This window comes from Oreochromis aureus, linkage group 1 (genome assembly GCF_013358895.1).
Source record: "Oreochromis aureus strain Israel breed Guangdong linkage group 1, ZZ_aureus, whole genome shotgun sequence".
NCBI classification, from domain to species: Eukaryota; Metazoa; Chordata; class Actinopteri; order Cichliformes; family Cichlidae; genus Oreochromis; species Oreochromis aureus.
In genome coordinates, this window is record NC_052942.1 from 21,366,260 (window position 1) to 21,610,022 (window position 243,763).

The following is a 243,763-nucleotide window of genomic DNA, read 5'->3' on the forward strand; positions in this document are numbered from 1 at the left end:
GAGGCAGGCATGCACCACTTCCAAGCTGATTTAAGTTTAACGAGCCACTCCAGAGTGCTATTGATTCAAATCTATATTTGACAGGATACACCGTGAGCATATATTAAATGGATAAGAACACTTCTTGGACACTCAGAGAGCCTTGCCAAATGGAAGAGAAAGCATTAAGCAAAGATAGGGTGTCTTTTGTTGAGTGATCAGTGTTATGCCAATGTGGAGCATGTGCATCCGTGAAGCTCTTTTATGTTTTGGACATGTGGCTTTTGAAAAAGGCTCGAATAAGCATCATAAATACCGGTGAAGCATCTCATCTGCTCTCTAAATACTTCAAATGCTTTTGGATGGATTTTGTTTTAATTAATCCCAATTTTAAAAGACAGCGATGAGTTTTAAGGTGACTCTAGATTCATAACTTCTTTGAAAAATACCTGCAAATCATCACTACAACTTTGAGATTAAAAAATTCTTTTTGTGGGAGAAGCTAATTGTGCCACCTGCCAATGAATGTGAGCTTCACTGCATATTCAATACAACTTTTCTGTTAAGTACCAATAAACTACCAAGCAAAACGTGGCACTCAGGGCTGACAGTTATCTAAAAGGAGCTTTTTTTAATGCAAAAATAACATTGCTATTAAACACAAATAGAGTGTCCATTAGTGAATCAGCTGTATCTTACTAATTAGCAATGTGTTTGAATTTGATAATTTTTTTATTTCTTTCATAAAAAAAGAATCGGATCAGACGACAGTCTCACACTCGTCGTCTATTTCATGTAAGCTGTTAAAACTATCTTTGATCAAGCTATCACAGATGTAAATTATATTTTGTTTTTCCTTGCAAAATAATGTCCAAATAATAGATCACATGGTAAAAAATGATCAAAGATTATTTTTAAAAAAGCTGTTATCAAGTATCAATCTGTTCAAATCTACTGGAGAATTTCTAAAACCTTTAGAAGTAACAACAGCAGAAACATTAATATCATTGGTGCAAAATTTCACTATCTCTGTGTGAAACTTGTGAGGGAGCTCTATATTCCATTTTCCACAAATTATTGAGTAAACATGCTCGGTTCAAGCTTTGAGAGTTTTTGCCATGTGTTTCAAATTATTTAAATTAAATGAATGTGCATCTCGAATGCTGATTGGTTGATTGGTCAAGCTATGTAGACCTTGCTGAACATCTAAAGTGCACAGTGTAAAGTACATTTGCGCAAACAGTAGATTTTTCCTCGCACACGTGGTGGCGGGTTCACAACCTGCTTTGGTGAAGAAGATAATGAAGTAAACAAACACCTACAGCACGTTTTATTGTACAGTAATTACACTTGAGTTGATGAGGTGTGCGATTGTTAGTTTCATGCCTGGATGACGTGGCCTACAGGAAACACAATTACTCATTAAGAGACTGCGTGGCTGCTGTGGGTCAACATAATTTCAGAATATGATTGGTTTAAGCACATTTCCTCAGTTTTCTTATTCAACCGTACATACCAGCGAGGATGCTCATCTTCCTGGTTGTCTATTAGGATGCCTCAATTAACCATGTTTTGGGGATTTATTTTATTAATGCAAATCCAGATTTTTTTTTTTAAACTCAGATCACAAAAATTAAAAAAAACAAAAATGTTCATTAAAAAACTACTTTCATGATGTGAGGCAGGTTAGATTAATCTCTTTTAATGGCTTAATGGAAATATGTAGTATATCCTCTTAATGAAAGTGATGTTGGAGAAACAGCTCAATCAAATCAGCGTTTGTTTTCTCTTTTACAGTCGACAAAGAAAGCCTTAGTGTAGCTAGTCGCAGCTAAAAGAAGCACTAATTTTAAGGAGCACTTAGAGAAATTGCATAGATGGGTCAATAATGTAAGGACTACAAAATTCATGCTCTGAACCGCACCTGAATCATAACCCTGGTAAAACAAGAGAGACTCCCGACCTGCTGCATTTCTGTTTGACAAGAGTTCGACAATCCCCATGACCGAGCAAGGCAGCAGAGGATTTGACAGAGGAGCTGTTCTTCTCACTTTTATGATCTTTAAACCCTTTTTTTTCCTGCTTCATGGCACGCTGTGTAAGATGAAATTAAAAAAAAAACGCCTGCTTGATTATATGCATTTTTGAAGTGAGGATAACAAATGTTTTGAAAATCCACGATGAATTGGGATCTGTTTTCTCCACCAACCCAACTGACAGCTTCCTAATGCTGCCACATTAAAGTGGTTTTCCAGCGCGTGTGATGCAGCTTTAACTAGGTCCCGGGGGCATTGTTAGTTATCATTGCCTACTGCTGGAGTGAGCCCCGGTGAAAGCAATTTTAGCTTTCCTCCCAATCAGTGGTGCAACATGAGAGATGGCCAACGAGAACAAACGGCCCAGCTCACCACTTCCCACCGCCGATCTTATCTGAAATGCTGCTCCCGTCCCGAAAGAGCCCGCTAACGCAACAACCCACCCCCTCCCTTAAAAAGACATGAGATGGTTGGCCCCAGGCCTTCCCAATTCATGCAGATATCCGTAAATTAGACTCATAGAGACAGGCCAAAACGTCCTCTGAGGGTATTAGACATGAGCACTTATGCCGCAGAACATGTGAGAGGCTTTCCGGGAGTGCAGAGGGTATGATCAAAATACATGAAAATGCCATCATGAAGTCCCACCACAGCCAAGGGTTTACGTGTTTCTATTTTGGCCTGTTGTGCATGTTCTGCTACGGCATCAATACACCTGTACCTACCGGCAAGGTAAATTCAAATCAAAAATAATGATTCTTTTTTACCTTCAGCCTGTGATGTATTTATTTCTTGGAATGGGAAAATCGTTTTCCAGGTAGACAGCGCTGCTCCTAGCACAGTAAAAGTGATTTGAAGTGATGTTTTAAGAGTTGTTTCTGCAAGGTCCTGAAAATAAGTGTGTTTTAGATGGATGACCTCGTAATCGTTAGGTCTCTGGTGATTAATTCTGCTAATTCCGATGTACCAATACGGGTTATTATTATTATTTTTTTTTAGATACACAAGTATTGTGTGTATTTTGACCATGAGTGAGTGGCTGAGTCAGTGGACGCCACGTCACTGTCTAAACAACCAATTCCCTGGTTCTCTGAACTGAATCCAAATGTGAAGGGATCAATTAATCTTAGTGGGTCCTTTATGTGTTTTATCCAACAGCAGGGAGCAAACAAACTACAGCTGATATCACCAAAGCACACACTGACAGGCCACGTCTTTGTTCCTTACAGCCCTTTATCATAAATGGTAGTTATTTGACATTACAAACAACTGTTTTAGAAAACTGTAGCATAAGTGTTTGGATGTGCAGTCTTATACATTATAATTCAATGGTGATACAGCTGCAAGCAAATTCCTGTGAGTTGGGGCTGTCAAGTGCTGGTGGGAGGCATCAGAGCTTCTTGTTAAGAGTGAGGCCCTGAAAGTTAAACCCTAAAATAATACATTATGGCTGTTCTTCCAGATTTCACCTTCACCACACAGTAGATTTTAAATAGTGTTATTATGTAGTCTTTTACACAGAGAAACAAATAAGAGATTGAGTGCGAAAGAAACAGATGAAAAAGGAAAACCAAGGGAGGCTCTAGAGCTCGTAAGGTTCATAAGGCATTGCCCGGTCAGACGAATGGTTGGTGGTTTGTTCCCTGGCTTCTCTGGTCTGCATGCCAAAGTGTCCTTGGGCAAGATTCAGAACCCCAAATTGCCCCCAATGCATCCACTAGTGTGTGAGTGTGTTTGTGTTAGATAAAGTGCTAAAAAGCGCACAGAACAGAAACACTGTGTGGATAGCTGAATGCGGCCTGTAGTGTAAAATCCCTTTGAGGGTCACTAAGATAAGAAAAGTGCTGTATAAATGCCGGTCAGTTTAATTTTAAATTAAAAAGTTTTTTATAAAACTAAAAACACAAACATGATACAAATATGTAATGAAACAAGTTTCAAGTCGCAGTAACTTGGTTTTCCCACCATGATAACAAGCACAGATACTAATAGCAGCCTGGAAACCACATCTGCCTGATCTAAACTCTGCAGTACACTCTGGAAAGTAGTTGGAGTAAGATGAGCTACAACATAAAAACGCCCAAAACAAAAATATGCCTTTTATCTTATAATCTACATGTAGTCTGCACGAGCATGGCAATGAGGAAATAATAACGATTCAAACTGGTTGGATGCCGTTATGGTGACTAAGGCTCTAATTGTGTCTCCCTCACAGACATGTAGCTTTATAGGCCTTGTAAGGCTTTTTCTCCCCTTCGTCCCCCTACTTCCTCCTTCCAGAGTGCCTAATATCAGATGTCAGATAGCCAAGGTGGAGAAAAAAGAGAGTGGTCTTAGAGACAGGCTGAGTTATGTGGCCGTCTGAGGTCTTATTACCAGTGCACAGCCTACAGGCAGCTTAGCCATTAGGGAATACACTGAGCATCACTCATACATTAACTCAGCTGACCCAATAGCTGATCAATACTGGAGTATTCTGTGAGTTCTCCCAAGTAGGAATCGGGACATAACATCGCGTGATACACCTGACGCTTCCTTCAGTTTGGTTTATGATTTTTTCATGTGGTCACACATTAATTTGTTTGTGTTATTACAGCAGTGAGCTGTGCACTTGCATACACACACACACACACACACACACACACACACACACACTATGTGTGTGTGTGTGTGTGTGTGTGTGTGTGTGTGTGTGTGTGTGTGTGTTTCTAAAGTTAAAACTCTTTATTATGACTTTGTTTCAGTACACGCGTCCCTATATGCTGCAGATTTAAATGCGTCAGAAAAGAATAATTTCTTGGCACAGTGGGTCACAATTGAGTTTGTGGGGGTTGATGATTAAGATAAAAACACATTGTGGTGTATTGAGGTAAGTGACCTGCCGCTCTGTTCAGATAAGACTCCAATTAATCCAGGCTGAATTGCAGTAATGTAAAATAAAGATAATTACTAAATCACCAGGCTACATTGCTTTGATAGATTTTTGTTACTCAATGTTATTGCTGCAAGGAATAAGAAATTAAATGGATTATATCACAGTATTTTCAGATGGATTACAACTGCTTTTAAATAACCGCAAGAGCAATTTCATCAGCCCTGCAATTCGAGAAGCCACTGACAGGCGCTGCATGATTCAAATTGAACTTGCTCTCATCATTTTAATAAAGCGCTTCAGTCTTCACCCCCAGCAGGCGCGCGCTCTCAAGCACACACGCACACACAAATTTTGCGCACTATAGGCTCTGTGCAATCTCAATAATAACAATAATAATAGACACATGTTTATGAAGGACACTTTTAATTCCTGCGCAGCAAAGCTTGTCTTGTTTTCAAAACTTGTTTAAATGTTCAAAATCATTCCGCGAAAACAGGGCGAGAAGCAGATAGCTGATGTCAAAGCAGGATTTCATTTTTTTGTGTGTCTGCCTCCAAAGAGTCTTGGTAGAGGCGACACAGCAATGGGACAATTTGTAGTCCGATGTTTCAATAAACATTGGCCTTTGAGAACTGCTTGAGTGTTTGAAGTTCAAGGTTTAAAAACAGTAAATAGTGGACAAGTAATCAAAGGCATGTGATGAGAGATTTCACGGGTGGTTATCTCCAGGTCCTTGCTGCCATTTCTGTGTGTGCCGGGAGATTGTGGAGAACTCGGCGTGCCAAGTGCCCAGGGCTGCTGCAGCGACTGCTCTCCTTTAAAACCATGCTGGCACAGAGCCCCCTATCGAAGCCAAGGCCTGACTCTGTAAGCATTCATTATGGCATCCATTAGAATAAACATCTCAACCTCCCCCATGACCAGCTCCCTTGCTTTTAAGTGCCGTTTGACAAGGCTGCATCCAAGCTGCAAAATGAGAACAGTGCCCACATTTTATTGTATTTATTTATTCATTTCTGTTTTTAGGCTCTTTTTTTTCAGACAGAGTTCTCCCACTGTTTCTACACGGAAAGCTTTTAAATGTTTGTCTCAGAGTGTTCTTGCCTCCATGGAAAACCGACAGCCGTGCCAACAAAGAGTGGAAGAGGGCCTAATTGCTAATCTGTGCTTTTCTTAAGTGCATCGACACAACAGTATAAGGTGGATTTGTGTCAGCACTTAAATATATTCATTAAACATACACTGTGCAACGTTTAAGCTATTTCAATAACATTTCTGTACAGTTCAGGGGAATCGCTCTTTCACCGACTTGAGTGCCAGACTAAAAGCGAACCGCAGAAATTTTAAATGCAAAGGCTCCAAACAACTTTTAAGAGCTGAAGGACGCATACAGAGACGAACTTTAATCAGAGCGAGCTGCAGAATGGAGTTTACTTATTGACGCGATTGATGCAGACACGCTGATGGTAAATATTCCACAAAACCTCATGAAAGAGGTTGTGAGATTAGAAACATCATAAATGCTGCAAAGTCTAGTTATTCAGGCTTCCACTGTCTCCTGTTTGATAGAAGTGCACGAGATGGCCAGACTATTTGCTAGTTTGTGCTGCAAGTTTCAAATCTAAAGACAGTCAATCTCTCCTCTGTAGGTCAAGATTAACACTCAGCCCACAGCTTCCTTGTTTACCACATTGCTGAAGACAGATGAACTTGTGATCTTCTCGAGTTTTCATGTTACATTTTAAATTCAAAAGAGAGGATCACAATAACAAAGTGCAGCCCTCAGTGTGAAAAAAAGAAAAAGGAAAAAAAAAGAATGTGTCTTCTCTAATGCGGCACTTCTTCTGCCAACAAACGCAGTCTGGGTAGAACAACAGAAGTGCAAAAAGACAACAAAAGGGAGCACAGAAACAAAGCGCATGGCGTTATCATCACCGTTATTGACAATAGCAACAGCAGTAATAACAACAACAAAGGGCATCCTGGGATATCAAGTCACATTTGTTTCTCCATTTGCCGTGTGAAACGTACTGTAATAAGGCTGCCTTTCCACTTTCATTTGGCGTGCCAGGGTTGTCAGCGGGACGTGGACAGGAGGGTTTCATCAGCTCACTTTTTACCCAGCCAACTTCACTCTCAACCTATCTAGGCCAACAGGCGTGACACTTTGCGTTGGAGTACAAAGTCTCACATAAATGAAATTCAGATGATTGGTAAAAATGATACGATACACAAACGCGAGTGTCATCAGGCTGTCATGTCTGCCTTGTTCCCCCTCTTGGTGTGTAGTGGCACGCCTTGGGCCTGCGTCGCCTCGCCTCGCCTCTCCCCTCCCCTCCCCTCCCTCCACATGCAGTCCAGGGACGCTGGCCGTCTGGCTTACTGACAGGCAGAGAGGGAGATGAGCTGGATTGGGCTGCGTATGCCCCCTTAATGCAAGCGGAGAAATAAAGAGAGACCAGCAGTCAACAGCTCATAAGTAAATCTCTTTACGAGTGAAAGCGAAACAGACGCCAAGACAGCGGCTATGAAACTTTCAGCAGGGCATCATGGAGGTTGAGAGAAAGGGAACGCCGTGCTGTGTTTTAGTGCGTGAAGAAGGCACAAAGAGACGAGAAATGAAGAATGAGGGGATTTCGGATGTCTCAGACTGCTTTTGTTTGAGTTTCCGATTAAGTGTCGCCGATATTAACATTTTAGCTGACGTCCTTCAGCAATTCTGAAGCAGTAGTCTGTAATTAGGTAAACAACTTTGCAGTGCTGAAGGATCAGCATTGTATTAGATTGAGGTGCTCTTCTTCTGGCGACTTCAGAAATTTTAAATAAAGGCATCCGTCAGATACTGAGGCCTCTGCTCTCTGTCTAAGGATATATATGATTGCTTTTTTATACATAGATATAACTTTTTCCGCTGAGTAAAACCATCACCCAGCACCCACCTCTGATTACTAGCTATGCCTGCAAGTCCATCATTCCCCTCGGCAAACAACAGGGGGAGCAGTGACAGTAGACACTGATGGTGTTTATTGGAAATTAAGCAAATTGGATCATTTGCTGCTTGGATGCAGTAGAATGATGTTCCTCCTCTTCGAATTTACAAGTAAAGTACCTAATAATGCCAAGCAATTAGGAAGGACTGTCACTACACAACAGGGACTGGAGTGATTGCTAATGTGGATTAGGCTGCATTATCCAGCCAGTGGAAGGAGTAGGGTCGACACTGAAAGGTGGTGTTATACGAGCACCAAGGACAATGCCTTAAATGCCACACTTCAGCAGTGAGAAGGGATTTGTCTCTAATTAATTTTCAAAGATTTCTGTCGTCCGCGTTTCTGAAGGCCAGCCCTGTAGAAGCTCACTAGTGGAGTGCCCTCCAGTAGTTAAAGCCCTGAACAAATGTTCAGCATCATTAAAAAATATCAAGTACCTTCTGCTCTCTCATCTCTCTCACTGCATCAACAGTAGTTCTGCTTGTGAAGTGATAAAAGAGTTCAGGTTTCAGCGTATAGTACAATGCAAAGACAGCAAAAATAAGTAAATCAAACACAGATGTTTTTGAGTTTTGGTAGTTCCTCTTTCAGCTTGTTTATAATGTGGCATTAGGTGCACGCGCTCGTAACATGAGACCAACTTCGGCCCATTCTGAGGGAATATTTCAAGCATTTTTCCTCTGTTTCCCAAACTTTGCACCATAAACGTGACACTCTTTCATCAGAGAAATAGCTGCAGGACAGTTTATCTGAGCTCTGCCATCTGACGAAAGGGTTTAGTGGCGACGAGGGATGTGGTTCTGGATGACAGATTTTAATTACAGGAACACAGGGTAGTGACACTCGAATGACCAGTCGCAGCTTAGCATCAGCCAATCACCGCTGATAACCAGATGATGAGCGCAGAGCGACCAATTAGCTGTGAAAGGGCAGCAGTGCCACATCAGCTATACTGCTGCTATGCTGCATGATCTTCATTGTAGGTGCAAATCTCAGAAGACAGACCGGAGAAGTCCTGTCACAGTGGTTAGATGTGTGGATCTCCCAAGTCACTAAGGAGGTATAAGCATCTGTAAGGCAGGTAGCAGGTGTAAATTATGTCAGTGTTCACTAGATTCCTCATGTGGATGCCTCATTAGTTCGTAATCCTGCTTCAAGATTCGGGCTTCTGACATTCTGTTTGTTGCAGTATGCATGGGTAGCATAGCACCAACACTAGTATAATTACTACAAGGAGAAAAAAAAACATGATTTCAATCTCTTGTATTTTTTTTTTTCACTTGGCGCGAGTTCTTGAACCAAATATTTGCAGTGCAGCCTCGACTAATTTGCTCAGCTATCATTTTTTGTGCAATGTGTATACAGCAATCAGCCACAATGTTACAGCCATCTCCCTGATTTTGGTTTCTTCCCCCTAATGCAGCCAAAACAGCTTTCAGCTCTTGGTTGGGACACTGATATCCAACAATGTTTATAAGGGTGCTACATAAACACTGACGCACAGTCTCCTAGCAGAACTCTGCTTTCTAACAAGACCATTTTCTATGGTTATAATGTCAGGGATGATTATTGTATGCTTGGGCTTGTCGCTTGGGCCCAGTTGAGCATATTTTGTGTCACCTGGTGGCGTCTCAAGCACATCACATAGAATTAGGTCCATGATTTGTTGGACAAAGACTATTGGCCTTTATAAAATGCACTATTTAGGAGTTACAGACATTTTATGCATAGTCCCCTGTTTTCAGAAGCTCAAAATAAACTAGACAAACTAACATGATTTTAAAGTTAAGGATTTTTGTAGGGTATATAGAGCACCTTAAGGTGACTCCTATTGCAACTTGGCACTATATAAATAAATAAAATTGATTTCAATAGACGTTTTTTAATATTTGGATGAAAATCCTTTGCAGTCAATGACCACCTGAGGGCTAAAAAATATGGACATCACCAAATGCTGCATTTCCTTGAGACACCCTGCTAGTGCTTTACTGCAGCCACCTTCAGTTGATTCCTGTTTGTGGTTCTTTCTGTATTTAGTTTAGTTTTGTATGTAATAACTGTATGCTGCTTGCTCCGTTGGGTTGAGATTAGGTGACTGACTTGTCCATTGAAGCTCCGTCTGATCAATTTTGCAGCATTTGGCTGAATCTGAGCAGAGAGTATAGCCCTGTACACTTTTGTCAGCAGTCACATCGTCAATAAACACTAGTGTTTTCCGTTCCACTGGCAGTCATACGTGCCCACACCATAACATTGGGTCCACCACGTTTGATAATGTGGTGTGCTTGGATCATGAGTTTTTCCTTTCATTCCGCACTTTTGTCTTGGCATCATTCTGGTTCAGGTTATTCTTCATCATCCAAACAATTTTCCCAGAAGTGTGCTGGTTTTAATCTGTTCTTTGTTCTTTAATCTAATCTTTGTTCTAGATTGTAACCAGTGGTTTGCACCTAGTTGTAGACGCTCTGTATTTCCATCATGAAGGTATCTCTTGATTGTGTGACATACTTATCTCCTCCAGAGTGATCCTGACTTGGTTAGATGTTGTGAATTTGGTTTTCTTAACTTATGTTAACTATGAAAATAATCCTGTCATCAAACACCTTAGTAGTGTTGTGTGGTCTTAACTCACTAGAACCTCCTTGGGCTTTATATTTAAAGTTACAGGGAAAAGCTATCAAATATAAATTCAGCATTTAAGATAGTATGTCTGGTTCATATGTCACGACATAAGAAGGGACCAGGAGTCACGAGGACATGAAGCTGCTTGTCAGTCACATGTTAATGTTAGATTTTCTTTAAAATTTTGGACCAAACTCTGGATGTTTGTAGATTACCCCTTGGCATTATATTTAAACGCACTAAAAGTGTAATTATAGCAGTAGCTTTGGTGCCTAAATCGTTCCACTTTCTGTTTTTCTAACATAAAAGTCAGTTAATATGTCAGCAGTTTTCACAGGAACAACATATTCGAGTCGCTACTTGTGTTTGGTGTTGGCATTGTGAGTTAAGAAAGAAGGGTTTACTGCAAAGTATACAGCAACTTTTAACAGCCGACTTCACTGCTTGATCACTCACGAGTGAAGCTGTTGTTGCAAGTGTAGTTAATATCCTTAACTGCGATCATATTTGCTTTAGACCAGTGGTTGCTTCACAACTGGAGCCAGGCGTTGCGGTGAGAGTGTGACGCTCAGGCCAACAGCAGCACACAGCAGAGGCCTTTGCTGCTTTACACAGAGCGTAGAGTAGAACATGAACAGCTTCTTGTTATTTTGTAGTCGCAGCCTGCTGGTCTGTAGATACATAGGCATTTGGGCGAGTGGCTGTGAGTAGTGCGGTGTGAATGGTAACACCCAGGGCAAATTACATGGCGAGAGAAGAGGGGCCTCTCTCCTGCTGAGCCATGGTGGCATCACAGGGGCGGAAAATGACAATTCCTTGAAAAGGTCATACAAGACGCCTGCACTGTGATACGAGCTTACAGCCAATCTGACAATCTTAATTCAAATCATGACATTCCCCCAAAAAGTAGAACGTTTTCATCTCGTTTTCATGTCAGAACAGCAGCCTGACCTTTACCATGTAAGAACTTCACCGAGTTTTAACAAATGCTAATCAGACTCATTCATTAACAGGTCTCTTATATGTCCCCCCCCCCTCCCCCATTCGCAATTTATGCATTTCACACTCAGATTCAAAAGAGTAATAGGGTTTCTCTTGTATTCTATTAATACATCTGTCTGGATTGAGCCATCTCAAAATGACATGATGGATTTGAAGATGGCAAAGTGGTCATGATGAGAAGAGAAATGGACATCCTGTAGCATTTTAAAAAGCTAGTAATCTCAGCTAGTAAAAGTAGCGCTCATTTCCTGTTTTTTCCCCCCATAATAGTCATTTTTAATCTTATAAACTGGAAGAAAATATCTGTCAATGAGTTTTATGCTTCAACCAGCTCTATACTTCTATGGCTACTGTGCAGTACTGTTAGGGTGTGTCCCACAGCCTAATACTACTGCACAAAAAACATCATCAAATATTTACCTGCAGGGTTAAAAACCTTACTGCTGCTCACCGTCTCTTTTTTAAAAAACGTCTGGTTTTTTGTCATAATAAAAAAAACTTAAAATCAGAAGTAAATTCAAATCATTTTTACACCAAGCTTTGAACTTTTTGTTTGGGAAGAAGCACATTAAGGTGTGCTCGTTTTAGAAGCTTTAACAGATACCAAAAAGCTTTCACTGGCACTTCTTGCCTCTCCTTACCCTGCCATTACAAAACATTACTAAGTAACGCCCCCTGGAGTGATTTGGTCTGGCAGAAATTGTACTGTAGTTTGTTGAAATTATGGTCCATTAAGTACCAGTCCATAATACATTACCTCCATGTGACAGCTGTACATGCCCAAAATGTGGACAGGTAGTTCTGATCTGAGAAAATGTGTTTATAGTTTAGTTAGTTAGTTTTATCCTGTTTTTTGTTTTTTGTTTGATTGTTTGTTTTTTGTTTATTGTGTTTGGGCCATACACAGAAATCTTAATAATTGTTCTGTTGAAAAGTGAAATTTTGTGCACTCAAATGAAGCAGCTATTCAGATTCTTTGCATTTTGCTAACACGGGTAACATTAATACCTATGTTACAGAGTTATTCTAATACTACAACAGCGTATAGGGAGTTGACAATGTGTGTCCCCAAGCCACAGTATATGGGTATATCCATAGACAGTGTGTGAGACAGATGTGACGTCACCCTTTTGTTTGCGAGCAGAGGCACTGCTTGCCACAAGGCAAGGCCGGCAACTGTTTGGAGCCCCAGGCTAGTGGGGGCCCCCGAGGGCTAGCAACCTTTCAACTACGGCAGTGTCAAAGTTTAGTAAAGCGACGGTAGGAGAGCTTTGACTTCCCTTAGGAAAAAATATGGCCATTTGTAGGGTTTTATTTGTTATGTTATAGGACTATTGTTGTTGACAGAATATTTGAAGCATAATGATGCTGAATGCTGAAGGGGGCTGTGAATTTTTGCCTGGGGCCCCAACAGACTCTAGAATCACCACTGTTTGTGAGGTGAGGTCCCAGTTTGAAGCCTGCCAACTGACCATTTTAAAATGTGCCAACATGCCGCTTTTGATGTGAGAGAAAAATTTGCTAGCCAGTAAACATTATCCTGCATAATTCTCCTTTATGACATCTCCTTTAAAATGACACAAACTTAGCAAATTAAAATAATGTTATTTTAAGCATGGCCTGTAAGTATTGACCATGTTAGTAGTAGGAAATTGTTTACAGAGGTAGGGCAGAGGGCAGTCTATAGCAGTGGTCACCAAACCTTTTTTGAAAAAAACCCCAAAAAACCCAACCTTTTTTCAGTTTATGTCCGACAATATTTTCACGGACTGGCCTTTAAGGTCCCGCGGATAAATACAACAAAATAAAACCAGTACCAGTACCAAAAAAAGATAATTCATTCATAACACACGGGAAAAGACCCAGGGGAACCGAGTTAACGATGAAAACGATAAAAAATAACATTAAAAAATAACGATAAAAAACGATAAAAACCCTGAAAACCATAAATTTCACACCCGAGCCTCAACTCTCACGACTGGTACCAAACGACTCGGTCCGTGGCCCGTGGGATGGGGACCGCTGGTCTATAGGACTAGAAGTTATTTTGCAACCACAAGTGTCGCCCCCTAATGGCCATTCAAAAGTATGCAGGGTTAAGGCACTTTAAGCTACAGCTATCTTTTATACTGTCTACAGTAAATGTCAGTCTTATACAGTCCAATACAACAGCCCTGCCACCAAGTGTTTTAATTGCCAAGGAGAACAAATGTGTACATCTAATTACGTTTATTGCTGAGACAAACGATCACACAGTGTAGTTCAATTTCAGTTAACTAAAGTAAAAGAAAATAAAAGATCTTGAAGTTAAAGATCTAAAATCTTGACGAGTTGCTGTCTAGGGAGATTTTCACACAATATCTTTACCAGTGTGCTCTGATTTTTGTTGCACTGAAACAATCCTGAGCTCTTGATGAAATCTAAACATGGGCAGCAATACCAACAGGCTACTGTGTGGACCAGAGGAGATAGGGCAGCAAAGCCCCGCTCACAGCTGGGTGCCCAGATTAATAGGCAAGATAGACGTAGTGTATGTGTTTACTCATCACTCTGATTGCGTCTGTCAGGGACAAAGGCTTTGTTTAAACAGGTTAGGACTGTACAAGACTGAATGCAAAGCTTTATAAATGAAGATATGCTGAGAAGCCCTGGTAGCGGTATAATGACTTCCATCATAAGACACACAGCGAGCTCATCCCTCACATCAGCGCAGCTTGAGCCACCTTTGCATTTGCATATTTAAATCTACTTACAGTATCATACACAATTCCCCATCCTGCTCACAAAAACTATCCAACCACTTCAGAGGAAAAAGGTCTTTTAATATATGAAATGCCGATGGTGCTGTGTCAGTTGGTTAGAGTTCAGGCTTTACAAGGAGCAGCACTTCAGCATGTGACCCGGTGCCACGCGCATTGTCTGTTTCATTGTAACATTTCTTTTACCGAGGTTAATGAGCTTGACACCGGGTGCCCTCAGCCTGCTCAACAGAGTTACCTTGCACCCCGCCCTCTTTTCTCTCTGCATGCCATCAACCTGCAGCCTAACATCTCCACAGCTGAAAACAGCAATTTCACTTAGCACATGCAGCCAAGGGAAAGTTATCAAGCAGCAGAGTGCTCACCTGTGCTTTTCAAGGCTGTTCCGCAAGGTCATGCAGCCGGGAACGAGCTTGGTCTGTCAGTAGGAGCCTCTGAGGGATTAATCGTCCCTGCACTGTCTTATTCATGCTCTCTGACAAACTGATCCGTGACTTTTCCTGCTTGCTAATCATCAGAAACAATTTTAACACCGTGCTGTGCTTTTCTTTTCTTTTCCGATCCTAATTATTTAATAACAACCAAACGCGAGCCAATTTAAAGGACCTATCTTCAAATGTGTGGCCTCATGCATATTTAATTGAACATGATTGTAGCATTAACAGCTGAATATGCAGCCGGCCTTTTCTCACATTTGTTCCAGCCTTAAGTGAAAGTGCCCTTAAATTAAAAGGCTATAGAAATCAATACAAGTGGCATCCATGGGAGAGCGCACGTCTTTGACAGTCTGTCTCCTAATGCATCTCTCACCACATATTCTGCTCGTGTTTCTAAAAGCACTTAATGTGCAATAAGCAGCTGCCCACCTCAGAGCCTGCCAAATGCTGGAGATGACTTGTCTGAAGAAGCTTAAAAGTTTGGGCTAATGCTATGTTAATGGATTATCTAGCCCTGCCTCTTTGTGAAACCGAAACTCGCCGTGTGGAGAAGCGCTGTCAAAACGATTCTTGACGTAACCTGGCGTGCAAAAAAAATCCAAATCTGAGATCGAGCTTTTATGTGATGCAACAACTTTGACCAACATCTTACAATCAGGCAAAGTGCTTTTCGAATTCGGTGAATCTGCTTCACATTAATTCATTATAGAGCACAACATGGACCTTATGTTACCTGGCTGATTGCTCGTGTATTTAAGCAGTTGTATTAATATATTTAAAACCACATCAAATAAAATGCACTTCAGAGAGAGCAGAAGGGGCGATGGGGAGAATCTAAGCTTCCTGACACACACCGAGATGGAGGTCTGAGCTGTCCACTCTGGGTCATTTCCACAAAACAGTTTGATACAGATTTCTTACTGGTGGGAGATTGCCTGTTTTCTTCCTCTTAAAGGTATACTTCCTTTCTCGTTACATATCCCTCATCTTCGGTTGGAGGCTTTATCCCTGCACATACACTCGAACGCAGAGATTTGTAAGAGCAGAAGAGTGAATCTGCAGCGCCAGCGAGTGAAGCTGCGGAGGACTGCATGAAAAGAACTCATTAAAAACTGTGACTCACACACACGCAGACGCTCACAGCTTGCTCCCGAGTTTAGATAATTTGCGAGTAAATCCAAGGCTGTTGTCCAACAACATATTTCTAATTGTTCCTGCACTCACGCACACTCGTTTACACGCGCGCGCACACAAGCGCGTACTGTATGGCACATAAGATCTTCCCTCACGCAGTTAGAGTCAAAAATGAAAAATAGATGAGATCTTTGTCACTCAAATGGCTGTGGGCTTCTTAAGTGCTGTCAGAGTACGGATGAGGCCAACATGCATTATGGAAGACAGTGCCTGGCTAAGCACCTCGGCTCTCCGCCTTGTCCGCGGCACAAAACTGTCTAATGGAGTTGAAGACATGGTTGTGTAGCAACCTTAGATTCTATAATAATATCTAAAGTTAGAAGTTAATTAATCTCAGAGGTATATTGTGGGCTTAAAGGCCTCTCCGCACTGTCTGGTGCTGCTAATTCCCTCCATCTGGGGTGCTGAGGAGCATTTATAGGAGTTTACCAGATTAGTCCCAGAAACAGGATCTTTAAAGGGAACTGCTTGTTCTCTTCAGATTGGAGATCTGTCTTCCTTGCAGGGCAGTGTGGGGGATAGGCTAATAAAGCTCTATTGTATGCTTATGTGACTTGTTTGACTAGAGGCCTAAAAATGGGATGTGCTGCACGGGGAAAGCCTTTTGTTACTGATGTGTAAAGCAGGACATGTATGGAATTCATTTGAATTTGTGCAGAGTGCATGCCTTTCCAATTACACTTGTAGTGGATTTTCTTCCAGATCGTGCACATCCAGAAGAGGCTTAGGTCAGTCTTAGATACACATCTATGTAGATTAACCAAATACTGTGGTGTCAAACATTTTGGAATTAGGACTTATCTAAAAGTTGTTCTAGCTGATTAGGTGGCAGAGATCAATGGTCTGTGGCTCACAGCCACAACTCAGTGTGGCTCACTGGAGCTAAAGTTGCACGCAATAATAGATGAACAATGATATTTGTTTCTTTTGGTTTAATAGTAATATCGTGTCCTCCAACTTTTGGCAAGATCTAGACCTGTCCTGATAAGACCAAGGTCATCTGTTAGGAGTGTCTGCATAGGAAATGAGTGCAAGCTCCCAGCAGACTCAGCAGGGAGGCTGGAGAGTTAATAGTCGCTGCTCTGGTTTTAAAGTCTGCCTGCAGTCCTTGCTGAGTTCCCTATTCTCTGACCACGGCTGGCACACAGAGCGGATACCGTTTGAAAAAGACACACGTGAAGCAGGGGGGCTGGAAGTAAGAGACAAAAGTGATAGTCAAAGTGAGATTTAACAACACAGAATAGGGGAAGGTTCATGTGGCACCGTCTTCCAGCCCTTTCCCCCTAATCATTTTCAAATGTTCCCTTCCGAAAAGCGCAACTTTCTCTCTTTATTCACATACCAGAAATTCAAATTGCATACAGTGCTGCAGACTGGATCCAGAGTCGACTGCGTTAGTTAAGTGAATTTCCCCATGTGCCATTTTGGGTGTGCGCGAGAAGCCGTCTTACCTACAGTTTGTGTCAGTCACAGCTGGCAATGACGAATTATTAAGGTGGATTTGACATAAAATGTTGGACGTAGTCCCCCTCTACCTTTTCTCCACCTATTAGTCTCTGAGAGCCTTACTTGACAGGGAGTGCCATCAGCTAGCATCAGCTCAGGCAGCAGAGCTTTCTCTCCTCCCCCGCAGATGCACCTTGGGCCTGCAGTGGTCTCCTCCTCTTCTTTGTTCCGCGCATCTGTTCAGCATCAGATGACAGCACTGATTAGCCTCACTCAGGGTCTTAATAAGACAACCGGAGTACAGAAAGCCGGCACAAGGTGAACACAGACACACAAACACACAGGATGTACAGCTGTAATCACTACATGCTCTTTCTACACTTTACCCGCTCCCATACCGTTAACCTAACTATGACTCTGTCCTTAACCTTAATGAGGTCTGGAATACGTCCCTCAGTATTGGTGATCTGTCTACTTTTCCTAATCTCAACATCTTGGTTGGTAAAGTCCACCCTGCTCAGACAGAGAACTACTTATTATAATTTTCTCATATGGGTTTCTCTTAATGTCGCCCTCTGGACTGTTTCCAAGAGCGCTTCGGGGAGAAATCAGGCTTTTTTTATTCATAGCGCTCTGAAATTTGATTTGATTTGTTCTCCTGAAATGCAGACGATTTGAAAATATCATTAATCTTCTAAAAAGTTGATCAGGTCACTCTGTTGTGATTCCTTTGAAACTAAAGTGATGCTTTCTGTAAATAACAAAAACTGGAACAGTAGTGTGTTCCTGTCAAATGAAAGAGTAAGCCAACTACGACTGTTCCCGGTATTCATAGACTGCTGCTGGCCTGCAAATTACACCTCTCACTGTGTCATCATTTCCTTTTTATTCGCAGTTTTCCTGCAGTTATTTGTATGTTTTCTAACACGACAAAAGGGGGCACGAAAATAAACAACGTCTACACCGATTGACCGGCCTAGCTTGTTTCTTTGACCTTAAACCAATGGCGGTTTATTAAATTCAAACATAATACACAGTTTTCCGCAAGTGTAACATGCACAATGTTGAAGAAAAACAACCATTTAGCTGTTGTTTTTGCTTGCTTTTTTTTTTTTTTAGTCAGATGTGTATGTACTGCTGGTACGAGTGGGTGTGCAACCTCAGCTCTCGATAGTGCTGTGTTTCTGCAGGGTGAACTTCTCCCACTCGTCTTCACCATCTCCCCCTCTGCCTCCTGGCGGATGCTCCTCACTCTGATATGTGTGTCCCAGCCCACCTGTTCAGGCCTCATTACTGTCAGGCCTGTGTTAATAAATATCCAGGTGTAGAGCGCTCCTCGGTGCCTGTACTTCATCACCAAGGAGCTCAGTCTGCTGGTCGCCCCCTCCTCTCCTGCAGCAGGGCTGACAGGAACCATGATTACACTGTAAGCACTGTAGTTATTCACCTTCTGCCCAAACTCCGACACTGCACTCCATCTTACGCACCAGCACAGGGACACGCACACATACAGCGCTCATGCGCACGTACACACCTTCTTACAGGAACACACGCACGCACACTGACAAACAAACACTCGCAGATATTTGCTCTTTCATTCCCATTAGTTTTTTCCCCTCCAGTGCAACGGGGTGTGCAGGCAACATGGACGACATGTTGCCATTTGCACTGTACGAATATCCCTACAGCAATGTTTGGTGACGGCACCCTCACGAAATCATTATTGTAGTGTAGGTCCACCGCGCTGAGCACTTAATCATGCATAACATGAAAAACATGTTGTTTTGAAATACAGCCCAACACCTTTCTGTAACTCTGTAAAAAAAATAAAGTTTGTGTATTTTATGATCAGATTTTTGCTGCTTAAAAAATGTCATTCTGAGCAAGTAATTGTTATGTCAAGAAGTCTGAAATCTCTTGAATGTTGCATGAATCAGTTTTTAAATGTGTGATGTTTGTTCTCTGTTAACAGTCTATCTGACATTTTAGTTTTATGTTGGCATGCATTTCACCAAGATTCCCATTGTGTGCCATTTACAGTGCATGTTACTGTGCAATTTTTGTCTATGATTGACTGCTAAAAGTCTTCAGGTGAAATCAAAGATTTTTTTTTTTTCCTGGTGCACTCAGACTATGTCAGCATGTTTCACAAAAACACAAATCTGCTTAATTCAAGTATTTTATGGAAGTATATGTCAACAATCACTGTGCAGCAATGTGGAACAGGAAGGGAGGCTGATCCTATAACCAGAACCAGGAAAAAGGAGCCTTTTAAATGATTTTAACCTTAGGTGAAGTTGACATAGACTATATGGACAAACAAATCGGGCTTCTCCAAGTGAAAAAGAATCACGCACCCAGCCATGCAGTCTGCCTTTACAAACATTTGTGGGAAAAAATGGGTCGTTCTAAAAAGCTCACTGAATTCGAGCACGGTGCTATAGCAGGATGGCACCGTCTGTGAAATTTCTTCCCTCCTAGATATTCCGCCATTCACTGTAAGTGCTATTCCTGCAAAGTGGAAGCATTTAGAAACCAGACCACGAAATGTTACAGAGCAGAGTCACAGAGTGTTGAGGCACATTGTGCTTAAAAATCACCAAGTCTGCTGATTCAATAACAACAGAGTTCCAAACCTCCTCTAGCATTAACATCAGCTTGAAAACTGAGTGCTGGGAGCTTCATGGCATGGGCTTCTATGGCTGAGCAACTCCCACAAGTATAATGTTTAGGTGACTTTTGTTCATAATGCTCATAAAGTCTATTATAGATAATAATAGTCATTTAAGTTGTATATATGCTATTTGTGAAGCACAATAACTTTTTTGCAATGACTTTTTGTGATGTGGTCATGTTTGTATTTTAGTGTAGTCAATTATCAGAGCTAATTCATCATCATAATATTGTATTAATGAATTAGCCATTTCGCTCTCAAAATGTAAACATTAAACTAAAAGTTTGTATGAGAGTTAAATGCTCTCCTCAAAAGACGGCTTCGAATTACAGAGCATAACTGTTGAATATAAAAATACGAGTTGGTAATTCTTTTCAGCATAAAAAGTATGTTTACTGTTAGGAGTACTTTTATTTAAATGAGAGAAAAGAACACTATTGTATGTATTACTTATAACTTTATTATAAGTAGTCTATAACTTTGCTGTTAACTTTACTAAACCTTTACTGAGGACTCGCTTTTAAAGTACAATCAATACATTTTTAACTTTGCTTCCTTGCTCACACAGTTCACTGAATATTACAAAACATCCCAGCTCATTTCTCCAAAAGTAAGTATTAATTTTCAAAATAATCCTGGCAGCTTATTATGCAATCACAACTCCTCTGTGTGTTTTTGTGCAGGCCCTTGTCTCGTTGCATTTATGAGGTCAGTGTGACTGAGTAAGTGGGTCAGCCAGGCCTGTGTGAGGGCTCTAGTCTCAGCAGCTCTAAGCAGCCGGCGCAGTGATGGCGGTGGCCTGGGAAATGACAGGGAGGACGCAACCACTTGACTCTGGAGAAGCAATCAGACTCTAAGGGGTTTAATGCACTGCCTTGGGTCTGAGCCACAGCAATTGGGTTTGATAGCTGTGTCATTATGTGAGGAGGACGTCTGGAGGTCTTCAACGGCCAGGGATTAGAGGGCGGACACAGAGACGGAAAAAAGAGAAGAGGAGGAGAGCGAGCGGTGGGAATCCCTGTGTCTGCTACTTTGGACGCAGGCCCCCTCTCACCTCCCTCATCTCCCTCTTCTCTCAGTGATTTCCTTCCACAAAAGTGACAAATAAAGCAGGCCTTAGGGACACAATACTCGAGGTCACTCCCACATTGTGTTTCTCTGCTTGTTTTACACCAGACATTTTAATTTGGTGCCATGTGCACAATTGGAGTTTATTTTTCGCAGCAACAGCTAATTAAGAGGATATCAGTGACAGTGTCTAAAGCTTTTTCTCTCTTTGCTTATACGCACCTCTTCCTCCCGTTACCTCTCAGCACAGTCTTAGCACAAATCTGAGAGATTCCGGCAGAAATGACAATTACTGAGTATTTGACACGTAAATCTGACACCTCACTATAATATCGCTAGGCAATTTTGACAGTCTCATTTAGTGCTTTAAACCCAATGATATAACTTTCTCGAGGAACGTGTTCACAAACAAGTTGCGACTGTCGAGCGAGAGCTCACAGAGCAGCCTGTGCTCATGAGTCTATGAGTGAGAGCGAGAGTGAAAGAAGTCAACCTGTGATGGATGCGATGGCAGATGCTAGGGTAAGAGTTGTCATCAGCGTTCCCAGCACCTTATGGAAGAGTGCCAGGTACGCGGCTTTGATTGGGCCTACTGTGGCTGTGCTGTTTGCCACAGCACCGCTTTGATTAGTGCCTCCATGAAAATGTATGCCCTATGCTCAAAGAAAACTGGGGGAGTAACTACCTGTCAGGAAATCCACAAACAAGGCTACTTAGAGCATGGGGAACTGTATATTTTAAAGTCTAATATTTCGTTTCGTTTCATTGTGGGGGGCTTGCCAAATCCCTGCTGATACCCCACCCAAGCAAAAGGTCCCCCGATAAAGAGGTGGTACCCGATAAGGAGGAGGTACACTGCTAACCCCCAACCCGCTTGTGCACACACACACACACACACACACACACACACACACACACACACACAAAGATGAGAAGGAGAAAGCACTCTCTCAACCACACAACAAAGGCTGTCTGCCAGATGCTGTGAATACCAAAAAACCCCTGCAACACAAAATATATAAATTAATCAGAGTGCAGGTAAATAAATAAATAATGTATATGAGGAGCTAATTAAATGTGTTTATTCCTGTTATCATATGCTGCCCTCATTTCCACCACTTGAAGTCATGAATCATTAAGTGGCTGCTAAATTGGTCTCTGGGGCTGTCCTAGTGGCAGGGGGCGGTCAGATCCTGTCTGGCAGAAGGCAGGTGTGCAGCGGACGGACGGATGGCCTGTGCTCCAGTAGTCCTCGGACAGTGGCGCCTGACAGAGGGGAAGCAGGCATCATGCTGGGAGGTGAGCGGCCGGAGGAGAGCCTGTAGCAGAGCGGCTGACAGGACCGCCCGTCACCACGCTGGCTCCGCTTTGATTAATGAGGGCATTTGAAAGACAATTAGTGGGAGCAGATTTGCCTTCAACTACCTTATCAATCAGAACTCTTTTAATTCAATGTGTAGCACCCTCTGCACCAAAATGAGTGTGTAAGCATTGTGCATCAGGGCAGGAACAGCCTGCCAGTCAACAGGAGGTGGGAGAGGAGAGCCAGAAATACAAATGACAGTTCTCCCAGGACTTTAGAGACATACGAAATGGGGTGGGTTGTTCAGCTTGTAAATGTTCAAGTGAAGGCCAGATTTATCCTGTACTCTACTACTTATTTTACCATCACATCTGCAAGAAATCATCACTCATGATTCGACTTCCCTTCTAAAAACCAGTTGGTTATTATAGATGGGTTTTAAATGTAGTGGATTAAATGCTGCTATTTTGTAGGAAACCTGGCATTACAAAGAAATGTGTTTATTAGCACTGTTGATGTCACATCTTTAAGCTAAGTTTTTTAAACCCAAGGTTAAAAATAGTTACAAAAATTAAAGGAGTTTAAAAAGAGTTTAAAAACACATCAGATCTCAATAGAAAAAAACGTCATGCTGGATTTCTATACTGATATGGACTGGGTAATGTGTTAAGAATCAAAGGATGCCACATCTTTTCATGGAAATTAGATTTATTATCCTACAGAGGGCTAAATTCAAAGATGCCTGGAAAATCAAAGTGAAAAACTGATGCAGCAGACAATTCCATTTTGACGAAATTTCACTGCAGCAACTAACAATGGTACTCAGTAGTTTGTATGGCCCCCACGTGCTTGTATGCATGCCTCATAGCATTGGGGCATACTCTTAATGAGACAACTGGTGTCCTGGTGGATGTCCTCCCGGGGCATTACTGAGCTCCTGAACAGTATGAGGTGCAGCCTGGTGCCTTAGGATGAACTGAAACACGAAGTCCCAGAGGTGCACTGTTGGATCAAGGTCATACCTAATAGCAGCCAGGGTGCCGCTGGCTAGCCTGTAGAGGTTTGTGCCTCCCTTCATGGATATGCCGCACCATCGATGACCCACCACCAAAGCGGTCATGCTAAACGATGTTACAGACAACATAATGTTGTCCACGGCTTCTTCAGACACTTTTCCATCTATCATACATGCTCAGGATGAACCTGCCGTTATCTGTGAAAGGCACTGGGCAATAGTGGTGGACCTGAATGTTCAGGTATTCTATGGCAAATACCAATCGAGCTACACGGTGCCGGTCAGTGAGTAGAAGGCCCACTAGAGGACACTGGGCCCTCAGGTCACCCTCATGAAGTCTGTTTGATCAGAGACATTCATACATTCGAGGTCACTTTTAGGCCTCTGGCAGTGCTCACCCTTGTCCTCCTGCTAATGGATTAGGGTCCTGTTTAGGGTTAAGGGTTCTACAGTCCTGTTTAGCTCTCTTGTGCTTGGAGACACACAAACCTTCTGACACCTGGAGGAGGGTCCATGTATTGCCCCATGCTACCACAAGTGACAGTGACCCTAGCCAAATATAAAATTACTAAAACAGAAAAAGCAATCAGAAAAGGAAGGTAGCAAGCTAACTTTCTTTCTGTACTTTATTGTAACAGCAGGTAGAACAGCCACACTGATCATTTTATCTGAATTTAAAGAATTTGGACTGTTTTTAACTCCCAGCGGAGCCTCAGTGTTTCTTTTTGGGAACTGAGGGAGTCTTTGGAAATGGCTAATAGCTTCAAACTGGTTTAATGTTTACAGTGTGGCGAATCAATATAAATGACTATTTAACAAAAAAGCATGATCATTACCGAAACCTAACCAAAGAGGTTTGGTCCCTTAAAATTAGAGAATGAAAAGAAAGCAAACAAAATAAAAGACATAAGACCACCAAACTGGTGGTCTTAAAGCATGTAATTTATGCCTTGCCAACCTTCTTGCCTCCTTATATTGACTTAGTTGGACTTTCTAACAGAACTGTTAATGGTCAGCATTCAAAACCACTAAGCTGTTGTGGCGAGGCATTGATGCCAAAGGGCACCTCATGAGTAAATCTCTTGGCGACAGCTTCCTCAGACGAAACAGCATTTATCTGAAGAATTTGACGCCCTGGGATGAGAACACGTTGATTATTATGATGCTGCTTGTCAACTGAAAACCTATATTTTGTTGACCTATTCATCAACCCCGAGCTCAAAAGACAATTTATAATGTCTGAACCCATATTTCGGAACATGATGCTGACATAATGACTAATGCTGTTTGGTGAGTCTGATTTTAACCCATCTTAATTACTTCGTTGTTGCTTTAGAAAGCAGGATGTTTCATTTATATTTGCTGCCATTAGCCAGAGAAATAATGGTCTCAGTCAATCTTTTTTACAAGGTTTTCTAATTGTTACGACTTTCTGAAATTAAAAAATCAAAGTGCTTATGAAACGGTGGCTGCAAAGGTCATTATACAGGATATGTTATTTTCTCTATTTCATGGTGGCTCAGAAGAGAGCTAAACAAATATATATGCAGACTTCATCTCAGTGCCACAGCATTTCTTTTTATTCTTTAAGCCGCCTTCTTATACAATTACACTTGTCAATCAATTGAAATGAAATTTTTGAACTACCGGAGAAATGATGTAGATCTACCAATGCGCTTAAAAAGTCTGAAAGATATGTTTTCATAAAGCTGAAAACAGGCAAGTGAGGAAGTGTCTCTATTGATCCACCTCCCTGTAAATAAAACAGGGGCAATGGGCAAAAAGAAACAAACAACCCTGGCAGAGGGATGGGGAGAAAAAAAATCAATAGGTTCCCTCACTGGTGGGTCTTCTCTGGTCAGACTATTCTCTCTGGGTTTGACTTTCTGCAGACAGGAGGAAGCACACAGCCAACATTCTCTTGATTTCCAAATTTCTTTTATAATAGGACTTCACTGTGAATGCAGCTCGTGTGCATTTAACCCACACAGCTGCCGGAGAAGACTGCAGAGTTGTACGGTTCTGGGTTTATCGCACAAATGTTACTGTGAGTTTTCAGAGGGGCTTGTGTGATTCTATGCTTATATTTTAGAGGAACGCATGACCGATTTCAAATATCAATCAGTTTCTGAGCAGCATGATCTGTGAAAATAGTTGTGAAAATGCTTGTTTGAGTTTGAAGCAGTTACTCAAACAACTCAGTTCATTATTCTTAGAGTAGGTCAATCATTTAAAGACACTGTGTTGCATTACGGTAACTCTAAGATACTTGGTTGTGTAAAACTCTCTACTAATATTACATAGCAACTGCAGGTACGGTGAAAATAACATGGTGAAATATATATAGTAAAGCTATCTTAAATAAATACAAACAGTGAACAGACCTTAAAGTAAAATTCCATCCGTCAACCCTTTTTTATTGTTAATGATTGATTTAAAAAAAAAAACTGCACAGTGTGTGGACTGAACTTTTTCAGCTTCTGGACTGAGGCATGCCAGAAAAAAGTTTGAGAACCACTGTACTAAATTAAAAACGCTAACCCTCGAAAAAACAGATCAAATTACTTTGTCCATCTTTTATTTACAGTCTATGGTATCCCAAGAACTTTTTCAATGAACTAAAAAGTTTCTTCAGGCCCCATACAGCAAAAACAACGCTGTATATAAAGAAGAGATAGGAGATTTTGTGCTGCTGCTCATTGATATTTAATATTTGCAAATGATGTCACTCAGTCAGTGCATGACAAGACAGAGGTAGAAAAACAGATATACAGGCTATAAAATGATTGACTTTTTCTTTTTCATGGGTGATGGAAAAAGCAGTTGCTGAAAGTCCATATTCAGCACCGCAAGCCATAAACCCAAAGTGCCTGAGCGTTGTGTTGTCCTCTCCACATGTGACTTTCTGAATACAAGACACTGTGGCAGGTCCTACAAGGGAGAGATGTATGAACTATGCACAGTTTTTCACCTAAACTGAGAAAAGAAGCGCTGTGCAGTCGGTCCTTGGTGTGTCCAGACAGACAACAGATCATTACATTCTTACAAGTGAGGCTCCTCTGGTAAGTGAACTCTGCTGGATCCCTCTTGTGTCTGACCTCTGTAACCCCATCCATCCTTCCATCCAATTTCCAAACAGCTCATAACAACCCCCTAGTTTAGGGTCGCTAGTCTAACCAGGGCTAACACAGACAACCATTCACACCTACGTCCAGTTCAGAATTGCCAGCACACATTAACCTAACCTCACCTCACCTGGAATTAACCTAACACATATGTATTTGGACTGTGGGAGGAAGCTAAAGTACCTGGAGGGAACCCACACAAACTCCAAACAGAAAAGGCCTCTCACTGCTAAATTTGAACCCAGGACCTTCTTGCTGTGAGGCGACCGCGCTAATCAGTACACCTTCCCTGGTTGGTATTTTCTTCCTCGTAATCCCATCCAAGTGGGAAAAAAACATGATGCTTTTTAGTCTTGTGTCACAATCATAACATCATGGATCTAATTGGGGCACAAGATCTTGGTTTATTTGCCATCTCCCTGTCTGTGTTAAATGTGTGAGCTCTGTGCCAGCAGATTGTTTTCAGTGATGAATGAAATTATAACCAGATCACATCATAAAGCATCGACAATTAAGCCATGAGTTTAGAGCCTTCGCTGAATATAGAAGAACGCATGACATCATCTTGTGGGGGCAAACGCACTTAATCGTCCTATTTCCGTTATCCCATTTGATGTATTTGGCTGCAGAGTGGGTAAAACCAGGACAGTTGTGGACATTCTCCTCTGCATGCCTCTTTTTCTTGTTCCAGCTTAGTGGGCAATAAGGAATGCTGCCTGTTTCCCATTAGCAGTTTTATTTCACGGGAAATTTACTTCCTGCTTGCTGTAATTGGTATGTACGCACCTCCTGATGTGGGCATTAGGATTTTTAATACAATCTTTTACACAGGTGGGAATGCGCATATATTACCCTTTTACTTTACTTGCACAGTATTTGATTGCCATTCACAATTATTTACACTTATATTTTGTGAAACAAACCTGGAGATTATGGCTAATGTTATTACTTTTTTTTTTTTTCAAACGCTCCACAACGGCGATCCTAATGCTGAAAACTTTTTTTTTCTAGAAAAAAGCAGGATGGTTTCAACAAAAGACACCGCTGTTTAAATCTCAGCAAAAGCAGACTTGTAGTAAAAGGCAACACACTGAGACGCTTCTCCCTAAAGACACAGTAACAACAGAATTGGCAACAACAAAAGGGCCGCATACAACATGTTCTTTTAAGATTATTTGTCCGTGTAGCAAGAAAAAAGGAGTTACTTACATCCTGCTAATTAACTCTACCGGCACCCTTTTAATTCATAATATTTCTAAAGGTTTTGGTTACTGCAAATTGATAGTCAATTGTGTGGTTGGAATTCAAGACACATGTGGTACTTAATGGCAAAACTGCGGCAAGTCTTTTATCCAGCAAAGGCCAGAGCTGGGTGCCATAATGATATTCATTTTCAAACAGGAGAACATTCTAATGGGCAATTAAGATGATCAAGCCTGCCAAGATACACGTGAGGAACGGTGTGCCGGTGCCAGTGATTACGTGTCCTCCACCCCTGCCTCCTTCCTGCGCTGGCCCGGGCTTTGTCTTATATGTGTGCATAATAGCAGGAAGGGAAAGAGGGAAAAGGCTCCAAAAGCACAATATAATTGAACTTTCCACATTATTTCTCACTAATATGTGCTGCCACTTGGTCTCATTAGTGGAATGATGTGCTCTGCCATTCTGGAATGAACTCTTTGCCCAAGTAATTAAGGCTCCTAAAGTTTCTAGTCCTTTGTTTAAAGAATTCGTCCTTGTGCTCTCCATGCCCCATCAGCTGCCTAATTAGCAGGGCCTTTGTGTGATTAAAAATTCTCACAGAGATTCCGTTGGATATTTTCCTCTGTTAATGAGTGTTTGTGGACAGCTGGGAATGAGCGCGGGCTCCCTCCTCGTCGGACCTCCTGTGCATTGGGCAGACCTCTGTCAGAGCCCAAGAGTGAGAGCTGTCATTTTCGTAATGGGGATGGAAATTGGTCAAAACCTACCAAGTCCCCCACAGGAATGGAAATGCCTTGAAATATAAATGAGGATGAATATTCATATTTCTTTCACTTCAATAAAAAAAAAAGTGCTGAGTATTAATATACATGTCTGTCAGTTAAGGCAGCACAAGGAACTCGCTGTGCCGTGTCTGCCCATTAACGCAGCCCTTGGCTTCATTTGCTATTATCCTCAGGTTCTTTTTCTCCCTAAAGTTAGGGTCAGCCCCTTCCACTGAGAATTGCACATTGGAGGCTTTCCTTTTGTTACGGTTCTCCCACTTAGTGGAAAGAGAGAGAGAGCAAGAGAAGGAAGGCCCTGAAAGAGCCAGAAAGACATTTAATGAAGCCCAGTCGGAAGTAAAGTAAGCAGGGGTCAAATCCAAATGAAAGGAACAAGCCAGTTATGTGTGCACTTGGAGGACAGCAGAAATCCAGAGGGAGAAAAAGGGGAGAAAAGCGGCGACACTGAGAGGAACGGGAAGTAGTTCACACCGGTTTAGCTGTCTGGGACAGAAGCACTTCAGCCTCGCAGCCCATTCCCTCCAAGCTGTCTTCATTTGTCTCATGATGGACTCACAATGCAGCCACAAAAGAACGTTAATGTAGTTGTTCATACAATAGCTCATTTCTGCATATATATTTAAATAATCAGCTGAATCTGTTTCACACACTGCCCCCAAAAATTCAAACAAAATTTGAATTTGCACACTTTGAACCACAGTCAGCATATTTTTTTTTTTTAAACACAAACAAGTATAATGTAACTATACACTTCTCTTGTACTCATAGTGCTACTGTATGATACGACATTTTGATTATTAACCTTTCAATGTGATTTTCAGACTCATTGAGGATGCACAGAAGTGTCCAAAGTGAAGGTTAAAGAGATTAGGTTGATTATCAAATAATAAATCAGCCAGTGATTTTCCGGCCTCACATGATGTATTTGTTGATGTTTGGACCCTGTCTCCCTGCCATCTTATCATATTAAATTTGCATGTTTTTTTGATCTATAAAAGGCCTTTGATGTGTTTACTCCCCTCTCCCCGCATTAACCGCTATTTATGTATACCTGTAGACCTCTCACAGGAATCCTTCCATGGTGAAAAGTTGGGTCCTATTTGGATGGAGTTAAATTTCCTGGATGCATTGAGCTCTGGGTAATTTGTTTGTTTTTAATTAAAATGTAATGTAGCTTTCTCAGGGCCTGGAAACTCTGCAGCTCTGCCCAGTGACTGGGGGATATTTAATAAGCTGCAGTGCTGAAAGTTGTTTCATTAGGTGTGAAAAGGGCTGATAACTCAATAGCCACCAGCCAAACATCCTCTCTGTGTTGGTTTCCTGCCTCTTTAATCTGTTTTTTATTCTGCTTGGCATGCTGTAGCAGTAAAGGGGACTTCACAAAAAGGAAAAGACATTCATCACCATCGGGCCTCCGACAAACCAGGGTGACAGAGCGAGCCAGCTAGTTTGGCTGCGAGAGGAGATGATCAGACTGCAGAGCACCACAGCTACAGCACCTTGTGTGAACTTAGGGATGAAATTGTGTGCTTATGTGCTGTCATTTCATTTGTGCATCGTGTCCTTTGAGTATAATCAATAATTGTCTCACTTTTGAGTCAATAACATCAAAGCCCCATAGCCTTCAACAACATGTTCCCCCATCTATTTCCCCTCATTTATTCCATCCTTATCTTCATACACCAACATGGTGTCAAGTAATAATAATAATAATAATAATATGTGCATAAAGGCTGCAAAATCACTGATATTTAGAGATATTCAGTACAGCGCCCATCACAATCAGTCATCTTTTAACTCTTTACCCCTTGAAAAACTATTAAGAGTAACCCTTGAAGCTCTTTTCTGAAATGAGTGGGTTTTGTCATATGTCAGACCTGCTTATTAAACAAAATGACTGGGTTTGCATCAGAAGTTAGTCAGGTGGGCTCTGCCTGCAGCTACCTTTGGAAAAACTTGAAAAAAAATATCCTAATGGTCATCAAAGCACATCATTGCTGATATATACTGAGGTGTCAAAACTTGTCATTAATTACTTTACTTCAGTGATGTTTTCAGGCATTCATTTATTCACAGCTCTCTTAAGGTCCCACCACAGCATTTCCATCAGGCTGAAGCCATTACAGCATCTTGATTCTTTTCTTTTTCAGCCATTCTGTTGTAGATTTGCTGTTGTGCCTAGCATCATTGTCCTGTTGCATGACCCAATTTCACCCAAAATATAGCTGTCATTCAGACAGCCTTACATTTATTTTACTTTAAGATTCTTTAGTATAAAGAGGAGTTTATGTTTGCCTGTGGCTTTTAAACAAGCACAAATCATCACTCCTCCACCACTGTGCTTGACACTTGGAGGTGTCACGTGTATGACAGAAGCTGGACTCTCAAGGCAAAATTCAATAAAACCAAATAAAATATACATTTATATTTAGATGGAGGAAGTAAAAAAATCAAAACAATGAGTTCAAAAATTCCCTGAGCTCCAGGGGCACAAATCAACACAAGATAAACAGGCTAGAGACTAATGGGAGCAGTAAACAGTCTTGTTGCACAGGCTTGACACACAGATGATCTGACAAAGGCCAAAGGGAAGACTACAACCATATATACACAGAAAGTAATCAAGGTAGAGTGGAAACACTTGGGGAACAAAACACAGCTGAACCAGATCAGAAAATGAAACACAGGGAAGAAACACTGAAAACAATGCACAAGAAACAACAACTGAAAATATAACAGGAAGTGAAATGACAGAGACTTACACAAAGACAAATATTTGGCAAGATACGAGAGATTTGCTGGGACACCCACTCCTGAGAAGATTGTGGTATTTTGTTAACACACACCTGAATGCCCCAGACCAGCGGTTTCTATACAGGTACTCACAATTGCTGATAATCAGTTAATCAAAAGCTTTGGATTATCAGCACCTGGCTGTTACTTACCGTCCTAATTTCTTTAGAAACAGTAAGTGTATATTTATGGTGTATACATTGCATACATTCCTGTGAAAAACTTACTTTTTTTACAATTCCGAAGAGACTGGCCTAACATGGCGTTGTATGATCCAAATTTTCTATCCCAACACAAGCACTTTTTATGCAAACAACTGGTACAATAAAATCAGAACAGACAGACATCAAAACATCCCATTCCTGCATACACAGTGTACACAGTCATCAGTTCTCGTAGAGGAGTTTCTTTGCCATGTTGAGCCATTAAGGTCCTGGGTATTTAATCAATGTGAAAATCTACAGTAGAGGTTTTTTTTCCCTCTACCTGAAAAATGTTACAGGCCAAGTCTCTTTCTTCGTTCCATACTGAATGTATAACACAGTCCCTAATTTGCTGCCAGAGATCTGTGGCATACTTGAGTGTTCCCCCTCCCTCATGCACTCACTCCTTCAGGGAGGACTTCTGAAGCTTACAGTAATAAGGCGACAAGTATGCCTTCGTGTGTTGAACTACATCAAGCCCACTAATCCTTATAGAGTGATGCCGCCCACTGATTTAGATTGCCATTATGTGTTTCATAAACGTTCCACTCTGAGGTTTTATATTCAAAAAATCTGGGGAGGTGGAGGTGGAATAGACAATGTAAATGGTCCTTTCATTACCATTCATCCCGCTGCATGCCAGAGTTTAAACAGGGCAACATAGATGTGCTCACTCAATGGCTCTGTTCCACCTGAGATGAAAGGCTATTTACATCCAGCGATGATGATGATGATGATGATGATGATGGTGATGGCGATGGCGATGGCTGTGGGAGCTGGCATCGTTTCCAGGCGACCGGGTTTCCCAGCTCGCTGTCATTTGCCAGGCTCTAAGAAGCATACTGCTAGAGCTTTGCAGAAACTGTGGCCAACACACCTAATTGACCAGCGGGACTGTGCCTTTAAGTGAAAAGACAAGTAGAACACCTGAAGAAATGAATCTCCTCCTCCTCTGTAGATGTATGTGACCGCACAGAGCAATCTCAGGTCGCCGCTTTATAACTGTGAAGCCCTATAATTGTCTAATTTGAGATACAGTGTGAGCTTGATCTGTAAATGTGAAAACCTTGGGAAAGTGGACCACAAGAATAACTGTAAAGCCAGAAGGAAAGTTTTTTATTTCATGCAGCCCTGATAAGTTGATTGCTGATAAGTGTTATTCATTACAGTGAGCAAGCCAATTAAAAAGACAGTTTTATCTAATTTGATAGTTAGACATAATTTGAAAGAATTTAGACTGAAAACTCTCAGTTAATAGTGTGGTTTAATTTAATTTTACACTTTCTTTCCAGAGTATTGGATTAAAAGGATTGAAACTTTGTCTTCCAATTGCACAACTCCATTGGGCTATTTAATTAGCCATTTTGCTGCTCAGACATGTGCATAAAGCAAAACCCCATACTCCATATCCCAGAAAATAAATGAATAATTAAAATAAATGTATGCTTAAAGGCAATTAAAGCAGTAACTGCTTTAGCAGCTACATTAGTACCACTTGTCCCGGAAAGTGTCTGTGAGGAGAGTAAAAGCGCACACGCTAGTACTGCCTTGTGGTCTTCTGGGTGGAAAATGGCTCCACAGCAAACTTGAGGTAAGAAAATGGAACAACTGAAACAGGTTCCTCTATTTTTCATGAATAAGGTCACTTATCAGTGAATGTAATGTCACCAAGTTCTCTTCATCAATTCAATAACAGTGTGAAAGTGGAAAAAAAATAGTTGGGTCATTTCTTTGTAATACACCCCTGGGCTTTTTATTATGACTTCATTTCCCGTTGTAATATTGGGACGTCTCTATAATTGTAAAAGTGTAATAGACTCTAATATAATTTCATTTTGAACCCTGAATGGTCTATGCCATCTCTGCTCAATTTGAGTAGAATAATGATTTTTAATGTCCACACATGGCTTCCTGTGACCTTATTCAATCTCTGGGCTGATCAGGAAATATATTGATTCAATTACAGTGCTGATGACAGGCGAACAGAGGAGAGGAGGGAAAAAAGGTCAGCATATATTTGAAAATGTAAATCTTAACAATGTCTTTTAGGTTTGCCGGAGAAAAAAAAAAAGCCATTATCAAATGCCATTTGGCTCCAGTGGCATGTAGCCTTCTGCCTTTTTCTCCCACACCGATGGGAATAGTTAGAATATTTAGGATATCCATAGTGGATTTTTCCGTTGTCAGCATGTGAGTTATATTCAGAGCATGTGCCTCTATTTTGCTGTTTGCTGTGATTGTAGTGGAGTATAATGGTTCGCATTACTTCTTGAGCATTACATGTCCACAACTGGCCTTTTGGAGACTTCCTAATGACCTTGAGGTAATGACTTTACAGTGCTTTTGTATACACCGCACAGCTCTTTTGCTGCATAAGCTTCTCTATAAGTAAGTTAGCTTAGGCTGTCTGCACTCAAACACCGAACAAAACCCTCAAATTCATGCCTTTTCAAATTACATGCACTCCACACCAGGCTCTGCTAATTATTTGTTTGGTCATTAAAAACTCATTAAATTTAAACTGTTCATTTGCATACCGCTGTGTGTTGCATCATAAATTATTAATTGTAGATAAATAAATGAATTCAATTAGAAAAGTAAGTAATGTAACATATGCGCCGGCAGAGATCTCGTGTTCGTCTTTCTTTTGACATTGAGGGGTTTTGTTTTTTTCTCTCTGGCTTCAGATAAACAAAGTGCCGCGGCTCCTTTTTCAATTGTCCGCATCAAAAGCTCGTCATGAAACAAATGAAAAAAGTTATTGTTGAAAGGGAATGACTGAACAAAATGTGAACTCCAGAAAGAAGATTTGAGGCAGTGCTGACGATTGCGGATCACAGCCGCTTTGCCGAGATGAACATGCTAGTAAATTCTTTCAGCAGACAAAAGTGGAAAATATTTTTCTTTTTTTTTATGTTTTCTCTGATTAACTCCCCCCTCCTCCTCTGTTGTAACTGTTTGGCTTTGATGAATATGAATAAATTGAGTTTTTCTCTTGCTGACAAATATTTAAGCAAACCAGCCAAAGAAAGGCAATTTTCTTTAACCCAACTCATTACTTCACATCTGTATGTGTTTTGTGGTTGGATCACCTTGTCTCAGGGCTCAAATAATATCCCATCTCAATCCAAACAATTACTCCGCAACCCAACTCTCGTGCTTTTACTTTGTGTGTGCGTGTGTGTTTTATAACTGCTGCTGTTGCTGTTTGTGTTGTTTCACTTACTTTATATGCCCACTATTTTCCAGTTCCAGGGATTGGTAAATGTTCACCCTTTTTCAAATCACTTCATTAATTAAATGGGATTGGGAAAGGTTCTGAGCTAATGGATTAGACTGGGGCTGGCTGGTTCAGGCCTTTTACCAGAGGTCACATTTCATTTGCTGCCTATGTCAAGCGACCAGCAGCAGGGCCTCAGAGGCAATCTAATCAATGTCTGCGTGCCATAGCCCTTGAATGAATCCATTAAAGTTATGTGGATGCATCCTGCACAGAGGAAAAAAAACGTCTCCAGATACCTCTGATAGAAATTAGCCATGAATTAGGAGAGAGGCTGGGCTCATTCTGGATTCCAGCCAAAGCAGAATTAATAGGCCATCAGAGCCTCTTGTGTGTTAAATCCCATTTGTTCGCCCGTGGTTTATGAAAGTGCCTTCTGCATTGCTCCTGGCTTGGTGTGAGACCCCCGAACACCCACCACAAAACTTCGCTCATTAAATAAATTTCTGGGAGGAGACGAAGCAGGGAGGGCTGCAGATCAGGGACAGAGCTGCAATCTAGGCCTGTCTTGTTGGAGATGATCATTCTGAGGGGCCCGGCTGAGCCGGGGTTGTGATTGCATTTGGGGTTTGAATGGTTTTAGTCTGCAGCCAGGAATGGAGCTAAGAGGACTTTAGCTGGACACTGGGGGGACGGCAGCCGTGTGGGCTTCTTCGGCACCAACTTTATCTAAGCAGTGTCCACTAATCCCACAAATTGATCCTCAGTGTTTCTGTGTTTAAGCAGAGGAACAGCTCTGACCAAATCTCTTTGGAAAAGAACGTCTGAAATGCCTAAACCTATCAGAGGGAGAGGTTTCACCACTTTGTGGCACACCATCATTATTTTCTGTATGCCTGGAAACATACTGCATCATATGAGATAATTACTGGACATATCTTACTTAAAGAGTAACAGCTTTTGGCATGTCTGACTCACAAGTCAGAGTGTGCAGATTGTTGCTTATAATGCACTTGCGCATTGTTATCTTCATCCCTGTATGCTTGTTTGTCTGTGCAAGTGTACACACTTCATTTTAATTTCTATAAAAAAAATCCAGTTGGACCAAATAACCAACATTATTACAATTCTAACTCAGTCAGACAACTACCATTTCCATCTGTCTGTCTTATCCATTTCAGGGCCGCGGGAGCCTATCCCAGCTGTCATGGGGCAAGAGGCAGGGTACATCCTGGACTACACGCCAGAATGTAGCAGAGCTAACACAGAGAGACAGACAACCATTCACACTCACATTTACACGTCCTTCTTGCTGTGAGGCAACAGTGCAAAGGAAAATATAGAGTTTAGTAGTTTAGCTCTAAGATCCTCCAAATATTGTTACAGGCACAAAATGGGGTGTGATGAGCAACTTTTTATTAGCAAATAGCTACCTGCTTTGAAACAATTGCTGACTAATACCAACCAACCACAGTCCAATCAGCTCTCCACATGCTGAAACAGTGTGCATGACCTAATCGTAACATGATATGAAAATTATGCATGTGCACGGCTGTGTGGGTCGATAACATGTGAATTCAGGATATTAGATCAAGGTACTTACAGACAAACAATAAGAGAAGACAGAGTGGTTTAAATGTGAGTGTGTCACACCAGTTCATTTTTCAGCATGGTCTCAAACACTTTGTTGATATGGTACAAAGCATACTTGGATAGAAAAACACACAATGCAACGCAGTCAATCATAGACTGGCCTCAGAGCCTGGACCTCAACATTATTGAAGCAGTGTGGGATCATCTTAACAGAGAACAGAACAAAAGACAGTTAACATCCAAAGAAGAGCTCTGAATGTCCTTCAAGAAGTCTGGAGAACTATTCCTGAAAACTACTTACACAAATTACAAGAAAGTTTGCCTAAAAGAGTTCAGGCTGCTGCTGAAGGATACAGATGGTGAGACAGGATATTAACTTTCAAGCTTGTTCGACTTGTTGAAACTCAGTTTTTCCCTTTTACACTGGATTTGCATTTGTATCTTTGCATGTTTCAATAAATCAGTGCACATCTTTGCCATTTTCTTTACAAAATATAAATAAATGAGAGAAGGCTCGTAAATTTTGCACAATACTGCAGCTTCCAGGTCTGAAAAGTGAAGCCAGTTAAAGAAGAACGAGAAGTGCCTCACTGACTAACTACATTAGCTACATTTAACAGTAGTTACATGTTACATTTTGAGGGTGTCCTCACACTATACCCAAAGTGCTCATGTGTGATTGTAAATCCCACCACAAGCACAGATCTCTTAATGCCCCAGCCATTATACTACAGCTAACTTACTGTATAGTCACACATATTGACATATTAAATATTCAAATCAACCTGGGCCCATGATGCCTGTATTTCAAATTATTCAGTTTGTGTTACTCAAAAAAGCAAATAAATACAAATTCTTTGTTTTTATTTTCAGGTTTGCGTGTTAGCTTAATTAGCTAGTTAGCAACAAATAACACCTGCTGGTTACAGATGTCAGATTCACTATCTGAAGCCTATTTTTGTCTGCTGAATAATTACTTAGAATAATAAGTGATAAATCATTTTAAAAACCGTAAACTGCATGTGTGCCATACGAGAATGGGAAGTTAATGAGTGCAGAGCCTCGCAGACAGTCAAGTGGGCAGAATGTTTTCAGTGGCAAGTTAATTACGAGTCTTGTGATGTAGCGTCACAACGGCAGATGTAGTGATCTGCTGGTAAAAAGCAGGTAATATTAACACGGTTATTGAATGTCATGATGTCACAAAAAAGTTGCAAACTTGGAAGTTTTTAAACTGAAAGTTTAGAGTCAAAAATGAAAAACAAATTAAATGTAGTTCCACGTTCATCTGAGCCACTGTATGCAACAAAAGGCACACTCACTCACCTTGACAAAGCGACAATAATCGCCAAATGAACTGTTCCCAAACAAATCAAGCATTCAACCAATATAACATGGAGATGTGCAACTCAGAGGGGACGACTCAAACTGCTGCTGCACAGAGAAGTTTGCATACTGAAGCCACAGGAGAGCCATTACAGCTCAACCGTTCTCTTCACTGCACTGATAAACAACAATTCCCAGAGTCCCCTAGTCCTCCATTGTCCGAATTTACATGAGGTTTGGGGGCTTCGGCACATGCGAGTGATAGAGGTCAGAGCAAGTGTGTATCCACAAACACACGCAACACAAGGTGAACGAAAACTTCCCCTAAAACGTCACTCGATTCAGAAACTTTTAAATTGCTTGGATGCAGAATTACACCTGAACGTACACATATACTGTACTGATACCTATGAATGCGCGCATGAAGCATGCACATGGTGCGTTCATGTACACATGCACACGCATGCCAGTGCAGTTATTTTCATGCTGTTGTAGACACACTATATGCAAATGAGATCTAAAATGGCTCTCATGCTTGCCCTCTTCCTCCGGTGCCAGAGTCACGCATCATTGTCAGCAGCCAGCAAAACAAGATGAAATAAAATTCTAAGCCGTCCTGGCAGTCAAGGACACCATTCCCTCACCGTAATAGCCTGTATCGCCTAGCCACTCCATGTGTAGCTTTTCTTCATTGCTCTGGGCTTTTATTCCTGGCAATAAGCTCTTTATCACTCCTCAACACAATTCATTTAAAACCACCGTCAAGAAGCAATCAAACCTTAAGTAAGAGGATTCAAAGTCAGTGTGTTATTGTTAAGCAAAGTAGCATTACTTCATTTACATAATGCACCCAGACAGAGATGCCAAATAGGTAATAATAAAGAACAGCATGCAGGAAAATAAACAGTTAATATTTGTTCTCAATGATGGGTCCCCAAATTTAAATTCAACACTTCATGCGCCCGTGTTGTTTCCTCTTCTCTTCTTTCTCCGGATTGCCTCCGTCCCTGCCTCTGGAATGGCATTATGTTTAGGTTAGTTGTCTTTCTGCCTTGGACACCTATGATTTAGCAATTCTTGACATATCCATTACGCCACACAGATTGGCTGTTGTCCGTTCCCTGTGTCTCGGAAACCTATAGAAATGACATCTACCCTTCCATTTTTTCTCAAATGTCCTCGATTCACAGGAGCTGCATTTAGAAAGAAGTGGATTCTAATTTCAGGAGTGTTCTCTTACTATTAACTATAGCTACAGGAGGAACATCAATCTTGACAAGGTCTTTTTGAGCCATGTCTAAAAATGCAATGCCATTGTGTGTTTTTCACCTGCTCGCCACAGTCTGACCGTAGAGGGGCATTTCGATTGCCGGTTTTAAGATTAACTATCTGCTTTATTTTTCTCTCTATAACAATGTTTGGGAAATGGTTCACATGTCATCACTGTATATCTTTTGTATGTTGATTGCTTAGGTAGAACAACCCATCTCATCTCTCCCAGAGCAGAAAGTCAGTCAATTTTATAACAGGTGCAATCAGTGTCATCATCAGCACCATCATCGTCTTCATCCCTGCAGTGTTTACTTTACTGTGAGCTTCATCTTCCACCTCCAGCACCTCTTTCATTGATGTTTGCTCGTGGATTGATCTTCATCCTCACATATTTGCAGTTCTGTTGAATCTTAATTTTTAAATTCATGACTTTCTACAATAATTGATCAGGTGAAAGAGGAAGTTCATCAAACAGCAACTGCATCAACCTGTGAAAACAGACACACACACACAGCTTATAGTGTCCTTAGTGATAATGCTATAATTTTCCAATTTCTGCCCTTTTTTTTATCTCCATGTACCATACTGTGCAAAAGTCTTGAGCCACTCTTAATTTATGTTTTGCAAAGAAAATAGGAAAGAGGTGCAGAAATGCAGAAATTGTACAAACTTTCTTGTAATTTCCTTTAAAGTAATCTTCAGGGATATTTCTCCAGGCTTCTTGAAGGGCATTCAAAGCTCTTCTTTGGATGTTGGCTGACTTTCCTTCTGTTCTCTGTCAAGATGATCCCACACTGCTTTAATAACGTTGAGGTCCAGGCTCTGGGGAGGCCAATCCAAGAATGATAGAGATCCCTTGTGTGTTTTTCTGTCCAGCTATGCTTTTACTGCACAGGCAGTTTGTTTGGGATCTTTGTTATGCTGAAAAATGAACAGTGTTTGCCCAACAAACACTTTCCAGATGGTACTGCATGGTGGAAGCAAATTTGACGGTACTTTTCTGAGCCTATAGTTCTATCAGGATCTCCAGGATCTCCAACACCACGGCTGAAATGCAGCCCTAGACCATGACAGAGCCTCCACCACGTTTTACAGATGGCTGTAGACACTCACTGTCGTACCTCTCTCCTGACCTTCTCAGTGCATACTGAGGACAATTTCACATTTGGATCCATCACTCTATGTGAGTAGTTGCCACTGATTTTCACCCTAGTCCTTGTGTAGTTGCATACCTCAGCCTGTTCTTTCGATTTCCCTTACTTAAGAATATCTCTTGATAGCGACTAAGACCATTTCTGATGAGACTTCAGTGAACAGTAGATGGATCTGTTGGAGGGCCAGATGTATTTCTCAGATCCTGTTTTAGGCCTTTGCTGGATTTTTTTCCTATTTCTTAAGGAAATGACTTCGATAGTACTCCACTTGTCCAGTTTCCTTAAATGTTTTAATGACACACAGGACACAATGCCAAGTATGCCAAGTTTTGGGGTAATGGATCTTTGGGAATCACCTGGTTGGTGTATATATGCCAAACTGTGTTATCATTGGCATTTTTGTAGATTCAACTAAATACATTGGAATAAATAAGTGTTTTTGAAACAGGTTGCCCAAATACTTTGTAAAATTGGTTCTTTGCTAAGTTGTCTTTTATGTGTAGACAACACTGATTCATCCCTTGAGTTGCTTGAATGATTCATAGGTCAGTCTGAAGTGGAACAAACAAAAGAAAATGTTCAGGTAAAAATGTTCATGTACAAGGAGTGAAAATGAGTTAAAAAACAGCCAATTTCCAAAGAACATTTTCAAAAGAGCCTCAGAAAGACTGAAGAACTATTTCTTAAGATGGTTTCAAAAAGTTATAAGAAAGTCTGGCTCCTTGGAAGCAAAATCTAAAGAGATATATAAAGGGGGTGGCTCAAGACTTTTGCACAGTACTGTGTTAAATTATCCTTTCCATAAATTTGTCTTCTTGAATGATGACCTTGAGCTTGAAACTTCCACTTCACTGTATTTGTTTCATTTAATTGGATATAATAAGACGCTCCTTCACAAACGCAGAGGTATTTAGAATTAAGTCACAACTTGTGAAGCTGTTTTGATTCAAGTTATTATCCACCTAATAAATGGTGGTGTTTGTTGAACATAGTTATATGTGTGATGGCTTAATTCCATGTCCACTGTCCCCTTGTTCTACTGCTTTCCATTTAATATGGTAACTTCATCACCAGGGAGATTAAAGCTAATGCCTAAAGGAGCACAGCCCAAAATTGAAAAGAATTAACTCTAATTAGCACACTGACAAATGGCTAATACGGTGGCAATTGTTATATTTTTATTATATAACCTGTAATCGTACCCTTGAGAATCTCATTTTAAATTATGCTGAAATGAGGTTGAGGGTTATTTTAATAAAAATAAAAAAAATCATTTTAATTTAGTAAAATTAAAAACGCAGGGTTAAAAAGAAGCATTTCTTCTGTCACAGCTCTACTCTTGCCAGGGTCTTCAACCTTCTTGTTGCATCCTTTAGCAAGTGCGGCACAGCACCTAACGATAGGTAAGCCCACCACATCAAGCTCAGCATCATTACACCGACACCACAACCCCAGCAGGCAGTACAGCACATAAAAGACCCTGCAAACGGTCCCGTCAGCCTGTAAACTCAGCTAATTAACAGTAGCTTCATGCTTTTTGTACGTTGCCAGCTCTGCGTGCTTCTTCAAGGCCACAGGATGTAAGCCATGCAACAATCTGCAAGCCAATTGTCACACACCGAAAAAGTGAGACGGGTAGTAGTGAGCAGGGATTTACTGGCTGTGATAGTTATTGAATGGAGTATTTTTTTTTCGCCTTTGTCACCTGCTGCTTGCCGTTGTCGCTGCCCTCGCCAGCGTCTTTCCTCACACAGACAGTAATGAAAATAATAATAATGATAAGAATAGCATCACTTCAATCTCACTTTCAGTGATTACATTGTTCCTCCCGTTTCCGTTTCTGCTTAAATTATATTTAACTTCATCTGCTGTGGTCCGCAAACAGGATTACTGGTACTTATCTGAAATGAAAGTGCATTTTTAACGCAGTTTAATAACGAGAGTGGAAAATCCAGTCCATAGCAATAAAGCTGAAACTAATTCATTTCAATGGCTGTCGGCACAGAGTGTTTCCATTCTTCCTCGCATGCCCATTCTTACTGTTTAAAACTGTAAAAGAAAGGCGGCAGAAGGCCATTTGTGTAATCTGCCGCCGCCTGACACGAACATGGTGATCACAGAGCCACTGAGGAATCTTCATCCAGCTTTTAAGAGGCTCTTCAAAGAGCCACTACACTGTAAAATGTAATATTGTGTTTAATTAAAAATATTAAATAGGCTGAACTCAATTTTTATCAATTTGTTATTAGAACTCAATTTAAATAAGTTACCAGTACTTTTTATGCAAAAACGCTGATAAACTCCATTTATTTGAGTTGTCTTAACTTAGAAAAACTAAGTAAGCTGGAAGTTTTGCTTCTCAGTGCGGAAGGATGAAAGATGTGTTTTGAAAATGCCACGTGACTACCGCCCTCCTCCTCGCGGATCAGTCCGCATGTTCACGGTGCATTTTTTATGGAATATGTTGAGCAAACCTGGAGAAGTGTCAGCTCAAGATATTATTGTTGTCATTGCTGTGGATCTTTACCTGATACACTGACTTGGTGAGTAAATGTTTACTCTTATTCAAACTGATTTTGTGGCTTCTCTTAGTTTAGCACCAGGTTTAAAATCTTGCTAGCTAGTTAGTGTTAGCCTAGCGTTGCTGCTGCCGCTGGGCTCGTCTTTACTTAAAAATTAACACCACAGCCTTAAAAACCTTACATAAAACTATGTGGTGAAATTTTCTGTTGATTGTTTGAAATAAATAAGTGAGATAAGAGCCCAGACAAAATTCTTCGGGAGGTGCAGCCGTTAGGGGTGGGGGTGGGGGGTGGATAACAGAGCTCTCCGAAAACGTGGAAGCACTTTTGCAAATATGTGATATTTTGATAAATTAAGTAGATATTTGAGCATTACATAGCTACATTGTCGCCTGAAAATATCTTAAAAGGTTATTTTGTGACCCAGAAAGGGTAGTCTGGGGAAAAGGAGGATCGCATTTGTCGGCCACGGTTGTCGGAGCCTGTGCGTACTTGTAAGCGCGGCAATGGCGGAGGAGCGCCGCTGAAAAACTTATTACTTTTTCTGGGTCACAAAATAAACTTTTAAGATATTTTCAGGCGAGAATGTAGCTGTGTAAATTTCAAATATCTGCTCGATTTATCAAGACATCACATATTTGCAAAAATGCTCCGACGTTTTCGGAGACGTTTTTTTTTTTTTTTTTTTCATGCTTTGTGGCAGCTTTAGAACATCTGTGGCATCTATTAATGTCAAATCTAGCCTTTATTTAACAACATAAGCAAACTCTATGTTACAATGGTTGCACAGCCATTAAGGATCAAATCAGTTTCTGAAAAATGTTCTGTTTTTTCTCCCTCTGCTTGCTTCTTACTGTCTTTGAGGCTCGGGACCAGCACTCCTGTTGTTGGACAGAAAGACATCAACTCAGTGGTAAGTATTTTGGTTTTCCAATATATTAGCAACTGTCAGTGACATTTATATTAATCAGGCTGAACTTTAATCATACTTTAGATCAGCCTGTTTTACTTGTTGTTTTATTTGTGCTTTGGTTTGGGGAAGTTGTTTCTTTACTGATCTTTTCCTGTCTTCTGTTGTTAGACTTGAGATATGACTGCACTATGCTGTTGCTGGTGACCACAGTTAATTCTACAAGACATGCTGTGTAAGTAAACAAACAACAACAGTTTGGTCTGCATTTCTTGAAAGATCACATCCCCAAACTTAGTTTAGAGGGTCTACACTGTATATAGTGAAGTCTGCAAGTTTTCTAACAGCAAAATCTGTTTTGTGCCCAAAATCATTTTGCACATCATTAGAATGAAAGTTATTGGTAAATGGCCTGTATTTATATAGCGCTTTTCTGGTCCCTAAGGACCCCAAAGCGCTTTTACATATCCAGTCATTCACCCATTCATACACACATTCACACACTGGTGATGGCAAGCTACGTTGTAGCCACAGCCACCCTGGGGCGCACTGACAGAGGGGAGGCCATGTTTGCATAGCCCTTTTTAAAATGATGCTTTCATGACATTATTGTGTGTTGGGTGGTGGTCAGGGTTATCCAGACTGACAATTTGGGACATTGAATGTCACCTCTCCGGTGTGGGAGGGAGCCTGAGATCGTCTAAATTGGAGTCTGTTTTATACCAAATGCAGAAAAAATGTTTTAAGAAAGCAATTAAGTTCATGTTCCAAAAATATGATTGTTTGCTTGCAGGACAACAGGAGAGATGAGTCCTCCGTCACAGATGGTGTGGTCAGTGAAGATGGTCGCCTGCAGGTTCAAGCTCATTGCATCTCCAACCCACATCCACTGCCACTGTACTTAAGGGAAGTTAAAGACTTTCTTCTGCACTTACATTTGGATCACCTCGATCCATGACAGTCATTCAGGCAGTAATGCCTGGACTGGAAACAAGCATCCTTAAAATAATACAACATTCCAGCTCATGTGTTGGAATGGAAAACAAATGTGTTGTTTAAATTAGAGACTGCACTTGTGACAGAACAATAAATATTTTATTTTGATTATATAAGTAATGTAAGTACAAAACAAACTTGTGGTAGGCCTAAACTTATTTTCAGAATAATTAAATCTGAGACTTTGTTTCATTGTAAGATTATAACAGTGATGGCAATATAATTGTTTGTTGTTCAGCAGAACAGTGTCCAGTATGTTGGCTGTTATACTTTGTTGTGTTTGAAAATAAAAGTTGGGCTGATTTTAACATCATTACAAAAATTGTTGTTAATTATTTTAAAAATATTCATGGTACCACAAATTGTTTTTTCATTTAGTTGAACTTAACATGTTTGTCAGTAGGTAAACAATTAGTATTGTACAGTCAGAAATATCAAGATATTGTTAATACTGCAAGTCTGCAGTATTATGTCTGTTAGGACAACTAATGTATAAGTTGTCCTAACAGTCATCTTAAGTAAGCTTTACTTAGTTTTTTGAGGCAACGAGTTTCCATAATTTTTTACTACTTAATACTGCAAGTCTGCAGTATTAGTAGTAAAAAATTTGAAACTAAAAACTAAAAAAAGCTTTAAGATGACTGTTAGGACAACTTATACATTAGTTGTCCCTAACAGTCATCTTAAGTAAGCTTTACTTAGTTTTTTGAGGCAACGAGTTTCCATAATTTTTTTTGAGTTCTGGGAACTAACAAGGCTGTACAGTGTACTCAAAATGAGTAAGTTGCCCTAACTTGGTCATCTTACGTAAACTTGATCCAATTTTTTGAGTTCTGGGAACAAATGAGCTTGTACAGAGTACTCAAAGTAAATAAGTTGTCCTAACTTAGTCATTTTTAGCTAAGCTTTACTCAATTTTTTTGAGGCAACGAGTTTCCATAATTTTTTTGAGTTCTGGGAACTAATTAGATTTTACAGTGTAAAAGGCTGGCTTAAAAGCAACCGAGATCATCAAACTCTGCAACTTTTCTTAAGAGTCTTGAGCAGAGTGGAGGGTGAAGGGGGTGGACCGGGGGGATGGAGGGCAGGGGGGAAGGAGAAACTACCGCATGTCCTCGTGCATCTAAAGTGGTCAGCAGTTTGAACCTGTCCGTGCCTCCTGTTCCATTATGGAATAGTAACACAGGGGCCTGTTTGTTCGCCAAACACAATTAACAAGGTTTCTGCTGCACATCAATACTGCTATTTGCATAGGGTATTGATCTGAAGTCCTTATAATCACAAAATGTTAATTGCACCAATTAATTCTCAATCTGTTTGTGCCCTTGTCTGGCCGCCTTGAGCCCTGAAGGTCAGTGTGAAAATGAACTGCTCTTTGATTCTCCTCCAGGAAAAGATTTTTCCCAAGACAACACACTTTGCTACTCTGAAATCAAAAGGCCCTACCATCCTTTATCATTATTATCATTCCATGTGAGTAGCAGCTAATGGGTTTAAAATCTTGTGATCTGATTTGTCCTTTTAAGCAAGGTTTTTCTTGTCTCGTTCATTAACCAGGGCTGGCTCCACTTCTCTGCAGCAGAGCTGTGGCTATTTACACCTCAAAGACACAGTATCCCCTTTATATTGACTAATAAGTCATTTTCTGAGACAATGCATTGCCCATTTGATTCATAGCCTATACACACTGTGTGTGTGAGTTTCCTCTGTCTCTGGTCCTGCTGCTACACCATGTTATTACATGTTGAAGCATGACCTCCTGGTTTATTGTCTGTTTGAGATGATCAGAATAATAAGTCAGAGCTGTCTATTCGCTTCTCTTCTGTCTGTAATATGTAGGTAGGCCTCACTCCTTTGTTCTGTGCCACACTCGTATTTTTCTACCTAAACATCACACATATATATCGCTCTAATTATCATTTCAAATGGGGTATACATGAATTTTGTATATACTGTATACATAGTGAAGATAAACAAATGTGAATAATAACACTACACATTTAATATGACTTATTTAAGCCACAAGAACTAATTATATTTTTTGCACTGGCTGTATTTACCAGTATTGATTGCAGTCTCCGTTAATTGCTTTTCCCTCTATCTTGATACAGTCAACAACAAGAACGCAATTATAGGTTTTGCAACGTGTTTCACTCGCTGATATCTGTACATAACAGTGCACAAGGACCTCTCTTCCAGTCCCCGTCATCCATGCCTGAGCACAGCCAAATGAAAAATGAGCCACCCTGTGTGAAAGATGAATTTCAATCCACTACACCTGTGCCACCCCACCAAATGAAAGGACTGATTGCCTCCAATTGCATATTTAAAATGCTTAATTCCTCCATTAAGGAACCTATTTACATGAATTAGGGACAATTAGCATTTTCAGACCCACTTCAACTTTGTTCGCCCCCATCCATTAACATTTGAAAGTGTCGGCTGCCAGACACAAGAAAGCCCCTCCATCTGATTTGTGCTGACCCCCTATGATGGCTGCCTGAATGGACTTTTTTATCTGTACCACTTCACTAAGGAGGAGGGAGGGGTGAAGAGGATAAACTGGGGGACTATAGTAAGTCACCTCATCGTGGTTAATCAACAAAAGCCAGTGAATGAAAGACAACAAAGTGAAGGGCAAAGGGGTGTCTAATGGAGGGCAGCTAAGGTCCAGGTCTTCAGCATTACACACCTTTTATCTAATAGATACTACATTCATTTAATGCAGTCGAGCTCATGTTTTGTCCCTCTAATAGTGGGTTACACACTGAACAACGGTGGAACGCGGACTCTCTGGCCTCGAAACCATCAGTAATAAAGTGGAAATTATGAAGAAAAAAGTTTCTAAAAGAGAGGAGGGTGAATTTTAGTGTGTACACCTCTCAGATTTGTGAAATTACTGAACCTTGTAGCCAAATCCAGTCGACATAATGGAAAATGAGGCCTCTGTGAAGACTGTTTGTGCACAGCCTTGAGTATTTCCATCGGTCAGCAATTACAGCTTGTGATTCAAAGCGCTTACACATCCTTAAGATGAGCTTTTTGATGGAAGAAAAGCTGCCATCCTCTAATGAAGATGACAGAGGCCGCCTTATTCTCCAGAGAATTTATTAGAAGGGGGAAAAAAGTGGGGCGTCGCATCATGTGAGTCATGTGTAATGCGTTTTATTGTTGCAAGAGAGGAAGGGAGAGCTTGAAAATACATTAGTATCTCTTTGAGTTGCATAAACCTTTGTGTGTTTGTTTTTGGTTGTGTACTGTATGCATGTGAGGGAGGGAGAAAGCGAGGGAGTATGATTCTGCAAACATGTACACTATGTTTTTATGGGTTATGGGTGCAGTAAATCATATGATTTGCTCTAAATCAACATCATTTTTATTATAATGTATTTTTGTTTGATTACAATGACGAAAGGGGTTTGAAATACCACCTACACGTACCTACACGTTATCGCGTTTAAGCAAAGAAAGTTTGAAGATTTGGAAATATCGAGTCAGTGTCACGTACTTGCATTTAACTTTTCTTATACTGCCGCATACCTCAGGCTTTATGCTACTTTTTGCTTCATTTCATCCATTACTGACTGTTAACCTAACGGGCTAATGCATCATATTGACTACACTCTGTCTCTCTGCTTGTCGCACTGGGTATTTGCATATTGAATTGCATCACATGACACAGATGGATGCAGAAAATTGGCACAGTCAGCAAGAACAGAGGAGAAATTTCTTCATGAATTACATTTCAAAATGAGCAAAACACCACTAGATCTGCAACTTTGTCAGGACCTTCTGAATTTGGGTCAGATAGCAGAGCTCTGTGTGCCACCTGGTCAGATCATGTAGGAAGTTAACATACAGGTGGTAGTGCTGAGTATTTCATTCTTGGGGAAAACTAAACGATACATTTCTTCAACACTGACAGGAAAGCAACAGCTTGACATAAGGCTAAGATCCCAAATAGTTTAAGGTTTAATGTATACAGTCTCCAAAAGCAGAAAAAGAGATATTCTCCCAAACCAAGAAAACACCAAATTCAAACTTGATTAAAAATTCAAATTAAATGTAAAGAGGGAAATTGCAACAGAACCAGGCTGAAAAGGCCATCCGTTAACTCCATGCCGGAATGGGAAGAAGGTTGTTTTCTGGTCTTCAGCTTCCTTAGAAAAATGAATTTCATCTGACCAGAAGTTTTGCTAGCTAGAGGGCTTTGCTCTTGAGCTGAATTTGTATAGTAAAGGGAGTGGGTCGGCTTGAAATGGCCTCCTCGCCGGTTCAAACACCACTTTGTACAACAAGAGGTAACGCTGAGATGGCTGACCCTAAGTTTGAAACACTCTGCTCAGCTGCTCACCGGCAGGAGTGTCTTTGCAAACACCATGAAGAAATCACACTAGCTGCGGCGGAAGGAGTGAAAGCCTATTCATGCAATCATATGTAAACATCATCACATGCTATGAAATGTACAGCGGGAAACTTTTATGCCCCGGCCACCTGTGTTGCCTTTTTCCTTTAAATCTTGATTGGAGGTGCTGAAGGTGACTAACAATCAGCTTCTGCAGAACATCCGCTGGATTTTTGTGCTCGCAGCAGCTTTAGTCGATAGATTGCATCTTGTATATTCCTTTGCTTGTTACATCCAGTATGACTTCCCGAGGCTGACTGATCTAGCCACATTCAACCTGAATGTTTGTGTACCTCTCTGGTTCTGGTGTCAAACTACATTAAATGGCCTTATATTATTCTATGTGAAATTAAACTGTGGACGGCATTGTCACCTCACAGCAAGAAGGTCGTGGCGATCCACCATTGAATGTATTGAATCCACCAGCTGACTGGGGGTGAGTTCTCTCTGAATAGTCTGGCTTACTCCCCTGGTCCAAACACATGCATGGGGTTAGGTTAACTGGCAATTCTAAATTAGCTGTAGGTGTGAATGTGAGCATGAATAGTTGTCTGTCTCTCTGGGTTAGTCCTGTGATAGAGGGGTGACTTGTCTAGGCTGTACCCTGGCCCAATTTCTATGGGCTATTAATGGCTGTAGCTTTTTTTATGTTGATATATATATATATATGTTAATTGCTGAATCTCAAAAGGTGCACCAAATCACCTTCTAATGCTATATATATATCTGCTCTATCTGTCTATGTCATTCCCAGATTTGATGCATACATTGTGAATATTTGAAGCTGTTCCTGTGGCCTGGGCCAGGTGTTTAGTGTGTGCAGAAAAAAAAAAACAACAAACCAAATATACAGAGAATCTAGTTTTAAAAAACTAATTATGTGTGGGGGTTTATTTTACTTATTTTTATTACTGTTTGACCACCGACGTCAGATGGAGCCGCCGTGTGCCACTCTCATGAAACACCTTGCAGTCCTTCCAATATTTAAGGGCACGCCAAAGGACAGGCAAATACCATCATCTCACTGGATTTAGCAGCCTTATTGTACTCCCTCTGCACAAACTCCTTCTATGATATTTCAAAATTGGTAACTTCCATACTCACCAGCAGTTCATGACAATATAATTCTTCTTCCCTTACACTACACAAAGAGCCCCTGATATATTGATTAGGACTGATATGATCATAAATGGTGCATGAGATAGTGTGCAGATAGCATAAATCTCACTCCTGACAACTAAACAGATGCCAGTTTAAGTCCACACTGCACAAGTTAATGCTATAATGAACACAGCCTCTTTGAATGCACATATTGTCTGTATTGCTAAGGACAGGTCGTACTTACTATCATAATTGTGCTATTGATTACACATAACTCATTTTGTCTGATTATGATTACTATTTCACATTGACTTTCCGTGTGCGATGAATTCACTTTCCTGGTGTCACTCTTGTTGACTTGTATGATCTATGATTCATCGATACCATCGACTCTCCCAAAGTTCATCCATCCATATGTGACTGGCACACCAGTATTTTACATAAAAAAAAAAGATTGAGGGGAGGCAATCTGCATGTCAGCAAAATGTCACCATAATTGAGCTCGGCTGATGTTATTGTCCCTTAACGAAGTTCTGGCTGTTTTATAAACAGGGCTGGGACAAGAGGCATCAGTCACAAGGGAGACTGTTAACATCACCAAGGACAAGAGCACCTCATAGGGAGGGCCACTCTCCCTCATATCAATTTAAATACATTGATTTATTTATCTATCTACAAGGTGTGGCTATCTATCTATGCATTGACTCACTACAGTGATGGCAGATGTGTTTACAGTTTACAGAACAAAAGGAGAACATCTACTATTTGCAACAGCAAGAAAGACAGTACACCGAGGCTAATTGGAAAGGGCCTGTCACTGATTATAGACACACTAATGCACACTGCTTGCGTGTGTGTTTGTGCGCGCATGTGTGTACACATTGCCCATCTGTGCCCTGCGTGGGTGCATGGCTATTTGGTCCGCACACACCTGTGTAGCTCTGGCAATTGCTCCGCTGGTGGACACCGCTGTGACAGTGAGCTGCCCTCAGAGGTCTCTGGATATCCAGTGTAAATCCAGCCCAGTGGAGCTGTGAAAAAAGCTAATAATATGTTATTGCAGTCTAGGTCCCCCCGTCGCCTCTCCATCAGAGCACCACTGTCACCTTACACATGGACCACTGAGTGATAATGGACGATAATGCGGAGTAGCTGAGAGTGAGAAGTCCAATCTGCCTCCTACGTGGTAAAAGGGCTGAGAGGAAAGCACAGCCCATATGCTGCGTGAGCGCTCCTGACTCTGAGGCCGTGTGTCATCTTATCATGAACCTGTGGCCACCCCTTTCCGAAAGGCGATCACGCTACCGATTATTATCTTATTTCATCAATCACAAAGGTTCCATCTTAACGAGAGGGGGGCCTGTGTGAGATTTCTCAATGCAAAACTCACTAATTACTTCCTCTTTCCCTGAGAAGTAAGGCTAATTAGTGAATACAACTCCACAGCTTTGTTTTTGTTATTACCATTTCTTTTTTTTTCCAGTGATGCAGATACTTAAACCAGCAACACTTAGGACCATTGCCTAATTGTTTCATCATGATGTGTTTATTCATATTTAATGTAGAAGCATTTTCTCCTGCAAAAACACGGTCATTAGCGGGAGCTCTGCAAAGAAATAAATAAGCAGATTTGTTGTGAGAGGGTTTAAATTTCTCAAAGAGAATCTAAAATGATGCTATCAGTTGTGACTTTAGGCGTGTTTGCGGCTAGTGAAGCACCGCTGCCCGTAATCCAGTGAGCTATTGTTGTGATTTCTTTGTTTAGAGCAAAGTTTTAAAAAATAACCTTCAGAACATAAATAACAAGTCCGTTTTAAAACCTAAACATATTAAATATGCTTCCTTTGATCAGACTAGTGTATCTGCTGTTGCTTACAGTGAACCATTTCCCTTTAGAGAAATGTAAAAAAGCACAGTGGTAGTGCTTTCAGCCAGACTGAGGCCTCTAGTGGCAGCTGAAGGTAACATCCTCGCCAGTAAAACTTCTCTTAAACTTTCAGTATGACTTCATTAGTTAAAGGTTAACGGCAGTTGTTGAACTGGTTAATCTTCTGAACTTTTATAGTCTAGCCTTTTATACCTTGTATGTACAAAATACAACTAATTTTCCCATCACTGTACCTCTTCAATGGGTGCTTTGTGATTAACACACTGCCAGCTGTCACACAAGCATCACAGCCGCATAACTCCTCAGGTTAGAGTGCATTTAAGACAGCAAATTACGGTCTGCCTTTCTAATTGTAATTTATTTAATGCTGTGAGGGCGCAGGGGGCATTTTATTTTCCGTCCGATGATTGAATTTCTGCCTCCTTTCCCGAGTTGTATTTTGGTGCGTGACCATGAGCTTTGTGGTTTTTCAAGCCTCATGGGACCAATTCCCATTATTTACTTGACTGTGACCCTGTAACGTGACCCTTGAAGTCTCTCATTCTCCAGGAGCCTTCTTTTAAATTGCTCATCTAATGGCGACCTGCATTTTTACTGAACTGTAATGAATGTTCCAATTACGCTGAAGGTGATGGAGGCGATTTTCGTATGATGGAAGAGGTGATTGGATCTCCCACACTCCATTTCACTATCTCTCTGCTCTTCAGGCATTCCCACAGACCTGTGGTCACCGCTAGCAGTTGGGAGGAAGCTAAGCCTCCACTTGTGGTAATGCACCCTCTCAGTGCACTGCCAAGCCGTGCACCAATGAGGTGACTACAGAATTAAGTGCTTGAAATAAATGAATTCATTCTGGCAGAAATGTGTCAAATGACCTTTCCGCTGCTCATTACACATGGTCCACATTACACCAGAGAAATGCTCCTGTTGTCTGGGGCTCCTTTGTCCCCCCCCCACCCCCCCACCCCCATCTGCCTTGTCAAAGGGGAATGGTAATTAATTGAAATCATTTCCATGTGTTAGGTTGTGTGAATCCCTCCTCAAGGTGTGTCAATGGGTCGATAGATATTTGGAGTGTATAGTGGAGTCAGGTGATAAGAACTCCAGTCATACTGTGCTAAATGACTGCCAAAGCTCCATAAAACCAATTCAAGGGCAGATGAGTTTGAGGGCAACAAGTAACAGAAAGAGAGGGGGAAAGGCATTGTCCCCAGCGGACTGTATTCTGACAGCAGACGATGGTCACTATCCACAGAAATTGCAGTGTTTTGGATCATTCAAGGCTGGGCACATATTTCATTTTCCACTCTTTTTTTTCCTTCTGATTAAAAGGTTGTTTGTGAGAACCCAAGAGTCTCCTTGGAGGTGGCATCCGCCTGCTTGACTGAATGCGGGGCATTTCACCGAGCTCTGTGCACAAGAGAAGGGAGCTTATCCAAATGCAGAGGCTTGCCTGTCTGCCTGCCAAAGAGAGATGTGGCTTTAAGAGGGCCATACATGGCGTTGATTAGTTTTACTGAGCGGTTATGCAGAGACCAATAAATTAAATATGAATAAATTAAAAATGTACTCTAGCAGAAAATTGCTTGGAAAACAACCACCTCCCCATTAAAATATGTATAGTAATGCCTTTTATGTGAAGTAACTTGGGATTAGATATCACTGTAAATTAACACACCATCCAACCGTAGTGAAGAACTTTTCACTTTTAACAAGGACTTATAAAAGAGGTATTTACTCCAGTGTGTTCAGTAATTAATTTGATATTCAAATGAGCTTACAGTATGCATTATAATTGCAAATATCCCAAATAAGAGTAGTTTTAAAAAGGGGGTAGTGTCAACAAAGATTGATGAGGCATGCTTTGAAATTGCCATCTGTTTCAAATGTTTACTTGACGCTGGCACTTCCCCTCCCCTCTTCTTCTGTGGAAATAGAGGCATCATGGCATCCTCCCGCCATCCGGGCCATATGTATCTGTTATTTTACGAGGGGAGGTACGCTGCGGTGCAATACAGCCGCATCTCCGCACACATCGCAAACACTGAAGGGGATCGAGAACATCGGCATGTGTGATGAGCTCCCGCAGATAACGTCTCTGCAACATTTCCATGACATTGTAGCTGTGTTCCCTCATTACCACAATGTCATAGCAGCATTGTGAGGATGTTGGGTTGGGGTGAGGATGGAAGGGTGTGTGTGTGTGTGTGTGTGTGTGTGTGTGTGTGTGTGTGTGTGTGTGTGTGTGTGTGTGTGTGTGTGTGTGTTGGGGAGTGGGGGGGTCAGCAGCAGGTATCGGGCTTCTGCAGATGAGCTGATTAATTAAAGGGAGCTCTATTAAGGTTATTGAAATGAACCCTCCCCTCCTCTCCCTGAGCAACTCCCTTTACACTCCTCAGTGGAGAAAGGTGGATGAAGAAGAGGGTGGGGAGGGGTGTTTGAAGAATCCTTGCCTCTTTTGACATTAGCCAGCGTGCATCCACTTCACACGTCACACAACGACTCACCACAAGTGCCTCTTATGCACCCCACCTTTGCAGGAGTGACACTGTTTCCCACCCCCAAAAAAATGGGGCTTCAGAGTTTTAATCCCTCCAGCCCATCAACCCACCCACCCTTACTTCCATCTGTCGGGAGCACTGCTGGAGGAAAAAGGGGTGGGGGAGGATTGGAGGGAATGAGGGGGGGCATGGGGCGCATCCCTCGTTCCATCCCGACGAATTTTCTAATTTCCTTTGCTTCCATGCTTTGTCCCAAATTCACGCCCCTAACCTATCCACCATACAGCCTCTCATTCTGTCCCCTCCTCTCCCACCTCTTTGCTCTGTTGTTTTGGCAAAAGGAGTGAAACTGGAGGCTGCTGTTTGCTTGAAACACCATGACAGTGTTTTAACAACATCTGACTTTAGTAACATAGTTATGACTCTTCCATGCGTCCTTCATGAGTTTCACTCTGTTAGAATTTGTCCCAACTGGAGACACATATAAGAACTCCTATATCTTGCTGTACGCCAAATATCTACACCCCACTGCTGTCTCTGTTTTTCTCAACTTATCGCCACAATCATAAGGCAGAACCCAAAAGGAAGTCAACATTTTATTTATTTTTCCTGTATGGACCACGCAGATATAAGCATACAACATATTAATTAGTGCCACATCACATGGGTGTCACAGTTTTAATGGGCAGTGGCTCAAGCAATCAATTCTAATTACAGAGCTTCATGCACAAAACTAGGTAGCTTCAGGGACGACACCCTGTGTCAGATTAACTTCAGGGAATTATTTCAGAATCAATTCAACAACTCACTACCAGCTACCATCTGCTGTTCAAAGCAGTCTGAGTAAACCAAAATCATGTTTTCAGGAATCACGCAGTCCTTTTGGCAAGCAGCTTTAATCAAAAATAATTCACATCTCATTTGCATATCTACTCACTATGTTAGGAAACATCACCTGAGATTACTGTAGAATGTCTGCCTGGATAAAATTTGATTTAAAAAAAGAAAGTCCACTCATTCAAGAAAAAGTGCAAACTACATTTACACATACACACTAAAACACAGAGCCTGTGCATGAAAACGGGGCCCCATTGTTGGCACTCATTCACTTCAAGATGCAAATGGGTGGATTTGAAATTCACCCTCTGTGTGTTATGCTTGGATACTTTAATGTTGTATCTATGCTGGGGATTATTCTCTCTGCAGCGGAAAAACCTGTGCTTGAATGGCAGTGCCCTCAAAGTAGCTCCTACTGCTTTCAATGGCCTCCAAACGAGATTAGACCCGTGGCTGCCCCCAGTCCCAATCCTCTGCATTCAGATGGAGCGTAACCAGCCTGTGTGACAGTTTTTCTGTTTTGACACTGAGAGGGTGCAGTCACTGCATATCGGACGTTTTGGAATTGAGAGGTCAGAGCAGAAAGAAAGAAAATCCCTATTGCTCACTCGTTTTTTTGTTTTTTGTTGTTGTTGTTGTTGTTTTTTTAAATAATATCCAGTAATCTGCACAGGTATTTTCTCTCCTATTTAGCAGCTATTCATAAAGCAAATAACCTAAAAGAAAAGTGACAAATAAAAAAAAAAAGACAAAAATATATACCTAAACAGTTTACAGCAGCTAAAGTGAAGACTTAGGGAAGAGAAAGATGTCAAGATAAAACATCAAAATCTTAAGTAACCTTCTTGTTGCTGTAAGCTAAAAGTATCAGTGTTACACATCAGACTCATTCAGCCTCCACATTTGGCAGCAACTATAGAAACGCATGAGTCTTTATGTTAGCTGTTTGATGTTCTAAAACAATTGGCTATTTAATACAAAGAATTTCTCCAGCAGTTTCTCCCCATGTGGGAGATTATCTCAGACGGAGTCTCTTTCTTTTGGCACACGGCAGTCCTGAAGCTGAAACTGAAGCTGAATCAGCTGCAGTGGTTTTGGGCCTCTTTGTACTATTTTCAGAGTTACGTGACACTGTGTTTGCTGCTTAGCGTCCAGCCATCACAAAAAGGCTGCACCATTCATAGTATTTACATTCACATTACTGCTAAATAAGAGATCTCAATTAAATAACAGAATGAAAAACAAAACAATAAATGTATGTCCAATACAGCCACAAAAGGTCAGGTTTGCTTTTGTTTTTCTCCCTCTCTCTTCATGTTTTATAATGGGATATAGCTCATTTTTTAGTTTTATTCTAAAAGATTTTCAGTCTTGGAGCTAGCTGGTGGTTTGCAGGGACCAGTTGTACTTTACTGGGGGTAGAAAGTCTCTGGTCGTCTGCCTTACTTGGGTTTGGGGGATTGTTTCTGTCCTGAACTGAGGTCCTTCTTGTCTGTAGGCCTGCGCTGCTTTGCACTCGGCTGTGTGGAGAGTTTAAAAAGAGCATGAGACTGCAGGCATAAGACTCATATTAATCTTACATAACAGAATTAACTATGACATCCATATAAAAAAAAACAGCTGCATGGCTACACCTTTATTAACATCTTCTAACATCTTTAGGAGGTGAATCTGGCACCATCTAGTGGTTGTTAAACGTGAAAGCCAATATACACAAATGCAGCTATAAAGAAAACCAGTTTTTTAAATCCAAACGGTAAATCAGTAGACATTTGTAAACTGACATTTTAGATCAGACATGTATACTTCTGAAAATACACACTAAAGAAAATTTTAAATTAACCAAAAAAGATCGGATGTAGGAGGTTCAACAGACCTGTGTGGTTGCTGGCTGTGCTGGGGTGTCAGAGCTGTTTATTTGCTTGTCCTGCTGAAGACTGCCACTGCTTTCTTTAGTCTTTATTCCACCGTCCTATGATAACCACAGGGAAAACACGAAACATGGACTTCATGACCACACATAACACACAAAGGCTGACCTATAAAGAGGTAGTTTAAAGGAAAATGCAGGTTTGTCTTGTTTCATTTTAAACCTTTGACACACACACACACACACACACACACACACACACTGAGACTCAATTTAAGTGAATTATTAGCAGTATTAATTGCTAACAGGAATAAAAAGAAATCACGACACTGACAACATTACAGTAACTTTTAAAACTGTGTATGAGTGCTTCTAAAATGTTCTTATATTTAAAAGAAAACATAAAGCTTTTAAAGAACCAGGGAAATTTTTTTGGGTGTTGAATCAGAGTAAGGCAAGCATGTGACAAACACATCACACCAGCCAATATGATATAATACAGATGAAATCTAACAACTCTGTAACTCTGTTGTGCTGATCATAAACCTACAGTGATGACGCAAGATAAAACCCGATAATTACCAAATGGGGAAAGTGGGGTGTTTAATAGTGAGTGATACAAAACCTACATTAATCACATATAGCACTTAAGTAGATAATAAGAGACCTTAAGAAACACACATTTGGGGTCCTAAAACACACACATAGGCAAGTAATGTGAAAATGTTGGGAGAGCTGTGCTAAAGAGAAACACATTACCAGTTTGGTGGATGTGGAAGATATGTCAGAGCTGCTGTGTCTCATGCAGTTGCTGTTAGTTTCTGCTGAAAATGCCGGGTGGACCGGGACTGATTCCAGGTTTGCCTCAGAAGTGATGAAGGGTGAAACTTCTGAAGTCTTATTTCCTGTTTTGGACATTTTTTAGCAACATCTACATTAGGTAGATTCATATGCCTTTGGTTTATCACTGTCTCTGATCATCTGTTTCTTTATACTCTATGCTAAATGAAAACAAATGCCTCACATTTAAATATTACATTACTAAGTCAATATCGCTGCCTTGGCCTTATTTGGCAACTTTTCCAGGTCCATTTGTACTGTGGCCTGCGTGTCTGCTCAGTTACATATCAGGAGAACTCAAATATAGTAATCAGCATATTAAACTACAGCTTATCAAATCATAGCAACAGTAATAATAAAGTGATCAAATCAAAATCAAAATGATCAAGTGATGACTTGAGAGATTTAATTTAATCTTCATTATTACTTTCCTCCTGCTCCAGGTACTGACGCATCATCTCCAGCACATTGGGTGGTACAACAGGCATAGTAGAGTCACCCTGTTGGACAAAGCACACTATAAGAGCTCTTCATGCGACTTATCTGAAGTTCATGAATGCTGAAAGTGCCTTACTGTAATCCAGGGGTTCTCTAGTAGCTGATTAGCAGACATTCGGTAGGCAGGGTCCACCTTCAGTAGGCAAGTCAAAAGATTTTTAGCTGTTGAGACAGACTCAAGACGATCAGTGAGTGTTCGTAATACCAACCTGCCCAGTAAAACTGCACATATGAAGCATTTGCACTGCTACTTTATATTACCATAAGAATGTGATTAAGATCATGAAGTGTTACCTGCATCACTGACTGAGGCCCAGATGGGTTGAGAAAATTTGACTCCAGTGTTCATTATCTTCTTAAGTAGGTTTTTCCTTGTTTTGGAGACAAATGGAGGTTCTCCACACAGTCTACAGGGACACATACCTCAGACATGTCCACTCCTGAATTGCGTGTACATGTATAAAAATAGTATGTGTGCGCCTACTTACAACATATACATAACGACTCCTATGCTCCACACGTCGCACCACTGGGTATAACCTCGACCGCTCATCATTTCAGGGGCTGGAAACAACACAAATGCACAAATGTATGACTTGGTCTGCATGAGCAACAGAAATTTGTGGGGGAAAAACACTTTGTTAAATGATGTTTTTTAGCACTAGCAGCGCTGCTGAGCCCCATTTCAATAAGTTAACACTATAGTAATGTGTGTGTTATGTTTTGTCACCATATTTGCAAGGACACATACACATGCAAGCTGAGTGACACACAAGGTGAAAGTGCACAACATCAGTTAGAGGTAGTAATGAGCCATAGAAGTTAGAGATGAACAAATAAAAGTGGAGGAGGCTCATCTTTTGAATATATTATTATATATTTTTAATATATAATGATATATATCTTTTGTAATGTATTTTAAATTATATGCTGGATCTACAAAACATCCCTTGTGCAACCATGAAACACTCCAGTGACATATTTATATGCTGAGAAAGTAACAAAATAACAGAAGGAATTTGCAGGCATATAGCCCAGCACATAATTGAACAATTATACCAAACAGGTGCTAATGAATCAAATCATTAACGTGGCTAAACCAAAACCATTAACTGTAACAGAAACAGCTGTGTAGGAAGGATTAAAGTGGGTGATACCCTGACACAATAAAAAGGTAAGGATTCTGAAGCAGTGACAGTTAGAGCTAAAAATCTTTAACCGTGAAACAAAATGAGCACAGCAGGAAGACAGAAGGTGGTCAGCCTGCAATGCTTGGTCTGTCACAGGCCGACATTTTGTGGCAAACAGGTTTTTCTGGACGTGTAGTCCAAGATCATCTGTAGAACCACACAGAAACGGTTACGGTTCAAAACAAAGAGGCAAGCCAAGGAAATAGAGTGCAGCAAACAATTGATGCATTAAGTTAACATTAAAATCTGAGGATTTTCCAGCATTGCCGTCATGGAAGACTTCCAGCCAAATAGCCAATCCTCTGATGTAAAGACAAAGCCAAGTTAACTCACGTATGCAGAAAAACACGAGATGTGGAGTGCAGAAATGGAAGAGCAGGTGCTTTGGGACAAGTCATAACCTGAAATATTTGGCTCCAACAGGAGGCGGTTTAGTCGTCTGAGTGTTAACAAGGACCTGAGAAGTCCTGGCATTACACATCATCAAGAATAAATTTAATTTGTCCCAGACTTAGTACCTCAAACGTACAACCAAAGTTCTAAAGATAAAAATCCTCCTAATATCTTTGATAATAAAAGGAATAAAGGGCCACAATCCCAGAAAATGCTGATCTTAGTATCACAGAGTCAGTCAAGGATTACCAAACAGAAAGTGGCAGCTGAGGAAGCATAAATTCACTGAAAGACTGGCAATAACTTTATTCCAACTTTACAAACAGTTAAAGTGAAAATCTGTGTTTAGAAGAATCGGTACTTTTTAAAGGCATAGGGTTACCACAGTTTATATCTCGTTAAGTTAAAAGATAAATATTATTTTTGAAAGCATTACCACTTTACTGTTTTGTTCACAAGGGCTTATAGCTTTTACACTGCATTGTAGATATAAGTATATAATAGCATATTTAGTCATATCATTTAACAATATACTTTTTATATAAAAACAAAAACAGCATTTTACAGTCCTTTTATGAATTTTGCAGTCTGTATTTAAAATTAAAAATGTCATAAAAATACTTTGGCGCCCTCAGTGGTAGAATCAAAAACAGGAGTGATTTCTGCTACTCTGTTCATCCGAACTAGCATGCTGCAGGAGATCCAGATATCTTACCCATATAGATAAGGGTCCCACAGGCGTGTGTCATTATGTTTTCGATCCCGACACCACCTGTCTTCACCGATAATCCAAAGTCTGCCACCTAGGTGGAGAATAGCACTTAAGAAAAGGTGTCACAAATAAACATGATTCAGTCATGCTGACAAAATCCATATTAGATTCTTTGTTAAAGGTGCTTCAGTAAGGAGCTAGGCAAGTAACATCAATACAGGCCGACACTATACAGAATTTTTCTAGAGGAAAAAAAAATCACAATAATTGCAAAGTTTTAAAAAAAGAAAAACAATTTATGCTCTGCCATGACAAAACTTTCTAACAACATGTACTATAAGTGTGTGTTAGTGTATGTGCAGCAAAAGACAAAGACAATCCTGGCCTTGTTTTAACTCATACACCAGGTATCTGCTTTGTCTGGCTCGCCATCAATGCAAGCAACATGCTGTGCTCAGCATGTAATCTGTTTAAAGACGCAGTTTAGACTCCATTTGTAAAGGTGGACTATAAAGGAAGACCAGAGGGAGACTATCATAATGAGATAGTATTTAAAGCCTTTACTAACTATAGAGGAGACAGTGGGCGAGGAGAAGGTGCCTATTTGAGGCTTTTTCTCAGTGTGGCAGAGAATGGATAAGATGCATTGATGGAAAGCTCTCAGTTTGGTTCAACATTTTACCTTGACATCGATTTTGCCACCATCCTCATCGGGAGAATTTTTCACAAGAATGTTCTCAAGTTTCAAGTCCCTGTGCACAATATCTGTAGGATGTGAAGAAACAGGAAATTTTACACGGACATAAAAGCTTCAAATATTTTTATATATATTTACAGGATTATATTTACAGGATTAGGTGCTGTAATAAATATCTCAATCATTTTTTTAAATTAGAAGTAGACCAGTGGTTGCTTAATGATGAGACCAGTGATAACTATTTAACTTTTCATGAGTCATAAATAAAACATCAATCCCAACATAAAAACAACCTATTATTGTAATATTACCTGTGCAAAAGGCAGAAACAAAAAGATGGCTGCATTTTGGAGGTTTTTCTAAGTAGTTAATGCTAGTAAAGCAGGGGGCAAATGTCCCCAAAGGGGGTTATAAATACTAATTTAACTAAGCAGATTCATGGGCTGGGCCAGTGGAACATGACAAAACCTTTATGTTAATATTTTGACTTCTTGTGTTGAATTATAAGCCAAGAATTGAAGAAGCGAACAAGAGAAAAATACATATGTAGCCTTTCATCAAGGTATAATTTTATGGTCAGTCACTAGAATAAATTACATGTTCCATACATGCTAACACAGTTATGTTTTTCTTGCTTACAGCAGACCAGGCTGAAGGGCCTTGTTAACTTAGCACAGAGAGGGAAGGCAGGAGGAAAAATACAATTTGCCCTGGGCAGTCCTATTCAGTGCACTATTTGAAGCAACCAATTATACAATGCAACAGTGCTGATGGTGTGTGAAAGGTAAGTTAGAACAAATGATGTGCCCGAAACAAACACCTGAAAATGTTTTTTTTTTTCTTTTGTCTATTTAATGTTTTTTTGGTATGGTAATTATTTTTCTTTAAAGTGCTTTCTGTCACCTGAACTCTCAATTTCTTTTTTCATTTACGTAACAATTATACACACACTAAAACAGAAGTACCAGTTGTTAAATACACTACTTAGTTCTGCTTTTTTTTCTACTTACTTAATGAAATACTAATGAAAAGAAATTAATTCAGAACTATAAACTACACAGCATAAGGTTTGGTGCATTTAATTCCACTAAGGAATAAGAACAATAACGAACAATACAGTTCACAGATCCACACAGCAAGCAACTACCAGTGATGCGGGAACCAGAGACCACTGCTGAGGTGAAGTGGGCAGCTTATTTTTTTTAAATTTTCTCAGCTTCAAAGCGAGCGATTGACAGACTACCAATAAGAGAGAAGCATACCACTGACTGACATATGAGGGGTAAATTCATTCGAGCAGGCAGTGGGCAATTACTTTTTCCAAGGGGCAACATGAGAAACAGGGACTGTTTTGGACAGATGAACTAAACTCTGCTCAGTATTAACTTTAAATCTTCAGAAGCTTATTGGCGTGGCCCTCCACAACGGTCCCAGTTTCTCATTGCCCACCCCTGCATTAGATTGTTTCCTAGACAATCAGAGCCTGGTATGTCCGCTAGCAACAAGCGAATCACTTCCTGTGTGGACGTCCCTTAATGTGCCGATGGCACTGACAAAGGTCAGAAAAAATGTGATCTACAAATTTAAGCCAAGTTATGCGACTTGTCATTTGACAAAGAAAGGTTTCTGGAGAGCTCATTCAAGCACTTTCTCATTACTATCATTAATAACAATGAAGCCGAAGAACACCACCACAAAAGGACTTTCCATGTGAAAAACTCCTGTTAATTAGTATTGTTCCCTAGTTTGTTCTACATTAGTCATTAGCCACATGAAATGATGCCTCATTACCAAGCACTGTCCGAAATTACCTCTAACCTCAGATTTTACCAAAGGGGAAACAGCATTTCCAAATAAACGATTTAATTAAAATGTTTATTTCCTGGCAGCTGGGCATTACTGCCATTTTATCAAAATAAGACACCTTGCTACAGTGACTGAAAGCCCTAATGGCAAGGAATATCACATCATTGAGAGCAAAAACAATTTGAATACAATAATGGCATTATAGCACCAGTATAAATTAACTGAAGCACAATTCATTCAAAACACAGGCTGAACTACATTTTCGACAGTATAATTAGCATAGATTAGATCAATCTAGAAAATGACGTTACCTCTTTTATGAAGGTACACAACAGCATCGGCTAAACTACAGATTACATCCCTTGTCTCGTCCTCTGTGAAGAACTTTTTCCGCTGCAACAGCTCCCTCAGATCACCCCCTTTGCACAGCTCAGTAACCAAATAAATCATCTAGAAATGAGAAGATAAATGCATCTTACTATACAGTCAATTTGTGTGTTCATCAGTAATATTTATGCAGAGCGGCATGCAGTAATAGACACAGTGATATGTTACATGCATTACATTCACCCACTCACTTAATTATGCTAATTTTGAGTTTGTGATTTAAAGGATAGCAACGCTTACCGTGGTCGAGCGGTAGACTGCCTCAAGATGTATTATGTGCGCATGATTCATTTGTTTGAGAAGGTTTATTTCGTTATCCACCATCTCTACTTTCGAACTTCCTGCCTGATGCGACAGAAAGTCAAATCACAGCTGGATTTGTTACCCTCCAAACATAAACTTCCCTTATTAGTGCAACTTTTTAAACACATTAAAAAACAGGCTTCCTCGAGGGATGCCAAACACACTCACCGCTGGTCTGCAAAACGTCTTAATGGCCCATTTTGTCTGTGTCTCTATGTGGGTGGCTTCATAAACAACTCCAAAGGCACCTTGACCCAATTTATTTTCAAATTTATAAATTTCCTATGGGCACAAAAATACGAGAAAACATTAATACATTTGTAATATCCATCTGTTCACCGTCAGTCATATACAGCAGAGGATTTCCCCCGAGCAGGTGTTGAAGACCTCAGGATCATTTCACTGTTGTTTTTCAAAAACATTATGTCCTAACTTAAGACCTGAATTGCAAAGTTGCGAAGCCCTCTGAAGACAAAAAAAAAAAACACACCAGTCTCTGGAGCCACAGAATATAGTATTTTTAATCAAGTTACAAATGATTAAGTTGCTGCTGCAGTTCGCTCAATCTCAGGTCTAATTAACTTGATTGTTATCTGTGTGCACGCAAGACTGAGCACTGGCTGCTTTGGATTTAGAAAAGTGAGCAGTGAAATTAACCAATGAAGGAGGCTATACAGCAGCAAAGTGGAGTCTGGTCTTCTAATGCTGCACATAGTGTGTAAAACAGACGTCATCAAAGACTACACTTTGTCAGTGGGATCGTGCATAGAGGATCAACATACCCTGATCTCTGCATCATTTTTCAGCCGTATATCTAGCACATTCCTCTCCGACGTGCATCTACTGGTCCGCACAGACTTCAGGTTCATGTCTAGTCCACTAACATCTGCTTTTGTCATCTACAGAAGGAAGGAGAAGGCAGTCATAATCTTTCTTGAATTGGCATGTGTATAACAAAATTCATTCTTAACTGACAAGTACCTGTAGTCCTTTGGATAATCAATTATTTTTTTTAATACCAAAATCTGTAAAATTTGTCAAATTTTGCTATTACAGCAGGTTTTTAAAAAAAATAAAAAAGCAAAGTGGTTTTTATATTGTTTTATCTTAAAATCCCAACATTATAACAAGATTATTTTTCATCTTCTAGTCAGTCAAGAAAAGTAATAGCTTTCCTTCATGATCCAGTTTGCCATCATTCCTAATCATTACAGCCCAATCAATCCTTGGCAACCATGTTTCTAAAACCCTAAGGCATTACATGTGTCGTGGTAAGAAGGCTTAAAAATAAGGAAATGCTGAGAGACACAAATATTCTCTAATGCAAGAAATTATCACTGCTAGTTTCAAGCAAGTGTCAACGATTACGTTTATTTTTTAAGCTTCATCTACTAATGCTGTAGACATTTTTTAAAGTTTCCTAATGACTTTAATTCCAAAAGTCTGGTGTTCAAATAGTGTACAGAATTACTAAAACTTTACTTCTCCCAGTCTAAGTTGTCGTCTTTTTTTTTCTGGTTTATGGTTATGACCAAACTCTTGTCTCTGTCTGAGCCCATATTCACTTTAAGCACAATTTACCCAGCTTGAAAAACAGTCTCTAAAGCCAAATTAAATGTAAAGCAATTATCAAGTGATGACTGGGAGCGATGAAGTGGATCCACCACACGCACAGCAATTAATTATTAACAAGGAAGTGGTGTCTTTAACCTCTTCACTCTGATGCATTATTTTAGCCCTGACAGGGCTCTCATAACAGGCCTGTCTCTCCCATTTTCTCCTGTCTATTTTCCAATCAAAATGATTGTGACAGCCTCTGGAAATTCCAATCACCTCAATCATAGCTCATTTGTGGAGACAGCGGCATGTGATGAGTGTATCACTGAGGACTTGAGGAGACTGGAGGAGGGTCTCAGCTCCTCAGGTATCTCCCAGACAGAGGTGACTGGTCCTTGGCCCCAGATCTCTGATGCAAAGGAAATAGGATATCAAGTTCATGTTCAGGTTAAGGTGAGAGGTCTGACCTTAAAAGGGTCACAGACACAGGTCTTAAATTGCTTTAAGCCCGGTGTGCCTATCTAGACCTGTGATTCTAACAATTCAATTGAAATACATGACTTACTTAAATCTGTTTATTTTTTAAAACTTAAAGACAAAAACAATTCTACTCTTCAGCTTGTGCCCCACCACAAACCTAAACTGAGGCCTTAAAGGAGAAAAGAAAAGAACAGAAGAGAATTAAAGTAAAGATAAGCACTGTACCGCCACCTCTCCCATCAAGATTTTTTTTAAATGTAAAACATAAATGCATCTGACAAAAGCTACAAATTGCCTCCATTGAGGAAATTCACTGAGAGGTTGGGCTCTTTGGTGAAACAGCCACTGACAACACTGAAGAATTGCTAATGGAGTGGCAAAGACATGGTCATTTAGTGGCTTGCAAAGCATGGCCACTTGTGTTTGTTGCATGACCAAATTGCTGGAAATACAATTGGGATTTGAACCACTCTGCAGTGGTGGGGGAAGAAGTGTGCCCCTGTGCCACCTGTGTACCTAAAATGTTTTCCATTAAGACCACGTCTTCCTTCCAGCTACCCCTACATCAGTACTTACAAAATGCGAAATTTTGAAACCTCCCTGAAGGCTAGACTCCTTATTTTCCTTTTCTTGACTTGATTAAGAAAGTGCTAGAGTACCACCAAAATCTATGTATGGATCTTCTTTCCAATCTCTATAGCACTGACCCAAGAAAATACACATAATTATTAACTAGAGCCAGTGAGGAAGGAATTGCAGTGATGGCACAAATAACAAGTCTGTTTTCAACCACAGACACACTGACGGGTGAGCAAACATCAGTACACCCTTTTACATTGAATTTGGTCTCATCTCCAGGTTCTGGAGGTAGTAATTAGAGCCCCGGGTCAAGCCCGAACTTGTCCCACCTCTCCATCATTCTGTCAGACAGCAATTTCAGCTTATTTACATGGCTAACTAACTAAATATACAAATGTTTTCCAAATATAAGCATGCTATAACAAGCAAAGAGAAAAGACACATAAGGGTTCATTTAAAACCTTTTCCTACTTTTCTCTACTTAAAACAGCTCTTCTTTCATTTATTCATGATCATGTACATGTAGTTTTTCTAACCCCATCAGTGTCAATTATATGCAGCAAGAACTCTGCTCAACACATAAAGCAAGAATAGCCCCTTGCTGTGGGAAATGATATACATCATGATTTTTGTGATCTTATAGACTAAACAACAGAATTAGTCATTTGTTATCTATTAACTGGAGTCAGTCAATATTGGAAATAGTTGGTATAGATTAGCTGCAGCATACTAAAGGTTGATTAGATTGCATGTAAAAATGTTGGTAAGCACACAGAAAAACAAAAAGCCCTCTCTGTTTGCCCAGACCAATAACATATTACACATTTCAATTATTGTTTTGGGCCTTTAGAAGTTCATGTTTCTTTAATTGCATAAACTGTAGGAATAAGTTGGACTCAAGCTCTGCGGGACTGCCTCTAGCTGTAACGAGCAGCTGCTTAAATATCGCCTGAAAATCAAACAAAAACAAAATCTTCCTAACTGCAATTAAAATGTACACTGCCATCCGTTTTGCTCGGGCCCCAATATTACATTTTACTCATGTGAAACTTAATCATTTATTGACAGCTTGGCTTTGATGACAAATGATAAACTTCACAGTCCTAATGAAGCGTGGAATTACATTACCTGATGAGGCAAGAAATTGCATGTTTAGAATGCGAATATCCCATCTACTAAGTTATGGAGTGAATCCTAATATTATGCAGAGATAATCAAAGCTTCTGGTCTAAATGCACTACACCAACAACATTAAGCCATTAAAGCACACAACAGACTAACTAAAGAGCAGTAAAATTACACTGTACCTGGCAGCTGATGGACAACAAGACTGACAAATAAAATGGAGGTGCAACTAAGTTGCTGCTCCCACATTGCAAACAAGAAATGCATGCAGCTTTCCTATAAACAAATCATTTTAAAGCCCCCCCCCCTCCCAAAAAAAATCCTGCTGTGTTCAATGGTCATGTTTGATAAGTGTCTATTGGCAAGAAAACACGCTTTGCCAAAAGGAAGCAAAAGATCAAATTCTGCCATTTGCTCAGGGCTCTCCACATGTTGCTAGGAGATAAGGGCCAACAAATTCAAATTTTCTCATTGGTTTAATCCTGGTTAAAGCTAATCTCTGCCCTTGCTGGGTTCAGCCTTGGGAAGCTAGGGTGGCAGACGTGTAGGAAAATGTAGGCCAGTGCAGAAACAAGAACAGCTCAAATTTACATCGATGAGAAGCCGGAGAAAAGTCACATTCATATCAGAATACACAAATGGCCCCACCTGTCAAATACTAATGTCATAACAGCTTCTACAGTATTCATCTGTTTCAAAAAAAAAAAGAAGAAGAAGCAGTGGGCCTCTTTGTGGCCAAATAAAGTTTTAGGACACTTAAAACTACTCCCTTTTCAATAGACTGTTTCACATAAGTCAGTTTGACAACAATAGTACACAAGTGTTATTAATCACATCATTTAAAGCACCGCTTTTGTTATTAGTAGCATCTATGTTTCAGGTCACCTGCTAAAAAAGTGCTAGCATTTAAATTGTTCTTTGATTAGAATTCAGCAGGTCATTTACATGGATGATGCCGGGTAGAAACTGCAAAGTGACCTTTATATATCCAGCTAAAAATCTCGTTGACACGAAAAAAAAGTCTTTTTTAAAGAGAGAGCTGACCAAAAGTGCAGCAGAAATTGCAACAAATATAACATAAAAGTTCTATAAATATATTTTAAGCAGCCCTTGATACTTACAAAACATGGCATTTCTTTATTTTATATGGAACCCATTCATAAATGCTGTTTACTACTACTACTTACCAATAATAGACATTAGACATTAAAAAAAAAAACATACAGAAACGTCTGTAATCACTTTTTGGCACACAAGACTATTTCATGTCAAAATGGCTGCAGTTAAAAGGGAATGCCGGGTGGTTTAAAATAAGAGGACAATGTTAAGAGCCAAGAAACATAGTCACTATAACCGCACGAAACACGCATTCAGCATCGACTACCCTAAAGTATTGAATAACCGGGTCATTAAAATGAATATTAAATTATTGTCCTGCTCGGTGTGTAACCTCTGTCATTATACTGCCAGTTAATCTAACACAGAGCCTCAATCCTAACACTAGACGCTTGTAACCACCTGTGCTAGTTAGGTAATAACAATAGCTAGTTGAAATCTACAATAACAATAATTACAACAATAATAATAATAATAACTGTGATATCCCAGAAACGGCAGGAAGACATTCGGTATCTAGTAATGTAAAATAAAAATCAGCTACTTCTAGCATAAAAACAGCGCAGAAAGCTTAAAAAAGTGACTTTTTTTAATAAGGTAAGGTCTCCCACGGTACACGTTGTCATGGCAACGAAACGTGAGGTTGCAAAAACCTTTCCTCTTGAGAAGACAGCGTTAAATAAAGGCGACCCCACTCATACACGTACGGCTGTACCATGTGTACAGTGTTGCGGCTGTAAAATTCACCAAAAGTTTCTTACCTGTTGGAATGAGACATTTTTCATTCAGCAGGTTGGGCTTCACGCGAAAACTTTTTTTTTTTTTTTTTTTTTTTTTTTTTTTTTTTTTCAGGCGAACGACTACGGGAAGCCAAGAGGGACAGAAAGGGTGTTTAAAAATCCACTGAGTGAATAGCGACTGCTTCAGGGGCTTGTAGTGTGTTTTTTAACCTGATGCTTAAAGAGAACCCGATTAATAATGAAGCTGACAGAACAAAAGAACAATTCATACCCGGATATTTAAGCATAAGGAGACATGTTTTTTCTTTGCGGCATCTTGAATTTTTCTTGGTTCTTAGTCTCCATCTAGTGGACACATGGAGAGTTTGTCTAGAATGGTGGTTTTGAGTTTTAGATTCATTTTGGAAAAAATATTCAGGAATGGGCAATTAATGTTTCCCAGGGGGCCGCATGAGAAACTGGAACTGTTGTAGAGGGCCGCACCAATAGGCTTATAAAGAAATAAAATTGAGCAGAACTGAGTTCGGTGTATTGGTGTGGCCCCTTGGGAAAATGATCTCATATTATCTTTATCATTTTAGATAAGTAAGAAAACATTTATTTGAATTATTGTTTGGAGTAAGATCCTAAAAGACACAAGTGGTGAGTAAAGCAAACTTTAGACAGACTTCTTTTTCTTACACTGTGAGACTTGTTAACTCAGTCAGATGTTAACACGAGCACAACAACCTGACACTAGTGCAGCCTTGCAACCACAATGTGGTTTCTACACTAATATATAGAGCCAGAGTTCCTGTCACATCAGAAAAAAAAAAGAAAGATCTACTCCAAACTCAGAGCTATAGTCATGTTTTATTTTTTGACATTTCCTTTGGTGTCAGTTGATTTTCATTTGACTCTTTTAAATGTTATTTGAAGTTTGTTTGTTTGTGTAAATTTCCTTTTACACTGAAATCTCAAATGGCTTTGTGAGACTCATAATTTGTAGTTGTGCTGGATCCAAGTTCACCCACTTTATCTTGCATTTAGAAATATAAGAATGTTGATGTAATTCAGCTATTTTCTACCCACAGAAATAATGTATTTGATAGGATATCGCTACAAGAAGTTAGAAAATAATAGTGTGTATACCCCTAACATCCAGCTGTAATACAAACCAAGATAGGGAATCATAGTTCTATCACATACTGTTCCTGTTTGGAAATAATAATTAAAAATTTAAATTTTACTCAAATTTAACAAACTCTCCTACATTTAAAATGTCATTTAAAATGTTTGAATAAAGCTGGTATTCTGAAATGCTTAGCAGATGAGTTCCACATATCTGGTGATGAGTGCAAAAGGCTTGAAGTATCCAATAAGCAGTTTTGTTTGGTAACATGTAATTAGTAACCACTGACTTCCTTCGTTAGACAGACTTCTGCCTTTTATCTAAGGCATTATTGATCATTTTGGACTTGGAGCCACTGTATTCTCTGCAGTCTACACAGAGCTTAAGGACCATCACATGATAAATGAGCTTTGTAAAAAGCTTGGATATCTCCAACTAGTTCTCTGCTCCAAACACCTCCTGGAAGTGGCAGCACTCTTTCTGAGCCTGTGCATATCTGCTGAGCGGTTCTGCTCGCTGAGAAGACTGGAACGCCCATTAATCTGCCACAGAAGAATAAAGCAGTTACACAGTAACCAGTGACCCAGGCACTTAAGGTGACTGAGTAAGTCCACATTCACAGTTTTGTTTTATTTTTTTACTGCCTCTATGATGTTTAAAATGTGTAATATACTGAACTGTTGCAAACTTACAAAATAATTCAGTAAAATAAAATTCCCAATATGTTTACTTTATCCATTTACAATTTACATAAACAAGCAAGGAAGCACACAGAGGTTATTTGATTTACCCAGTTAATGGAGTGCTTTAAGATCCAGTATGAGTCAGAAGTGTCTTCATCCCTGTGCTCCTGCTCAGATTTACTCTTTCTGGCCACAAACATAACTGAACTTTGTGCAGGGAATCTCCAAATCAGTGTGTTGGAATGCAGACCATAGCTGACAGCATACCACATGGATCCTCACACTGATGGGCTGATTTTAAAAATGGGGCTCATTAGTTCATGAAAGTAAGTCATCCAGCTCAGCTTCAGTAACAGCTAACACCAACAACTACATGTATGGTCACTGACCATACATGTAGTGAGGCCCATGCTTTCCTCTTGGGCCTCACTGATCTGCCACAGGGCACTCTTGGCATACAGGAAGGACATTTGGTCACTTCACAGGCTCCCTCGGGATACACCTGCAGCTTCCTCTTTGACACATCAAAAGAAGGCATGGAGATCAAATGCAGTATATCATCTACCAACTGATCTGACTACAAAAATGATGAATTTTTAGAAGCATGGATTTCTTTATTGTCCACAAACTGCAAAAATTGTGAAAACTGCTGAGAAACTCGGTAAATCATTTGGCAAAGTGACTGGATGAAAACTGTCTCGCGGTGACCATTGTTTCACAGTATAATCTACAACAAAAACAAGTCGAAAATATGAGTGTTTGTTTTAAAAGTAATCAAATCTTAGCCAGTAGCATAAATACAAGTGGAGGGTGAAGCAAAGTAAATGAAAAAGCTCTCTGAGAGGCAGTGAACACAGCATGATGCCAGCTTAGTCAAATTATGGAACAAAGATTACTATATTTACTGTGCATGGTTTCTCAGAGAGGGCAAACAAGCTAATTAATTTAGGCCAGAAGAGAAGAAGATTGAAATTTTATACCCTTCTGCAAACCATCATTCTATTACAGCCTGTAAGATAAACACTGAGTGGTGGTAAAATGTGCACATCGCTGATTCCAAACCCATATGAAACAGACTGTAAAGGAGGTTTTCTTGAGTCACATTAAACTGATATAGTGTATTTAGTTTAGGGCCAACAGAAACAATATGGAAAACCCATGAGAGTCATATATTATATATCTTTGTATGCTATAACAATATTACTGGTTTAATGAGTATATTTACATAATGACAATGGAAGCACACGCTCCAATAAAATGTTGGAGAATCACAGTAGAACAGCTGGGGAGAATACGATGGCAAGAGAGAGGGAGCCAGTATTTCCCTGCTTCACAAGGCCTGAGACTCTAAATGTGGCACGGTTGTTGGAAAATTGTTGCCTGTTCTGATGAGTCAAACTTCTGCTGTGACATTCAGATGGCTGAGTCAGAAGCAACATGAAAGCATGGGTCTGTCCTGTCGTAAAAAGTGTAAGGACACACTTTGGCCATCTTAGAACTAGTTTTTTTAAAACAGCACATCATACATGGGTATTGTTGCTGACCATGTATAGTGTATACATCTATTAAAGTCTGCTCAAGTGGCCTCCACAGTTGCCATACTTCAGAGTACCTTTGGGATGTGGTGCATCGAGAGATTCGCATCGTGAATGTACAGCCGACAAATGAGCAGCAACTGCGTGATGCTGTCATATCAGCATGGACCAACATCTCTGAGGAATGTTTGAGCACCTGGTTGAATCTATGTCACGAAGACCGAAAAAGTCGGTCCAACCCAATACTAGCAAGATTTAGCAAGATCAAAATGAAGTAGCAGTGGGCGTACATGTGTTTTTTTCACAGAAGGATTACAATTTCGCTTTTTTCTCTTTTAACAGTATGATATCTCATTATAAAACAAAAAGAAGAAGAAGAAGTAGAAGAAATAGCTCAAGGCTTACTGACTGTTTCCTATTCTTTTTCTAGAATAGAATGACGGCAGCTGCTTTTGCGGTCAAAAGCATGAATGTCATTTCTTGTTAGTTGAAGGTGAGACTCTTTCTGTTAATTCCAGAGAGGGCTAAATAATTCTCACATCACTGTGCTCTAAAACCCCTCTCCCAGTATTTATATTTCATTACATACATTTAATCTGTGATGGGAAGCATATCAGATAGATTAGATAAATGCACAAAGATGTAGTAATTTTCCAGAAAAGAAAGGTTGAGATCGGTGTTTGCTCATCTGCTTTTTAAGGCCCGTTGTTCCTCAGCGGAGCCAACTTGATGATGTTACAAGAGCTAAGTGAGCTGTTAAAACTGTCCCTCATCCTCTCTCCAGTGTACACAGCCTATCACTGTGCCAGCTGCTCAGACATGCTGTGAGTTGTCTCACAAACACCGGTGTCCCCTGTGAAAACTCAGTGAAAATCTCTACCACTCTTCAGTTAGTGCTAAAATTTAAGGATTTGGCAAAAAAGTCAAGAAACACAATACTGACAAGCAGCCTAAAACAAAGGAAGGACATTTATACCTCTAAGATTATTATGCACAGCAGCTGATTTGATAAATGTGCTTGTGTCACACAATAAAACCACATGTAATTATGCTTCGTCCCATTCAGAAACATCCATCATCGCCTCTTGTGAAGCGCCTTTTTACCCCTTACCCAGGGGTTTGTGAACACATTACCTCAAGAACAAGCTGACGTAGGATTTTCAAATTAATACCATAGGTGCTACTAAAACGAGTTCAAATCTCTGTGACTTCGACCTCAAGTTTTCCGAAACTCTTGTGAATGCACACACACACGCATCAGGGGAAGCTTAGAGTTCGATATCTTACCCAAGGATACTTCAGCATGAGGAGAAGGAGTTGAGAACTGATCGATCTTATTTTCCAATTGCTACACAACTCACTCTGCCAACTCAGCTACCGCCACCCTTAAAATGCATCGCCCGGGAATCGAACCCAGCTCGCAAGAATGGGAATCTTGCATGATACCACTACACCAGCGATGCTCGTGATGCACCAACCTTAAAGACTCCTTAAGGTAGATGTGAGGTCTGTGCAAGTGTCAGCTCTGAATTTCAGAGTTCTCATAAACAGAATCTATGGCTATCACACACACAGACACGTTACCAAGACTATAAAATGTCAGCAGATGTTTCCAGGTGTAGCGTGCCAGTTAACCTCAGCGAGGCACACAATTTAGATCCCCTCTCTGCCCCCTGCAGCACTAAAAGACTCCAAACTTCCCTGCGTCACTTTCCGGCTCGCGTTTTTCTCTCACTGCATTTCTGTCTGCCCTTTTCATTGTTCACCAAAGGTCACAGAAGTGTCTCATTATTATCATGTGATGTTTTACTTGAAGACTGAAGACTGAAAGGTCACAAGCCTTGTTCACAAATAAAACATAGCAAGAGGCCTCCTGACCAAAATAGTGTACATATAACAATTATTGCTGTGTGTGTGTGTTGGTTAAAAATAAGAAAACAGACTGATCTCGAGAGGAAGATAAGCAGTGTAATGTAAAAACAGAATTTTCTTCTTTGTTCTTAAAGCACAGGCTTTTTGCAGCAAACTACAAAAGTCACAGAAGTCAAACTGCAACTTGCACCAAGAGGGGGGCTGTTATTTTATTTTTACAACGCTAACACTTTAATGCATCACCAGGGGGCTTCTGTTAAATGTCCTTCTCTCTCCAGGAAACCCTTAAAATCCCTACGATGAATCTCGCCTTCCATTGTCTGATTAAAACTAAAACAAATATCCAGATGCAGAAAATCCTATGTTGAGTGAATTTTATGACACTTAGAACTCTTGAACTTCTACTTTTAAATATGAGGATTGTTTTGTTTTGTTTTTAACTTTTTTAAATGTTTTTTTTTTCACATGCAATTAAAACATCAAAACTTTTTTTTCTCCACAGTTTCTCATGTGCGACGTGAGGCAGGAGCCGGCGATGTCTCCTGGGCCACGTAGAAGGGTTACATCACGTCTGTGCTGCCGAAAGAGTCCAGCAAGTTACTTCTCCCTCTCTCTCTTTAATGCTCTCCAGACAATCAGATTCATTATTACATGTTATGGGATGTGTTCTGATGGTGTTCTGTTTGAAGTGGCCATGAAAAAGCCTTTTAAGAACCGTGCAGACTACGTGGGTGGTGCTGTCTGCATGACTCACTTCTACATACATCAGGGCAAAGAAGCGATGGGCTTTAAGAAGCATTTCATTACATAAAACTAAAAGCTAAAACTTCAAATGATGCATGCTAGTTGATTTATGACTCGGAAATATTAAAAACAAATGTGAAAAGAAACTCGTAAAACTCATCTTGATGTGCATTTTGCCCTGCTCGCGGGCTTCCAGGAGCTGCTAACCTTTAGACTGATTGCTTTCTTACATTTGACAGATTGCACTGAAGGTTTGGGTTACAATCATAGGTACAGGCTGATGGTAGTAGCTGCTTTAAAAAAAAAAACTACTTCAGAGCAAAAGGGCTGTCAAATCTCAAGGAAATAAGTGTGACTAATTACACAAGGTTTAGTTCTTTAGTCTCATCTGATTAATTCTTAAAACTTCTGTCCGCTCACAAAAAAAGTCTCTCTACTTTATGTCGCATCAAAGCACTTTGAGAGATAATAAAACCAAATATATTTTTTTAAATGTCACGAAGGTTTTAGAAGTAATAAAAGAGTCTTTTCTGAATATTTTTGCAGTTTCGGCTGTGTAATTCTGAGCAATCCTACCACCCTTCCACACACCATTAATGAAGCTATAACATACCCATAACCTCAGACTGTATGTGACATGGTAGTGACGGGATTTTGATATAAAGTTAACGTTGCTTCATTTTGATCCAGCATTTAACCTGCTTTGCAGTTTGTGATGTGTCCACTCCCTGTATACGTCTTTTCTCCCTGTTCCCCTTTCTTAAGAACCGCGTCTTGACTGAGACTGTTTCAGATGAGACAGGTCTCGTGTCTGGATTTTTTCTTAACAACGTGACTTTCATCTGCTGTAGATGTTTTTTTCCTCCACTTTCCCATTTTTTGCCTATTAACGTTTTTGGAAATCACCTTGCTGTTGCAAAAGTAATATTTTGTGCCTTTTAAATTGTGTTATTTTTTGCTTTTATAGCTCAAACTAAATAAAATTAGGGGGGAAATGTGTTTTTCTGACAGGCTGCTAGTAACAAAGTGCTTAAATATACAATTTAAATGGGTTTTATCTGTTATGTGTAGACACAACACTGATTAACCCTTGAGTTAGGTGCCTTTTTATGCTTAAATGATTCATAGGTCAGTTTTAAGTGGCTTAGCAATCATCCAAAATGAGGGGGAAAGCGGCCAGTGTCCAAAAAAGAACTATTTCTCAAGACCACCATAAAAGTTACAAGAAAGTCAGGCTCCTTGGAAGCAAAATATAAAGAAATGACTCCAGACTTTTCTGCAGCACTGTATCTTAAATAAGAATGCTAACATGCTTTTTTTCATGAATGCTTTTTATTGATATTAATATTTGTGCATTTATAATTACAGTAAAAAAATGAAAAAAAGAAAACATTTCTCTTGAAAGAGTGACAGCAACTATGGCAGTTTTCCCTTACGCCTATTAGATCTACTGATGTCAAAAGGAATAGCATTACATATACTGTACATTCGCTACTTTTGTACATCCATTGCCATGAGTCACACAAAGCGTATATTAAGCTGCAGGAACCAAGTACAGCATAGTTAAAAACAGGAAATGTGCTACAGCGTTTTTATAAAATTACGCATTTCCTTTCGACAGTAATTCTCTACACACAGCAGCAAGTACATTTTTATACTCATCAGTAATCAAAGATAACAACACCTTAGACTTTCAGTAAGCCTGAGACATCCTGATAAGAGAAGAGTGGAAGATTTTGCTCCAACAGAAATAATATGCAATATACATACACAAACGTATCTGATAGCTAAATGTGAAATTTTACATTTCATGAACTGTTTGCTCCAGATATTAAATTCTCTAACAATAAAAATGCCCCGGTGAGCTCTAACAGTGCTTACGGTGCCCACGATCTCTCACATCCCGTCTTCCTCTAATCTAAACAATTTGCTGCTGCTTTTCAAAAAAAGCTACTGACACACATAATTATAACAATAATCAAACCTATGTTAATTGCCTGCAATCATTCATATAGTAAAATAAAAGTTTATACAGTGACACGTGTATAAATGTGTTGGAAACTCGTGAATATGGTAAGTACAGAATTTACCGACAAATTTTCAGAGTACTGCGTATAATCAGGGCTACGATGACCTGAAAAAGTCCACTTAATAAAGATGCAAAGTGCGATTAATAAGCATTCAACTACAGCATCCTCTGTACAAAAAAGCATGTGATGAAAGATATGTAAGGTATTTTATGTTAGCAGAAAATAGCAAGCAGTGCAGTGTATCAGGAGCAAATGCTTAGCAGGTAAAATATGACATGATAAAGGAAGTATTACAGCATCACCTCACTACATGGCTGTAGAAGCAAACAAACCGAGATCCACAGAGGTACGACTGCGTAACCTATACAATGTGACCTTCACTTATTTCCATTTTCGCACTCAGCTCCTCCGATGAGTTGCATGGATAATAATGACTCCTGCATTAGTTACTACTCTCAATCCTATTTTCGCATGTTTAACTGCCATCAGATGGCAGCACTGCCATATCACTGCAAACCACAAGGTCGGCTTGCTTTTAGAAACACTGGTACATTCCCTTCTGGCTGCTAAATGAAAAAAACAGCACATTTATAAACAGAAATAACATGTTTGCTGCCATGGTTGTGCACTATTAAGCTCTAATTAGAAATGATGCCTCCTCGACTTGAGAGACTGCCTCCTCTTCCTCTTCCTGTGGCACTGCTCTCTTCTTTCTGGCCAGGGGAAACCACTCTCAGTGGTCCTGTAAGCCTCGTCGTACTCATCGCTGTCTGAATCCACCTCAGCCATGGGGAAGACTCTGCCAGGGAAAACTTCCTTCAGGTTGGAGGTGAAGAAGGCCTCGAGGCTGCGGCCTGCTTGGGCCACCTCAGAGTCAGGCTGCAATGGGGGGGGGGGGGAAATGCCATTACACTAATTATAGTGAAGTAGTGACCAGTGTCGATGTCGAGACTGATAAATCGTATATACACAGAAACAAGCAGAATTTAGATTTTTAACTTACGTAATTGAACTTTGCACAGTTGTGGAACATGAGATACATGTCGGCCACAAACTCATCGGGCGAGCTGTAACACTGGGTATTCCCCTTGCTGAGCTTGGCCCTGATCACAGACAGGTCCATTGGCCTCTTGATGATCTGGTAGTAATGGCGTGCCTGTGTGAGAAAGCAGTGGCGTTTAAGACTCTTATATTATCCACCCAGCCACTTTAGTTCTCTAAAACCAATTCCAATTTAATTATCTCAGGAGCACTCTGCTCTTCAAAATGCATCACATTAATGTTGCATGAGCTCCATTATGTATCATTGTGACAGACGTGCTTCTACCTGTGCACAGGGGGCATGCTTGCATTGCAGTCTTAAACTAAGTTAGATACTCAAGACCCATGTTACCTTTGATAGCATATGGTAACATGGAGGTAACCTGTTTCTCTGTTGAAGTTTTGTTTATGGGTTACAAAACAGCTTAAACACAATGCACAATGAAATGTTGCATAAACAGATAAGTGTAAGCTAATTTAGGCATGAATGGCAATTATAGGATGCCTCAAATATCATATAAAATGAGCTTTGTAAATACTTTATGAAGAAGAAAATGCATTCAGCACAATTTTAAGGTCCTAAGGACTCGCTCACTTTGGCAAAAACTGAATGTGAGCAGAGCTGTGTTACATATAAAACCCATGAGGGAAACTTTAGACTGGTAGTAAAACTCTTAACTACTATGTGTCTGTAAGTATAATGAAAACATAAATATATTCTACAAAAACAAATTAACTTTACTGTAAGAACATGTTGATTAGCTTACAAGTGGACTGACGGGCTCTTGGAATGGCGCACTCAGGATGTTACTGAGGATCAGAAGTGTCAGCCGCTCACATTTCTGCAAAGATTCAACCAAACATGAATGAAAACTGGTGTGACAGAAAGAGAAGGATCACAGTTAAAGAAAAACTAAAAAAAACATTAGTCATTATCACATACATTTTTTATAGCCATTTTGATATGTTAAATTACGTAACCATTGGTTAGTCATGATATTTATGGAGATTTTTTTAACATTTGGATGAACCCCCTCAGGTGATATGAGTGACCGCTGTGTTACCCTCTATAACACACTAAATTGACTGCTGTAAATAAGTTTGTTCTTATGAATTGACCTACTTTCTGGTCACATGGCGATAGCACATTTGCTGATGCGTTTTCTCCAGAAGCTCTCTCATTGTCACCGTTGTATTCGACATCTGGCTGTAGAACATCTCTGCACAGGGTGCACACCCAGTCACCTCTGAATGAGGGAAGACACATTAGGTTAGCAATACCAGCTTTATGTAAACTGTTTAACAGGAGGTGTGAGGATTGTGCTGAAATTTCATGTGAGCTTACGAGGGGAAGGTCGGCAAAGGGGGGATGTGGCAAGAGAGGTGGAAGACTTTTGGACAACGATCGCAGCACAGCAGGTCTCCTCCGATCAGACAAACGGCACAAAAATCCTCACTCTCCAACTCTGTGCCGTCTTGCTCAGTCTGGACTTCCTCTGTGTCTCCGGGAGCAACGGGATTTGCAATCAGGAGCGGCCTCTGACCTGGACTGATCTCATCCAGGTCAGAGCGAAGCGGTTGCGGGTCATCCGTGGTCAGCTCGGGTTCAGAGTCTACATCGAGCTCAGATGCCACGGAGCCCTGAGACTCTGGAGGCTGATCGGAGATGACGTCAGAATCAGTCTCGCCGTGAAAAGTGGGGTCGTATTCAGGCTGGATATCGGACTCCGTTTCAGCATCACCTGATTCTGTATCTGCATCCAACCCTCGGCCGTCTGGTCCCGCATCTGATTCTGGATCTGCCTCATACTCCAGACTTGGCTCTGAGTCGCCACACAGCCCCATCTCTCCAGACTTCTGCTCAGCTAGACACTCCAGTTCAGCCTCAGATGAAGACGGTGCATTCGGGTCAGAATCTGGTGATGCATCTGAGTCAAGCTGTGGGTCTAAATCAGCCTGAGAGATGACTGCTTCCTCTGAGACTGACCTGGGATCAGAGTCAGAATCCAGATCCAGTTCATAGAAACTTGGTGCCACATATTCAGAGTCAGCGGAGGGCAGTGTGGATTCTTTATGAGGAACAGGTACCCCTATGTTGCTGTCGCTGCAGTCTGACTGTGCGGTGGACTCATTACAAGTTTGTCGCTGTGGTGCTGCAAGCACGCGGGTGGCCCCACTAGTCTCAGATTCTCCTGTTATTCCCTGTGTTTACAAGAGAAGAGAAAGGAAGGGATTTTTTTTCATATTATAGTTTAATCTCTTAAAACCCTCATGCATAAATACTACAGAGGACAGCAGCTAGCCAGGGTCATCCTAAATTACCCCTAAAGCTTACTAGCCAACACACTTTTTTATGGTTTGTTTATTCCATGCCATAACCAAGTAAACAAATGAAATAAATGGTGTGGTGACAGCTAATTATATGCCTGGTATTGTGCTTTTAAAACACCTCCCTTCTTGTTCTGTATGAAACAAATGCACCAAACCTGGGGCATTACATCCTGCCAGGTTTTCTGCTGAGGGAGGGTTTCGCTCTTATCCGTCCCGCTGGCAGGTAGAGGGTCACTCTGTCTTCGTCCGTGCGGTGGGAGCTGAGACACAAGTATTTTGAGACGCTCGAGGCAAACCACTGGAACCCTGGGCCTTGCTGAGTCGTTCTGAACGTCACTATTAATTTAGAGGGATGTAAAAATAGGTTAACAATCTGTTTTCATGATTTGTGCATGGACTGATCTTTCATTTTTTTTAAAGACAATACGTACCTGCTGTGGCTGTTACTTGAGAAGCTGCATTCCTTGTTGGCATCAAAACCAATCTCTTCATTTACATAAGTGATGGGGTGATCTAAAAAGTACAAAGAAAGTCAAGCAGTTGAAAATGTGTTTATTTTTTTTAATTGACTATGTAAGAAAAAAATCTCAGAGTGTTTTCAACCACCTGGCTCTGTCTTATAGGACATTAAAGGAGGTTCAGTTGAAGTTTCCTTGGCCACACAGAGCACCCCATCTGATGCTCTCCTCTGTCTGGGATCCAGCACGTAATACTGAAATCAAAATAAGCATTAAGTAAAACTCTTTTAGTCACTAACTCCAGCAGCAAAATACGCAGTTAAACCAAATAACGGCTTGAAAGGATCCTGCAGGTTTCTACAAGCATGCCATTTCTCAAATGACAGACACTGTCAAAAATGATTGGAAAAACGGGCTCCTCATTCCCTCGCTTATCTCCTGAGAAAACTGTTCAACTAAACGCCTCACAGATTTTATTATTTTTTCCTTTTTTACAAGAGTACTGCACAGATTTAGTATCGCACTCTCTGTCAGACGTTGAGAATTTAACTATTAAAACTGATTTAGCAGAACCATCGTTTTGTATTCTTTCTCCCTCGCTCATTTTCATTCTTCCACCTTATCAAATTGAGCACCTCCAATATATGCATAGCACCAGATCAGAGGTGTGGGTGCGCCGTGCCACGAGCAGCTGATTTCGCCTAAGCTGCTAGGCTCAAGCAGAGATGAGAAGTGGGCTTTACACGTGCACGGGTGTGCTAAGCTCACGTCTTTCTAACTCTGCATTCCTTCTATTCTGCTCTTTCTGCACCTCCAGAAGGCTTTGGTCTTTCTTCACGTGGCAGATGAATTCTTAAAAGCGCTTGAAAAACAGCAACCTAGTGACAACTGAGCATCTCAGTCCATCGATGCAAAGTGGATCTTGGTATTGTTTTCTCCTCTAGTTAGTTTTGTAGTTACAGTTTTTATTGTGGAACTGTGTATCACCAGAGATGACAGTGCTGAACACACATGTGGCGAGTGCACCTCCTAACTGTGATCAGTCCTATTCTTTCTGTCAGCTCAGCCTCCCCACGTGCAATCATATTCTGGTGCGGGGTTACCTTATTTGCAGCTCCCGCTTCTAGGCTACGAGCCCATCCTGTGGGCCTTTCGGCGTAAGGGCTGGCGGACGGGGCTGCCAGTTCTGTCGGGATGCTCTGGGAGCGCCTCTTCCTCCTCGAACACACCGAGCCAGGGCTCAGCCTGCTGCTCTGCTGCACATCAGATACACACTCGTGGGCTGTCACTGACACCTCCAGGGATGTGGATCTCTGTCAAAAAACATAAATATATACACACACACAACTGAGCTGGGGTTTCAAGCAGCATTGCATGCACAGGTGCACCTGTTCATGCCATTAAAAACTGAAAGGAGACAAAAAAAATGTGGATGGACACACACGGGCACACACCAAATGAACAAAAACATCACTCAGAGCCTATTCAGGGAACACCTCAATCCTTACAAACATGTTGAATATATTAGTGTTATTGTTGGAGCAATGAAAGCTTTGGATATCACACCAATTATCATATGTAAATTCAACCCGAGAGCTACAGTGTGGCCCTTTGATTAAGCCACCACTCTCACAGTTTCTCTCATATATTACAGTTTACCTGATCCAAGTCTTCCAAAAGGCTTTTTTAAACACTTCGGTTTGTGTCTCTTTTTCCGGTACACCATCACACATTTTCAGGCCAGGCTCACACCAAGCACATGCTCCTTAGTATCATGCGATTAAAACACTCACCTGATCTATGCCCCCTGGGAAACGTATGCAGGATTCAGGCTGTAGAGGAAAATAGACTATAATCCTTCTCTCTGGAATCACGGAGGGGTATGGGAATTTATCTCGGTGCAAACCAGAGCTAAAAAACTGGCAGCTCGCACTATTCCCTCAGCGACTCATTAATGACAGGTTAAGTACACAAATGACTGTGCCCAAGTGGCTTTATATCACTTTCAGATGCTGTGACTTGAAAATGTAAAAATAACATATCTTTGTGGTAGTAATCACCCATCTTGAGAATTTTTAAAGAAGGGCGATTATGCAGCTGCTAAAACCTCTGGCATCTCGAGTGATTATGATGAACAGCGAGCTCCTGGATTTAAGCATGCATTGAAGTGCTCGGCTATAATTGTCAGTGCAGCTCTTTTGTTTTCCCATCATCCCTTCTTTTTGAAAGCAAGAGCAGCTTTCTGTTGCGCCATCTGTTTTTGAGGCTAGCTGTCAGCTGTGGGAAGTGATCGTTCTGGCATTAATATAAAGTGTTGCTTTTGGTTTCAATTGTTAATGGATATTAATTAAAACTGAATGCCGCCTCAAACGCTCCAACACTCGTCTACATGTCAATATTTTAAAAATATACAATAGCCCTTTCAAAACGCGTAAATCGTGGCTCTCCGAGCTTTTCATTCGACTTAAACGTCCCGTCATTAAGCAATTTCTAATGCAGGCTTTGGTGCCTTTGTGTAAGCAAGTGTTTGAACGTCTTTGTTTTCACAGGAAATAGGCTTGACCAAACAGTAGCGGGTTCTGAGAGGCACATATAAACAGCTTTGTGTGGTTTACCATAGCAGGGTTAAAAACTTCGCTTGAGCCTCTAGAAACTTTGCAGAACCACGTGTGAAGTGAAAAACCGAAGGCTGAGGTGCACAAAAATCCCACCGCATGGCTCGCTTTGATCTGAGGGCCAACTGTCAAACAATGTTCGCAACTTTGCTGCTTTTAAGACGCTTTATGAAGCTGGATTTAAGCAGAATTTTGTTGTTACAACGAGGAGCGTACACGAATATATGTGTATATAAAACGCTATTTTTAGCTGGTCGGTTATTCTCAAAGTGTCGCCATGTTTGATTTGGCAGATTTTTATGCTGGTCGCCCTTCCTGACACGACAGCAAAGAGATTTCTGTTTCATTTGTATAATCTTTTGCTTTTGCTTTAGCACGCATTTTTTGTTTGTTGTCTTCTTCATCTTGTTTTTTTTAATATACTGTAGCTTCAACTCTTTTTTTAATGCATGTGCATATGGGTATGTATTATATTGCAATATCCTCTGTTGGTGAGGTTCCATTTTTAGCTTAATTTCTCACCCTGGCATCTCTGTGGTCTCTGACGGTCAGTGCAGAGTTGGTCCTCTGCTGCTCTTTTCTCACACCTGTTAAACACAGCAGCAGCTGCTGCTGTTGCTGCTGTTGGACAGGACTCTGCACCCTCCTGCCCTGCTGTAGCTCTTGATCCAACATCTCCCTCCTTTCAGCCACCGCTATTTGTCCACAGGTCTCCTCCACACGATGCGTTTCCACCCGGCTCTCTTCACTCATCGGATCCCTTTCCAGAACAGTGTAGCTGACCTCCTGTTGCAGAGATCTGCTGGTCGATAGCTTCCCCCGACGCCGGCTTGGTCTCCCACGCTCTGCACTTAGCCGGGCCTGGGTATTTGGAAGAACATCTTTGCGGTGTTGATGATGAGAAAGATAGGACTTAGACTGAGAATGTGGTTGTGAGTCAGCAGCTTGTGGCTGAGATGCAGATGCTCGGCTGCGGCTGAGCTGATTGTGCCTTCTGTTTGGGACAGGTGATGCAGGGGGAGGACGCTGCAAGGAACTCTCCTGGTCCCAGAACCTCTGGATCTGCTGGTTCTGGTGCTGGGAAGCAGAAATATGAGCCGGCTGAGCACAGCTGGAGTTATAAAGTGTGGTGTCCAGCTGGCTTTTGTCCAGACTGGGAAGATCTGGCTGCGAATGAATGCCATGAAGGCAGCACATCTGAGGCTCACAGCAGGCTTGGTACCCACAGCCCGGCTCTCGTCCTCTGTGAAACACTGGTGGCAGAGTCAAGCAGGTAATGGGCTGGGGTCTCATAATACTGGAGCAGGCCAACCCTGGGGGATAAGCGCAGTTTCCCCCCTCAACAGTCAGCTGACCTGCAGAGTAACAGAGTCACAGTGAGAGCTCGGTTTCAGAGATAGTACTTCACATGTCATGCATCAAAATAATGCTGATTAATTATCACACAGATATACATGGTTACGGTTCCTTTTGTGTCTACTTAACACCTTTTTTTCTTTTTTTTGAGTGAGGAGGTTTCTCCTAGAAAAACATGTTCTTAAAAGTCTTCTTGCATTAACGTATTGATTTTTACCTAAACAGGAAATTTGTTTCGTCCAGTAACTGGCATCCCAGTTGAATTTTATCTTCACAGGACTCCAAGAATCTGAGTGGTGTGAAGCCTCAAGGAGCTGCTGCATCTGGAGTGAAATCTGCAGGAAAGGAAATATGAAAAAGATGAAAGATCAGTTTTATTCCTTTAGGGTCAAATCACAACAACGGCCACCTCAAGGCACTTTATATTGTAAAGACCATTTTGATAGCGAGGAAACCCCAACAATCAGACAACCCGCTATGGGCAAGAACTCGGCGACAGTGGGAAGAAAAAACTCCCTTTTAACAGGAAGAAAATTCCAGCATATATTTGTAGATGATTACGCATTTCCTTTGTTCCTTTCACTAAAAATATGTCATTCAGTTTTTTATAATAAACTAAATCAACACAAGGGACAACAAATGCTTGTTAAAGTGGACTTCATATAAAGGTTTTTATCATAGGGCAAGAGGTGGAGTACACTCAAGACAGATTTCCAGTTGATTCACATCCATGAGCTGTCTGATTTAGAGGTACCAGTTAACCCAAAGAGCATGCTTTTGGACTGGGACAAATGCAAAAAAGTGATGCGGTGGGCAGCTTGAGGTCCACGCACAAGGCCCCAAGCTGCCCACTACACCACTGCATCACAAAAGAGTCAGTGGACAGATGTGTCTCCATACAAATCAGGAGACTAGAAAGACAAATGGATGTAACTTAAGTTTAAAAGAACACTTAAGTGATTTGGTTTGGACTTCCACAAAGAGACCTTCCATCCATGGGCGAATCTCCCAAAACAGTGGATCCTGCACTGCTTATCATGCAGCTTTTCTATTTTTAAACCCCACCTAACGGGTAAATGTCAAACTCCAGGCTGCCAGTACAGAGCACACGGAGCCTTCTTTCTTTCTCATGCTGAACTAAAGCCAGCAACACAACTTCAGCAATTTTCTCAGGCTGCTCCTTCAAAAACACAGAGGGCATTGTACAGCACAACGGTTTTCACAGACCGAGCAGTAATCTCTAGCAAACTGACCTTCACAAGTACAATTGGAGTTCCCCTTTAAATGTAAATGTGTGGCTACTTTTTCAAAGATGATAAAAAGAGACTTCACACTTGTTGTTCTACTTTGCAAGAAATTAATTATCACCTCTCTCACAGGACCGGACTTTGTGTGTGTGTGTGTGTGTGTGTGTGTGTGCGTGTGCGTGTGCGTGTGTGGGACGACGTCTGTTAACTGTCTCATATGCATACCAGAGCTCTGCTGAAGAGCACCGGGCTTGTGCAGTGATGGGTCATGGCCCAGGTGATGAACTTCTGAATATGGTCCAGCTGGCCACATATCTCTATTGCCCCTTGCAGCTGGTCCTCCAGACGCTGCTGGAAGCCCTCTGCAATCTTCTGTAGAAAATAAAAAAACAAATGTAAACATGAAGTTTTGTGTACTTACTTGCAGAAGGCAAGCCTTGTGCTTGGACTGCGGGTTAATCAACAGACAGCTTTTGACAGATGTAGGTGCTGGGATGTTGGTTTAAGCAGCTGCGACAGCTTATCACGAGCCAGCGACAGCATCGTGGCAGTTACAGATTCTTTGCGTATAGATTCGTGGCCGGCGAGATGATTAGATGGAAAGAGAAAGTAATTACCTCCAGTTGCTCTATTAATAGGTTGGCTCGTTTGTTAAGCTCGTTCATCATAATCATCTTTGCCATTTTAATCTGGTTCTCTGCCTTCCTGTGTGTAATCTTCACTCCGTGAAGCCTGGAAAGACAGAAAGGGGGCAAATGTCTCAGTCCCTCCCTAACCCACCATTTGTGGCCAAAGTTGCTCAGAAATTGGACTTTAATGACAGTGTGGGTGAAAACCAACCTCTCCTCTATTTGTTTAGCGCTGTTCTCCACTGCAGACCTCTTCTCCTCCACCTGAACCATCAGACTCTCAAACAGCCACTGCTGATCCTGTAGGGCCTTTCCGATCTGCACCACCCTAAACACATGAGAGACCACAGCATCCACCAGGCAGAAAGTTCACTAATTTATTCTTTGAGCATGACGAACACCAGAATTGATTTTGTTTCCCCCGAGGACAAGGCATTATGCAGGTGACCTTCGCGGCACCTCCTGCTTTCTAACATCACAGAAAACAAAAAGGTATGAATACTTAATGAATGTTAGGCTGGCCAAGGGTAGTGTATGCAGATATAGATGATAAAACTGACAAGGCAGTTAAAGAGTGTTACTGCTCACAGGAAGTTTTTTTTAACCTGTGGTTAGCCCTTCTCTGCAGTGTCCTTGTGCTGTGCATTTGAGGACTGACCTGTGGTTTTTGTGGGAGGACAGGTGACAGCTGCTACAGCACAGAAGGTCACATGACTCGCAAAAAAGCTCCAAGGGCTCCTGTCTGTGAGAGTGGCACATGAGGAGGGACCAAGGATACGACCCCGGGCCTGAACGACATACAGAGAGGGGAGGGAGGGAGAGGGGGACAGAGCAGCAGTCAACAGGCAGTTCACAGTCAGGCCCACAGCACACAGCATTAAAGTAAACGCATTAGAAGAAAAGAAAGACTTGCAGTGTCATCAGCCTGTTTGCTCAAAGTTTGCTCAAATGGCATGCAGGATCACATGACAGCCTCTAACTGTCTTCTTGATAAGTTATGCACACTTTTCATTATTCCAAAGTGTCTTTTAATGTCATCAGTATAGGACAGATATGCTGATGTGAAATACTTAAAGAGCTACAAATCCTTAGAAGTCGCCTCTAAAGTGCCATGCTGACCAGACCAAGCCTCGGTTCTTTAAGTTGTTTATTCTCCTGCTAGCTAATGGTCTGAATGTAAATTCTACTTGTACCTTTTACCTGGATTCTTTTATTTTTTTCAAAGTTGAAAATAAAAGTCAGTCAGTGCACTTACTGTTGCATTAAACATACTTGAAAAGAAACTGAAGAAAACTGTTACCAGGGTTGTTGACAAGCATTATTAAAGCTGACCTAGCGCTACACTTTAACACCAAAATAATGACAGCATACAGTTGTGGCACCCGAAGGAAGCTGAGGTTGCAATGGTATGTGTTAAAGAGTGCTTAGTGACAAAGATGTCAGTGTTTCAGCTGCTGTCCAACTGGCTTTTGAAGTACCATTAGCCACAACACACCTCTAATACACACACTCTAAAGTGCTTCTCACCTGTATCTCTCTCTATATACAAGAAGCTTTTTGGCGCACAGAAAATCCATCTAACATTAGCTGGATAATGCTAATAAACGTACCCTACTGCTCTCTGCTGGCCGGCTCACCTCAGCCAACCCCCCTCCTGCCTGCAGATCATCAGAGATCTCTGTGGTAGAGAGCTGAGCATCACCTTGTGTGCATCAGCCTGATCTGACTGACCACATCCTGTCTATCAGCGCTGTCACACGGTTTTTCTCACAAGTACACAAACCAAACGCTAACCCTCCCACATCACAATAATGCTGTCTGGAACGTGCTCATTATGATTTGACAACTTGTGCAAAAGCAGCTGGCAACAAAGCTGCCAAACATACGCGATGGGCTTAAAATAGCAAAACACTAATATTAGCAAAAATGAAATCATCCGAGCACTGAGACACGTGTTAAAGACAGGTGCATAAAAATACATGCAGCTATCATGCATTAATCATTGCAAAGAGATACCAGCCCTGCTAACTATATAATAATGTGTCATACAAGTCTGTAAAGCGAGCAAATCAAACTAATGTCTTGCCTTGTCCAGTAGGAGGCAGGGAGCTGGAGCCCCTCTGGTGCAGTTCTGGGAACTGGGTGGCACTGGGCCTCTGTTGCTGGTGTGATTCCATGTACTGGGAAGTGTTGGGGGTTCTCAGATGCTGGTGCACATCTGTGCACTGGTAACACAACCACTTGTTGCAGAGCGTACACAGACTCTGTGCAAGAGTCGGCTCTGTGCACTCTGAGCAGCTCTGAAAGAGAAACTTTGCCTTAAGTCAAACAACGAATACACAAACACATGACAATGTGTTAAAAAGATGGGGTGGCACATGTCAGAAAAATTTGTGCTGCTACTTCATTTCGGGTGGAATCACACTTTAAGGAACTGTTATGCGTTTGCATGCTTCAAATGAGAGTCTTCAGAGAGTCTTTGTAGAGCGACTCGTGTGGATAAATCTAAGTAACCAACCAAGAGTTTATCTAACACAATAAAATATCTAACACTGAAACCTAAAAAAGCTGGTTTTCATCAATAAAATGTTCAAATGCTCTCTCTTGTTTACATCATCTTTAGTTTCAAAATAAAAGCACAGAAGCTATAAGAACAAAGCACTTTCACTTTTATTAATTTATCCTTGCCGAGACATTTGTCATCTATCGTTGATCCTGCCTAATTTTGGAGCTGTGAACAGCACCTCTGGGATAAAATCCGCTTTTGAAACTCTGTTTAGTCCAGAGACAACAGTAGCAGTATTCCAAACATCTAACAAGACTTTTGGGTTGAGAAGAGGACAACACAAACATAAGAAACATGCCAGCTTTATACAGAAAGTGCACGGTGCATAAAGTGCCACATGAAAGAAATATAATTTCCTGTTGTGTCAAAAAAGAAATTAAAGATAGGAAACAAGATGCAAAAATGCGACAACTTACCTTCTCCATTTCCGTGCTTTGCGAGGGGATGTGTTGCCTTCTCAGCGGGAGGGAGTGAAGAGGAGAGAGAGAGAGAGAACTGCCTGACGCCTCAGCAGCAGAAACACTGAAGCTTCTACCTGAGGCAGGAAGCAGTGTGCACCGAGAGGTGGCCCCAGAGGAGGCGGCTTACATGACAGGCTCACTGTGCTCTCCTCCCCCAGTTCATCCAAGTGTAGGACCCCTCACTGCAGACGAGGAGAGAAGTGTCATGTTCATATTCATTCACTGCTCGCTGGTGCAGCCAACAAAAAAAAAAGGGAGGGAAAATCTAATCCTTTTTCTTAAATAAGCCTGTGCATAATAATTGGGAATTAGGGAGATAACATAATTATTTTTTGTAGGGCAAAATATCCCCGGAAGCCTTTCCAAATTAAAGGAAGGAAGACCAAGTGACCTACAATGAGCAGGGAAGGAGAAATTGTAATGCAAGCACCTTTAGGTTCTTTGCAGCATGCAGGATTAGGTGATGCAAGGCTGAGGTTTTGTCAGGCTAAGTTGAGCTGGGCTAGGATGGGCCAGCTGTGGCCTTCTTCCCTTCGTCAGCACGAGGAAGGGACAAGTCCCAGAGGGGCTCCACTCTAACGTAGCTCACGGAAACGGGGTCAGGCTCTGATGGGACTAGGATACACTCCTGCTATTCCTTCTAAAACTACAAAATCAATCAGGACGTTAAAATGAACACAGCAGTGTACAATGAAAGTAAAGAGGTACAGATGTGAACACAGAAAAGATAAATATAAATATAACACTTGCATGTCCTTCAAAGATACAGTTGCAAGATAGTGTAAAAGCCGAGAAACGAAACCAAAGAAGAGGTTACAGCTTAAACCAACCAAAACTTAAAATAGTCCACGTCAAATACCCAGAAGCTTTGAATTAAACCAATGTGGCATCTGGACCTATGAGAAAATCTGCCTAACAACAACCCTTTACAGCCTGACCTAAAAATCTGACAACTTTCTCATCCTTGGATACTTCAGCGGGGGAGCTCAGAGCAATCCCATTCCCCATTGTGAACTCAAAGACCCAATTTGAAACACAATTAGCCAGTCGTAGTGCACCCTGTGTCTCGTTCACTCAGCTCTGTAGCATTTTCAAACTGCGCACTCGCTTTCTCTGCAACCTGCACAGCGTTTATCGCTCACGTTGAAACCTCCCGCCAGCTTCCCTGCTCTGCTAAGCTGGCACTAGATACGCATACCATCTCCGGAGACGTCACAATTATAGAAACCTGCGCTATGATCTCTCCCTTGAAAGCACCTCCCAAGTAACATCTATTAACACTGAGGTGATGAGGTCACAGAGAAAGCGGGATTATCTTCAACCACTCTGAAATTATCATGCTATTTTACTATTCCTCCCCTCAAACAACTCACTGTTACCAAATCCATGAAAAGGAAAGAAACGTCTTCACATTTCACTCACCAGATATTAATCAAATGGAAAGTCTTCCTTCAGGAAAGGCATCACATGTGACAAAAACATCCCGACCTTCTTACTCAATTTAATTTAAAGATAGAAACAAGTCTTAAAAACATATTTTCCATATCATGTTTATCTTTTGAATGTGGGGTAGTTGAACCGGTATAGCTGATAGGCTATAAAATAACATAACATTAATTTTCAGTATTATTTATTTTAAAGGGGCGTTTATAATTTTTTTGTCACCAGGGGGCGGAATTAGCAGGCAGACGAACAACTCTCACATATTGCTCTTTAAAGCTGCAATGGCTACCTCCTTAATAAATTACTTTCCACATATGCCAACAACACAATTTAATATTCAATTTAATATTACTGACATCGGTTCAGCCTCAGCATGAAAGCCATAAATCCAAAAACACTGAACTAGCAAAAGACTCATAAAGCTGCACAGTAAAAATTCCCAGTTAGTCATTACACTGGCAATACTGTTGATATTATGGGTAGTCTGTAATTAAGTGTTCTGTGCAAAACTCCTGAACCACCCCTCAAGGGGTGAACCTGTGTTGTGTTTACATAACAGGCAACTTAGCAAAGAACCAACAAGGTGATTCTCAAACAGCTATTAGCCGAAAAATTGGCAAAAACCATAAAATCTACAGTAGATGAACAGTATCTGAAAGTCATGTCCTTAAGAAACAGGAAAATATCCAGCAAAGCGAAGCCTCGTCAGAAATGAGCTCAGTGGAAGCATGTCATTTTTAAGAAAGGAAAACAGGGAGAAAAGACTGAGGTATACCAAATTATACAAAATTGTGCTGAAAATCAGTGGCAACAGGTCTTATGGAGTGATGAAATTTGAAATTTATAGTCCAAATACTGTCAATAGGCATAGCGGAAATCAAGAGAGACATACTACAGTGAGTGTCTACAGCCATCTGTAAAACACAGTGGAGGCTCTGTCAGATTTGATGGGATTACGAATGCAGAAAAGTACCATCAGATTTTGATCCACCGTGCAGTACCATCTGATACATGTGTTTCAATAAATCATTGCACCTATTTTCCATTTTCCCACCAAAATATAAAGAAATGAAGGGTAGCTTGAGAATTTTGCACAGCACGATAGGTTAACCACTGCATTTCATTTATAGTAGTACATGCTACAACATTAATATATAATAATATATATATGCAAAACCTAAAACAATATTTTATTGCAATTTGTTAGCTAAGAGGGTTGCAGCTACTCTGCAACACTAAGGATGCTGGGAGCTGCGGTCCTCTGGTAGGTTTCTTAAAAAGGAATAACACTAAGTGGGTGTAGTAGTCAAATGCTGATTTGGATTTACATTAAACTACATTTCTTTACATTGAAGCAAAAGAAAACATTTGAAATGAAACTTCACTGAAAAAAGTATAATATTAGTATAATATTCATAGCAAAACTTACAGAATAGGTGGAGCTCAATTCACGCAATAAATAAGAGGGAAAACATATCAAGAAGTTCATCACAGCGGGTGGCCTTGAACACGAAATTGGCCTATATGAAATCCAGCGCCGTGCAGGAGTTATTTTATGTGAGTCAAGTCACAGCACATGTCACAAACTAAACAAACAAAAAGTTTCTGCACACCACTAAGTCATGGGATGTATAATTATGAAAGAATCTATTTTTACCCTCTTTATCTTATCGAGGCGTTAAAAAATTAGCTTTAGCTTAATAATAAATACAAGTTCATCAAATTATTGCAATGAATATCTGTTTAGTGTTTAGGCTACATTATGACTGAACTGTAAACAATATAAAACAGCACATCCGTATCTGAATATCACACCACCCCTCGTGGGAAACTTACATTAAGTGTGAACAGTAATGTGTAGTTTTTGTATTGGCCCACTGCATAAGGCTGTGGGAATTCGGGATTTCCTGTGATTTTCCTTCTGGCGTATTACGCGTTCGGCTACCTGTTCCATCTGTTTATTGATGTGCTGTCAGTACCTTATTAAAGCTTCTTCAAATAACCACCACGAGCACGTCAGAGACATCGCAGAGTACCTGCCCCTTCATCCACAGCCTGCCTCTGCATCAGCAGCCAGCGCATCACTGAGCGTGATATTATTTTTTAGAAAGTGCGCATGAGATTCCGCCCCTATCATGGCATCATGGTGCAATCCACAACACAGAGAAGGACAGCACGCAAACACAAAGTCAGCACACGGATACTTTCCACTATTTAAGCATCTACAAACTGTGCCTGTGTACAAATTAAATCCCCTCACGAAGCGCACGGCTCGTGCAAAACATCCTGTCAGGTAAACATGAGTGTGCGCGCGTGTGAGGATGTCACAGTGTTGTTTTTGGTCCGGAGGAAACGAGACTGTCTGCCGAGAAACTCCGCTTCTGTCAGCCTGCCCATCACATCTTGTGCCCTGCGTCTGCACAAAGAGAGTTTTTCCTTTCTTTTTCTTTTTTTTCTTTTACCTTGACCCGAGCATCTCCGAGTGTTGATCCCCCCCATCGGATGTCGCTCTTTGGCCCGGACAAAATTTTGGAGATTCCAAGTCTCGCAGTTAATCGTGAGATTTTATAGTCCTGCAATACTTCTGACGTTTCTCAAGGCTGAAGTGTGACACTTGGCGAGAAGACTGCAAGTTTACAATCAGAGCCTATCGTCACTGAGCGATACAAAATCTTAACGTGTAATACCTTTCGAAACTTAAATGCAAAATTATGTATTTTAAACACGTGGTTACAAAATTACAAACAACTCAACAACGTGACCAAAATTTAGAACTCCACATTTTTCTGAAAACGGGAATCATGTATCAATTTCTGAGTAAAAAAAAAAGTGCCATAGTGATAAAATATTACGCATTTGATCGCCGAGTTATTACTGCAGCATCATTTCACCTGTTAAATTTCGGAGATTAGCTAAAATACATAGTTTAATTGTGTTTGGTCTCTAAAGCGTTTTGTAATTATGTTTTTTAAATTATGTTTAGATGCTTGCTTGATCAAGCAAGCATCTGAAAATCATAGATGACTTTAGTGCCTGACTAAATGTACAGAAATTCAGCGGACATGTGAATGGTCCATTTAAAATCTCAACACTCAAATCAAACATCAACATCAATAGCATGTATAACTTTAAAAGTGTCATTTAGTTAAAATAAAATAAAGATATGGGATACTTTATTATTAAAGCAGTGAAAACATTCAAAGATTTCTTTTTTAAATCAGTCAAGCGAGTGAAGCCGTCGTTCATAATGGTCACAAATAGAACATTAAAACATTTTCTTAGACATATTAACGAAGTAGCAGGTAAATATTCCCAATTTAAGGCCCTCACTCTACACACTCATCCTTTCCTGATCTTGAATTATTGATACTATAATCTGCAGGACCAGTTTTAATGCAGCCACTTGGCCAGTTTACCCCATTTGCCCTGCTGCTGTGTAGCAGCACATATCCGCACAAGTCCACAAGTTAAAGTACAGCCATAATTTTAGCAGTATGTTGGTGGTTTTAGGAGCTTACATTTACTTAATTTTTAAATTAGATACTTTTTGAGTATGTCTTTATGCCACTGTAGCTGCAATCAATTTTAAAGGGAATTATTGCACTTTTTACTTTTTTCCTAAACATATTTCAGATGAATATAAAAAAAAATCTGTTTAAAAATAAAAATATGTTTAAATAACAGAGCCACCAACATAAGAGTTGGATTCAGCTGCGACATTTAACTTCCTGTCACCCTTTGTTGTTACATGAAGATATTTCGGGTTTCATTCTGTTTATTAAGTGTTGCATGCTGTGTTAAGCAGCTTTGACTTTATTGTGCTGCGCTGCAAAAGAAAACCAATATCCTCATATGAGGAGATGCTTCTTCTTCTTTCTTTTTTTCGTAAACTTCCTGTTCAAAGAGGAAGTTTGGTTTACATACTGAGGTTCTAATCACAAATAACTAGAAGAAATCAAAATACAATCTCAGGTCACAGGAAGTTAAAGTGGTGAGACACTGTAATGTCAGGTGGACTGGGGGATTGTAAAACTCTCAGTTATTACATCTATGAATGATAATATTCCACAGTAAAATATTAAATACTAGTACTTGTGTGTGTTTACTACATTCTGAAAGCATAATTGTAGGTTCACTGTTATTATAACTTGATTTCACAACTTTTGCTCAAGCAAAAAAATTCTTCTTCTCAGTTCTTTATCCGAAAGTCTCTGCACGACCACTTCACATCAAATGTCACTCTTAACTGCGATAAAGACACTGGCAGGAGAAAAGCACCATGGCACCTGGAATCAACAGCGAGCCGCTCAGTTAGGAGAGCTAATAACAGCGTGGCAGCGACAGCCACCGGAGTGATGTGCACAGACGTAATTAGGTTACCAGCAGCATGTGGTAGCCGGTGTTAGACTACTGCGCCTTTTGGGATCTCACCAACCTAATGCACAGCTTTGGGAGCGGCTGTCATTGAGATGTCAGCGGTAAAAGGAGGTGAGTTTTCATCATCAGGCAAAATGTGAAATATATGTCTGTGTCTGACTGGGAAGTCTGTACTGCTTTGGGCCTTGTTTTGATAATAAAATGAATGAATAAAGCTTAATAAGAATAAAGAATAGAGTAAAGTTTAAGCTCAACGCTTACACTCGGGCACTGAAACAATTTTAATGATCACTTTTAATAAAAGACTGTAAAAATCTCCAGGAAGATTTCAAACCATTTTCTTCATTGTATTGCATGTACAGTTTTTGAATAAGCTTTAGGTCAAACAGAGAAAAACACTGTCGTAAAATAATGCAAAAAGTAAAACATATCTGTACATCTACGCCCACCTGCAACCCATTTCAAGTCACATACACTCACACACTCCGATAACACTCTTCACAAGCACGACTAGACATCAGTGGTTACTCTACGACTCACTTGCTGTGTACCGTCCTGCTATTGTTATCTCATACTATAAACATAGGCTGAAGAGTATCACAGCTTACAGTGAAATAATATGTACATGCTTTTAGAACATTTAAAACAAAACAAAGGAGGAAAATGGGAGTCGTCTTGACGCAGAGACTTGAAAGATCAGGTCTTCTCCTCAGTTCTTTTTGTGGAGAAACTTCATTTTACTTCCTGGAAATAAAATACATGAATCTATTAAGCGGTGTGAAACGAAGCCACGAATATTCGGTATAAACAAAAATCTGATTACTGGCAAACATCCATGTTTAAGTTCTTATTGGTGAAGCCTATCACAGCTAGCTCATGTCATGTGAGATATTTACAATAAAAAGTGAGAGTGAAAGTGTGCAGAGGTGTAGTAAAAGCTGCTGTGTAGCTCTGCCTGTTCAGATGACATTAGCATACGCAGAATAAATATTTGATATTTCTGTTTATAACTTTCCAGCTCCTAAAATATGTCTGCTTCTGAACTCACCAAGGCCTCTGAGGAACTTGTTGACTCCACTCTGCTCTGTGTCTGGCAGCTCCTCCAAATATTGATCTACCCGCTGCTCAAACAGACCTGTCAACACAACAGCAGAGATTTTTCTTCAAAAAAAAGAAAAAGGAAGGAAAAAGAACGAGAATATGAAACATCAATACTTCAGGGAGCTGCTGTGATTCAGTGAGAAAGCATGCTGATGAAAAACTTTCAGCCACTAGAGGTCAGTGCAAGTGCAATGCTTTCTTCTGCACAGAGAGCACCAGGAATGCAGGGGTGGAAATCCACAAAGAAAAGCAAACAGCTTTCTCATGAAATGTTTTAAGGAAGAAAGAGCGTTCATAGACCCAGCTGACACTCAGAGACCAACAGTCTACCTTTAGCTCGTGTCTTTCTGAGCTCCCGGTCTTGGATGAACCCTGCAAACATCTGAGACTCCATGAAGACTCCCAGGAAACGGCGGATGCTCTTCGATGCCACTGATTTGCGGAAGGCCTCTCTTTGGAAAATGCGCTCCCCGCGCTCATTCTGAGTGATAAACAGGGAGTAATGTCCAATAGTCTCCAGGAAGAAGCGGATGAACGCCTCTGACACCAGGCTGTTCAGGGAGTTATACTCTGCAGGGATAAAAGCGAAGGCGTTAATCGATAAAATGTGCCCACAGCTTTTGTTAAACCTTGAAGATCAAGAATTTTGCTGTGCTTGCAAAGTAAAGTTGTTGAATAAAGACCAAACCTCAGTCATGTTAACCACAAAATTGAGACATAACAGTAATGATGTGACAGTTTTGTGTTTATCCCATGTCACAAGATGTCAAGTGAAGCACAATGACACTGCAGGAAAAACCTGAAATCCTGCCCATCAGAGCACCCAGAGCTACAACTGTCATCCAAGGCTAGTTTACCACAGGTCAATATTTTTTACTTATTTCTTTTCTTGATTAATCATGTTGTTGTTGTTTTTTATTACTTTCCACTAATATTAGCACAAGAAAGCTAATTGTTGTAGTTGTAGTTCCATTTTTCCCTTCACCTACAGTCCAATGGGACTATACTGTGGGTTGCACAAGTGTGTTGGCTTTCTGGACTAGTGAGAACTGGTTATGAGTGGCACTTGGCACATGTAACATAACCACACAGAGTGTTAGCTGTTGGTCTTGGAGGGGAATTTGGAAAGCAGAGATAAGACTGTCTGAAGTAGCCTTAAAAAAACACAAATGATTTGGCCTTATTATGTCAAAATTCTCTTTGTTTCTGTGCCGTAAAGCATGTTGTGACAGCCCATTACAGGTAAGCCATTCATGATTCCTTGATAAAAGCCTCATTTCCACACCAGGAGTCAAACCCTGGCCTCCTGGGTGAAAACTGGGAATCCTGACTGCGAGGGCACATGGGAACTACACATAGAGACATTGACGAATTAGAAACAACTGCACTTATGCTCCAGTCAGCTTGAAATGTACACTACTACCACCAGAAACAGCATTAGCTCATCTCAAAGATGAGCCTTTCATGACTCACTGTCAGCAGAACAGAACACGTCATTTCCCAGCCAGTTTCACAGACTTGTAGACCGCGCACGCTGTCGCCCTAATTAACAAGAAGAACATCTGCCGTGTTACCGAGAATGTTCAGTCACTTATTCACCTTCGTCTGACTCGCTGTCTGAGTCCTGATTGATGATGTCATTCCGCTGCTCCAGCGCTTGCTCGAGAGCTGCTTGAAGTTTCCGCGGCAACAGCGATGCCTCGTCATCCATCTACAGACAGTTGAAAGCGCTGGAGTTACTACGGATCAACAACAATGACGTGGAGAAGATGCTCTGCAACCTTTTACGAGCATGACTGTCTAATTTCTGGAATAAGAAATGTTTCAGTCTTCCTACTCAGCCTGATACAGTCAGGTTTTTTTGGTTTGTTTGTTTTTGTTCCTTACTCATGATCGCTCTTGTCTGCTAACTTTAGTTAGTTACTGCTGTGTAACACACATTATTGAGACATTTTGCTGTGACAGCTGTTACACCACAATTACATGTTGCCACAGAAAACCAGGACACCCAGGAATGATCTCTGCGGTTCCTCTTAGTTTTTTTTCTCTTTTTCTTTACTGTTTTCCTGCTTTCTGCATTCCTCACTGTCTTCCTGTTTGCCTAGGAAGGTGTGTTCTATGTCTCTCTTTCCGTCACTTCCTGTGTTATTTTGTAGCTTTTTTTCTCCATAATGTGGCTATATTTTTACTTCCTGCCTTTGTTCTTTTCCCACCCTCGTTGTTGTCTGATGTAGTTCACCTATGCCTTATTGGCTTTTTCCCTTGGGCCAGATCACCTCTGTGTGCTTCGTTACTTCATCTAGTCATTACACTCCTATCCTGAGTTTTGGACTTGAACTTAAAATTGTTGAATTTTTCTGAGTTAAGTCACAATTAAAGCTGCTTTTACCTATTAATATATTGTTCCAGATAAAAGAAATGCCAATTAATGTTTTTGAGCAAAAGAGTGAAGAACATGGAAATTTGCCATTATCTTTACATTACCACTTGGGGCACAGTGGTCACTGCTCATGCTAATGCTAATGGTTTTCTTTTTAAATGCATAGACCAACCTGTCTAATGAAGCGGTCAGTTTCCAGGTCGACCAATAAAGCCTAAAAAAGAGAAAAGAAGGATATCATTATTTGATCAGCAGACATGAGAACTCTTTGGTGAATTATATAACTTTAAAGTGCACTCTGCATAAAATGGCTCAATGTTAGATGTAAACATACTTTGGAAATGTCATAATGAATGAATCACAAACTGGAAGAGTGACAGAAACAGGTTTCTGGCATCGCGAACAACTCGTTATTGGGTCGGTGTTAACTCTGATTAACATGGTCGCTTCTCAGTTTGATACATTAATGCAGCCAATGCTGGGAAAAAAACTGGGTGTAGTAACACTTTTGTAACAAACTAATGGCCATTTCATTTCACGCGGCTTCCCCTGCCAAAATATTTATTTTATACGAAAGAAAGAATCAGATGGAGAGCACAGATGCCATCCGTCCATCCACATTGAGCCATGTGTGATACAGACCAGTGTAGTGAAGTCTTGCTACACTTTACTTCACCCAGATTCTGTTTTGTAGAAAGACTTGGTCTTAAACCTGTAACCATTATTTTTACTGATCAACTAATTTACCCCGGCTGGAGTGCACATCTCGCTCAGCTGGTAGATGCCCAAAAAACCCTAAATACTCATTTTAAGTCAAAAAAAGTATTCATATTTGAGAAGCAGGCACACAAAGTTGTTTAATAAGGTCTGAAAGCTGCGGTCTAAAAATGAGACCTCAGTTTTCCTTTTTTTTTTATCATTTGGACGTCACCTGGCTAGTTCCCTAGTATAATAAAAACAGAGGCAGAAAGAGAAACAGCCACAGTTGCCAGGTCATAATGGAATTACTGTGGATCTGTACTGTTTTAGCTTATCATCCAAATCCCTTAGATTCAGGACTCTACGCAGCAACATTTACACATCGCTGACATCAACATGAAAATTGAAAAGTTGATGGTCTAAATACAATCTACTCGCCTCTTCTACAGGCAGCTCTTTGAGTTTAGGCATCGAGCTGGATAGCAGCCCCACCAGGAAGGGAGTGGGACAGCAGACGATATCCAGCATGGACCCTGGCAGCACCGGGATGAAGGTGTGTTGCCAGGAGAAGGGGTAGAGGAGCGCCACCACAGCATGCATGCAGCTGGACAGGGTGCTGATGATGGGAGACAAAGAGGAAGGCAAACACATCAATCATGTTTAACCTGATTAATTCAGACAAGCTTGAAACAGGGAGAAAAAAACACTGAAAGGGTTGTGCAGTCAAGCATTTACTCAGAAAGCACCACCTGCTGCGGTCATGCTAAGTTGAACGTTATATTCTTCTTTAAAATGCAATGTTTGGAAAATCATTACTACTAAATCACTAACTGGGGCCACATTCCAAACTATTGGAGCACAGCCGATGTATTTCCATCACTACACTCCAATTCTCCAAGTTAAATGACTATTTGATCCTCTTTTCCCTGAAACTGTTGCCTTTAAATGAGCCATAACAGTACAGCTAAGTATTCGGACTCTTTGTTCTTCCTGCAGCTCATCTGAGGTGCAGCCAGATCCAACAGACTGTTCTTGAGCTTCCACAAATACACTTGTTTTTCTTTTCTTTCCCCCAAAAGTTTTTACGTTATCGCAGCTTATTATCACAGCTTCTGGAAAAATTAATGCCTTAATTTATTGCACTTCCACTTCTCGTGCCAACAGTTAACGCCATTTACTATAGACCACAACGAGGAAACGTAACCCCATAAACGGCATTATTTTGAGATTGCCCCACTCTGTCTGCAGGGGTGGCGTGACTCTGACATGTTGCTATGGTTAAGCTGGAGTCTTGTTGACGCAATAACAAAAAGCAGCAACTCGGTTTAACTTCGACAGCTGTGGTATAACATGAAGCTCACAAATAGCAGCACGTCTTTCTCACGATCCGTCGCTTGTTGACAGTGGCTGACCCCGCCCCCCCTCCAGACTCCCCTCAGTCTTCTACATACTGTCCAGTCCATGTACACAAAGAGAGTGAAAATAAACTGTGGGTCCAATCTCTCTCTCTCACACACACACACACACACACACACACAAACCACTAAATCAGTATAGCTCAAGACCGAGACCAGGGATCAAACATGGTATATGACGCACGTTATCTGAGATATATACATTTCATCAACAGCAGAACAGCAAACAAAAGTTCCTCCCTTTTATGTGACCTATTTCTGTTTCAGCACAGAGGAACTTTACTGAGCAATATACAGAGAAAACTGACAAACTCCCAAAGCTTTTTTTTCCACAATATCCAGTCCAGCTACATGTCTTCCAGAGTTTTTTTTCTGAACTTCCCATGAGTCAAATTGACAAGATTAAAATGTTTTCTAGACAGAGTAAAATAAAATTACAACAGCGAAACCCAAAGGCTACAATAACCACAGCATACAACCTTCTTTTTTTTTTTTACATTTCACTCACAACATGAAGCACTTGCAGCTTTGCTTTGGCCAGTCTGATTTCCATTTGCCTGAGGAGGGCTTGATAATTCCTAACAGATCCCGTCTCCTGGGTTTGACGAGTTCCAACAGGGAGTGATGGGGCACAGATCTCTGAAAACCTTCGCCACAGGCTACACACAGCCCTGCACACCACTGATACCAAAAAGGATCAATTACACTCACTCCCCGACCGCATACTCCTGGGAGAAAATGAACTTGCAACGAAAACACTCCGCACTACCAGAGGTTGCCACTCAACTTTGGAGAGCGAGTGGGACATTCCCGTTTGATCTAGACCAAAGCTTCAGGCATACACAGGTCATAAAATAAGAAGAAAAATGCTTTTTGGCCTCCTTATTCATTGATTGGTAAAGAACAGTAAAACACTAAAATAAAACCGTTTGAGTTACTTTAAATAAACGGTAAAGCCATATTTTTTCCTTGGTACAGTATAGATAAGTACAGAAGCTGGATTTTAGCCACTCAAAATTGGTGGTAACAATGACATCAACATTGCCACAAAGTCAGTCAGTGCCACTTTATTCTAAATGTGAAATTCCACTGAATTCAATTTCATTTATGTAGCACCAAATCACAGAAAGTCATGTCAAGGTAACATCTTTCAATAATAGAGAGAAAACAAACAACCCTCTTTGAGCAACTACTTGTTGATAGTGGGAAGGAAAAACTCCCTTATAACAGGAAAAAACCTCAGTCATCTGCTGTGACTGGTTGGGATTGAGGGGAGGAAGATCAGGAAGAGGAAGAAATCTTTTCAAAACCACTGAATGAATTAAAATTCTTTGGTTTGTGACCATCATAATTATAAAACTAGCAGTACTTCTGTCTTAGATGTACTTTCTGTACTTTCTAGTGCTAATTGGGAAATTTAACCCCAACAAATCAAAATAAAGCAACTCACAAAGAATCCAAGTCGGAGGTGACAAAAACTGCAGTTCTTAGAGTGGCCACTTGAGACAAGTCGTGATAGACACTTGTGGTAAAATCCCCAACTAAACTGCATTCAGAAGCAGCTTTACAGCTTTATACAAAAATATTTTTGGTCTCTGTGGATAGTTTTCCCCTTCATAACAACTGTACTCCATTTGGACTTTGTTAAAGTTAGTTGCAGCCTATTTAAATCATACTCTGGCGATATAGCTCTACCACTCCTGCTAGGCTTCGCTCACAAATTTGGGTCACTGAACTGGACTTCCTGCCCGTGTTTGTGTTGCAGGTGACTTTTGGACCATTTTGAATTAAATATCATGACTAATACTACTATGTGTTCATTCCAGATCATTCAAGAAGTTTAGTGCTTCAGTTTTGAGGAGTAAAATTGTAGTATTTTATTTATCCGTTAGCGCTAACTAGCAAGTACCAGTGTCTTAGCGTTTCATCTCTACAGTTTATAGATGCAGCTTTCTAAGGCCTCGGACAGTAAGTGACTGCTAGAGGCTTCAGGCTGAGTCTAGGTGAAACTGGTTATAAAGAGCGTGGTGCACCAAAAACCTCCTTGTGGTAGATTTGGTTGCAAACAATTTGCCTTGGCCGCCCTCAGGACACTAACATTTCTGGTTTGTGTAACACTATTCAGTTTCACTCTTGCTTGAAAATAGTTTCCTAGTGTTTGCGGACAATTTGGCATCTACCATGCAAACTGCAATAAGGGCAGTCTGCTAGTGACCGAGGTAACTGCAAGGAGGTTTTTCACTGAAGTACCATAGCCCTCTCAGCGATTCCCAGCAACCTCCAGAAACCACTCACCAACCAGTGACAGAATACACACATCACTGGTTGCTAGGGAAACCGACCACTCTGTAGGCCTGTGTAAACGGGGTCTATTTTACTGTGACACACTTGTTTTTTCTGTCATGACTGATCGTTACCATATGGTGGTTAACCGGTCTCTAGGCCTGTGTGACTGAGGCCTAACCATGCTTGCTAGCTTGCTTTGCTGATCCACCCTTGATTCCAGTCCAGAAACGCGTGGGTGACATCACAGTAGGCACGTCCAGCTTTTATATGCAGGCTATGTACGAAGTAAGATGGCAAATGTTAATATTTATCATTATTGAGAACATGTTAGAAATTAAATGAGTTACTTAGTTAACTTGCTGACTTAAACATATGTAAATATACATGAATTTCAATGCTTTAATACCTTTTTACTAATAAAAACTACACCACGGAAATTAATTTGACTCATTTAATTTGATGGAATACATCTATGTTTCAATTTATGATGCCACTCTCAAGAAAAGAAGAGAAAACAAAGATCCTGAGAGTTCAACAGAGGTGACGTCTGTTCGGAGCTGTTGTGTGTTGAGGTTTGGGAGCTAATCCTCACATATTAGCTCTCATGGGTCTGCTGGGCCTGGTTTAATGCGTGTGACGATGAATTGGCAGATACTCCAGGAAACATGGGATCGGGAGGCTTAGTCTGTGAAGCCCAGAAGAAGAGTAGGATAAATTTCAGTATTCAAGAAAAAGAGAGGCAAGGCTGTATCATCACATGCTTTGCAGCTCTGTGTTGTATCAACCAGTCTTAGAACGGTTAGATTGGGAAGACGAATTCCACAGACGGGTCTAGAGAAGACCAAACCACAGCTGTCACATGCCAGCTGATCCACAAAACCACTCCTCAGTGTCAGGCCTCCTTCAAAGCCCCTAATAACACCTAGAAGTCACACGAAGTGGCAGCAGAGTACATGCAGAACTGTATAGCTAGGGAAAGCTCCCAGTGGTGTATTTTTATCCTTTTAGCAGAATGTTCTCTGCTTGCTCCTTTAGCCCCACAAATGGTTTTCCCTCACTTCCTGTGCATTAGGGTCTCCAGTCACTGGGTCTCAGTCAAACAGCACAAACTATTTTACACTGAGAAATGGCCCCCTGATGGAAAACTCCATACATGTTCTTATTAAAACCACAATAACGTCCGAGTTTAATCAAGGCTGTCTGGAGAGCAAATGGAAGTGTGCAGGTGTCTACCGTTACATATGCTCACTGATGTAAAAATCAGCTGCTCAGACTCATGTAATAGCCACATCTTTCTCCACTGAAACATTTCACATATTTACAGCGCGTCGATGAGTTGAATACCACATGGGAAAGTGTATGAGTTGCTAAAAGTGGTTTTGGCTTTGTACCAGCTCTGCAGAACACGCCAGAGAAAGTGTCTGAGAGCAACCGTGGACTAAATGAAACAAGCACGCTGCAGTACCTGCTGATTTGAAAATGCCTACAGCAACAGCAATAATTCTACCTGTCTGAGCGCTACAGTCACCACATTGATCATAATATTGCAGATCTGCAGCTGCAAAACATGTTGGCGAGCTCCACAGCTGCAGTTCACTTTTAGGCAATTTAGTGCAAAACCAAGAACACGACGCCTCATACGTGTTTTTTAATATTTTTTTCAGTCATGTAGTTTTACTATAAGAGGACACAGGAACGGCTCTATGCAGAAACACAAACAGCCTGCTGCACCACAGAAAAGTGAGCTTGATTAATTCGCCATGGCTGTGAGAAAGGCTTTCAGCTATTGTTTTGTTTCCCTTCACAGTTCCCTCCTCTTTTCACTCTTTCCTCAAAAAGCCAGACTTCTCACATTTCATTAAATTCTTTTCTCTTCTTCGTTGCCCACTCAATCACTCTTACGCAGCTCTTTCAGACATACACTGGTAAGTGTATAAAGTGATAAATCAAATTAAAAAGATACAAGGACGATTTGGAATTTGCCCTCATGTTTTTTATCAGTGCATGGACAGAAATTTGTGCCTGGTGTATCTAAAAACTGGCCATTAAAGCTGGCAGGTTTAATGTAATTTTTTCATTTTCACAAAAATGCATTGTTAGCTATTTTAATTAAATATATTTATGCACAGCTGGACAGAATCATATTACCATATTATTAATATCTGTAATCTAATATACAGCAGGAGTATTTCTCTGCTTATGTTTAGCAATAAATCCAGACATTTAATTTGGTAACCGTTCTCAGCTCTACCCAGAGGGCTGACAGTGACTGTTTACATAAGCCTGCAGGACTGACAAAATTCATTCAACATCTGCAGGTCACTTGAGTAAAGCAATTACAGAGCAGTACAGCTAATGCTGAGTGTCTGTGATTAGACATCCAACTAGTTTTTACAGGCATCAGAGGGTGAATGACTTTGTCTTTGCAGACTTTTGTGTAGAAGCAGCAAAACTTCTGGAAATAGCAGCAAAGCTCTCGGTTCATTTTTACGAGACTTGATTGAACGCAGCTATTGCCTAAAATAGCTTTTCCTCTCGGTTCCTTCGGGTGGTGGGTATACATTTGAGGGGAAAGAAACATATATCACGGTCTGCTATGGATTATGTTCCAGAGAAGGAGAGGGAGTAGCTCTTTTATCACATGAGTCATTAAAGCTGCACAGAGATCATGTTTTCAAATGAAATCAAAAGACAGTACTGCATATACACATGCATAGAACCATAGACATTAAACATGGACTGGTTTGAGCTGATCAAACATTAAGAGGTATCTGTCGAGAACGCTGCCTTAAACGTTGTGTATGTTATTTTTGTTTTGTGTAACTTGATTTTCAGTTTTATGTCTTCTTTCGTTACATTTTAACTAACCTTCTGCTTCTCAGTTATTTAAATTTGGGACTAAATCTGAAGCGGGTATTATATTTCAGTTTATATTTCAGAGTTTTTAATAATTAGGTACAGTGTCATAAAAGTTTTTTTCTTAGTTTTTTACATTCTTGTTTGAGTTAAATTTCACTTGCCTTGTCCAGGCTTGATAACTGAGAGATCTTTTAGGCAGCTAAAAGATCTCAAAAAGCAATAAATCAGACAAAAGGGATTTCCAACGAATCACAGTGAGAGCCATTATCCACAAATGGAGAAAACTTGGAACAGAGATGAACCTTCCCAGGAGTGGCTGTCCTACTGAAGTTAGTCCAAGAACGCATTGACGACTCATCCAGGAGGTCACAAAAGAACCAGAGGAACATCTAAAGAACTGCAGGCCTCACTTGCTTCAGTTAAGGTCAGAGTTCATGATTCAACAATAAGAAAGAGACTGGACAAAAATGGCATCTATGAGAGAGTTCCCAGGTAAAAACCACTGCTGACCGAAAAGAAAAGACTTGTCTCAAAAACAAATCTTCTGGATCATCCTCAATGATCTTGAATTGCATTACATCTGCTGTAAAACCAACAGCACTTGATAAAAAGATTATCAACAGTCAAACATGGTGGTGGTAGTGTGATGGAGCCGCTTTACTGCTTCAGGACCTGAACGACTTTCCGTTTTAATGGAACCATGAATTCTGCGCTCTAACAGAAAATCCTGAAGGAGAATGTCCGGCCATCAGTTTGTGTCTTGAAGCTCAAGCACACTCAGTTTATGCAGAACAATAATCTAAAACACACCAGCAAGTTCACCTCTGAATGGCTCAAAAAAACAAACAAAACAAAACCAACGAAGGTTTTGGAGTGGTCACTCCAAAACCCCGACTTTATTGGGGTTTACATGCTTCGGTATGACCTTAAACAAGCCGTTCATGCTCAAAATCCCTCCAATGTGGCTGAATTAGAACAATTGTGCAAAAAAAGAGTGGGCCAAAATTTCTCCACAGCAGTGTGTAAAACTCATTGCCAGTTATTGCAATTGCTTGACTGCAGTTCTTGCTGCCAAAGGTGGCGCAACCAGTTATTAGATTTAGTAGGGTAATTACTTTTACATATAGGGCCAGGTAGTTTTGGATAGCTTTTTTTCCATTAATAAATTCAATCATGATTTAAAAACTGTATTTTGTATTTATCTGGTTATTGCTGACTAATATTAAACTTTGTCTAATGAACTGAAACATATAAGTGTGAGAAAAAGAAAAACAAGAAGAAATCTGGAAATTTAAACTTAAGATGGTGGTAAATAAAAAGACACGGGGTCACCAAAGTTCAAATAACCCTGAGGGGACAAGAGCAGCTGCACAAAATTTCATGACAATCCATCTAAGAGTTGTCAAAAATTATAAATGTAAACTTGATGTTTGGAAATGTCTGAGGATCACCAGAAGGTATAAGACTGTATTCTCTGGAAGCCATCAGTATGCTTTGTTTATCACTTGAGCTAGATATTACAAAGATCTATCAACAATGAGTGCCGTGCAGAACTCGCTGCTATTTGCTAACATATCATAATAATACTCTATCTCGAGTCACTTTGTGATTCCCACCCTATGACTCCTCGATGCTATCAGCTCTGCTAATGAGCAGCTCAGACAAATTTTCTCCGGGGACGCAGAGCGCGAGGTCACTTGTACGTAGGGAGTGAACGTGACATCGTAAGTCAAACGGTGACAGTTGAGCCACAGATCACAGAGGGCAGAGTTGCACACACAGGAAGTGCATTCCTTCCCCTCACAGTCACTGCCCCCACTGATGTTTGTTTAAACTGGGCTCTGATACATGAAGAGATTACTTCTCCACTCAAATCTCCTCCCACTCCACCCTTGACTCCAATGCTCTAAAAGTACCCCCCTCTTTTGTGTAAGAAGAGGACACTGAGTCCTTGGAGACTTCACATTTTACCTCTCCTTTGAAAGCGACCCGTTACACCTCTGATATCAAAACTCCACTGCTGCTTGACTTTTTCTTATACTTACCAAACATCAGACATCAGAGTGAAACTGTTACACATGCATCTGTCAGGCTTCAGTTGGCAAATCCACAGCATAACCCTGCTATTACGCGTCTCTGTGTTTACAAGAGGGATTCCAATAGGCCGCATGAGACTAAGGCAGCCCTGAAATTTTCTAGATACAACAGATTGGACACTAAACAGCACTTATCCTGCTAGTTCCTCTACAGAGTGAGTGTGATGTGTCATCGCACAGATTGGAACAAATTGAGAATTTAATTTAATATAGATTCTCAGCTTACTGAGTGGTCACGCGGCTGATGTAAGTGATCTCTTGTTGTGCGCTGCACTCAGGGACGCAAGCTTCTTTCCAACTATCCTTAAACTACTTTTTGATTTGAGATGACAAGGAGGCGTAGGAAACCAAACCAGTCTGTCAGGGCCTCTTAAGCCAAACTTTTTCCTTTCGGCTGCTCCCCTTTAGGGGTCGCCACAGTGGATGATTTCGTCCCTAGCATCCTCCTCTGTCACACCAACCCTCTGCATGTCCTCCATCATTACATCCATGAACCTCCTCTGTGGTCTTCCACTTTCCCTTCTGCCTGGCAGCTCCATCCTTTATCCAATATATCCACTATCCCTCCATGCACATGTCCATCTTGAGCCAGATTAATAAATCTAAATATGTCCTCTATTATCTATATGGTCACACTACTTTACTGTAGTGGATAGCAACCCATCAATCACAATATAGCATACCTTGCTATATCCCTTTTGACTTTAACAGGGAGAACAACTTGGAAAATAAGCATCATATTGTATAAAAAAAGATTTGAAACTAGACCATAAACTCAGGAACAGTTTTTGCTGAGGTCACGAAGCACAGGAGCTGACTTGTCTTTTCCCACAGATTTCAATGTACCCAGACGGCTGTTTGTTTAAGGCACTCTTTCTTTTATATACAGCTTTTTGTAAAGGCACAGAGGGAAAATGCCTGTTATAGCCCACACTGAAAGAACACAAGTGTGCTCCCATTTCAGTTGCCAATATAATCACAGTATAAGTAAAACTTCTTTCAGCAGCTCCCTTATTTTTCATCAGAACTTTGTGTCTGGTCTCAAACCACGGATCATGTTTGTGTGCGTGAGGCAAATTTGTTAAACGCTACCCCACAGAGATGCATCTATATATAAAATGAAGGCAGAAGTCTGAGTCTTGAGGCTGAAGTCTGAAATTTTGGTGTTCTTTTCAAAAATTCCCAGGAGAATTTATCACAAAAAATGTCTGAAATTACGTATCCAATGAGATATTTTTTTGGATATACAAATATAAAGTATGCACAAATGGTTGCACCAGTGAACTTTGCAGACCAATTTTTTAACTCTAACACTTACCTGAGTTTATCAGCCACAAAGATGACTCTCCGCTCCAGCAGCAGCGAGGCAAAGACGCGAATCACCTGCCGCACGCTGAGACATTTGAACAGACTTTCAAAGTCCACGTGCTCCAGTCGGGAATCGGTGGGCCGCCTCAACTCAATGACCTGAGTGATCACAGAAAGCGTGAGTCTGATTTACTGAGTGCACTTTGCCAAAGTGTACTGAGCTAACGGTCATAAACAAAAAGCAGTTGTGTTGTGTTGTGCCTGTAGCTCTGACCTCATTTCCTGCACCGGGAAGGAAGGTTTTTACTTTGATGATCTTCCCTGGAGCAGGAAAGGGGGACTCCATCAGACTCCTCATGAAGGGATAGACCAGAGCTGCTGAGATGCCTCTCCGTCTCTCTACCTCATCCAGGATCTGAAAAGAGGGTGTTGACAATTAATGGAAACATACTGTTGTGGCTTTAAGCGCTCATAGTTGTCTAGCTCTCATTTTCTGTTTTGAAAAATAGCAAAAGCATCTATTTCCATGCCTTTGTGTGAGGAAAATTCCACCCAGTGTCCCTGTCTGCCTGTTTTGGTCCGAGCTGCCTCCTGTCTGGAAAGTTGATTGGGGGAATTGCTCATTTTGGAGGTCATATGATATCACCCCTGTTGCTCTCTCTTCACACACATACAGCTTCCTCTGAAATCAAACACTGACCTCCTTCTTTATCATGATAGCTTTTTTTTTTTTTTTTATAAATCTAATTTACATTTGAAACATCGCAGCCATTCTCTTGCTCTCTTTGGGCATCTGCTAAGGGTGCTTAAATATCACAGGATCCAAAACTAGTTTGGTTCTAGGAAGTAAACACCAGTACAAATAAAGGCACACACCCATACTGACAGTGTGTGAATACTTCATCAATATGGGGAACTTATTCTACTTTTACTCAGTTACTGCAGTCTCTATATCTATATGCACCATATCCTTAAAACATTCAACATTCAACAGTCTGGGCTGAAATAATAAAGGAATCAGATAAGGCTGAAAGAGTCACACAGAGTGACTGCTCTGTTCTGCGTTAGCACCAGTGAGAAAAAAGCAAGAGAAACAATTACTCTGGGAAATCAGAGGGTTACAAAAAAAGGGAAAAGAAGCTGAAACAAGCCTTACTGACGAACAGGCGTTCGGCACAAGGTCTGCTGAAAGTCTTTTCCTTCAGCTGTGAGACAGGTTAACCACAGCTACAGTACCGCATGCAGAAATTTGGCTTTTTATGTGTGTGTGTGTCTGTGTGCATTGACTGTATGTGTGGCTAGAGGACAAGACTGAACTCACTGTAGAGAACAAGTCAAAACAGCCCAGCCTGCTGATGACACAGTACACCTCAGGAAGGCGAGGTCCTTTCCCAGTCGGCTGTAAGAGAAAAAAGAATAAACTCTTTACCAGAAGAGACCCATTCAGAGATATCCTTAAAAAAATAATAACTATAAATGCACTTGAAGGAAGGGATTAACAAGGTAGCCCTATATCCAGTGCTGTCCAAAAGTCTGGAGTCACACCTCTTTTCTTTATATTTTACTTCCAAGGAAACACATTTTTTTGTAATTTTTTAAAGTGGTCTTGAGCAATAGTTCTCGAGGGTTTCTTGGCTGTTATTTTGCTTATTTTCAGCCCAGTCCTCGTACCTGATGATCTTCACAGGAATATTTGTTTTTGCTTGTTAAGACACTTAACACTGACCTATGAATCATTCAAGCATAAACAAGGAACCTAAACTCAAGGGATGCATCAGTGTTGTATCCTCACAACATAGAAAACAAAGAATCAACTTTAGACATTTTGTTACTACCAGCCTGTCACAAAAACACATCATTTGTTCACATTTCTTTAGTTCATTCTATTAAAGAAAACGCCAAAAATAACTAAATTTAAAAAGCAGCCGTGGCTCTGTCATGGTTTTGGGCTGCACTTCAGCCAGTGGTGTTGTTGGAATTATTAACAAAAGTACAGAAAAGTACCATCAGATTTTGATCTATCAAGCAATGATCCTAAACACGCTGCCCATGCAGTAAAAGCATACCTGGATAGAAAAAACACACGACTGAACACAATCAGTCACGATTGGCCTCCCCCGAGGACGAACCTCTACGTTATTGAAGAATAATCCAACAAGGGGCGATTCAAGACTTCCAAACACTATTGTATATAATTACAAATATATAAAGGGACCATGAAACTACACGGATGATAACGTGAAGATAAGATGCTTAAATGTGAAGTCTTTGAGTCAATCTGTCATCTGAGGTGAAAGTCTTTCATGCGGATAAACATAGGTGGTTTATCTGCTCTGTCTGATCCTATCTGCTGTCCTTTGTGCGCTCAAATAGAAACACCGGGGGCACAGACACTTAAAAACACAGACACAAATGAACACAGGCCACACAGACAAATCCACTTGTCCATATTAGGAATACAATTTTCTCCTCTAGTTTCTCCTCTGCCTTTCCAAATGGATGATTAAATCAACTATGTGGAGCTTGATTCAAGTCCTCAGGAATGTTCGGCTGCTGCCAACTGCTGGACAGACAGCGGGGAGGAAACAAAGTTACTGGAGGAGAGCAGCTCACCTCTCTCCCCATCTCCCTATCTGTCTCTGTCTACCGTCATTAAAATCTGCTTCCATCAAAAAGAATCTCAGATCAACAAAGCGGATCATGCATAAGAAAACACTTTGCTGATCTAAAGAATACCAAGAAATCTGATTGTTAAACAGCACACACGCTCCTGGTAAGCGTCTGAGACCGTGCATTCTGCGTGCACGCTTTTTTTTTTTTTGCAAAGGCAAACGGCAAACAAAAATCGCCAGCACATTAGCAGAATCCCACACAGTCATGCTCTCCACCCGCAAGCTAAATGGGAGGCTCAACGAAACACTTCAAAGCATTCGCCAGCCTAATTACGGAGAGGAAATGCTCCAGAATGACAATGTTTGGATTTTTCATGGTTTCTTTTTGTCTTGCCTCGCCCGAGAAACCGTTGTTGAATTCAATGAGTCAGTCCTAACTGGGTTTTTATCTTCAATTATTATATTTTACAACATTTTTATGGGCTTTTTATGACCGCGTTCTATCTTTTAAGGCAATATTTCTTCCCAAGTGTATTCAATTTAAAATGCAACAGAGCTGCACATTTCATTAAACATATTTTTTTTCAGTTTATGTATTTTGTAGCCACTGAAATCTCACGTGTGTAGTTTGGGTGTTTGTTGCTCTGCTAACACTATTTAAAGTATTTACTGGGCACACACACACGCTGCTCAGCTGCTGTAACAGTGAGTGCGATAATCTTTGTCCGCATCTATTTTTTCAAGCGTTTCACACCCAGTTTAGTTTTTCATGTTTTATTTTTTGACATTATTATTCTTAGCGATTTCTTTCCTTTTCCGACACAGCACACGGTCACATCAGCAGCGCGACAGGAAAACTACATCGAGTGTTCAAATAAAAGCGTCTGTCACAACAAACAGGGGCTCAGCGGGGTGCGGACAGGGAGATGAACAGCAGCTTACCAGCAGGCGCCTGCAGTACCCAAACCTCCTGCTGCCGTCCTCCCCAGTCAACATGAAGGAGAAGGTCTCGCTGAGGCCAAAAACAAATATATGCACATGAGGAGCAACGCAAAGACACAGTCGTGAACACAACAGCAGATGCTTGTGATAAAACAGAGCACGATTGTATTGGGCCTGGCATGGTTACACATTCAAACGGTGCAGTAGGTGGAGTGCACAGATAAAAGGGTGGAGGTGTGTGAAAGATTACCATCATTAGTATATTGTTATTGATTAAATAAAGTACAGTATCATTTGTTATCAGTTATAATGTCCGCTGTGGATTTGGGTTTAGTAAAAATCCACCTTTTACAGAACGGAGCCAAATGGAAAAACTTTTAACATGCATGAGACGTCATTTCAGAAGCTGGCGTCTATTCAGCAGAGGAAAACCTAAACCTCACCCTGTAAGGGTCGCCCTTAGGTGACCCTTACAGGGTGAGGTAGATGTGAAATTTCTATAGTTTCTATTTTTTTCTGTTGCCCAACAGACAGGTAAGGAAAGGAATTTGACACTGTGTGGAAGACTGCTGGACGTACCTGTTGTACTCTGAGACCGGACTCCAGTCTTTGGCATCTGGGAAACAGAACTGGGGAATGGCTTTGAGCCTCTGTTCTGCCTCCCTCATCTGCTTGGTGGGCCTATCCAGCTGTGAGGTGAGGAGAGGATTCCAGTCAGCTCATCCTCCTTCACATAACTCTGTCATCCTTTATTAAAATCCCCCATGGATGACCTACAAATGACCAGACTAACTTTTCTCCTGTTCAAGGTTAAACTCCCTCATGTCCTCTCTAATTCAACTACACAGAGAGTGCTCTCTGGCCGTCTGAGATTAACTTCTCCCAGTGTACACGTCAGCTGAACAGTAATTAGAAAAATACCCTTTCGGGGGTTTTCCTGTGGCGTGAATGGATCCTGGTTATTTTTAATTATAAACAGACCTACAGGGCTTTAATTTATAAGCTGTAATAACCCACACAACTTCAAACAGCCTGCAGGGTCAAATGTGAAAGAAGTGTTTTAAGGCTCAAAATGGGGGGAAATTTTAGAAACCCTCTACATGATCTTTTAATAGTAAGAATAATATCATTGCAGTAACAGCTTTATAAGTCACGTAATAATAACACTCAGGAGGTTCTGAACTATTTATGCTTTGGAAACCATTCAGTGGTGACATATCTGTGCACAGTTTGTGATTTCTAAAAACCTAGTGACGTCGGTTAAGGAATTTTATGGTCGCCTTTTTTTTTTTTTGCATGTTTGCTTTGTTTCAAAGCAATTCTGGCTCTGCATTCTTGTTACGCCCCAAGTAAAAGTTGTCAGAGGCAACCAGCAGCAGGACCCAGTTGTGGCTTTTACCTTGGGGAATTGGTAGGTGACCTCTGGGGAGTAGGAGTTCTTGCTGGGTTTCTTTTTCAGAGAAACAACCACAAAGTACTCAAAGAGTTCCCTCTCCTGCCACTCGATGAGCTGCAGCTCCAGTGTTCGATAGCTCGGGGCTCGTCGCAGGATGGACTGTAACTTTAATAACCTCTGGGTGTGAGCTGAGAAACGGGGCAAACATAATACACGAATGAAATCTGAGGTTCCAGCAGGTCAGTCAATTAAACAGAAGGTATCCGAAAAATTTGCGCTCGCTAACCTTTGAACCGGTCGTCTGAGTCGCTCTCACTCTCGCTGTTGTCGTCTGGAGACAGATATTACACAGAGAAGAGGGTTTTCTATGGGTCAGGGTGCTTCTTCACAAACATGTGTTTATGTCGCAAAAGGGACACAGAGGGAACGCTACGTGGGTGGCTGAGATACAAATATTTACTTGCTTATCTGGCCAGAAGATGAAGGGGAATATAGAAAAGCAATACCTCTCAGAGATGCAGTCTCAACATTGGACATGGAAAGCTTCTTCAACCTCTTCTTCCCACGTTTAGTGCAGTAAATGGAGTTGATCCTCTGGACCAGCTGTAGATGGAGGAAGGAGTAAATTCTATCAGAAACCTAAGGTTTTGTTTCTCTTGAGCCTAAGTATAGGAAGCAGAGATGTGCACGGCCAAAGCTAACAGTGTGAAATACAGTACATGTGTGTTAAAGGGTGCAGAGAAATACAACAGAAAGGCATTAAGGGGACTTCTTGAGAAAAAGGCAAATTTAAACAGTGATTACAACAGTGATTACACGCATCAAGGCACTCTATCTTAAAAACACCTATTCCAAACTGTGGAATTACAAGTGATCCAGAGCTCCACTGACTCTGACTGAAACCTGAGATGATCTGTGAAGCAGGAACACAGAGTGAACACGGCTGGAGCTCTGCGAGGACTTAGTGTAGGTGTTTTTGTACAGTTTCGCAGTGTGTACCTTGGGGATCCTCCAGTGCCTGTGTGAGGCCAGGGTATCGGTTGTGCTACAGAGGCTATCATCCAGCAGGCCGCAAGGTGAAGGTGATACACCTATCTGGGGGAGAAGCAGCATTTCGTCGTGGCTGTAGCGTTTGGTCAGCTGCGACATCCGATGGCTTTTCCTGTCGCTCGGAGCAGGCAAGTGAAGGGACTGACTACTGGGTTTGGAAGGCAGCTAGATACAGAGAAAAGAAAGCAGCAGGTTTGGTACCTTTCATTCACTTGTAATAACACTCAGCTTTAAGCAATATCTTTATATCTCAGTTACACTGCGTAGTGATCTGCCTACCTAGCTTTTCATTTCCTGTCATAAAGAGGTGTCAAACATAAGGCCCGGGGGCCAGAATTGGCCTCTAATATGGCCTGCTCGACAGCTTTGGAAAGAGAGCCTGAATTTTGAACTTCAAGGACAGAAATTTCCATTTTTTTTCATAGAAATCTGTCATTTTAATGGTGGTTTCAAAGTAAAAAGGAAAAAAAAGGACATATTCTGTCAATTAACAAATATTTTCTGTTTTATTTTGTGTTTAATAATTACAGGACAGTCTGTGCAATGAGCTACAAAAACATTTTCTGTAATTTTAACAGTGTTTTCTTACAATTTAAACCCAAAGTGTGGTGCTGACTGATTTTTTTCATTTACTATAACAACGTTTCTTTATTACGTAGAAAAACTGACAAGTAATTCAATTCAATTTTATTTATATAGCACCAAATCACAATAACAGTTCCCTCAAGGCACTTTATATTTTAAGTTGAAGACCCCACAATAAGATAACAATAACATGTATTGTTTAAATTGCACTTATTTTTCTTTTATTAAAATATACCAGGGTTTAAATGTGTAGTTTAATAGCTGTGCACTGACAGAAAGGTCAGTTTCACTGGTCCGTATGTGGGCCACAATGCTTTAATGTGTTAGTGTCAATGCAAACAAAACATTAAAGCATTTAAGCAGGAGAATACAGGTTTATTGTGAAGCAGTCACAGGGAGTGGCAGTCAAAGGAACAACTCAAAAAAGCATGTCCATCTTCAAAGCGTGGGTTTTTCCTTTACATGTGATAACTTGAAACGTTCTTCAGCTTCTCAGCACTACTCTGGAAATGACTGACTTCTCTGATTGACTTCTCTATCAAAAGTAGCAGTTCAAACAGTGTTTACAGCAGTGTTAAACAGTGCTTGTTGTTACCACATGTACCCCTTTTCTCCCCGGCCTCCTACTTTACATAGTGTGAGGCATGTGCCTGGCAATGAAGCGAACAGACTAAATCAGCAGATGGCCCTTTCTGTAAACATCGCAAGGTCTAAACACGTCAAGCTGTTTCCTGGAGTGACACAAATGAGGTGTGAGATTCTTTAAAAGACATTATCCAGGTTTCATCCGTGACACCCCGAAAGGGGATGTGTGTTATATTTACTACAAGAAAACACATCTGCGCTCCTGGGTTACCTGAGGCGGAGAGTTCAGCTTCCTGTCCATGACGGACCAAGAGCGGTTGTTCTCCAAAAGACGAGACGTCCGGCCCAAACTCCGCCGCTTCAGGTCGACGTCCTCATATGGATTCTCCTTCTCTGTGGGAATAAAGTGAGTGTTCACTGTAGAAGTACAGCTGGCAACAGTTTGTGGACGCAGGCCGTTCCTGAGAGAGGACAGACGAGGCCGAGGGGTCGAAGAGGGTAAATAGAGGGCGATTAAAGGTGTCAGAGGTCCAAGAAGGCCTCCCTAGGTTATTTCAAAAAGAGATGAGTGATGAAAGGTAAGTCAAAGGACATTCACAGCCGACCCAAGTTAATTTCCAACTGAGTCACTGTCCAGATATATAAACTGTAGTGAGAGAGCAAAAGAAGAGTACATAATGAGTTATACAATGACCTTTCCAATAACCACTGGTTCTTTCAAGTTTACATCCACTAAGTATATATTTATATGTTTGTTGTTTGCATAAGACAATCTGATAAAGAGGCTGACAAACAAGCGTTCAGGTCTCATTTGTCAAATTATTTTAGGCCTGCAATAAGCACAGATTTTGCTACCGCTCCATAGCTGTACTTCAGTCACTAAATGATGGCAGGAAAGCAAAGAGCATGAACATTACAGAGCATAGCATGGCTCTCGCTGATGTCACCTGGCAGGGGACCAACTTCAATAAAGAGAGAACTTGTGTAACACCACAGTCCGTGTCTATTCAGACATGTGCTCTGAGAATAGTTTTTTGGCAGGGTCTGAAAAAGGTTGTGAGAAAGAGAAGAAACCACGGCGAAGAACAAAAAACAGAGCCAGATGGCGTCGAAATGCATGAAGGGAACTTTTAAAAGAAAGAAAATCAGTGTTATCTGGCAACAGAAGTGCATCTGGTAGCTGTGTTTGAAAGAAAAAACCTGGTGAACCCTCCAACAATGAGAGTTTTTTAAGCACCTAACTTAAAAAAATGCTTCCATAGCTTTGTTCAGTTACCTATTTTTAGGTTAATGATTTAACCTGTACACACACACACACACACACACACCCATGCATAGACAATGTACACTGGATGGGGACTTTCGGGGCGTTATGTTGTGTCACGCAGTCAATTAGTTGAGTGGAGTTATTTTTATGTGCATCATTAAAGCTGCGGGGCAGAATCAGAGGGCTCAGTCTGACCCCACATTGTGCCGCTGCGCCATTAAACCAAAGCTATACTGTAATGAGAGCCTGCTGGGAAAATCATATGTCTCTATAGCTGCTCATGTACTGGAGGGTACTAATCTGCTCCTCTGATTACAAACATCAGGATCTCTCCCTAACACACTCCCAGACACGCAGCATTACGCAGGGAGGGGACACACCTCAGCTGCACACTGTGATTGTACATTTCTGCGTACACACAATGGACGCTCTGGGCAGGGCGAGGCTCAGAACAAACTACACCAACAATGTCAGGATCAGTTTACCCTCTAAAGTGGCGAGCTTGTAGCAATGCTCAACCACTGAAACAAAACTACATCAGGGATGGACGCTATAGAAGAACCTCTGGCAGGACCGCAAACCGTACAGCGCCTCCGTCACAAAGACAGTCTCTCCCGTGACCACGCTGGCGACGTTTTGTGGCAGAATGTACAGTATTTCAGGCACCATAACAAAATTACAGCTTGCTTTATGTGTCTAAGGTGCATCTGTTTAATCGCTCATTACACGTAGCAGACAGTCGCCCAGATTCATTCGCAGTGGGGTAAGAGCAGACAGCTGAATCATGGTGTCATTGGTGCACAGGGTGTGATTCATCGGCTTGTAAACAGATCAATCACCGGCACACCATTTATCAGCTACGCTAGTTAAAAGCACTTACACGGTTCCCTGATGTCACCATACATCATGCAACCATAGTAACACTGTAGCGCAGGTCAAAAAAGGCCAGCGATCTTAAGATAAACACCTAACATCAAGCACAAGTGCCAACTGACAACAAGTGAGTGGGCGTCCTTCCAAGAAAGTCAAGGAAGTCAAAGTTCTCATGGGAAAGAAAAACATTTATTTATTTATTTAATTTTTTTCATTTCTTGCATAGTCGGTGTTCACGTATTTTCATACGACATGAAAAAGAGACCTCACATCTGGGAACCATCGCAGCACTTTGTTTTATTGGGTCTTTTTTCTAGCCACCGCTACCAGGGTACTTCCTCAGGTTAAGAGGAACTTTGAGTGATGCAGGTATACTGTAATTGGCTACAAATCTGAATGCAGCTATTTAGGAAGCAGCTCTTAAAGATGAGACGGAGTCCAGGCTTTAATAAAGGCAAATAAGATGCAATCTTGATTAAATATAAAACTCTGCACTCACAGTTCCCTTCGGTTTCCTAGTGGGCATCCACCCCATGCAGCAATGTGGGGAGAAAATGAAGACGCTGACCACAACAAGAGGTGACGCTGAACTACCAACCACTGGCCTGCATTACATCAGCCTCAAGAGTTTGTCTTTGAGGGGCGAATGCAATCAGAATAAAGGCTTGGAAGGAATCTGGAACAGAGGGACATCCCCAGTGGGTACTTACCCACAGGTACTCCCCAGAAATTGTTTTATCTGAAAGCAGCTCTAATGTCAGCTTTATTTGCATTTGATTTTTATAATTAAAAATTGCAAAGAGAAAAACGTGTCAAGAGTAAATATGAAACACATTATGGGAGACCTAAACTACAAATATATAATCTAAACATCAGCAAAAGGGGGTTTTTTTCTATTTCTTTCCATACACGCTTCCTTGTTGAGTTCAGAAAATATACGGGAGCTTGTTGTTCTTTGTAAAAGATGGCTGTACCGTGTAATAAGATACACTAAAACCCTCATTTCCTACCAGCGTGGCTGCTTCTCAAATGAAACCTTATTTTTAAAGCTTTTGTTTGAGCACTTCAACTCGAAGACAACGTCTCTGTCGAGAACAAGCAAAGATCGGGAAAAGTGCGTCTCCAAACTGCAAACTCTCACCCTCACGGTGCCGGATGAACAATGGGAGCTTTGTTGCGAGTCACATGAAAATCCGTCATGCCTTGACGCTCTATCTCAGACCGCTGCACATCCTCAGCCAAAAAGAAAAAAAAGAAAAAAAACAGAAGAAGAAGAAGAAGTGCACTGACTGGAAAAAAATTGTTATGCTTGTATATTTAAAAAATCCTACCCTTATTTAGTCATCTCTGAGTGTTTATAAAAAAATATTGCAGAGTGTGTAAACTGTTTGGGGATTTTTTTGTTTGGTTGGTTTTTTTTTTTTGCACAAGTTTCATCATGAGCTTGCACATCGCACTGACACATTTTCACTGCATTAAATATGCACCGAGGGAGTTGGCAGCTGAACTGGGCAAAGGGCCTGGGGTCATTTGCTAGTGGAAAGGAATTTTGGCTCCTCGACACGTCCAGCATTTCATACACAAATTATCTCAGACAACAAACTATTGAGTTGACTTCTCTCTGGCGAGAAACGCTTCATGAAAATGTAAGAAAATGATGCTCAGCAATTTTTAAAAGCAAATCTATGACCACACAAAAAATTCCATCCTTATTCTAACATTTGGTGAACTGCCACTTACTGATTACTGATTACATCTATCTGCATCAATAAAGGCGTTTCACTGTGGGAGTTTCCATTGCTCCTCTTCGCCCTGCTGATGCCGGATAACAGAGTAAAAATGCAGATAACCAGTCAATCTCTACAATAAAATCCAACCCATGCAGCCACATGTTATCCATTAATCTTATTTTCAGGCTCAGTGCTTACTGACTGCTCCCACAGTGGGATTTTTTTTCCACATCCCACACATTTCTACATGAAGGAAAAGCACAGGAGGGGCCACCACGCAATCTTATTACATCTTTAAGAGTCACTAAAACATCCGACTTTGTCTGCCAAGGCTTCTGTTACAATCAGACTAATGATATGCATTCAACACCCGCTTTATTAGGTACACCTTGCCAGTACGAGTTTGGAGCCTCTTTCACCTTCAGACTTGCCTTAATTCTTCATGTAATAGAGTCAACAAGGTGCTGGAAACATTTCTCTGAGATTTTATTCCGTCACACATTTGCGGCAAATTTGTCGGCTACACATGAATCTCCCGTTCCACCCCATCCCAAAGGTGCTCTTTTGGATTGAGATCTGGTGAGTGTGAGGGGAATTTGAGTACGGTGAACTCATTTTTACATTCAAGAAACCAGATTGAGGGGATCTGAGTTTTGCGACATGGTGAGTTATCCTGCTGGAAGCAACCATGGTCAGCAACAATACTCCAGTAGACTGTCTTGCTCTGTTGATACTAAGAGGTCCAAAGTGTGCCAAGAAAATATCCCCCACACCATTACATCACCAGAAGCAGCCTGAAGTGTTGATCCAAGGCAGGGTGGATCCATGCTTTCATGTTGTTTATGCCAAATTGTGAACCTACCATCTGAATGCTGCAGCAGAAATTGAGAATCATTATACCAGGAACCATTTTTCCACTTTTCTATTGCCCAATTTTAGTGAGCCCGTGCCAACTGTATGTAGTTTCCTGTTATTAACTGACAGGAGTGGTTCCCAGCCTGGTCTTCTGCTGCTGTAGCCCATCTGCTTCAAGGTTCATTGTGCTGTGTATTCAGAGAGGCTGTTACATATGAATTTCTGTTAGCTTCCTGTCAAATTAAAACAGTCTGGATAAAAATCTTCTCCGATTTTTGGCATCAAGAAGGCCTTTTCACACAGAGAACTGCTGCTCGCTGGATATTTTTGTCTTTTTCGGACCACTCTCTGTAAACCATAGAGATGGTTGTGTGGGAAAATCCCAGTAGGTCAGCAGTTTGTCAAAAACTCCGACCAGCCCGTCTGGCACCAACAACCGCGCCACGTTCAGAGTCACTTAAATCAACTTTCACCTCCATTCTGATGCTCAATTTGAACTTGAGCAGATTGTCTTGACTGTGTCTACAGATCTAAATGCATCGAGTTGCTCTCACGTGATTGGCTGATTAGATATTCGCATAAATGAGCAGTTAAGCAGGTGTACCTAATAAAGTGGCCAACAAGTGGAACTAGTGGAACTAAAACTTTTTCACATGATTTGGGTGTCCTTGCCTTTAATTTCCTTTATAGTACCTGTATCATTATTTGTTTAGAGCAAACCAATTTGAAGATTATAATTAATGCCTCAGCTGTCACATTACTCTTACAACAAATTTGTATTTGCTTCATATTTCATATGTAACCAGTGTTTCATATTGGACACCTGCTGTAAAAAATTACCATCAACAACTTCCCTAAAGCCCAAGATTGCATATAAATTGCCTTCTGTTGTCACAAAAGTCCAAGTTCAAAATACAAAAATATTCAGTTCACTATCACAGAAGAATAGAAAACATGAAAAATAAATGCAAATTCAAGACGCAAGAACCAGAAAAAATGTTGTATGTCTTACTTTGAAAGGTGACTTAAACAGTAATAGAAATTACAGATCATCGATCTGAAGATCAGTTAATGTTTAAATCTTGTCGTGTTTACAGTGTACTGAGCCAGTGTGCTTACCTACTATGTCCTCATAGGCATTCTCCTCTAAAGTGCTTTTGGAATTGGGTCGGCTCCGTGCGTCTGTGGTCAGTGCGCCATTCTCCGTGGGCGAGGACGGATATGAAGACGGCAAGCTGGCAGCATCCTCTGACTCACACGACTCTCTAGAAGAAGATAAACAATTTGAAACAGACCAAGGTGCTGAGGCAAAATTACAAGGAGGACAAGTCAACACGAGCCAGTGTCTTACTCAGAGCATGTCAACACGTGATAGAAGACAGAAAAAGTGCAGGTCGTATTAAAATATAATCCAGACAGCTGGCCCTACTTCTAAAATGCACTACTTGTCATCTGGAAGAACAGAAACAGGTGGTTAAAACACTCCTAGTGCTGATAAGCGCATTAAAGTCAGCGTTTGTCCTTTAAAAAAACCCTAAATCAGAAGAATTAATGTTCAAATAAAAGGATCGTGCTCCGATCACCGAAAAATTCTAGATAAGTCCAAAGTAAACATGCAGATATCTTACTATTCCTGCGTGTTGTCTGCACAGTGTAAAGCACATGCCACATGTCGAGGCGCTGCACAAACTGTTAGCGGAGCTACATCGGCGCAGGGATCTACAGTACGGTCAAGTCGCACCATCGACAGCTTGTGGCTATAAGCTCGGTCTGAAATTGCTAGAGCCACAGGAATGTTAAACACAGAGTCACAGGGATGAATGTTTAAGGATTTCATGCCCATTTCACACACGGGGATGATCTGGACAGGCCCCACCCTCACAAAAAACAACTGAGGACTTCTGATAAAGAGAATTATGAAAGAGTTATAGGAGTAGACCTTTTTTATGGGCCTGCATAAATTTCTGGATAGGATCTGGCATTCCAAATCCTCTTTCAAAGTATTATTTTTCAGTGGCAACCTTAACAGTTGATTCAAGAGCTAAAACAAACTCAGGACGTGCAGTAACCTTGCAAATGGACACACTGATGAGAAGCCTGTTGAGCTTCATCATCAGCAAAGCAATTAGCCATAATGAACGAGCCTAATTTCTCACAAGGCAGTCAAACATGTTTGATGAGTTATCCTCTTAAAGGAGATGAAGCCAGAAACTAGGTCCAATGCCAAATTATAACATAACACTGAAGCTTTGTCATTCAAACTGTCAATTTTGCAGAGTTTATTAATGTGCAAAGACTGGGAATGGTAAATATGCAGTTAATTCAAAACCTGCAAACTACCTGTATAGCTCCAAGAGGCTTTTTTTATATTCTGGGGGATGTTACATGTGGTATGCATGTAGTTGAAATAAGCAAGATCCATAAAATATTAAGTTGTTACTACACTGTAAGTGCATGCAGGTTTCATACTTTCTCCCTAGCCCTTCAAAAACTTCCTGTTTTAAAGTGGTTCGTCCTGTTCACTGAAAACTCCAGACTGTAATAATAAAGCATCGTATTGTGTGGTAATGTAATACCTGGCCATCACAAGTTTCATTTTTGCCTCACCTGTCCTGGATTCTGATGGGGGCGCTTCCTTCGGTCTTTGCCGTTCGTGTCGTGCTGGGCGCAGGGGTCGAGGGCAGCGGCGGCGGAGACTCGGAGGCTCTGTCTGGAGGTAGTCCATTGGTCGACGATGCACCCTTCTGGTCTCGATTGGCGTCGTATTCAAAAGTGCGTTTGGGTTTAGGTAAGGGGTTGACTGGTGTGCTAACAGAGTTCTTTTGGCTCGGTGGTTCTGGGCTCTCGGACCTGGCTGAGCTCACACTAAACCTTTGTCTGAGTTTAGAGAGCTTGTCGGGCACCAAAGCGGTATCCGGTTCAGTGTTCACTGAACAAATGCTGCTGCGCTTACTGGTACATGTGCTGTCCAGGTCGTCCCCTATCACAAAGGACTTTTGTCTCGTCTTATCCGGCGCGTAGCAGTTACTCAGGTAACGTGGAGGGGGCGGGCTGGGATTCTCCTTCAGGGCTTGCTCGATCTTTTGTATCCTGTTGAGGACCGCTGACGTCTCTTTGCGAGTAGACAGGGAGCGCACGAACGGTCCCGTAGAGTCTGTCTTGCCGATCCTTTTCTGGAAACGTCCATTTTTGTCTGGAAATCCTTCCTCCTCCTCCGTCTCTGTGAAGGAGCATTCAGAGAATGCCGTGCTCATCCTGCGAACCCCCTTAAAGTCAAAAGTCTTCTCGCTGCAGGGAGAAGACAGCAGGCTCGGGCAGCCCTCGCTACTCCCTATGCGCTCTCCTCCTCCTCTTTTGTCCAGACACAAGCTCATCCTAGGCAGAGACACCCTTCTGCACTCCCATTCTGAGATCTTCTTGCGGATTGTGGCAGGGGGGACACCTGTTGCTGAAGAGGAGAGAGAAAGGGCGCGCTTGTGGCCTTGGTAAGAGGAAGGTCCCAATGAGAGCGTGCTCCAGCTCAGTGTCCTACCATTAAGTCCATCTCCTGGAGCGAGATCCCCTTGTTTCTCCTTCTGCTCCTGGGCGCCCTGACTTTCCTGACAGGACTTGGTTTGAGCTGGAGGCTTATAGATGGAAAGCCTGTTCTCCAGGCAGCTGATGCTCTTTGACTTGGTTAAACGCCCCTGGCAGTCAGGCTCGCTTGTGAGAGATGCACCGCTGCACAGGCTAGCTGTCTTGTTATTCCATCCACCACGCAGCAGAAACCTGCCGTCAGTTCTGACGTACCTGCTCTGCTTGCCAGAGTTCTCACTGTCGCTGAGGAGCGGCTGCTGGCTCTGCCGCTGGCTGGCAGAGAGAGCGGGACACGGTGATGTAGACTGGCACCTGAAACAAGGCAGAGAGAGGTGTGAAGAAAATTTACATTTAAAAAATATTTCAGACTGACAGATAGTAACAAACCAGTGTCATGAAAGGTGCCAACAAGTCCGCGTGCAAATGTGGAACAGATGGGAGAAAACTGTAAAGAATCAGCTGAAAGATTTGAAATCATTTCCGAGATCAAAGACAGCATGAAAACCTGAGCCACGTATTTAGAATAACCACAGGAAAGTATTCTGTCTCTGGCAGCGCGGGATTCAAATAAAGGCCAAAGGAAATACAGACTACATTAAAACGCCACTGCGGATTTTTCCACATAATCAAAACAACTTGAGGAGAATCAGTGTGGACCTCACACAGAAAGGAGCATGCCAAGCGAGATTTATCTTACCTGTGAAAGTCTCGCTGCTCCTCTCTGGTGCGCAAAGCCTTTGCTGATCCCTGCAGCTAAGTGGTACTAGGTGCTACTGTGTTCTCGCACTTACTGCAGACTCTGCAACCGTTTACCTCACACACACTATCACACATACACACCTTTTCTCACGGTGCTCACCCGCTTTAAGATTTCCACAGAGTGCCAAATTTTCCACCTAACTTCAGGTTAACCTACCACTCATTGCACATCGGGAGCTTTGTCATGAGCTGGAAGGTGACTAACTCTTGTGAAAGTGAAGTGTTGGGAAGATCTGATGTCATAGCCATGGTTAGAATAACAAGAGTTATGGGAGGAGGAAGGTGAGGGCTGTGGACTATGATCCAACAATGCAGGTTGGGACAGATCCGGCTTCACGCCTATCTGCCCATCCCTGGTTTCACTCTTCCTGCTCCAGGGTGGAGAAACTCATACAAAAGCTGGGGCCCTGGCTGCTGAAGCCATGAAGGATGCATCTCGTCTTACTTGCTTTGAAGGTGTACTGTATGAGAAATGAAGACATGACCTCACATCTGCAGAGTTTTATTGGTAGTTTCCAGAGTTTCTCTGGAGTAAACTGAATGATTAATAACACTAACACTATTTTCATCATAAGGCTGAAATGTCAGTGGAGACAAAACAAATATGACCAAATATGATTCTCTAGTTCTTAAAAAGCAGGATCCCACTGACATCTGGTCCTTTACAGTACACAATTTACAGTAATTCTCATGTTTTAATATATGAGCACAATCAGCCCCTATTCAATTTAATTTAATTCAATTCAATTCCATTTTATTTAAAATCACAACAACAGGGGTTGTGTACGACCCCCTATGAGCAAGCACACTGGCGACAGTGGGAAGGAAAAACTCCCTTTTAACAGGAAGAAACCTCCGGCAGAACCAGGCTCAGGGAGGGGCGGGGCCATCTGCCGCGACCGGTTGGGGTGAGAGAAGGAAGACAGGATAAAAGACATGCTGTGGAAGAGAGACAGAGATTAATAACAAGTGTGATTCAATGCAGAGAGGTCTATTAACACATACTGGGTGGGAACGGTGAATGAAGAAGAAATACTTAATGCATCATGGGAATCCCCCAGCAGCCTACATCTATTGCAGCATAACTAAGGGAGGATTCAAGGTCACCTGGTCCAGCCTTAACTATATGCTTTAGCAAAAAGGAAAGTTTTAAGCCTAATCTTAAAAGTAGAGAGTAGTGTCTCTAAACTTGAAGTTGGTTCTACAGAAGAGGGGCCTGAAAGCTGAAGGCTCTGCCTCCCATTCTACTTTTAATACTCTAGGAACCACAAGCTGTGCAAAAGTCTCGAGCCACCCCTATTGCCTCATATTTTGTTTCCAATGATCCAGACCTTCTAGAAACTTTTAAAGTGGTCTTAAGTGATAGTTCTCCAGGATTCCTTGAGGTCTTTTTAATTATTTCTGTGGACATTGGTTACTTTTTTCCAGTCCTTGTACCTGACAACTTTCAGACCAATGCTTTTATTTTGTAAAGCTACTTAACACTGACCTGTGAATCATTCAAGCACAAAGAACGCACCTAACTCAAGGAATATGGTGACTACACCTAACAGAGAACTTAGTAAAGAACCAATTTTATATTGTGTCTTTAGGCACATTGTTACAAGCAGCCTGTCACAAAAACACATCATTTGTTCCCATTTCTTTAGTTGAGTCAACAAAAAATACCAACAATTACAGTTTGACAAATATAAAATAGTATTTATACACCAACAAGGGGATTCCCAGAGAGCTTTTAGCCACAAACTTGCATTTCTCAGCAAGCTGTGTATTTCCCTAAAACAAATTGAGGAAACTGGGCAACAGGAGGACAAAATAAGCAGCAGTCCTAAAAAACAACAGATGAACAGTATCTCAAAGTCACGTGCTGAAGAAATAAGGAAAAGATCCATCAAAGGCCTGACACGGGACCTGAGTGATACATCTGGCCCTTCAGTTGATTCATCTACTGTTCAGCAAAGCCTGAGTGGAGGCCATCCCTCCACTGAGAAATGGTCTCAGTGGAGGGATGGCCGTCAATTAAAGCATTCTTAATGAAGGTAAACAGCAAGAAAAGGCTGAGGTATGCCATACACAAGAACTGGACTGAAAACAAGAGGCAACACGTCTTACAGAGTGATGAATCCAAATTTGTGTTGGTCGGGGATCTTGTCAAAATTGATTGAATAATGAATGCTAAAAAGTACCATCAGATTTTGAGCCACCAAATGGAAGCATCTGATTGGCAAAGGATCCATTTTTCAGCATGACAATGAACCCAAACCCACTGCCGGTGTAGTATAAGAATACCTGGATAAATTGGCCTCCCCAGAGCCCGGACCTCTACATTAATGAAGCAATGTGGGGTCATCTTGACAGAGAACAGAAAAAAAGGCAGCCAAAATACAAAGAAGAGCTTTGAATGTCCTTCAAGAAGCCTGGAGAACTATTCCTGAAGACAACTGAAAGAAATTACAAGAAACCTTGCCTAAAAAAGGTCTGGCTATGTTGAAGAATAAAAGTTGTCATACCAAACACTGACTTTCAAGATTGTTAGAAACATAAAACCTCTGTTTTTGTCATATATATTGTATTCCCATGTATGCTTGCATATTTGTGCACCTATTATGTCTGCACCTATTTCCCAAACCAAAAAAAGAAAAGCCAGATAGACCCCATGGTTTCATGAATACAATCCTTTTAAAGCACTGATGTTAATCAGCAGTCAGCATGTGTTGCAGTGTTTCAGTGGGGAGTTGTTGAAAAGAACTTGTCTGGGAAATTAAATTCCTACTGCTTTCCTGGCAAAACTCCGATCATAAATTCTGCCAAGGACTACGTCTGCCACAGGAACCTAGCGAGGGAACAGCATCTCTGAAGCTAAATATCAACTGGAATGTTTTAGCAGCAACCAGACCAAACACTCAACAATGCAATCCTAATACCACTAGCAGTGCAGTTTATTGACTTAATCATGACACTATTAATTTTCTCCCTGGGGTTTTACTTTGGGAAGGATTAGTGCTGTGTTTCCATGCCTAACAATGATTCCACAATGTGACAGTAAACAAGCAATAACAAGATGATCTGGGAGAAAACACTCACGCTGGCTTCATGCTGGGCTTTCAGAACATCTTAATGAGAGAACACTGCAAAATTTCATTCATATATACAAAGTGCACACACTGCTATGTCTTCACTCTGACATGTCTGAACTGACTTTCACCCCTCATCCAAGAGGCTTTTTCAGTTCTAACACGAAAAGGTGGAGAGTCCCAGGTATTTAAACCCTAGTGCCAGGAGGTGCTTGTTGACCCACTATTAATCATGTGTGCATTGCATGCACAGCTCTCTTAAGGTCCCGGAGCATTTCATTCAGGCTGAGGTCTGAACTTTGACTGGGTCATTGTAACGCTTGATTTTATTCTTTTTCAGCAATTCTGTTGTCGATTTGCTGCTGTGTTTGGGATCATTGTGCAGTTGCATGACTTAATTTGGGCCAAGTTTTAGCTGTCCAACAGATGGCTTCACATTTAACTCTAGCATATTTGGTATGTACAGGAGTTCATGGACGACTCAGTGACTGCAAGGTGCCCAAGTCCTGTCGCTGCAGAACGAGCCAAAATCATCACCAATCCCCCACCGTGCTTTGTTTGGATTTTCACCAAACATGATGCTGTGTGTTATAGCTAAACATCTCTACTTTGGTCTTTTCTGATCAAAGCACATTGTTCCGGAGATTGTGGTATTGTGTTAACACACACCCGGACGCTGCAGACCAGGAGGCTGCAGAAACATCTGCTTTTATAACGGTGTTCACACTTGCTGATGATCGGTTTTTCAAGTGCATTTGATTATCAGCACCTGGTTGTTATTTACTCTCTTCATTCCTATCAAAACAGTGAGGGTGTACTTAGCTTTCACAGGTCTGCACAGAATCCTGTGAAAACTTCCTGTCTTCACACGCCACTTGACAGCTTCATATTAGTTCAGTTGTAAACATAAAATATTATGAGTATAAGAATAATATTAGAAAACCAGCTGAACTGTAGTCTGACTTTGAAGACCTCTTAATTAGATAGACAAAACGTTATGCTGAGCTTCATCTTTTCTATCAGATTTTTGCCTATTCAAGGCTTTAGGTGCTTTAAGAGTTGTAAAAATAAGCCCAGTTTAGTCAGCTTCAGATGGACAGGCCACACATACAGTACTCTACAAAGAGCTGAATGCCAGTCACAACCTGGCCTCTGGCTCTTACTCAGGCTTCCAGGGCATTCCAACCACAAGCCACTTCCCGTTACTGACCAGGATGGAGAATGCAGACTGTTCCCTAAACTTATAGCTCTGCATGTGCCGACTTTACCAGCTCCCTGTCAATTATCGGTGCGTAACACCTAAATATGGCAAATGTGTATCAATGAAAACAGTGTAGTAGTCTTCATTGAAGTCTTGGAGGTCCATGTCTATTCAGAGTACAACATCAGACGAAGATCCTGTATTTGGACAAGTTTCAAATTTCAACTCATTTTAATCGAGACTTTGCCCATGTGCTGTTGCATATTACAATGCTCCCCTCTTGGGGCTTCACAGTTAAGCCCAAGCATAATTTGTCCTAGAAATTTATCCTTGGTTAATTTCATACGTCGGTGACAATCCATTGTATAGCACATAAATCTTCTCCATCTGTTAAAACATCTGGCTGCATCTCACGAGCTTTAAATATGATCTTAAAGAGTCTTGTGTAAGACGAGTCCCTGAGGACCACCAGCTGCCAATGATAACAAATACTTTTATTAAAAGAGACGCAGGTTAAATGGACAAATGGGGTGCAAGGGGGATGATGAGCTTTGTGCTACTGCGATCAGTGTTTTACTTACAATGACTAGTTGCAAATGTTTACTATGGAGAACAGTGTGTACACAGTAATACCTAAAATTAGTTATACTAGATTTATGACACTGATTTAAATCCTAAGTACCCACTGAGACTTGTACCCTCATAGAAATCACAGCAACACCGCCTCAACTGTGCTGGATTTGTTTGATAGTAATAAACATTCAGTATATTAGATTAGCACAAGAATAATCCCTCTGTTGTGAATGTATTTAGCTTACCAGTACAGACATACGATATTTCTCTCATTTTAATTTGTGCTCACACTCAAAAGTCTGCAAATGTTCTCCTCTCTGTTGTCCAAGACTTACTCAGTTTCACTCATGAATTAAGGATGCAACCACATCAGCACAAAAGTATAAATATAAGGAATGTCACACACTACACCGGGGATTCGATGCAGTACCACAAATTATGCTTTATGTGGTTTTCCATTTACATTAGGCCTGATTTACATGAGCAGCTACAGAAACCAGCTCCAGTAAGCTACCTTATAATTTTATTTTTTTGTCATGTAGGAAATGCTCTCTTCTGTGTGTCTTGCTTCATCAGAATGAAAAATGAGAAAAGGAATAGAAATCAGCAACATTCCTGGGAATAATTAACTATATCAGAATAATAGAAACCACGGCTAAAAAAACCTGCTGTTTAAAATCAGCTATGGCAGAGTTGTGTAACAGCTTCAACAAAGACAAAAGGGTCATTCTTCAAATATGTCAATTTTTTCAGGATATCTTAAAAATTTATTTCTTTTTCTAATGTTTAAATGTATACCACAGTATTATATAAAAATCATGACTTGACATGACAACATGACAGTTTTTTTTATCTCTTTTTGTACATTTACTTAAAGACCACATGTGGTGGTTTTTTGTCACTTGTGTTACTGCTTTGGAATTTTTAAAGGCATTTATAAAATATTATTTCTTCAGTCTCTTCAGCACATGAAGAAAAATAAGAATGCAACAAATCAGGAGATAAGAAAGCTGATTTATTATTTATTAGGTTTGTTAAAAGTATGCATGTGCAGCCATTTATTTGCTGCAATGTTGAAAATATTAGAATTCTAGAAATTTCAATTTAAATACGACACATTTTATTCAATGTGACAGGAAATGCGAATGAAAACCTGTGACTCAGAGGGGCTTCTGACAAATTTGACAGGATCATAAAGAATTATATTTTACAAAACATTTGTAAATTTGTTTTCCCGCGGTATGTCACTGTCACTTCTCGACATGCTGACACACGTTTCAGCTCAGTATTCAGTTCAGGGCTGAATGGGGCACTTGTCCAGGAAACAGGATCATACTTGCAAAAGCTTTGGGAGCCTTATCATGATTGACAATCATTAGTTGTTTTTTTCCATGAGTGAAACAAACAGGAAAATATGGATAAAGTTGAGCAGTGGATTTGTTTGTCTTTCAAGTCGAGTCAGTCGGTCACTTTGAAACCACTTAATGCTCCCTGAAATGCACATACGCAAGCCCACGCTGTCCAACATGTCACTGACCTGTCAGGGACGTCCCGAGGAGCTTTACCTCCTGCTGCACGAGGTGCAGCCTTTGAACTCTTGTTGGCAGTCATGTTCGTCTGCAAACCACCCGTTCACCTAAAACACAGGGATATCAAACATTTAAACATGGGTTTTATACGGAATATTAAACCATTTCAATATTGTTTGTATTTGTCGTGCTAGAAGCTAAAAAATAAATAAATAAGCTACAAAGCTTATTTTAGTTGCTTTCTCATTCGCAAGGAGTCGCCACAGCAGACGACTCTGCAAATTTTCATACCGCGTACTGGTCCTGCTGCAACCCTCCCAGGGACTTGTGTCCCCTGCCGGTCTCAAGCCAGAGATCTTTTGCTAAGTGAGCATATTAACCACTACACTAAGGAGCCACATAACAAAACACAAAGCTAACAGAAGGCAACACTAACTCTACTGATACAGCACCTCTCATGTACATGTGCAGCCAAAAATAAATGAATAAACAGATACAACGTAGCAGTTCTTTCATCTGTTGTGGTTATGAGTCTATATAACTGTAGTATCAATGTGTCAATGTAGGGTTTTGAAACAGCAGCTGTTACTATTATCCCCCATCAATGGTAGCTTTACTACTATTGCATCTGACAACTTTTCACAGCTTGGGCTAATAAAGAAATCCTACAGAGTTTTCCATTTCACCCCATCTGCCATCTTGAATCTCCAGTGTAAACACTGCAGATGACTTTCAATAAACTGAACGTAAGTGGCATAACTGACATAGTATGTAGACAATATTGTGCTGGAGAAGCCCCGGAGCTCCTGGCACAGCTGTGGGGTTTTTTACGCCTAGAAAATTTGCCTTTCGGGATCAAAGCATACGGGTACACAGAGCTGCCAAAGAAAAAGCTAAACCTCTATTTAGCAAGCTCTTTATAAACATTATGAAACATATATACATATATATACATATATACATAGATATACATATACATAGATATATATATATATATACATATATACACATGTGCTACTCTGCTGATACTAACATTGAAGGGTGAGTTCAACCGAAGTCCAGAAAACTAATTTAGCTTACTTATTTCTAGACTTGTAAAGAATACAGATTTTTATAAAACAAAGTTAATATTTAAAGACTCTCATAATGCTTAAACTCTTGAAACCTATCTTTTGTGCATAGGGTGGAGGTCAGGGTGGATAGATGGCTAGGCAAACCCTCTTAGCAAATAAAGTGCTAATTGCTTACTCACCATATTGTACACACAATACTATAGGTCTATTTTGGGGAAGGAGTAGGGCTCTTTAGTTATTATTATGCTAGGACAGGAAAGCTGTGAGAGAGAGCAGAGGAAGCCACACGGCAGATAGGCCTGGGCCGATTCCAACCAAGGCCTCTGCAATAGTCTTTCGGGCTATGGATTACCTACAGTACACAATAGACATTCAGGGTCTGCTATTTTAACCCACATCCTAATCTTTCCTTATGCTTTTCATGCTTTGCCTAATTGTAATCAATGGCTCATACTCAAGCAGTATGTCTGGTATCAGACAAACATATTTACCACCTTTCACGTCTAAAATAAGTGAAAAGAACATAGCAATGAAAATACTATTGAGCGTGTAATTGTTTTCATGCTAAACAACCTTCTCTTTATAACACTATGAAACGCTGATGTAGCACTGAAACTGTGAAGTCGTTCTTCCTAAAACATTTACTCAAGTTTGTCAAATTAGCAGTTAGTTAAAGCCTCCTTTCAAACTGAGGGCCAGTGCCCCTGAAAATGCAGCAATGAACCTTTCAAAAAGGCTCAAAGCAATTGTTCTGGTGCATGAGGAGGTCAAATGGAGATCCCTAGAGATCAGAGTTGGAGGATAGGAGGGTGCTTGGCAGCATGACTTGTTTACAGGAAGCTGTTGTATGAAGAAGCCAGCCAACCAGTAGTGGAGCTGATTCCTATAGAGACAGATGAGAAGAGAGAGGGAGCATTCCTGCTGTCAGCTATTTCCTGTGGACTGTGGACTGGGCTAGAAGGACGAGGCATGCATCATTATTTTCATCCAACACAAAGAACGATTTTGCCTTGTCCTGCATACGACTCCGCCAGTGCTGCTGCTCCTCTGTGAACCAAAGAACCGCAGAGCTCAAAGTAAAAACAGAACATTAGTCCCAAAATAGGAGGGAAAATGTAGAAAGTTGCATCTATTTCCTGTCATCCAGATAGTTACGTAAGATTCAACATAAGCATCCACTCACATGCCTCGGAGCGAGACAGAGTCATCAATCAACATGCTGTTTGATCTAAAATTAGAGAAATTCTCAAATGATTTCTACAAATCACGTCTGGCATCGATGACTATCCTAATACGCGTGTAACTATCTAGACTGATTCACGATGGACTAAACAACGATAAAAAGATAACAAATCATGCTTGACAGGAAAAAAAGGGACGTTGAGAAAAACATTCGGAGAACTTAAGAAATAAAATCTTTCATCTTATTCAAAATTTGACTGAGTTAAATTAGGAAACATGAATCCAGAGACACTGGCAGCCGTGTAAATATGATTTATACCTGATTAAAATATGGTGAGTTTGGAGATGATATTCACTCCACTCTCTTCTCTCTGATTTGATCTCTAACACCTTGAAGAAGCACAGAAATAATTTCTTTGAAGTAACGTCATTACCTAATGTAGCTAACTTAGAATCAATTTTTATCTGTGTAAATTTATTGTTTTCATTTTTTTGGACTGAGAAAGCTATAATCACAGAAATGGGTCACAGAGGCCCAAGATGGACATTGCAGTGTAAACACCAAGGCGTTAGCCAACTGACTTCCTGAGGTCTGATACCATCTCTCTACACAAAATTACTGGCTGTAAACAACCACTTCTAAGAAAGCTCTAGAGTACCTTTAAAGTGCATTCAACCACATTCAATACAACTTTTCTCTTGAGATGTCAGAGCCAAGGGCAAGCTAACGGTCAACAACTGACGAAACACTTGACATCGCAGGGTGTTAAAATCTTTGGGGTTTTACGGGGTTTGGAGGCAGGACACAAAAAGGCACACTTTAGCCCGAGGTTGCTGTCCTGTTGTTGTAAAAACACAATTCTTCTGTCTCCATCTTTTCCCCTCCATGTCCACTCTTCTCACCCACACGTCCCTGTCTTGCTTTTTCAGATGTTTCTTTCTAAAGGGTTTGTTAGGAGGAACTTGGATATGAGAGGATGGAGGAAGTCTGATAATGAAAATGGGGCAAATTTGTCATTAAGCAACGTAACACAAAACAAACCTGACTTGACTAACCCTGACGTTTATAGTGCATTCCTGAATAAGTGGAACTCTGAATTTCCAAGTTCCAATTGGGAATTTCAATCTGGAATGTCCCCTCAACTAGGATTTCCAACCTGAAACGTCAGAGCAGCCCTAGCAATCTCAAGTTAGCAAGTCAAGATGACGGTACTGAATGTAAACAGGAGTAAAATGGTAAAACTTCTCTCTAATGGCACTGTTCTGTATCCGTGACTCACTAAATAAGCCATACACAGAGCACTGAGCAGGCTCTATCCATTAATATGCTTTTTAAGTTCAATAAAATAAGTATTATGCTGTATTGCTAACGACACTTGAATGCCTCTGTCTTACTAAGAATTAAAACAAATCCGGTTTTCCCGTGCCTTTTCTGGAACGTTCTCCAACATCTGAATTCCGAGTTATCTGGAACACAGCATTACATCAGGGGTGTCAAACATAAGGCAAAAGGAGAGTATGAAACTGCTGAATAAAGCAGCAGTCTAAAGATCACATATGGGCCTGAACCAGCCTGCAAACTATCTCAATTGAGCTCTCTGCAGAGGGGAAACCGAACAATCTCACAAACCCCAGTAAGAGGCAGCATTAACCATTAAGCTAAATAGCCTTGAGCTGGATGACTAGACAATAGTTTGTACTGTTATTCATCTTTTTTCCAATTTTTCCTATGAAGCGGTGCACATTGGACAACTGACAAGATAAAGGTTCATTTAAAAGCTATATTCCACTAAAACAGATTTTTTTACAGTAATAATATTTTAATTGAAACTTGTAACCAAGTTACCAGTCAGCTTTTCAATGTGAAGTCCTTTTCTTCCTGTAACACTGTATCATGGGCTCGTTACAGTGTCGTTTTTTCTTTTTCTTTTTTTAATTTAATATTAGGCCTCAATTAGGTCATTCCCAGTTTAAAATGCCAACTTTCCATCTTAAGTAAGCATGTGTGGAAAATTATATAAATTGACTAAGACTAATAAAAGTTCAGGGACTGGACTTTAACATCTCTAGTGAAGAAGTCTTTTGAAAAGCTCAACAGAAAGGCGATTTTGCAGGAGATGGAGCGTATTGATCCACTGCAATTTGCATACAGGCCTTGTAGGGGCGTTGAAGATGAAGCCATGGTTTATTAAATTTCCTGTATCGTTGTCTGGATAGGGCCAAAGCCCATGCTCTGCTCCTATTTACTGACTTTTCTTCATCTTTTAATTCTATCCAGCCACATCTGGATCCCCAATATGCAGATGATACAATCATTGTAAGTCTTCTTTATGGTGAAGAGTACTCCCACGGGCCTGTTGTGGGTGAGTTTGTTTCTTGGTGTGATCAGCCATTTTTGAAGATCAACACCCTGAAAACTAACAAACTCCAGTCACTAACAGTAGTAAATGGCCATTGAACTGGTGGATAGTTTGGGGCTTGTTCAGGTGCTGAGGAAGGCAACCTCTGTCGTGTTATGTTCAGGCCATCCTCTCTTCGTTTCATGTATATAGTGCCTGCAGTGAAGATCAAGAGACATAGAGTCTATTTTATACCTACTGCTCTTGTTATGCTCAATAACATTAACCCATAAGCTTTTGATAAAACTTGGGCTTTTTTAATGAGTGGACATGCTTCCCTGTTGGGGACAATAAAGTTACCATTGATTTTGATTTGAATTTTGGTTGCACTCAAAGTCACATTGTTCGGTTTCTGTGATCTATACATTTTGTCTGTTTGTCGCTAGCCAACTTATCATCCTGTTTTACAACACACTAAACCCACAATGGACTCTTTTAGCTAGTTAGGCTAGTGTAAGCTAACTCCCCAGGTTCATCCTATATATGGTCACGTCCTGCTTAAAAAAACGAGTCCTATGAGTTTGGCATTTTGTCTACACCCAAAATGCCGCTAGCACATCCATCCTTTATTTACACTCTATTGTCTCGCCTAACCATGTCAACTAACACATATCCGCATTTCCAAGCAACTGGCCTGCTTCCTCTTCTTTCAAATCTTAGCTTAGCAAAACATCCAGACTTAGTCAGTTAAAAGTTTTGCTTCCTTATTTTCTTTTTTAAGCGCTACTTCTTAATCCCTTTACTTCAACCTCAACGCAGAGATTAAAAACTATCTGGATGTTTTTGCCTCTGGCATAAAAACAAATCCTGTAAGGCAACGTGTCACTTTTGGATATTCAACACCATCATCTTAATTAGCTAGCTTTGCCATTTCAGGGTTTTTCCTGGTTCTGTCATGTTCATGTCCAGAAGTATTATGTGATTACATGAGAGGCATATCAGTGACGCATATGTTCCCCCGGCAACAGGAGCATATTGATGAAATGGGACCATGACAGTGTCTCCATTAGACTGTTTGGCCTGGAATAAAAGAGCTCTTTGTCCTCAGTGCGTCCTTGAGAGAGAGAGATGGTTAAAAAGTAAGTCTTTTATCAGTCTGTAGTCTATGTGTGTGTGTGTCTTTTAAAGAGAGTCCACATGTCCTTGGCACTGTCACTTTTGACATATTATCTGATACATAGTTCTCCCCGCAACTTGCAGGAATGTGCTAATATTTGCATTATCCGTCAGACCTTGGCTGCATTCAAAATATTAAAGTCTGATCTCAGAGGGTGAAAGGAAGCACAGCAGAGGGGCAGAAACACCTGGAGTCAAAGCCAAAACCTTTGTTCTCATTCAGTGTAAGACTACACAAATACCCACCTGGCTATGAGCAATCTTCACGGAATCACTTAACTTTACGTAACATTTTCATGTTATTATCAAGACTGGCAAACTTTAAAAATATGCAGCAGCAGCAGCAGCAGACACAACAGCTTTCATAAACAGAGCTGCCTGCCTCTTGTTTCTCTGCTTTTCTGGTTGACCCGGTTCTCTATTTCTGCTGATCAGCAACCTGACTTCAAGGTTTTTCAAACCACTGCAGAGCTCACAGGCAGCCAAAAACAAATGGGGAAAGGAAGGGTGAAAATCTCTGCAAAATCTCAACGCTTTCCAGACGTCACAACTTGCTGGCAGACCTGAGTGCATAAGCCCACACACTGATCCACACCATTGTTTCAGTACCTCCTGAAAGACCAGTTTTGTCCCCAGCGGACAAAGTCCGTTGAGCCAATTTGAGCCGTATCATGTCAGCAGAGCAGCGTGGGAGTTGAGGTACAGATACATATTTTCAGAAGGGCATCCAGGGTTTGATGTTCAACAGGGTGAATACGGTCCACATAAAATCATTTTCACTACACATGAAGATTGTTTTTAGGCATTTTATAAGCCAACCATGATGGGAAAGCAAAAGTTCCCATCTGAAACTGAAAACCTGAAGTATATATGTGCATTGTGTTCATAGTGTGACTCTCTGGAGACCCATTTGAGACTCTGACGGCCTCTATCTGTCTATGTAAAAGAAAACCACCAAGGTCAGTGCTACTGGCAGTTGCACATACCCATACCTATATAATTACACTACCACATGTTTTGCCATGCTGCCACTGTAGCTCAATTGTCCAGGTGGAACCAATACTTGGAATCTTTTTTTTATCTCTCTTTTTTTCAGGGTAATCATGGCATATTTTCTCCTTGTGGAAAAGATGAAAACCCCTTCTGTATAACCTAGATATGAGCATGCACAGCTGCAGAGGCAGGCATGTGGAAAACAGGCTTATGTCCATCTGAGCTGCAGCGGGGAGGTGGGGGGGGTGAATCTGTCACAAAGCTGACCTCCGACAGAAAAGTCTTTGACTTTTCCAAGGACACAAAATGTGCTCTTGTTTGCCAAATTCTTAAAGCTTAAGTAAACAGAGAAAGAGATTAGCTTTACTAATACCTGCGTGGTTCATTTGTTCTCCTATGAGTCATTTCTCAGAATCTATCAGTTCTATGCAGATTAAAGGAACAGTTGAGTCTAGAAATCTCATTTTTCTAAAGACTGTTTCACGGTGTTGCGCAGTTTTGGAGATATCAGCTGTAGAGATGTATAACTTCAAGGGTTCTTTCCTTGTAGTACTCAAAGAACCAAAAAAGTACATTTAAAATATTCTGCAGCAATGTCTCTTTCCAGAAATCACGGCCCTGTTGCTCAATAAATCCACAAACCTTGTTTTTTACCAATACACACCCACCGAGGCTAACACTCTGCATGAGCAAATGTTCATCTGCCCACCACGGGAGACTCAGTCTAGTGACAGCGTGACACTAATCACTAATCAGCCGCCCATCCTCGGCTGAACCGTAATGTTACCCAATTACTAACAGACAGCCAAAAGAAAGCACTTCCTACATGAAACCGTTCATAACAAGCTTTATGGATTTCTTTATTTTCTCCCATGTTGGACGAGGGCCAGCAGCATCACCACTTATTCATAACCAGTTTCCACTGTTCATACACTTTCTTTTCCCATCACTAGTTATAAAAACTTAAGAACAGCTGGCACTGGATTCTTTTGGCCATAAATGTGATGTTTCCCCGAACTTCACCGCACAGTTTTAGTTAGAAACAGAACAAATATGAGCTGTTTGTGGAGCACTTAAAATATGTGGATCAAATTACCCCCTTTTTTTTCAGGCTTCACTGATGAACAAATCCTGAAGAAAACAACCGGGCTCCCATTGATTACACTGGCATTAGCACTCTTGACTTAAAGTAGCCAGTGAGTTAATTGATATAACTGGACGTGATCTCATTAGGGGAGTCATTACGCATGTGATGACTGAGACAGATAAAGAAATTCCTCGGCTTTAGCTGTGTTGAGTTCAATAATCTGGAAACTCAAGTCAATATGTGCTGATTAATGGCACTGGGAAAATTATGCTCCGAGTCAAATTCACTAGCAATTCATTACAGATTATAGGCTGTCTACTTTATAAGGAGGCTTTGTAAATGCAGCGCTTGCACCATTTATTCTGAGTATCAACAGGTTGTGACAAGTGTTTAAGAAATGAAAACACAGCTGAGAGTGTGTGTACTCCAGACATCCAACCCGAGCGCTGCTCGTATCTCAGCACGCAACGATACATGACAAATGTAGCCCCTCGAATAAATAGTCAGGACGTCTTACGGCATGATAACGTCTACATGATGATGTTTTGTTACCCTGACATGGCATGCAAAAGCCTATTAAAACATTACGACTCATTAACTATACAGCCCAGGGGGAGCTTATAAACAGTTACATATAGAGGTTAAGTTACACAGTAGCTTGAGGCTTAATTTTTACTTCACATGAAATAGCTTGAAAAATATTTGGGATTTTTATTAAAAGACAAAAAGAAAAAGGCTGTAGCCAAAGTCTTTCTAAAGCTTTGTGGAAATCCTGCACTTGTCATCTTTAATAAGAAAAAAGAAAAAGCACTATTGAACCAGAGGCACTGTGAGTGGGTGAGAGGAAGTGGAGTCATGTTGGCACTGCAGCCGGAGAGAGCTTGAGAAACTTCCCAGGAAACCTTAAGACACACCAGTAGATTTCTTTTGGTAAATGCAAAAGGGATTAAGCTTAAGGCAGTTTTACGCCGTGCAATTCTGGGCAGCCCCAGAGGAAAGACGACTAATATAAAAGAATCACAATGACATCTTTGGTTTGGCACCTGGAACGGTGAGTGTCACTACGTTACGCTGTAAAAGAGGTCCGTAGCTGGCAGCTCTGAAGGTCTTGCAATCAGTGTTAGCCAGACAAATTTTTGACAACAGAGCTGCTGTGACTTTAGTCTACTAACAAAACACCAGGAATGGAGCATTAAATGAGGTGCTGAACAACCTAACACCAGCACTTGTGAAAACCAGAACACCAGTGACGTAGCAGCTCATCCCACTCACGATCCATCACAATTCACGGGTTATTGTCGGGTACAGAAGGAAAGTGATATGTTTTGATTTACTTCACGAGCTAATGAGAAGTCAAGCAGGCTCTCAAACACTCATATCAAGGATGGAAGGTGGAAGTAAAATGTAGCGAAGTAAAACACTGCGATGGGAACACACTGAGGCCGCAGCATGGTGACCAACAGTATGACTAAGAGTGTGCCTTAGACCTAAATCAGTGGGTAATACTGTACGCCTGAAAGTTAGTCTTCTACCTATGATTTTTAGATCTAATTCAGCATAGCGTGACCTTCAATGAACTTATCAGACTGCTAAAATCCCACGGCGTAAAGCAAGGTTAATGTAGTTTCTTAGCTGAGCGACAGCAGATCGATGAGATCAGTGTTTATAATCCTAGAAAGTAACACACACATTATTGTTCTGTGCTCTCTCCACAGGTGTGACATCTGCTGTGTTTTTAAACCACGTGAATGTGAGAGCTGAATCAGCCACAGCCGAGCCAAAGGCACCGGCATCATATGTCTCCTTTCTGCGTAGATATAGTCACATAAGATTAAATGCTTTCATGAAAGGCAATGAAAAGCTTGCTTTCAAAAGAAGCTTTGTGACTTCTGTGGCTGTTTGAGGGAAGCTAAGGGAGATGGTCTTGTGATCTGCAGATTTATGACTGGGAAATCTGTCAAAACCGCATGTTGGAGAAATACACCCCCCAGATCTGAAGAAATGTGGTTGAGGATCCCTTTAGCATGACGGTGAGGAAAACTACAACCTCAGACCCTCGCAATCCTCAGTAAATCCCAATGAACCTATCCTGAAGACAAAAACAACCCTTGATTGTGATGTCGAGTGAACAACGGCCCATTTAGGCTAGACGCACTCCTGTTAGATTGAATGGAGAACAGAGAAGAACTTCCTCAATAGCTTTGTGTTGACAGTCCCATCCAGTGAGAGGGGAAGGTCATTGTTTGATCTGCACAATGGAAAGGCTTTTTTAAGGGAGGAAAAAGAAAGCTTAAAGAAAACCGCTCACAGCCATAGGGTTTGCATTATGGTGAGTGAGATAAGATCGTAAGGATTTAGGCTGTAATCTGTTAAGAAAACTCATATTCAGGAACCAAAACATTCAAGAAAGACAGACACGCAGCTCTCCATACTTAACCTACACAAACCTCAGTGTAGTGAAAACACTCTTTTCCCAGTGTTGTTCTAAAAAAAAAGGTGCTTTTAGAAGTTTAAATTGCCTGAAACAATTGTGATACATGGGCCAGATTTTCCCCCTTTATCCAAGTAAGTAAATGCACATGTTTCAGTGAATCACAAAATAAATAAATAAACCAAACCTGGACCTGCATCTGCGCCAAAGCCAGGTCAGACGAAGTTAAATTAAAGGCACCAAACTAAGAAGTAGAGCTGAAAACATGTAAATGATCATTTTAACCCACAGAGGTGTGATTACTGACACTTTGTAAGGATTGCTACATAGATTACATTACACGACATGCAAATGATCTCCAAATGTGTGGCGCAAAAAGCGTTAACAGATAAAACTGCACATGCACAAGAGTGTAAAGGTTAAAATACGCAGAATACATGTTTTAAAAAGTATTTGGGTTTTTACCATTCCCTGGCCAAAACAACAGAAGTCACCCCCCTCACCATAAACCTTAACTCCAGCAGGAAAAAGGACACCGGGTGCTCAGTTCAGAGTCGTGTGATCTGGAGTCTTGTGCTGTTTTCTTACTTATCTGCTGGTTTGACTTTAGGGATGTTTGACCGATAATAACTAATTACAAAGCCCGCAGAGTTACTGCCTGCATCCGCTGGGACATTTTTCTTCATTCAAAGGGTCAGCTGTCGGGGGGGTGAAAGCAAAGCAGTCTGCCGATGACTGCACTTCATCGTTCAGCATGCCATTGACCAAATATGGTCACATGGAGACACTTTAACGCACCTTGCAACTTTTTAAAAAGTTATTTTCCACCCCTGCTTTGTCCCACTAGCTGCTTTGTGACAAATTAAACTTCCTGCCGTAGCTCGTCGGTAACTTTTTGTTTGTTTAAAAAAAAAAGCAGACCGCTTTTACCTCCGAGTTTCCCCTGACATCCATGGCTGCTGGTATTTTGAGATTATAATCCCTTTGCGACGCACAGATCCCGTTCGTCTACACGGTGAAAAACTTTGGCTGGCTCTGCCGGATACCTGCCCTTCTCAATAAACTGCGACTCATGTCTTTCCAACTAAAACCGACCAGAAAAAAAAAAAGAAAAAACGAAAAGGAGGAAAAAAGGAAAAAGCCCTCCTGCCTCCCCTCTCCTTTCTCTCACAGACTGCTGCACAGTACAGAGGCTGGACTTGTTACCTTGGAAACGGGTTGTTTGCCCCCCACTTTTGCTGGGATTTGCCCCCCCTCCCTTCCTTCTGCCCCCTTGCCCTCCTCCCCTCCCCACCCAGGCATTCAAGCCTCTGGCCTCTTGTTTATTGTCAGGACGAGTTGAGGAGCGTGGATGAATATTCAGGAGCCGAGGGCTGCTGATGGGACGAATCCGCGCTCCCAGAGCTGGCTGCTGGGCATTGTCATGCTGAAAAATGCTTCACAGCACACACAAAGATGCCATTCATATGTCCAAAGTGAATGAGAAACACTGACCGAGTGTTGCCCACATGTGCAAATGCATGTTGGCCGTATAATAGCGTTTCATTAATGATAGAAAAAGATCCCTTATGACATGTTCACTGTTAAAGTGCGTACAAACATGAAGACTCGTCATGTTATTCATTTGTCCTCCAGCAGCTTCACCAGAGTGCATTCAAAGTCAATCAAACACGCTTTATTTTTAAGACACCTTTTCTAACTTGTAGCTCAAAATGCTTCGTGATGACTCAAAGCACAATCTGGTTCTTACAGGTGCTGTTTAATAAAGCCTGCCAGGCATCTGTTCCTGCAGTGTTGTCCTCTAAAGCCCTCTGTGCACCAGGACTCTGCTGTTCCCTGAAGGGAGCAGTACACCCCAGGGTGTCAAATCCTAATTTTTAGAAGAAACGATGTCCAAGAAATGAGACTTGGAACAAAAATCCTCTCTTTTTAGTCACCTTCACATTAAAAGGAAATGCACAGATCCACCCATCTTGTTCTTCCGCTTATCAAATTCTGGGTTGCAGGAGGCCCTGGAGCCTATCCTGTCCATCATAGGGCGAGATGCAGGATGTGCACCCCGGATAGCCAGTCTACCACACAAAGAGACAGACAGCTACTCACACTTACAGCTACATCCAACTTAGAATCACCAGTTAACCTAACTCTATATGTGACTTTGGACTGTTAGAGGAAGCTTGAGTAGCTGGACAGAACCCATGGGAACATCACACATAAAGGCCCCCAGACTGGACTCCGGTCCGGGACCTTCTCACCAACGTGTCCCCCCTTCAGACACTCAACTAACCAAAGTTACTGCTTCTTTTAATCAGAACAACAGTTTTCAGTTACACTAACATGTTAAATTCAACTTTTAACTTAACAAGCTTTATTTATCGGGTAGCACCATATGCTACTGGAGCAGAGCAGTTATAGTTTACTAAAAATGGGGTGTTTTTTCAACCTTATGCAGACCTATAAAAAAATCATCAGATTTGTGATGACTGATTCTATTAATCATCCATCTCTGACCATCTCATGATGAAAACAACTGTGCTTTTCTAAAAGAAAAACACACAAAAAACCCCATTCAGAATACCTACTGCAAGTGAAGTAGGAGTATGGCGTGATATCACTTTGTAATGTTCACTTAAAAGCAAAAAAGATGACTACAAATCCCTGAAAATCTGTTTTATTGCTGACCTCCAGTGGGTTCACCTTTAACCTTGTTGCACAGATATGCAGGTGCACTCCAAGATCCCATGACATCACTTGTGGGTGTGGTTCCAGGTGTAACAGAAGAGAAACCTGGCAGGAGACACCAAATCAGACTCACGGGTGATGCTTTAAGCCTAAGGGCAGTGAATTTTTTTTTTTTTTTTTAAAGCCAGGTGTTACATCAGTAAAAGTTACATCAGTAATTTATACTGTACAAAAACAAGAGAAAGACACACTCATTTCAACCTGTAGTGTGGTGTTATGGTGAGGTCTCAGCATCCAATTAAAAAAGGTTTGCACTGGACACAAATAAAGGAATTTCTAATATATGTTTTGTTCCTTTGGCAGAAGTTGATGGAAGTTCAGAGAAAACCGTTTCCAACTATTTCACAAGAGTGTTCCCTTTGTCATCCATGGTTATCTGTATGTACATTTCTGCCCCAAACACTGAAGGAGTACCCATCCATAAACATTCTCCTTTCAGTCTCTTGGGGTGTCTTATCATCCCACAAGCTTGGAAGAGAGAGGAAGTCACAAAACTCAGACATCCGTGATCGCGGTTCATAACATGAAGTCAGCAGGAAGGCTACAGATCAATGACTGTGCAGCTTTTTTTTACAGAGACCCCGTCAAATCCTTTCAAGGTCTCGTAAAGATCGTCCTTCCTGAAAACACTTCAAATCCGCACATTTTCAGCACAAAAGACGGAGGCACTAACAGCTTTTTGTGGGATTTTTTTTTATCTTCACCACAGCATAATGTGGAATTCATTGTTCCACTGATCGCAGTGGCATCTGGACTTCTCATTAAAAGCCACATCCTCTTCTCACAGGACACGGGAGCATCAAAGCACAGACTCACAAACATACATGAAATTTTACCAGACAGGAAAGGAATCCCAATTAAGACAGATTTCTAAAACTTTATGTGAATCCCTTCAACCTGACCACAGAGCTCTGACAGCGGACATCGCATTCATTCGTTACACACCTCCCGGAGCTGCAGCGATGAGGGGATAAGCAGTAATCTCATCCAACATGAACAACAGATACCATTACGCCTCATCTCTGTGAGACTTTGGCCACTCACACGCCAGAAAGAAAATCATTACTAAGCCTTTCTTTTTCCTTCCTGAAGTTTCAATGAGAAGAGAGCACAAGAAGTCAAAGTCAAAGCACAATTATCTCCTAAATAGTGTAAAAAACACCATATCGAGTTTCAGAAAAGGACCCAAGGCAGCTCTTTAACTTCCCGATTAAGTTGACGTGTCTTTTCAACACCCTGAGATGCAGCCTGACAGCACAGAGGGAGAAGATGCAACTTGTCGAGTTGACACAGCCTCTTCACTTCTTTCGAAGTGAAGAAATGGGCTGGAAGTGTCTCTTTTAACTGTATCTGACATCACTCTCGAGAGACTCCCACTTACTTTTCTTTGTATTCGCACATGTTTGAATGCACAAAAGGCCAAATGGTACTGTGGCTGTTAGGATCAGTCCATCATTCACCTTAGAAAAGCTAGGTAGTATCAACCACCTTGTGGGTTACAGTAAATAACAGTTATCAGCTGGTTCTGTGTTACAGAAACCCTTTAAGAAAGGGGTGTCAAACATGAGGTTTGGGGGGCAAGAATTGGCCCAGGAAAAACTGTAATCTGGCCCACTGAGCAGTTTTGGAAAATATGAAAGCGGGCATAAATATTTCTTTTAACTGTATTTTTAAAGGTTTTATTGCTGATAAAGACCTCCCTCACAGCCATTCACCCTTTACCAAAGTAGTTAAGACACAGGTAAACAATGACGGAAAAGTTGCTGTTTACTGTCTACTATAGAAATTTCAGTTGAAAACAAAATTCGTCAATCAACAAAAACTACAGGACAATCTGGGCAGCGTCTTAATAATTGTCTTAATTTTACTTATTGATCATCTTTGTGCTGTTGAAACTGCACTTCTTTATCTTATATCAAGATATCACAGGGATTAAATGCTTAGTTAAACACCTGGTGTCGGTGTAAAGGTGTCGGCGTAAGATCAAAATGGGACGCATGTAAAATGAGTTTCACATCCCTGCTTCAAGGGGAGAGAGGGGGTCATTGTAAAAGGGGGATTGCAGTCTATGAGTAACCATGATCACTCTTTGATTATCCAGAGGAAAATGTTTAACCGAAGCACAAAACTTTCCTTGTTCTCTCAGTCAAAGTAACAATAAGATGTTATTGTTTCTAAAAAATGCTCTGAATAGCTGCAGCTTTCACAACATGATGTGCTGGCGGAGCAGCAAGCAGAACATTTTAGCACAAGGACATTCCTTTATCTCATGGCATTTCAGCTTCTGACCACACAGCAGCCACAACATAAGTCCGAACTGAATCAGAAACCTTGAATGTAGCGATACGGGGTAACATTTCATATACTGAGTGTGCACATATGTATATACATATAATATTTATGTTGACATAACCATCTCATTCCAAGGGTCTGGCTTTCTTGTGGGTACAAAAATAGAGTCTAAATAACAAAATCAGTGCATTTTAAGGAGACTTGGCTTGAGGTTACAACAGCAAAATGAATGTAAGGCAGTGTAATGTACTGTGGAAATATGGAAACATGACTGTCTGTGTGTGTGTGTGTTTGTGTATTAGTAGGGACAGGTTTGACAAATGCCTGGGAAAGTCATTTAAAAAATTGAACAGGAGCTTGTTGGGGCATGAAATAAAATAAACACAGATGGATGTAAAAGCCATCGATTCTGCACTGGATCAAATTCAAAGTCTGAGGCGACCCCTGTAGGCTCGTCGATGCAAGTGCAACAGTAAAACTGAGAAGAGCTTCTTTCCCACATAAACATTAAACACTGAAGTTATCATCTGACATCGATCTAAATCACTATCTGCGAACTTTTTTGGAGTCACACACCTTAATTATATGAAAAATGACTAAGGTATCGTTCCGTTCAGCTGGTTTTCTTTACAGAAAGTCTCTAAATCTGCTGCAAAAACTACAGCTTACTTTTAAAAAAGGAACGTTTGGTTAGATTTCTATACAAAGAACATTTAAGGAGGTAAAACAAAGAAACAAAGCTTACCTGACTTTCTTTCTTGTAGCTCAGTTAGGTCACTGATCCATTCTTGCACAGAGCCTGTGTCGCTCTCTCTCTCTCTCTGTGTATGTGTGCAGCTTGAAAACTGCTATTTTTTTTATTTTTTTTACTGGGGAAAATAGTCTTCTCGGTATAACTGCATGCAGAGAGAGAGAAGGGAAAAAAGGAAAAGCGGACTGCACAGGAAACGATGACGTAGCTGTATGGAAATCACTGAGTTAAATGAAAAGAAGATGGTTGGAGTTATCAAACATCTGCAGTTTAACTGGTTTGAATGGTTGTATAGGACTTTCTCATCATGACACGGTAACTTAATGGGTTACTATGTCAAGATGAGAAGTAAAAGAAGAAGAAGAAAAAAGCCTGTCGAGTTTTTTTATTGACCAAGCTGAATCCCAAATTAGTATTTTTCCATTGGTAGAAACACTGTTGCCAACACAGAGAGGACAAGTTATGAAAACAGAGATTTACTAAGCCAGAAAAGCACCAGACAAAAGAACACTTTAAAAAAAAAAAACTAGGTATTTAAGGCTGGATTACTAACATGTCAAAGTTTGGGAGATGTTTGTCTCCACGGTTCCCAGAAATGCATTCAAGCAGAAAGGTTTCTCCTTTTTTTTTTAATCTATTGTTTTTCTTAGTTTGGTTGACTTGTGGATTTAAACGATTTAAAGTGATTGTCAGAGTTTAGAAAAATCGTATACACGCTGTCACTGAAGGGAGGCTTCCCAAGTAACTTTGAGACTGGGGTGTTTCCAGGATTCTTGCCTTGTTCTTGCCACAGGAGACCAAGAACAAAGCGCGCGGGTGGGGGGGCTACAGGAAATCTGAATATTTAATCACAACCAAAAATCAGTGCAGAAATCTGGTGTAGAAAATCTGACATGATTCACACCCTCTTACAACATCTAAACATAATTTTGTGTTTTGAAAAGTCGAGGGGGAAAGCTTTTAAGACGTTTTACTTCAGTAAAACCTGTAATCCAAATCAAGCAGCTTAATAGTGCACAAGTTGGGTAACTAAAATAAAGTACCTGATGTAAACATGCTCAATCAGTTGAATGGTACTTTACATATATATATATATATATGAATAAAAGCTATAAGCTTCTTTCTATTGGTCCTACCCATCCTGTCATCTGATGCTGTTGGGTGTTATAAGTACCAGTGTTACAGGGTTACATATGAATTATGCTTCTGCGTCAGATCTACACCATAATTTATGCCATTACCGAAACCCTAAATCAAGCTTTCCTCCAACCTGATATCTACAAACGCCCCTTCTTTGTGATGACTTGGTTACCAGTTGTATTGTTTATTAACACGCGTATGTTGAAATAAACGTTGAAATGATGAGGAGCCTCATATGATTCCTGCTTTTTTGTGGCTCTTTTGTGATTAACATGTGACAAACATGACCTGAACACAGGAAGGATTCTGGTGTAAATACAATGATCGTCTTTGTTCTAAAGTAAGCTGGTATTTTATCTTTGTCCTGGGACCTCTGCAGCATGTCAGTCAGCTCAAAAAAACAAAAACAAAAAAACCCCAAAATATATAAATCGTAATAAATGACAACAAACTAGAAGTTAAACGTGTTTTCTCAGGGCTGGCCTGGGGCCAATGTAACAAACAGATTACAAGTGCAAGAATCACAAATATTACAGAACTTTATTTCAAAGTTAAAGGTACCACATATACAATAGTTAAGAACACTTTCAAATGTCTCCCAGCGATGGCAGTTCATCCACTCTGCCCATGTACACACCCAAACTATACACAAAATAAATTCTGTCACAGAAACCCTGCCTGTTAGACAACAAGGACACTGACTGTGGACGTGACGTTTAACCAAGCGTTTAAAAAAAATAAAATAAAAATTGCTAAACCAAAAGACGTGACATTACATTTAGGCAGTTGGAGAGGGCACAGATTTTAAAGGGCCACTAACAGCCGATAACCAATAGCACAGCTACTGTAAGTTCATTATGACATCGAGAGGAAATCACATTGATTTCTGCAACAAGGTTCAGGGAAACTACTTGTTCAGTTACCAAATTTAATTCAGTTCATTAAAATGATTAATTTCACACCAGTTATGAGACATTAATAATCATGGTAGGAAGGAAGGATCGTAAACACATTTAGAAAAGATTTATTTATAAAACATGCATTTTCAAAGCAGGAGTATTTTACATGATTTTTTTTTTCCTTTTTCCTCCCATGGTGAGAGCAGTGATCGTGTTTGTTTTAGGGTGGAAACTATCGACCCCGCTAAATGCCAACAAGGTAACAGCCAGTTATGACCAACATCTGGATGTTTTGTTCAGAAATCAAGTGTAATCAGACTTCTTTGGACTAAGAGGACTCTTAGTTCAGATTCATTAGTCAAAAAATAAATTGTGTTTTACGTCTGTGTATTTAAACTGTGCAAGAAATGAATTCAGTGTAACCTCGTGTGTTGCCTGCAGACTAAACCACAGCCCGGAGCTTTAAATCTGCCGGGAATGATTTCTTACCTATGTCCACCTCTGATGCGCCACACGCATTTAGATTTGATTCAGAAATGAGAGAAACGAAGCGATATAATTGGAGGGGGTCTGTCACAGTGTTTTTCTGTTGTTGTTTTTTTGCTCCACCATTTACTTAAACACGGTTTTTAACTGAGAACAACATGACGGTCAAACACAGATTTCCTCTGTTCCTGGACCTGCCTTCTCCAGCGCTGCTGGGCATGCTCCACTTTGTTCAGGACGTTGGATCGAGAGTGTGACCGGGACAGGACGTTGTGAGCGTTGGCGAACGGCTGCTGGTCCTGAAAGCAAAGGTAACACAGTGAGATTAAAAGGTCTGACGGACGTCAAACATGAGCGTCTCGCTAGTTCTTTTTCAGACTCAAATGTACATTTTAATGACCGTCTTGAAAACAACAACAACAACTAATAAAAAGAACACAGCTAACACACATGTAGATGCCCTCTGTTTAATTCTTCCTTCTTATAATACAGCACAATCACCAGCAGCTGAGTGTGATGTGTATGTATGCTGACAGCTGCTCAAGCCGGGTTAGCAGTGAGAATCATTTAAATTAACAAAAGCTTAGTCTCTGGTGGAGTGTTGTTATAGCTTTGTATTTTCTAGTTTCCTTTCACATTTCATTTTGATTGTTTTTAATTCAGTTTGGTTTCTGATGGTGACCAGAGTGGATTTTCTGATTTCAGTTTAGGTTTTTTTAGTTTAATAAGTTTCACTGCTAGTTTAAGGCTTTTTAATTGTTAATGCATGGCGGCAATGTGTCAGAGGCAAGATTTAGAAAATCAGTACAGGTAAAACAAAACTTTTGGAAAGAAGTTGATTAACAGTCTTGTAAGACATCCAGAGTCCCAAAAAACATGTCCATAAACGCCTCATAAGGCAAGTTGTAATGACATTTTACTAAACTGACAAACACTAAAACTAAAGCCTAAAACTTTATAATTTACTAAAACTTTATTTTAGTTTTCCGAGTTCACAAAATCTTTTTTTCTTTTAAAAAGTCAATTGTAGTTAACCAAAATGTATCCAGATGTTAGTTTAGTTTTAGTCAACTATAATAATCTTCTTTAATGAATATTATTTAAGTAAAAAAAATGGTTATGGGATTATGTTGGGAGGATGGGAAAGGAAAAGCACTGTCTGACTAAAAGCCAGATTTTTAGTCAGAGCGTCTCTCTGTATCGAGCACTAAACATTACAAGCCCACCATTTCCTCTATAATTAATGTAGCAGGAGTCCTTCCGCTTTTATTGGTTTTGCTTGCAAATTTTCATCTAATTCATGTTAGAGCACAGGAGAAACATATGGTCTGAATTGTGACTACAGGCTTTGGGATAAACAAGACAACGCAGCACCTCAGCTGTTTGTTGTCAGCTTATTTACCAGAAAAACAATATACTGACAAATCTTAAACTTTGAGTGCCAGCATTAGCTTTTTGTACAGTATAAGACAAACACCACAATTCTTCTTGCCAAAACTGTGCCAGTGAAAACACAGTGAGACCGCTTTGCACCCACCTCCCACAGTAAAAGGTAGTCACTGTTTTCTTCTCTAAACAGTCTTTCAGACCGGAAATTAAATTAAAACAACCAAACTGTCTGCTCTTAGGATGAAATTTGAGCATTTTCACTGTGCCTTTATATCAAAAAATTAAAAAGAGAAAACAGCAAGAAGTTAGGAATTTACGGAACTGTTTCCTTTTTGTTTCTTTCTCCTACTTGATACTGCATATGAGCGTGTTCTGGCTTTTAAAAGGTATACAATAATGAAAACACAAACTCAGGCTGATTGTTCACTGTGTAGCAAGCGAGCAGCATGAACAAATGTAATAAACAGACCAATGTTTGACTTTGAAAACTGACACGTTAAAGTGGGAATCCTTTCAGTCATGTCGATTTGGTGACACCTGGTGGTATCAGACAATTTTGATGGTGAGGACGACTAAAACCAAAAAACCTTATATATATCTTATTTAAAAATAACAACATAATCAGCCTGTTTCCATCAATTTGTGAATAACTCTGATCTCATTTTATGTCTCCTATGGTATCAGTTGGTAAACAGCTGGGAATATTGACAGGAGTTGGTCATCTCTCAGAGGAATTCATTTCCTTCCTGCCGAGTGAAGCTCTTCATTCATTTTAATCGTTTCCACAGTGGAAAAAATGCAGAAAATGAGCATCAGCTCCTCCTGATGAACGATAGCAGTAAGTGCTAAGCTTACTGACCCATACACTGCATTTCCTGTGAGTATGTTACAGTAAGGGTCAACTCATATTTCACAAATTAAATTATTTTCACGTGAATCTGCAGCAGCAGGAAACCTAAAGCTTCACCACTACTTTTTCACATCATCTGATGATAGTGAGGCCGAGTTTACAGACTTCTACTTAGTACTGTCACTTTGTATTTTTCTAATTTTACAGTTGTGCTACTGTGACAAACATCTACAGGTTGTGTTCTCACCCGCTGCACCACAACCACACTTCCTGTCCCAGATCTTTGTCATGCCCATATTCTTATAAATAATCAGGATTTCCCCATCAGTAATGTAGCAGCTGTCATCGGGTTTCTTTTAACTACGTTGTGAACAGAAGGTAGTTACAGCTTGTTTTAGATCCTCCCTGCTCCCGTGTTTGCCTGCGATTGTAGTAACTACCGTGTTCTCCAGTCTTTGCTTGAAACATGCGTTCAGATTCACTTGAGGCATTTTCAGCACAGCACAGCACAGCAAAAGGGTTTGAAAATTAACACAGGCACTTGTAAACTTTTAAAGTTTACCTACAAAGGATGACTCCCATGTGACATTTCAGCCAATGGGTCCACATAAAAATCCTCATAAAAGGAGCAGAAGAGTGGCGCAGCAGCAGTGAAAAAAAACTATACAACAATGCTAGTTTCTCAGGTAGAATGCTGTAAAATTAAAGGGACCACATACCCCAACGTCATCGTCGCTCTGTATAAGCTGCGAGTGCCCAAACAGGCGCCTCTTCAACATGGGCTCCAGGAGAGTCAGGTAGACCATGTAGAGCAGCAGCAGGCCCAAAATGGACAGGTACATTATGATGGTAAACTGAAAATAAGAAACAATTACTGTGGGATTGCTCGTTTCCTAGAAAAAAAAAAAAAAAATCAGGTGTCCTCTAAGCTGAACAATAATCCATTAAGTCACACACAGCATGAGTCACATGATAGGCTGGCTGTTTTTCATTTTTGCATTTTGCTTTAGACAAAAAAAAAAAAAAAAGAGGTGTCAGAATAAAAGGACAATAAAACTATAAAACTAAAACTCAATCATTAGATACAGCCCTACGTCACAGCAAAGAAAAAACAACCACGACTCTTTGACCCAACTTGAACTTACCTTAATGGTCCCCGAGCTCCTCTCTTCATATTTACACTCACAGCGTAAACAGTACGCCTCCACATCTTTCCCGTCCACTGGCATGGGATCAACCACGTGGAGACAGTTGCTGACAAAACATTAAAATTAACAAGCTTTCAGCTTTTCAGCTAAACAGACCAAGGACAGCTTGCATCAATGAGAGAAACACAGTGACGGATTTGTTAGCATACCAGTCCTTAAGAGAGACATTTTGTTTGTAGATTTGACCCTCAACTTCTCGGTACGGCGGACAGATGCATTTACAGCGGATGTCCTCTGAATTCTGCAACAGAGACAGCAAATGTTTATTTTTTTTGTTTGTCAAACACATTTGCACAATATTTGGTACACAAAAGCCTACACATTTCATTATTATGCAAATCATACCAAAATAAAGTTGGAGGATTTTTAAGCCCAATACTTATATTTAGTCATTTAGTAATCTGACATTCTGATTTATCGGATGATTTCCTTTTCTTTCACACAAAGAAAACGTAAACAGATTCATTAACATTTTTTCGTGTGGTTATTTACTCGTTTACATTCTGCCCAGCTCTGCTCAGATTAGCTGATTGTTGTGTTTGTGCTGTTTCAATCAGTGTTGCCAACAGGGAAGATGTATAGTGCCCTCTGATGGACAAACTATGCAACATCAACACCCATAACATGGCAGAAGGATGTTGCTTGTCTCTTTTTTATTTTTTAAATTTTCATGTAATAACAGCTTCTATCAGCCATCAAATTAGTAAAACCAGGAGTGTGTTTGTTAGGATTGATCTGTTAATGAAAAGTAAACCTGAGTAAATGATGACTGAGTGGACGATGCTGAATAAAATGCCGCGATGTTGTTTTTAAGATAGATGGATTTAAATGGAGAGCCTGCATTGAAGCAATTAAACTCTGGGGTGAACAAACTCAGGCAGTTGAACTCTGGCTTTCTCGAACTTAAAACTCAAGAGTTGCCCGTGTGAGAGGTAATCAACTCAGACTTTATGGTCAGACACAGTTTGTTGAACCTGCTTTCTCAACCATAACACTGGTTATTATAGTTATGTCGATACAGGTTACAGATCTCACACGCATTCAGTACGATCACGTGACAATACCCGCATCTTTTGTTTTTACTCACTTTTAGATGGAGTGTCATTATTTTATTTAGATATTTAACTCCTTCACTTTTCTCTATTTAACTGTGCTCCTACCTTACTGACCCCTTTCGTACTGTTGTAATGTATTTTATCCAGCTTTGTGTTTAGTGTTTTGGCCGTTGTTAACACAGGAACTTGCCAACTTCGGGATAAATAGCCTCTTTTTTTCTGTTCTACATCCTCATCATCAACCAGCAAACATAGCAGCCACATTCGCGCATTAGTTAACTTTTCTGACATCCAGCTGTCAAACCCACAGCGACAAGTCATCGTTTAGAGGAGATTTAAAGAAAAGCCATTTCATTTCATCCAGCCATCATCACCATTTCCTCCACATAGCTAGCTAAGCGTGCTAACGTCAGCCTTACCTTCGCTGTCACTTGGCTCAGCAGCACAAAACAAGCCAGGAAGAGAGCCTCGATAAAAAACACCCACTTCATGTTTACAGGAGTGCAGCTCGTTAACAACACAGGTCCAAATGTTTCCACGAACAGCTCCAGTAGTATGAAGCAAACCCTAACAACTGACGAGATTAGCCATCAAGCTAACTAAACAGCAACAATCGTCAGCTTCCTAGCAGCTGACTTGTAATTTCCGGAAATGGCGGTTGTCTTCCGCACACAGTGCTGAGCCGGCCGTGCTTGGTTAATGACATAATAAACGATGTCCCGGCGCGGGAAAGTTCAGATAATGCCAAATAGCTGCTTGTTTGTCGCCCATCAAAGGTTGTTCGAAATATTATCCAACATTTAAACCAGTTACTTTCAATTAATTGGGTTATATTTCTACAAAAACAAACAAACAAACAAACAAAAAAAAAACCCTAAAAGTAAACTGAACCGCTAAGGACGTGAAATTAAATCGAACGCACCCTTCGGTTCGACACGCTCGTAAACAGCAGGTGTATCAAACTCTGGTCCGGGGAACACCAGGCGGGTCATTCTTCTTGGAAGACAATTATTATATTATCATTGTAGAGTCTTTACCTTAGGGTAGGGTTAGGGTAAAGTGCCTTGTGTTTTGGCGCTATATACATAAAATCGCAACTCAATTAAAACGCTAAGATAAATAAACAAATCGACTATTTATTTTTATAATTTCTTTATAATTCTCTTTTTAGCATTTACACTAGTGCTCAAGAACTATTTTGCATTATAAATAATATTTTCGAACCACTTTTTCATATAGATTATTTTCGAATTAATGGGGTTGATAGAAAATGTCCTGCAACTGTAAAATGGCCTTTATAACTATGGAAGATAGTTATTTCATCACTGAAAAAAACAACGATAATTCCAAATTATGTGCAACCTTGTTAGTCTAATTACTCTAGTTTATCCCTGTCTCCATATCATTTTTGATAAAATAGTCATGTTTTTTTTCTTGCAAGCATTTTATCTCAAACGTTCTACATACTAACTCAATAATAATAATACTTAATAAAGACCAACTTTATTATTCCTCTGGAGCTGTTAAACATATACAAACACATGAACTTGTATAGAAATAAGAAAAAGTGGTTGAAAGTGGTGGAAATCAGTTTCCGGTCTTTATTTACAGCACATTCGATATACAAAATCATAAAAATATACATACTTGTTTCATCTAGGAGAGGTAAATATAGTTTACTTCTATTTTACAGAACTTTTCATGTATTCATGGCATCACAAATTGTTCGGTTTCTCAGCAGAGTAATTAGTTGTCTTTGGTTGCTAGTGACCTAGCTGAAGCAGTCATTGTCTTGTGACTAGTTTTGGAAAGGAAAAAGTGTTTTTTAAAGAACAGCAGTGCTCATCCAGACACCTTAGAACAGCGGTCCCCAACCTTTTTTGCGCCACTGACCGGTTTATGCCCGACAATATTTTCACGGACCGGCCTTTAAGGTGTCGCGGATAAATACAACAAAATAAAACCAGTACCGGTACCGAAAAAAAGAAGATTTATTCACAACACACGTGAAAAGACCCAGGAAAACCGAGTTAACGATAAAAACGATAACAATAACGCTGAAAACCGATAAAAACCCTGAAAACAATACATTTCACACCCGAGCCTCAACTCTCGCGGCCCGGTACCAAACGACTCACGGACCGGTACCGGTCCGAGGTCCAGGGGTTGGGGACCGCTGCCTTAGAAGACCAAATACGTGAGCCAATAGCAAACGCAGCCATGCTATACCATTAAAATGTATGTAGCTGCTACAAAACATTAGCGTTTCACCTAAAACTTTTTACATCATATACACAAGACATTCATCAAAATAATTGCTTTTGTGGCAGGGCTACTTCTTTTGCAGTGCTAATTTCCCCAAGAAATGTGTGTGCGCTATTTGTTCCTGACATTTTTGCAGTATTTCATGCCTACCTGTGTAGGCCATGTTAAAAAACTAAATGTTAAACCTAAACCTATATACAGTGTTACTGACATTCAGCATATATCTGTTCGTCTATCATATTTGTTTTTCATCCAAATGCAATTAAAGAGTCCCATAATGCCGGCATGTACAGTATTTCTCAACATTCAAATACCCAATTTGGACTTGGAATTTAAATCCCAACTTTAAAATTTAAAGGGCCGTATAATGTCATTCATCTGCTGTTATAAGTATTTTCCAAATGAGATCTCCTAATTCTTCTCCGAGGAAGCCCATATAGATCTAGGTTTGTACCACTTCCTCAGTTAAAAATGTCACTTTTCCATTGGGATCGTTTCATCAGGTGCGGTCCTCTCGTCCAACACGTAACCTTAGAATGCGCAGGGGTCAATTGATAAAACACATAAGCTTAAATTAGAAACTGGACCCTCTTATTATGAAAAATCCTGGAACCTTGTGGCAACTTTTTTTTAATTTAATTATTTTATTTTTTTTAAGGACGAAGGAACCTCAGGACTTTGGACCGCAGGAAGCGAATGAAGGATTTGGGGAACATTTCTCTCGATTCTTGCGCTGTATAGTTGAAGAAGTTTTGTGGGTGAGCCAGCACGTCAAACAGTGCCTTCATGAGCTTCTTGTCCTGAGGGGGGGAAAAAAAAGAAGTGTGTTATCCAAAAGAATTCCTTACAGTATGTAATTTTTACCCATAAGAACCACAGTGACACAGGTGTCACTGTCCCTTTACACACAGAGGGAAGTTCCAATAAAGTTTCAACACTTACTCTCTCACAGTTTTCCTGACAATAAAATGGGTCAGGGCTCTTATGGGTTAATGTGAGCAGTACTCTGTATTTCTACTTGTTCCCAAAAGAGGGTGCTACACGGTCACTGGATCCAAACCACTAACACTAATAAAGTCTAAATGGTCAGCTGAAAATAGCCCATGAGATAAAATAGCTAAAACTCAGGTAAAATTTTACGCAGGTAAAATAAGTCAGGAATGCAGAGCTTTAAAAGACGAAAGCAATGGATAAATGTAAATATATACAGCTTACACTAATGGTTGTAGGTATTTTAGACCTACTCAGGCTGGAGACCAAAATGCTCCCTGTTAAACATTTGTATAATACAATTATAAAATCCCGATACCTTAAGTATTTCCTGGTGATGCTCTGAAGCATATAATCTTCCATCTCTGACGATGTCTTCTATCAACTCCTGGTAGTCCTCTGAAACAAATAAAGTTCATAAATAGCTTAGTAAGAAAAAACAATCTAGATTTAAGCAATATTCAGAGGTATCATCGGTTTATTCTTTCTCAATTCATCAAATTTAAAAGGGATTGTGCAAAGAAACACAAACAAAAAAAAAATGTAGAACCCTACAGAAGATTTAATGGAAACCACAGTTTCTACAGGTAGGGGCTGATTTTTTTTCTCTTAAACAAATGAGGCACACAGTATTTGTTACACCCCACCCCCCAAAAACAACAGACAAAAACCCACAGACATCTTTTTCCAAGTTGTCTCTGATAATTCTCAGGGAGGACACCATGTACCAATTTCAAATGACTTTATGGGTCGTAATGGCACCAAGAACACATCGTCTCTTCTGGGCCATAAAAAAAAAAAAAGGAAAAAAAAAAGATTCCTGCCAGGCCACAAGGCTGCATGAATGAAATGAAAACACTTTGCTCTTCTTCTGAAAGATAAATGCTGAATGAAAATGAGGAGTCCAAAAATTTATATTGGAAAAATGAGAGAGACATCTTTACCATGTTTGAGTTTTAATATCTGTAAAACTGTGGATTGTTTAAAAGACATCCAAATATTTAGCTTAGCTAAGGTAGTTTTCTAGATAATGGGATTTTAAAATGACCCCTCAAAAAACAACTTGAAATTTTGAACAACTGCGATGAAGAAGTGAGCCTTTCCCCTGGAATCTAGTGTGCGCTGGCTAGGTGGGAGCAGGTGGTGAACTTATATGGAATTACAGTACTAATCTTATTTCCAAGACAAACCATCTCACCATCATACGTCACATATGGAACCTGGAAGCCTTTGGCGCTGTTTCCCTCATTGGACCTGAACTGTATCCAAAGCCTCTTGGAGCGGGAGGTGAAGGCGATGGGACGTTCGTACGTCTGACACGTCTCGTAGGTCGTCACAGAGTTGGGGAGAGCTGTGAGGAAAGAACCACAGAGGAAAGGCCTCAATACGAATATGAAAAACACTCTTATCACATTAAGAGATGTTTTTCTATCACTGTGCTGATTCATCCTGCTCTGCACACACAGACTATATTGTAAGCAGACACTTGTTTTCATAACTTCTGAGGATTATAGCGTCTTAAAAAAGGATCATAATCTTAACTTGAGCCCAAACCAAAGCAAATCCAACCTAAAACCCCTTTGTTATATTTTATTTGTTAGTTAAATGGTACAAACACAGTAGAACTCACAGCTTTTTCTCATCACCAAGTAGTCTCCACATTCATCCTCAATAGGCAGGTAGATTTCAGGGACAACAATAAGGATCCTGCGTTTGGGGGGAGGGTTGATGATCCAAGTGCACTCAATATTTGCAGGATAGTTCCCCGGGTAGTTGGGAGATTCGATGTAACCTGTAAAATCCCCGAGCTCTCCTCCACATCGTCGGTCTGTAAGTGACACAAAAATTCAAAATATTTGAAATGGAATCCTAATATTGGAAACTGAAACCCGCCCCCTACAGATATACATACTTTTGCACTGCATGATGTTAGTGGAACCATCATAGTCGGTGGTGGTGTTTCCAGGGCAGGTGACACAGTAGTTCTGACCAAAATCCCCTTGATATGTGCCCATGGGGCAGCGAATGCAGCGGTGTGTGCTGGTGTTGTAGTAATGTCCTGGAGAGCACTGAACTGCAGGAGCAAAGGCCAGCGATAGAGAGCTGTTAGCTGATTTAATGCCACCAACATTCGGGGTACAAACTGAATTCAAAAAAATATCTTATCCTACATTATACCTGAAAAATCTTCAGTTAAAACGTTATACTTTTTTTTTTTTTTTTTTTTAAAAACACAAACAAAAAAACTCTGCGCTTGAGTAAGAATGGAAACTCTCTGTGCCTGGTAAAAACCATACAACCGCTGCAGAGGGCAGCAAAGTTCCTTTCAACACTTGCAAATGCTACACAATGTTTTGAAGTCACAAAAAAAGAGTTAAAAATCCCCAAAACAACAGATGGTTCACTTTATTTCACAAGTCTGGCAGGCTTTCATAAACTTTCTCGGCTCCAAAAGAACCATTTAAACCCTCCGTTTATATTGAAGCTAAACTAAAGCGAAAGCTAAAATAAACCCGGCAGAAGTTATTAGGTTTTATATCCAGTGACATAACTAAAATCTTTCATACCTTTGGTCTCACACTCCTGAAATGAGACAGCCCCGCTGCGCCGGGTGTCCAGGTCCCCTCCACAGGGGAAGCAGGAGGTGCGCCCCACCTCTGGTTGGTACGTTCCAGCTTGACAGGGCTGGCAAGGGATGAAGCCATCGTGGGAGTACTGACCAGGGGAACACTGACCTGAACACACACAAGCATTCACTGGGTCAAGTCACACTGTTAGAAGGAGGAAATGCTCTGTCCACTTAAAAAAAACAAAACAAAACAACAACTTTGCTTTACTTTTATTTAGCAAAACTTAAGAAAATACTAATGGAAAAATGCTGTGTTACATCTCCACCTCTCACTGCGTGTAACTCCTGGGTGACTAATACAAAGTGGGTGTGTGATAGCTCGTCTTGTTTAGTCTGTCAGGCGAGATGCGACTCTGATAACAGCACAGGAGGAGAACAAAACATGGTGGCTCCTTGAGCTTTTTATTCAGGACTGAAAGAAGTTAATTCATATTCGAGCTTCTTCAGATTTACGCAAAGCAAAACAACTGCCAGCGAGATCTTTATCGAGGCACCACTGCTTCCTGTGTGCCTTCACAACTTTAGATTGAATTTTCTGCGGCTGTTGCTTTTTTTGATTATTTATTTGATATAAATATCTATAAAATATCATACATTTTTAGTAGGTAGTTAAATAACATACAGTCTCTTTTTTCATTGTTTATTTATTTCTTATCTAATTTGGTGCAGTAAGACTGGCCGTGAGAGAGGTCTGTGTCAGTAGGGAAAGCTGAAAAACATTTTAAAAAATGCAGTTAAAAGTCTAAAATTCATCCCTTCCTTCACATTCTCCAAAGCTGCGCAGTGGATCAGATTGGAGTCTTTGGCAGGCTGATTCTGGCCCCTGGGCCTTACGTTTGACAGGAAGTTGCTTGGCATTTACATGTCACCATAAAGACAAAGAGAATTTACTATTGCTTCTGAAATCAGCTGGAAAGTGTAATTATTTGTGACCTGCTTTCTGAGCCCTAAAGGTGACTAGTTTTTGCACAAACCAGATTAATATTGGCTCAGGTGGTAGAGCAGGTCATCTACCAATCAGAAAGTCGGTGAAACAATCCTCGACTCCTCCTGCCCGCATGCTGGAGCATCCTTGGGTAACAAACAGAATTGAGTGTGTGTGAATGTTAGAAAGTGCTTAGCTACAGATAAAAGCACTGTATGGGTGATTGGGTGAGTCGATTTGACCATTTTAACTGCTTGTAAAATTAAAAATTAACATTAGCATTTGGCTCTAGGATCACTCAATCTGTGAAAACTTGGAAAACACCCATTTGTGAATCTGTCTTTAATTTGAAACTTGGCACCTGTAAAGTTTTGATAGCACATGATCAAAATCTGCCCACAGACAGACACTCAGAAATCTTCCAAAGCACTTAAAACAGCCCTTGTGGTAGGTTCCTGTCTTGTGACATGTCCAGGATTTCAACACATACAAAGTCAACACACAAGACATTAAATGTCAAGTTGCCTGCAGTAAAGTATGTTTAAAGGACACATCATAAAAATGAAGACAAACCAGTTCATAATACAGTAAAACTATAACATTTTATTGTTTGATGTTTTTTAAATGTTAAAATACGGTGTTTACCTCCACACTCTGAAATATTTCGAGCTCCCACCACTTTGGAGACTTCTCTTCCTTCAGGTGTAGGACACACCTCACAGGACATCTGTCCCTCCTCGTCCTGATACGTTCCAGCTGGACACGACAAACACCGTCCCTGATCGCCATCGTAGTAGGTCCCAACACCGCAGCTCACTAAGACACAGATGGAAAAGGACATCAAGACAGATTAAGTTTAGCCGTTCTGTGACATACTTGTACCGAGACACTGTTACATCCCCGTCTCTAGTGCACATAAAGCAAATGTCGGCCTACAAAGTTTCTCCAAAGAGCTGCTAAGCATGTGCTAACAGTTTTATCTAAGTTGAGGGGGAAAAAAGTCATGTTTTCAAAATACTAAACACACAGAAATATTTTTCAGACAATAATTCTGTGATATGGACTCAGTTACAGACAAATGTAACTGTTTGAGGATGATAGAACATTTCCGCAAAAACTAAAAACAAACACTTAAAGATAAGCCATCCAAAACAGACGTTAACGTTTGAACTTGTAATTAAAGTCAATTTAGTAGACAGATCGGGTCAGGTGGTGCTCACGGACAAAAACCCACCCCATAAGAGGGGGTGGGTAAAAAGAACAATGCGATAAGCAGACATGAATCAACAAATATAGCAGATTGCCCTATGGTTACACATAATCAAGCAGTCCTAACCACAGCGTAGATGTACACAATAAACACCGCAGCTACAGTGAATGATGAGACCATTAAAGAAACCCAGATCACAGCTGCCTCTCAAGTGTAATCAAAGAGGATCATGTAAATACTTGAACTGGATAAACACAGTAAAGAGCAGTGAGCGCCAGCTTTAAGAAGGCAGCTGAGCTCGATCAATTATCTATCTGTTGACAGAGTTTTCCTGCCATCTTAAAGGTATCACTGAGCTCAGTGTAGATTATTGTACCAGAGAGTGGTGCATTAGGGTGTACGGTTACAGACCATCTTTATACGGCATCACACAATCAGATGTAAACAACGCGCAGGTAACATATCAGGACTGCATCATGTAAAGTAGTGATGCTGTTGTGATGCCTATATAAAGTTCTAGAGTGTTCAAATAGAAAACAGCAGAAGAGCATGTTTGTAAAATGTTTGTGAAATATGCCCACTGGATTCAAATGTCAGATTTGTGTCACTAAACAGAGTACGGCTTGATACTAACAAAGGATAACCTACATGATCCCTAAAGTAGAGATAAGTACATTTATCTTAGCTACAACTGTATGATAAGATATCAGCTACGTGTAAAATTATGTACAGTTCAATGTAATGCATAAGCATTTTCAGTAACACGGTGTGACTATTGCAGGTTTCAGGTTCAAGTCTCATTTTAACTGTGTCTTCTTGTAAACTTTTGCTTTTTAATTACATTCTCTTATTGTTGGTTATTCCCTTTAAGTCAACTTTTATCTTTATTGATCTGTTTTACATGATTGTTTTGCACTTTGTTCAGTGTTTGCTGTGCCTAAATGAGCTATACAAATAAACTGAACTGAAGTTATGAATTTTATTTGCTTTGGACTGCATGAAACACACATAAAAAGTCCAAACGCCAATAAAGCACATTTGGAAACCAACCTAAAACAGCCATGGAAAAACAAAATCATGGGGACAAAAGAACAACAGCCTCTCCCAATGCTGCCTTTACTGCATCTACACCTACACCTACACCTGTCTTAATACTTGACACAACATGGCTGTGCATCAGAGAGGAACTTTAAATGCCAACGTAAGCACCCTCGGCTCTTTTAAAAGCAATCACAGCCGCAAATCAAAGGGAGAGCTTCGCTTTTATCGCATAAAAGCGCAAACACTTGATTAAAGGGGCTAAAACACTGTTTTGCTTTGGTTCCTCCCATTCAGACTGATGCCTGTAATTAATTTGGCAATTACTGTGTCTGTCTGATAGTCGTAAGAACTTCACTTGAAAACTAAAGCTGAGCTCACACAAGAATAAATCAATTAAACTCCAGAGACTTTCGAGCAAAACGTGCCTCGTATGTAGCCTTCAACCGGGCTGAAAGAAAAGAACGAATATCAGAGAGAGCTCGACACACAAAAGCTTTCACACAGATCCATTATACGTAGCTCTGCAAACTGTTAGGTTTTCGTTGGGAGAAAGAAAATGTAATTCTATCAAGAGCAGCTCATTTTTGAAGCCTTTTGTTTATTCTAAAAGACCACAAGGAGCCATCACTGCATTGTCCTCTAACAGCTTTTATTTGACAGAGGGAAGCTGTGAGGGAAGAGACAGAGTGAGAGTGAAAAAGAGGAAAAAAAAAAAAAACTTGAAGCCTTTCAAATGCAAAGAACGGTTCTATAGAGTTCCCGAATTGATGGCCCCAAAGAGGTTTAAAAGACCTTTCACCTCTATTCAAGTCCCTGGTTTTTGCCTACTTGATGACATAGGAAAACACTATGGTATCACAGTAGTAAGGAGCTGAACCCAATAAAAGAGGTCAGGTTTCTGAATCCCCCCATTCTGCTTGGCCCAATCACTGCTCGCGCCCATCAAGCAGGGGCCCAAACAGCTGATGCTAATTGATTCCCATGGTGTGGGTGAAGTCAATTCTCTTTAGCAGTTTAGTGGCTAGGGGTCATGCAAAGTGGCCCCCAGCTGGGGTGCAAGGGTGGTGGTGGTGGGGGGACAGCACTTAAAGTGCCAGCTTGACAACAGCACTTCCTAAACATCTCCAACGTTAAAACAAACACACAAACAAGTTCACTGCGACCCTCACACGGACGTGAGAACGTGTGGACCTGCTGTGGACACGTTCACATGAAGCCTTTTAAAAAACATGCTTTAGTTGTTTTCCTGCACATAAATTTATTTCAACTCTACATTATTTAACACTCAAAATGATCATGTTATTAATAAGCTAACATCACATCACAAGTTATTTAAACTGAACCAATGTCCTGGAATATAAACGTTACTTCAACCAATAACCCGAACACAGAACAGAGGAGGAGGAGCTGCCACGCTTTAAACTGTGCACAGTATTTTCTCCAAATCCACAGAAGACTGTGTTCTTCTCAAGGAGTGAGAATGAGCCTCAAATGGGATTTTCAATGGAGCGGGCAAATTGAAAAGGACTAAACTGCAATCCAAACTAAGCCAGAGTAAAAGATGGGGGAGGAGGGAAAAAATATAGCTCCTTTAAAGAGCTGGAGGTTAAGAAGAATGCCTTTCAGAGCCCCCCTCTCCTTTTTCCCCTCCTCTCCTCTCCCAAATTACATGTCTATACCCTTGCCACAACCAATAGACTGCCTAATGTTGACCTGAAAGCAAAGCGGGGGACGGAAGGAATAAAGACACTTAAGATGTGAAATAAATCATGTCAGGAAAGCTTAACAGCAGAAGTAGCTCATATGTTAATGATGAGACCAAAGAAAAAAAATTACAGGGAGATGAATGGAAGGCAAAACTTATGACTTTCCCTCAACAGACATTATCTCATGAAACTAGAGCGGCTATAGTTTGACACATGTTTTTGGCCATCAGCCATATTCCTGAGATCTGGGGATAAAGATCTGGGCCTACATTAAGTTAAAACATCCTCAACACTGACGCATATATTGAACAAAGCGCATACTGCCTGAATAAATATTTAGACATCACAATTTAGGAGGAAAGGCACCAGTTTCCCCTCGCTGATACTGAGAAGATGTCCAGCACGCAGCCAACACACTGTGAGGCCTGAAAATAGGGGCGTACAGTTGCAACCGCCAGAGAAAACACAAGCCAGCCTTGAGTTCTCCACCATCGACAGTGTGCGGCCCTATTTAAGGAACATTTTTCTCCAGCGCAGGTTGTATATAAAACTCAAGCAAAAGGCAGCAGGAGACCTGCCATCAGTCCTAACTCTTATCCCAGGGAGATGCTGGAAGATCTCGCAGCTTGGAGGGCCAACAACAGCTTCTCTGTTCTTCCACACAAACTCGCTTTCCCCCTCCAACTTGCTCATTACAGAATGTCTGCAAACCAAATATGGCATTCATCTGGCCCACACCTGCTCCAAATCCAATCATTAAACCAGCCTGTCTAAATATATCTCACTGGCTTGGGCCAATTCAATTACTTAAAGCCTTGACTATGGGTCTACTGTGTGTATGGGGTACGCTCACAAGCACTGCTGCCTCAAAAAACAAAGCGGTGGGAAAGATGAAAAGCATTAACGTTTCCAGTAGAAGTTTTGCCTGGATTAACTATTTGTGCTCTGCTCGTTAACGGGATTTCGACAGTGAATAAACACTCCACACATAAACTCCACTCACCACATTTTCTGCCCAAGAGCATCTGTCCTGCTACGCAGTGTCCTGGCAGCTCTGCCAGCTGGCCCGGACTCCTGGATAGATCGTAGTCGGCTCCGGCAAAGTGGAGGTGGAACTGCTCCCGGTTGATGGACTTCCGCAGAGTCCTGATGGTCTTCCTGAGCCTCTTCTCTGAACGGCGGCGCACGCAGTTCACGTCACAACCCTCTGCTGAGAAAAGCACTCGATACTGCAAGAGTTTCCAAAGCAAGATTTCATCTTGTACACCTGCAATAACCTGCGATTTCATGCCTAGATTCCCATAAGCTTACTTCACACCGCTAACGCAGAAATCAAGGAAATTAAACAAAAACATCCTGTGCCCAAAATCTAGAGCCCACTACCAGAGCCAAGTCAAAACAGGAGATACTTTTACACAGCTTGGTTTGTTTAGTGACAAACAGAGAGCAGCGAAAGACAGATTTAAGAATCATAATCACAGGTCGCAGACAGGCGACAGGCAGGCGGCAGGCAAGCAGAAACCACAGAGAGACCAACCTGTTACCTCCTCTCGGTTCACATCCAGCTCAAACTCAGCAGTGATTGAGGAGCCGTCCTCCTCGCCAGCCTTCCTGCCCTGACGGCTACGCATTCTCTGTCCGGATGAGGTGCAGCGCAGGCTCACGTAGCTGAACTGGACGTTTTCAGTGAAGAGAAACTTGCCCTCTGTGAACATGGGACACAACAAACCCCCAGCAAGCACAACAAAGAGAAAAATCGCACCGTTGTTAACAGACAGGAAACATTAATCACATACAATAATCTTTGGTTATGCACAGTGAAAAGCTAACAGAAGAAAAGGGATGCAATGGCAATGAGATGTTGGGTTTCCTTTCAGTGGTTGTGAGGGATGTACCATGCTGAGCCCTTTTGTAGAAGCAAAATAATCCTACAATCAGAATCGTGTTTGATTGATAGCTAGGTCAGACACAACTGAAAGGCATCCTGTGGCTAATTACATCCTCCCTGTCACTGGCAGACAAAGTGCTGTGCTGAGATGTGGAAGACACTCAAAACCACATCACTTTCCCCACAAATTTCTTTCACATTTGCTCTTGGTTTTTGGCTTTCTTTGAAGCAGCTTTCAGGTCTGCTTCAGAGTCTTTAGATGTTGGCAGTTCTTTGTAAACCCCAAATGTTTTTTAACCAGCAGCATAAAGACGATATAACTCTAAGTCTTGTGCTTTGAGTCGGCGTGGCAAGCGCTGTACCTGAGCGTGCCGAGTTTAGGCCTTCTCTGAGTTTCTCCTGACTTCGTTTTAAGTTGCACTTTGCGGTGCCAGACTTAAAAGTGGCCGTGGTCTTAATGCGGGCAAGGCTGGCCGTTTCTCGACCTGCACGACAGAGGGACAGAAAATATCGTTATCAAGTGAAGACAAGCAAAGCGTGACCTACCTGTTCCTGTGTTACTGTTTTCTTTGGCAGAGCGGAAAAAAAAGATGTAAATCTGCGATGTCCTGTACTTGCCTAAGCAATACGAGCCACTGTTGTTCTTTTGTGCGTCAGCCAAGCAGGGCAGAGGCATTCCACAGGTCACCGTGTAAGAATCCTCCGTCCCTGAAAACACACGAGGCCGTGACACATGGGCCCACAAAAGTAAGGGCCAAAAAAAACAACTAAAAAAAACAATTTAGACAAAAGACAGGCAGCATGTATGGACATGAAGTCCGTCAACAGACTTTTCAATCAATTAAATGTGCAACTGTTGAGCTTACTGACTAGTTGCACTTCGACCTGACTGAATCATGCGGTTTGAAGACATAATATGCAGTAACTATACAAAAAGCATTCTCAATGTATCATAAGCTTTTTCACCAATCCACCGAGGTCCTTTTATCGCTCTCTAACTAACCTGTGAACCTGCACCTGTCAAAATATCCTGATTTAAATGTAGGACTTGTAGTAGTGCTAATCCTGCTGGATTAGTTGACACGTTTTGCAGCTGCTTCACTCTGACAGCCCAACACCAGCCATCTGCTTAATATCAGCAAGTAGCTCTTGTTAATTTTTTTTAATTTTTTTTATTCACACCCCCAATTAGTTGTTACCACAGCAACAAGTACTTTTCTTGGGGTCTGCAGAGAGTCAACGAGTAAACTGAAGAGAGCAATATGACAAAAATGAACTATCAAAGAGACAATCCATCTATTTATCTAATTCAGAGAGCCTATCCCAGCTGTCATAGGGTGAGAGCTGTGGTACACCAGTCTGTCGCAGGGCCAACACAGTGAGACGTACCCATGCATGTTTTTGGACTGTGGAAGGCAGAGTACCCAGAGAGAACTCACTGTGAGGTGACAGTGCTGACCATGGCACCACCCAATGATAAGACCATTAATGTATATTGCACATACATACATGGTGTCTTTTTATGCAGCTTTATTTTATTTGGATAGTCTTAGTTTATTAGTATTTCATTTCATTATTTTTTATCTTTAATATCATATCTTTCTCAATTTTTTAATGTGCTTCTAATCTATTTATAGGTCATTCTATCTTCTTTATCTTTTTAATTTATTACATATCACTTATTTTTGCATATTATTTGCTTTGCTTTATCACTCTTTGTTCTCATTATCTACTGGTTAGTCATCTGTGAAGTACTGTGAACTGCACTAACTTGCATGAAAGATGTCCATATATTAAAGACTGACTGCATGACAGATGATATATAACATAGCCAAAAAATTGCTCAGTTATTAAACCAACACACCGGTTTACTGCAGCTCACACTATACAGAGATCTGACTCAACCAACTCACCGCTGCTGATGTGTACTTGGGACTGGCAGGTCAGAAAGCAGCGATCCCCTCCCTCCTGCTTGCTACAGTTCAAAGTAGGTTTAGAGGGGGGCTGTGCAGGTGATAAACCCTCAGCCTCTAGATAAAAACCACAACAAAACTCAAACATGTTCAAAAGCAAGAAGGAGGAAGATGCACATGAAGATGAAGAAGCACAGAAAGTCCAAAATCCTGACAGCTTTGTAGCATTTTGGATGGATTACTCAAGCACAAGAAAATTAAAGAGTAAAAAAATAAATAAATAAAGAACAACTCAAAGTATCTCCTGTTTTTGTCCACAAAGGTGTTGGCTGTCACACTTCATCACTGCACAATTTCCATTGAGACATCACAATAACAGACCTGTTTCTCATTCAGAGACAGGTGCTAACCTACCGATGCAGTCCTTTTTGTTCCAGTGTAGCTTATAGCCGGGACGGCAAAAGCATTCAAATCCACCCACAGTGTTCTCACAGCCATGCTCGCAACCGCCATTGTTCACGCTGCATTCATTTATATCTGGGATGAAAAAAAAAAAAAAAAAAAAAAAAAAAAAAATGGGGGAAAAAATAAATAAATAAATCACTCTATCATTTCAGAGATCGATTTCCAAACACACCATCAAGCAACCACTCACATCTGTGTGCTTAATCAAATAAAACATTTAAATGCATCAAGCACTTGTCTGTTATGCTGAACTTGTTATGTGTAGTGCCCTCCACCCAACTTAGTCTCACCTCCACAGTGGGCCAGTCCGTACATGGTATAACCTTTGTTGCACAGACACTGAAAACCACCCGGGGAGTTCACACACGTGTGATCACATGTGCGCTCGAAGAAGCATTCGTCTATATCTGTAATCAAAATCAGGCAGATGACATAATAGCAGGGCAGTCGGTTACAATCTTCGCCAGCAGGAATTTCCCACCTAATGACGACCATTTTCCTACTCAGTGAAGTGGGACAGGTACATTACACTACAGCAGATTAGAAACAAAAATACTAGCTTTTCAGAGAAACGACTTCTAAAAAAAGAAATCATTGTCATCAATCACACCAAACTCTGATGCAAAAAAAGGTACAAAAGTAAAGCCCAGAAAAAAGTTTTACATGTTCCCTGATGTATTCAACCCTTTAAAGCCTAAACCATGAAATAATTGTCAAGTAATTCCAATTGAAGAAAATCACACTGATGATGTAGAAGTCTGAAAAATTCACAAAAAACTCAAAAATAACATGATACTAATTTAATAAGAAAAATCTAAAATTCTGATCCCTAAAGAAAACAGTCTTCTACAATTCATTCAGTGATAAAAAAGAAAAAAAAAAAAAAAAGAGAGAGAGCTATCATAAATGTCATCATTATCTCGTTCATGCAAGTTCCTGTTACTGCTGCTGCAGTTCAGGAGCCACGTCTACCTTGACAGGTGCGTTCGTCTGTCAGCAGCTTAAAGCCTTTTCTGCAGTTGCACTCAAAGCTGCCGATGGTGTTCTTGCAGGAGTGATCACAGCCACCGTTGTTGACCTCGCATTCATCGATATCTGCGGGTGAAACAGGTGAGATTCTAGAAACGCCTTTTTCACATGCAAGTTTGTTCGCGTATTAAGATACTATAACTCGTTGTGAAGACGGCAGTCTGACCTTTGCACGTTTTCCCATCTGGCTGAAGCGTGAAGCCGACGGGGCAGCTGCAGCGCACGCCGGTGGATGTGTCTTTGCAGGTGCAGTCGCAGCCGCCATTGTTCACGGCGCAAGTTTCTAAAAATGCAACACGACTTATCACTGCATGCAAAAGACCTTTCTCCTAGTGAGGAATGCTGTGCTTTCCGTTTGTGACAAAATACTAGAACTTAGCAGAATAAAACGATTTCCCCTGAAGTAGTCTTTAAACAATTTGGTCCACTGATTTAAAAGGTTAAATTAACGTGCAGAATTTAACAATGTTGTGAGTATAACGTCACTGAGATGTTTGGATTAGGCCTGACCCGTACAGTCTCACTGGATGAGACCGCGTTCCTAATAAAGTACCAATCACACGATGTTTTACATGTATTGAGTGACCCAGAATCACACAACTGATGAATACTCAACATAGAAGAAAAGATTCACATGCTTTCCTTTCCAAATGGAAGGAAAATGTGAAATGTACCACACTGTCACAACCGTGTATATTTCAGGTGAGATCGGCGGTGAGAAAGTGAGCATGCAGCCATTTCACAGTTTGCTCAAAAGACTGAGGAATGTATCGGTTTACTAGAAATAAACTCCTCTCCCCACTCCTGAGGGCTTCCTGGAAGCTTCACACGTTAAAAAACACAAATTCAAAACTGTGGGAGTGTTATTATTACCCATTAACAGCCTTCTTTTGACCCGTTTGTCCACCTCTGTAAAGGACGTGGTGTTGTGGTCCAAGGACTCAGTGGTGGCTTCATCTCGCTCTGTGACACACAAAACCAGAGTAATGCTTTACTGTTAACCTCAGTGAGTGTTTATGGCTGCCATCAGGGCACAGATGTGTTTTGACACTTGAGATGTTCAGCTTGTAGTGGCTTGGTGTGTGTCAGATAACACGGCAGATCAGAAAAGTGAATCATGGAGACAACGTCGTAGTGACACGCCCGGACCTCACACACACTGCTGGCTTGGAAGGAGAGATATTACCCGCTATCTGACGGCTGATCCTTATCCTTTACAGCCACTGTGTGGAAAAATGCACGCTGCCTAACAGGAGAACTGACAGAGAGAAAGAGGGATCCTCTAATTTTATCCATTCATAAGGGTAGCCTCCTCATAACTCAAGAAGAAAAAAAAGAAAAAAAAAAAGAAATAGTGTAGGCTGGTCCTGGACTTCACCCACCCTGGGCCGAAATGTAGACCTAGTTTTGCTACATGCTGAACATAAATATATGTATGTAAAAACAATTATCGTCAGGTTAAAGTATTGTATACATGTTTCATGTTTCTTTGTTAAACCTTTAAAATGCTGTAAACATCATCTAGATTTAAAAGCATGACTCCAATTTGAAAAAAGAATTATTTTTTTTTTAAGTTAATGCTGTAGGCTAGAATTTAAATTATTTTATTATTGGGTCAGTTGACACTTTGAGCGTGACTGCCTTCAAAACTCCATCTTTTTTTAAGACTGAATCATTAGACTAATGCACTCAGAGGCAATGGCTTATTATTTGGCATCTTTGGGAAGATGTTTTATCACCTTGCAACCTTGCACGTTGGTTGGAAAATGATGTGAGGACATTAAAGATAATAGAAGAGATTCGATGTGACGTGTTTTAAGATGACAGAGCGGACTAATTTGCCTGCTGGCAAGCTATGAAGTGAGAAACATCTTCTTTGCCAGGCAGGATTGAAATGACAAAGGTATCTTCACTGTATTAACAGCTCATAGAGATAAATTTCTGTCTCACCTCCTTTTTATGTATGTACACCTACTACCTGCTTACCTGATCCTAAGCATGCTTTAAAAAAAAACAATGTATATACAGTGTGTATGCACGGGCATATACTGTCCTCTGTTGCTCCAAAATTCAATAACAAATCAGTCATAAAAAATGATGTGTATCCCAGCATTTCTTTCACTGCAGCATTGTGCTCACACTGTTTTGCATTCCTCGTGTCAGCTGGGTGTCAGCCTGCTTACCTACACATGAGCTCCTGTCAGGCTGCAGAGTGTACCTGCTGTGACACCTGCATATGGAGCCGTTCTCAGTGTCCTCGCAGGTGTGCTGGCAGCCTCCATTGCCATGGTTACAAGTCACTGTAAGGTAAACAGCATGTAACCATGAATGCAAATAATCAGTTCAACATAAGAAGCCTGACGCGCTTGCGAGTGTTAGCGTGCACGTACAGATGCAGTCTCTCTGGTTCTTGGCCAGCTCAAAGCCTGGACGGCACTCACAGGCCACACCCCCTTTGGATGTCTCCTTGCAGATGTGGGCGCAGCCGTGCTCCTTATTCATACAGTTGAGGCCCTCTGGATAGAAAGAGGGAGAGAGGTACACAATGAAACTCTCCTACAGTGACTGACCAGCTACACACAAAGGCGCACATACTGAGAGATTAGTCTGGAAACTTGAAAGACACTGATTGTTCTCACGCCCCTACACAAGCCAAAAACATCCACTGCTGCGTTATTCTTAGCGCCTCTACAGAGGGAACAAGAATCTAAAGTTCATTCCCCCCAAAAAACCCAAACAACAAAAAAACAAAACAACATATTCAATAATGATTTGTAGCAGCATTTATATGGACGGGTCACAGCTGAGCAGATAGGTCCACTGGGATATAAAAGGCTTGTCAAGAGCCGATGGAGTGGAAAGTAGTCGCATTTGAGTTGACTTCAGTGAAGGAGACAAAACAAAGGCGCTTCAGACTAATCTGTGACACAGACCGCATAGACCAGGGTGTTGCAGTTATTGACTTATTTTGTTCTGTGGGACACAGAGATCCTTTTTCCCACAGCATGTTGCTGTTTCAGATGAAAGCTCAGTGACAGGAGCCAGCTTGAACCTGTCACCCCTCATTGTGTCATCAGTCTCTTCAAGAATCTGCTACATCTTTCTCTCTTTTTATTTTTTACTAGTTTAACACAATTAGGGCACACAGGCATCCACAAACGCACCATCCTTTGTAGATGAGTTAGCGACTATTTAAAACTTTAAACGTATACTCACCCACAGAGCGGTGGATGCACGTGTGCTGGTTGTCGCTGAGGAAGAAGCCCTCTTTGCAGCGGCACTCGTAGCTGCCCATTGTGTTGACACAAGTGTGCTGGCACCCACCGTTGTTGAACTGGCATTCATCCACATCTACAGGACAGTGAATCGATCACATGAGCAAACAGCTTACAATGCTACGGGTGGGAGGTATTCACTTACATAAACCAACACAGACCGTCTTCAGCGTTTTATAAAGCATGAGTTTACACAGCTGACGATGCAAGCTCCCCATCTAGCATGAAAGATTGCTTACTTAGTTTAAAGCTAATCTTACCTAGACAGTTATGTCCATCATGTGCCAAATGAAACCCATCGTAACAAGTGCAGCGATAATTGCCTGGTGTGTTGTTGCACTCATGCACACAACCCCCATTGTACTCCAGGTCACATTCATCAATATCTGAGAAACAAACAACACATAAAGGTTGGGGTGAGGAGAAAAAGCTAAAAATGCTAAAACATCTTAGGCTCTGAACAATTAGAACAAGGTGTGGCTGCAATAGGAAGAAAAGAAATCTGTGGCTAAACATTTACACTTGGCTTACCTTCACACTGTTTTCCATCGCCTTTAAAACCTGCTTTACACGTGCACTTATAAGAGTCTTGGGTCGTTTGACAAATAGCGTCAATGTGACAGCCATCACTTCCCTCTGCGCATGGATCTGCAGGAATGCATTATCATCAAAAACACGTTAGAAAATTAACAAAAACAATCACTGCAGAGTTTGTAAAGCCGACATATGTGTGAGAATGAAGTCGGAAAATTCAGATTTAACTGATAAAAAACGAAATAAAAGAGTACGAGTCTAAATGGGGGGAAATCCTGTGAAAAGGTTAACAACATGCCAAAAAACAAAACTTTTTTGGAAACGTTTATGCACACGGAGCGCGCAACCTGCCACGGGAGTGCAGTTTTTTCTATAATACAAAGTTGTTAGAAATGAGGAGAAAATGCTAAAAGTCGCTGCTGGTAAAACGACATTGAGCGCACTCCTGGGAAAAAGGTGCGTAAAGTCTCCACGACTGCAAAAGACAACACACACACGCGCTCACACACTCACTACAGTCCCACCTCGAAACTCTGGAAGCGCTGCGCTTTGGCGACTATTTAACAGGAGCAAAAACAAACAAAAGTCCCTTGCAGCCCAAACAGCTCCCATGGTGATATGATCCAACTTTAGAGGTCTTTCTCAAAAGGACGGGTACGCACTGAAGTCGCGAGCGAGCGTCCGCCTCATTTTCATTCTAGCCTGTCAATCCGCTTCACAAGGCGCTTTTGAGAAGAGAAAGGAGTGAGTGAGTGAGAATGAGAGCGTGCGTGCGCGCGCGAGCACGTGAGAATGGAAAAAACGCTTTTGAAGCAGAGTTGAGTCAATAGAGGGAAGCCAAAGAAAAGCGGAAGCGTCAAGTGTGTGTAAAAAGCATCACAACGGCAGTGCGCTGCAGAGGCTTCTATTTTGAAAAAAATAAATGCCCGGAAGTGTTATAGTAAATGCTAATTTACAAGCTCCTTTTAATGGCTTTAAAGTCTAAACAGCTTTTGGTGTCTGTGTATGGCAGCACGGAGGCAAGCGACAGTCGTCAGCGACTGTTGCTTAGCTGAAAGCGATTTACTCGCAGGGCATCGCTTCGAAAATTACGACCTGTGGTCGTTCCAGGCGCCGGTTGCCTCGGTAACCCTCTAATAAATACGTTAGAGGCAGAGCAGTTGGAATTACTTACTCATGGGCTATGGTTAGAGGTAACCTAGTGGTAAATATACTACAAGGTCATGTGTCAATCAGTGATATTCTACATTCTCATTGGTAGTCGCCTTACTGCTCGCCTGGGATTTGAAATAAAAAAATGTTTGTCCCTAAGTCCCACCCACTTCGGTGTTTCGCCCGGAGTCGCTCAATATACCTTTGCCTTTCAATGATCTCTGGTGGCCTTATCGGTTTGAATCGCTTCCAGTGTGGACCAGGGCTGGACTGGGACAAAAAATGGGCCCGGGCATTTTGACTAGAGACCGGCCCACCAGGTATTATGGTAAAAACCATAAAGCCTTTGAATGAAAACAAACGTCGTTGTGACAGTGATGTACACTATCTTGTTGGTATATATGTATCAATCTAGAACTTAACTTAAACCTACACCATCCTCCCTATTCTGGTATTCTAAACAGTACTTAGCCGAAACCCAAAGACTGCTTGGTTTACCTCCTGAACTTTCTACAACACATGGAGGAAACCTGAAATTAAGACAGAGAAGACTAGAGGTGTGACATGACCATTACTGAATATTAAAAATAATAAATGACAGATTTAGTGATATTTTCATAAACTATTTATTTGCCACATCAATAAACAGCATGGCAGGGCAAAATATTTTTTCTAACATGACAACCTTTAAAAAGTGAAAGGAGACAGAAAGAAAGGTGAGAAAGAATAAAACTTCCTCACTCAAAACTTACCATCAAAACTTAATTTTGATGGTATTTTACATACAGTACTGGTACAGTATCTAGAAAATGTGGGAAAATACTGGCATCATATACAGTACTTACTTCTGAAGAAATTATGTTGGGACCCTGAAAAAAATTACTATGTACAATAATGGATTTCTGTACATTTGACATCAGATGAAAACTTTGGTTGTATGATTCAGATAATTATTTGTTAAAAGCTAGAAATTTTAAATGAGAATAAGAAAGAAACATATTTTTTGTGCCCCCCTTTCCCTGTTAATGCCCTACCTGCCCCCCTGGCAAAACTTTGCTAGACCCGCCCCTGCACAGTTACCAGCTGTCAGCTACTTAGAAACAGATCCTGGTGTTATTTGTCTCTCAGAAACAGTTCATAACTTCCCCTTCAACCCTTCATCCCTCCAGCATACATCAGCTGATACTAGAAATTAATATTAAATAAATTCTAACAACAGCTCATCAAGTTTAAAGGTGCTTCTGTTGTTTTACGCGACCTCCGCTGGTTTGCTCTTTCTGACGCAGAGAGAAAAGCCGATCAGCTGATCATTGATCATCGATCAGCTGATCGGGACAAATCGCGTTGCTTTTCACCTCAACTTTAAAGTTCGACCTCCTCGGCTGTAATTGGTCCAGCCCAGAGTCGATCATGACCAACTGGCCAATACACCACTATTCATTTATACCGTTGAAAAAAATAAAAGAAATAAAACCCCATCGGCCCATAAAAACGAAAAATCACGAGCGGCCCACCGGGCAAATGCCCGGTATGCCCGATGGCCAGTCCAGCTATGGTGTGGACTCAGCTACATATTAAGTTCTCTTAATTTTTGCATATGTAATATAAAATATGTGACATAATATAAGAGCTTACACATGTCAGATACAGATAGCAAACCAGATGTCACTTGGGAAACTGTGTTGCCATATGCGTTTTTGTTAGTCACACACCAAAAGTCTTGTTTAGACTTTAAGTTGACTTGAGCTTTAAAATACTTACAGGCTTTTTTCACTGCCGTTGTAATGTTTTACGTACACTACTGATGTACCATCCAACTGTGTGTGTATATACTACGAGTGGATGTTTATATGTGCATTAAGCTAAATATTAGCTAACTAGCTACTCCTGGAAGCGAACGTTAATTAAAAAAGCGTGGTTGCTAGGCAACGAATGATTTTTAGTTCTGATTGATAATCGCTACACGAAAGACGTCTTGTTCTTCAGTCAAATAAATACTTAACTTTAAAGTCGGGCGTTGTTGTGAAAGCTACAGGCCTCCTGAGTAAGAGTGGAGTACGTACACTTGCTTCAGCAGGGCTGTTAGCTTAGTATCGACGTTTACATGCATTTATGAGCTTTTATCATCGGACAAATAAGCTAACGATGGTAGAATTTGCTAAGATTGCACCATACTGATTTTACAGCTGCAGTTTTGCCTACTGTGACTTAGGTTCAATTATCAAAATGCAACTCCAGTTGTGCAATATAAGTGAAATCCCAATCTAGCCAATAAACAGGAACACCTTTACCCCCTGCAAAACAGCAAAGGGACCAAACGCTCCATCAGCGTTAACGTAGCTCTTTTCCACCACCTACTGGTGCAGAAAAACATGACAGGCCGCTTTTTTTCCTATTTTTTTTATTGTAATACAGATCTACTTTGTGGTACAGTATAAAAAACAACAACAAAAAAACAAAATGTACATTGCATGTTCAAAGGAAGCGCACAAAATTAAAAACAGACTTTCTGAAAGGCTCTACACCAATTATCTAAAAATTTCAGTTACAAATGGTTTTGTAATAAATAAACATAAATTACATAAGAACCATAACGGAAAGGTCAAATAATTCTTTAAGGCACATCTGATATCCCAAAATGTACCTCTTAAAAAATATGGCAACTCCCTAAGGACAAAAAAGCTTATTTTCCAGCTTAAAAGGAAGCAGCATTTCTCCTTTTAATAAGAATCATAAACATGTTCAGCATTTAACAACCCTGCCGCAGAAGAGAATATATTAAGCAACTTTACAGAGCATTGCCTGTCAATTCTTTTAGTTTGAGACCACTTATAATTATGTTTTTTTAAAAAAGCAACCGTTGTCACTGCAGTATTAATTTGAGACAGTATGGCAAAAAACTGTGCAATCTGAGCATTATTTTTGACATGACAAAGACAAAAATGATTGTGAGACAATGACTTAGGACAATTAGAAAAAAATGCAACATTATTGCTAAAATAATGGATGCTTTCCACAAGCCAATTTTGGTTGAGCAAGGATCGATCGCTTTACACCTGACGTAGCAAAAGCGACAGACGGCCCCAGAGCACTTCTCACATTCAAAACGTCTGCATAGTTTGAACTTTGACAGTCGCAGCCATGACAAACACATTTCATTAAAAGCAATTTTTTTGGATGGTGATAATGGGGGCTAAAATGTAAAGCAACTTCAAAAGATGACTCACACAGGAGGAGGAATGTTGCTGCTCACTGTTGTGTTTAGAGAAATGTATCTGATCAAATGAGATGTGAACATGTGGTAAAAAAGCCTGTTCTTTTCTTCTTGTTGTTAAAGTACATGTTTTAACAATGTTGGGACACACAAAAGCATTTTTTTTTTTTTTTTTTTTTTGTAAACAGACGTAGTGGTTTTCTATTCCTGTTATTGTTTAAAAAAAAAAAAAAGTTTTGATGTTGCAACAGCCAAAATATTGTATTTACAAAAAACAAACAAACAAAAAACCCCCACAACAAACAGGGATGTACTGCATGCATGGTCGAACCACATCTATCAGTTAATGTGCACACACTGCTGAACAAATTTAAAATGGAGTGTTTCAAACTTGTGGCATGCTAAAGCTGTATACATGTCCAAAGATTACGTGTTCTCATCTATATACACATATTAAAAGATCATTAAATCGATAAAGAACAGTTATACTAGTGATCCCTGGTGTTAGGAAAAAGCCATTTTTGTATTAAAAAAATAAAATAAAAATTCAAAGACTCATTTGCACTAATAGACAAAACATAGCAAAATGTTGAAGAGCCATTCCAACACTCACAAAAAAGCTGGTATTAGAAAAAGCTGGTGTCTTTCATTTGCACACTTACAATTTAACAACTAATGAAAAACAAAACAATCCTGATATGTATAAAAAAGGTGACAAAGTATTTACAGAAGGATGATCATGTCATAAAAACAAAAATTATAATCCAGAGTCAAAAGCAGAGCCTTAGCAAAATTTGTCTCCTCATCCTATAAATAACACTAATGCCCGTAAGGGTTTTTTTCCCCCCCATTTGTGCTTTCTATAAAAAAATAAAAGGAAGGAAAGAAAGAAAAATCAATTCTTTACAATTTTTTTTTTTAAAAATACCCATTTAAAAAGGAATATTACATAAGACAAAGATCTACCTAACTGCCTATAGGAAAGAGGAGAAGCAGAAATGAGAGGTCTACCACTGGAGACAAATCCAGGTGGATGCCATGGATAACCCCAACAGGGAAATTCAACAACAACAGCATTCACCAGGTTTCTTTCATGTCTTCTGGGTGTTGTGTGTCCGGCAAGTGTGTGGCCACTTGCGTGGGCGATGTCAGTGTCTTCTGTTTTTTGGAACTGCAGCAGGGCTTGAAAAGCCGGGGATCAATAATCACCTCTCCAAACCGACCCTTGTAGACAATCCCACAGCACACCTTTTGTCTAAAAAGTTAAAGGTGAAAAGTTACTTACACAATGCTTAATCTTTTTCTTTTTTTTTTTAGAAAAAGATATCAAATAATGTTTTTTCCTTCAGTGTAGTCAAAGAGTAGCTTGCCTTTTCCAGTAGGAACGGTCCAAGAAGGAGAAGATGGAGGGAGCTGAACGTCTTTGCTTGGACTCTATGTCTGAGCCATCATCTGACTGGTTGCTGTAACTGGGAGACTGGGCAGGAGACACGCTGGAGGTCGTGCTGTGGGCATCAGAGTCTGCTTGGAAAAAGGGAATATATTAAATATTATCATATTTACATTTGTGTGGTAAGGTTTTGTTAAATTCTAAATATTTTAAGACAGTAATTTAACCGATCACTCATTTAGCAGAAAATTCAGTGATGGTTTTTGTCACCAAGTCATCACTTTTTGGATTTTAGAGGAATGAAATTGCCTTTTTTGTCCTACTACACAGTCACACATGATTATTATTAGTTTTAAATAAAATTTGATCAGTGAATGACATTTATCCAACCCCCAAAATGCCAATTAATTCTAATTAACTTTCAGCCCTGAGATGAGCCTGAAGCTACACAGTGTGCCCTAACCCAAACAGCCACCAGATGATGCTAACAGTTGCTTTTAATTAGCCAGAGAAGAAAAACATAACAAACCCAAGACCGATGGACAGTGAGAATGAGCTGCAGCTAAAGTGTTTAAAATCAGATGTTTGAGGGCTAAGAAAAATGTATTCTCCATCAGTCTAGGTTACTAATACCTAAAATTACTAAGAATAGATGACAGTTTAATGATTTTAAAATGACTCACTCTGTCTCTTGAACTTGTGCAGCTTCTTTAGCTTGCTTTTCTTCTTCGCATCTCCATTTTTTATCTTCTTGGGTTTTGTCACCTTAAAGCCTGGACCTGCTCTTGCATCCACCACCTGAATTAGGTTAGACACAACATGTCAGCAGTCCATTGAATGGGACAAATATGCACTAACAGTACCAATAAGTGGACATAACTTACATGGTTCCAATTTTTCTTGGAGCCAAGAGGCAGCTTCTTCCACCTTTTCACCAGCAAGACGCAGGCGTTGCAGATGTCTCCAACACGATCCTCAGAGAGCCTTCAAAGAAAATTTATTTATTTATGTCTTATATATATATATATATATATATATATATATATATATATATATATATATATATATATATATATTAAATGGGAGTCATTAATAAAGTATGCAAAAAATAAAAAAATAAAATAAAAAAACGTATGCACAGATAATACAATATGAATAAATGCGAGCTCTTACCCAAAACACAGCCTGAATGTCTCCTCATATCGACTGCTGTCTGTGAATCGAGAACTGGAGGACTTGGTCTTGCAGATGCAACAGCCTTCGTTACTCCTGTAGATCTTTGACTTGTGAAAGCCAAACATAGTCTATTTCTTGGTCAGTGTTATGATTAAAATCCTGAAAACGTAAGGGGGAATAAAAATATGAGCACACGATCGGTAATTGTCCCAGTCCCACCTCTTCTAAGCACCGTGGATGTCTGCAGACAGTTGTGCTTTCTACTGCTAAAAGGGGGCGGTCCCTGCACGCACACACATACAGATTTAAGAAAACCCGTCCATAACCTCACAATTATAACAAATCCTGCAAGAAATCACTTTTTTTTTTTTACTAATCGAAACATTAAACTAATAGTGCGCAAAAATCTGAAAATGCCCAACTACATTTGGCTAAAGCCGTAACGTTGAGGAATTTAAAGTCAAGTCACGGGAACACCAAAACACGTAAAAAACAAAACAAAAACAAGACAGCACGGACACTAAACGCACGCTATGTCGCCATGTTATCGATCGTCTTATCACATAAAGACGATCTGAGGATGATCCACGCGGAATAATGTTGGTCCGTGTCGGGATCTTAAACTTTCAAACACAGCTCGGTTAACGTGGGGACGTTACACCCGCCACACGAGCAGCGTTTTACACTCGGTAGCAGGCATTAATGCCACTTTTCCAAAACACAACTGCATGGATTATATATTTTACTATCTAGCAAACGTTAACAAAGTGAGATTGTGAGCGATTACACGTTGTTTATCAGGAGATTGGTGTGCGCTGGGAATCCGAAACAAAAAGCGGGCTGTAAGCGGCGCTTTCTGAAGTGAACAAACAAAAAGCTACCGTGCTATTCGTTAAAATGCGCGTCTCTAAATAAGTCGTACTTATCAACTCAGCGCATTTAGTGAATGTCACTGAAATTTTAACAAGATGCAAAAAGTTGCAACGAACACATCCTTCCCTTTAAATTCAAACTTTTGCCCGCTAGAGCGCCAAATATGGCTCATTGTTGTTAGCCCTTAGCATTCCAGCTAGCCTACTTCGCTACCAGCACCACGCCACGCTCTCGTTCACTTCCACGTTATCCCCATTGTCGAGACTGTTAGTCTAAAACGTTTGGCGCGTGACATATGGAAACGTACACGTCAGGTCACCATTGCACCACATTACGACTACTCTTCACGTACATAACGAATAAATAAAATATCATAAATGTAATATTAGTAGACGAGACATAAGACTGCACTTACCGAACAAAAACTTTGAATCTTCGCCGTGTTCCTTTCCCGCACTGCGCATGCTCTTACTACAACTGCATACAGCTGGTCATTAGAATACATTTGCATAAAAAACCGGAATGAAAACGCGGAGCGTACATGACCATATAAGGCGTGCAGCCGTTGGGTTTGAACCTGAATCCAACCAATCGCTGACCCCTTCGCGTACTCTTCGGAAGACATGAATGATGGGAAGCGTAGTGAACAAGCGAGGCGTTGTCCCGTTGTTAGTTGTGAACGGACTGTCTTGAAACTCAAAATCCCATAAGGCACATGGCCCAAGCCTTTAAAGAAAAACACCTCTTTGATATGGCGCGAAAGAGTTTGTTTACATTTTCTCAGTCGAGAAAAGGCATTCAGCGGAAATATGAATGTACAACAGCCATTTAAAAGCTATCAAATCACGACTGCAGGACCTAAAAAACTAATTCATCTAAATTATACATCTAAATATGCATTTAAGCTTCCCTTTATTGCACATTTTAGTTAGTGTAAACACCTAACTTGAATTTAGGGCAGTAAATAAATTCATTATAATTAATAAATATACTATTATCACTATTTGATTAATCAATAATTCTGTTAAATGTATGTTTTTATTCAAAAAAAATCAAATTTCTAAAGCCCAAGTTCATATATTTAAGTTTCTCTCTAGCAGCTTGTATATCTGCAGAGCTCCTGGAGCAAATAATATAAATATGTTAATGAAAAACAAAATCACCCATTTGAATGCATTACAGATGCTTTATTCTTAATATATTTTTACACTGTACACTGCTGCTCACTTAGTAAACACTACATTACACCGCTATGTCAATAAATGTACAACTGTATTGGAAAACAAAAATATATATCTCCCAAGATGCTTGTGTGTGGGGGTCGTACAGAGATGGGCACAACAGTCATTCCAGACGTTGTTGGCACAGGTAAGAAGTCCATCACATACCAAATCTCTTATTCTGCACAGTAAAGTTAAATGTCTATAACGGAGGAGGGCCTGGGACCATCTCAAGACGCCCTGATATGGAGTTTACAGGGAGTTTAATTTCTCTCGTGGATATTGCATAGCAAGAAAACATGATGAGAAGGAAGAAAAATAAAAATAAAAATCAGGAGACGACAGGGGGAAAAAAAGCAGTCCTTTTTGCTCCTCACATTGGAAGCAGGAGATCACCCTCATCACAGGAAGCCTACTCAGACAATCACAGTTTTTTATGTTTGGAGAAGACAGCAAATGTAGTGTAAGAGCTATAATGATGGCAGGAGAAAGGGGCCGGTTGGAGGTGTTAGCATGAAGGTTGTAGTTGTGATCCCGGTCACACAGAAAGCAGGGTCGAGCATCTCTCGGAGAACTTTGGGGTTACTTTTCTTAATCGCTGAATACAGGCTTAAAACCACATACACAGACAACAGGGATCTTCATCTCTGCTGAAGGTGCTCCTTGTGAAAGATTTTGCATACTTGTACTTCCATCAGGGAAAGGCCCGAATATAACAGCCCACATGGTGAATCACCTAACGCTCTACAAACTTCCCTGTCATACACACACAAAGCATACATCCACATCATTTGCTCTAAGCTCTGCGTTATGACATTGAACTCTGAGTTGATAACAGAGCAAGCAACTTGACCGATTTAACAAAATAATACTGTTTTTTTTTTCCCTCTGAAAATATATTAACAGTTTTGATCCCCCGCTTTCCCTTAAATATAGCCGTCGCCAGCAGTTCACGATAACGGTGAAAATATTCAGTTTTCAGTAAAACATTATAGCACAAGTAGGTCAATAATGTGTAAATCATGGTTCGTAATAGAAAACATATTTTTAAACATCTAATGGCAACATCGTCAAGGATAAAAATAACAACATATCTGGAAAGGCTCATTGCACTTAATATATGGCAAATGTTAACAGTAGCTTTAATATAAGCCAGAAAGTGTCCTTTGTTCAAGTCTGTTCCTGCATACAAAAGGTTCAGTTATTCTTTTTAGTGGTCCCCAGTGATCTTCCCGGTCAAGTCCAGTGGGTGGGAAACTGGTTTGGCTTTAGATGCCGACACCTTTGACGAGTGAAGCCTCCAGGGTGATGTTGAACTCCTGCAGAGTCTGCAGCACTCTGATCAGAGAGTTTACCAGCGAGCGGTCCTTAATCAGTGCAGTGTCCTCATACATCTGAGAAGTAATCGGACAATCTGCGAGCAGAGCGATCCAGTGATGGAGCAAATGGTCCCTGACAAAAAATGACACGTGGAGTTAACAGAGCAGCTTAACACGTGATGCAGTTTTCCAATAACAATCACAAGCTGTGGTGGAATAAAAGCAAACTACATTACACTACGCCTTAAACCTCTACCAAGGCTCAAAGAGCCATTTTCATTATTCAATACTACTACTACTAATCTTTTTCTTTTACATTTTCTTAAGGAAACAATTTTAAAAACTGTTTAAATGCTCATCTTTAACCAGGGATGTCTCACTCATTTTACATTGTGGGCCACATACAGCCCACATTGATTTTAAGAGCTCTGTGCAGGTGAAACTTTCTGTCAGTGCCACACTTTCAAACATCAATTAGTCCCAGTTTTTCTACATGATAATGAAATGCTGCTGTAGCAAATGAAAAACTGTCAGCATGGCTCTTTGAGGTTAAAGTGTAAGAAATAAATATTTAAAATTTAAGAAAAAATTCTGTAATTAGACCATCCTGTAATTTTCAAACAGAAAGGTTTTGTAAAGTCACAGAAAATTTCTTCCCCCTTAAAAAACAAACCAAAAACAAGTCTGGTAAATCCTTTCACTTGAGATGCTGAAATAAGCCTAGTTTTTGTATTCTACTGTAAACTTGTTGGGAATTATTTTCTTTCAGCTCCAAGTCTGATTAAGTGTCACAGCACAGAATCATAGAAAAAGGGTAAAAACACAGCTGTACATCTGCAGAGGACTGAAAGCTCGTACATAATAAACTCTTAACAGAGAGGAAGCTCTAGAGAAAACTATTCAAATGAAGGAAGCTTAGAGGATTCTCAAAGCAGAGACCATTTTCACTTCAGTCCATGCAGACTGAGACAGGATCAGACAGAGCAGTGTATCAGTGTTCAAAGACTTAACAGCAGGAAAGACCGTTTTATGTCTCGAGCATCACCAAGTTTTACTGCATCCACTTTGAACACTCAACTTCCTTTTTGTCCACAACAATATTAACAGTGTTCTCAATGTTTATTGAGTCTTTTATTTAGTTTGTGGACTTTTTCATCTTTTGTGTGGATGTTTTCTTTTAACGCTTATACACGCTAACAAGCCAAACTAACATAACCTCTCTAATTTTGGCACAGTCACATGTCGATGGGCCCAATTACTCTTATTAATTAATGTGTATTATCTCTTTTTAGATGAAACATTAGCAGCATAGGTGGTCCTTCCTACCTTGCGCCCAGACAGACGAGCATTTGGAACTTCCCGTCCTTGCCGATGTTTCTTGGCGCATTGTTGATGGCGCGCATGAAGCGGCAGAAGTGGCGCACTCTGGTTTGCCAGTTTTCATCCGGGGTCACCTCACGCTGCTCAGCGCTTTCAAAGTAAACTTGTGCCTTTTCTGTGGGGTTTTTTTTTTGTAAAACAAAGAAGACCACTCAGTTAACAGTTTTTAACAGTAATTAAAACACATACTAAGCCTGAAAGGTAAATGCAAAACATTGGTCTGCTTTAACAGCAAAAAATGTGAGGCCTCTTTGAAATTAAAGCATTTTTCAATAGAGAAACAATCGATCAACATCAACAGACATTTCCAAAGTACTCGTACACCACAATATACTTTGCAGATTACTGCAGTTGGTTGATGTTCTTTATTGGGACACAGGCTTTTTACCGTTTGTCATTCAGTTATGCAGGATGCAAGTACAAGCTTGAGCCCTTACCCAAGAAGTCCCAGATGAAGACATTTTTAAAGAGTCGCGGTGATTTGAAACCGTGCTGGAAAACTTGCTCCAGAGCCCAGACGAGGCCGTACTCCCCACAGAGGAGGAGGGTCAGGCTGCCTCTCTGTGGGGAGCAAAAATACATGCATGCATTTAGAGCTCATGTCAAGTTGCCTCAAAATTGCCGACTGTTTTCCTGAAAATGCCAATTTAATGGATCAGCTACCCCATTAAAATGCCAAATCACCTTCCAAATATCTCGCAGGAACAGACAATGGAAAGGATCATTACTCCACAGCTTTCTCTGTGGTCATATTTAAATTAATGAGAACTCCAAAACATTTAAAACATCATTAAACTAAGAGGCCATATACACACAGTATACAAGGACACACGGGAGAATCCAAAGCAGACTTCAATGTTATTGTTCTGTTGGTGTGTTAAGGAGGTAGAGCAAAAGTGAAGGGGAATTCCCAGTGAAAAATCCTTTGAAACTATAATGAATGACTTTTAAAGGCTGTAATCAGCAGCTAAGATACAACACACTTTAAAAATCTTCAATTGCAGTTCTCCTTCTCCACCTGCCCGACTATATAATAATTATCAGCATTCAAGTTCTATTTTAGTTCCTCCAGAAGAGGAACATTAACAGACCTCACCCTAGGTCAAAATAATAATAATAGCAAGCTAAATAAGATCATTTAAAAAAACAGCACAAATCCTTCTTTGTTATATTTGAACTATAACACAGGCAGAGCAGTTACTGAGGGGGGCTGGGGCCACCGGAGCAGACGGCTGCTTTTTTTCCATTTGTGATGAATAATAGAAGTACACGTTTGGGCCTGTCTAGACTGCCGTCTCTCACCTCCTTCTCTGGCTTGTGGAAGTGCTTTACAATCCCATTGATGGCCTCTCCCACTCCCTCCTGGATCTGACCTGTGTTTAGCTCTGGATGAAGGAAAGAAAAAGTTAAACAAAGATACTCCGAGACAACACAAGCAGACACGTGAAGGTAACTCCCAATCCAGGTTTAAAACAATTTGTCGTTGTGTTTTCTAGTTCAGGCGTTTTTGGGTAGTTTTTTTTTTTTTTTTAAGGCAAGATTTTAATCATTAGCAGGTGAGGAACAGCTAAATCCCACATCAAAGGGTTTTTTGTTGTTTGCAGAATAAAAAGCTCTACAAACTCACTTGGTTTGCTGTTTGGCGAGATGGTAACAAATCTCCTCATCATTCCCGGGGACTGCTGCATGGGGGGTGTGCGGCACATCCGTTCATCGTTCTCCGAGCTGGGGGTCATCAGCTCTCCCACCAGGATCCTCTCCAGGCTGCCGTCGTCCACCCCCTTCCCCAACCAGCGGCCGCACGGAAACCTGCGAGATGAGCACGCCGAGTCGATTTTTTGACAACCAACTAGACAAATCGGTATCGGGTTCATTTTTCCACCAGGAGGTAATGCTTACTTGTAAGTGTGCCCCGTGATCTCGTTCCGGACCACAACACACTCCACCAGCCACTTCGCATAGAGCCCTGTGTTATCGTGACCCATCTGCACTGTGGTGAGTTTGCCCAGGTTCTGGCACTGAGACAGAAGGACCCACATTAATGTCAAACACCCAAACAAAGAAAAGAAAAAAAAAAAAAAATCACATTTAGACTACAGTTTCTAAGATACAGTCTTTTTTCCAGAAGACCTGAAATTCCTGTGTTAGAGAAGCCAGAACATTAAATAGAATATATATCAAAACACTTTAAATAAACCAAAATAACTCAATGATACACACTTTGTTAGCGACACCTATAGAACTTCTTGTTAATGCAAATATCCAAGTATCACAGCAACTCAATGCTTTACTGCATGTAAACATGGTCAAGATGACCTGCTAAAGTTAAAACTGAGCATTAGAATTGGCAAAAAAGATGATTTAAGAGACTTCAGCTGGTCTCAGCATATCAGAAACTGATCTACTAGATAAGTTGTTCTTAAACAACCGAAGGTTTAGAGAAAGGTCTGAAAAAGAGAGACTACTGAGTGAGCACCAGTTCTGTGGGTGAAAAAAGCCTTGTTGACCCCAGAGGTCAGAGGAGAATGGCTGGACGGATTTGAGGTGAGAAGGAAGAATTAATAAATCATATAGTAATATTTTTACAACAAAGGTATGCAGACGAGCATTTCTGGACGTACAACATGTCGAACTGTGAAGCAGATGGGCTACAGCAGCAGAAGACAACAAAAGAATGGAAAAATGTTGCTGACGAGTCTTTTGCTGCAATATTCAAATGGTAGAGTCAGAATTCGACATGAGCAACATGAAAGCATGGATCCATCCAAACTTGTATCAATGGTTCAGGCTGCTGGCGGTGGTATAATAGTTAGAAGGACATTTTCTCAGGATACCTTGACCCCGATACCAAGTGTGTACAGTGATCCCTCACTATAACGCTGTTCACCTTTCGCGGCCTCGCCGTTTGGCAATTTTTTTATTTATTTTTTTGTGCAATTTTGCATGCTTTTTTATTTTTTTTTACAGCTCATTGTCAATCAATTTCTTCCGTGCCATGTCTTTTGTACAGTACAGAATGCGTTCAGCTTGTCAAATTTACATAAATCTTCGATTGCTAGCAGTGTTACTCTGAAGTGCTGTACTGTATGTTTGTAAGCGTTCTCCCCAACAAACACAACAATGTCAATGAAACGTTTGCACCGTCAAAGGTGCCTGCGGTAGCACGCAAAAGGCAGAGGAAGATGCTAACCATCGCACAAAAAGTTGGACTTCTGGACATGCTAAAGGAAGGTAGAAGTTGCCGTATTTTTTGGACCATAAAGCACAGCGGATTATAAGGCTACTTCCGCACCACTGATTCATTAATGTTGAATTCTCTCGCAGCTGTTCCCATGTTCTGGACCTGAAAACAGGGTTTGATCTTTTGTTTCATTCTATAACACTGGACTTATTTTTCTACCAAGGTATAACTTTGAGAGTGTTTAAACAGGAGAAAAAAGTGTGAAAATGTTCATGCCTGTCTAAGAAAAGTGTACAAAGTGTGTAGTGAGGGGTTTTACAGCCTTAAAACATCTATAATAATTGAAAAAAAATTAAGCTGGCCACTCTGCGGATTTCACCTATCGCGGGCTATTTTTAGAACGTAACTCCCGCGATAAACGAGGGACCACTGTATTGTTTAAACGCACTTAAACTGACTACTCAAACGGCCTCCACAGTCACCAGATCTCAATCCAATATGGGGTGTGGTGGAACGAGAGATTCACATCAGGGATGTGCAGCTGACTAATCCGCAGTAACCGTGTGATGCTATCATGTCAATAAAATCTCAAAATCTCTGAGGAATGTTTTTAGCACCTTGTTGAATTTATGCCATGAAGATTTAAGACAGTCATACAGACAAAAGTGCGTCCAACTAGTACTAGCAAGGTGTGACTACAATACAGGAGGTTAAGAAGTAAAATTCTAAATAAAAAAGCTGAATATAGTACAATAAAGTAAATAAGCTTAAAAATATAAATAAAGAAAAATAAATCAGAATAAAAATCGCTTGCTAAATAGATTAAAAACAAGCACAGCAAATGTCTGTTGGCATTAAAGTGACTGAGTATACACAGAGTGTAAAGTGTAGTACACAGTGCAGGGTTGAAATCTAGCTAACGAGATGAGAGAGCAGATAATTCTTTGCTAGAAAAACATGTTGCATGTGAAGAGTTATTACACGAGGTATGAAATATTTCCTGTGTCTATCTTTATTGAAGTGAAGCTGAACAACTCTGTGTTTACATCTCTGGCTTCTTTGCACAGTTTGAGGAGAAACGTTTGAAACAAAACAGCATTTCACCAAAACAGCGTGGCAGAGAAAACAATGACGACAGTCAAATTGTTACCTGTGCAACTCATCCAGCAGCACAACTGATTAATTTTAGCATGAAGTGCTGTGAAACTGGACATTATTCCTAGAGTAAGCAATTTAAATCAGAAGTCTCAGAGTTTGTTTGCCCAGGGGTCTTTCATCAGGGAGAGTTTCTAGGGACTCATCATTGTAATCCAGATATAGCTGGTTTGCCTTTGAGTCACATGATGCCTCAAACATTTGTCTCTGCTTGCTGCCAATTACCCGGGCTACACAGCACTTAGAACAGTTTGGGAGAAATGACATTTGATGAGTTATTTATGACAGATGATGAGCTTCTACGAGAGAGAGCAATAACTATTTTATTAGTGCAAACGGTTCACATTTGTATACATGCACTTTTTAATGACAGACCACTGTTTTATTATATTATAAGTGGATTACTTTGTGGACGCTTCAGCTATTGTTTGCAGATATCAGCAGATATCAAGTCCCTGGGGTCCAAATTTGATAACCATTGATTTAGATAATCTGGTTAGTAACAGAGTTGTATTTCTTTCTATCTGTGCTGCTTTGCTTCCTAATTGCAGCACTTACTTTTTTGCAAATTTACTTACTATATTATCCAATTAAGACCCCAGTTGTAATGCAGTGGAATTATCCTTTATATGAGAATTAATACCAACCTCAAAAGTAATCTCCAGAGTATTTCTGGGGACCTGCAGGACTCCGGTCTCCGCCAGCTCACCGGAAACGCACACCCAAGGGTTGGCTGTGAACATGGAGCCACCCAACTTCTTACTCGGAACAACCACCACGTGGTAGGGGATCACTGGGAGACAGAGGGAAAACAAAGGTTACACAATGAACTGAAATCCATAAAAGCTGATTGTTCATGGAGTATAGGGTCAGGCTCACTGATGGTTGTGAAGACGTTGGTGAAGCAGAAGTAATCCACAGCATTAAAGGACAGGAGGTGGTAAAGAAATTGCTCCTTCTCATCGTCACAGCGCAGGAAGGCGTAGCGCTTGTATAGCTTCCTAAAAAGAAGAAGATTGTTACAGAAATGGAATTATTTCTGCTATGATTACAATTAAAAGATAATAGTGCCCCGGTATATACAAGAAGCACAAGACATGATCATTTTTAGGGTGAATGGATGACAAAGTGCACACTGTTTAGCATTAGGTGAAATAAATACCAGGTCAATAAAAGCCAGACAGAAATCCCCTGACCCACTTTAGTACTCAGATATCAATTATGAAGAAAACTGAATTATTTATGTACAGAGGAACTATAGCATGATGCTCTGAAATTTCAAGAGACTTAATGTATTATAAATGGTTAGATCACATCTTCATTTCATATGACACAGACATTGCTTCATAAAACAAAGAAAGAAGATGAGCACACACAGCAGGACGAAAAACAAATCCAAAGATCTTTAATCTGCATCAGCGTGACTTATTGCAGTTGTTCTGACAAAGAGTGACCCTGTGATAAAGGGAACGACATATAAACTCTGTTGTTTGTGTCCTTTTGCTCACTTTGTAAGCTCGTGATCTGAAAGCAGCTGCTTCAGGTGTCGGGAAAGGAGCTTCTTCTCCATAGAGAGGCGAACCCAGGCTCGGGCCTTGCCCACATCTGTCTTAATCTCGCTTATGTTCTGAATGTGCCTGCAAATAAAAAATAACAACAGATTTAGAGATTAGAGGGAGGAAGAACTGATGCTAGTTATCAGACATGGAAAAATCAGATTCCTGCAGTGTCACAGAAGTGCAAGGATGGACAATACTTCAACATAATATCAACAATTCCAGTCACTTTTATTCATATAGAACCAAATCACAACCACAGTCTCCTCAAGGTGCTTTATATTGTAAGATAAACACCTTACAATAATACAGAGAAAGCCCCAACCATCAAACAGTCCCAATGAGCAAGCACTTTGATAACAGTGGGAAGAAAGAACTCCCTGCTGGAGGAAAAAACCTCCAGCAGAACCAGGCACAGGGAGGGGCAGCCATCTGCCGTGACAGGTTTGGAGTGAGGGGACGAAGAGAGCCAGAGATGAATAATAACTAATGATTAAATGCAGAGTGGTGTGTAAGCACATAAAGAGTGAAGAAGAACTAAAAGTCTGATATCTGACATGAATACATCTTGTTTTCTCTCAGTGGAACAACCAAGGTGATATGAATGGATTTATACAGGTGAATACACAAGTGTGTTGTCTAAATTTAACTGTGTAAACTTTCCACCAATCTGGAAACCCAGCTGCCATCGCCTGACGATTTACCGTCTGGGGGCAATGGACAAATGTTTCCAGGCTCCTGGTGTAGCTAAATATTCTCCGGATAAGAGATATTTATATCCGGCTGAGGACCAAAGCTCACACTCACGTAGTTGTTGCAGATTTATATGCAGAATCTTCTTAAAGAGATTCAGATTCAACAATTCAACTCAAAGAAAGAAGCAAAAATCAACAAAAGTTGACATTTAAAAAGCTTCAGCCTGTGAATATTTTGAATTTTGTGCTTAACAAACACCCTAAAAGAATATTAAACTATCAACATTGTAAGAAACTGACAAATGAAAAGGCTGTATTAATTAACTAAAAAAATAAAATTTGCTACAATTTCAGCATTTCCTGTCCCAGTCTGAAAGATAATTAAATACAAAGTGTCCTGAGATGCTGTGACCTGGCTCTGTGTAAATAAAACTGTAACTGATGCTGTTACACACAGACCGAAGTCTGTCTCTGTTCGCCCTGTGTGATGTTTCCGCCGTGGCTGTCTCGCGCCATCGCTCCGAGCCACTATCGCGTCGCTGACGTCCAGACACATTTCCTTCCACTCCACCTGTGCCATACGCGCTTCTTCTCCACCTTCCATTCCCCTCCCTGTCTCCACCCTCCACGCCCAATCACGTCAAGTAACCCAGTTTTCTGTGCTCGTTATCGCCATAGCAACAGTGGGAAACACCTACTACATGAAATGTTATTATTAACGCAATGTAACACGCGCGAAGCTTTAAAATGTGAGATTAACTCCCTGTTGGGATTAAATGAAGTATTATGATGGTGGTTGCCTCTTTGCCACCGTGTCTATGACTGTGCCGTTAGATGTTTACGTGAATGCGGAGGATGGTCTGTCCACCAGTGCAGAGTCAAGCTGCGTGTTTGTGCCCCAAGTTGACCCCTCCTCTCCTTTCCACTCAGACTGGCGGGGGGTCTGGTAATTAGGCTGGAAGTAACACGCTGTTACACACACACACTTACGCTGTGTTGTCTTCAAACAACGCAACCCCAGACTCCTCAACCCTGGCTAGTTATGGTGGGTAAACATGACGACAGCTGCATGTTGCTTCAACTGCATGTTGAAGCATGTAGATATAGAGCTGTCGATGATGTTAAAACTCTTGGTTTTTAAAAATAATAGACCGGATGACAACATTTTGATCAAATTGGGGCAACAAGACTGGCCTGAGGGTCCGGGATGGTGATCATGTGAGGGTTTTTCTGTATGTCGTGTCCTCTCTCCATCTATGCAGTGGCATATCTCATGGGGCTCAACGAACTGCTTTTTGTATAACACAACTACTATGGACAAAATACTCAAAAATACTCACCTTTATACCTTTTTTGTTTTTAATATGAGAGTCTACACATGTATATATGAACTGTATAATTATGTGGGATGCATATTTATAGGTTATTTTATTTAATTTTGTCCTTTGATATTTTCTGTACTGCCTTTTGCTCGACCTTTGCAATCCTGGATTTTTCTAACAGCTTACAAATTATCTTTATTTTGTTATTACTATTATTTACTAAAACATACAGTTATAATATGCATAGCAGAGGTGGATCTGGATGTTCAGTGCAGTGGTAGGAATTAAAAAATAAATAAATTCCGATTAGAAAAATAACATCACAGCACTTAAGCAGAAATACATCATGCTTTTGTTTATATTGTAAAAGTCATAAGAAAATCCTTCTCTAAATATAGAAGCTACTATATTAAACTAATGGTATTCCTGCAAATACTGCTGGTTTTATAGTATTTTGTTTGGAGAGACTATGTAATAATGTAACCCACACTGAAATCCGCAGGTTTTATGTGTGTCTTATTTCAGGATATTGGAATTTTGGACCCACGAGGATACACAGGATCAGCCCAGATTATTATGATAGGGATATAATAACAATATTGTGTTCAATGGTCTACCACAGGGGGGCAGTATCAGCCCAAAATACATTGGTCTGAAGGTGCCCATTTCCAGAACACCTTTGAGTACTTTGAGTATGAAATGACTTTATTCCTCTTTTATTCCTTCGCTGAGGTGCACATTTCTGCAGATGCCTCACCTCATGTCCTGGATCAGGGAGATTTTCAGGGGAGGCATAACCGATCCACCACCGTCAGATTTGCGTCTCTCGGTGTCATGAATGAACCCTGGAGTAAAAGAAAGAAGCGTCACTGAAGCAGAAGCCATCGGTTTGTTAAATGACTGTAATCATCAGCTGAAATGATTTTTGTTCTTACCTGGAGGCCCTAAACTACCTGGAGTTGCATTTTTCTTCTCTTTGCTGTCCTGGTAGTGCAGCAGGTGGGACCACAATGCAGATTTACCCTTAAAAGAAAGAAAGAAAACAGGCATTAGTGCTAAACTTCCCCCGAGAGCACTGTATGTTAAAACGTGCATGCTGACTGCAGTAATTTCTTTTTCTTTCCTGACCTGTTTAACCTGCAGGCCGTGGCTCCAGATCCTCTCCAGCAGGTCACAGAGACTCGCAATCAGGGTGTTTTCCTCAACACCGGTGATGCTGACCTCTCCGTGGCCTAACTCCACAGCCTCGCGCCCCATCTTCTCTACCAGCATACGTTTGGTCTGCAGAGAGACAAGAACCTAATATTTGTTTCTGAGCAGCCAAAAAAAATAGCTTAAAAACAGACGATTCGTGTAGGTAGAAAATGGTTTACTTTGTTTTTTTTAATGTTCTGAAAATTGGTCATAACTCTAAATAACACTGCATTAACAGTATTTAAAGAGTGTTAAAGTAGCCAAAGAGAGCTTCACCCCAAACTTCAATCATAACTGAGTTTTATACATGATGAGTTTTAATCTGTGGAACCAAAAACTGATGATAGGCAAACCTTGTTCCTGCACTCCTTCAGCAATCCTTCAACAAATTTCCAGTTAGTCTGAGCGATGACAGACGGTGACAGGTTGGACAGTTTAGGCTGTCTGATGGTTGTGCCCAAGTTTCTGGCTTCCTGGATGTATTTCTGATGAAAGACAGAGAGGATTTAGTTAGCGAGTACAATAACGTGTGCTCATGTCACTACATCTAAAACAAACAGCTCTGTGTCTAACCACAGAGCTGGTGTCACTCTGTCTAGGAATATTAAATCGAAGCTCGTCCTACAGTTTAAACTACAAGGATCAAGACAAGTTACAATTTTGGAGAAAATGGATAAAATGAAGCTGCGTTTTAATTACGTCACTGTTTATCAGTTCCACCTCCTAAAAAGACAAAAGTAACACTGATATTCAAACAAAGCTCAGCTGCTGTACGTGAGGAAAGCAGAGGGAGGAAAAGACCACATGCGTGGACAGGTACTGCGCTCTACGGACAACCAACACATACCACGTCCACAGTCACCGACTTTAGACAGGGCTTGAAGGACTGCGAGAGCCAGTAGTAGTCAAGAAACAGCAGGAGCTGGAGCTCCGGAAACAAACACTCTACATGCTGCGAGTGTGAGGGCGTGAGTGCAAGGCAAGCAGAAAAAGAAAAGAAATGAAATGTGTGAGAACAGGTGTAAGAGCAGACATTGATGGGAAGAGCAAACAGACAAGAGATCATGCAAAATGACATCAAAGCTCAAGCAGTCCATCTGTGTGAAGGAGCTGATGAAAGAAAACACTGTGGGGGCGCTCTCACCTCTCTCTGGTCATTGTCTAAATAAAGGTGCTCAGCGTGCTGCTTCTGCCGATCCCTCCTCCTCCACTGAGCCGGAGCGCTCCTCTTGGCCCATCTGTAACACAGAAAAAGAAACAAATGTAAAACAGCCATCAAACACACCAAACCCACAAAGGTTTATTTCAAATATACACTAATCACAAGGGGACAGAGACAGTAGTGAGCTACAGACACTCACTTGTTGCTGGTGGGTCCAGTGGAGAGCACATCAGACTGCAGTCGGGGGAAGAAGCCCTGCTCGTAGCGCCCCTGGCCGATCTTCATGTCCAGCAGGTGGGGGTGCAGGGCAGTGTGGTCGATCTTTGAGACTCTCATCTCAATGGCTTTCTCTGTTGAGGAGGTGTGTGTGGGGTACACAAGTCAGCAGAGGAATTATATCATCATGTTTCAAAGTCACCCTGCTTTTACTGCTGAGATGTGTGCGTTTGATTAAATGTCTTCTTTCTATCTTACTCTTGAATTTAAAAGATGATCCGGTGAAGAATTTTACAAGTTATTCCAGCATCTAATACAAAAAAATCATTTAGGATTGAAAAGATTAAAAAAAACAAAAAACAGTCCCATCACTAAAAGATATAGCTTTTTGCCATTTATAGAAACAGATCATCAATAAAATGACTTAATGGATATCCTGACTTCAAAATTCCAGGAACAACTGGAGTAAATAGAACAACTTCATTGTTATACCAACCCTGTCAAGTTATGTTGTGAAATTCAGATAATGACTAAGAACTTTTCATTTCAAATTTAGAAACCAGATGACAGCAGAAGAGAAAGAAAACATAAAAAGCACCCACAGAACCAAGAGAAATGACAGAAAAAAGGCTCCGAGCAGATGTTTTGTTATCTTCATAAGAACCAGCCGAGTTATGCAGCTTTAGACAGTGATTTTTTGATGCCTTATTAAAAACACACCCCCACATGGGCTGTGTGAGGAAAAGCTCCCACGAGGTTAGAGAAACAGAGAGAAAAATAATACTACTTCCTGTTGTCCATCAAATGGCAATAAAAAAAACCCAGGGGGTGTGAGATATTTGAAGCTGCAAAAGCGCAGCATGAAAACGGTGGAAAAACACTGGCTGGGTGAAGTTGGAATTCACATAAATTTAATTTCCTGTATAGGATTCATCATCAACCCTTTACCTGTACGTGTTACGTTATAGCTGCAGGAAAGGCTTTGTTAACCCTTTGAGATATACTTTGAGTAATTTGACCTGATTTAAAATTAAAATGAGGAAAAGAGACTGACTTTTATTTACTATATACTCCAATACTCTATATTATGTATTGGAGCCTACTTTGATTCCTTTTGAATTAAATTTGGCCATCACTGATGTCCTTTGATGGCAATCAGTGATGGCAAAACAGACGTAAATCATGATATTAAACCTCATAATAAGCTTCCTAAGTTACTCAGTTAAGGGTTATAGTTGCACAAATATCTCAAAAGGGTTTGAAAACTTTTTCCTGCAACTATATCAGTAAAAATCGATAACAGATCACCAAGCTTTGGAAAAATTGTCTCGCGTGCAATGCAGTGAGGATCTCATAGAGGAATTTTTTATTTTATAGTAATATGTGAAAAGTTCATGGTAACATTTGCTTCATCTCTTATTCCCCCCCTTTCTCTTTTCACATTCTCCAGACGCAGCAGAATGAGCAAGAGCATCCGTCCATGCTTTTAAAAGCTTTCCTGCATAAACCACTGCCACTGTGACTTATTCCAAATACAAGGTTAAATGAAGCCTTTACTTCCTCTATGAGCCAACCTAACTTAACACATTGCACACATAATTGAAAGAACCACCACCCTAGATTGGTTGAGATAATAAGAACAAATATTACGAAATTCGGTCTCGGCCTTCTCCGGCTCAATGACATGAGGTTCAGGAGCGATAAAGTCAGCTTTTTCAAGACGCTTTTTAAACAGGGTGTCTGGAAGCAAGACAGCAACAACCAGTCAGGTAACTAAAGACAGCAAACCTCCAGAAGTCTGTCATATTCATGCATCATGTACATGATTACACTGCAGATTACTGAGTTCTGCAGTTTTAAATGCTTCTTTAATTACAATCACAAACATTCAGAGGTCCATTTTATAATAGTTTTAAATTAAAGACACTCCAGTGAAGTTGTTCATTCTCAATGCATAACCTGCAACTTTATAAAGTGCAAACCTATCAAGACTTTTCTCAGAATGAGAGGAGTTAAGAGAGCCAAATAAAACATTTGGAGCTTTGAAAACAATCCCACCATATAGGTCAATGTTCCTCCTTTTCCTCCTCACCTGCTTCTTCGATGTTTGTGCACTTCTGATACATAGAAGTACGCAGCGTGGGCGTGCGCACGTTCAGCATGCGGATCTTATCCACGCGAGCGTCAAACACCCTCAGCGTGTGCTCCTTCTCCTCATCATCGTGACAGAGGATCTTACTGTCGATGAAGGACGCAAACATCTGCGTCTCCAAGAAACGTGACAGGAAGGGCAAGTAGGGTTCTGGTTGATCAGACAGGAAGGAGGCCTGCACACAGACACACAGGTACAAGATATAAAGATTACATATATATTATGCTAAATCCTTACTATGCTTTGCTTACAAAGCAGCTATTCCACTTTACCTTGTCAAAGTTCTGCATCTGGTCTCGATTGGTGAACCAGGACTCTTTGTCATGACTCGGCTGAATGACAAACACCTCATAGTCCGCAAACATCTGGGTGAACCGGTTAGCGAAGACCTCGCGCACCTGGATGTTGAGCTGGTGCATCTTCAGCTCTTCCTCGTCACACTGAACCCGCCCATCCTTGTTGCTGCTGGCATCCTCTCTGACCTCCAGCTGATGTGCATAAACATTAAGTAACATTGTTGTAAATGCTGGTTTTGACCGATAACAACACAAAAGAACACAAAATAAGAAGGGTCAAAAAAAAAAAAAAAAAAAGGAAAATGCTTATTCAATGAAGAAAAGAAGCAGAAGCACATCTATTTTTCACGTTACCTCGTGTGACTTTTATCACATATTTAGTGATGAAGAAGTAGGGTCATGGGAAAGATAGCCAAGGACATGAGTCTTGATTTATGACCTCATTTTAACTGAACATGTCAGCTGGACAGATGCCAGCGTGAGGCAGCTAAAATAACAGAGCAGGGCTGCCACTGTGCAGGAAAATATCCAATCCACTGACGTGACCCGGGACTCCATTTAATCAGGGCCTTGCTTCTTTAATAGGAATTCAGCCGTGCCTTTAGATAGGAATAATTATAAGTAAGGTCAGAGCTTGACGACGCGCAAATCCATTCAAGGAAAGCTAATGTTGCTCACAACAGCATAAGCTGCTTACGCTGTACAGAGGCTTTCTCGAAGCATCCGTCAATTTATCCGTCAGTCTTTAGACTGAGTACGTCTTATTCATGTACCGCGAAGCTGAAAAATAGTCACGCGACTCAGAAATGTTTGCTGTTTGATGTTGGTGTATTTAAAAGGAAGCGAAAATATTTTAAAAAGCAAACCACCTCCTTTTGTGTACTGACAAAACATGTGAGTTTGTGGTGTAAGAGGGCGCCCCCTTATGTTTGCTGTCCCTTATTGCAACGATGCTGCTAATAACTGATGGTTGTGGATGCACTTTGGCTCAGATTTCACTCATCGATATAAATTCTAAGAGTTAATTACCTACTTATAGAGATATATTAATTTCAGAAGAAAATGTATTTTTACTGCAATGATTTTTCTACCAAGAAGAGGACCATTAAATATTTTAATCAAGCTGAGCTCCTGTCCTAAAAATTAAAACTTTTCAAATGAATTTCCAGTTGTCCCTAAATTCATTAATATAAATATATTCGTAGACCTGGCGCCCAATATATAGCTCCTATTTTTACCTATTTAAATTATCAGTCTTGGTGATGTAACTAAGCCCAGTGAGTGACACGTGGTTATTTTTGCAGCCCGTTTTTAATTAACGACATTACATCATTTCTCACCTTGTCTAAGCTGACACCTGTCCGCTTGACCAGAGCCTGCAGTCTGGCAATTGTCTCATTCTCTCTCAGCAGGTAGGAGTTGAGGGGTGAGGCCAGATTGCCGTTACGCTTGTCAGAGACCATATCAGCCGCTCGGAAGCCCCGGTACTTGGCCTGGCTGTCGCTGGAGTAAATGTTTCCCTCTGGAGACACGCCGAAGGACATGAGCACCTCGGAGATCTCCTGAATGAACTCGAGTTTGTTGGGAAACTGTGGCAACTCCTCTGGCAGTTCAATGAAGTGATTATCAATGTCCACAAAACACAAGTTTGCCTGGAATAAGAGAAATAGCAGAGTAATGATTATATTAAATTTAGCAAAGCTTTACAGACAGTTATAGTATTGTAATATTATAGATCCTGTTTTTATAAATTTCATTCAGTTGGACAGTCCAGCCCCCTGAATTAAAAAGGTCACCGATGACTGAAAAATGAAGCTGACACAATCAAGAGAGCAATAACTGACTCTGAAATACTCTGCTATACTTAGTACACTGTGTAGGTTATACGAAGAAAAGGTCTAGTTCAATTCAGTTCATTTCCAATTCAGGGTTGCGGTGGGGGAGGAACCTATCCTAGCTGCCATACGGCATGAGCGGGTTAGACCCTGAACAAGTCGCCAGTCTCTCGCAAGGCCCTGACCCAGAATCTAGTTGTTTACAAGACATTTATCATCAGTGAAAGGGATGATCATCATTCAGCCATCCCGAACGGCTCTCCTTGACCTAGACCAACTGAAGACCCACATTGCTATGGGCATTAGTGTGTCTCTGCTTTGCGCCAAACACGTACACCAAATGTCTGAACTTTTATGTTTTCTCATACTGAGCAGCATTATTATTGCAACAACACGTCATCACACCAACAGAACATAAGGCTGAAAAAAAAATCAAATGAAATAAAAATATCAAGCAGCAAAGCACAAATCAAATCAGTGCAGAAGCTGCTACACAGTTTGTGAGATAAGAACAAATAAAACCATGAAATTAAAGATTTGGTTTCTGGAGTGGTAACACAGTCAAATATTAGACATGACGAAGGTTTACACTCAGTAACTCAGACACTGCTCTCTGAATGTACCTCCTGTGGCAGCTCTAGCTTGGTGCGGTCATCCTGCCCATTGGAGTGGAGGCCCATTAGATACGGCACAGGAGCATCGAGGAAATGGAGAAGGGAGGCGGGCAGGATGGGAACGTACACATGCTGCCACTGGAAGGGGAACATTAAGGCTGTGATGCTCTCTGCCACCGTCATCAGCCTCTGGTAATCTGTTACAGACAAAAGATAAAGATGCGTGTTTGCAGTCAATACAGCTGTGAATAAGGTTCATTGTCTGATCTGATAACCGATCAAATCTTTAAAATCTTGGTTGATCGTTGTCGTTTCCCCCATTATGAAATTTACCAAATGCTGATGCATTTACTAAACAAAACATATTGCACAACACTTTCCCCATATCTGAAACCTAAACAACACTCGAGCCAGTAAATAGCGTATGACAGAGGTTACGCAACATGACTGTCTGAATGTTATTTTAATAGGATTACATTGTTATTGCCTTAGCTCTTCTGTTTGCTCATAGAGTTTGAAATCCATCAGCTGCACCACATGACGTGACAGCTAATCCTGCTATGTTTGCAGTAGCAGTGTTATATATGACCTTTCATCTGCTTGATCACTTATTGGCTGGGGTCAAAAGGTAAAACTTGGCTGATGGTGGCAGTTTGAGGGCAGATTCAGTATCGACGGCACATGTGAGTGACCTAACTGGAATGCTTACACTTTGTTACAAAACTCTTTTGTTATTCTCTGTTCTGTACTTACAGGAATGAGCTGGATTGATTACCAACCTTAAAGGAATTAGCTGTTATGACACACCAGCTGTGTCCAAATTTAGAATGTGGATCCCGTCTACCTTTATGGAGCAAACTCGCTGTACCAGAATGACAGGGAATGACTTCTGAAGAGCACAGTTGATGTATCCTGAGCAGCCCTGGGTGCTTTATTATCAACTGATCACTTTAAGTATGGTATTTTCTTGTATTTTTTCTTGTTGCAATGTCACTCTAAATGACAGCCTATTACACACAGCATTTTTAAGGCACCAAACCAGAGATAAACTGGCATATTTCTCTTGCCTGATCACACCCTTAGTTTTGGTTCCTGTAAGGCCCCACCATTTCTTTTGCACACAAACTCCACTGGAGGGCCTTTTGTGGCGTCTTTTGGAGGATCCAGACTTAAGTGTGACACAGCTTGCCAGCTGGCACTCTGGCCAACATTAAATTCCTTTATCATGACTCCACACAGCAGCACTCCTCAGAGTTCAGGGTTTTGCACTTGAGCCAACTGGTATACATGTAAATATGTGTCCAGTCCTCCTCATCTGCATTCCTCTTCTATCCCGCTGACACCTACTGCAGATTCGGGAGCAGCTCTGCCTCCCCCGGTATGGTGCCAAAATAAATACCTTTCCTTCATTTGGTCATGTGCTGGTCCATGAGAAGAGACTCTCACCCCAGCCTGGGCCTCTCCCTCATCCCTCTTCTCAGCAGGCTTCCTCTCCCAGGATGGGGACATGAATACTAACATCACCCATCTCCTTCCTAAACTAGGCCACTGACAAGAAACCACTTGAACAAAGGGTCAAGCATTGTCACTTACACCCAAAGCTGCATGACCTCATCAGTTTAGAATTATCCACACTGAGCAGTGGTAGAAGCTGTGACGGAAGAGTTCGCCTAGTGAGGGTCAATTATGAAGTACAGCAGGTTTAAAATATACACGACATAGAAGTGAAACTCAGCACTGTTCTGATCGAACAACTTCCTGCAGCAGTCTCCGATTGTGTCACTAACAGAGGGCACTTGCTAGTTTTGAGCCATTACTATATTAGCAGTGATTAACAGTGAACAAACAAGATAAAACACTGTGCTTTCTCTGCAGATGTAGATTAGTTTAGAATAAGGAAGAACCTTTGTGACATTTTGGGCTGACACAGATCCTAAAGATATCATTTGCTGCCGATTTTATTTTGTTCTATGGAAACAAATTAAAATAAACTCTTTTGATGTCTTTTGGGTCTCCATACCATCTTTGAATATTTAGCTAATGTCACACAACAGATAACATTGGTCACTCATTTTGGTAAATGTCATTTTATTTGCCAGTAGGCACAGATCAGTCAGCAGTGATGATGTCAACCAGTTGATCTTCAAGTCTGACTACAGTTGTGGTCATGGGCACAAAATACCATGACATTCATGGGCACGAATGTCAAGGTATTTTAGACTTATGATTTCTTTTCCCAGGGTGGAGCGATTGTACAGCATACACATTTAACTACTTAATAAAAATGAACTGGGTGCACACGTTTGAATTTATTTTGATTATGTTTTTTTTTTTTTTTTTTATTCCCACAGGGTCAAACATACGTAATGTCAAATACAAACTGCACCTCAACCAGGCGCTCTTGGTAGCTATAAAGAAGAATACTGGGTGGATATTTAACCGGTCTTCTTGGCAGAATTGGTAGAGTTCCTGCCACAGAGTCAGTTTTTAAGACGAACTGACGATCACGGAATCTGCAGTTGTTTAGAAATGGCTCCAAGAGTGTGTAAAGCTACATTTCTCTTAGATCTTCACCAATTTCCTTGGACTTTCTCATTGTTCTGAGTATTCCTTAATCTGATGAGTTCTGTCAAACAATTTGGTTGCTGGCACAGAGAAACTATACCGTAGTTTACTGTTGTCAAACTTGACGACTAACAAGAAGTTAATAGACCTTGGTCTTGTCAAGTTTAAAAGCATTTTAGAACCTTGTGCACCATTTATTAAAAGATTAAGGTGAATGCAGGTATACCTTTGAACCTGTATTCATAATCTTGACCCTGTAGATTGTAGATTAGAGAAAATCCAAAATAAATTAAAACGATGTATACTGTACAATCATTCCACTCTAGAAAAAGAACAGTTCAAAGAAATCATTAAAAGCTCAAAGGTACCATGACATTCTTGCCCAAGTTTATGTAAACTTCTGACCACAACTGTATAAGAGAGAGATCCTAGATCAGATGCTCAGTTTTTACTACGAATGGCCTAGAACACTAAATATTTTAAGTATAGACCGATATAATTTTCTTGATTTAAGTGACTCGTTCCCCTCACAACAACAAAGACCACAAGATTTTTCATGGAAAAAACTATGATACACTGGAAAGCTGGCATTGTTTAATGATTATTCGTGTGTTGCTAAAAGCCCAGCGTGATTCTGTATAATAATGCGGCAGCCTTAAAACACAGAACGTGCAGACAGGGACACAGCGTGGTATTTGTTGTTTTTAAACTTGATTTGTTAAATAGTAAATGGACTGACACTTACATAGTGTTTTTCTACTCTCACTGAGCACTCAAAGCACTTTCTTATTGCAAGTCACATTCACACAAACATTCATGCAGTGCTTTACTCTATGCTTCAAGGACACTTCAACATAATGACTGGAGGAACTCTGAGATGGACTCTACAACCTTCATGATTTAATCTACCTCATATCTGTGCATTTGCACATATCCTTCACACCTTTTTGTCCCACCTGTCCTGTCACACTTCAATAACCTCTGTAGGTCAGAAAATGACCAAGAAATAAACATAAAAAGTGCTATCTTAATTGTAGTAACAACACACATAGTAGTGTTAGTATCTGAGAAGGACAGGAAGGAACAGATTGTATTTGAACATCTTGTCCTCTGCGGCTTTGTGGAAAAGATGCTATCTACGCTGTTTTTTTCCTTTAATCAGAATTTCAGTGTTATTTTTAGCACATGCCACACACTGTCGTCTCCTTATTTGCAGAGCATCCCCCGCCTCGGTGTGTGGTGTCCCTTCGTAAAAATCCCTCAGCTCTTCCTCAGTGGCAGATTGCCAAGGCTTAACTCTCCACAACACCCTTCACATGTTCTGCAGTGATGAGCCTTATGGGGGTGAAAAGAGGCATGATGTCACTTCCAACCAATAAAAATCATCCTGCATCACTTCTCTCCTCCCTGTCTCCGGGTTGCCTAGCAACACTACAGCTTTCCCCATTAAGAGCTTCTCCCTCCTGTGGGCCCTGCAGTTTTGTAAACCATTTGCTTTCGCTTGCAATTGTAATGAATCCCATCAGAACATCAGATCCATCCTTAAGGGATCGCCTAGTTTCTCTGTGCACACGCACACACTTTCTCTAAAAGGTGAACACTGAACAAAAACTACATCTACTTGGCAAAGGTTAATAAGAATGAGAAGTTACTCCTAAAAGGGTCGAGCACCCTATATATTCGGTCCACTAAAGGGTCTTTCTAGCTAACAGATCCTATAAAATTAGGTAATTAAATGTGAGATGATAATTGTGGACTCAAAACTGATTTGTATTACTACTGAACATTGCTGAAGTAGTTTTTTTTTTTTAAATTCCTCAGTTGAGCATTGTTTTTCTCGATTGAGCATTTTTCCCAAGGACACAGGATACATAAGACTAAGGAAGGTTCTCCTGCACGAGATGGTATAATATGCTTAAAACAATTGTTTCAAACACCAGATTCCTCTGAGCAAGGCTTCCAAAACCTTGGAAATTTCTCTCTCAAACAATCCCCTCTTCCCTTCATTTCTGACAACATTTCTTACACCTGTAATGTGAATAGCAAGGTACTACGCTGCCTACCAGGGAATTCAGAACATTTTTTTAACAACTTTATGTGTGGGAGCTAGCTGTTTATAGTAGAAACACATCTGATTTCTGATATGGACAATATGTTGTGCAAATGAGTTCTGACCAAGATTAACACAGGCCTTATTATTATTATTATTATTAGTAGTAGTAGTATTATCAGTATTATTATTATTAGACCATATAATGTTTTACATTTTCTTCCTGTAACTAATAATAACAACACGGTGAGACTAAATATGACTGAAAAGACTAGAATGAATTTACAGTGTAACAACATTTTTGTGTGATTAGCAATCTAAGTATTCTGTTTCCTTTGTTAGACATCCTTCAAGCTCCCCAGATAATACCTAGTCTCGTGGGATGACAGGGATATGTCCCCCAGCTCCAGAGAGCTCTCTTGAGACATGACTTTACTAACAGGATCACATGACCTCACCACCCGCAAAGAAGCAGATGTTTCATATCATTTACAATTAGTTTGTCCTTTCAGCCATTTAGAAAATATGTCCAATTTTAATGAACTGTACGAACTAATGTTAAATTCAAGCCTGACAACACCATATTTGCATATGTATTTGACACTTATGTACGTGGATGATGAACATGTGTTTAAACCAGCTACTTACGCTGTGAGTAGAGCAGTATCTGCATCTCTAGCAGGGCACACGTGAACAGCTGAAGAACGTTCTCCACCCCCAGCAGGTTAAACATTTCACTGATGGCAAAGTCAAAGAGAGGCAGCTCTGATGTGCTTGGCCTCTGGCACACCACAGGCCCGTAGACGCCTGAGAACTTGAGGGATCGCCCGGAAGGTGGCAAGGGAACCTCGTAGAGGATGTTGTAGATGTAGCTCTCTAGGGGAAGGGGTGGGGGTTGTGGGGAAGTGACAGCCTGATGAAGCTGCTGCAGCACTTTCCTGCAGGCCTGAGCGAAGGCCATGGGTGTTATCAGGCAGATGCACTTTGACACATATAGCGTGTCACGGCTTATGTCGTACGAGTTGAAACGCTGCAAACGAGAGATGGCGGGCGCGGCGTGGAGCATGGGACGAGAAGGGGTGTGTTGGTGTCTCTGGTCCTCGGGTCCTTGTGGGGTGGTGGGAGTGTGCAAGATATCATACTGCTCTGCGTTGTGCATGTGGTAAAGAGTCTGCATGGCACTGCAGATCTGCTTACTGGTCACCTCCTCGAAGAAGGTGAGGGCAAAGCCATAGGTCCGAGAGCCATCCTCTCTGGTGATGATAAAAGAGTGGAACTGAGGCTCCCGAGAGTCCATCTGCGTCCTGAACGACAGACCCTTTGGCATACACAGCTGCAAAAAGGATATACAGGAGAGGATTCAGAGAGCTGAGGAAAGACAAAGGGCTCATCATGGAGATGGAACTGTAGCTGGATAGATTCAAATTATTTCCTGCAGATCAAACAGGCATGATATAATGTTTTCATTTCCGAGCTTTAGAGACTGTGGTAGGATCGCTTTCCTCCTCCCGTTGCGTTTCTTTAATTCAAATTAATAATCTCCTGACTCACAGACACAACAGCAAAAATTATTTAAAGGTTAAAACAAAATTACTATACAATATCTTCATATCATTGAAACAGTTCACTGCATTCAAAAAATACTTATACATGCTATTTGCTCCTTAACACATCCATCTTATTCTTAAGGCCTATCAGGATTTTTCCAAGGTTGAAGCCATAGGGGTCCACACAGGAAGTGATTTGCTCATCACGTCAATTTTTCACTGACAGTTCATCACCAGCAGCTATTCCACGCTATGTTTACCTAAAACCTCAATGTATTTACCACTCTGTCATATGCCAATCAGCTACATCCTTTACTCCCATTAGAGGTCCCTTAAATCGATCAGCTTGAAGTTGAGAAAAAGTTTAACCTGTCTCCCACACTGCTGCTTGTCCCTTCCTGTGTGGATGCCCTATAAGAGTATGTGTTACCTAACAAACAAGAGAGAGATTTCTGTTATTTATGGCCATTTCTATTTTTTCAATATTATATACAAGTGAAATATTTTTATCGCAGGCCTGGTGATTTGCCTTTGGTAGAAAGCCCGAAAAATGTTTCAAATGTAGAATGTAAGGGTTCTTAAGTTGTATCAACATCATACCATACCATGCCCACTGCATCCTGGTCAAAAGGATTCCACTCGACATTGTCTGGATAATGTGCTAGGACTTTGGATTTAAAGGTTCTCCGCAGTGGACTCTGCTCAAAATTCTCACCTGAAAGTCAAACAAACAGAGAGAATGCAGAAAAAAAGAAAAAAAGAAAAAAAAGAAAACAGGAGACAAATAGTTAAGAAACCAGATTTCCAGATGCAGACACAAGAGCAGAACAGTCGGCTTAAAAATGTCAGCTGCAGCTCCACAGGAAAGAGCACATTAGCATATTTGTCTTGAGAGGAAAATTGTATTGCATCAAATAAAGCTGCCAGCCTCCTGCTGTAGAAAGTAAACAAAAAAATACACTCAAACAGCAGCATTCGATAATTCAAATTAGATCGTTAAAATAATGAAATATGGCCAACTTTAACATATCTCGATGCTTCCTGACAGCTTTATTGGCAATACAGAGGGACACGGAAAATAATCAGTCATAGAAGCGCAAATTGAGTTGATTCAAACCCAGAGCTAAGCAGAAGTGATGCACATACCAAGGCAGTACTGAAAAGTCATTCAGAGCGTAGGGGGAGAGTAAACATTGACCAAGCAATGGCAGTGCAGGCAGCACTGAATTTGTGTGTGTGTGAGAAACAGAAGCGGTGATTGTCAAACATCAGCTCGTTGTTCAGCTGCTGCTGAAGGAGGTGAGGGAGACGGAGGAGGGGGGAGAGAAATCAAGAGTGTGCAAAACAGAAAAGACGTGCCCCCACACCTGTACAGAAAACAACTGAAAACACAGCTGTGCAGCAACAAAAGAGGGCTGCCGAGAAAATAAAGTGTGCCGGGTTTAAAGGGTTGAAGGGTTAAAGCTGAACTTAAGTTAGCAGGAAGAGAAGTGTGTGTGGTGGGAAGGTTACCTTCATTTCCCCTTGCCAGTTTTCCTCTGGCCCCATCTCTGAATTTAGTAGCTTCTATATACTGGCATAAAGCTACACAACAAATAAAAAAAATAGAATTAAAGGCCTGCTTCTTAATGGGTAGCGCATCACTTCTTATGTTGTGTTAACAGATCACGCAGCTGAGAACAAGCTGCACACTCCGAGGACATTATCGCGTCTGGGGACAGGTGGGTATGTTAATTCAAGCCAGCTGGTGGGGATATGACACTAGGATGCTGTGTTTCGCTGTGTCACAGTTTCCTCTTCTTTACTGGATCATGCAAATCCATACTGCTGCAACGACAGGGACTATATCCACAACACAACCAAGTTAGCAGCAGCACTCTCAGCCAAACGCAACCCTTTACTAACATGCACACACTGACAAAGCTAGTCTACTACTGTCTAACTGTTGAAATCTTTACCAAGTACATCCATGTCTGGTTTCCCAGACATGGATTAATAGAGGCCTCCACTAAAAAAAAAATATAGTGGGCTAGGGTTAATCCATGTCTGGGAAACTGAGCCATAGAGTATTAAACTTTTATTCATGAGTACTCCAAGCAGAAATGTGTAGTATTTTTCTTTCTTTTTTTTTTCACGATTTTAGGAATAAGGCTGTCAATTACTAACAATTAAATAATGTAGAAAGTGTCATCTCTGTGGCCAGATACAAAGAATAAATAACCAATATTGAGTCACAGCTTTGAAGTGGGTGACACATTCATCATTAGCATTACAGAGTCCACATACATCGCACTCAGAACTCACTGAGCACAGTGAATGTGGATTAATACAAACCTGCAAATACTTCCTAACAAGTACCCTTTCTGAAGTCCTTTTGGGAAACATTTCCATATGTGCGATCCGCTCTAAAACATTTTCAATTTCATGCTGGAAAACATGTCATGGTTTGGCAAAATGCGCCGATGTTTAGATGCTATCAGCAAAGAGTGATGGGTTAGATTACAATGAATGAGCGCCCTTGTTTTGCAGCTCTGCAGCTCAGTTTCGATTTTTATATTTTACACACACACAAAAAAAAAGACCCTCTGCAGTCTTTAGAGCCAGTTATATTTTCTGTCTTTCTTTGAACAAGCATCAATGAGAGCACATCACAGCAGCATGTCAAACCCAAAACATGCCACTGACTGTTTTCTAGCGACATCACCTTCAAAATAAAGCTTTTATCAGGCTACTGTGACCTGTGAGATCCATGAAAATCAGTTTACACTGCTTTTATAATATGACTCAGTAATGACACATGCACACAGACAAGAAACGATCGCTTTCTCAAGTCTGGGGGATTGCATTAATTCGCTCTGCTGCACATTAGCATTTTACCAAGAACCCTAGCTAAACTTTTTGAAAATGATGGATTAAAGTTATATCAATAGGAAACGTCAGATGGCAAAAGTATCCGCTGAATTCAAAGGTCTTATCCTTTTTAAATCGGACATTAATAAAAGTGTTGACTGACGCGACAAACAGGTTCACATTAGAGTCCTCAGTACAGACACACAGATCCTGGCAAGGGAATAAAAGTCTTACGGATTAAGTGCTTTAATCTCTTGGTTACTTTCATATCCAAACAGCCCACGGGGAAGAAACTAGGCCAGGAACACATCTCAGACTACAAAAACCCCAGCAGCTGAAGGCAGTAAGATTATTAATTAAAAATAATTACATATGGTGATAATTCATAATAACCTTATATAAAGCACTTAGGTGTCATTTGATTTTCCTTAAGCGAACTTAAAATACAGCACAACTGAAGCAAATGGCATCTGCTACTCATGAGGATGTAATGTAGGTCAAACTCAACGACAGAGCGCAGACACAGACATGGAGTATGATGGATTCAAGCTGATTGTTAACCCTTTCAGTAGTACAACAAACATCTGGAAGCATCTGGCTGTGCAGCAAATAAGAGATGTCATGCTCTTTTAATTTAAATAACAAAATCAACTTAAAAACAAACACCTGGCTCTTAAGCTACTACAGAAAAGTTTGTTGACTGTGAAACTCATGAGCACAGAAGAGCAACGCCTTATAGGAAGCCACAACAAAACACTGCAGAGGTGCGTAAAATAAAGCAGGCATAACAGCGCTTCCCAAAGAAAACACATATGAGAGTCCAACGTTTCACTTGCAAAAACATGCAGAGCTTTTACTAAATAAAGGCGGCTTTGAATGGAGAGTAATGTTACTCAGATTAAATTCCAAGAAGTAAAAGTTAACCCTGTGAGTTCTAAGTGATCCCTACTTTCGACTCTAAAAGGGGCGTCCACACAGCACACTCATCGCTCAACGCTTTGTCGTTGATGATCAGTCGTTAGTGGACATTCTAGGCTCCAGTTGCCTAGGTAACCCTCAAATGTAATTACCACCCTGTCGTAAGTCAATATGCAGTATCCTGCACTTTCACGGGAAGAACTTGAACTTCTCACATCAAATTTGATTAAACTTTAGTTCAGGTCCCGCCCATTTCCCTTCACTTTCACTTGAAGTTGTATGTCACTGACTTCCTGTTGTCTTTTGTTGGCACATCACTGCTAGTCGTTTCCTGTGTGGATGCCCCTTGACTATATGCTCTCAGAACATGTACATTTTTAATTGTTTTCCCAAATTCAAGTCAAGTTTGTTGCTTTTCTCCAAAACTCATCACTTGTCATGACCTAGATGTCACAGTGCTAACAATAAGTCGATGGCAAATTTACAAAGCTTACAATTCTAGAAAAATCTCCATTTATGTAAATGCAACGGCCATAATTAAATGCTATTTTTAACATGTGACTGGAAACAGCCACAGTATTACAATATTAAATTTGAGCTTTATCAAAAACTAAAAATATCATTCCCAGATTTGCATTTTCCACGGCTGTCCACATAGGACGATGAGGCTGCTGTGTTACATCATCAGGCTTAGGTGAAGCTGTCTGAGACAGGTGTGCACTTCAGCTTCATCTTTATAATTAAAACTAATTACAAGCCAACTGTCTCACCTGGAGAAGCCATTTGTTAACATAAACACCAACAGACGCTACAGCGTAAACATCATCTTCCTTTGTCATGTTCTCCAGCTAATGGACTGTGATGTAATAGAGAGTGGACCGGTAGCAGTGGGAGTAGAGCGTCACTGAGCTCCTCATCCTGCGAGCCAGGGACCACCCACAGCTCTCCATCCCTCCTGTTCTCACGAACACACACACACACACACACACACACACACACACACACACACACACACACACACACACACACACACACACACACACACACACACACACACACACACACACACACACACACACACACACACACACACACATACCTGTTTTTCCTACATCGTGGGGACCACTGAGTGACAGGTGCCTGATGGGATCCACCCTTTCCAAAGGGTGTAAAGACATGATTTTCACTCCTAAATTCATAATAAATTCATCTAGAGAGTGTTGAGACTTGAAAAGTCAAACACTCTCAAATAATTTACAACCTGAATTTTTGTTTTAATGGGGACCAGACATAACCTATCTACTGATACTGGGGACCAGTCATGTGTCTATGAGATTACAGTTAATAATACTGATCCATGAAACCTTACTATCATATAACATAATGACTGACACCCTGAATTGGGTAAATGGAAGAAAATGGATGGATTGCTTTATTAATCTCATCCTGACTGCCAGATACTCATTTCATTAATTTATTTTTTAATCTGATTCTAAAATATTAGTTAGGAAGTTATGAAATTACACAAACACTATTTATGAAATTAAGGAATGTTGTAAAAGTTGAGCAAAAGGTAACATTTTGTATAGTGTTTTACTTGGTATGACTGAACATATGCTAATAAAATAATTTTAAATCAATTCTGTTTGTCAGTTGATTTTCATCAGATATGAAGCATCAGATCTGCTTTAACAGAAAACAAAACAATATTTTACCGAAACCACCACATGCAATGTTTTCTTCCAAACCACATTTGACGGTTAAAAGAAGTCACCTACTGTACGAAATGGGCAGACAAACTGAGCTTATGCCTTCACATAACATTTATTTCAGCCTTTTAAAGTTAAACATTCAGTCCCCTTACATCCAACAAACAGTGTATGTGTATATCTATTTTTCTATATCTCTATATACCCACACATACATATATTTATATCCCCTCTCTATATATCTCTCTCTATATCTCTCTCTCTCTCTCTCTCTATATATATCTCTATCTATATATATCATATTATATACAAGTATAAATATAAGTATATATAAGACCGTACTCCCTGATAAGCAAGGTGGCATTTTTAGATATGTCAGAACGGGAATGTCTTTTCAAAACATAATTAAAACTAATTAAAATGGATGAGTTCCATTCTTTTCCAAAGTTTTTTTTTTGACGTCCAAAACATTGGTCTAGCACAGAACGTAAAAAACATTGCAAAGGGGCAAACAAGGCACAAATGAACAATTAATAACAGGCTGATTAGGCTGTTAAACTCTTTTGCAGCTTTACGCTGCATTGCAGTGATTCGATTTTTCACATAGAACTTTACCGCTGTCCAGGTTCTGTTTTTAAGTGCTTTCGGTGAAGCCTCAATACAGGCAACGCAGTCTGACTTTCCTGGTACTTTACCAGACTCAATGAAGGACATTAGTGTCTTTTTCCACAGCTTGGACCTCAGCTGATGTCCAAGTCCTCTTCTTTGATGTTCCTAAAATAGAAATGAAAGTGACTTAATACAGTTGTAATAATTAATTTAAGATAAATTAAGACAAAACTAAAAGGGTAGAAGCTTCAGTTTTAGAGTAATCACTTTCAAATTTTGCACTGTTTCCTCTTAGCTGTTGAGGGTCCAGTTAAATCATGAATTTTCAGAATATTAATAAAAGAAATCTCTCAGTGAACTGGCAAATTACACATTAGGTTCTTTATCACAGTTATATGTGGATACATTCTAGGTCCCTGAAGCTGCCTACATTTTTCTATCATTTGCATTTTTCCTTGCTTCTGAGTACCTCCCAAGAAGGATGGAGGATAGATGCAAGAAAATGTAAGGAAACATCCATTTCTAACAAGTGAGGTAGCTAATCACAGTTCAGTTGTCAGTCAGCTTTAACAGTTGAGACTAACAATAATAGAGACACTTGAAAGCAGCATTGTTTTCTCCCTGTATCCTGCTATCACTTTAGCACCTGTAGATAAGTAACAAGCTGCCATCTGGATTCATACTGCATCCTGCTCAGAGACACAGAATCCACTTACAGAATGAGTGTCAGTATGTACTCAAGTTCTAATTGTGAACTTATTTTTTTTTTAATAATACAAAATATTCTAGCATATTCATAATACTAGAAACCATTTAGTTTAAATGTTTGACAAAATGAAATTTCAAAGATCAAATCAGATGCTTAGAAACAATCTCCTGTGAGTAGAAATAACTTAGTTATCAGTGTTTCTTGCTGACAGACCGACTTTATCCAACACACCATCATTGGTATGAAATTCAGTGATTATGTGATGGATTAGACCGAGGGTGGGCAATCTCAGTCCACGAGGGCGGTGTCCCTGCAGGTTTTAGATGTGTCCTCGAACCAACACAGCTGATTTAAATGGCTTAATTAGTTCCTCAACATGTCCTGAAGTTCTCCAGAGGCCTGGTAACGAACTAATCATGTGATTCAGGTGTGTTGACCCAAGGTGAGATCCAAAACCTGCAGGGACACCGCCCTCGTGGACTGAGATTGCCCACCCTTGGATTAGACCAGTTTGCTCAGCCACTTCAAAAAAAAAAAAAAAAAAAAAAAAAAAAATATCAATAATATCAATAATAGGGTAGGGTGGCTTGTCAGTTGGAAAACTACTTTTGTGAAGCCTGCTTCTGTGAATGTTGCCTCACTCATCAAACAGAAATAAGAGCTTTGAGATGGCCTGCAAGAGTTAGAATCAAACCAACTTTCAATTTTAAAAAAAGAACAAGAAAATTAGTGAATTAGGATGTACCCAGTGTATTTATTTGCATCAGTATGACATCTTTGTCATCAAAAATGACATATTGTGGCATGTCATATCTGATGACACTCACTACATGCTATTAAAAGGATTTTTTAAACAGTAACGCACAGGAAATGTTTGAATACATTGGAACTACCAGCCTAACAGCTGTACTGCCATCCAGAGTTGGTAAATGGGCTATAAATTTCATCTTTAACTGATAGTAAATCTGATGTCATTTCTGTTTCCATTCTTACGTTGGTAAATCATTATAAAATGCGGTCTTGTTAAGTACAGACTATTATCTCACAATGTCTGTAAAATGTAAATTTCTGCAAACTAAACCACTCAACTATGACCTTTGATGGCAACTTTATGGATGAGAAAAAGATTAAAAATGCAAGTCAGCCATTTCAGATAAACCAGGAGAAGGAGAGAGTCAAAGAAAAGGTTAGGTTTACAGGGTCTGACTCAGCATCCACCCTCACTCTGAAATGGAAAACCTGGATTACCTAGTTTTAGCCAAACATGTTTTCTGACACAGAGCCCTGATTCCTGGAATGATCTTGTCCAGAATTAACATGACATAAAGACTTTTGTATGACTTTGGTTGCTTCAGGTAAAAGTATTCACCTACTGGAGCTCTCAAAAAAGAGCTGACAGAGGAAGAAGTGTTTTTCTGTTAAGTAACAACAGTAAATTCTTTGACCAGTAACAGTCTTTTTGGACAAGAGTCTAATAACCAGCTAATCAACCAGAAGTAGTCAGCCTTAATAAATTTGGCACACATTTTGTCTACTGTAACGCTGACGAAAGCCTTGTACTGAAAGACCTCGTTTTTCTTACTGCCTTGTTACATTAATCATTATTAATTCATCATCATGTCATCATCAAGTCTAGATAGGTTGTACTAAGAACATTTGTACAACTTTGAAATAAAAGCATTATTAGGGTAAGAAAGCAAATCTGTGCTTATTTTAGTATAGCCTTTTTAGCTGTTGTGTGGAAAAGGGAATGGGTAAAGAAGAAATGTGGGCAAATGCCAAGCCTCAAGTCTGTGGGATACCTGCATGGTGTGTGGTCACCATCAGGCTCATCTGTGGTCCACTGTCCTTGCTTGAATCTTGGTGGTCCTATGGGAAGAAGAGTAAACTGTGTAAGTAGAAAAATATGTACCTTGTGACCCTGGAACAGAGAAGACAAATACTGAAAAACATGCAAAATTGTGACTGCAATGCAGTACAGTCTTATCACCCTGCTACTTAACTCATCTACTGTGCTAAAATTTAAAATATTTAAAAAGTTTCAATATTACACTGTCAGTCAAATACCTAGTCCAGTTCTCCTTCAGTTAAAGAATGTGTGATTTTTTTTTTGGCAGAGCTCTTGAAGGAAAAGAATGACAAAGGTTGAAGCAAATGATTTTACCCATTCATGGTTCTCTATATGCAGAGAATTAATGCCAACTGAACTGACGTGGCTTGAAAATAAAATGGTGGGAAAGCAGCTAGCAGCAATAGAAAAAGCTAACAGTAATAAGCATGCAAGGGTACAAAGAAGGTTACACAATACAGGCAACAATAGTGCTATCAGGCTCTTTAGAAAGTAGGTTAGAAGTTTTTTTTAGACTGATCGTTTTGAGTATCCCCTACCAAAGTACATTCAGTACATCCAGTTACAATTACAGAAATTGTGGTTTTCTTGTGGATTATTGGAAATCTGCTCTAGACAGGCAATAGGGACATGGAATGTCACCTCTCTGGTGGGGAAGGAGCCTGAGTTAGTGCGTGAGGTTGAGAGGTACCGGCTAGATATAGTCGGGCTCACCTCACGCATGGCTTGGGCTCTGGAACCAGTCTCCTAGAGAGGGCTGGACTCTGTCTCAGTCTGGAGTTGCCCCTAGTGAGAGGCGGCGGGCTGGGGTGGGTATTCTAATATCCCTCGGCTTGCTGCCGGCACGTTGGGTTTTTTCGGTGGATGAGAGGGTTTGTTCCCTGCGCCTTAGGGTCGGGGAAAGGGTCCTGACTGTCATCTGCGCTTATGCGCCGAGTGGCAGTTCAGAGTACCCAGCCTTCTTAGGCTACGTTCACACTGCAGGTCTTAATGCTCAATTCGATTTTTTGATCAAATCCGATTTTTTGTCTGCCTGTTCACACTACACATAAAATGCGACATCAGACGCTCTCCAGTGTGAACGCTCAAAGCGGCCCGCATGCGCAAAAGAAGATGTCACACAGAACTCGCTCTGTTTAGACCCAGAGCAAACAATATTGTTTGACTGATTGCCCTTAATATAAAGACTTCGGACTTTATGTTTCCAGATTTTGCTTTAAGTTATTTTGTTATTTACATAATAATGTAGATGACCTAATAATGATCGTTTTTGCTGTTTTAGAGGAGCGGTGCTTCAAAGGATAGTTGCAGATTTCTGTCAGAATCTGCAGAAAATACAGTAAAATAAAATGTTCACATTTCTCCAACATTGTCTTCCCAACAGTTTCACGGATGGTAGGAAATCGTTCGCGATGTCTTCTCCGGCGCTGATAATTGGCGTCTGTCTTGTGTCAGTGACGTAAAAAGCGGATTTAATGCGACTTGACCGTTCACACAGCAGTCGCTTTCTAAAACATCGGATACATATCGGATTCAGTACCACATACGAAAGTGACCCAGATCGGTTGAAAATATCGGATTTGTGCCGTTCACACTGTCATACCATGATCGGATACGGGTCGCATAGGGGCGAAAAAATCGGATTTGATGCGCCGCCTGCAGTGTGAACGTAGCCTTAGAGTCCCTCGGGGGGGTGCTGGAAGGTGCCCCACCGGGAGACTCTGTTGTCCTGCTGGGAGACTTCAATGCTCACGTGGGTAACAACAGCGAAACCTGGAGGGGCGTGATTGGGAGGAACGGCCTCCCTGATCTGAATCCGAGCGGTGTTTTGTTATTGGACTTCTGTGCAAATCACAGTTTGGCCATAACGAACACCTTGTTCGAACATAAGAGTGTCCATAAGTGCACGTGGCACCAGGACGCTCTAGGCCGCAGGTCGATGATTGATTTTGTAATCGTATCACCAGACCTGCGACCATATGTTCTGGACACTCGGGTAAAGAGAGGGGCTGAGCTGTCAACTGATCACCACCTGGTGGTGAGTTGGATCAGGTGGCGGGGAGGACGCTGGACAGACCCGGTGCACCTAAACGCGTGAGTGAGGGTGTGCTGGGAGCGTCTAGCAGAGGCCCCAGTCCGCGAGATCTTCAACGCACACCTCCGGCAGAGCTTCAACAGCATTCCGAGGGAGACTGGGGACATTGAGTCCGAATGGACCATGTTCAGCGTCTCCATCGCTGAAGCTGCTGCATTGAGCTGCTGCCGCAAGGTGGTTGGTGCCTGCCGTGGTGGTAATCCCGAACCAAATGGTGGACACCAGAGGTGAAGGGAGCCACCAAGCTGAAGAAGGAGTCTATCGGGCTTGGTTAGCCTGTGGGACTCCGGAGGCAGCCGACAGGTAACGACAGGCCAAGCGGAATGCGGCTCGGGCAGTGGCTGAAGCAAAAACTCGGGTGTGGGAGGAGTTCGGAGAGGCCATGGAAAAAGACTTTCGGACTGCCTCGAAGAGATTCTGGCAAACCGTCAGGCGTCTCAGGAGGGGAAAGCGGTGCTCTACCTGCACTGTGTATAGTGCTGGCGGGCGCTGCTGACGTCGACTGAGAAAATTGTCAGGTGGTGGAAGGAATACTTGAGGACCTCCTTAATCCCACTGACACGTCTTCCGAGGAGGAAGCAGAGTCTGGGGATGAGGGAGTGACCCGCCAATTTCGGGGCGAGGTCACTGAGGCAGTTAAACAACTCCTTGGTGGCAGAGCCCTGGTGTTGATGAGGTCCGCCCGAGTTCCTGAAGGCTCTGGATGTTGTAGGGCTGTCCTGGTTGACACGCCTCTACAATGTTGCGTGGAGATCAGGGGCAGTACCCTGGACTGGCAGACCGGGTGGTGGTCCCCATCTTTAAGAGGGGAGACCGGAGGGTGTGTTCCAACTACAGGGGATCACACTCCTCAGCCTCCCTGGGAAAGTCTATGCCAGGGTGCTGGAAAGGAGAGTTCGTCCGCTAGTCGAACCTCGGATACAGGAGGAACAATGCGGTTTTCGTCCTGGTCGCGGAACACTGGACCAGCTCTTTATCCTCTCAAGGATACTTGAGGGTGCATGGGAGTTTGCCCAACCAGTCTACATGTGTTTTGTGGACTTGGAGAAGGCATTCGACCGTGTCCTCGGGGTGTCCTGTGGGAGGTGTTGCGGGGAGTATGGGGTGTCTGGCCCATTGCTACGGGCCATTCGATCCCTGTACAACCGTTGCAAGAGTTTGGTTCGCATTGCCGGCAATAAGTCGGACTTGTTCCCGGTGGGTGATGGGCTCCGCCAGGGCTGCCCTTTGTCACCGGTTCTGTTCATAATTTTATGGACAGGATTTCTAGGCGCAGCCAAGTGGCGGAGGGCTTTCACCGGTGGCCTCAGAATCTCATCTCTGCTTTTTGCGGATGATGTGGTTCTGTTGGCTTCATCAGGTGAAGGCCTCCAGCTCGCACTGGAGCGGTTCGCAACCGAGTGTGAAGCAGCGGGAATGAGGATCAGCACCTCCAAATCTGAGGCCATGGTTCTCAGCCGGAAAAGGGTGGAGTGCCCACTCCGGGTCGGGATGAGTTCCTGCCCCAAGTGGAGGAGTTCAAGTATCTCGGGGTCTTGTTCGCGAGTGATGGGAGAAGGGAGCCGGAGATCGACAGGTCGTGGTGAAGAGGGAGCTGAGTGTAAAAGCGAAGCTCTCAATTTATCGAGTCGATCTCGTCCCTACCCTCACCTATGGCCACGAGCTGTGGGTAGTGACCGAAAAAGAACGAGATCGCGGATACAAGCGGCAGAAATGAGCTTCCTCCGAAGGGTGGCTGGCCTCTCCCTTAGAGATAGGGTGAGAAGTTCGGCCATCCGGGAGGGGCTCAGAGTAGAGCCGCTGCTCCTCCGCATCGAAAGGAGCCAGTTGAGGTGGTTCGGGCATCTGACAAGGATGCCTCCTGGGCGCCTCCTGGGTGAGGTGTTCGGGCATGTCCCACCGGGAGGAGCCCAGGGCAGACCCAGGACACGCTGGAGAGATTATATCTCTCGGCTGGCCTGGGAACGCCTTTGGTATTCCCCGGATAAGCTGGAGGAGGTGGCTGGGAGAGGGAGGTCTGGGCTTCTCTGCTTAGGCTGCTGCCCCGCGACCCGGCCTCGGATAAAGCGGATGAAGATGGATGGATGGATGCTCTAGACAGTCATACCAATCAAAAAGTTATCAGGTTTCCACAACTGAAATATACCCCAAAAAGAACTTCTATACTCTCTGTGCTCCTGTTTGGTTTAATTCTACCAATTTGTAAAAGCAGGTTTCAAAAAGGAAGGTGGGGGCCTTAAAGTTCTGTAGTTTGTGTGTAAATTACCCATTTTAGTGGCATCAGTGTCAGACTCCTTTTCCTTTGTTGAAGTTCCTGTTAACAAATTGAGATAGCACAATCAAAATTCTGTAATTTTTTTTAGGTATTTGTGAAGCTTGCTTAGAGGCTAAATTAAGACAGGTACCTGAGGCAAAACAGGGTGTGCGGTGGGTGTGAGAAGTACCCTCTTTAGGGTCATCAATGTCAGATCCTGTCTCCTTTCTTCTCTTAGGTGTTGAGGATCCTGTTAAAAAATATAAATATATATATATTTTAAATTTCTGTGTTTATAACAACCACAAAATAATTAAAAAAGGTACCATCTGGTTAGTCTGCTGTAGGGATGGGTATCATTTAGGTTTTATCCGATACCGGTGCCAAACCGGTACTTTTGAAACGGTGCCGGTGCTTAAACGGTGCTCAAACCGGTGCTTAAAGAATGGAGAACACAAACTTTGTCCAAAAACCTCTCATGTTCAGCTGTTTTTTTTGTAAAAGATAACAATGTTAGCCTTTTCTGCAGCTATAGGGCATATATGGTCTCACTCTTGGCTGGAAGTAGTGCTTAAACAATGGAAAAAACACAAACTTTGTCCAAAAACATCTCATGTTTAACTGTTTTCCACTTTTCTTTGGTCATTTTAGCCTTTTGGCCAGGGTGAAGGGGTATCTGGCATCAAACAAGAAGACAGCCGCATGTAACTACGACGCTGTTTGCTAGTTCACCTTACATGCATTAATGTAATAATGTGGTTAGCATACTCAACGTTAATTACACACGAACAACATGAAGCTACTCACGCAGAGGAGAGCGGCTGCTGCTGCCATCATCATCCTCATCATTTCTGCTACGCTGACAGGGCTAGGGGCCAGGACTCTACTCTTTGGGTTTTTGGGGGATGTTGCTAACTCCGGGTCCGATAACAGGCACCACACCCGCAGTAGATGTGCACGGTGTGAGGTCTTGCAGCAAGCTATCAAACACGGCGCATTTCTCAGTTTTAAAAATAAAAAAAACGCTATGCGTCGCCAGGTGTTTCATCAGATTTGAGGTGTTACCTCCTTTGACAGTATCACAGTATCAGCTTAAAGCACTTGTTGCAGGCTGCTGAGTTTGCATCTTTGCTGTGAAGTACAGCCAGACTTTTGACCGCTTCGCCTTGGGCATTTTTAATCTGTGGCGCTGCTCTAAAAGAACGTACGTACCTGGCCCCGCCTACTATCCTCGGAAACGTAAAATGATATGCTAGAATCGAAAGTGTATCACAGCTCAGGAAAAAAAAGCACCGAAATAAAGCACCGAAATGTGCGCTGCTTTTCGGTCTGGTTACTACCGTTTATGTCAGAACCGGTGCCATCATGGCACCGGACACGTACCATCCCTAGTCTGCTGGATACCTGTGGGTGCTTCATCAAACTCATCAGTGGTTGGCTGACTTCTCGATCTTTGGGATCCTTTGACAAAAAGTCAAAAGTCAAAGAAGTCAGTAATGGTATATGGTTGAACTGTGTGCCCATTCAGCCTTCACACTACGCAATGTATTTTTGTTAGAGGTATTAACTGTATGTAAAGATGAATGGCATGTCTCCACATCTTTGCATTATTCAAATATTAAGCCATAACAACAAGCGCAGACATCTGTTGCTTATCATTTGGATCAAGTGTCTGCACAATAGTGATGGGGCAGTGCAGCAAGGGATACAGTTCTTGTCCATCCGCCTGCCAGAAACAAACTGAAATCAGCTGTCAGTAATGACAGCTCACAGCCTTTATAACATTTAAGTACACTTCAAACCAAACTGATCAGAAAATTTAACAATTGAACATACATTCATGTGATAACTAAGTAAAATGAGAGAAACTCTTTCGGAACAATTTGGCATGTACTTTGAGGTTTCAGTTGTCCCCTCTGTTAACAGTCTGCCACTATAAGATTCCACGTTTTTGCTACAAATTTAAAAACTATCAATGTCATCTATTTTTATATGCAGTAAATGGCTGGATGCTAAAAACAGTTAAACCTGTCACCTACTCGATGTTGAGGAGCTGAAAGATGACTCCTTTGATGCATCCGTCTCTGAAAGATCACTTTCCACATCTTCCTGCATTTCTTCTGTAAAGCAGTGATAAGAAAACCATGTAGCACAAAAGACATTTACTCTGAAATAAAAATAAGAACATTTTGTTTACCATTGGGATTAATTTGGATTTGATCGAGGCTCATTCCCTTGAAGTCTGACAGTCGGCCTTGTTCTAGAGCAATGAGCACTTTGCTGACTTTAGCCAACTCAAGTGTTCCTTCAGGCAGTCTATAGTACTCCCTATGGACTCTGATATCATGGCCTAGAAAATTTGCGAGGATGTCCATCTCATTGTCTCTCAGGTTTAGGACTGTCGACAGTGTGGACACATGCTTTCTCAACTTAGTTGAGGACAGTGTTTCTGGATGCTTCGCTCCACATTCCTTTGCAATCTGTCTGATGGCATCCGATCCCCTGAGGTGAGTGTCTGCTTCAGGTCTAGAGAAGAAAAGGATTTTCATCAGACACACCACAGGTCCGCCGATGTGAAACCAAGGCTTCCATTGAGGACAGCATGTCTGGTGTTAAGAGGATAGGAACTTTTCTGTTCCTTTTCCCTCTTATTTCGATGCGCTGGAAATGGCGACAAAGTTTTTGTTCAAACTCTGAAAGTCCTACTGCCAAATCCGAATGGACTCCTGAAGTGTCTCGCAGGGTGAATGCAGTTAGTGGCATTTTTGATACCTCACCTCTCTCCTGCGATTAAACAGTATCATCTTAAAGAGTCAAATTGGCCAGCATTGACCAGTTCTTCTTATTGGGATCACTGGCAAGTCTGGTTTGGTATTCTTTTCTGTACCTATCAAGATACATATGCATGGTTTTTACATCCTCGGTGAAAGGGAGGAGTTGAGGAGTGTTCCATTTTCCTTCTTTTAGAGTTTGCAGGGCACGAGATGAAACACACACATCCCATTTCTTCTCATAAAGATCCCGGCTTCTCTTCAGATTCTTAAGAAATTCCTCATCATGAAAATCTGCCATCTTTGCTTCACACTCAAGAATATCTGCAATCTTCTTGAGACTATGGCCCAGTTTCAGAGCCAATGATGGAGCTCTGTAGATGTTTTTGTCTTCATCAAAGCCAGCCACATCCTTCACTGCTTCAACCACAAACTTGAAATTTGAAGGTACATAGAAATCCTCCATTTTTTTTCAGTGTCCCTGCTTCCCGTGAGCGCAGAAGTAATCGTCCTATTTCTCGCATTTTTGTCTGATGTACTCATGTTTGGTCTTGTCATGTCCATGTTTTGAATACAAGTGTTCTCCTAGTCTCAAGATACTTTTCTCCTCTCTGATGATGTTTCTGACTTCATCCTGATGCATAGCACTGACCAGTTCCCAAACCTTTCTGCTGACACCATCTGGGACAGGCTGTGCAAAGGCACAAAGTGACTGGATCCGACTTTTGCCTGGTTTTGCTGTGCTGCACTTCTGTGAAAGCTTGCATCTTGAAATATGTCTCCATAATGAATGTCTTTTCAGCAGTGCCTGGCAGTTAACGCAGTGCATGTAGTCATTTGGCTTCACTGGTTTTTAGTTTGCTGACTTGGGATTAGTGTCCCAGAGCCAGCTTTCAGAACCTCAATATTATGTGCACGGTTCCCCTTGTTTCTAATGAGGTCAAAATGTAGTTTGCGCTCCTTTGATTTCAAAGGAAAACTGATTGCTTCTGCTACAGCCAGTTCACTGCTGTGCTTGCGTGATAAGTGCCTTGCCATTTTATGGCACTCCTGTGGACAGTATAAGCAGTGATGCTTTTACTGTATACTCTAGCCCCATCTTTTTTTTTTGCAGCTTCATCACAAAAATATTTCCTGGTTAGGTTGAGAGCTTTCACTTTCTACTGTCTCATGGTCCTTACCCGAAGATGTACTTGGAAGTGTTTTTCTTCTGGAAGTCTTTTGTGACTTCTTTGTTTTCTTAATTTTCAACAATGGGACCCTTTTTGCAGGACTGTCAAATCCCTCTGAACTACTTTCATTCCCTGAGTCTTTTGATGGAATATATTCATCATCAGTGCTTTCAATACAACTTCCAGAAGCTTCTGGTGTGTCAGCCACCTTGGAGATTGACTGCAGGTATTCACTGGTAAGCTGAAAAACCAGATAGAGACATTTATAACTAAATTTGCAAGAATAATTACCCAGGTGTGAAAATCTTACACCGTCTGTGAGACCCCTTCAACACCTTCATTAAAGTGAACTTGAATTTGTTTGAACTGTTACCAGCTTAATGAAGGGTTATAGGATTTAGTCATTTTCATCAACAACTTTGGCTTTGTATACAGAAAGACTTGTTTACCGATAGTTTCAACCCAACCATAATATTAACAAGGAAAAATTAGGGCTGGATGATACCATTTCAGCACTACCATAAGAATTCACAACTGACAATCAAATGTCAAATGTTTGTGTCAAACAAGATACAAAAACCCCCAAAAACAACCTGTAAAATAATTATTGAACAGAACTGTTCAAATAATTGGATGAAAACTCCTGTATTTTTTTCTCTCTCTCATTACTTTACATTTTACTCCAAGGAGGCAGACTTGTAATTTCTAAAGTGCTCTTGAGCAATAGTTCTCCAGACATTCGGAAGGTTTTTCAAAGTTTTTCTTTGGACATTGTCTACTTTTTTCACTCATTGGACTCCAGTCCTTGTACCTGACCATTTTCAGAGGAATGTTTTTGCACAAAAGAAATCGCAGCCATGAAAACATAAAAGGGAGGAAAAAAAAGATTACCTACAGCAGATCAGTATCTCAAAGTCTTGTCATGTTTGTGGTGCTTAAGAATGGTTATTAAAGCAGATGAAACTGAGAAGATGCTGAGGTATGCCGAATTACACAAAAACTGGACTTAAAAACAAAATCACTGGAAACATGGCTTGTGGAGTAAAAAATCCAAAATTGAATTTTTGTTTATAAGTCATCAACGTGTATGCAGGAGGACAGCAGAGAGGTTTAACAGTGAGGGTCTACAGTCATCTGTTAAACATGGTGGAGGCTCTGTCATGGTTTGGGGCAGCATGTGTTGGAGATCTTCTCAAAACTGATGAAATTATGACCAAAATTTAAAAAAAATTGAAACATTAAAAGTCATTTATTTGCCTCCCAGAGCCTGGACCTTAACATTATTGAAGCAGTGTGGAGTCATCTGACAGAACAGAACAAAATGCAGAAACAGCCAAAGAGGACCTTTGAATGTCCTTCAAGAAGCCTGGAGAACTATACCCATATTGCTAGTAAAATACAAAGAATGAAGAGTGGCCCAAGATTTTTGTTAAGTACATATAGTTTAAAAATTGCAATGCTGCAATGCCAGTCTTCTACAGTAAGTTAAAGCCCTAATAAAGTGTGGAAATAACCAGAATTATGCAAACTTACAAATATGCTGTCAGTTCGTTTGAGTGATGGCACATCTGGGTCAGCAGCATCAGAGTATGAACTTTCAGGAGTGATTATATCGATGTCAGTATCAGCATCAACATCAATAATTATTTCCTATGGAGAGAGGGGGGATGTAAGACATTGACAGCAATGACTGTAATACATCGAGAAAGATATCAAACCTGATTTTTAACTTCTCAACCCAAAGCGAATTAAGAAGCAAATTTTTACATTTAGAGTTCTGTAAGTAAACTGTAACAACCTCATGAGTTTGATCTGAATAACATATCTAGAAATTTTAACTTCCCATACATTTGCAATCCTGTGTAGACTTATGCTGACTTCACCACACCAGGAAAAAAGTTAATTTCATGAAAAATTCAACTCAAAGATTGCAAAGCATTAAAGCTGAAGCAAAGCCACCCATAGGCCAGATTGAACCTCCCTGTTGTTCAGTTCTCTGCCAGGCCATGTGGACAGTATGTGACATATAGACAGTACATGCTAACAAAACAGTGAATGCATGGTCAGGGCTGTGTTTGCTGGTTCTCTTTAAAACTGACAGCTTAACTCACTCTAGCAAAAACCTGCAAGTTATGAAAAAGTTTCAGAGCTACTTATGGTCATATGGGATAAGCTAAAAGTGCTTATTTGACACATACCATGCTCTCAGATGATGTTGGTAGCTCAAATGAAAGATCTGACACTGAGGTCTCCCCCTCTTGATTAAGACTTGCCGAGGGCTTTAAAATAAAATTAAAAAGGACATGTATTACCATGTCTACATACATAATGTTAATGAGGAACATGTTAGATAAGATGTGTGGTAAAGCATACTTGCAATTTTGAAAGTCATGCAAGTCAATTCAGCAGTTTGCACCTTGAAAACACTAAATATGAATGATATCTAATCCACATCAGAAACAGTACAGACAATTCTGGCTCTCCTTCACTCCTTTACCTCTCACACAGGATGGGTAACAAGAACTGGTATTGAAGTACTGCCATTGGCTTTTATTATTTGTTTACTCAATCCAAAGTGTTGAATGTGCATTTTTAAAATTCCTAACAATCCTGAACTGAAAAATAAGCATTCTATAATTAAGAAGCAGTACAGCGCTTGAAATACGTAGCTCATGACCACAATAATTATATCTTAGTTATGAAAAAAAGGTAACAGAATCACTCCTGTATCTTGTTTAACCATGTCAAGTCTTTGTTCCACATATCGATATGATAACCGAACATATAACATATCTAGGCCAAATGTAAACACTTAAAATCATGGAAATATCTGCCTTAAAACAATACAACAGAGCTTGCCTTTAAACTTAAAATGCCTTTCAGGGTCACTGGACTAGTACATTTTTAGGTAAATGAGAGATTTGTTTGGTTTCTTGTCCTGACTGGCACTAAAGCTGTGTCCCAAAACGTCGGCTGCATCCTCCTGAGGCCGCATTTGTAGACCGATTACATCACAGCGACGCCATGAAGGCTGTCCCAATTCGTGAGACTCCTCCGAATCTGGCCGACAAATACGTCCTCCTTTTCCCCAGATTTGAAGGATGGGTCGGTGTATCCTTTGTGCCCCACCATATCCCAGAATTCATAAGCATGCCCGGCCGATTCCAGTTTCCAACAATGGAATTAAACTTTTAATATTAATCTTATTACTCTTTCTGGGTCACAAAATAAACTTTTAACATTTTCAGGTGAGAATGTAGCTGTGTAAACTTCAAATATCTGCTCAGTTTATCAAGAGATCACATATTTGCAAAAGTGCTCCTTTTAGAGACTTCTGTTACCCAGCCGCTCGATAGCTGACCGGAGGGTTCAATGGTCACTCGAGACAGCTGAGTTTATTAAGCGCCAACGAGACAGCTGGTGACGCAAATCTGAATGCTAGACAGTCCCGTTTTACAAGCCTCGCACTTCCGGCCTTCTCGGTCGTTGAAGGACCCGCCCACGAGACTGCGAATGCCGGGTCCTCCGAATGATGCGGCCTAGGTTTTGGGACACAGCTTGAGTGTCAACATACTTTGCACACCATCTTAATATACAACCGATTTCTAAAGAATGCAAATTTTTATTAGGTTTCATGAGCTGTGGAGGATAAAGTCACTTTAGCATTAGATATAACTGTGGAAAATTAATTGAGTGTGGTTTAAGGGGGTAATGAGTTATGGATTCTCAATCATGAGGTACATCCTGAAGTCCATTTCATTATCACTACTGTGGGCTGTGCTCTTGTGCTTGTGTGTCAAGTTCTGCTTCTGTCACCTACGTGTGTGTGAACATAACCCATCTTTTATACAAATTAGGCTAACATGCAGTGAAAGAAAGGCAGAAAAGCCACATAATGACTGGCAGCTGTCTCATTTATTTATTTATTTATTTTTGATCCCAGCACCACTGCTAATTTTTCATCTATATCTACATGGTAAACTGTTAAACTTGTAGAGTACTGAGCCTGTTATATACCACAAGTTAAAATCAATTTGTTACTTACCAAAGTCTTGGCAGCTGCAAGCTGCTTAGGTGAGAGCTGGGGTTGTGATGAAGTCTCACCCTCTTGGTTTGTTCTCTCCGATGGCTAAACATTACAGAGACAAACATTTCTTTTAATAAGGTTCACAAAAGGTGATTAACAAGACCAAATGCATCCTCTGTTTTATTTAAACCTAATGCTGTGTAAGAAAACACAGCATTACTACACATACCTTGGTTTTGAAGTCTAAATTCAGAAGGCTTTAATTACAGCACAACCAAAAGAAAAAAAAAAACTTTCTATTAGCCTATAGTTGACTAAACATGGCTCCATCTTAAAAAGTGGCCCTCAGTACTGTTGTAAACTAAGCTGTAGACAATTTCAGCTTGCACTGAGTGATGGAATGTACCAAACATTTTTTCAAGTACTGTACAGAAGTACAAAAAAAAAATGAAAAGCTGAATTTCAGATCAGCCAGGCTGATAACACCCCTGAAATACATGTAACTGTGTACACACTTTGCTTTTATGTATATATTTGATATTGAAGTACATTATTTGCCAGGTAATATTTATGATACTTAGATACATATATCGGATATTTAAGAACTTAATGATGTATTTACATGACTGCCTCACTTTTTACCAAAGTACTAGTTTACTACAAACTTTTACATTTTAGTTTAGAATGACATTTGGGTACATCTTCTACTTCTTTATAAAAGGCTAATATGTCTTGCTTAAATGTCAGTCCTGGGTTTGTACACTATTCCCCCCTCCTCCGACACTTGGCAAAAGCCATTTTAAATTAGTTAACTAAAGAGCTGACACAATGCTAAAGTTGCTTGGCTGAAACTCGGGCGTTAGAGAGACACACACACACACAAAACTTCAGCACCTGGCTTTGGTGAAAAAAAAAAAATTATCTTTTCAGTACACCTGCGTAATCAAACCAACACACCCCTACAGAATGTTTTGGCACACATGCTTCATACTGTCACAAATCTAAGTCAGAAGCACCACTGTATTTATTAATATTGTAATATAGGAAAAATCAAAACCCTATCATGATTACCTGTGTTTGGTGTTTTAAGGGGTCCATGGCTCTTGACAAGCATTTATCATGATGGTCTCTCAGGCGTTGTAAACGTGCCTTCAGTCTGGTGGATTGTTTACTCTGGAGGAGGTAAAACACAAAACAGCTAACATAACATGTCCATACCTGAAGTACACTAGTTTTATACATCAACAAGTAAGAAATACACAGTGATAATGGGGATAGTATTTAAGGTGACATCAATAGGTCTAATCACATATGTTAGTCACTATAAAGACATGGTGCAAATATAAATTCGGTTTTATAAAAATCAATCTTTTGAATATAAGTCAGTTTAAATTAAGCTGTGCAGTAGTCTGTTCACATGCTTAATATTGTTAGTTTTATTTATCTTAATTTACTATGATAGTAATTTTATTATTTAATATTTTTAGTACTTCATCGTTTGTGATTAACAGCAATCAAGCCACTGCAGAAGGAAAATGTATTTTTTTTGTCTATCAAAAACAATCACAACAAAAATTAAACCACCACCAAATTACTTTCCACGGCTGAATATTTAACTGAGGGAAAAGTCGGTCCACCTGCTGCTCTGGTACTGTCGCTGCCCCCGCTACCTCACGCATCGTTTTGCATATCACGACACAACATTACACGTTAGCCATTTCTTAGCTCGTCACGACAATAATTGCATTATGAACTTGGGTCCTCGACAGCCAAAGCTAATCCAGACTCCTGGATTAGCTTCGGCGGGTCTGTCTCGCTGCTCCGACTGCCACCCTCCCCGCCACGAGAAAAACTTGACGCTTTAAAAAGAAATGACTCTGTAGCTGCTTAGCTTGTTTCTTGTTGTGAATACTTCAGGCCTATAGTTGAACGAAGTTGTTCTAGAAATTTACTCACCATTTAGAGCTAACACTATTGCTAGCTACTCATTAAGCTCATTGATTGCCCATTAAGCGTTCATTTTCAGTCCCACAGACGCCCGAATATTACGACAGTACCTAATAAAAGTGACCAAAACAGACATTCATGACTGCATGAATGTTAAAATATCAGCTAAAAACTGTACAGTTTAGGAGAATGTCGTCGAACACCCCATTAAGCTAAGTCACGCAAGCATTAGCAAAGCATGCTAACTATAGAGCAAACTGTCGGCTGCAAACACTTCACTTTGCCTAATTATTAAGTAAACACTAAAACAGTTTGTTTAATGTACTTACCACATTCATCCCTTCATCCTCTATTCTCTGACTGTCGGCCATCTCCACTTTCTCTCTGTCACGCTTCTTCATACTTCCAGCCGTCTCCTCTCGCCTCCGAGCTACGCCCCGCGTCTGGCTGCACCGAGCACGCGACTAATTAGCAACACCTGCAAGCCTGTGACTGCGGCGGGTGGGGGATGGGAATAGGTAAAGTGAGGACCGCAAAAGTCAGGAAAAGTGTGTTTTCCCTACTGCGGCGGGTGGGGGATGGGAATAGGTAAAGTGAGGACCGCAAAAGTCAGGAAAAGTGTGTTTTCCCTCATCCCTTCCCTTCAGCACCAAAATGTCAGCATTAGATTGCTGAACTTGTGTTTTAACAAAATATTAAAGTATCCAAGAAAAACTAGTTTAATATGGTTTTAACATCCAAAATTATTAATTAACCTTTTATTGACCAAGCATAATTTAGGCCGCCTGGACTTTTTGGTAATTTTGACTGTAAAAGGGTCAGAAACCATACTATAACTGAATGCTTTTGCCCCATTTTTAGAATAACCTCAGCCTTCAATATCTGGCAGCCATTTTATATTATTTTATTGTTATGAAAGTGGAACAATAGTTTAAAGTGAAAAAAAAAAAAAGAACTTTGCGATTTATAGTGGAAACTGATATTCAACATTAAGTCTGTGAAGGTTCTCAGTCATCCAGGTCATCGTAGTCAAAGGAGTTTGCAAAGAAAAGCGTCTGGAGTTCTTTAAGTTGCTTAAAGACGTTTCACCTCTCATCAGAGAAGCTTCTTCAATTCTAAGGTCAAATGGTGGAGAGTCCCAGATTTAAACCCAGTGGGAGTATCCCGCCAAAGAGGGACAAAAGGACCCCTGATGATCCTCTAATCACATGAGCCAAGGTTCAACATTAACAAAATACAACACAATATCAACTTGTAATATGAACTATACTAAATATGATATGTACAAAAATGTTTTTTAGCCTTGTTCACTCAGTTTTTAATTGCTTTTGACTGTCCTTCCCTGCTGTTTGTGGGGACAGCAAAATGGTTGGAGGTCGGTGCTGGTGGGCATCCTGATTTCAGAGAAAAACCAAGGAGATGAGCACATTTCACCTGCTGATGGATTTCCAGAATTTAGAGGTGGCTGTACACCAGGGGTTCTTTTGGGATAAACCTTGGTGGCTGGGGACCACATCAGGGTCTTCAGTAGTTTTCCAGCGACAGCATGGTGACCGGCTGCGAACAGGATTCCCAGAAGTTCGATCCCTCTGTCGATGAATCTGACCCTGGGTGACACTCCTCTCCAATACAGAAACCAGAAAACCAGCAGAAACTTTGGAGTCCAACAAAGCAAAATCCCGGCAAAGAGGTCCAAAACTAAACAGATGAGCTGGGAAAACCAAAACCACAGAGTCCAAAAACAAAGCTCAGTGGGCGATCAGGAGGCCAGTGGCTCAATAATACAAGACGGTAACTCCGGGGCCAACCCAGAGGTCGATGGCACCAGGGTCCAAGGTACTTAAGTTCAGGGGCCGACCAGGAGGCCAGCAACAGAAACCAAGTAGTTCTGGAGGCCGGCCGTGCAGAAGGCAGCGGTGGCAATGTAGGCGATCTGAAGGCCAACCGCGCGGAAGGCAGCGGCAGCATCGGAGCATTTCAGGATGCCCACCGGCGTCGGCGACGGAGTCCAGTCAGCGACCTGGAAGGTGGCCGCTGACACCAAACCACACACGGACAAGGTCGAGCAGGCTGAGCCGGACGTGGGACGAGGTAGCGGTGTGGCAGGACCAGGACCAGACGAGGCAGGACCAGGCGACAGCGTGGCAGCCACAAATGATGGAGTAGGTGGTGCTGCAGGCTGGATGGATCCTCGGACCCTCCAGCGGGAACAGATGCAGAACCAGCAGGCACAGGGGACCTCTAGCAGTGTTGACACTGGCTGGAGCTGAGCAGCACATTGGCTTGGCTAAGGCAGCGACAGCGGGATGCAGTCCTCAGAGTGCTGAAAGTGTTCACTAATACACCCAGCAGAGGATGGAGGCAGATGGGTGAACTCGCTGGAGCTCTCAGCGGGTGATGACGGCTGAGACTGCTCAGTGGAGTTCCCAGGTGAGGTAACTGGCACTGGCGTCTTAGCCTCCAGGGATCTAGAGTCGGCTGGTGGCTGACAGTCAGCCTCTGGGGAGGCCCTGGAGGGAGCTACTGTCTCTAACATCGCCAGATTTTGAGAACCAGCATAAGTATTCATGACGTGTGTTCCCTGCGTAGGATGAGTCATTGAACCAATGAGTGGAATGACAGCTGAGCTAAAGGTGAGTGAGCTAGGGGCTGAGCGACAGACTGAACAGGCAGTTAAACTAAAGGCTGATCTGCAGACTGGACTGATGATAAAAGAAATGGCTGAGGTGCAGGCTGTGCTAATAGCAGAGGTACAGGCTGTGCTAAGTGGAGCTAGCGGCAACACAGGAGACTGAGCTAGCGGCAACACAGGAGGCTGAATAACAGACTGAGCTAGAGATGAGTGAGCAGGAGACTGAGCAGGAGACTGAACTGAGGGTCACTGAGCAGGATACTGTGATAATGACTGAAGTAATGGTTGAGGTGAAAATGGAGCTACAGGCCGGGCGGCTAACTGGGCTACAGGCCGAAGTGGTAGTTGTGGTAGAAGCGGATCAGTTGGTTGAGCAACTGACTGAGCTAGTGACTGAACAGACCAAGCAGTGAGCATTTTAGAAGTGTGGCTGAGTCCTCCTTGCCTGGGCTGCCCATGCAAAACAGTTCAAAATAGAGCCTCGAACATGTGGGAAAACAGCCAGGAGAAATTAGACTTAACAAGATGGAGGAAGGAAAACTACAAACACTGACATAAGTCATGGACCTTCAAAATAAAGCAGTAAATCCACGGACAGAACTCAGAGGTACAACACCAACAGAGAACAGAGGGAACACAGAATACAGGGACCTGAGAGACATGAGACATGACTGGGGAACAAGAGAATAAACACAAGGGCGGAACTAAACCTACAAGCTAGAATTCACAATCCCAGAAGAACAAGAGAAAAGAAACCAAAACCCCAATAGTCACGAACCATGAACCAAAAGGAAAACAGACTAATAAAGCATAATACAAAATCAAACACTGGGCCACAGGCCCAGGACAAGTAACAGACGAGGTTCTGGTGAGTTAGGGACTGCCTGCCGCTGTAATCTACCAATGCTCAGGCTGGATCGCCAGGTATTCTGACCATAATGCTGCATGTCGCTCCAGGACCAGAAAATGTGTCAGAGTACCAGTGACCCAGACCACCTGGCCAACCTCCATAAGTGGGGCACTCATTGCTGAAATGGCTGGGTCACCCACACGTCTCTGTTTTGTATTACAGAGATAGAATTTGAAACTATGCAAAGCTAGCATATTGCTAGGTGCTATGGCAATCTGTGTTCAAAATATTTTATTTATTTATTTATTTTTTTACAAAACGGGATCGTCTAAAATTTTGGGAATACAAGTGGACTGTTTTTGTTGGTGTTTAATTGAAAAGTTAAAGATTATTTGGCGTCAATGGTGAGTGGATTTAACTTTTATATCACTTTTTATTTGCTTATACTCTAATTTAGAGGATGTAGTTGCTGTTGTGCTTGAATCTCAAAATGGTTGGCATTATTCAAACTGCAGTAAACAATTTGAACAATGTGGGTTGACTTTGCATAATACAGTGATGCGTTTCCTGAATTTGTTTCTAATTTGTCATCAGTATTTTGGCTGAAAATGCTTATTTATCCCAGTTTTATTGTTTCATAAGTTGACCATTTATTCATTTAAAAATAATAAGTATTATATACTTTAATGATTTGATATTTTGTCTCCTTAAATGATATCAGTTGTGTAAAAATCTTAAGAAAATGAAGTATAATAAGTAAATGAGCTCCCTTAGTAACTGTGGTACAAATAATTAAATGAAATAGAAGTCTGGTCACATTAAAGTGGGCAGGCTCTAATACTAATAATAAAGGAACAAAGTGGTATCTTATAAATACTTTCATACTTTGTCAGAAAAGGGATCCAATAGATGCAAGTTTACACACTGCAATACCATCTTAGACCACTGGGATACACAGTTATACACACTGTCCGGAAAATGTCCCCACGGATGCAAATTCACACACTGCAATACCACCCATGGTCACTAGGGTATACACAAAGTTGTGAAAATTGAATCTGTGGGGACCATTTTTTTTTTTGAAAAAACTTCACCAGGCATATCAGCAGCCTGTTTTCTATTGAATGCAATGGTTGTGCCCGTGGGGACCAGGGCTCGGTCCCCACGGGAAAATTGGTCCCCCGGCGTGACTGATATCTCAGGTCATGGACCCCAGGAGGATAGAAAAACAAACGCACACACACACACACACACACACACACACACACTCCTACTATGGCACGGTTCACTAGGCTAGACATAAAGGGATGCACCTCCCTGACTGTAAAGCTATATTCAAACACGACTAAACTGCCTGCAGCACAAAGTGTTGTACAGACTGCTGACACGTCAAAACAGCTCAGCAGCAATAACGTCGACACTCATTCACCTAGCGGGCCCGGCACTGGCAGAACATGATAGCTCACTCACAGCCTAAACTCCATGCCTTCACAGCTCATGGTCCCCTGTGTGTTTTCTGTGAGTTTGATAAAAGGATAAGTTCGATTTTTTTCCCCCCACTTGTTACAGTGTGGGACGATTTCTAAGCCGACCCACCAAAGTTGCTGTCTTATCGCATTCAATTTAGTTGTTAACATGACTTAAAGGCTATTAGCCAAAAACACCAGCACTGTGTTTCTTAGTTAGTCTGGAGGTAAGAAAGTGTTTAACCCTGGAACACTAGTTTGCAGTTTCGTAACACTATCACTATCGTTGCATATATTTTACCCGAAAAAAGATACCACTGGTCAAAAAGAACTTTTTGACCAGTGGAAATTACCATTAAGTGATATTTAGTCATCGCATGGGTGAAAAATCACCCTATGTTAGTGTTTTAGGTTAATGTCGAGATGTCAAGGAATTCCCATAACAGTAATTGACCTTTTAATAAAAACACTTTCATTACACAGTAGTACAACATACAAAAAAAAAACAAGCATAAATAAAAGACAAGTTCTTTTAACTGTCAACACATCATCTGATCAGATTAACCTATGGTCAACTCGCAGACTGTATATAAAAGATGGCAACCCCTAGCGTTATATCACCCATTGGTTCCTGCAGCCCTGAAGCCCTGAGCATTTTCACAGTTGCTGTCTTGAGGTTTTGAAATGAGAAGTTACAAGCAAAGGGTGGATCTGACTGAGAAACCGAGGGGCACCGCACACTCTGACTGACAATTCATTAACCAGGGGGTATACCCTGGTTAACTTCCTTTCTGACTATAGCAATGACTGTAATTTACAAAATGTCCATCGTGTTCTATTCAATAGGACTTGAAATTAGTGACCAAGCCTCATAAACTGAACAGGAAAGTATTTATTTATAAGGAAATGACCCCGTTGCCTTCACTTTTCACTTTCCATCATTTGTAACATCTATACTTGTAAATGGCTGTGTTGAGTAAGGGAAGAAACCAGCAGACACAACACCCTCTGTGGTGATTTTACAACTAGATGTTCTTTTCGGAAACCAGACGAGCTGCCTTCACTGACCCAGAGGCGCTACGACAGCAGCAGTCTTTATTTATTGCAGAAAGATGTCTTCGAACCCGGTAATGTCACACTGTCAAAACTTTTAATATAATATTTACACCAACACCAATACAAATATCTTCCCTGGATATAATGTTATACCACGACAGGCTTTAATATTTTTTTTCCCATAGTAAAGTTTTCAACTTGTCATACAAGGGAGAGCTTATCACAGTGGCTCCGTCTTTAAGGTAATTAAGCTGAAATTCAATAACCACTGAATTTTAACTCCCACATGTTGAACACTGCAGTAAAACCACCATCACTCACCACTCAACATTGTTACACTCTTGTGCAGTCGCCAGTAAGTGTGTTATTAGCTACAATGTAACTGCTAGGTAGTATTCATTCTCTCTTCCCTCAGGAAAACTGTCCCTGACAGATTAAATGGTCAAAGTTACTTCACCTTTGATAATGAAGCTGAAATATGGCACATAACCTACAAATACCAGACAGGCTAATATCAGCAGCTTATCTACAGAGTGGCGAGAAGATGCCGTAGGGCCATAAAACCTGGTCTAGCACCGCAGCAGCCTGAAATTTCAGCACACATCTGTTAGCAGCCAGGGGATTGAACTGCGGAGAAATTTGACCTGCTGGAAAAACAACCTTTTACACAAGAATGTGCAGGTTTAATTACTCTGCCATGACTGGGAAGAATGTAAACCTTCATCATTCAGCAAGTGGAGTTTAAAATCCATCCTACAGTTGTGTAAGGATAAAATATTTGCTATTTTAAATCAAGATAAATGTGAAAATAATACCCGTTCTTGGATATTATGATCAGTGGGGAGTAGGCTTCCACTTATTGCGTTTCCATTTGAAATTCTATTTTAAAGAGACTGTAAATCTTATGTAACATAAAAAACCAAAGAAACTTGGGTGTCTTCAGCTTTGCACCACCAAGTTGCAGATTCTGTGAATGTTGTTGTAGCTCCAGTAGTTCCAGCCCATTGGTAGCAGTGCACAGACCTCAAAGCTCTGTAACTGCATGTTACACGCCAATATGCGCAGCAGGGGGGGGGATATATGCGGTTAACCTCAAAGCGTTTGCCTGCAGGCTTCTACTTACAGCTTTTTATTTTTTTACCAGAACAGTTTGATATCTCCAACTTTGAGTTGAGACAATTCATTTCAAATGTTCAGTCATGCAGGCAAAAAGTAGCGCTTTTCTCCTGCTTGATATATTAAAACAAAAACTGAGGTGTTATCAATAATAGATCAATCACTTGGCACAGCATTGCCAGCTTATACAGCCAGTTCTTGTATGAGGTCCCCTATATTCAGCGCCATATAACTTTAGCTGTACACTTTGCCCTGGAGGATCGCGAGGTTCCTAATGACTCTTCAAACTGCATCAAAAGCTTCACTGATGCATTTTCAAACGGATATTTAAAAATACCGGACAGGTCCAGAAATACACAGCTCTGAGTGAAAATATGAAAGACGACATTTTGCATTTAAAGCTTTCAGCTTTCATGTTGAGCCATTCAACCTCATTTGTTTGCCGAGTCGGATTCGGGGACAGAGAGGGAGAGAGCGAGAGAGAGGCTGCCTGGGAAATTCAAAAGAGATGTTTAGCATTTGAATAGGTGGAGCCTGTCTGCATGTGTACTTATATCCTTCAGCTCCCTGTGCTTCCAGCGTGGCCTGTGAAGCTGCAGGGTCTTACATATGCTAATCAGGTCCTCCCTAAGCTGCCAAACACCACGCTGTAAGAAAGTTTCGGTCATTCTTTGTGGTTTGACTGTACGTGAATCACCACTGGATCATACTGAGAAAGAGGAACAAGCATGCAGAGTTTCATTTAAACCTTTTCTTGTAAGATGCCTTCAAGTCATTTAAAATGTTTCTCAAATCTAAATATGTGCAGTTTTCTTGGTCATACCTTCAACACATACTCATTTCGGATATCACCTTTTGAGGTCTTTTAAGGTCTGTGACATACAGCTGTGTCGTGACATTCAAATTTTTAAGGTTACACAACTGAACGAAACGTTTAGAAATCATAGTTATCCCATATTTAATACGGCCAAAACAGATTAATCTGCTGGTTCTGTCCTCACTTGTGTTTTTCCTTAGTTTCAATTATCGTTTGGCCGGAAGCTGTCTGGTCTTTGAATGTGTCGTTTGCACTGGTCCAAAACCCAAACATTTATATTTTACTAGGAAAGAATTCAAGACAAGGAAAAGCGGAACACTAAAAAGTTAGAAGCTGGAATCAATTTACGTTTTTTAAGTGCTCCAAAACATTACCTCAAATGGTAAAGCATTAAACACTGTTGACACCCAAGTCTTTACTTTACTATTCAAAGTTGTGACTACTACTTCTTCCTCTTAATCCATAATTTCTTTCATCTTTTTCAGAAGGCCAGATCTCCCAAGGTTAAAGCCAAAACTCTTTTTGCCATCTTTTTTTTTTTCTTCTAAATATATATATATAAATTTCAGGACAACTAATCAAAACTATAAACCCCCAGGTATACCTGTAGCACATGTTTAGCTGACATGATCATATATAAGCCATAACAATGGAATTTCCACACCATTTCCTCTTTTCAACTCAGACTGAAACAGCTGATAAGGGCAAGCCCCTAACCTCGTTCTACAGTAAACAGCAGCAAGATGCAGTAAGTAGAACAACATCAGTGAAGTTTGACCTCAGAGTCCCGGTTTGCATGTCGAAGCAAAGTTTCAGTCTAGTCAGAAGGTCTTAAGAGAAACCTCATCACGCATGCAGAAGCAATAAGTATGCAGGTGCAATATGCAGGTGATTTAAAAATATGCAAACCCAACCTGCAAATTATATATTCATCTGTGTCTTTTCGCTTGTGTCCAAAATGAGCTGTTACCCACTCTGGGTAATTTTAGTGTCTTGAGCGTTGAGTGAAGAACAACACAGCTGTCAATTACACAATAGGGCCTTCTTAATTCGTAGCTTTGCTGCTACACAATGGTACCAAACCACAGTTTGAAGAATGGAAATCAATCACACAGCACAGCAATATCCCCACTAATACATGGCTGTCATTTTCACAGTGTTTGCTTTGTTGCACATTTTGAAAAGCTCTATTTCGGAACTGTAAAATGTAGCTTTATTGTATCGATGAGAGGCCAAATCGCCGCATTAGTATGGACACTTCAGACAACTCGTGCTTGGCGCATGGCTGGGCTCAGTTAAAATCCAAAACAGTGCACGTATTTAATTTTATTTTGCCAATTCAAAGAGAATTTTGTGCTAAAGATGCAAACAGGAACTTAATTTAAGGAAGTGAAAATAGGAAGTTGGGGGTGCTGAGGCTCTGAAAACTAAAAGGATTTTTGGTTGGGTTATTCATCTGAGAAGAACAGACGCTTCTTTCAACCACAACAGCAACTCCACGGGGCTCTCACTACCTGCTGAGTCATAATAAATCACACAGATACGGGAGAGAAAATAAATAACAAAAGAGATTAAAATCAACTCTTCACTGAAGCTGATCCCTTTTAATCACTGGACTGAAAGGACAAGTTGAAAAAAGACAAGTGCAACTAAAGACTAAAAATCAGGTTTAAAAGATGGCTTCACTAATTGGATTGGTGCCTCAAGTGAGAAGAAGCCTACACCCCTCAACTTATTCACTCTCATTCAGCTTACAGCTAGGTGACGTCACAGCTCATGAATGTAAATATCGTATTAAAAGACATCATGTGAGCTGACTGGACTGGCATTTTTCTTTCAACATTCAGGGTTTTTCCCTTTAGTAGAGGCAGGTGCTCTGGAAACCCCTGACAATATTACTGCAAGAGAGAGAAAAATGATGGAGCTCTCAGAATTTAAAAAAAAAAAAAAAAAAAAGCACTGTGGCCATGCAGTCATCTTCCACAGATCGTATCAGAGCCCTGACTTTCGAGGAACTCTTCGTCCACAGTTTCACATGCACATATATTCACAAAAAGCTCTATTTCATCCACAAGCCATGCTCATGCAGGTAAACTCATAACAAAAAAGGACCTCAGTCTCTAAGCAAAGCAGTATCAAGGTGTGTAACTACATGCTCTCCTCTTATTAGATCTTTAAGCTATTTATGGAATAGTCTGTAAAGAGCTGGGCGTGCTACAAGAGGAGGAAGAGGATGGTTACATGTTCAGTGAGGGTATCTGGTAGATGATGAGGGTGTCAGAGGTCGGTGAGGAGGGTATGAGATCTGACCGGTAACCTTTTGTGTCGTTACCTTGAGTACCTGGTCTCCTCTAGTGACAGCCACGAGACAGTAGGACAGCCTCGTCACATGCAATTAGATTACACTGGCATCAGTGCTACAACACTACCCAGCACCAAGCCTGATTTCACTGTAGGCAAAGCGTTTCCTTATGTAAAACGTGTATACTGCGTAGCGTCAGCATCAATTCACACGAATACACCCGGAGTGTGAAATGCAGCAGAGACTCTATCGACAGCCTTTGAATTTAAATGCATGTCAGCGCTTTAAACGACGCATAACCAGCCAGTAATCCCCTTCGCTCCTCATCGAGCATTACAAACAAACAGGCTGGGAAAAGATGAGCTAGGCCTGGCGTTAGGTTCGCTCTATATTTACCCTGAAAACATACATTAACCGAATTCATAGATTACATGCACAAAAAAAAGCATTACAGTCTCATTATCAACGCCGACTCTTTGTTATAATACCCGTTCATTCCGTTCTTCTTCTTCTTCTTCTTATTTATTTATTTATTTGCCCCAGCATCAGCCCGACATTTACCCAGATGGCTAATGTGCTTACCGGACAGTTCGTCGGGTTCCAGCCCGCTTTCGGTGTCGAGTCCGCAGATCACAAAATAATCTGCGAACCGGCAGGAACCGGAGCTGAAGCCGGTGGTCATTTTGAGACTGGTCCGGTGGTACCCTTATCCCTAAAACAGGGAGCATATTAAAGGAACTCGGAGAAGTGATTTCTCCGTGCCATTACCGACGATACGCTGCTGCGAAGCTCGAAAATCACTACAGACACTGAGCTAACCTGATCAGCTCGCAGCAAAGGACATCCTTTCGAGCGCCTTCACAATAAACATTCATACAGGGGGAAATCGGCCTTCAGAATAAAAGTCAAGAATAAATAAATATATATAAATATATATAAAGTTAAAATTTTATATGACAAAAAAATATAACAGCATAGAGAACTTTATTGAATATGAGAAAGTCTATAGTACGAAACAACTATAACCCTAGTAGTATTTTTTTTTAAGAATAATAAGATTTCCAGTTAGCCACACTGTTAAGTTATTTACAGTGATCAAAATTGATACTAAATCATCACCTTGGCGCATGGATAATATTCATACATAGACATATAATCATGAATGAGCGATGGTTTAAGTCTAAAAATTCTGTCATAATTTAATATTAATAATATTTCAATTGACACAATTGAAATTCAGTTACGGTACTCATTTAGAGCAATTTATTCATTTAATAATTTATTTATGAGCCCAGAGACACTCAAAGCTAGTGCCCTTGGGAAAGGAAAGATATCTGGCATTGCCTTCCAGTAAAACTGAAAGAATTAAAGTTCTGTATCCATCATCTGAACCAGCTGCAGAAATGTGCTACGCCAAGGTTGTGGTTTCTGAGCTTTCATCTACCAGAGATTTTAGGTGTACTGCTCAAGAGCCAAAGTGTACTCATGCATTGGAAAAAGTAATGGATTAGTTGTACTTTTCCATGGAAGCATCAAAGTGTGGTCTTCTAATATTATATGATGATCATATGAAAGAAGTCAGTATGAGTATGGCGTGAATATGTCAGGGT

General features: G+C 40.8%; 8 protein-coding genes and 1 non-coding gene across 22 annotated transcripts; all 9 read right to left on the reverse strand.

The window, feature by feature from the left end:
- Window positions 1–54,980: 54,980 nt before the first annotated feature.
- On the reverse strand, window positions 54,981–69,614 carry stk33 (serine/threonine kinase 33). 3 transcript variants are annotated; one of them, XM_031748734.2, is made up of 15 exons: window positions 69,549–69,614; window positions 65,764–65,896; window positions 64,713–64,829; window positions 64,099–64,212; window positions 63,868–63,972; window positions 63,552–63,690; window positions 61,420–61,502; window positions 60,741–60,828; window positions 58,931–59,006; window positions 58,737–58,849; window positions 58,519–58,604; window positions 58,372–58,444; window positions 57,864–58,009; window positions 57,111–57,206; window positions 54,981–56,754 (listed from the first exon to the last, which is right to left on the reverse strand). In XM_031748734.2, exons 2-15 carry the CDS (start codon window positions 65,770–65,772, stop codon window positions 56,677–56,679), a joined length of 1,323 nt encoding a protein of 440 aa, XP_031604594.1. In that variant the 5' UTR covers window positions 65,773–65,896; window positions 69,549–69,614; the 3' UTR covers window positions 54,981–56,676. The 3 variants fall into 3 exon arrangements, with proteins under 3 accessions (XP_031604594.1, XP_039466322.1, XP_039466332.1); XM_039610388.1 differs by lacking the exon at window positions 69,549–69,614 and adding an exon at window positions 67,854–67,871; XM_039610398.1 differs by lacking the exon at window positions 54,981–56,754 and having other exon boundaries at window positions 58,376–58,444.
- A 4,634-nt stretch (window positions 69,615–74,248) lies between these two features.
- trnag-ccc lies at window positions 74,249–74,319 on the reverse strand. Its single transcript has one exon. It is a non-coding gene; the product is annotated as a tRNA-Gly (tRNA).
- A 2,466-nt stretch (window positions 74,320–76,785) lies between these two features.
- Window positions 76,786–94,322, reverse strand: trim66 (tripartite motif containing 66). 4 transcript variants are annotated; one of them, XM_031748703.2, is made up of 19 exons: window positions 94,112–94,322; window positions 90,637–90,852; window positions 90,162–90,388; window positions 89,266–89,479; window positions 87,838–87,967; window positions 87,391–87,507; window positions 87,168–87,282; window positions 86,776–86,922; window positions 85,521–85,638; window positions 84,470–85,302; window positions 82,436–82,645; window positions 81,481–81,586; window positions 81,306–81,387; window positions 81,030–81,210; window positions 79,889–80,745; window positions 79,667–79,790; window positions 79,311–79,385; window positions 78,506–78,658; window positions 76,786–78,381 (listed from the first exon to the last, which is right to left on the reverse strand). In XM_031748703.2, the coding sequence occupies exons 3-19, from the start codon at window positions 90,168–90,170 to the stop codon at window positions 78,145–78,147; spliced, it is 3,708 nt and encodes a 1,235-aa protein (XP_031604563.2). In that variant the 5' UTR covers window positions 90,171–90,388; window positions 90,637–90,852; window positions 94,112–94,322; the 3' UTR covers window positions 76,786–78,144. The 4 variants fall into 4 exon arrangements, with proteins under 4 accessions (XP_031604563.2, XP_039466351.1, XP_031604564.2 ...); XM_039610417.1 differs by having other exon boundaries at window positions 93,079–94,322; XM_031748704.2 differs by lacking the exon at window positions 90,637–90,852.
- A 1,967-nt stretch (window positions 94,323–96,289) lies between these two features.
- On the reverse strand, window positions 96,290–148,982 carry dennd2b (DENN domain containing 2B). 3 transcript variants are annotated; one of them, XM_031748678.2, is made up of 20 exons: window positions 148,838–148,982; window positions 132,786–132,884; window positions 124,673–125,953; window positions 123,185–123,330; window positions 117,612–117,733; window positions 116,120–116,335; window positions 115,627–115,723; window positions 115,407–115,451; window positions 115,124–115,308; window positions 114,304–114,413; window positions 113,725–113,794; window positions 111,492–111,569; window positions 110,445–110,585; window positions 110,181–110,329; window positions 100,645–100,822; window positions 99,680–99,721; window positions 98,727–98,838; window positions 97,458–97,697; window positions 97,075–97,161; window positions 96,290–96,770 (listed from the first exon to the last, which is right to left on the reverse strand). In XM_031748678.2, the coding sequence occupies exons 2-20, from the start codon at window positions 132,857–132,859 to the stop codon at window positions 96,736–96,738; spliced, it is 3,408 nt and encodes a 1,135-aa protein (XP_031604538.1). In that variant the 5' UTR covers window positions 132,860–132,884; window positions 148,838–148,982; the 3' UTR covers window positions 96,290–96,735. The 3 variants fall into 3 exon arrangements, with proteins under 3 accessions (XP_031604538.1, XP_031604537.1, XP_039466374.1); XM_031748677.2 differs by lacking the exon at window positions 148,838–148,982 and adding an exon at window positions 143,989–144,243; XM_039610440.1 differs by lacking the exon at window positions 148,838–148,982 and adding an exon at window positions 143,524–143,698.
- A 1,522-nt stretch (window positions 148,983–150,504) lies between these two features.
- Window positions 150,505–156,542, reverse strand: tmem9b (TMEM9 domain family, member B). Its single transcript, XM_031748733.2, has 5 exons — window positions 156,290–156,542; window positions 154,965–155,056; window positions 154,753–154,861; window positions 154,327–154,461; window positions 150,505–151,667 (listed from the first exon to the last, which is right to left on the reverse strand). Exons 1-5 carry the CDS (start codon window positions 156,359–156,361, stop codon window positions 151,512–151,514), a joined length of 564 nt encoding a protein of 187 aa, XP_031604593.1. The 5' UTR covers window positions 156,362–156,542; the 3' UTR covers window positions 150,505–151,511.
- A 1,392-nt stretch (window positions 156,543–157,934) lies between these two features.
- On the reverse strand, window positions 157,935–176,486 carry scube2 (signal peptide, CUB domain, EGF-like 2). 3 transcript variants are annotated; one of them, XM_031748687.2, is made up of 23 exons: window positions 176,265–176,486; window positions 175,738–175,854; window positions 175,467–175,592; window positions 175,148–175,282; window positions 174,322–174,447; window positions 174,115–174,231; window positions 172,805–172,894; window positions 172,098–172,214; window positions 171,875–171,997; window positions 171,193–171,309; window positions 170,852–170,974; window positions 170,438–170,554; window positions 169,143–169,232; window positions 168,887–169,009; window positions 168,174–168,341; window positions 167,640–167,843; window positions 163,325–163,495; window positions 161,693–161,860; window positions 161,038–161,199; window positions 160,756–160,953; window positions 160,324–160,476; window positions 159,445–159,524; window positions 157,935–158,935 (listed from the first exon to the last, which is right to left on the reverse strand). In XM_031748687.2, exons 1-23 carry the CDS (start codon window positions 176,350–176,352, stop codon window positions 158,789–158,791), a joined length of 3,060 nt encoding a protein of 1,019 aa, XP_031604547.1. In that variant the 5' UTR covers window positions 176,353–176,486; the 3' UTR covers window positions 157,935–158,788. The 3 variants fall into 3 exon arrangements, with proteins under 3 accessions (XP_031604547.1, XP_031604546.1, XP_031604550.1); XM_031748686.2 differs by having other exon boundaries at window positions 167,640–167,846; window positions 176,265–176,485; XM_031748690.2 differs by lacking the exons at window positions 168,174–168,341; window positions 168,887–169,009; window positions 169,143–169,232; window positions 170,438–170,554 and having other exon boundaries at window positions 176,265–176,485.
- A 2,790-nt stretch (window positions 176,487–179,276) lies between these two features.
- sinhcafl (SIN3-HDAC complex associated factor, like) lies at window positions 179,277–184,049 on the reverse strand. Its single transcript, XM_031748716.2, has 6 exons — window positions 183,961–184,049; window positions 182,670–182,831; window positions 182,381–182,480; window positions 182,180–182,294; window positions 181,477–181,627; window positions 179,277–181,361 (listed from the first exon to the last, which is right to left on the reverse strand). The coding sequence occupies exons 2-6, from the start codon at window positions 182,795–182,797 to the stop codon at window positions 181,184–181,186; spliced, it is 672 nt and encodes a 223-aa protein (XP_031604576.1). The 5' UTR covers window positions 182,798–182,831; window positions 183,961–184,049; the 3' UTR covers window positions 179,277–181,183.
- A 662-nt stretch (window positions 184,050–184,711) lies between these two features.
- Window positions 184,712–242,972, reverse strand: dennd5a (DENN/MADD domain containing 5A). 4 transcript variants are annotated; one of them, XM_039610471.1, is made up of 24 exons: window positions 242,736–242,972; window positions 210,517–210,588; window positions 209,610–209,719; window positions 208,106–208,790; window positions 202,852–203,039; window positions 201,734–202,045; window positions 200,370–200,585; window positions 200,038–200,272; window positions 199,596–199,685; window positions 197,929–198,079; window positions 197,712–197,805; window positions 196,921–197,052; window positions 196,502–196,654; window positions 196,309–196,396; window positions 196,131–196,218; window positions 193,309–193,437; window positions 192,680–192,801; window positions 192,448–192,593; window positions 189,364–189,482; window positions 189,092–189,273; window positions 188,767–188,849; window positions 187,902–188,025; window positions 187,411–187,579; window positions 184,712–186,217 (listed from the first exon to the last, which is right to left on the reverse strand). In XM_039610471.1, the coding sequence occupies exons 1-24, from the start codon at window positions 242,833–242,835 to the stop codon at window positions 186,034–186,036; spliced, it is 3,972 nt and encodes a 1,323-aa protein (XP_039466405.1). In that variant the 5' UTR covers window positions 242,836–242,972; the 3' UTR covers window positions 184,712–186,033. The 4 variants fall into 4 exon arrangements, with proteins under 4 accessions (XP_039466405.1, XP_039466409.1, XP_039466414.1 ...); XM_039610475.1 differs by lacking the exon at window positions 210,517–210,588 and having other exon boundaries at window positions 186,034–186,217; XM_039610480.1 differs by lacking the exon at window positions 199,596–199,685 and having other exon boundaries at window positions 186,034–186,217.
- LOC116317241 lies at window positions 222,203–231,095 on the reverse strand. 2 transcript variants are annotated; one of them, XM_039610508.1, is made up of 8 exons: window positions 231,039–231,095; window positions 229,986–230,069; window positions 228,139–228,219; window positions 227,474–227,590; window positions 225,950–226,181; window positions 224,195–224,523; window positions 224,037–224,117; window positions 222,203–222,247 (listed from the first exon to the last, which is right to left on the reverse strand). In XM_039610508.1, the coding sequence occupies exons 1-6, from the start codon at window positions 231,063–231,065 to the stop codon at window positions 224,423–224,425; spliced, it is 642 nt and encodes a 213-aa protein (XP_039466442.1). In that variant the 5' UTR covers window positions 231,066–231,095; the 3' UTR covers window positions 222,203–222,247; window positions 224,037–224,117; window positions 224,195–224,422. The 2 variants fall into 2 exon arrangements, with proteins under 2 accessions (XP_039466442.1, XP_039466434.1); XM_039610500.1 differs by lacking the exon at window positions 222,203–222,247 and adding an exon at window positions 223,406–223,458.
- Window positions 242,973–243,763: the final 791 nt, after the last annotated feature.

Coding starts and splice junctions, on each gene's coding strand:
- dennd2b (XM_031748678.2), bottom strand. CDS start 132,859: ATGACTGCCAACAAGAGTTCAAAGGCTGCACCTCGTGCAGCAGGAGGT. Junction 115,452..115,626: donor TGAGACTGCATCTCTGAGAG/GTATTGCTTTTC, acceptor ATCTGTCTCCAG/ACGACAACAGCGAGAGTGAG. Junction 98,839..99,679: donor CTGACCGCTTCATTAGACAG/GTTGGTCTATGC, acceptor AACTGTCTGTAG/ATGGATGACGAGGCATCGCT.
- tmem9b (XM_031748733.2), bottom strand. CDS start 156,361: ATGAAGTGGGTGTTTTTTATCGAGGCTCTCTTCCTGGCTTGTTTTGTG. Junction 155,057..156,289: donor TGAGCCAAGTGACAGCGAAG/GTAAGGCTGACG, acceptor TCTCTGTTGCAG/AATTCAGAGGACATCCGCTG. Junction 154,862..154,964: donor AATGTCTCTCTTAAGGACTG/GTATGCTAACAA, acceptor ATGTTTTGTCAG/CAACTGTCTCCACGTGGTTG.
- sinhcafl (XM_031748716.2), bottom strand. CDS start 182,797: ATGTTTGGCTTTCACAAGTCAAAGATCTACAGGAGTAACGAAGGCTGT. Junction 182,295..182,380: donor CCAAGAAAAATTGGAACCAT/GTAAGTTATGTC, acceptor AACCTAATTCAG/GTGGTGGATGCAAGAGCAGG. Junction 181,628..182,179: donor GCACAAGTTCAAGAGACAGA/GTGAGTCATTTT, acceptor TTTTCCAAGCAG/ACTCTGATGCCCACAGCACG.
- trim66 (XM_031748704.2), bottom strand. Junction 86,923..87,167: donor TATTAATAGAGCAACTGGAG/GTAATTACTTTC, acceptor TATTTTCTACAG/AAGATTGCAGAGGGCTTCCA. Junction 78,659..79,310: donor AAGAGCCCGTCAGTCCACTT/GTAAGCTAATCA, acceptor TTTCTCACACAG/GCACGCCATTACTACCAGAT.
- scube2 (XM_031748686.2), bottom strand. CDS start 176,352: ATGGGAGCTGTTTGGGCTGCAAGGGACTTTTGTTTGTTTTTGCTCCTG. Junction 169,010..169,142: donor CAGTGGCTCGTATTGCTTAG/GCAAGTACAGGA, acceptor TCTGTCGTGCAG/GTCGAGAAACGGCCAGCCTT. Junction 161,861..163,324: donor AAATATTTCAGAGTGTGGAG/GTAAACACCGTA, acceptor GTGTGTGTTCAG/GTCAGTGTTCCCCTGGTCAG.
- stk33 (XM_031748734.2), bottom strand. Junction 63,973..64,098: donor AGACGTTTTGCAGACCAGCG/GTGAGTGTGTTT, acceptor CTGTCGCATCAG/GCAGGAAGTTCGAAAGTAGA. Junction 63,691..63,867: donor CAGTCTACCGCTCGACCACG/GTAAGCGTTGCT, acceptor TCTCATTTCTAG/ATGATTTATTTGGTTACTGA.
- dennd5a (XM_039610471.1), bottom strand. CDS start 242,835: ATGACCACCGGCTTCAGCTCCGGTTCCTGCCGGTTCGCAGATTATTTT. Junction 196,397..196,501: donor ACGGCCTGCAGGTTAAACAG/GTCAGGAAAGAA, acceptor CTTTCTTTTAAG/GGTAAATCTGCATTGTGGTC. Junction 189,483..192,447: donor CTCTGGAGATTACTTTTGAG/GTTGGTATTAAT, acceptor CTTCTGTCTCAG/TGCCAGAACCTGGGCAAACT.
- LOC116317241 (XM_039610508.1), bottom strand. CDS start 231,065: ATGGACCCCTTAAAACACCAAACACAG. Junction 230,070..231,038: donor CCTTAAAACACCAAACACAG/GTAATCATGATA, acceptor TGTAATGTTTAG/CCATCGGAGAGAACAAACCA. Junction 228,220..229,985: donor TTGCAGCTGCCAAGACTTTG/GTAAGTAACAAA, acceptor TTTATTTTAAAG/CCCTCGGCAAGTCTTAATCA.